At 50.4% G+C, this 271,710-nt stretch overlaps 5 protein-coding genes across 12 annotated transcripts; 3 read left to right on the top strand and 2 right to left on the bottom strand.

Moving 5' to 3' along the window:
- The first annotated feature begins 3,200 nt into the window (after window positions 1-3,200).
- GPR88 (G protein-coupled receptor 88) lies at window positions 3,201-6,966 on the top strand. The gene is made up of 2 exons (XM_037051323.1): window positions 3,201-3,550; window positions 3,909-6,966. The coding sequence occupies exon 2, from the start codon at window positions 3,978-3,980 to the stop codon at window positions 5,118-5,120; it is 1,143 nt and encodes a 380-aa protein (XP_036907218.1). The 5' UTR covers window positions 3,201-3,550; window positions 3,909-3,977; the 3' UTR covers window positions 5,121-6,966.
- Window positions 6,967-84,466: 77,500 nt separating this feature from the next.
- Window positions 84,467-103,047, top strand: VCAM1 (vascular cell adhesion molecule 1). Of its 2 annotated transcripts, XM_037051317.1 has the most exons (9): window positions 84,467-84,898; window positions 85,449-85,724; window positions 88,023-88,343; window positions 89,542-89,808; window positions 91,898-92,173; window positions 94,189-94,509; window positions 95,555-95,821; window positions 98,619-98,885; window positions 102,130-103,047. In XM_037051317.1, the coding sequence occupies exons 1-9, from the start codon at window positions 84,835-84,837 to the stop codon at window positions 102,282-102,284; spliced, it is 2,214 nt and encodes a 737-aa protein (XP_036907212.1). In that variant the 5' UTR covers window positions 84,467-84,834; the 3' UTR covers window positions 102,285-103,047. The 2 variants fall into 2 exon arrangements, with proteins under 2 accessions (XP_036907212.1, XP_036907213.1); XM_037051318.1 differs by lacking the exon at window positions 98,619-98,885.
- On the bottom strand, window positions 93,895-163,219 carry EXTL2 (exostosin like glycosyltransferase 2). 3 transcript variants are annotated; one of them, XM_037051320.1, is made up of 6 exons: window positions 162,545-163,215; window positions 162,249-162,411; window positions 159,493-159,560; window positions 157,921-158,351; window positions 157,257-157,327; window positions 153,833-154,486 (listed from the first exon to the last, which is right to left on the bottom strand). In XM_037051320.1, the coding sequence occupies exons 3-6, from the start codon at window positions 159,498-159,500 to the stop codon at window positions 153,998-154,000; spliced, it is 999 nt and encodes a 332-aa protein (XP_036907215.1). In that variant the 5' UTR covers window positions 159,501-159,560; window positions 162,249-162,411; window positions 162,545-163,215; the 3' UTR covers window positions 153,833-153,997. The 3 variants fall into 3 exon arrangements, with proteins under 3 accessions (XP_036907217.1, XP_036907215.1, XP_036907216.1); XM_037051322.1 differs by lacking the exon at window positions 153,833-154,486 and adding an exon at window positions 93,895-93,948 and having other exon boundaries at window positions 162,249-163,219; XM_037051321.1 differs by having other exon boundaries at window positions 154,313-154,451; window positions 162,249-163,219.
- Window positions 163,220-163,339: 120 nt separating this feature from the next.
- On the top strand, window positions 163,340-210,658 carry SLC30A7 (solute carrier family 30 member 7). Its single transcript, XM_037051319.1, has 11 exons — window positions 163,340-163,603; window positions 163,805-163,906; window positions 167,072-167,185; window positions 171,076-171,163; window positions 171,798-171,924; window positions 174,673-174,822; window positions 178,086-178,136; window positions 181,300-181,435; window positions 195,510-195,600; window positions 200,643-200,792; window positions 206,862-210,658. Exons 1-11 carry the CDS (start codon window positions 163,524-163,526, stop codon window positions 206,907-206,909), a joined length of 1,137 nt encoding a protein of 378 aa, XP_036907214.1. The 5' UTR covers window positions 163,340-163,523; the 3' UTR covers window positions 206,910-210,658.
- A 6,145-nt stretch (window positions 210,659-216,803) lies between these two features.
- On the bottom strand, window positions 216,804-240,632 carry DPH5 (diphthamide biosynthesis 5). 5 transcript variants are annotated; one of them, XM_037051313.1, is made up of 9 exons: window positions 240,486-240,632; window positions 240,101-240,258; window positions 235,030-235,154; window positions 231,443-231,551; window positions 226,086-226,206; window positions 220,966-221,005; window positions 219,239-219,342; window positions 217,362-217,592; window positions 216,804-217,279 (listed from the first exon to the last, which is right to left on the bottom strand). In XM_037051313.1, exons 2-9 carry the CDS (start codon window positions 240,233-240,235, stop codon window positions 217,152-217,154), a joined length of 993 nt encoding a protein of 330 aa, XP_036907208.1. In that variant the 5' UTR covers window positions 240,236-240,258; window positions 240,486-240,632; the 3' UTR covers window positions 216,804-217,151. The 5 variants fall into 5 exon arrangements, with proteins under 5 accessions (XP_036907208.1, XP_036907207.1, XP_036907209.1 ...); XM_037051312.1 differs by having other exon boundaries at window positions 240,468-240,630; XM_037051314.1 differs by having other exon boundaries at window positions 217,362-217,589; window positions 240,468-240,630.
- Window positions 240,633-271,710: the final 31,078 nt, after the last annotated feature.

The following is a 271,710-nucleotide window of genomic DNA, read 5'->3' as shown; positions in this document are numbered from 1 at the left end:
ACGAGGGCAGCCTGCACATTCCCGGCTTGTGACTCTCCAGTTCTGCTGCAGAGAGGCCCTCCTCAGGGGCTGGTTAAATGCAGATTCCCGGGCCCCAACAGCCGCCCTGGTCCAGACCCAGGCAGTTGTCTTGCAGGAGATCGAAGATCACAGTTCAATAAATGCTGGAAAGACAAACGCAGAGGCTTATCATTTTATTTGGGCCAGAATGAGAAAGGGTGTTTATGACATTATTTTGTTACGAACTGGAAGTTAGGGGGCCACTGGGGTCAGTGTCACGGGACAACCTAGCCCAAGGCACAGGTCCGTCACTATGTGTGGGAGTTGGGGTAAGTCGCTGACTATCTTTGGGTTTCAATGTTCTTTTCTGCACAATGAGAAGCCTGGATGACACCCCCTGCCCCCAGCTGAGAGCCACGATCATAGAACCCTCCCTGGCAGGCGCCACCTAGTGGGCCGCCGTCACCCCCTGGGGGGGGTGGGGTCGGGGGAGGCCAGAGACTCCGCGTGATGGGGCAGGAGCAAAGCTGGGAGCCATCACCCCCACAGCTCACGAACTCCAGGTAAAGGGTTTCAGGGCGGAACAGACTTAAGGTCATTTCCAGCTTCCTGCTTCTCTCAAGTCATCATTTCTAAAAGCTCTTTGGAAGGTAGCTGCTCTCACGGCCTTGAATTGCTCCTATGTTTGGTTCTAACTAACACAAGACAGAGCTGGTCGTGTTCCTGAAAACCTCTCCTACCATCTAAGTAGGCGCGTGCCAACATGAAGCTTGGCTGTGTCACCCCCGAGGGACCGAGAGCTGAGGAACTGGAACCGAATCCGACAGGAGGTCGCTGACACCACCAGGCTGTGCTCAGGCGGTCTGCCCGGTGGCTCGGCTGCGGGAGACAGGGGTTGGGTGATTCACCAGACCCTGCCGCCAATGCCCCTCCGTTTCCCCGAGAGTGGGGGGGTGGTTGCCACCCCGTATTTTGGTGGATTATGAAATCGTGTATTAGGAAAGTCCACACTGGGTCTTGTGAGGGTGGGCAAGGGAATTGAATCCAGTGGGCATTGTTAACAAAAGCTCTGTTTAACAATAATTTGGTGTCGTGCAGCATAAAGATGTGGTTACATGAAGCATTTAGAGCATTTTATCAATTCATTTTTTTAAGGTTTTTTAAAAAATTATTTATTTTTAGAGGTAAAGGGCGAGGGGAGAAAGAGGGAGAGAAACATGAATGTGTGGTTGCCTCTCATGTGCCCCCTACTGGGGGCCAGACCTGCAACCCAGGTGTGTGCCCTGATTGGGATTCGAACCAGTGATGTTTTGCTGCGCAGTCTGCTGCTCAATCCACTGAGCCACACCAGCCAGGGCTATTAATTTATTTTTAATCCTCACCAGAAGATATGGTTGTTGATTTTTTGTTTGTGCGTGTGTGTGTGTGAGAGAGAGAGAGAGAAAGAGAGAGAGAGAGACATTGATTGGTTGCCTCCCCTATGTGCTCGAAGGAGGGATCAAACCCATGACCTAAGGATGTGCCCTGACCTGGAAGAGAACCATAACCTTTTGTGTACAGGTTGATGCTCCAACCAACTGAGCCACTGGGCCAGGGCTTAGAGTAGATTTGAAAAGAGTCAGTCATAGGGCTCTGTGGGATGGCTCTGTCACTGGCTGTTTCTCCCGAGAGTTCACCACGTGCCGGGCACTCCAATGCAAAGGGGAGTCGTGCCCCGGACCTGCTTACCACGTGGGGAGAAAAACCTCAGTGGGAGGTTGGTGGTGGCAGGGATACCCTAGGGTGTTCTGGGGACACGTGGGCTGGACCACTCATCCGGGGGATCAAGAGAGCCTCCGTGCGGGAGGTGGTGTCTGAGCCCAGTCCTGGAAGATGAGGAGCCCTTGGCTGGGCAAAAGTTGGGGCAGGTCATGGAGGGGCAGCCGGGGAACCGGCATGCTCTGACCCACCCCCACGGAGATGCCTGGGTGGGAGAGGAAAGACCGTGCACAAGCCAGCCCGGCAAGTCCCCACAGCATCTGCAGCGGATGTGGGGCTGCGAGGTGGGTGGACAGGTGAGGATGGGGTAAGACGCCAAGGATGGCAGCCTGCGGCGGTGGTGTGCAAACCTCAGGGTGCACAGGGGCCGCCTGGAGGGCTCGCCAAAATGTGGGGCTCCGGGCCCATTGCCAGCAACTCTGACTCAGTGGGTCCCAATCGTTTCTATCGAGTTTCCTAGCGACCCTGGTGCTGCCGGACAGGGTCACTGAGTGGGAACTTCGCATTTGACAAGATGAAAGTGACCCATCACAGCTCAGAACCCGGGCGTCCTGACACCCGACCCAGCAGTGTTTCCATAATGCCACCCTACCTTAGTCCATACTGAGTTAAATCTTCAAATTAATGATTTTCCCAGTGAAAAAATGACTTCCCGGGGGCAGGCATTACCCACTTGGAATGGTTCACCGCGTGCTTGTGCCAGAGTCGGCACCAGACGGAGGACCTGAGGACCTGGACCACTGACCACGGGGGTGGGGGTGGGGGGGAGCGGCCCGGAGGAGGCGCTGCTGTGCGCGCCCCGCAGGCTCCTCCGGACCCTGGGTTCCCCTGCTCCTCCGGTTTCTCACCCTCCGTCCATTTCCCCGCCCTCCAACCATTTCCTGGCTGAAACAGCAGTCAGGCTCTGAAAGGAGCTCAGCGATGAGAAAAATAAAAAAATAAAAATGGATTTAACCTGAGACTTGAAGATCCTCTGAGGATCATCACCTATGTCCCACCATGGCGAAGGGGAAAAAAATAAATTTCAATTAGGCTATAAAGTAATTCTCTCTGAAAATGTGGGATAGAGGGGCCAGCCCTGGTCCTGGGAGTGTATTACGCCTAAGAAAAAACTCGACCCCAGAGTGCATCACACTGGAAGGAAACACTGGGGTTGCTGAATTTTATTCCACCATCCACGGGGTGGGGGCGGGGTGGGGGAACAAAGACAAATGAAGCAGGGTGGAAAATGAGGTGGTTGAGAGAGAGAGAGAGAGAGAGAGAGAGAAGGCAGAGAAACTTGTTAATTACAGGACTGGGGAGCAAGATATTTCTCTTCCTTTCACAAGTTGGAAGCTGTTGAATAATTCATGCTGTGTGGAAAGGCTGCTTTCCCCCAGGTGATGGATAACTAAGCAGGAGAGAGCTCCGAGTGGGTTCACCCTGTCAGCCACCCCGCTCGCTCCTGAGCACGGAGTGGGTGCTGCTTTCTGGAGCTCAGCCTCGGCTGTGCAGACAAGCAGCCCGGCGCCCGGCTGGCTCCTGCCCACCCGCCGGGCTCGCAGCCCGCGGGATCTCCCGGCCGCCTGCAGGCTGCGGAGGCTCCCCCGCGGGGAGGCTCCCCCTGCTGCTGCTGCCGGTTTCCGCCCGGGACCATGTGCCTGGAAGCTGCTTGGGAGACACGGGCACTTGCTCTTGGCACCGATCCCCGCTGAGTTTGTCCTGCTGATTTCGGGACCACAGATGCTGCTAATGAGGAGGTACCTCCTGGCGTCCCTCCCTCCGCCGCTGCCAGCTGAGGACCAGCCCAAAAGTAAGGGACCCCCAACTCCTTTCCCCCTTGCGGAGCTGCCTCTACTTTCTCCTGCAAACTAGGGGCTCCACCTGGCAGTGTTCCCCAGCATGCGTGTGAGTGTGAGTGTGAGTGTGTGAGCATGGACTCGTGGGGCAGAAGGAGGCTGTTTTCGGCATTGCTCCATCCCAGGGCTCCGCGGGTGCCTGCCGAGTGCAGAGGCCTTTTCCTGGGGCGGGAGACACTCCCCAGGCACATACCTGTCATCTGCCACCCCCGTCTCCTCCGGTTGCCTCTCCCCCTCCCCCAGCCCGTGTTCCTGCTGCAGCCTTTTGTGCCGCTGGCAGAAGGCTGAAGGGTGTCTTTGCCCTCCCTGCAGGCGGGCGTCGGCATGGGCCGCGCCGCCAGGAGCCCGCGCTAGCCCGCGAGGTGTGAAGCGCTGGCCACGATGACCAACTCCTCCTCCGAGTCCGCCTCCTCCACCGCCGGGGGGTCGCTGCTGCTGCTCTGCGAGGAAGAGGGGTCGTGGGCTGGCCGGCGCATCCCGGTGTCCCTCCTGTACTCCGGCCTGGCCATCGGGGGCACGCTGGCCAACGGCATGGTCATCTACCTCGTGTCGTCCTTCCGCAAGCTGCAGACCACCAGCAACGCCTTCATCGTCAACGGGTGCGCCGCCGACCTCAGCGTCTGCGCCCTCTGGATGCCGCAGGAGGCGGTGCTGGGGCTGCTGCCGGCCAGCGCGGCCGGGCCCCCCGGGGGCTGGGACGGCGCGGGGGGCAGCTACCGCCTGCTGCGGGGCGCGCTGCTGGGCCTGGGCCTCACCGTGTCCCTGATGTCTCACTGCCTGGTGGCGCTGAACCGCTACCTGCTCATCACCCGCGCGCCCGCCACCTACCAGGCGCTGTACCAGCGGCGCCACACGGCGGGGATGCTGGCGCTGTCCTGGGCGCTGGCGCTGGGCCTCGTGCTGGCGCTGCCGCCCTGGGCGCCGCGCCCCGGCCCCGCGGCCCCGGGCGTGCACTACCCCGCGCTGCTGGCGGCCGCGGCGCTGCTGGCGCAGACGGCGCTCCTGCTGCACTGCTACCTGGGCATCGTGCGCCGCGTGCGCGTCAGCGTCAAGCGGGTCAGCGTGCTCAACTTCCACCTGCTGCACCAGCTGCCCGGCTGCGCGGCCGCCGCCGCCGCGCTCCCCACAGCCCCGCGCGCGCCCGGCCCCGGCGCCCCCGCGCTGCCCGCGCTCTCCGCGCCCACGCCGCCCCTGCCGGCCCCGCTGCAGCCTCGCCGCATCCAACGACGGCTCAGCGGCCTGTCCGTGCTGCTGCTGTGCTGCGTCTTCCTGCTGGCCACGCAGCCGCTCGTGTGGGTCAGCCTGGCCAGCGGCCTTGCGCTGCCCGTGCCCTGGGGCGTGCAGGCGGCCAGCTGGCTCCTGTGCTGCGCGCTGTCTGCGCTCAACCCGCTGCTCTACACCTGGAGGAACGAGGAGTTCCGCCGCTCCGTGCGCTCCGTGCTGCCCGGCGTGAGTGATGCGCCCGCTGTGCCCGCCGTGTCCCAGGCGCCTCTGGGCTCCCGCGCCGCGGGCCAGCAGTGGTGACCGGGGGAGGCGGAGAGTCCCGGCTCCCAGCGTCCTGGCTCCCCCTTCGCCTCCCGCCCTCGGGAAGGGTCCCCTGCCCCGAGGCTCCTGCGTGAAGCCCAGAAAACTGGTGCGAAGATCTCTCCTTCCACCCTCAGGGGGAGATACGGGAACCAAGGTCTCTCCCTGATTGGGGTCCCGAAGTCATTTTGGGCGGCCACCTGATTTTTACCCCTTGTCTGTGGTTTAGAGACGTCCCAACGTCAAAACACCAGAGACAGAGACAGAGACACTGACTTTGGGAATTGCAAACTGACTTTTAAAAAGAACCAGTTAATGCATTTCAACAGTTTGGGGGAAAGAGCTGGGAGCACGCGTCACCCTTTCACCTTCGTCGTCTTAAGAAATGTGTGAAGCGCCCCGAATCAGCATGAGCCTCAGGGAACACGGTGGGTGAAGGGATGCATACTTCACATGTATCTTAGGAAGCACCCCATCCGCGAGGGTTCACCTGGACAAGGAAGCGGCAGGTGTGTGCCCCAGTGTGACTGGCCATGAAGACCTCCAGCCCTTTATTCTTTAAAAAAAAAAGGGTTTTTTCTATAAAGCAAAATCATCTCCGAATGAGATAGCATCGTAGCCAGTGAGGAGAAAATAACCCCAGATATATTGTTTTGCAGTCCTATTTTCCTTTCTAAGTGGCGTTGGATGTTAGAGTGAGACGTTTGCATTGCGCTGATCCGTGCTCTGGGCCAGCGATGGGCATTTTGAGGACACCGGAGGCTTTCCTGTTTCGGGTGCCAGGCTCGCGTTTTCTGTACAAGCATGCACACTTGTTGCAACCCCCCTCGTTCTGCAATCCACTTACTTGCCTTAGGGGTGTGATTGCGGCTTGGAACTCTGTGCCACAACGGCTTCAAAGGAGAGCGAGTTCTGTTTTTCTCTTCACCATTAAGAACACCGCCATGCACACTAATTACACCCTCATAATTCCGTGACTGCATAGCTAATACCAGCTGCTGTTGCATGCTCCTGGATGCTAGAACTTACCGGGCATGTGGTCTCCTCAAGCAATACTCATGAGACAAGGACATTTTCCTTCTTCCAGACGCCAGGAGAAGCAGCCTTCGATTATTTGAAAAGGGACAGACGCAGAGACATCTCTGGCTCCCCAGAGTCCTTCTCCTCTTGACCCAGTTTATGAGACAATGCCCAGCTGGGACTTTATCTTGCAAATGGAGCCAGTCCAGATGGATCAACAGTGTGGTTTAAAAAGCCACCTGTGCTCTTTCAGGGTTGTGTTAAGCCACCCGTTAGAAGGCAGCACTGTTTCTTATGCAGTTTGTAGACATTACCATGACATTAACATTAATATCATGTCTGTTAGAGGAAGTGTCTCGAACTCGGTTATAGGCAATGGACGTTCATATGGGTCCATTCTACAGGGTCCGCTGTGAGGCTTGCCATTTTCATCTCTGGTTTACTAAGTTTACTTAGCAATTTTGGAAATGCAGCATCGTGTAAAATCACTTTATCACATGGACACGGGAAGAAATTTACCATAAACAGGTGTCGGCAATCCGACCCCGGGCGAACAGTCTGTCACCTGGATGATTGCTTTGTCTCTCTTCTGGACATTTTGAGCCTGGAGGCTGAAAAAACTTGTGCATTTGAAGAATTGTGGGCGGGGCAGGACACTCGGAGGCGTCTGTGGTAAAGCGAAGCCAAACAAATGTGCTCACCACCAACCACAGGCCGGCAGCTGTTTTATCGATGGAACCCCTCAGTGCATGCACCTTTCCCTCGCACTAAGGTTTCCTCTGTTCCCGTTGCCCTTGATTCAGATCATTAAAGTGCAGTCAACCATTCCTCCGAGTTTTCTTCCGTCTCTGGGCTCGAATCCCTCCTTGTCACCGTGTCAGGTGACACCGTGTTCCGAAGCACCAGTGGGGAAAGCATGGGTTTTTTTTGTTGTTGTTGTTTTTCTGGCTTTCTTTGATTTTATTTTTGGTTTCTAAAATTATTCCCACTTACGTAGCAAAAGAGGGTGCATATACCGGCACTGCAAAGAAGCAGGTATGATTTCCACTTCGGGGAATAGGTTGCAACGACTGCAGAGTGGAGGATGTTCCTCTTGGGGAGGCTGGGGGCCCTTTGCTACAGTGGAGACAGAGAATAGATTGACAGCTGGCAGGGTGGGGGTGGGGTGGGGCTGGGTGTGATGGGTGAAGGGATTAGACAAAGAATAAAAAGAACATAGACACAGAGAGCGGTATGGTGGTTGGAGGGAAGTCGGGGGCGGGGCCGGGAGTGGTAGAAGAGGATAATGAAGGGATAACCGGGGACGACTTCCGGCGGTGAACACACAACACAATATCCTGATGATGCATCGTGGAAGTGTTCCCCGGAAACCCATGCCGTGTTATTAACCAATGTCACCCCAATAAACTCAATGTTTTAAAAAAGCTCTTCTTTGAATTAGGCCTTTCTCCTCATTTCTCACTGTGGATGCTGCAAATGATTTCTCTCGATGTTTCCATCCATACGTCCCACACACGGAAACCCAGCTTTTTATGTACCTGACGTCTGCAAAGTTTCTCGCCAACACTGAGAACCATCTCTGGCTGGCTCAGGCCCACGTGGGAGACACGCTTGAGGTTGTTTCCAGGTAATTAACGCTGCAGGGCTGACTCACTTTCAACTTCCAAGCTGTGAGGATGTGCGTGAAAGCGGCTTTCTAGGGCTCTGGCCGGGACAGTTACTGCATTCACGAATTACATTAATGGAGATTGTGTTCTGGTTCCAGTGAAACCCCATTATTATCTGCTCAGGAGTACAAAAGCCTGGTTGCTGTGGTGGGCTGCCCTCCTCTGCCTTTTCTACTTGCTGACGTGCCCTTGCACTTCAACGGCTGAGTTCTAGGTTGTGAGGGATACACACTACTCTTGGCATTCCCTTCCTTCCAAAGTGAAGTGTGCACTTAAGCAAGAATTCGGTTCTATGCAGAGGTGTCCACAGGTGGCTTCTGCTTTAAACACAAAGGGGAGATTTCCAAGGTCAGACACGTCCCCCCATCACAGAAGGAGGGGGAAGCTTCCTACAGTGGGCGTGTTGTTTTTTCAGGTGTATGGGGTGGGTGGTGGTGAAGAGCTGAGGTGGGGGACTCTCTTTAACTCTGGGGCAGTGAGAGCCCTTGGAAAGCTCTGCTTTGTCCCCGAGGTTCAGTGCACCCCTGTTGCTCTGCTGACAATTGCAGGCGTTCTCACTGTTTCAGTGCGGCCCGTGTGCCTTCTCTGGGGACTCCGGGGCTCACGGGGCCCCATCCCTGTCCCCTGAGCTGAGTGGACAAGGCATCAGTGACCTAATCTACATTCAAGAGCACTGAGAAACACTGTAGATGTCCCTTACTTGCAGACATTTAAAAAGATTTGCGGGCTGTGAGGCAAGAGTGGGGTCCCAGATGGAGGCCTTGGTCGGCAGCAACCAGGGAGGCCCTTTCTTTCCACTTCTCCCATTCAGTACTTCCAGGGGCCCCACACCTGTGTGTGCGCGGCCTCGACCCCGGGTCCAAGCTCTGCCCACAGCCGCCTCTCCAGCAGCCACTCTGCCCACGGGGACCTTCCAGCAGGGCACACGCAGGGCTCAGAGCACGCCCAGAGGGGCCTGGAGCCACGGGGCAAGGATTTCTGGGCTCCAGATGGGCACTTTTCCTCAGCACTGCTCTCTCCACCCCAGGGGGGGAGGGCGTGGCCAGGGGAGGGCAGGCTCAGGCCTTTCAAAGATGAGACCCAGGTTGGGACGGCGGTTTCTGGACTCCAAGGGTGATCCTGCTTGATTGACGCAGGCCCTTCGCGGGCACCCTCTCCTAGCTCCTCCCACCTGCACGTCCGCCTTCCTTAATAAAAGGGGGCCTAAAGCCCAGCAGGTGGAGACGAAGAGCAGGTCGGGGGAAGGGTACAGGTGAGATGAGGCGGGTCGGTTGTGCAAGGGGATGATGGGAACGTGGGGCACACTGCAGTTTTCTTCACTTGTGGGTGTTTTTAAAATTTTTCATAATGAAACGTTTAAAAGAGTGAAGCCAGCACTCGGTGGGGGAGTGGGGGTGGGGAGGAGAAAGAAAGAAGAAAAGAAGGAAGACAAAAAGCAAAGCAAGAAAAGGAACTGATCTGCCTAAGGCCAGGCAGCAATGCCGCTGAGGAGCTGGGATTCAACCTTTCGTCTGACTCCGAGGCACAGGATGGTAACGACTGCGCTGGAGGAGGAAAACCACACTTTTGCAGCCAGGTGTGGGCTCCGCTCCATGCTGCGGCCGCCCCTGACTTGCCCAGTCTGCTGCGCCCCCCCCCCCCCCCCCCCCCCCCCCCCCCCCNCCCCCCCCCCCCCCCGCCCCCATCCTTCCTTACTTCCCCCGGGTCTGTGCGTGCTCCTTCCTACACATCACCCCCGGGCCCGGCCCGGGCTGGTTCAGGCACCTCCCCGGAGTGCCCCTGGTCTCCTGGCTTTCCCAGCCCCCACCCCAACTCCCCACTCCCCACCCCGCAAGGCTGACTGGGCTTCTACCTGTTCCTTAGAGGCCCTGCCCGCGGCCAGTTGGTTCTTACCACGCATTCCCCTCTTCTCCCTGCCTTGCTGTGCCTGTCATCTTCGAAACCAGACGGGAAGCGTTGCTGGTTTATATTTTACTCCTTTCATTATTTTTTAAAGGATGCTGTCTTCATCTCTCAGTAGCCAGTTACCTGAAATACCCTCCATAAGGAACATCCGTGGACAGTCGAAGCGAGTCATGTCGAAAGAAAAAAGACTTGGGCCTTTCCCTTGCGTGTTTATTTTCCTCCTAAGGAACTAGACCCCCAGATGAATCCCATCTCACACCCCGGAGTAATACGGTATAGGATTCTGAGCCCGGTGTCTAAGTCACAGGCTGTCGGGGCTACAATGTGGGGACATTTGTATTCCTGTCATCCAAGCTCTCGTCACACTAACCCGGGCAACAATTAGAAACTTCAGTCCTAATTACTGTTTTACCCTCGAGGTCCCATGATGGGACACATGCACTTATTTCTCGGGGCCTTGCAGGGAGAAGCTGGGTCTCCGATCTGTAAAAGCCCCCATGTTACTGCCCACTGTCAGCCATGCAGTTTGGTCTGGGGCCGTGTCGGTTCCCTCGGGCCGGGAGACGGTGCCGCCTGGCTCTCTGCTATTTTAATTAGACAGAGGTGCTTAATTTTTAATTTTTCTCAATATAAATTAGGCCCACGCCCGTTTTTCTATTCTTAGGCAGTAGAAAAGTATGCGGCAGCCTGTGCGAGGTGAGTGGTGATGTGTGCTGTGCCTTTTGTCCAGTGGGCCATCTGTGAAGCGTCGGCCTGGCTGAATTCCTCCATTGCTGCAAAAAATGCGCCCTAAGGAAAGTTTTGTTTCTTACAAAGAAAGTTAAATTTTTCCATCTGGAGATCAGTGTCTGGTTTCATAGCAAATGTGTAACATACAGAGACATAGAAGAAATTGTGCCATCCATGGTTTTATCCCTAAGATTTCCATTCTTACCCTTTGACTATCCTAATCCACTTGTATCTCTTTTTCTATGTATACTTTCCACATTTTCCTACGTATATTTAATTGCTCACTGTTATAGCCAGGAAGTACAGTGACATATTTTACGTGTGTGTGTATACAGTCACCTCTCACCCATCTTTAGAACGTGCAAGCAGGAGAAAGGTGTTGTAAGGAGAGACCTAGTGATGGGTAGTGTTTGTCCTCGGTGCTTTTGGGGCGTGTCCACCTCCAAGGACCATACTACTTAACTGAAAATGGCTTCAACAGTGAGGACGTTTGACCGTCACGCCAATGAGAGTCTGTAGGCGGTGCCCCCCGAATTTGCCCAGCAGCGCCACAGGGTCATCAGGGCCCCCCTGCTCTGCCCCCTTGATGCCACCAACCTCAACGTTGTTGCTTCATGGACCCGAGATGACTGCCGTGACTCTGAGTGACACTGTCACGGGGCAGCACCCAAAAGAGAGGGGAGGGAAAAAGCTGCTCTGTGCTTGGCTCTGTTTTCTTACAAGAGAGGAAACTCTAGGAAGCACCTCCTTGTCCAGTAGGCGCCAATGTCATGCACCTGATACATGACTCCTTACCTGATTGTCGCAGCAACTCTACCGGGCAGGTGTCATGATTCCTGTTGAAAATGCCGATTCTGTGACAGGTGCACTTGCCTGAGCTCACACAGCTAGCGGGCGAGAGAATGAGCTGACCTTTGAGGTCAAGGCCACCTGACCCCAAATCCCAGGCTCGTGAACACAGCACTCAACTGCAGGGGAGGGGGTCAACGTGTGGCGTGAGCTTCGTAAAGCAAAATTTGGCTCCGTGGGTGGGAGGTAGATGTCAGCTTCTTATGAGAAAGAACTTCATCTCAGTTATAGGTGCTCCAAGCAGGAAATTGTTGGGACTGTCCTGATGCGGAGGAATTCAAGGGGGGGCGGGGCGTGGAGGGCAGATTCTGGAGAGGATGTCTGACTTACGTGGGAAGGTTTATGCGATCAACTCGGAGGTGCCTTTCCGACAGAATTCCTAGCATTATATAATACGTCTTCTGTTGCTTGGAGGTGACAAAGTCTTCCTTGCCCTGGGCTTAGAACATTGCAAGTGATTGGTCGGAAGAAACGTGTTCGGCAAACACCTGACTCACACCAGCCAATAAAGCAAGCCTAGGTGACCGGGGCTGTCCCTCTGTGGGCACAGGGACACACACATGCCACATTCCTGTGACTTTGCCCTGTTTATGCTGCTCTCTGCCTCCTTTTCGTTCCCATTTCATTCCCAAACACTTTAATGGACTATAGGCTTAAAGAAGGCATACACAGTGTTTAAAATTTCCTGGGCTCACTATCAGACCTCACACACTACTTTGCATTCACTTAAGAACTTCCATAAGCACAGCCCTTTTGAAAAATGTGTTGGGAGTCAAACAGATTTCAGAGAATGCTATTTGGATGTGAAAGAAGCAGCTGGTGGCTTTCACATAAAAGCCACCTTCACTGACAATTCCCGGATGAGCTGTTCTCAAGTGACAACGTCCCAAGCAGACCTTGACCAAAGTCTGCCTGCAGACTCAATGGCCCAGCACGGTGACAACCGGGCTCTCCCCAGTGTTTGGACACAGTGAGAGATAAGTTGAAATGCTGAGTTAGCCATATAAAAGCTCAGGCTAGAGCTATTTTGGTTTTGTTAGAGGTCAACAATAGACTGTAGCACGTGAAAGCCTAAAATCTTCAGTCACTGTACTTTCTAACTGACTTGAGCAAAAACTTGAAACTCCTCAGCTCATAAGCACCGAAATTTCCTGGGATTGGGACCTGGAAATAGTGTCCCCCGCCTCCTGGTTGACTTAGGAGTGAATAAAGCTTTATTATCTTTATCCTCATCGTCATCGCCATCGTCATCCTGAGCATCCAAGATATTATTCACCCCGCACACCCGACACCCATACAAAAATCACACGAAAGCAAACTGTCATTGAAAAATAAGTGAAAAAGTGTATCCACAAAGTTTGCAATATGCACAAATAATACTCACCAACAGCTCAACGCAGAGCACTGGTTTTGGCATGTGTTAGCTGTGGCTATTCAGCAAACTACCCTGAAGCAGTGACTTAAAGGAGCAGTCACCCATGAGCTCTGGTCTCTGTGGGTGAGCAGCCTGGATGGGGTTACTCATCCAGGTTCTGATGGGGGTCTCAGCCAAACCCACTCTTGAGTCTGCAGTCAGCCGGTGACCGCGGCCCACACACCTGTCCAGCCCGACAGGCTGTCGGCTGGCTTAGCGTCTGGGTGACGGGGCTCAGGATTTTTCACATGGGGGTGGTCTCAGAGTCACGCTTCTACTCCTGCCCTATTTGCTGAAGCTCCCTGGCCAAAGTAAGTTACAGAACCCATCCGGACTCAGGAGGCGGAGGGAGAGAGTCCACCCTTCGATGGGAAGATCTGAGTCACATGGCAAGAGAGTGGGTATCAGGAGGGACAGGATTGGAGACCTTTTTTTGCAACGGACCGTAGTTATTAATGCATCCTCCCATTCTTGAGGGACTCATACCTTCATTATGGAGACAGAATGTAAGTTTTAACGAATGACCAGCTGCCCTCAGTGCATGTGCCAGTAAATAGGACAGAATAAGGAGGTACCGGTGAAGTCACGATTGTCCCACTGAGACTGTGGGATTTCGGAGAATGTAGAAGGGTGAAGGGTGTCGCAAACACAGAGTGAGGGAGGAGCAAGGACATTGCCTTCTATTACTGGTTCCTATCGTTGCCATAATAAAGCACCAGAAAATCTGTGGTTTACAATAACGCAGATTTATTCCAGTTCTGTGGGTCTGAAGTTTGATCCGGTCTCACCAGGCCAATCAAAACGCTGGGGGCTGTGTTCCTTTTCGGGGCTGTAAGGGAGAATCCAAACGCCCCCCCCCCCCTCACTCCTTCAGGTTGATTGGCAGAATTCAGTTCTGTGACAGTATAGACAGGCTGTGCCCCGAGGCTGAGTCCCAGCTTCAGANGTGCCAGTAAATAGGACAGAATAAGGAGGTACCGGTGAAGTCACGATTGTCCCACTGAGACTGTGGGATTTCGGAGAATGTAGAAGGGTGAAGGGTGTCGCAAACACAGAGTGAGGGAGGAGCAAGGACATTGCCTTCTATTACTGGTTCCTATCGTTGCCATAATAAAGCACCAGAAAATCTGTGGTTTACAATAACGCAGATTTATTACAGTTCTGTGGGTCTGAAGTTTGATCCGGTCTCACCAGGCCAGTCCAAACGCTGGGGGCTGTGTTCCTTTTCGGGGCTGTAAGGGAGAATCCAACCCCCCCCCCACTCCTTCAGGTTGATTGGCAGAATTCAGTTCTGTGCCAGTATAGACAGGCTGTGCCCCGAGGCTGAGTCCCAGCTCCAGAGGCTGCTACTTCCCCAGCTCACAGTCTCCCCTCTCCCTCCACCTTCAAAGCCGTCGTGCTGGGTTGAATCCCTCTCACATCACATCTCTCTGACCTAGCTTTTTGCACATTTGCAGGATTCATGAGATTAGACTGGGCCCACCCAGATAATCCAGGACCATCTCCCCTTCTTGAGGTCCTTGATCTTAGCGTAAAGCCCCTTTAATCACCTAAGGTAACATATTCACAGGTGCCTGGGATTAAAATGGGGCATATTTGGGGGAGTCATTATTCTGCCTATCACAGACGTGGGAGCTGAAATGTGCATGGTGAGTTCGACAGTGAAGATGACTGACAACTGTCAGAGGGGCGGGGAGTGGAGCGGAGGCGGGATGAAAGAAGGCAAAGGGATTAACCAAAAAACATGTGTGCCCAACACATCGGCCCAGACAACAGTGTGGGGATGGCCAGAGGGAAAGGGGGTTGGGGTTAGGTGGAGGTGGGCAAAGGGGGAGGAAGATTTTGCTCGAGGTGAGAGAGACACCATGCAGGGTTCAGCTGATTTTACTAGTGTGCTTGCAACCCGTATGGTTTTGTGAACCGATGTCATCTCAATAAACTCAATTAAAAAAAGAAAGATACATAAATATAAGTCTGTCCAAAGAAGACATTCTAAAATACGAATATGCCGTGTTCTCAAAAGCATCGCTCCCTAGTATTTCATCATTAATTTCAATGGCCTTTCCTTCCAAAGTAAAAAGCAAAGTGAAATATACAGAGATGTGAAAAATGAAAAATAAGGAAAAAGAGGTGGACGGTAAGATTGTCCTCTTCCAATTATATTTCTTAGCCTACTTTTGGGCCAATTTTATGACTTCTCTTATCAAACCTTCCTTGGTTAAACATAAACATCTTAGGTCTCAATGATTCTGAAATGTGTTCTTCATGTCCACATTCACCAGGAAATGTGTGCCAAGTTTTGGGGTTTTGGTATTTGTGTTATCAACCAATATTTTTAAAATATAAAATTATACTTCAAATATACTTCAAGAGCTACCCGTCCTCTCCCACCCCCACTTGCCTGATTGCCTGGCCCATGTCGCCTCCCCCCCCCCCACCCCCTACAGTGACATGAGGCTGTTCTGTGAGATGCCTCATCCTGGCTGTCACCACGACATGTGTCAGCTCTGGAAGCACCCTAACTTGGCCTTGAAGCATGCAGGTATCTGCAGAGTGTTATATAAACTGCATTGGTTTGGAAGAGACTTCAGCTCATTTTTGTGTGACACCATCATACATACAAATACAGTAACAAAAAAGCCTGTAATTACACGATGTCGGTTTCTTATTGACAAGTCGAGTGGGACATCCCATCCCTACCTAGACCCACAAATTTCCGCTTCGTTCTCTTTGGACCGAGTTTTCCCCACCCAGGTGTGAATTTTCTGAGTCTTTACAGAAATAGCAACAGGCAGCCCCCAACCTCAGCTCTCTGGACCTCCGAGCCGGGGTGGGGATTAGAGGAGGGGGGTACCTTGTCTCAAAGACTACCTTCGTTCTTCACAAAAGAGATCCGTCTTTCTTCACTCAGAGAGCGGTAAGAACAAGAGCCCTCACTTGCAGACATGAAAACGTGAACCCGCAAAGGAACGGTAATTTGCTGCAGCTAAAAATAGGTCCCGCTCGATGCACTTACATCCCGGGTTGTCAGGGGCGCGTCCCGGCTTCATCCGCAAAGCGGCGATATCACACCCCGCGGGCGGGAGCCAGATCCAGTTCGAGAGGCGCTCTGCTCCTGAGGGGGACACGTTTTGGCGACTTCTCCTTCAGACCCTCCCATGGGGGGGAGTGGACGCACGATTATGATGTTTTGGGTGCCAGCCATTCTCAGCGGAGCTGCTAACTCCCTACGTAAATGAGATGTTTGAGGTCCTGGCCTTTGGGGCTTTGGGCCCAGTAGGGGAGAGGGACATAAACGAATAATGACACGCACAGTCCTTGAGAAGAAGCAAATGTGGGAAGGGCTGTGAACATTTACAAAAGGAAGAACTAGATCAGTATGGGGTATCAGGGAGGGTCTTTCTACAAAAGCAGCGTGGAAGAGCCCTGAGCAATGACTCGGAGGTTGTTGGGGTGCCGTGCTGAAAGCTGGAGGGGAACCCAGGTCTGGACAACAGAGTCTGCGAACCCCGGGGGTGAGGGCGGTACCCCCACATTGCACATTCCTTCCATCCTCAACCCGGAGGCCCAGCCCAGGGCATCCCTCAGTGTCTTTCTGGGGCAGATGGACTTTCCTCTGTGAACACCTTCCTGGGAGAAGCGACATCACTTTAAAGGGATCGGTACAGAGCTGATGTTCCAAATCCAGTGTTTAATTTCGACAAGCATCTCGCGTTTCCATACTTCTTCTGTTCTTGTCTTCAAGTTCGTCTTTGACAGGATGGCTCCCCGAGCCCACGCTGTACCTCAGCTTCCGTGGCTGCGTCCTGAAACTCCTCATCGCCTCGGCTGCGGTCAGAAGATTCAAATCGTCTCCTCTTTGGCCACAGCCGTGTGCCCTTCCAGATCCCCCCTTGCACACTGTGTCTGTACAAGTGCTTTGATTTCATGAAGACGTCTCCCCGCTCCTCGTGCTTCCCGTATTTTCTCCCTCTCCCTCTCTCTGTCTTCGATCTCTTTTGGCTGTGACTTGGACTGCGTGGTCCAGCACTTCAACCCCCTTTGACCACGCCCCTGTCCCAGCTTCCACCCCTGGGAGGTACTTCCCGTGCCCTCAGTCAGCACGAACCCAACCATGTCGTCCAAACATTGGCCTCCCCCAGCCCCGCGCTGAGGCTGGTGAAAGCTCATGGAGGGTCTTTGCACTGCCCTGGCTCAGGTTCTCGGGAAGGTAGTTCAAGTTCATGTTTGCTGACTCCACACTCAGGGCTCTTAACCTTCAGTGAAATGGCAGGCAAAGGTCTGTCACCTTTCCTTCCCTTCTGTCTTCGTTTTGTGCCGTCGGAACATGTTAGTTCAGTTGCACAGATGATCTTCTCACTAAAGCAACCGAAGGCTTCACAGTGGTTTTTTGCCCGATCTAAGCCGGGAGATAAAAATAATTCTGAGATTTGAACTCTCGATGAACTCTGTGTATTCTAAGCAGGCCTTTGTGGGTATTTGGCGGAGCCTGCTGCTGTTTTTAATTAAGACCAGAATTTCAATTGCATTTTGGATTTTCAGAATGATTTCCATGTAATTTTCCTCTCCTTCCTCCCCTCCTCCCTTACTGCACCCCCCCCCCCCACCAACCCACCCACAGTAACTCTTCCAGGTAAAGGCTGGGGGCTACCTGGCCAGAGTCACTTCCCTTTCAGAGGTGGCAATGGGCCAACTGGCCAGCCCTCCGTCTGCAACCTTCCCACACAGATTAGCTTCAGACGTAGCTGTGTAAGGACAGGCTTCCGTGCAGGGAAGTCGTAAACACACGTGACAGCCTGCATGGCCATGGGCCTTTTGTTTTGTGACGTGCCAGCGGATTGAGATGGATGCAGGGCTCTCCAGATCCATCCCTGGGAAGAGGAAATGCAGCTTACCTCCTCTTTCCTGGCTTTCAGAGTAGATACGCTCTCCTTAAATATTACACGTGTTTTTTTCCTAATGTGCTGTTTGTCACAAGTCCTGTCTTGCCCATCACCTCAGCCGTAAAGTGCTTCTATTAATGCCACACTTCGGGAAGAGGGAATCTGTGCCCTTTTCTGATGTGTAAAAACAGACACTGGCTTGTAGCTTGAAGAAAGCAGGTGAGTCCGATTCTCTGCCGAGACCAAGCCCTGCCCACAGGGCTCTCACTTTCCGTGTTCAACGCTGCAAGCTAACGCCGGTTTTATGGGGAGATGCTCTGTTCTCGTGGGTAGGAAGACTCAATAATATCAAGAGGTCGGTTTCTCCCAACTTGATCTAGAGATTCACTGCAACCCAGTCAAAGTCCCAGCAAGGTGTCCTGTGAATATTGACAGACCGACTGTGAAGTTTATATGAAAAGGCCAAAGACCCAGCGCAGCCTGCACGGCGTTGGAGCGGGAGAACAGGCTGGAAGACGAAGGCTGTGCAGCTTCCAGAGTCTGTGTGAGCTACAGCAATCAAGACACAGTTGGAACTGGTACAAGAAGCAAATAAACCAACAGGACATAAGAGGGTGTCTGGGAGTGAACCCCCAGAAACCTACGCAATGGATCTTTGACACAGGAGCAAAGACAGTTCGGTGGGGAAAGGGTACTCTCCCCAACAAAGGGCGCGAATACAGTGACGTCCACATGCGGAGAAAAGTTAATAGTGAGACGGGAGCTGTAGGCTTTTCACAGAAATGATTTAAAGTGAATCACGGACCTAAATGTGAGACACAAAACCATATGCCTTCTAGAAGATACCATGGGAGAAAGTCCCAGTGACCTTGGGTTTGCTGAGGAGATTTTAGCAGCAACACCAAAAAGCATAATCCATGAAAAAAAATGAATAAACTGGGCTTCATTAAAATGTACAAGTTCTACTCTTTGAAGGACACTGTGAAGAAAATGAGAAACCACGAACAGAGAAAATACATGGGCAGAAGGCACAGCTGATGAAGAACTGTGATTAAAAATGTACAAAGATGTAGCTCAGTGGATTGAGCGCGGGCCTGCGAAGCAAAGGATTGTGGTTCGATTCCCAGTCAGGGCACATGCCTGGGTTGCAGGCCAAGTCCCCAGTAGGGGACACACGAGAGGCAACCATACATTGATATTTCTCTCCCTCTCTCCTTCCCTTCCCCTCTAAAGATGAATAAATAAAATCTTAAAAATCAACAAATAAACAAATATAAATATAAATATATATACAAAGAACTCNTGTCACAAGTCCTGTCTTGCCCATCACCTCAGCCGTAAAGTGCTTCTATTAATGCCACACTTCGGGAAGAGGGAATCTGTGCCCTTTTCTGATGTGTAAAAACAGACACTGGCTTGTAGCTTGAAGAAAGCAGGTGAGTCCGATTCTCTGCCGAGACCAAGCCCTGCCCACAGGGCTCTCACTTTCCGTGTTCAACGCTGCAAGCTAACGCCGGTTTTATGGGGAGATGCTCTGTTCTCGTGGGTAGGAAGACTCAATAATATCAAGAGGTCGGTTTCTCCCAACTTGATCTAGAGATTCACTGCAACCCAGTCAAAGTCCCAGCAAGGTGTCCTGTGAATATTGACAGACCAACTGTGAAGTTTATATGAAAAGGCCAAAGACCCAGCGCAGCCTGCACGGCGTTGGAGCGGGAGAACAGGCTGGAAGACGAAGGCTGTGCAGCTTCCAGAGTCTGTGTGAGCTACAGCAATCAAGACACAGTTGGAACTGGTACAAGAAGCAAATAAACCAACAGAACATAAGAGGGTGTCTGGGAGTGAACCCCCAGAAACCTACGCAATGGATCTTTGACACGGGAGAAAAGACAGTTCGGTGGGGAAAGGGTACTCTCCCCAACAAAGGGCGCGAATACACTGACGTCCACATGCGGAGAAAAGTTAATAGTGAGACGGAAGCTGTAGGCTTTTCACAGAAATGATTTAAAGTGAATCACGGACCTAAATGTGAGACACAAAACCATATGCCTTCTAGAAGATACCATGGGAGAAAGTACCAGTGACCTTGGGTTTGCTGAGGAGATTTTAGCAGCAACACCAAAAAGCATAATCCATGAAAAAAATGAATAAACTGGGCTTCATTAAAATGTACAAGTTCTACTCTTTGAAGGACACTGTGAAGAGAAGGAGAAACCACGAACAGAGAAAATACATGGGCAGGAGGCACAGCTGATGAAGAACTGTGATTAAAAATGTACAAAGATGTAGCTCAGTGGATTGAGCACGGGCCTGCGAAGCAAAGGATTGTTGTTCGATTCCCAGTCAGGGCACATGCCTGGGTTGCAGGCCAGTTCCCAGCAGGGGACACACGAGAGGCAACCATACATTGATATTTCTCTCCCTCTCTCCTTCCCTTCCCCTCTAAAGGTAAATAAATAAAATCTTAAAAATCAACAAATCAACAAATATAAATATAAATATATATATACAAAGAACTCTTAAAATTCAAAAGTAAGAAACCAAACAGCCCAAACTGAAAAAAATGGGCCAAGACCTTAACAGACCCCTCCCCAAAAAAGACTTCCAGATGGCGCAGAAGCACATGGAAGGCACTCAACATCATCCCACGGCGTTAGGAAATTACAACTTAAACAACGACCAGACACCACTGCACACTGATTAAAATGGCCCCCAACCAAGACACGGCATCACCAAAGGCCGGCGAGGAGGATGCGGAGCAACAGGACTCGGATTCCCTGCTGCTGGGCTGCTACGTGTTCCAGCCACGTGGACGACGGTTTGTGGATTCCCTACCAAACTAAGCGCACTCTTACTCTGCCATCCAGCAATCGCATGCCTCTGTATCTGCCCAAAGGGGTCGGAGATCTGCGTCCGCTCAGAAACCTGCACATACACAGATGTGCATGGCAGCTAGATTCGCGATTGTCTGAGATGAGAACGTCGAGGCGACTCCAGCCACACCACTCCCCGAAGCCGCTGCCCAGCCTCGGGCAGGAGACTCCGGGGCCCCAGGCCTCCCATCGCACCCTCCAGGATCTCTCGTTTGCACCGCCCTCCCACTCTCCGTCAAGTCTGTGCCCCAGTTTTAACTCCTGGCACCAGCCATCAGTCAAAAACGGCATTTCTCTTTCACAAGGAGAAAAAGGATTTAAACAATGGGTCCTCTTCCCTGTTTATTCTTTGCAAGAAGCCCTAATGTTTCCTGGTGACTCTGGTCACTCTGTGGGGACAAGTTCACCTGTCGCTTCCTGGGACACTCTCACCTCCTCGGAAATGGGAAATACCACAGTTACTCCTGTAGCCTTTTACACGAAGATGTCTTCTCTAGTTGAATCAAGGGGTGTTTTGACTGAGTTCACAGAAATGGCCCTTGGCCACTGAACTTAATGGATCCCCTGAGTCTCTTGATACCGTGTTATGGATTTATTACCCATGAGTTAACTCACACTCTCTCTGAACCCAAGTCCGTGTGGCTTCCACAGTCATAAAACTCAACAACAGAAGCAGAAATGTGGGGGCCAGCCCTGGCCTCAGCTGGCGTGGCTCTCCTTTCTGTGTGCGCCATGCCGGGGCCACCTTTTTATGTGGGACTGTCTTGCGGGAGAATNATGGGAAATACCACAGTTACTCCTGTAGCCTTTTACACGAAGACGCCTTCTCTAGTTGAATCAAGGGGTGTTTTGACTGAGTTCACAGAAATGGCCCTTGGCCACTGAACTTAATGGATCCCCTGAGTCTCTTGATACCGTGTTATGGATTTATTACCCATGAGTTAACTCACACTCTCTCTGAACCCGAGTCCGTGTGGCTTCCATAGTCATAAAACTCAACAACAGAAGCAGAAATGTGGGGGCCAGCCCTGGCCTCAGCTGGCGTGGCTCTCCTTTCTGTGTGCGCCATGCCGGGGCCACCTTTCTATGTGGGACTGTCTTGCGGGAGAATTTCTAGCTCCTAGAACCTGCCTATTGGTCCAGGGGTTAAATTCAGAGGTGACCTTTGGAAATATGTTTTATCTCCATAAACACATGGACAGATTTGGGGCAGAGTTTCCCTAGACTGGAAACCATGGTGTGACATACTGCATCTGTGACGTCACATATTTGTTTGAGGTTCAATATGTGTGTCAAACCCGTAAAGTATAGGATATGGGTGATCTCGTGGCTGAAAGGTAGGATCAAATGGTGAAATGAAGCAGGACCCTCAAAAAATAAAGAAAGGCCATGAGAAAGAAGTCAGGGGTCGTAGGGTGGTGTTGAATGCCGTCACCAAAAAGAGGGGAGGAGAGCGGGGGGAGAGAGGTCTGGTGGTCCCAAAAGGCAGGTCAGGATCTCGGTGACCAGGCCACAAGGTTCCTTGAGAGTCTGGAAGGGGTGCCGAGGGCTCTACACCTGGGCCAGCTCCTACATCAGCCCTGAGCTTGACCTCTGTGAAGCCACCAAAACTTCACAGTCACAACTGTGTGACCCAGAGAGCTCTGGTTCAGAGGCTGGTGGATTCTAGATTTGCATTTCAAAATAACCTCGGACACCAGCTCCCTGATAGCATCTCCCACCCCACCCCACCCTGGGCCCCTGCTGTTTGCTGCCTGAGCCACATCAGCCCTGTGTTTGCCTCTGGTCAACAGGAGAGAAAAAATAGGCTAAAGACAAGTGGGACCTGATTCAGGTTGTTTCCCGTCGGGGGCGTCAGGGATTTGAAACGCAGATATTTTGGAAAGAAAGTCCTGTGAAGAAAGATGGGGGCGGGGGTTGCTGCTTTATTTCTGTGGTTCTCTGGACCCTGGCCTTGGGGATGGGGGAGGCGGGGCCAGCCCCGTGTTTGTTTGGATGGCGAAGCCCCAGGGACTGCCGTGGAAAACAGTCTGTTCCCGATTCTAGGGCAAAACTGCTGGGAGTGCAAAGTTCAGCCTTTGAAACAACAGCTCTCTGGACCTCTGCGCTGGGCCAAGGGCCTCCCCTGTTGAAATGGGACTAAAGGTGGCCGCAGGGTTTTGAACTTCGGCCAGTGGGGTGGGGTTGGGGGTGCTTTCGGGTTCCAGGGAGTTGCTTTGATAGCTTTTTGATTTTTTTTTTTAGGAAAAAAATGAGCAGTTTTTATAAGCTGACCAAACTGTTAGCCAGTTCTGAGTTGTTATTATCACGTGTGGCCAGTGTCTGGCCAAACAGAGAGCTGGTGGCCCTGGCTGGTGTAACTCAGTGAATTGAGCTGGCCTGTGAACCAGACGATCACGGTTCGATTCCCAGTCAGGGCACATGCCTGGGTTGCAGGCCAGTTCCAAGCAGGGGACTCACAAGAGGCAACCATACATTGATATTTCTCTCCTTCTTGCCTTCCTTTTCTCTCTAAGATAAATAAATAAAATCTTAAAAAAAGAAAAATGTATCTTAAAAAAAAACCAAAAAAACAAAAACAGAGAGCTTATGAAAACTCACGACGTCCTGGAAGTAACTCATTGTCTCTCTCTCTCGGTCACTTTTAATTCTGCATAGAAATCTATCAGTTAGGGTAACCGAAATGTTATTATAACCTGTGGAACCCTGGGCCAGTTATTTGCATTTCTGAATCAGCCCCCTTTCTGAGAATTGGGACCACAGGAGGTCTGACATGAGAAATGAACAGCGGGCTTCTTTAAGACTTTGCATTTGTACAGTCTTCTAAGTAAGAACGTGAGGAGGAAGTTCACCTGCTGATCCATTCTGATAAAGAGAAGACTTGTTTATCCACCCGAAGTTCCCTGTGCTTTCCACATGGAGGGGCCCGCTGGGGAGGGGGATGAAACTGTGCACCACACCTTCCACGTGCTCAGGGAGCTTCCAGAAGGGTCTAGACGATGAAGCAGCACAGGATCGGGCTCCTGGAAGTGGGGTGAACAACACGCATTCTGGGATGTGCAGGAAAAGTAGGTTGTCTGTGGTCCGAGTGAACCTGGCGTAGGGGGCAGGGTGGGGAGCCATGTATCCTGGGAGCTCACCAAGTACTCACAGTGCGAGTGAGCTTCTTACGTCTCTTTACAGTGTGTTACCCTCCGCAGTCCTCACAGCAGCCCATGGGGTGCATATTTCCAGACCCATTTGACAGCTTGGGAAACAGAGGACCTGAGAAGTGAGGGCACCTGCCTGAGATGGAGCAGTGAGTAGGTGGTGGGGTGGGGGTGCCAAACCAGTTTTACCTGCTGTCCCTGCTCTTTCCCCTTCCCCAAGCTGATGCAAGGCCTCAGGGACAAATGGTGGCCCGGGCCAACACGCACACTTTTCAGGGTCTCTCCTCCTGTGGGGGAGAGAACAGGCGGAAAGTTGTGGGATGGGACACCACCTTCCCATTTCCCATTCTGGAACAGCTGGCCGTACAACACCATTAGGATAACCTAGGCGCAATCTAGGGCTTATGCAGAAAATGCCCCTGATTGATTACAAAAAAGAAAGAAAGTCCAAAAGGAGGGCACTCCGCCTGGCAGTCAGCTGAGACCAATCGATGCTGGCTCCAGCCCTGACTTCCCGCAGCCCCAGGAGCCCCAGTGTCCCCTGTCTCTGCCACCCCGTCTTCTGCAATCCTTTAGGCTCTAAGTGAAAAGTGGCTTTGTGGGGTTGTTTTGTTTGGCTGGTTTTAAAGCGATCTTGTTGCCTTTTCTCTTCTTGTTGCTCTTTGGCCTCCAGCGCAGGAGTCTCTCTGGACAGTGTGGAGCCTCTGGGGCCTGCTAACCTTCTCTGGAGGGGTGGTTCCGAGAGGGAAATGCTTGCTTTTCAAAAATGCCTCCTTAGGGAGACTGTCAGCTGCCTGCTTTTTGCACCGTCAGGAAAATTTCATCCTTAGATAAGGAATTTGAGAATAGCCGGCTGCAATTTCCTAAGAGAGTCCACAAGGACAAACGTGGAGGACAGAGTTGCCCCACTCCCCCAGAGGTCAAGGTCTCTTTGTTTGTACCCCTTGCAGGGTTTCCTGCGTCCCTCGCCCTCAGGCCCGGTCTCAGGCCCTGCGGAGCCACGTTGGAGGTTGGAGGCTGGAGGTGCACCTGGGACCACCTACAGGGAACCACTCCGTGGCTGCATGCCTTTGCCCCTCCTTCGTTAACTTGTTAGTTCATTTATTGTGCATTCATCTGAGTAGAGTTTTCTATTGTTAAGGAACATTTGTTACATAACATCACTGTTTTTCTAACCACACATCACGAAGAGGATGCTGACTTCCTTTGTTTTGCTCCACTGGACATGCCTCCGTGGAAGCAGGGTGTCTACGGAGTTAAGAACTTGGACGAGCGGTATTTTTGCCCCTCAGGTAAAATTAGAACCCATTTACTGTGGGAACGTTTGGCATTAAAAGTGAACAATGTATCAGTTTCACTCTTCCCTCCGGATCTGTGGAAGCTGAATGAGGGAGAATTAAGGGGGTCGTGAAGAAGTGGATGACCAACTCAGGCTGCCGGCTGGAATCCAAGTTCATCAGCACCCAGCTAGGAAGGGGGCCTGCACCCCGACAAACGGACCCCCCTTGGGGTTGTGGGTTGATCTTGGTGGGTGTGGGTTGCTGTGGTTTGGGGAGGCCTGGTCTGAAGATGCCAGTCGCTCTGTATTTTTCTTGTTCGCCCCATTTCCATTCATCTCACGAATGGTAGCGTCATGTGGCAGGGCTCGCCACCCTTTTTCACCCCACGGCACACAGAAACTAATGACTAAAATTCTGTGGTCCACCCCAAAATATATTTGTTGCCAATCTGACAAAAAAAGTTCGATTTTGATTGATTCACACCCAGTGGCTATTGTTGTATTGGCTGTTGTCATTTTGTAATTTGACAACCTGAGGGAAAGCAGGTCAGTTCTGGCTACATCGCCGGGTACTGCGTGTTTTAAAAATTCAAGCACAAGATGCCCATTGGTCAATGGCTGGATCAAAAAGCTGTGGTCCATTTACACAATGGAATTCCATGCTGCAGAAAGGAAGAAGGAGCTCCTACCTTTTGCAACATCATGGATGGAGCTGGAGAGCATTATGCTGAGCGAAATAAGCCAGGCGGTGAAAGATAAATACCATATGAACTCACCTTTAACAGGAATCTAAACAACAAAACAAACAAGCAAGCAAAATAGGTCCAATGACACTCAAATACGGAACAGGCTGACAGGGTCCAGAGGGGAGAGGGGAGAGAATCATAGGGGAAAAGGGGAAGGACTCACATGAACAAGTATAAAGGACACATGGACAATAACTAAGGTGGGGGGTAGAAATGGGAGGGAGGTGGGGAGCACTGGGGGGGCATGGCTGGAAACTGTACTTGAATAAGAATTAAAAAAAATTAAAAAAAATAAAAATTCAGGCAGCACAGCTGTCGAAAATGGCTGGCATGTGGTGTTCATGTGTTCCTAAGACTTTTGTCCCCAGTTACGTCCCTAATACAGCCTCAGGGAGAATGGTGATAGAGAAACTGTAAAGAGAGGGTGTCAAAATTTTCTTTTTCCATGGTGGATCATAGGTATAAAGAGAGCCTCTGCGTATCCCCTGAAGGAATGGAAGGGAGATTTATCCTCATTTATGAAACCAGATGTCAGCCAGAGGAGCGTTTTACAATAGAGGTGACTCAGCACCGTGGGCTGGCCCCAGGCAAACATGTGAAAGAAGTTGCTATTTGAAGCCTCCCAGCATTTCTGCTTTCCTTCCCCCCCACCTTGACACACCCTCTCTTCCCTCACTGCCCTGCACCCTCTCTCTCTCTCTCTCCTCTTTCTTACAAATCCCCAGCATCCAGACACAGTCTGAAACTCATTCCCTCTAGGGGGTAGAAAGCGTCAGTTGGCCATTCCACTCACGGGACTTCGGGAGCCCTAAGAGAAGGCTGGAAGACTTGGCTGCAGACTTTCTTTCACCTGGGAACTGGGTGGGAGGGACCCTAATGGACCAGGGCTTCCTGCAGTCCTTGGAGTCGGGTGGCTCAGTGGAGCTCACTCCCTCTTTGCCTGATGCCTCCGCAGCATCGCGCTGTACGACATCCCCCATCTGGTTGCCTACAGCATCTCAGGTCCCTGGGATGGGGCTGCCTCTCTTCAGCCTCCCTCAGAGATCAGCAGCCCTGGGACCCTCCTCTTTCTTTGTCTGTGCTCTCCCCCCCAGGGGGGGGGGTCTGCTCTCATGGCTTCTTTTAAAGATGACTTGTCAATGCTGAAATCCAGGCCTTGGACTCCCAGGCTCATTCGGTGGCTTCATCTTCTTCTTTCAGTGGCCTTAAACTTGAACTATCGAGATTGGACATCTGAGCCTTCTCAAGAAGAATGATCTTGGATATTAACCCTTTATCAGATATTTGGTTTGCAAATATTTTCTCCGGTTCTGTAGGTTGCCTTTCAATTTTGTCGATGGCTTTCTTTGCTCTGCAGAAACCTTTTAGTTCGATATAATCCCACTTGTTTACGATTCTTTTTGTTGCCTGAGCTTTGGTTTCAAGCCCAAAAGATCCTTGCCAAGGTCAATGTCAAGGAGCTTTCCCCTTATGTTTTCTTCTAGGACTTCTATAGTTTTGGGTCTTCTTTTTGAAGCTTTCATCCATTTTGAGTTCATTTTCTTGTGTGTGTATGGTGTAAGGTAAGGGTACAATTACATCGTGTTGCACCTGGATGTCCAGTTTTCCCAACACAATTTATTGGAGAGACTATCCTCTCCCCATGGTGTATTCTCGGTGCCCTTGTTGTAGACTGGTTAGTGGTACACGTGTGGGCTTATTTCTGGGCTCTCTGTTCTGTTCCTTTGGTCTGTGAGTCTGGTTTTATGCCAGTACCATGCTCCTTTGATTACTGTAGCTTTATAATAGAGTTTGAGACCAGAAAACGTGATGCTTTGTTCTTCTTTCTCAAAATTGCTTTGGCTATTCAAGGTATTTTGTGCTTCCATATGAATTTTAGGATTTTGGGGGGTATTTTTGAAAAAAATGAATTTTGATAGGAAGCACATTGAATCTATAGATCACTCTGGGTAGGATAAACATTTTAAGAATATTAGTTCTTCCCATTCACGAACATGGCAGATCCTGAATATGGGATATCTGTCCATTTCTTGGTGTTTTCTTCAATTTCTTTCATCAGTGCCTTTCAGTTTTCTCAATAGCAAAAATCAAAGAACCCAATTAAAAAATAGGGCAAAGGATATATTATAGACATTCCTCCCCCTCCCAGTTTTCCAAACATATATATGGAACATCACTAGCCGTCAGGGAAATGCACATGGAGACCACAAAGACACACCACCTCCCACCTGTTCGAATGGCTGTCATCAAAAAGACAAGAGACAGCAGGTGCTGGTGAGGATGCCGAGAAAAGGGACCCTTGTCACTGTTGGCGGGAGTGTAAACTGGAGCGGCCACTGTGGAAACCCGTCTGGAGGTTTCCCCAAACCATTAAAAACAGAACTGCACATGATCCAGCAATCCCACGTCGGGGCATCTTTCCAAAGAAATTGAAATGAGGATCTCAAAAAGTTGTCTGCACTCCCGTACTCATTTCAGTGTTATTCACCAGAGGCAAGATGTGGAAATACTCTACAGTCAAAGTGTCTCTTACCAGATGAGTAAAACAATGTGACACACACACACACACACACACACACACACACACACACACAGTGGGATATTATTCAGCCAGACAAGTAAGAAAATCCTGGCATTTGAGACAACATGGATGGACCTTGAGGGTGTTGTGCCAAGGGAGACAAGTCAGACGGAGGAAGACAAACACTGTATGACCTCACCTCTGTGCAATCTGAGGCAGTCGAACTCGCGGAACGAGACAGGAGCTAGGATGGTAGGATGGGGGTTAGGAGCCACCGGGGGTGGGGGTGGGGGAGAGTGGGGAGAAGCTGGTCAAAGGTTACGGGACTCCCAGGTACAAGAGAAACAAATTCTTGGATCTGATGTGCGGCGTGCTGACTGTAGTTAACAATAGTGTCTTGTGTACTTGCAATTTGCCAAGACAGTCAATCTTTTTTTAATATATATATTTTATTGATTATACCATTACAGTTGTTCTATTCCCCCCTTCATTCCCCTCCACCCTGCACACCCCCTCCCCCACCATTCTCCCCCCCTTAGTTTATGACCACATGTCTCAAGTTCTTTAGATTCTATATTTCCCCTACTATTCTTGCCCTCCCCTCTATTTTCTACCTACTGTCTATGCTATTTTCAACCTACTGTCTATGCTATTTTCAAGACTGTAAATCTTAAGTATTCTCACCACACCAAAACAAGTAAGTAAGTAAAAATGGGGGCTATGTGCAGTGATGACTGTGTTCATGAACTTGACTGTGGCTCTCATTTTACAATGAATACACTTCACCTTGTACACCTTAAATATATACAATTTTTATTTGTCACTTATACCTGAATCAAGATGGGAAAAGTGCAAAAATAAAGGAATGACTAAGACAAAGGAGTGAACTGTTATGAACTATTAATGATTCAGGGAAGTGGGAAAGTTTATGTTTATAAGGAGAAAAACGTAAAAATGTTGGCAGTTGTGGTTATGGAAACCTCTGAAGCTTATTTAATTGCAACGCAATGTGGGTCCATCTGGTGGGGCTGAATCGTGTTCTGAGGGGCCACCTCGCCTTCCCATCTGTTCCCTGATGAACTATATTGTCACAATGGGTGCTGGGGAGACGGTCATCGGTTTGGTCCCTCTTGGCCTCTCAGTGTAAGTTCCCTTGCACCAAGTTGCCTCAGCACTGACTGGAAAACAGCATTATCCATTTTGACTGACCTTTACTTTGAAATGATAGGCATTAGAAATCCAATTAGAAAGTTAATTGAAATGTCGATTTGCTAACCTCTATCAGATGGCTTTATAAGATCCAGGAATAGCGTTCGAGTCTTCAGCTCATCAAGGACAATAACGTGTATGGGACCTTCCAGAAAGAAAAAAAAAATAATGATTTGATAGGAATTGCATGACTGTTGTGTTCGTTTTGACTCCCAGTGCTCACCCTTGGGACCAGTCTGAACATTGGGCCTTAGCACACAGCGTCCTTCACGGTCCAGATTCTGCCTGTGTCCCCAATCTATGCCTTTTCATTCCCGTTGCTCACTCACAATGGGTACAGCCACATTTCCAACCTCCAGTGCCTAAAACACACCATCGACTTTTCACAACTCTGCCTTCGCACCTGCTGTTCCCTTTTCCTAGCACACTTTTCCAGGGTAAGTTTCTCAGTCTGTGAATCAGCTGTGTGCTGCCTTGCTGGGGTGTCTCATGACAGACAGCCCTACGCTCTGCCCTCCCCAAACCCCGCCTCCTTTCCCTCTGGAATCGAAGAGACTGCTGTCTCAGGCTCCCTCACAGTTGGGGACAGCCTCGTGACTGCGTTTTGGTGAGAGGAATGTGGTTGAAGTGACTTCAGACCTGCCATCTAGACCCTCCTGAATGATACTCAGAGTCTCTGCAGTCCATCTGTGGCACTTCAACGGGAAGGATGCAGGGAGGACTCTGAGGTCCCAGGGGATGGAGAGCCACTGCACTGAGGGGCCTGCTCACCCCGTGGACACCCTGAGGACCACGGCCTGAGCCCGGACCAAACCGTCATTGCCGTGGGTGCCTGACATCGGGGGGCTGGTTGGTAGAGCGGTTGTCCCAGAACAACAAAGGCACCTCCCCTGGTGGCCCCATCCCTCCAAATCCCTACCCCTCGGACACAGTTATGGGGATAAACACCCCTCTCTTCTGGCCTAAGGCTGGTTTATGGATCTAAATGAGAAAGTTCCTTTAGTCATAAAGTTCACACCTGGGTGGCAAAGACAAATGATAGATACTTAAAAAAACGTGAAGCATAATTTCAGGTGGGGATAATGCTATGAAGCAGGAGAAAGCTGGGTGGGGGGTGGAGGACCAGGGCGAGGGGTTGCTGTGCAATGTTGGGGAAGATGAACGTGTACCGACGACTGACTGAGGCCTAAGCCACACGGGACTTCGGGAACCAGAACGGGGACTGGAAAGGGCCGAGGACAAGATGTGGGAGGTGGATGGCCGTCTGTTAGGACAGCAGAGGCAGAGGCAGGCGTGAGTGACTGGCGGGGACAGGCAAGATGGAGTCAAGGAGGTGGGGGAGCTTCAGGCCCCAGAGAGCCTACAAGGGCCTGCGATTCCACCCTCATGGACACGGGGTCATTGGAGCGTGGTGACCAGCCGAGGGCCATTTTAAACCAGCATCCTGGCTGCTGTGGCTGTGTCGGGAATGGTCTGCCATCAGGGGTGTCCGACCTCTGGGCGTCTCCGGGCCCCGCTGGAAGAAGGAGCGTTGTCTTGGGCCACGCGTTAAATACATTGCAACACGTAACGACAAAAATCTCATAAAGTTTTAAGTAAATGTACGACTTTGTGTTGGGCCACTGGTTGGACACCCTGGCAGGCCCCCGCGCCTCGCCCGCTGTACGTGTGCGCGGCAGTGACGGCACCGTGACAGCCCAGTGTGGTCCCGTGGGGAGGTTATTGCCGGAGTTCGGTGTAGTTCGGGGAGCCTGCATAAGGAAAGGGTGCTTGAAGAGCTGGAAGGACTTGAGAAGGCGAAGAAATGGGGAGGTGACTTTAGGCCCACCAGGAATTTTACACAGCGGTGCCAATGCAGACGGCAGGCGCTGAGTGGCTGGCGGAAGTCTGGGACGTGGGCACTCGTCACCACAGCATCGTCTGTGTGACACCACCCATCCCCTCCTGCTGAGCGACAGGAGGAGCGGCGGACGGGTGCTGGGCCTGGCCTGGGAAGGGTCCCCCTGACTCCCAGTCTGCCTCTGCTGCTCAGTGATCTTTGATGCAGATACGGTGGGGGGGGAGGGGGGGGCTTTGCCTCTTCCCTCTGTTCCTCCCGCCCCACAGGAGCTAGCTCTCTGCTGAACCCAGTCTGGTCGCCTCAGGCATGTGAGAGCCCCCGGGGCAGGATACACATCCCTCAGGAGGGAAGCTAGGTGGCACTCCGGTGCTGCTCAGCCACCCCTGGCGTGAGGTCAGTGCTGGCGGTCACAAAGCTACTCCTTGAAACTTTGCGATGGACGGCCAGCAAACCTTCTAGAGAGAGTGAACTTGCTCTTTTCGTGACTCTCCGTGTGCCCAGTCACGGCTCTTTGGCCCGGAATCAGCTCTCTGAACCGCCAGGATTCTGCTCTGAAGGGCCCAGTCCTGTTTTCAGATGAAGATCCTGTAGTTTGTTCTTCCCTTTGGTAAAGCTCTGAAGGGATCAGAGACATACCACTAGCTCCTTCTAAGCTTTCAGAAAGAAAAATGCATCCTTCTTGTTGCTTAGTTAGAATGCAAAATAGGAAGACGGGAAAGGAAGCTGCCTTTCTCCACCTCACTGGTAGGTAGAATCAGGACCCCCCCATCCGGGGCTGATGACAGAGTGTGTTTGCCTGGCAACCTGCTGTCCTTTGGATTTCCTTGGGTTTTTCTTTCTGGGGAAGGCAGCAGTGAGAGCTGGGTTAATGCAATCACACTTTGCACTGAATGTAAGCAGTCAGTAGGCTTCAGAAAATAAGGTGCTTGCCTTCACAGCAGAATGAAACCCAAAGGTGTCTAGACAGCCCCCGCGAACATAGCACGTCTGTCTAAGATGGAAATTTGCTCTGGAAGAAGGTAAGTATGGTGGCGGTATGAAGCAGGTGTGTCTAACAGTAACCCTCTTTTACAGAGGCTTTGCCATTTATGTTAAAATTTTGTCCTCCTCCATTTCCTCCCGACTTCTACTTATTACTGTATGAAATTACGTTACCCAAGTTAGTACAACAGAGCAACACAGATATGCACAGTGTTCCCGGACGCATCGACCTCAGAACCACTGCTTGCAGGAGATCAGAACGCTGACTGAGAGTTCTGAACATGGAACATGGACGAGAGTTTGGTCTGGGTCTGTGGGAGCTTGTGGAGGTGGGAGGGATGCTTCCCAAAGTTGTACAAGGTGGAGAGAGCTGGGAACTCCCCTCTGAGCTAATCTCTGAAACACAGCAGAAAATGCAGGACCCTGAGAGGCCCGATCTGAGCCCAGCCCACAAGGCAGGACAGGATTGAAACGGACCACAGAGCCAAGGGCCCGAAGGTGCCGATGGACTGGGGATCAGAGAGGACCGCCTGCAGGGAGCAGGCCGTCTGGAAGTTACAGGCTCCATCAGCAGATAACGCCGCCGTCTGTTTTCTATGCTCCTTCCTGATGACATGCTGACATATTTTTTTACGTGGCTAGAACGATCGCTACAGTTTAAGGAGCCTTAATTCTCTTCCACAGGGAGGTAAGCGAATGATGGGGACATCTGTAGTAGCAAACACAATAAAACTTTAAAAAAAGACTGATTGGCACACTTTCAACTTGCCATGAGTGATGTTTCTACTGCCCTTGTGAATAGGTGCATAGTTTTATATTTCCAACATTGTATTAAAACTTGCAAAAACAGCCCTGGCTGGTGTAGCTCAGTGGATTGAGCTCGGGCCTGCGAGCCAAATGATCGTGGTTCGATTCCCAGTCAGGGCACATGCCTGGGTTGCAGGCCCGTTCCCAGCAGGGGACACACAAGAGGCAACCATACATTGATATTTCTCTCTCTCTCTCTCCTTCCCTTCCCCTCTAAAGATAAATAAGTAAAATCTTAAAAAAAACTTGCAAAAACAAAAAAACTCACATGCATTTGGGCCCTAGTAATATGAATAGGAGGAAATGTCTTATTCAGAGAGAACTGTTCAAACAGCCCCTGGGAACTCAGTAAGATGTCAGAACACATTTAAAAGTGACAGTGAGTGAGACAGACATGCTGGCCAAACATCCTATGGAATAACCAAGTTTTTAAGAACCTGATTTTGATGAACTAGGAAATCAGAAAAAATACATAGACTGTTCCCTTTGTTATGACTAGGTATGGCATCGGGGGGACCAGACCTATCGGGGACAACCTTGTAAATTATATAAAATATCCAACCATCACTCTGTCCTGCTGAAAAGAACATAATATTGAATGTCAACTGCAATTTAAAAAAAAAACACAGAATTTTTCCTACTGTGTGTTTGAGTCCACATTCTGATATTTTAGGTTAAAACCAGTCGCTTGTGGTTTTGAGAAGTGATGGACGGTTCTTTACATGATATGTAAAATAACTAAAAACGACGACGAAGCAAGCAAAAAAACAAACCCAGCTCTTTGTACAAAAGGCTTGTTTCCGTGTTGAGTACAATTTTATTGTCCAAATAGTTCTCGTTCCCTCAATCATTCTCTTTTTTGTCTCTATGTTACCCCATGGGGGGAGGGAGCAGATTTTCTTAGCCAGCGTCACCATGGCAGCCACCTGTGAATGCAATGGCTTCGCTATACCACCGCGGCAGCCCCATGACTCACGGTCCCGACCGCCAGTGCGTGCAGGGCCCCCTGCCGAGTGCTGGGGTCTGTGTTAGGTCTTTCTACGCGTCCCCTGAATGGATCGTCATAACCCTGTGAAGCGAACTGTCAGTTCAGTAAAGGGCAGAGTGGTCCTGTGCCGCCGTGTGCGAGGCTCGTTGGAGTTCTCTGCCTCCTGCAGCATCGCTCTTAAAGCAGAGTGTTCCTCCGAGACCTACCTTGAAGAACATGCCCACGGATGCCTGTTTCTCCCCAAGGTCCCGGTTTCCCAGAGCGGAGAGCCGATTGGAGACTCGAGGGAAACATCTCGTTCCTTCACTACCTGGGTAGACATATTAATATAGCCAGGCGAGGATTTACTGCTGTCCTCTGCCGCTTTCCTGAAAAGCACATCGCCTTCGATTGGCTGGGGAAAGAAAAAAGGTTTGTTCTGTTATTCCCAAAAAATGCACCACGGTGCATTTTATTAAAGCCACAGTGAAGGGGTTCTCGCTTCCTCAGCAGGCCAAAGGCAGGCAACTCTGGGCGTAGCTTTCTGTTACCCAGGAGTCCTGCTGGAGGCTTTTGGACTGCGACCAAATGGCCCTCCTGGCAGGTTCCAGTGGGTCGAGGGATGTGTTGGATGTCAACCAGACCCCCGTCTCCTCTGGACACAGGCTGGTGCCAACGCCTCCGCCAGGAGGGCCAGGGCCGTTTCCTCCTGCAGCACGGCTTCCCGTGTTGATGACCCCGGACAGCCTGTTCCCTTGCACTTGGCAGGGGAGGCGCGGGCTGCGGTCGGTCAGCTCTGTGAGACGCCTGTGCCCTCCGAGGCTGGTTTTCGGGTTTGTTTCCTACTGAGAGCTTGTGGGCCTGAGCCTGTTCAAGAGCCCAAATGAGAGCACATTCAGCCCCTGCAGCGTGTCCCCAGGCACTTGGCTTGGTGGCAGGGGAGAGCCTGGAAGGCCAGGGTCCGCATCCCAGCCTCAGGCACTGTGAGCTCTGGGGCCGTGCGGCCGTCCCTCACTCTCTTGGGGCATCGGTTTCCTCCACGTTCAATCAGGAAGGTTAGCTAAACTATGAAAACAAAATGAACAAAATTAAACCTAATGGCTGACATGGAGTGACACATTGTTTGGCCAAGAGGCTCGGATGCCTTCTGTCGTTTGGTGCTCACAACGGCACGGCCAGGGAGAACTCTTGTTTTGTCCCCATGGCACAGAGAAGCTGACTGTGCTGGGGAAGGACCCACCCCCTCACCCATGCACACCCTGCCGCCAGTCCGTGCAGCCGGGGGACAGCGCCTGAGGCCTGGGCACTTGGCTCCCTCCATTCTCCAACCTGCAATCCCCAGGCCAGCAGCATCAACACCGCCAGGGACTGGGTGGAAAGTGCACATTAGGCCCTGAAACCCATTCTTTAGGGGCAGCGCCTGGGAACCTGTGTTTGAACAAGCTCTCTGGGGGTTTCCTCTGCACATGGGACGCTCAGGCGCTGACCTAGAACCTGTGTTCTCCTTCCTGCACAAGGTTCTTCTGCAGTCGATGGGTTTTCCTGCATCTGAGACACTGCCTGGTGGCTGGTGGGTTACGTGCTTGTGTCTCCTTCCTCCCCGAGGTGCCGTGAGTGCCCGTCCCTCCTGCAGCTGGGTGTCTGACCCCCAGGGGGCCTGAACCAGCGGAGAAGCAGTCGAGGGCGCACCTCTGCCTGCACTTCACGGCTCACACACTATCAAGGGCAAAGCACGGTAAAGTTTTGCCACCAGAAACCCTTCTATTGTAGAAATCAAAAAATGAGTAAACCATTCTCGCTCAAATGGAACCTACGCCCGTTCAATGCCTACGTGTCCGCTCACGCCTGACCAAGAACACTCGGACAGGCTGGGTCCGTTCTGAGGCGTTTCGTCTCGTGAATCAAACCCAGAAGACCGCACACGGCTCTTTCTCTTGGAAAACCGTCAAATTATGTTGTGACCCCTGATGATAACGTGCTGTAAATACATCAATTCCACGTGCATCCAGTGTGTTCTAGAAGCCTATGTATGGGCTTTTAAAAATGCTTCTGGGGAAAAAAAAACAAATGAAATCTTTACTTTTTTTCTATGTGGCCTCCAACTGGTCCTCGTCACCATCATGTGCCCTGTCATCCCCTCATTTTTGCAGAAACTACATTCCTCCTACTTGCAAATGGAGAAGGTTGTGGTGTTGAGGGGTGGACTCGAAGAGCATTAAGGGAACTATGGAAAATATTTGCATAAACAAATAAATATTTGTTTATGCATATATGCAGGGAAATATGTTTATGCATATATATATACATTTTAAAAAGCTTTAAGATCAGCACTATTAGCAAAATTCAGCAAGTATGTAATAAATTACAAGAGGAACATAAAAGTCATCCACATGTTCATGGTTCGGAACTGTGAGCATTTGAATGTGGGCCACTGATTCGTGTTAACCACTGTTAGCGTTGTAACGTACAACTCTTTCTGGATTTTTTTTTTTTGCACATAGACATCTATATTTAGATAGGCTCATATTTTACCACAAAGTTAGATCTTCTGTGGCACCCTGTTTTGCAAAGGCACTAGGCTGTGGTTCTCACTCCATGTCCGTTTATATAGATGCAGATATAAGTGGGCATCTCTCACTGCTGGGGAGAATGGTTACCAGTTGCTCCCATTGTTCAGGTGTTGCGGGCACTCATGTCCTGTCTGCCTGAGTCACATCTAGGGCCACCTGTCCAGGATAAGGGGAAAGTATCTGGTGGACGTAATATGCCTTGTAGAATCAGTCACTTCAAGGTGAAGTAAAAATGACCCACGCGAAGGGGCCCTCGTTCCACTGCCCCTGGCTTGCGTGCGTGCTTTCGGTGCGTTCCATTTACAAGCGCTGTGCGGTTGGGCTTTAGAAAGTTCAGTGCTGAGACACATTTTCTGGGATGAACAGCTCTCTTCCCTGACCAACCTAGATATTCCAAAAATAAAGTTTTACTTCATTTCTTTTGTTGTTTTTCTCAGGGAAATTCTGCCCCAGGGAAAGCACTTTTAGGGAGATTCCAGGGATCAAATTCAGGCCAGTCAACCACGGCTTCACTGTCTGGATATTGGGAAGAGTTGGAGATACAGATTTTACTGGAAGCCTAACAGGACCCAGAGGTCGGCCTGGACTACGCATAAACCAGCTTGGGACGAAGGGAGCTGCCTTCTGTGAAACAGCCGGCGGTGGACTGTTTACCAACGAGGCGCCTACCCTAACTTTTTCCAAGCTGATTTTTATGGGGTGCTAAAGCAAGACACTGTTTTGGGTGGTGGGTTTTTCTCCCATAGAGACAGGCTTTATAAACACAGTAGATTTGGCCATGACACGCTTACTCAGAAAACTCGCCCGTTCAAGAAGACAGTTGTGCGTTTGAATCGGACAAGAGGCAGTTGCCAATGCTTTGTTTTGCTGAGGCCAAGAACCCCAGTGCGGTGCCCGCAAAGAAGAGTCGCCCCCATTCTGCCCCAGAACATGGTTCTCAGGTACGGGAATGGGGCTCGGGGAGTGGAAGTTCCTGAAATTGCACTGGCTTGTCCTTGAACTAGAAGTACAGCATGGACTTGAGTTAATAATAGGGTCTCGATATTGGTTACTCTGAGTGACAAATGCATCCGGTCGACATAAGATATTAATAGGGGAAATGGGGGGTGTGGTCTATGGGGACCCCTGTACTATCACTGTGACTTTTCTGTATACCTAAAACTATTATAAAATCAGAGTTCATTAAAGAAATCAAATTTGACCCAAAGTATCTGTTTTTAAAGACATACTCAATGTAGAAAACTCGAGCCAGTATTAACGAAGGGAAAAATGTTATTCGTGGTCAAAGGAATAGAATATTCCACGGCTCTAAGGGAGCAAACACAGTGCACGTGACCACCAGGCGCACCGGCGCGGCTGGACCGTGGAGCTGGAGTGGAAAAGGAGGGAGACGTGAGGGACGAGGCCCGCCCATTTGGGGCTGCTCACAGAGGCTCTTGTTTTCTACGTCAGGAATGCTGCCCTTTCCACTGGCCGTGAAAAGCTGCCGGGGGCTTTTACGAAAGGCAGTGGCATGATCTGGTCCTGCTCCGGAGAGCGCACCCCTACTGAGCGAGGGGAGTGAATTAGCCCAGGGAGACGGGGGCGGAAGTGCCGCCCCAGCCCTCAAGTCAGATCTGGGAGGCTCGTGGCTACATTGAGGGGATGTGGGGACGTGGGGAGAAAAGGCCGGGGGGGGGGGGGGTAGTTAATGCCTCCTCCCCCGTCTGCATGTCACTTACTCACTCAGTAGGTCAGCCAACAATCCCCAGGGGCCACTGTATACAGCCCTAAAGGTGCCCCACCTATGGGGGTTGCTCGTTCTGGAAGGCTGTCCTGGCAGTGAAGGCCGGCCTCAGGGTGCGTACGCCGGCTGGGCGCTGAGCCAGTTGCTGAGTGAAACAAATGCAGCCCCCCGCCACAGGGCCTCTCCCTCTGGCCAGGCTGCTCCTGGGCTGGCCGGGGAGGAATCTGGCATTCCTGCAAACGGAGACGGAGGAATCGAAGTGCCTTTTGGTGGGAACGCTCTGCCTCTTCTCTCTTGTCCACAACAATTCAGTTCCAGCCCCAAATTTGCCGATCCCATCCTGCTAAAGCCAAAGCTGGGGCAGTGGAAGGGGGCTGACCCCTCCCACCGCCTCAGAAGGCCTTTCGCCTGCGCCTTTGACCTTTCCGTCCTCACCGGGAGACACTTACTGTCCCCCCTGTTCACTGCTGGCACTCTCCACGTGGTCGGGTGAGCAGGCGTTTCTCCCGCCTCCTCACATCCCGGGCAGGTTTTAGTAGCAAGTCTGTTTTGGCTCTACTTTTAGATCGATATTTAGGACAGTGGTCGGGCTGGGTTGCCCCTTAACCCAATCTAATCTAACGTGGGAACAGACAGTAAATAAGCCTTTGTAAACACTGAAGTGAACCCGATTTTGCTACAAATACAGTAGGGTCGCCTCAGCACTTCCAGGCAAATCTCTTTACCTTTGTTCTCCTGGCCCATTCGGGAAGGCTCTCAGGGCGTAAACACCATTTTCGGCCCCGGGGAGGCCAGCGGGTGAAGCAGGCCACTCTGTGATCCGAGTTCCCAGGCCGTTCAGAAAAGGCTGCGTGCTCTGTGTGCAGCAGAGCGGGCTGGGAGCCCTGTCCCAGGAGAGTGCCGACGGATACGGACACCAGCTACATACAGAGCTGTGCCAAGAAATGGACTCGTCCTTCCAAATAACAAGCTTTCCAAGTGCCCATAAATAACAGCCAAGGAGACAAGAGACGAGAGGCGGGGACTTTGGTTTGGTGCCGTGTGGAGCCTCACAGGGTGGAGGAGCCAGAGTGCAAAGGAGAGGCTGGGGCCGGCGCTCGCCACGTTTCATCCTTTCTGGAAAGGGCTGATGGGCTCTGGGGTCCCAGCAGGTGAAGTGGGGCTTCCGAGCCCACACACTACCTTCTGAATATCCCGCTGGCCCCTCCACGCCCCGGTACAGCTGCCTGCTCCTCCTCCTCCTCTTCCCAAGCTCTTCCAAAATCTAACCCACATGGGTCTCAACACAATGCTCATCTAGCATGGTGTGAACTCAATCAACCATCGCTTTCTGAGAGCATGCGCACTCCGCTGCCCTCCACTGGGGGGCCTGAGGCCATGCCCTGCACACAGCACCCCAGGCACAAGGGCTGGGGGGGAGGGAGAGGGGGGCCTGGGTAGGCCGGCTGGCCAGGGAAGTCTCCAGATCCGCACAGAGGCGGAGCCGCTCACTCAGCTGTGCCCTCAGCAAGGGAGTTGTGGAGCCTCATGGCTGCAGTTTGAAGATTAAGTGNAAGTCTCCAGATCCGCACAGAGGCGGAGCCGCTCACTCAGCTGTGCCCTCAGCAAGGGAGTCTCGGAGCCTCATGGCTGCAGTTTGAAGATTAAGCTGGGGGGGGGGGCAGCCAACCCTGAGCGCCCTCTGGGCTCCTCGGGGCATTCCTGCCACTGGGACATGGTTCTCTGCTGGCTGCTGGACCTCACTGGGAGCCCCACATCACTCTCTTACTAGTTGGGCAGGTCGCTTAAGCTCTCCAGTATCAGCTGCCTCATCTGTAGGACGCGGGTGTTAGTAGGTGCCACCTCGCAGGGCCAGGCCAGTGCTAGGCCATCACCCTGAGCCTGGCCCCTGGCACTGCGACCGGGAGAAGAGTCCACACCAAGGTCATGTTTACTGCCGTTTGCTGTTGAGTCTGAACAAACACCAGTCTTGTTGACACCGAGGAGCAGGAGGTGATGCTTCAAGGGCAGGGGGTGGGGGGTGGGGAGGAGACGTGAGCCTCAGCAAACTCGGGATGAGCGTGTCAGGCAGCGGGTGACATTGATGCCGCTCGGCAAGTGCAGAGACGCTGTGAGTGACACTTCTCCTACTCCCTAAAGGCTTGGTGCCGAAATCATGACATGCTGACAGGTTTTCATTTCCCCCCAATTGTCCTGCCCACGTGGCGAATCTGGGGGCTCCAGCTGTGCGCTGGGTCTGAGGAAGAATACAGGATCCTAACGAAGTTGCTGGAAAGCCGTGAACGCTTTGCATCAGGGAACACTGCCTCGCACAGCCCCTCCAGGGGCCCTAGCAGGTCGGGTGAACACAGAAACAATCGTACCGTATGTTAGGATTTAAGGAGCTGCCTTCAGGGACCAACCTTTGAGCTCTGAATATAGTTAGACAAACTCGAATAAAAACGAACAAGCAAACAAGCGATTGCAACAGTCACTAAACACTAGAATGAGTTACTGAATGCAGAATAAATTCTAATTTCTCTGAGGTGCCTGGCAAGTGACTTGCCTGACAGGTACCCAAGATAATGGGAACTGCTGAGCCCTATCTTGTTCCTGGCAGGATCTTGTCCAAAGGCTTCCCACGACCCACTTCACAGAGCACCTCCCATCTAACTGTACTTTTAATCTCCTCTCCTTTCTAGGGCAGAATGTACGAGTATAAACCAACATTCAGTGGTGGCAGGACTCTTACCCACAGCTCCTGCAGTACTGAAAACATTTGGAAGCAACGCCAAGCATTTATTATGCTCCCTATGCGTCAGGCTGGGTGCTGCGTGGTTTACGGGTTTTGTATCCTATGAGCTCTCACTTTTATTTCCAGCTGAAGTACCTGCTGATGCCACCTGGGTGTCCCACAGGCATTTCAGACTTCATGGACCAAAACACAGCTTAGAATCTCCTCCCGTCACTCTGGTATTCTCCATCTTAGTAATGACCCCTGGCCACCTGACTGTGGAGACCACCCAGCAGTCAGTCGTGATTTTCCACATCCAGTCTCCAGCGAGGCCTGCCGCTTCCGCCTCCAACACACATACGGAACCCGCACATCTCTCTCCAAACCCACGGTCACATCCCAGCACAAGGTGCCTTCACTCTTGCCTCATGGCCGTTGCCATAGCCTGCTCCCAGCGCTCACGGTTGCCCCTCAATCGATCATGCACAAAGATGAGAATGTTTTTTTTTCCCTCCAACGTTTTACTGTGAATATTTTAAATACAAGATCTGTCTGGAAAAAGTCCAGCCATTGTTATGAGAACGGTGTGCGTGGCATCGATGTCACCTGGCAGCCAAGGAGAGGGGACTGGAACGTGCACGCGTGAACAGTGACGGCTTCCCTGTACCCGTCAGTGGGGGGGGTAGACACCGCTGAGTGAGCATGGGTGCTGTGTGGCTGAGCGAGTACAGCAACGAATCTGCATTACATTTTGTGTTAAGTTTGAATGTTCCTCCACGGAAACTATTCAGGTGACTCAGATGGCCACAGCGTCGGGCAACGGGTGATTGGCAGCTTCCTCACGACAACACGCCTGCTCACGCATCACATCTTATGCAGAGGTTTTTGGCGAAACATGAAATCATCCAGGCGACTTACCCCCCCTCTACAGCCCAGATTTGGTGCTCTGTAACTCCTGGCTTTTCCCAAACCTGAAATCACCTTTGAAAGGGGAAAGATTTCAGACCGTCAATGAGATTCGGGAAAATACGATGGGGCAGTGGATGGCAATTGGGAGAACTGTGTGAGGTCCCAAGGTGCCTACTTTGAAGGGGACTGAGGCGTCCTTGTCCTAGGTACAGTGTTATTTTGTATCTTCTTCAATCAATGTCTCTATTTTTCATATTACATGGCTGGAACTTTCTGGACAGACCTTGCCATGCAATGAAGTTGAAGTGATTTTATAGTGAACATTCGTACTCTCCACCTAGATTCTACCAGTAACATTTCACTGATATATCCTGATTTCCTAATTAAGGCTGCCAGGAAAGAAACCACAGAAGGGGGGCTTGGACAACCAAAAATTATTTTCCTACAGTTTTGGAGGCTAGAAGTCCAAGATCGGGGTGTTGATAGATTTGGATTTTTCTGAAGCCTCTGTCCTTGGCTTGTATATGGCCACCTTCTCTCTGTGCCCCCAGGTGGTTGCCCTCCAGTCCCTGTTTTTTGTCCCCTAACCTCTTCTTCTTATAAGGATACCAATCAGATCAGGCCAGGCTATGATCTTATAGTACCTTCATTGCCCTTTTTTAAAAAGATTTTATTTATTTATCTTTAGAGAGGAAAGGAAGGAGAGAAGGAGAGAAACATCAATGTATGGTTGCCTCTCGTGCGCCCCTTGCTGGGAACTGGCCTGCAACCCAGGCATGTGCCCTGACTGGGAATCGAACCGCGATCGTGTGGTTCGCAGGCCCGTGCTCAATCCACTGAGCTACACCAGCCAGGGCTTCACTGCCCTTCTAAATGTCCTGTCTCCAAAGCAGATCGCGTTCTGAGGTGCCAGGGTGAGGACTGCAACACGTGCATAAGTTGACTCCATTCAGCCTGTATCGCGTATTCCTTCTTTTCTCCATTTCTGTCCCTCTATCCGTCCCTTTATTCGTCCATGAATCCACCTGAATTTGGGTGCACTTCAAAGAAATTGCAGATACCAGTATCCTTCCCTGTGAACACTTCAGCACACATATCATTAGTGGGAATTCAATGTTTGCGTAGCTTTGCCTTTTAATGTAAAATGTAATTGCTAGACTTACTTTGGCTGAGTTTTGACACCTGTGCCGCCCTAACCGTTACTAAGGGCAGAACATAAACCATCGCGGCCGAATGTTCCCGATTCCCTTCCTGGGCAGTACCCGCTTCCAACCCCAACTTGGGGGAAACCGCTGGTCTAAGTTTTTCCCACTGAAGACCAGCTTTGCCTGTTCTAGAATCGTGTGTACGCGGAATCACGGGACACGCCATCGCCTGTGTCGGTAGCTCACTCCCACTTACGAATCCGTCGCTTTCCCCAGAGTGTTCGTAATGCTTTTGCTAATGTGGGCTGTTTCCAGTGTGGGGCTCCTATGAATACAGCCACTAAAAACAGTCCTGAAGGAGTCTTTGTGACCACACATTTTTATTTGTTTTGGGTAAACACCTAGGAGTATTTACTGGGTATTGCTGAGTAAGTAAGCGTAGGTTTGAAAACAGTGACCTTTTAGAAATGTGGCAAGTAAGCTCTCTGGTTTGTTTACAATTTTTCAATAACTTCCCATTGCACTTAGAATAAAAGTCCCCCCTAGAATCAAGCCCTGAAAGATCAGACGCTGTCTCCGCCCTCCGCAGCTCAATCTCATGCGATCCTGCTGACCCACGCTCCCCAGCCCATCTCCCCCGTCATCCGGTCCCACCCCAGTCTGTTCCTGGCCCAAGACGATCACTCACATCCTTGCTGTTACTGCAGCCAAGAACTCAATTCTCCCAACCCATCGGCTGGCTGATTCGAGCTTGTCCTTCAGCTGTCGGCTTGCCCAGCCTAGAACCGGAAGCCCTCCTTCTCTCCTTTCCTCCTTGGTGGGACCAACTTCCCCACCGGGCAGCACCTTCCCTGGTCCTAGAAAGGCTGTCATTGAAGTCCTTCTGTGGCTCTCCCTCCCCTCGCCTGTGCCTGTCCCCTTCGTCCGGCCGCCCTGCTCATCCCCTGCACAGTTAGTTCCAATACTGCCTTCACTGGCCTCATGCTCGCTGGCCCCTCTGCTATTCATCTGTCCTCTGCTCTTGGTCGTCTTCCGGAAACACAGACCTGGTGGTAGGAACAGACCCTCCGTGGTCCCAGCTGCTCTCAGAATTAAACGCAAACCTGAGCAGGATGCCTGGACCCTTTGTGACCTGGCTCCTGACCTCATCGTCGTCATTTGCTTCTGACGCTGCCTCATGACCAATCTGACCCATTCATACCAATGCCCACCTCCCCTGAGTCCTGTCTTGTCACTCTGGGCCCTGTGCACGCCACCCTGCCGTGCTCGGGAGCTCGGGCTCTGGCTCGCCCTGGGCCTTTGTCACCTCCTGGCTGTGTGATTTTGGCCACCTGACTTGGTCTCGCTGTGTTTCAGTTGCCGCACGCTTATAATAATAGAGACCACCTCCTATGGTTCTTTAAAGGTTAAAAAGTCAATGCAGGTGAAGAGCCTACCTAGAACAACACTGAGCACGTGGGAAACACCCGGCACTGACCCTGCTCCTCTCCCCGCACTCTCGTCCGGGCCCGGAAGGTCCTGCATGTCCTGCCAGGCCCAGGCCCTGTCTCACTTGTAGAGAACGACACAGTTCCCACCGGAGGCCCTTGCCTCCCTGCCCCCAAGCTTTGCAGATAGTTCCTTTTTAGCGTACTCACCACGCAGTCCATCACAGTTTTAATTACCAGGAGAAACTCTGGAACTGACTCCCAGGGCCTGGTACACGACAGGGTCTCAGGACATCTTTGTTGAGCAAGTGATGGATGATAGAACAACGAGATGAAAGAAACCCGGGCAGAGAATCTTCCCAGTCACCTTGAGGGGCTGGGAAGTGGGGAAGAAACAGGTGAACAAGCTCGGGGTTTGATGAAGAACATTTTGGTGTCAATGAAAATCAGTTGTGAGTGACTGTAGCTCATCTGGATTTTCGTTCCTTCCCAGATCAGCGTGAGTTGTCCTGAAATGGCTTCCTGGCACGGGGCAGTGTTGTCCGCCAGCTGATCTTGCCTGCCTGCCCTGCTGCCCAGCACTGGGGGGCTCAGTCTCCCCCAGGGGGCGTGGGGCCCTCTCCATTTCTCTCAGCACACCCAGAGATCCACGGGAATCCAAGCTACATGAGCAACCAAGCTGCTTCCTTCACCCAGGAAAGAGCCAAGACTTGGCTGTGACTGGAAGAGGAAAGTGACCAGATGCAAATGGGCTACTCCTGGCGCAGGGCCCTTGAGGGCCTGAGCTTCCGGCCTGCGTCACTGAGCTTGGTGCCTGAGATGTGGGACTGTCCTGCCCGAGCTGGGGCAACGAGGTCAAGTATGTCTGCGAGTGAATGTGATGCCGCCAAACACGGTTTTCCCCTTCCAGGGGAAGGGAGTCTGTCTGTCCTCAGCATCAGGAAACCGTGTCACTGGTCTCCACTGTCAGGACGCTCTTCTTGGTGGCCGTGAGCATGTTGTTGGCTACTCTGAGGGCCAGAGGGGAGTCCTGCTGCTCAGAAATGCGCATCCTCTCAGGATGACTGAGGACACTTAGTCATGTGCTGTGACCCTCGGTCTGACAGCTGTGCCCAGTGGCGGGGACAGCAGCTTCCTTGGGGTCTCCGTCAGGGGAACCCCAGGGCCCCTTCGGCAGCTGGGGCTCTTCCTGTCTTCAGAAGCCATGGTGGGGGGTCCCACCAACCTCAGAGGCAGACTTGCCTTTTGTAGAGACGGCAGGGAGTTTGTAGGACACAGAAATCTCCGCAGCCTAGGAGACGGTCCCACTGTAATGTGCTTTATGATAAGTGCTTTGTTTAAATATGTGGGGCTGTGTTCATTCGGTTTAGCAACAAACATTTATTGAGCAACTACTGTGCTCCAGGTGCACCAGAGGGACAGCGACCACTTCTTGTTTATGTTCATGCCCATGACCCTGGTGCAGGGCCTTGTCCATAATCTGGGCCTCACGCTGTGTGTGATGCTGCTTCTCTTAGCCTGGCCAGAGATCCGGAATTGGGTCAGTCTGGGGCCGGGTGGGTCTTCACACTCCTTGAAGCTAGCTAACCTCTCACGGGACTGGGGGCTCCTGACTGTGGCCTCCTTCATCCACCAACTCAACTGACTCAGGTCAGAGGGCAACAACTTTTTAGATTTCCAACATCCATCCAATGAGGATCTTTGTAACAGGGTTTTTCACATTGAAACTTAGGAAACGCTGGCTTTGAGAGACAACAAAAGCCTGTGGAATAAACACTGCTGCTCCCCTGAGCCTTCTGGGAGTTCCAGCCTGGTGGCTGACCTTGCTGCACTGTTTATCTCTCTGCTTTGCTCTGTTAAGCCTCCCATGTGGACAGAGTGCCACCTGGGCTCTGGGAAATACTGCGAGCTGTACTCCCTGCCTGCGAGCTGGGCTCATTTGATGTGGGAAGGCAATGAATGACGTACCCAGCAGCCTCACCGCTGCGAACAGAAAACAATGGCTACGGGAAGCAACAGCTTTCGGCAGTTCCAGACCCGGCGCTGCCCTGCGTTTGGCCAGGGCACTGCCTCCTGTCACGGAGGGGAGACGTGAAATGCAGAACGCCATGGAGTTGGTGGTCTGTCCCTTTTAGCCTCGGGGCCTTTGCACGTGTGGCCCCTCTTCTCTACACGCCCAGCTCTCTGTTTTAATCATCCACAGGTTTTAATCATTCACAACGACTTAATCTCGAGAGCCCTGACAACCAGTCTGCTAGTGGGAACGTACATGTGCCCACTCACCCATGCACACATGTATAGACTCACGCACATGCACACACACCACACAAACACATGCATGTGCACACATACAGAGACACGCACAAACACACCCACACACATGTATTCAGACTCATACACATGCATGCGCACAGCACACAAAACACATATGCACACAGACACATGCACATGCACAGACACACGTGCAAGTACATACACTCACACACATACAGACACATGCACATACATGTACACGGTATATAACACACATGTATGCACACAGTACACGCTCATGCCCATGCACACAAATGTGTGTGCAGGCACACATCCACACTTATGTGTGCATACACATGCACACACCCCCTAAAACAGCTGCATACATCGCCTCCCTTGTGGCCTCGTTGGGACACTACAGCTCTCCCTTTGATCTATCACCATGAAGTGGGACTTCCCCTCGCCCTCTCCGTGCCCCTCCCACTGGACTGTGAGTCCTGCGACTGGGGGCCCCATCTGTGTCGCTCACCATCTCCGGTGGCCGGCACATGCAGCCCGCAGTAAAGCCGTCACCTGTTGTTCAGTGGCGGTGGGTGGGAACTCTCCGGGCATTTCCCGAAGCCCCCTGTCTGTGGGCTGGCAGATGGCACAGAGTTGCTGTGGGGACATGGCATTTGGTAAGCACCACACTGCCCTGTGAGATGGCGTCCCCATGGCAGGGACAGGGCACCATGTTCCTACAGGGAGGGGAGGCGACCTGGCCCCGGTCCCGCGGGCTGGCTTCTCATCTGCAGCGCTCTGCCGTGGTCCTGCTCTCTCCAGCTTGGGCGTTTTCCTTCAGGACGGTGGGCAGAACGGTCCAGGTTTGCAGGACAGATGCGGAGAGGGGGCGTGAATAACTTGGAACAAACTACGAGGAGAATTCTAGGACGCGAGACCCACTGAATCCCATTTCTGCTGGAAATAAGATGACATCTGTGGGAGGGACGGGGACTATAGTCCAGAAGCCCAGCCGTGGAGGGGAGAACGAGACAACCAGCAGTATCTACGGCGAAGGACATGCTTTTCCTTCCAAAGTATGGTAACATTTACAATACATGTTCGCTCTAAAATGTCTCTTCTAAAGGCTTTTCGTTCAGCCTCCTCAATCCTGTGTTGGCTTTGCAGGTTACCAGGGGCTTTTTAACAGGAACACCCATGCGGAGCTCCGGACCCTGTCCCACCGTTGTTGACCACAAAGTGTGGTCACCTGCAGGTGACTTGTCTGCAGTGAAGGCTGACTGCTCAGGGCGAGGTGCCTCCTGCCTGCTGCATGGCACACGGGCTCCCTGGAACCTTAGAGGCAAGGACGAACCATCCGAGGTGACACCACCCTGGACAGAGAAGCCGGAGGGCTGGCACGTGCTTGCCGTGGCCTTCTGAGAGCTCGGCACCCTGCTTACACGTTCTTCAGTGGGCGGCTGCCGTCAGTGACGAGTGAGCCGTCTGGTCGGCCAGACCCCGCCCTGGCTCTCCGCACCGTGGCGCCTCTGAGTTCCCTTGATCCACGTCGTGGGCGTACAAAAACCAGAGCTGTCCCTCTGGGTGGCTTACACGTGCTATTTTTATCCATCCAAATAATCTTACTGTTATTAAATGCCATTGATTGTCCAGCTCGGGAAAGGAATTGTGCTCGGATACGGGAAGTCAAATCCACACATGGTGCTGCTCCGCCCTCAGTGCCCTTAAGTGGGGAGATAGAGCACCCCTATTTTAAGAAGCCAAACACGACAGCAAGGGTTAAGGGCATGCCTGGTGACCGATGACTGAAGAATGACCGCTTCTCACCCTGAAAGAGAAGACCTGGGCTCTAGTTTCGGTTCCACCACGCACTGGATTAGTAACCGGGGAGAATCCACCTACATCCTTTGTGTTTTCAGTTTCTCAGGGGCCAATGGAGGTGATAACATCTGGCCCCCCGATTCCTGTAGGGCTGAGGGGAGGGTCGAATGAGCTAAGCTTCAGGAAAGTTCATCATTGTAGCCCTGGTGCGATCCCTTTCCTTCCCCTGACCTCCTCACAGAGTGGAACTCTGACAAACTTTTCCATGTTCTGTTTCTTATCTCAGTTTATATGAAGTAGGTGAGCGCGGGGCCAGTGTGTGTGTGCTGTGTGTGCACGGCCAGCCTTACCGAGCTGGAGCCGCAGAGCTAAGCACAGACAGCTGGACTCCTGGGGGACGATGGTCTAACGCCCCATCCTGAAGACAGCAGTGGGATGCTCCTGTGTGTCACTCCCTTAGGTGGCCGAGGAGGGGACTGAACAGCCATTCATGTGTTTCTGAGGGGCCTTCCTGTGACCGGCTCAAATGCTAAGATCAAGGAGAGGCGGGGGGCAGGGCTCAGTTCTAACGCTGACCCTTGCTGTGACTCCTTGGCTTTGAGTCAACCGTCCATCTTCTGGTCCTTTGGTTCCTCCCTCTGTAAACTGAGGCTCGGTGAGAGGCAGAGCGCACAGCCCATGTTCTGCCTGAACGTACTGACGTGCAGGGACAGGGTAAAAAGAGAGGAATGTGAAACCTTTTTCCTTACATTGTGAGGGGGATGGTCCTGGTCACTGGTGGGAGGGAGCAGAGGGGGCAGTGGGAAGAGCAGCTTGAGGATGGAGGTCAAGGTCGCCCTGGGGTGGGTGTGGAAATTTGAGTGAGCTGGGCCGTGGGGGAGGGAGCTCCTGGGGTGATTATGAAGAATGAGCCAGGAAATAACTGTCAGTATTCAGGACATTTAAAAGCTCAAGTGGTTATGGGCCATAAGCAGTTTTTCTGGGATGACGAGAGATCTCAAATTTTGTTCATAAACCTCAGAGTAGAGGGTAGCTCCACCCTGGACAGTTCGGCACTTTTTTCCTCCTGGACTGTCCACACTGGGTGAATGTGAGGTTCCTCTACTTATCATAAGACACGTGAATCGTGGGTGGAAGCAGTGTTTGAATGAAAGCTAGAGGGGGTTCATGACGAGATACTCAGGACGGAAACTGAAAGGGGCTGAGGGGGAGCCCTGCGCGAAGAGAACCCACACCTCCTTAAAGTTCACTGCAGTGCCTAGAACTTTCACATCCACACGACGGCCTTGGGGCAGCCATACCAGGGGACTACCCCACACCCCCAGGTGGGGAGGCACAGAGCCACTCTGCAGGGGCAGAGGCTGCGTTGTGAGCTCAGGTGTGGACTGTGGAGAGTAGGTTTTCCTTCCCGTGGAACTTGTCATGGACTGTGCACCCTGAGGTGCTCCCTTAACCTTGGAAGAGCGGCCTCTCCTTGCACAGGAGAGAGCCTGCTGTCATTATCTGAAGATCTCACGCTAGTTTGGGGCGCTGGGGTCCAAGCCCGGGTGCGGGAGCAGGGTTCCTGCGGTCATCACCCTGTGGTGGCCACTGGGCTGGCATTTCACAGAACCTGATCACCCCACTCGATCAGGAGAACCAAGAGAGCGGGGGTCGTTGAAAAAATGTCCAATGACAGTAGGCAATCCCCTCCCCAGAGGTCAGTCATTCTGAACGTGTGTCGTGTCCTAGACCCAGGGTGACCTTAGAATTTGAGCTCCAAGCTCCATCCAGGTCAGGAGACAGCCAGGAGCCAGGAGGCCAGGGCCAGGAGGTCACTGGTGGGAGGGAGCCTTGGGCTGGGCCAGGAGGTCACCCTTGGGCCCTCCCGGCCCCCTCCCACCCTCAGCTCCTCCAGGCTGTGACGCCGGGTGGGTAATGAAGCTACTCCACCAATTCCTCGTAACTCGTGAACCCAGGGAAGGGCTTTCATCATTTGAACCATTCTCGAAGCAAGTGTCAGATGAGGGAGGGGAAGATTTCCGCCCAAAACCCTGTCCCGGGCTGCGGAAGGAGGCTGTCCCTGCCCACCCTGGAAACCTGAAGGTCTTGCTGTTCCCTGGGCTGAGTTGTCCCAGCCCTGGTGAACTTGGAAGTGGCAGCCCTGGAGGTCCTGCCCATCGGTTCCCATGAAGGACAAAACTGAAAGTAGGGAGGCTGCAGCTGCTGACCGCGAGATAAACCGGCTCCGGCCGCCTGCCAGAGGCGTGGGTCGGGGGGAAAGCCACATGACGAACAAGAAGTCATGGGAGCTTAGGAGGTGCCAGTGTCGATCAGTAAGTTCTCGTCAAGTTGAAGCAACTTCACCCACTCACACGTTCAGTGCCACCGTCTTTCTATCCTGTGGAACATTTCACTTGCCCGATGTCATCGCCTTAACACAGAAGTGTCAGCCCTTACTGACTATGACTCACTGTCCACTGATTTCTCGAGTGACCACACCTTTAAATCTGTTGTGGGCGAGCGGGGCTGCAAGGCACCCAGAGTCCATGGACCAGAGTTAGGACTGTCGTTGCGGTGGCAGATGCAGACCTGTGGGACCCCCGAAAGGGGTGACAGTCGAAGAGATGGGTGCCGATGAGGTTCCAAAGGGGAAGAGGGACTGAGAGGCAGGGCCCCGGGGCGCCCCATCTGCGGCTGCGGGGAGACAGAGGCAGGTGGGGGTCTGAGGAGCCGGGAGAGGTCAGCGGGTCCAGCAGAGCAGAGAGCCCCAGGGGCCGAGAGCCAAGGACGAGGCAGAGAGTGCTGAGGATGGGGGAAGAGACGACTTCAGTGCAGAATGGGGGTGCTCTTCTGAGACATTTGATGACAAAAAGGACAGAGATGGAAAGATGGAGGGGTCACTGGAAGGTCATCAAAGTAGGGCGAGTGGGAGAACCTCCGAAAAGAAGGGCCCTGAGAGACCGTCCCTGGGAAGAAGCAATCTTAAAGTAAACCCTACCAGCCTAGAGCATACGAAACATGCTCGTTTCTTGACATTAAAAAATAATCGTGTTATTGAAAAGTCCGGTTAGTTTTGTTTTTAAACCATGGATGTAAACCTAGTCAGGAGGAGCTGAAGGAAACTTCCAAGTGACTATGTTCTACCTAGTTCTATACATTCAACGTCCCGCTCAGGGCCTGCCATATACAGTCACATGTAAGAAATGGTTATTGGGAGGCATGGGATTGGGCTTCAGGACTGATGGTTTGAGGAAAATGTTTCTGTGAGTGGAGCTCGCTCATCAGACCAAGTGCCCTCTCAGCTGGAGGAGGGCGCTCCTGGCCTTTTCGGAGGGCGCAGTAGAGAGCTTTCCCTCTGCCGATTTGAGATCCAGTGTCGCTCCAAGGTGGCGGGGAGTTTGCACCCACAAAGCTCTGGAGAGGGGGAGAGGTGGGAACACCCCAGACATATTTTGAATTTTTTAAGGAACAGGTTTAGGGAGATAGAATTCACATAGAATAAAATCCTATTCAATTGCACCCCCCCTGCCCAGTGAACCCCCAGCAGGCTCGGAGGTTTCAGAGGCAGACGGGGCAGGACTCAACAGTGGAGCTGATTGAAAGTGTGAAGGAGAGAAGCATCAAAGACGTCACGTGGACAGGGGACCCTGGTGGCACGTGCTGAGAACTGGGGACAAGAGAAGCACCCACATCTCTGGACTAGGAGATGAGCTACAAAGCGTCTAGAAAAACACCTCATATATTGTAAATGTAAAATGTAGTTTTGCCTGTTCTTTTTCTTACATAGCATGTCTTCCCGATTTGGGGGCACAGGGAGCAAAGTGAAGGTCCGTTGACCGAAATCAGGATCCGGAGTCAGGGAGCGTGGACAGGAGACGGAGCCGCCGCCCCACAGCCACGCTGTGACTCTAGAAACATTTATATTTTGACTTTGTAGGGGCTGGAGTGGTCCCTGAGTTCCAGCAGAAGATTAAGTTCTCCTGGAAGTCAGACAGCAAATGTTCATGCACAATATTTTCTTTAGGAAGCTAGAGAGCAAATGCTCACATTGTATCTTTAGCGGACCGTAGAATGGCTTCCGTTGGTACCCTCTGATGGAAAGAGAGCAAGAACATACATCACCTGGGGTGACATGTTGCCCTGTAAATCACTGACGTGTAAAATTTGGTGATCTCCAGGGGGATTCCCCACGGCTAAGTCTCCAGGCCTGGCTTTGTGTGATGTTCCAATGGCTGTTGTGAGTTGTAGTTCCATAGTAAATTTATAACCAACTTCAAGATTTACCTATACATACACACATCTTTAAGACTTAGGCTTAACAGGAATAATTCACATCCAGTACTAGAATTATGGATACCACGATGTGGAGAATGGCCAACTAAGTTGAATGTGGAAAGGGAAATTGGGAGATCACATTTCCTAATGGGGAACAGTTGGGTTGGATTCTTGCTTTATCACGAACCTTGGGGACTCGTCTGCCCCAGTTATCTATCGCTGTGTAACCAATCACGCCAATGCTTACTGGCTTAACCCAACAATTTATTGTTCTCTCTTCCACTTTTCTGAGTCGAACAAGCTCACCTGAGCGGACTTCCCTTAGGGTCCCTCATGTGGTGTTAGTTATAGCGCTATAAACCTCAGCGGGCTGAGTATCCAAGATGCCCTTTTTTTTCATTCTCAACTGAGGACATTTTGTTTTCATTGCTTTAGAGAGAGAAAGAGGGAGAGAGAGAGAGAGAGAGACGGAGAGAGAGAGAGAGAGAAACATCCATCAGTTGCTTTCTCGCAGGTGCCTCGACTGGGGATCACACCCACAACCAGGGCATGTGTCCTGACCGGGTAACTGAACCCATGACCTTCAGTTACAGGCCAACACTCCAACCGACTGAGCCGCACCAGCCAGGACTCAGGTGACTACTTAATCACATTCTGTGCCCCTTCCGTGGCCTTTCTTTCTACCACAGTAACTCAGACTTCTGATGAGGCAGCTCAGGGCCCTGAGAGGCAGGACGTGGACATTTCCAGTCCTCAGAAAGGCTAAGCCGGAAACCAACACAATGTCATTGCCACCATACTTCATGGGTGGAAGCTGTCAGGGGTCAGCCGGGACTCCGGGTGGTGGAGGAACGGACTCCATCCTTCGGTGGCGGTGCGGCATGCACATAGACGGCAGCAAGACAGATGACAGCCATTTGGGAGCCCAACCTGGTCACAGTTTTTGGCCTCTGTGTGACCTGTTCAGTGTAACTGAACAGAGGTGCAATAGACGTGTGCAATCACTCAAGCCTCGGTCTATCACGCTCTGTGGATCGACTCTCGAGTGGGGTTACCCAAGAACGGGAGACCAGCTGGAGGCGGGGCGAGTGCAGAACAGACTGGGAGTTGAAACGATGTGTGGGAGGAATCGGCAAGAATCAGTAGGCATAACATCTGGAGCCAAACGAGAGCACTGCCAAGGGGTTTCTGGAAGAGTGAGAAAGTCGGACAGCCCCCGCAGGAAGGGGGCCGACGCAAGACCTGAGCGGCTACCCAGGAGAACCCCGCCCCCCACCGGTGGATCGGCTAGAGAGCAATAGATAAGCAGCTAAGTAAGTTATTAATAATATTAATAAGCTGCTTTAAACACTTTCAAGACAGAGCTCGGGCAAGGTCAAAAGTATAAGAAGCAGTAATTGAGAAAATACACTCATGAGTTGGGCCAATAATTATCCAAGACAGGAAGGTCTTGGATAATTCAGCGACTCAGCCCCTTCCAGTCACCCTGAGAGAAGTCTCCCTCCCATTGGACAAGAGTCTGTGCAATCCTAACACCCGCAGGCTGAGGAATTCCCCGCTCTTGTTGTGAAGAGCAATTTCATGCACCTCCTGCCGCTGCAGATTTTCGGTTAATCATGTCAAACGCTGGCAGAGGGTCTGGCCTGTGCCACCCGATGAATGTCGGTCCCTTCCTTTCCTTCCTTGCAGCGGCAAAGTGTGCAAAAGCCACTGAGCAAGAAGCAGCTCCTGGCCTTGCCTCATGAAAACTGGGCTGATCTGACTCGGAGATCAGCGTGCTGGCTAGTCTCAGCTGGTTGCTGCCTTTCCTGTAAGCCACACAGCACCGAGNGCACCTCCTGCCGCTGCAGATTTTCGGTTAATCATGTCAAACGCTGGCAGAGGGTCTGGCCTGTGCCACCCGATGAATGTCGGTCCCTTCCTTTCCTTCCTTGCAGCGGCAAAGTGTGCAAAAGCCCCTGAGCAAGAAGCAGCTCCTGGCCTTGCCTCGTGAAAACTGGGCTGATCTGACTCGGAGATCAGCGTGCTGGCTAGTCTCAGCTGGTTGCTGCCTTTCCTGTAAGCCACACAGCACCGAGCAATTTGGAGAAAACTTAACAGTCATCATGGTTTTCTGAACTGTGCATATAGATTCCAACGTACAAACAAACTTGGGGACCTGGAAGAGCAGTTGTACAATTAGTGCCTGAAATAGTTCGTTCGGATCCAAGTTCCCTGGAAACAAAGTCCAATCAGACCAACCAGAGGGAAAGATCACCAGGGGGAAAAGGCTTGCGGGTCACACCCTACCACAAAGACTTGGAAGAACTTTTTAAAGCAAACGTCTAACATTACTTAAAAAAAAATCTAGATAAGGATTTATTTATGAAAGCGAATGGCCTGAGAATGAACGCTTTTATGAGAATCCAAGCTGCCACATCCGGTGTTAGCAGAAGCGCACCGGAGCACACCCTGATACGGAGAGCGCGTGACGAATACCGTAATTCAAAGAGGAGAGGCAGAGGCGGACTCCATTTCCAGAACTGCCCAGTTCATCAAAAGGCCTGGAACTATTCCCGGGATGCTTTTTTAAAAAAGTCTAGACGAAGCCCCAAGATAACCTTTACGCCACCCCTCTAACGCCAATGGGGCGTGAGAAGGCAGTGGGGAGGTCTGCGTTACCCGAGGGATTCTACAGAAAATAGAGGGATGTGCAAAAAGGAGACAGGGGTGGGGCGGGGAACACAAATCATTTGTGTTTGGTGCTTCTGGGGGAGCGCGGGGGAGGGCAGGGAAGCATTCAAGGGGAAGAAGAAACAGATCCACAATGGGGAGGAAGTTGATCGGACTTCAGCTTCCCCAGAGGATAAGCATAACTTAATTATGAACGTGAACTTGGCACAGGATCTATTCCCAACACAAAGGCTTTTAACTCAGACCTAGGAAAAACCCTGAGAGAGAGAAGAGACACTTTATCCGCAGGTGGGTGCTGTGGCTGAGATGGCAAGTAGAAATATTTTTATTCTCACCAGCAACTTCCCAGTGGAAATTCCAGACCCTGTGGTGGCCGGTGGGGGGTTGGGGGGGAAGCATTATCCCCTTCCTTGGAAAAGGTGGCTTGCGGTGATTGCTTGGGCTCCTTCGACAGCTTTGAGTCACATGGAAGTTCTCCTACTTGAGTCTAATGAGAGCATTCTCGTCTCCCCGAGAATTTTAAGTAATTAAAATTACTTAATCGCTTTGGTGATTCCAGAGAGGCTCAAATTGCATCAGTAATTCTACGGGCCCATCTACAGTTCAAGTGCCTTTGGACTTGACCTACTCGCTCCTTGAGACTTTACAAAGAAGCACAACTACTCCGGTTGGCCAGCTCTAGCTATAAGTACCAAGTAACACACTACCTACCTGCCAGTAAAAGGCCATTTTTCTCTCCTCTGCCCCCACTTGATTCAATTGGCTAGAGATTCTAAGCAAAGCCCATTCATACGTCCACAATTCCACTCCTGGGTATGTACCCAAGAGAAATATGTCCACCTCAAAGATATGCAAGAACGTCCATAGCGGCTTTATGCATCATAACCCAAGACTTAAAGGAAACCAAACGTCTATCAGCAGTAGAAAAATTGCCAAACAATGGAGAAAAAGCAAGCTAGTGTTATGCGCGGTAACACGGGTGAATCAGTCTCACAGAAGCGAAACAGACACGGGAGTGGCAGAAGCCATTTCTTGGCTGCTGTTTTGAAACTGTGATAAAAGGTCAGCTGAATCTCAGTGGTCGTCATGGAGAAACTGCAGCTTCAAAACAAAACACTGAAGACAAGCTGGAAGCCAGCTTTTTTAGGAGAGAAGTCCCAGGCCCCCCGGGGCATGATGGACAGCTAGAAACCCAGGCCAGGAGAAATGCGGGGTTGGGGTGTGACTGATGACAGTTTGGGGAGCACCCTTGATTGCTGCTCCCAGAAAAAGGGACCTTGCAGTAGCCACGTATGAGATTCCCGGGTGAGCTGCTCAGTCAGCATGATTTCTACGCTTCTAGAAAACTGATGAATATTAACAGGGCCCCGGGCCCTGAAGCTGTGAACGGCACAAGGTAGAATCTGGCAGGCACTTATTTCAGCGATTTACAATGAACATATTCAATATCTGCCTGTGTTGACCACCTACTAAGCACCAGGCACTGGGATACGGACCAGTGTAAGGCGGCCTCTCACCCCAGGGAGCTCAAAGAGCTGCTCTACGCCCATGTTTCTGCCTCTGAGACAGTAGCCGTCTTCTATGGTGGTCGCGAGGCCCAAAGGAGGTCTTGCGTTTCAACCCGTCTTTACGCTGTGTGGCAAACAGCAAACCCTCGTGTTATCTGTAGTCCAGGTGGAGATTTCTGGAGGAGCATGGAGAAGGGGCCCTCCGTCACCTCGGTGGCAGGACCTTGGGAAGGGCTCCTCAAGGAGGTGGGTGCTCACGTGAGGCCCGAGGAAGGAGCAGGAGGCGGTTTCTGTTTGTTTTGTTCTCTGGATTCCACGGATAAGTGAAGTCACCTGGTATTTGTCTTTCTCTGGCGTGTTTCATTGAGCATAATGCCCTCTAGGTCCATCCATGCTGTTGCAAATGCTAAGATTTCATTCCTTTTTTTTTTATGGCCAAGTAATATCCATTGTACATGCATCAGACAGCTTTTTTTATCTACCCATCTATTGATGGACGCTTGGGCTGCTTCTCTGTCTTGGTGATTGTAAGTTAACGCTGCAACGAACATAGCGCTTATGTTCTTTCAAATTAGTGTTTCGTGTTTCTTCAGACATACAGGGAATATAATCAGTATCACTGTAGTGACTCTGTGTGACGGCAGGGGGGTCCTTGAATTATCAGGCAGAACACCTTACAAAGTATATGCTTGTGTAACCACAATGCTGTCCGCCTGAGACTAAAACAAAATAATATTAAATGTACACAGTCATTGAAAAAAAATGAGTAGGAGAAAGCCAGCAGAGAGGAGAGACTCCCTGCAGAGGTGTGGAAGGAGAGGCCACTGGCCGCGGTGCAGTGAGGGCCGACCTTGTTGGACGGGGCCTGTCCTTATTGCACTTGACAACTGTTGCATTTTATACAAAATGCAGGCGAGAACCCCTACCAGCATAAGGATTATGGCTTGCTTTATTGTGCTGGAACAAACCCGGGATTGTCTCTGAGGTCTGTCTGGCTGCGGAGCTGGGGAGGGCTGAGAAGTGAGGCTGGGTGGGGTGAAGAGAGCCGGGGAGCCAGCTCTGGGGTGTCGTCCGATTTGCACGGGACGGATCCTCCAATCGTGGCTGATTCCAGCTGCCAACAATTTAACAGCCACGTGCAAAATTCTGGATTTACAGGAGTCAGCTGTGCGGCAGGTGCCAGTGACTGCCCGTGTGCCCTGGCTGCGGGGTGAAGACTTGGGTGGAGCCCTGGGCAGTAGGCAGGCCCCCAGGTACTTGTGGCCGAGGAAACAGAGCATCGGGTCCGAGTTTCAGGAAGACCACCGGGGCTCAGTGAGGAGGGGAGAGCAGGCATGGGGTGGGGGGAGGGTGCAGTAATCCAGGCCAGAAATTAAGGTAAACTTAGCGGGCGTGGAGGCACTGGCATACAGAACAAAGAGGATTTGGAAGATATTTCAGCATCGGGTGATGGATCAGATGTAGAGGCTTAGAAGGGGGGCACACCCGAGAAATCCGTCTGGGCAGCGGGGTGGACGCGGGCACCACCCCCTGAGAGAGGGAGCTCAGAGAGCAGGAGATGTTGGGTGGAGGCCGACTCCCTCGCACCTTTGAACTTGCCAGGTGATGGGCTTGGGGGGGCAGCTGGCTCTGCGTGTCTCAGACCAGAGAGCGAGCAGAGCTGGGGACAGGTATTTGAAAAGTGTCCTCCTGGAAATAGTAACCTAAGCTTTGTTCACACCTGGGCTCACCCAGGGAGGACCTAAATCAGCACCCCAAGGCTGCCCGTGTGGAGGGGAGAAGGGAGTGAGTGGCGGGTTAGGGCAGGATGCCCAGAAGCGGGTGGTTCTGTGGGGCTGAGGGAGCTTCCCGAGGAAGACATGATGGATGGCATTGAACACCAATGACAAGAAATGTGAACGATGGGTAAACGTAGGAAGACACGCCGACCCTCACTCAGGATTCATGAAATCCTTTCCCACCTTGTATATTTGTGAAGCGATACAAAAAGTAGACACCGTGGAGTGTCCAGTGTTCCCTCCCCTCACTGGAACAGTAAGCAGCCCTTTACGAAGAATGAGGCGGGGGCTACGTGCCCTTCTGTGGACAAACACCCTGATATAGTGCTCAGAAGGAAAAAATCTAGGTTTAAAACGTGATCCGAAGGTGCTATTTTAAAAAATAGGTTCTGTATATGCATATATGTGCTCCAAATTGGTCAGAAAGGTTCGGAAGAATGTAGAGGAAGTTGTTTTCATGTCTAACTCTGGAGGGTGGAGCTGGAGGCCTGAGGGGCTCCAGACCGTGGAGAGAGATGGAGGCTCTTTCCTAAAATACATTTTCTTATGGAAAATTTCAAACACACACGGAACACGGAGAGGCAGAAAGAATGATATCATGGCCCCTCCCATTTACTTGTGGTCTAAATTCAACAAGTACTTGACTGTGCTATCCTTTTATTCTGTTTGGGAAGAAGATGACCACCAGTATTTATTCTTTTTATATGAGGGGAAAAAAGCCCAATGTAATGCAAGTGACTTGCCTCAATGCCCTCAGAACCACAGGCTCCTTAGCCCCAACCTCAGTCCCCCGTAGCAGGGGAAGGCATCAGGGTGGAGGGACTTGGGACCGCTCGCCACGGTCCTCTTGCATTCGGTCAGCAGGGTAGTGAGAGGGGCTAACTTCCTCCAGAAACCATGGAACAATCCTTAATTTCAAAAGCAACATCAAAGGCAGACTGCTGCACTCTGCAAGGGGGAATTGAGGACGCTGTCTTACCCCCCACCCTCACCCCCTAGGCCGTGTTTCCAAGAAGGGGCCGCTTGATTTATCCTCCAGCTTGTATTTTATCTCTGTACTGAGATTTTCTTCATTTCCCGGCAGAGCTAAGAAAACAGTGCCTTCCTCTGAAAGTCCATGTGTCTTAGGTGGCTGAGCAGCTGGTGCTACATGTCACCCTAGGTCACAGCGGCCCAATGGATGCCTCATGCCCTAGGTTCAGGGGCTCTTGGAAAAACACAGAGATTCCCGGGCTCTGTCTGGGGTAGAGTGCCGAATTCTGAGGACTGAAAATGAAGACACCGCTCCCTGTGTGCCCACGCCCGTCCACGGTGGCCATTCCTTTCATATACCCTGCTCTCGGCCGGGCTGGGGGCTACAGGTAGGGTTAGAAAGGTGGGCACACACGGCCGCCAACCGTCAGGAGCTTATCAGATCTGAAATGAAACTTCCAAGCCTTGGCTGCTTCCTCTTCCGGGATCCGTCTTTATTATCTTATCTTGTCCAACTGAATCTTGTGCGTGCTCCAGAATTTAGCCCTGAGTCACCCTCTCTGATAAATAACTCGGGTGATTTACAGCTCCTCTTACAGGAAGGCCCTTCCTAACCCGTCCACCTGTGACCGACCCTGCAAAGTTCAGGTCCTCGGGTCGCATCACTGCAGACCCCGCCCGACCCCTCCAATCAGACCTGGGGCTGGTGCTTATCAGATGCCTCACGAGGCTGACGAGCTGCCCCGTTGAGGGCAGAGCCTTGCTTTCCGGTTCCTCCGCAGAGCACAGCACACATATTTGTTGAATTATTGAGTAAAGAAGTGTAACAGCATCATCGCTCTGGGTGTGCCACTTAGGGTCTCCTAAGTGCCCTCAAAGACCATCCCCGAGGGCATCAGTCCACCCCCACCCTCCACCCCCAGAGCCGCGGCGTCTCTCTGTTCCACCAAAACGCACACGGTGTCTGAGAACGCCCAGGGCTCCAGCTAACAAGGCCAGATGTTGTTTGTCTGGGGTCCCAGCCCTGAGCGGGGGAAAATCTGTCACTCTGTCCCTTTGAAACACACACGGCTGCGGATTTCAAAGCTGGTGCTGGACTCTGTGCACTTTGAATACATCAAGTGTGAAAAGGAATTGGTATCTATACATGTGATCGGGCTGTCGGGGTCCTGCTGCGTGCGGAGCCTTTGGGCAGTGTGAAGGTCGCTGCTGGGCTCTCGGTGGGGGGGGGGGTTGTGAAACTCTCAAGAAAGACCAGCCCACGTACACTCAGGATGGTGGGTCACACTGAATGGGCACTAGACCAAGAGTCAGGGATCCAGCCTATAGCTCCTTTCCAGGCCTTAGTTTCTTATTTTTTGTGGGGGGGAAAAACACCTGAAGTTGGAGTCTGATATCAGATTGCTTTCAAGTGTCCCCTTGGCTACCTTGTGTTCGTATCCAGGAAGCCAATGTTTTAAGTAAATTGAATTTTAAAATGTTCATTTTCTTATCTGATCTCATCATCTCTTCTGTGAATAGCCACTGGGACCCAGGGGGATAGCATAATATTCTTTTTTTTTCTGTTACTAATCCTTTCTGTGAATTGAGACATTTACAGGTAACAAGCAAAAAATTCCCCGAGGGAAACAGACTTTGAGAGAAAATTCCAATGTCCATTGTTTCTCTTGATTTCTTTTTGGCAAAGACATCTTAATTCTAGCTACCATTGCATATTTTGAATTTAGTCCAATGGGAGAGGAGATGCCGTCCTTATTTGTAACTCCCCAGCCAACAGCTCCCGGGATGGCTGGGAGCCTAGGCTCTCTGGAGCCAGAGTGGGTCCCTGAGCTGCTGGGAGGTGGCTGTCCTACAGGCTGCCAGGGCCTGGGCATGCCACCATCTTCCCCAGCGACAGGCACGCCACTGTGCTCCTCTCAGGACAGCGTGCTCCATCTCAGCTCGCATTTCTAACACCAGTGATTCTGTCAGGAGAAACCAGGGAGTTCCGGTTGGTAAGTGTCCTTCCAAATCAGATTGACATCAAATACCGGAGGGGAGAGGTGGCCTCCGCCCCAGAGAAAGTTAGAATAATAACGTCACTAACCGTTATGTGCTGACTCTATGCCAAGTTCTGTCTCATGTACTCTTCACAGAACGCTAGGAGATAGGAACTATTCTCTGCCCCATTTTATAAATCGAGGTTGAGAGAAGTTAGTTAGCAGTCTTAAGAATGAATAAGTTGCAGCCAACCCATTGGTTCTGCCTGGACTGCTTTTTCTTCGTAGCGATTTTCCACATTCATACACACTCAGTAAATGATAGCTGAGTTTCTACTGCCACTACGTGTGTGGGGAGGTGTGGAGAATGGCCCTGGTCAGTGAATCTTAGGGATGGATAACGACACGTTCACCCTTTGACCCGGTGAGAGGACCCTGGTCTAGACCATGCTGTTATAACAAACCTTCCACGCACGGCTCCACGCCAAGAAACCCTCACACTCCCAAACCATCACCTTTTCTAGGGCTTTCTGTGATTCTCGTTCGACGAGGAAGACGGAAAGTGTGCTGGGATAGAGGCCCCATGATGGCGGCTTTTGTCGACGTGGAACCTCCCACAGGAATAGATCACTTGTTTTTGGCACACTTGCTCGCGTGCACACACACACACACTCAAGCTAGAGCGACGGCAGGCGCACATACATATCAGATACACAGGTGTTAACTCTCCACAGATGCAAGTTTCCCCGACACACGGGGCTCAGCGCATGGCCTCGGCATTCGCTGCGGAGTTCTGGCCACCGATTTCAACATCGTGGGGCAGCACTTACCAAATATCTTGGAGTAACTTAGGATCCTAGTTCGGGTAACTGCCACCAATTCTGTTACTGTGGAGAGGTCAGAGAATCAGGGAGTCCCCGCCGTCCGCCAAGATGGCAGCAGAGGGAGATTCTTACACTGAGCCTGCGAAAAGCTGGCCAGAAAACTGGACGGAGAAAAAGCCCTCCCCCACCTTATAAGGCTGGGGATGGGGCCAGGGGAAGGCAGACAGGTGTTCAGTAGAAGTCAAAATGGCACAGGGGGCGGTGCTAGACCAAAGAGGACTGTCAGTCTAGCCTGGGGGAAGACGGGATTGGCTGGGCGGTGGACCCAGCCAAAGCGTGCAAAAGTTTGGGAAGTTGATTGGTCATTTTGAGAAAGCACCTGGTCCGCCCCATACCCTGCTGATGTAATCCCAGGGGAACAAACAGGCGCACACTCTCGGGCTCTGGACTCTCACCTGCTTGTGACCAGCGCTCCTTCGGTGTGTAACCTCTTCTCTCCGGGGGCCACGTGGCCCTAGCAGTCACGTTGCCCGTGGCCTCCAGGAGGGAGTCTGACATGAACAGCAGCTGGGAACAAGCTGAACTACCAGGATGAGGACTGCGACTGCTCAGCAGCCACCTGTGGGTCCCCAGAGGACTATCCTTTCAATTGGAGCAAGAGCTCTGGACACTGGCTTTGGCCTTGGTGTTGCTGAGGAGGTGGGCTTGGAAACAAGAGTCCGCCATTGTCCCAGGTCACGCGGCTCCTGAGTAAAACCTCTTTCCTTTCGCACCAGCATCTGCCTCACAAGTTTGGGCTTTTGTGGTGACAGGCAGCTGACCCTCCATTTTTGGTTGGTTACAACTCAATTTTTAAATGACCTACATCAAAATCCATGTATTTCATCACACTGGCTAAACTTTTAGACATTGGGTCAGATCACCCCATGCCGTAGAATGCTCATCAGAGGATGTGACTGATTTCTAAGATTCCACAACACATTTGTACTCCACCAGTTCAGAATCATCATTGCATTTTAGCATTTCCGCATTTTAACACCTCTGAAATCCAGATGTCTTACAATCAGCATCGTATGGCTATAGTATTTTTTTCTTAGAAGCTGTTATTAAAGTAATGATGTGTCTTCCCGTCAAAGGCAACTTAGAATCAGGACAGGGTAGAATTTATAGGAAACGTGATAGACAGGTTTGTAATCCTAACAGATTAAGAACTCATACGAAATGATGATAAGAGCAGCAAGACTTTGAGAGGTGAACAGGCGAAGGACATGAACTTTTCATTCACATGCGACAAATGTTAACTAGCCACAAAAATGAACAATCTGACTGACCGGCACTAAAATAAATGCAAATTACAGCAAAGAGGAAACTCCATTTCTTTCAGATTAACAAAGATAATTTTAAAAAAAATCCAGTGCTAACTAAAATGAAATGGAATGGGCAGTGTCATCCATGTTGATGGGTAAATGGGTAGATAATTTCTAGAAAGCAATTTGGCTTGCATATATTTCAATTCTTTGTGGGGTCATGCCCTTTTATTCTTCTGCGAATGTATCACAACAGAACAATCAGGAATAGGCTGAAAACATATTCACAAGGACAATAAGCAGGAAACACTGAGATTCTAAATTTACATACTATACCTACGTAACTATAGTAGTATAAGAAATTCAGAAAAAATGATAATATGCCAGAAGGTTAATGGCTAAAGTTATTCCTGTTCCTTTATGCTTGCATGTCTTTTACAAATAATTGTGTGTTATTTTAATAGCCTGAAAAAAGTTTAAATTGAAAGGAACGGGAATGACCATCGCATATTGATAGAATTTCCATTTCTTCCCGAAGGCGGAGATGGAAACTGGTTCACCACTGAGTCCGTCCTTCTATGTTTGTGGGGGCGGCGATAGATCAGTGTGACATGATGCCCAAGATAAAACAGTTCAAGTTTTTCGGAGGTTTAAATAACTTAAAAGTCCTGCTCCTTGCATTTTCAACTTGGGGGCAAATTGTTCTGCAGCTTTTCATTATCAATATCATCTGACTTTCCTTTTTTTTTTGGAAGGGGCACCTCCTAGGTTAAACTTACCCTGGGGGGGCAGGCATGTCTTTCCGGCAGAGGAAGTGTTTGGTGTCCTCAGGAACGATGACATTAGTCAGCTGTTTATTATCTTGTGCAAATAATAGTCAGATACATCTCCCCTTGTGTAAATATTTATTAATCCTAAAGTCCAACAGAGACTGTATGCTGCTAATTAACTGTTGTGTGATAAGCACATTGCAAGGTTTCCTTTTATAGGGCTCCTGTGTTCAATTCGGTATGGCCTCGGCACGGAACAGTCTCCTAGAGCAGAATCTGGGGCTGTTTCTTATTCTCCCTACCTCTCAGCCTCATCTCCAGTCTTGCAGTTTTACTTTCCCTGACATATTCTTTAAGGAACAACAAGATATAGTATGCCTTGACTTATGTCTTTGATATCAGAAAGATAACAACCCATTAAAACTGATACTAAGTTTATATCCTCTATTTCACCTACATCTCAATAACTTCTTTCTTATAGTTACTGTGCTATGTATTTATACTTTGGTATTATACTTAGGTAGGCTGATAGAAATGATATCTTTCAGGCCTGGCTAGTGTAGCTCAGTGGATTGAGCACAGGCCTGCGAACCAAACAACCGCGGTTCGATTCCCAGTCAGGGCACATGCCTGGGTTGCAGGCCAGTTCCCAGCAGGGGATGCACAAGAGGCAACCATACATTGATATTTCTCTCCTTCTCTCCTTCCCTTCCCCTTTAAAGATAAATAAATAAAATCTTTTAACAAACAACAGAAAAAAGAAAGGATGTCATTCAGGCTTTGAAGTCTTGTGAGCTAGTTAGGGGTGGCGGGGTTTGTGGAAAGAGAAGTGTCAGGGAAAGTGGACCATCCATTCTTCCATCCACTGCCAGCTTACTGAGTGTGGGTCATTGGCCTGCCCGGGCGCCTCACCTGCCCAGGACGCAGGACAAGGTCTAACACACAGTTCGAACACTCCAGGACTCTTAAGTCACTTTGGAGCAGATATAAGAAGCAGTGATAGAAAAAGGTGTGGCCACGCCTGGGAAGAAATGCAAGATGTTTTGTACTTGAATTAGATGGACCTTGGTGTTCATGAAAGCGTGTTAACAAACAGCAATGTTAGATTTATTACTTCTTTTCTGTACTCAAAGGACAATGGAGCGAATCACTCTATGCTTTAGTTCCTCCTGAGGGTTTCCACAGGTGGCCCCACAGAAGCCTTCCTGAAAGCAGGAGAGGACCAGCTAGATCCACGCTGCTGCTTCCAGCTGCCTTCAGTCTTGGCTCCATTTTTTTAAAAAAAAGTTCTTAGCTGCTTACTTGGACCAGGCCCTTTGTTCTTATTAGATGACAATGAAGGGACTGTGATCCCTTTTGCCCAGTAACTGTCCATCCTAAAGGATGCCGAAGAGGCGACGAAGCACAGAAAAAGTGAGACAATCAAAACAAAAGGGTCAGAAGGATGGAGGGCAAGCAGGGGAGATGAGAATGTAAACGTCGTGCCTGTCCGGACTCTGGGGGCAGTTGCACAAATGTGTTTCTTGCCATTGCTGTGTATTTCCCTTGGACATCCTGTCCCTTCCCCGATACTCACCCCTATACTTCCCCTGCCACTTACCCTTTGCGACAGAGGTATTTGTTAGGAAGGTTAAAATCGCCGGAGAAGCTGTTTATGCGGCATGTTCCTTGGCAAGAGATCGATCTTCTTCTGGTCCTTTGAAAAGTGTGAAATGACAGCAGACAATTACGCCCACGTGTCGGGCTGCACGTGCGTGAATTAAAGGGAAAAAAAAGTCTCTAGAGAGTGTTGCATACCCTCTGGTCGTTTTTCCCCAAAGGTAACAAAACCTGAGCCTCAAAGCCGGGGAGCAAAGCTGCTTCTGATTGTTTGGTTTAATCTTCCCTGAGTTTTTTTTCCATGACCACCAAGCTGCCTTTTTAGACTAGTAGATTTGAAAGGGAATACAGGTTTATAAACATGTTTGGGAAGAAGCAGACAAGTATCCAGAAGAAACCTGTCACCTCCTGGGATCATATTACTTAGGGACGATGGTTAATTTTTTTAGTGATATGGGTGCATATGGTAAATGTCATCGGTATGTGAAAAAAAAGCATCACATTTTGTGTCTATGCTTTGCTCTCATGCTTTTCTCCCGTTGACATCCTAGTCTACGTGTGTGTGTGTGTGTGTGTGTGTGTGTGCGCTCGTGCACGCGAGTGCTGGATAAAGTTGCCAAGAACTCGGGGTGTGTCTCCAGGCAGAACTTTGAAGAAACTCAGCTGTTTTTCCCCCAAGATCCAAAAGGCTGTGTGCGGGGTCTGGCCCCCACTGGAGTGGAAGGTTGACTCGGAGACAAGTCATTCTGTGGCCGTTCATTCCATGCAAGTAGAAAACACCTATGTCTAGAAGAATTAAAAGTTAGGTGTTTTCTATTTATAGGTGACCTTACTCCAGAAGGGGTTGTGCCTGGTAAATATTAGATATTAGATAATTTCACACAGGGCTAAGCATCTTCATGAAACGTTTTAGACTTTTTTTAGCGTGGTAAAATACAGAGAACATGAAATTTCCCGTTTTCACCGTTGCTAAGTGCGCTGGGTGCGGTATCCAGCCTAGTCTCACCGTCACGCAGCCGCCGCCCAGTTCCTCCACAGAACTTTCCCCTCCCCCCAACGCTGCACCTGTCACAAAGCAGCCCCGCCCCCTCCCCCAGCCCCTGGCAACCACCACCCCACTCCCCGTCTCCAGGATTTCATACCCCAGGGACCTCGTATAAGTGGAATCCTTATTCCACCTATGGAACAAGTGGACACCAGGGCCTCTGAGACCAGGAGGTGGCAGAGACACAGGTGGAGGCAGCCTGGGCTCCCTGCTAGCAGTGACACCGGCGGTGGCAGGAGTGAGACCCGTCGGTGCTGTGTGACCGAGTCCTAGGGGCTTTCGGCCAACCCTGCCTAATACAGCTTCCGAGACCCACCTATTCCGAGCACCGTCTTCTCCCTCTCTGCCCTTCTTTCTCGCCGCTCCCCGCTGACTTCGCCTTCCCTCTGCCTTATCCCCTGCTTCCCAGTCACAGGGTCAAAAGATGCTACTCCCCTACCTAAATGCTCTGCCAGGATTAATTTAAGGAGACCTAGACCAAAGAGTAGGCCAGCCTGCTCAGAGCCTGGGACGCTAACCTGTAGGGGCGCTCGCTGGAAGGCCATTGGGAACCTTGGTGAGGCCGATAATCCTCTTGGGAGAGGGCCGCTTCGGTGGGAGTGAGGGCGCAGACCGCCCAGGGCTTCAGTGACAGCAGGCGGTCACTGAGCTGCCCTGGGGAGCAGGTGAGCTCCGGGTGATGCAGGCCTGTGTTCATGGGGTGGCGATGAGCACCCAGCCCTTCCCTCAGCAGAAGCTAAGCAAATATGTAGAGAATATCAGTTTGCAGGGGAGGCAAACCGTTGGCATCCTCAGGTTCGCTGCCCATCTCAGTCCGGTCCTGGGTTCAGGCCGCCACGTGTCCTCGCTGTTGCTGGGCCCTTGTGCTCCATTCCCAGTGGCCCCTCTGCCATTCATCCTCCTCACTGCTGGCCGAGGGAGCTTCCTGCAGTGCCACTTGCTCACGTTACCTTTGCTTCACACCTGAGGCCTATGGTAGAGCTCCCTCCAGTGGATCTGGCTCCCGCACCCTCTGGGAAGAGAGGAGGAGAGAAAAGCCCTGTGCCAGGGCAGGCCAGGTGCCCCTGCCCGAGGCTGGGGGCGCGCAGTGGAGGACGGGCGTCTAGTCTGCCAGGCTGCTTCTCCCCTCTGAACCTTCGCTCAGTCTGGTCCTTCTTCCAGAGTTCCAGACAGATATCTGCTCATCTTGCAAGAATCAGCTCAAGGGTTATCCTTTCTACAGAATCTTCCCTGACAAGCCCCTCACCCCCCAATAGCTGTAATGTCTTCTCTCCTCCAATGTTTTCTCTCCTCCAAATCCAGGCAGCAGCTGAGAGGTGGAAAAGTTTGGACCATCCCAGCATCTAACTGGCATCCCACCGCGGTGGGAGACTCGTTGCTGGCACGTCGGCGGTTTAAAGGAAGCTGTATATTCTGGGCACAGTCTGGCGGCTGCCTGCGTGGGGCTCTGAGCCTTGTGAGCGAAGACGCTGTGGGTAACCGTCCCCCGCTGGAGCCCGAGACTACAGCATGTGGAGGAGAGCGGGACAGGCAAGCCCTGAGCTGAACACAAGCGTTTGAATGTCTCCTTTGGGCAGATAAATCTCATTTATCTTTTCCTCTTCCTGGATCCCCTTCTTCGCTGGGGAGCCATCCATCGTCCCTTTGTTAGGCCAAATTAAATGCCGCCCGGGGAGCTGCCAGGGCCACAGGAGTGAAGCTAGAGGAAGTCCATTCTCGTACAGGAAATCTCTCTGCCATTCAAAACGTGACCCAAGGGCCGAGCGAACCTGAGAGCGGTTGGTCTGAAGCGGGTAGCCAAACTGGGTGTTTTTACGTGCACTTTCGGTCAGCACGCTCGGAGGGCCCCGCCGGTGTCCCGGAGACCGAAGGAGAACGCCATCAGGGACGTGATTTTCAGATGCCCGAGTTTAGTTCCCCAGAACGGTGGTTCTGTGGAGGGTCTGTAGCTCCAGAAGACAGCTATGAATGAACAAGGCCTCTGTTTGCTTCCCTCTCCGAGGTTTTCCTGTTTGTTTGTTTGTTTTTTAGCAGAAGTGAACAGACACTGAGAAAACACGGCCGAGAGATTTTTTTAAAGACATTGTATTTTTAAAGAGCAGTTTTAGGTTTACACTAAAATCGAGGGGAAGGCGCAGGGAGTTCTCCCGTTCCCCCAACACCTGCAGGTGCCCAGTCTGTGCCCAAGTGGTGCCTGATTTCTACAGAGACGTCCCTGGGCCTCACCGAGTAAATCCGCACGTTGGCAGCGTCTCCTCCACTTGTTCTCCCGAAGGCGAACTCACCGTGTCACTCACTGGACACTTTAATGGAGGGCCTGGCACACGCACCTGGGGTCTGTACTGCTCCCTGCCCCCCGTTCACCCGCGGAAGGCAGTTCTCATGGATGAGAGCCCTACTGTTCCGGGCCTTGGAATCCCAAACACACAGAGCTCTCAGGGACAGCGACCAGGGGACAGTAGTTGACGAACGAGTTAAAGCTGTTGTCCCATCCGTGGTCCCTGATGTGCCCACACTGCACTCACTTAGGTGGACAACGCACAGGGCTGGCCTTCCAGGCCACCACACACACACGGGGGTGAAACCAGGAGCGAAGCCCTCGGCCCACCCCACCCCACCGTGCTCTCCACCTGGAGAGATCCCCAATGCCCATCCCTTACTTTCGGGGCTGAAGGGAAAACAGCTGAGAACGTTTTAATTCTCACGTCTTACCTTCTGCTGAAAGGTCTAAGATTGAAACAGGTTATTTCATCATCAGACCTCCAGATTTCTGTTTGATTTTCTCCTTATTCTGGCTCGATCGCTCCTGGCCTAACACAGCAGAACTGCATGCTTCGGTGGGGAAATGTTGCATTTCCTCTTTGTGGCTGGTAGGACAGCCCACCTGCCCGCAATGGGATTTTAATTTTTTTCTGACTCACTGGCAAGGGAGCCACAAAATATCCTTCCGCAAAACCCTCGGCTGGGAAATGGTGCGACGTGGAGCGGACAGCCAGCAGGTGGAGGAACCGCCCGCGCCTGTGCCCTGCAGCCCCGCAGCGGGTCCTCCGCTCAGAGACTCGGTGGCGGGGAGGGTCCTCGTTTGACCCTTTCATGAAGCTGCACCTTTTTTCCCACAACTACCCCCCACAAGGTGGCTGAGTTTCTCCAGAGTCAGGGGTGAGGCTTGAAGACAAGCATCGGCTCTGGGTGTAAATGGTTAAAAAACACATTTGCAGCCGCAGCCAGGAGGAAGTGGGAGAAAAGTGGCCATTAAGGGAAGGGAAAGGGGCTTTTTCCAGCAGGAGGCTTCTGAGAGGTGGGATGGGGGTGGGGAGGGCTTTCAGAGGCCTCCCCAGCCTTTTAACTAAGACTCGCCTGCCTGTGGCCGGTGCCCAGAGGAGGTACCCGGCTGGAGAGGCCTCGGCATCTTCCAAACCGCCCACCCCCGAGACTCCTCTTACCCACCTGTCTGCACAGCCCAGGGCCTGCTCCTCCTGCTTAGAAAGGCGGTGGGTTCCTGGGGGCTCTGGGTAAACCAGAGACAGGCCTCCCCCTGCTGAGGAGGCTGGGCCTTCGGTCCGGCATCTGGTTTCATTTTGTGCCTTCGGAGTCAAGTCCATGTGCAGGAGAGGAAAGCATGCTGTACATCAGGTGCAGTGGTCGACAGCTTCCGGGCGTACCGTGCCTTCCCCGCCTCCTCGGGTGGAGGGCTCCGGCGCCGGCCGCCTCCCCACTGTGACGACCCACAGGGGCGCTCCTGCTCTGAAGCTGCGTGAGGGCAGATGGCCTCTCTGATTACTTCCTCAGGCCCTCCACACCTCTTCAGGGACTAAGGGGCCATTTCCTTCCCTGGCTTTAACTCATTCCAGTGTCTGCTCACCACGTGGTTGGAACGTTGGTCGTGTTCATTGGGCTTGGTGAATGCCGTGTCGTGTGCTAACTCGGGTGTTGGCAAGAGAGGAGTCCGTAGTTCTAAGTGGGTGACTTCGTCAAGTTCCATGGCCTCTGTGACCCACAGTGTCCCGGTCTTTCTAGTGGGGACACAGATACCGAACTCTGCAGGTGGTGGAAAGAACAGGAAGATACTGTGTTCGATACACGCACCTGGCAGTATTGGGACACAGCCCAGCCGGAGAGTGAGCAAACCGCTGTGACCGCGATAAAGGACACCGATGACCGTAACCTTTGTAGGAAATCACATGTCACCCGACACTACATGTTTTCTTCTTTGGGCTCACCAACCTGGTGAGTTTGGTAAAATGGGTGCTTCTGAAAAAAACAAAAAAACAAAAACCACCTACTTGGGCAATTGGACATTGAGACTCAGAGAGGCAAACTGAAGTCACACAGCCAGCCTGCCAGCTCTCGGGGACCCTGCTGCCGGGGCGGGGGGTGGGTGGCGAGGAGGCGGATGGTCCAAGGCAAGTGACTGGTCTGCAGGCGCAGAGCTGGGAACCCGATGGAAACTCGAGCCCCGTGGAGATGACAGTCACATGAACGGGTCAAACCCCACACTCTTTCCATCCCCGCTGGTTAACTTAAATCTCTAGAAGCGTTCTGCTTCCTCGACCCCTTCCTGAGAGAGGTGTGTTAGTATTTCCAGCTCCCACCTGGGACCCTTGAGGGATGGACCGTTCATTCCCTCGGCGTGATGGAACGTCCCTCTTCAACCCTCAGGGTGTCTGTCCTTGGAGGTGTGGTTCGATGTTGACATTTCTATTCTGGTTTCCCTTAGGCTCCTGCTCGCTGTTTCTCCCTTGGCTTTGAACTTATCCTTTGATCGAGTGGCGGCGGCGGTAGATGACTCGCTGCTGATCTTGGTTTTGCCAGCACAGGCTGAGATTCTCCATTTTTGATCTTTAAGTCCATTTTTGACCTCTATGCTCTTGTTGCAGTGACTCTCCCGATAAAACTAGTCTCTGCTCACTGCTTTTATATTTCCCCGTCTCTGTGTGACTAGATTAACTTATATTTTGGCGATTTAAAATTTACATAGTGTGCTTCTGTTTTTCATGTGGTTTACTTACACGAACAATTTATTACCCCTAACGTTTCCTTCCCTCCATGCGAGCTCCAGGCTTTCTGAATGAGATCTCCACCAAGGACAGGAAGTTCCCCTCCCGTCTCAGCTAGCCGAGTGTTTTTAATTAGGAATGGCTGCTGGATTTTATAAACTGATTTTCCTGTGTCCGTTGACATCGTCGTATGGTTTTTCCATTTTAGTTTTTTAATATGATGAATTATGGTGATTAACTTGTAATTCAACTTTTTAAGTTTTGTTTTTAATTTTATTTTTCAATTACAGCTGGCATCCAATACTGCATCATACTCGTTTCAGGTGCGTGGCACAGTGGTTAGACAGGCACAACATTGCCAGGGTGACTCCACTCTGTAATCCAGCTTTTATTCTCAGGGTAAACTACAGCTATCACGATGCCTTAGCCTCTTAATATACTGCTGATTTGCTAAAGTTTTGACAAAAATTTTTTCAGCTGGGATCACGAGAGACCGTGGTCTGTGGTTTTCTTCTCTTGTAATGTAGTTTTCTAGTTTTAGCAACAGGGAAATGCCTCACTCATAGAATGAAATGGAAACTCTTCTCTTCAATTGTATGGAAGAATTTGTGTAGAATTGGTATCACTTCTTCTTTAAATGTTTGGGAGAGTGAATCAGTGAGGCCAGCAGGCTACCACAGAGATACACACTTTATCTATTTTTTTCCTGAGTGGGTTTTGATAGTTAGTGTCTTGTAAGAAATTTGTCCATTTAAGTTGTCAAATTTATGAGCAGAAAGTTGTTTATTTAGTATTCCCTTATTGTTCTTTCAAAACCTGCAAAGTTCACAGTATTGTTACCCCTTTCATTCCTGACACTGGCAATTTTTTCCTCTTTCTTTTTAAAATTGTCCATCTTGTTGAAGATTTGTTGATTTCATTGCTCTTTCTGAAGAACAAGCTTTCCTTCAAGATTTCTGTTTTCACTATTTCTTTGATTTCTATGTTGAATTTTACTATTTTCTTCTGTTCACATGGGTTTAATTTGTCGATATTTTTCTAGTTTCTTATAGTATAAGATGAGATATTTGAGATCTTCTTTTTTGTAGGTGCTTAGTACTATAGATACTGTAAATACTGTTATCAGCATCCCTCCAAATTTTGTTATGTTTTAAATTTTATTTCACTCAAAATTCTAATTTCCTCATCAATTCCCTCCTCGACCCATTAAGGTTCCATAGAGAGGTATTATTTAGTTTCCAAACACTTGGGGATTTCCCAGAAATCTTGCTTTTATTGATTTCTAAATTAATTATCTAATTCAACTACATATCCGTACTGAGCCAGCAGAGTGATGGCGTGTATGCCCTTCAGACATCCTTTGTTATCTTGTTCTGACGTTCTGAGTGTGGAAACCATCTCGGTGCCGCTTCACGCCCGTTCTCCTGACCGGTGCTGCCCCCCCCGCCCCCCAGCCCCCGACTGCACTGGCCTGCTCACTGCGCTTCTCGCTGTTCTGACATTAGCGTGTGGGCTCCGCTGTCCCCCCCCGCCCCCACGTGTGTGGGGACATCAGGCTGGTGGGGGGAAGCCAGCAACCCACATCTTGGCTTTCATATCAACTGTTTTTATATTAAAAATGTAGGTTTGGGGTTTTTCTTCTAAAAAATGACTAAAGTAACACAAAGAAAGTGATCAGAGAAATGGCTGACTTGGTTGGTTACGTGGCTTAGGTTTTCCAGAGATTACTGTGAATGGTTTCTTCTTTGCTGACAAGGTTTTCCAAAGAGAAGGGGCAATGAAGATTATACTTTTTAAAGAGTTTTTTTTTAATATTTTATTTATTTATCTTTAGAGGGGAAGGGAAGGAGAGAGGGAGAGAAACATCAATGTATGGTTGCCTTTCATGCGTCCCCTGCTGGGAGTTGACCTGCAGGGACCTGGCCTGCAACCCAGGCATGTGCCCTGACTGGGAATCGAACTGCGATCATCTGGTTCGCAGGTCCGCGCTCAATCCACTGAGCTACACCAGCCAGGCCCTTTAAAGAGTTTTTAAAGAGTTGGACATTCCTGGCCTGGGCACCCGAGTAGAATGCCCTTCAGGAAAGCTGCTGGTCTGACTTGCCCCTAAAGATGACAAGGAGAGGCAACGCCTCCTCTTATTATTCTGGACTATCGCTCACCCACCAAATTCTTCCCTTCAGGTCGATACATTGCAGCAGTCTTTCCTTAGAAACCAAAAAGGAAAAACATCCCTCCTGTGCCTTGCATGTCTAACCTCAGCCCGTGACTAGTGAGAGCGACTGGCAGTCCCCAGCCGGCCGCCACCTCCCCACGCGTGCCTGAGCCACACAGCTTCCAGTGCGGCACCACACAAAGCCACACGGAGTCCAGGCAACAATGCAGACGTTATTCTTATTTCAACATCGTCATGGAATTTAAACTCCCACAAAAGACTAAAATTAAGTTCCATCGCTTAGCACAGAAATAATGCAGTCTTGAAAGGATTTCCTGAGCAGCTGAACTATCTAGACCTTATAGAGCAGAACTTGCTGGTCAAATAACTCCAGAAGCACCCCTAAGGTGGGGTCGGGGGGTGGCCGAGAGCAAGAGAGAGGAGATAGATGTTAATACTCTCATTACAAACTAGTTTGGGATGACACTTTCGAAGATACACCTCTTCAGGACAGGCCAAGTACTATGCCCCTTCATGACCTTACAGAGTCTGGGAGACTGAGTGAGCCAAGAACAAGAAGAGTGTACTCAGCACCCTGTGAACTTCACAAAGAAGTCACCAGGGTGAAGGGGACAAGTGCAGTGACTGATCTCCCTGACACTATGACAAAGTCTTGACAATGGCTGTGAAGCTGGATGACCCTTCACACCTCAAGGAACAAAGCAGTCAGTAAGTCAAGGTGGAAACGCTCAGCGAGGGGGAATAGGAGAAACACAAAAGAAAGATGACGAGGTGACAAGTTAAACATAATCCGCAGAATAAGAACCGTCAGGAGCCTCCTCCACAGCACACCTACAAGCTCCTGCCCTTTTGTTCAGGGAGGAAAGGAGCCCCTCACTGTTCGTCTTCACTTTCTCCGTCTGTGGGGGGAACCAGAGGGCTGGGTGGAGGGAGGGGGTGGGAGGTTGAGGGGAGGGTGGGGGTGGGGGATTTAGCTGGGCGACATTCTGCCCGGCACCTCCACCAAGCTGGATGTGACCTTGATCAATGGGCTACCCCCAAATCCGACTTACTCAAATCTTTCAGCGCTACCTCATTTCTCCTTTCTCTCCCCACTCAAAAAATTGCAGAGGCATCCGTGGATTAAAATAGACACAGTCCCTGAATAATCCGTGTGTGTCGTCTTTCAGAATGGGGTCGGGGGACCACTTTGACTGGAAAGCTTCTCCTCTGGGCCAGCTTCCTGGGGAAGGAGATCACGACGATGAGCCACCTGGGACGCCCTTTCTTTAACCATGTGGCATCTGACTAAAATTTTTCAGTCTGCAGTTGCGGCTCTCTGAGGATCTTGAGTGTGTCTGACCCAGCTCTGGATTCGTACTTGCCATGCTCCCGGCGGGGGTGGGGGGGGGTCACCCATTGGTTTTAGCCTTAAATCCCCCCTAAAGGGAAGAGCCTTTTATTTTAAGCATTTCTTTCTCTCTAGTAATAAAAAATACTATTGGAGCAAATAAGACGAGGGGATTCCAGAAACTGCGCCAATGAGCTCTCCCTCTCAGTTCCTCTAATGGAAGAATCACTATTGTTGATGGATGAGGATCAGAGGAAGGGCAATTCTTCAGCGAAGAGTTGAAGGAAACAGACGAAGCGTGTGCTGCAGGTGGTGATAATTTTCTTCTAAACAAAGGCCGTTTGTGTCATTTCTTCCCGTTCTGGACGCCAGATGAAGAAGAGCGAATCAACATTTCCCTCAGCTCACAGCACGAGAGCATCGCTGGTCAAAGCAAGACCCCTCTTTTATTTTTTAATGTGTTCTCTCTCATTTCTATTCCTCACCCTGTTCTACCTCCCACAGGTGGCCATTCTCATGCATTAAACGTGTATCTTTGGGCCCTGGCTGGTGTAGCTCAGTGGATTGAGCACGGGCCTGCGAACCACACGATCGCGGTTCGATTCCCAGTCAGGACACATGCTTGGGTTGCAGGCCAGTTTCCAGCAGGGGCCAGTTCCCTGCAGGGGATGCACGAGAAGCAACCATACATTGATGTTTCCTTCCTCTCTCCTTCTCTTCCCCTCTAAAGATAAATAAATAAAATAAAAATAAATAAATAAAATCTAAAAAAAAATATTTAAAAAAAAAACGTGTATCTTTTTGTTTGCCCGTGTTGTTTCCAAATGCATGTAGTTTTGTGTACGTGTAATTCACATAAATAATGTCACATTTTGCATTGCTAGCTACGTTAAAACTTTCTTTTCCTGGGGACCATACTTTTCAGATCCACACACACTGCCGTGTATACATATTGTCCTTTCTTTCTAACCTCCACACGGTGTAAACGTTCTCCCGATGACACACACAGAGTTGTCTCCTGTGACCCTCGGGGACAGTCCTAGGAGAAGGGGATTGCTTAATGATAAAAATTTTGGTACGACTAGTGCTAGACTACTCATCTTTTGTAACCCACTCAGTCGTCACGTAGGTGCCGTTCTGCTTGGGTCAATGTCACTCTGCCCAGGGCCCCTGTGTTCTTCGGATGCTGTCCCCTGACAGCCCCAGTGGCCACACAGTAACACCTCTCTTATCAACCAGAGGCCCTCTGTCCCCAAGGAAGCCTGATACAACCATTCCAGACATTCTTACACAGACATTTCTCTTCTGCAGGGGCTTTGAACTTGGATGCTAAATCAGAGAATTCTTTTACAAGGGCAGATGCATCCTATCACTCGCAATGGAAACTCACTTTATCAAGAGCAATGACTGGCTGTCAACTTGGGGCGAGGGTGAAGGTGGCATGTCTCAGAGTCCCCTGGGATGTGGGTGTGTGTGTTTGCTGGGAAGTTTTAAACACCAGAAGCCTTTACCTAAGGGATTCTGATCCTCCCCCTACACACCCACCTACCGCCCAACCCTGTGACTCTTAGGACGATTTCCTGCATGGCTTTTGGACAATCAGCCCTTGTAAACAATAAGCGGTCAGTCACCAGTCACCTGGGCAAATGTCTTACACAGGCTGTACAGCGAGCATTAGGAACCTGGGTGAAGTGATGGCCCATATTAGAATTTTAGAAGAAAAATTCTCTTAGGTTCCCTCAGTTGCCATGACATTTTAATTTTCAGAAAGCCACTTAGACTATGAGTCCCGTGGGAAAGCAGTGAGCTCATTTCAGACCCGGCCCCTGGGCTGTGGCTACTTCCCCGCAAACAGCCTCTGGCTTCACGCACATGATGGCTTCTCTGGGCTTTAGTGAGGCCGGACGGTGCCAAGTTCTTGTCCACTTGATAAGTTATTAAGCTATTCAACTTGGAGGAAAAAGCAAGCTACAATGGGAATGTCAAATTATGCCTCTGATTGTCTTTTTTAAAATTCTTTTTGGACCAGAACATAAAATGTTGTTTCCTTTCATCCTGAAACGGTTTTCCATGATTTAACCTTCTCCAGAGCAACCCTGTTCACACGTAGAGAGGCCGTGTGCAAAGGAGCAGGGTAGAGGCCATAAGAACGTGTTTCTGGTCCCTTGAGGTCCCTTCCGTGGGAGCCCAGGAAGGAAGAAAACTTCCTGTGGAAGGGGGAGAAGTGCCTTTCAGTGGGTAGCGGCGTCGGAATAGTGGCTGATTTGGTAGCTCTTGCGTAGAGGCTGAAAAATCTGTATTTCTAACAAATGTCTAGGTGAGGTGGGTGTTGTTGGCCTGGGGAGCCCGCTGGGAGGACCACCTAGAACGTGATCAGGATGTCTCCGTGTTGTCCCACGACCTGCTCTTCCAGAGCCCAGAAGATTCCCCTTTCCAGGGATAATCGCCGCACACACGTGCACACACCAGGAACACAGAAAACAGAGACCGGGGCAAACGCATACACTCCTCCCACTTCCCCATCCTTGTTCTCTTCACGGCCCAACCTGCACAAAGTCAAATTCTCACAGTTGGCCTGAAATACCTGTTTGGGGTGGGAGCTCATCCGTTTTCAGCAGACTCCAACAGAGAAAGATCACGAATTAGAGTTTAGGCATGATCTGCCTTTCTCTCCCTTTTTCTGGACTGGCTGACACGCATGGGGTGCTTTCTGTTTACCATGGAATGCATCATTAACTGGCCCTGCATTATTGCATGTAACCCTGGGAGGCAATCCTAGGAGAAGGGGATTCTTTGATCCCCATTTTGTAAATAGGGAAAACAAAGCCTTGAGGGGCAAAGTATCTTGCCAATGATGTTAAAACAAAACAAAAACAAAACAAAAAGTTGGAACGGGGATTTGCTGCCCACACTACCTCCAACTACATAATACCGAAACTTCAAGTTCACTCTCTCTACTGTCTCCGTTAGTGAAGTGGGCGATTTCCCAGGGCTAAAGTAGGAACCAATAAGACAAGACACTAAGTGCCACGGAGAAAGGATGCACTGTGGCTATGAAGTGTTGCTTTTTGAGGTACTTTGAGATACTCTCTTTTTCTACCGTAAACCGAGTGCTACTACCTTCTACAACTTTGCTATTATGGTCTGCTCCCTCTGCACGCCTTATCCTTTTAGAATTATTTCCACGGCCTTTTCCTCAAAACGGTCAGGTACTCCTTTCCCTGCGGACGCGCGGTGGAACTGCTCAATAGTTGTTTTATTTTGAGTGTGTGTAGCCCCGGAGGCAGACTCATAGCTCGAGTCTCCAGCTATGAGTGCAAGAGAGATGGCCCATTCATCCCCCCCCCCCCGCCCATTGCCCGCGGTGGTTCTGCCAGGCACGAAGTGTCACATGTCCATTCGATGCGGTTGGACCAGATCAGAGGGACTCAAAGCCCTTAAAACCCTGCCTAAAAAAAAATTGAAAGCATTTTTCATCTCCTAAAGAAAAACGCAATATCCGAATGACAATTTCCTTTTTAAACATTTCTGTCACTTGGTATTTGCCATTTTTCACTCTGGCACAAAGTCTTCAAAAACAGGATATTCCCCTTGTCTTATTTTAGCCCTAATGTGGCAAATCACAAATGAGCTTTTCTAATGTTTTACATGGAAGTCTTGGAATTTCCACACTTATGTTCTGAGCCAACAAAAATATGCAGAGATGGAAAGCAGGGAGTAAATCTCCCGATTTGGAAAGCGGGAGATTTACTGCACAGGGTTACTTACTACAGGCCTCTTTGCTTCCCCAGGCAGTGAATTCGCAGTGTGATTTGGAAACAGAAGCTTGGTGTTTGTGACGTCAGAGATAAAATGTGAAATACTTTGCCTCTGACGACCTCGCAGCCGAGGAAAGGGCAAGACCCGTGTGTTCTAGGAGCCGTGTGTTCTAGGGCAGCCGGGTACCAGAGCATCGGGTGAGGTCCGGACTTCAGCTGCATGGAGACCGTTAGAAAGCAGGCAGCGTGCTCGGGCAGAAAGAACACCAACTATGGAATCAGTCGTTCTTTAAAACTCGTTATGTCCCATAATATTCCTCACCAAATTCTTGATATCAAGATTCCCCTTCTCTGACCAATACCTCCTTATTTCTACCAACTTGTTTACTCTCCTGCAAGCCACATTTGACTGGCCCTCGGCTCTGTCTCAGTGTCGCTCTCTCCCCTGCTGCAGACTCGCCCTCACGGTAACCGCGGCACTGCCAAGCACGCCTGCCGCAGCTACACCAGGCAGGAGCAGAACCGGTGACATTTTTCGTTGTGTGACTTCCGCAGAGATGTACATATTGCATTCTGCATCTCAGGCCATGGACAGCCTTTTCAGCGCAAACGTGGACAGGAGAAAGGGGAGGAGAGAGGAGCATTCGGATCAACGCCGTCCTGTTTGAACGCTGCCCCTGCCCCTGTGTCTGCCTTGCGTCCCTCTCCTTCCTCCTCCGCCTGCCCTCTGCTCGCCCGTTTGCGCCTCGTGTCCCTTTGTGTGGCCTGGTTATATTTTACTAGAATGCAAATTCCGTAAGAGCAGGGACATTGTTTGCTCTGTTCCCCACTGGGTTCTAATGGACGAGACCCTGGTTCCCTCGGGACAACAGCATATTCAGTGGACTATTGAACAACCTATTCAGTCCCCTACCTTTTCAGTGAGATGGAAGTGGGAGTCACACCTTGGGACTCCTTGGAAAGCCCTTTGCAAGGGGGTAAACTCCTTCGGCTCTGCCCTCCTGCCCTCGCTTGCCCTCGTTCTCCTGTCTGAGAGAGACACAGGCATTGACGATAGAGCAGCCACCCTAGGACCATGGTGTGAGCCACAGGCTCGGGATGCCCGGGCCGGGAGTGAGACTCAGTCTTGGTCCTTGATGTTGGCTGCCCGTGGCTGGCCCAGACTTGGCCTGCGTACCCTGAGCCCCCGCCTCGGCCAGGCCCCCGTGAGAGACACCTGCTCCATGGAGCCGAAGTGAGGGCCGAGTGGGCACTGACTCTGCGGAAGGCCTGTTACTTCCCCACCTTGCTCGGACGCGTCCTCCAACACAGGGCTTGCCCGTCCTCTCTCCTGGGTGAGAGTCACCACCATCATGAGCCACTGATAGCGTGGGGGTGTCACTTCCCTCAGACATTGTCAGGTCACTCAGGACGCAAAGCTGGGAGACTCGGCCTGAGGAAGGCCCATGATGGACGGACCCCACGGAAGCCGGGAGAGCTGGCGTCCCTCCACACCCAGCTGTCACTGCACAGGTGAAAGGGGTGTCCCTGTGCCTCTGAGTGCCCCCGGAGGGGCGCCGGAGGGTGCTCCAAACTGCCACAGGACCACGAGGGGACTGAGAACAGAACCGTAACCTTCCAGGGCACCTTAGTGGCCATCCAGTGAGACGTTTCTCCTAAGGCAGAACCTGACCTCCATCCCATGGTGAGGAGGTGTCCTCCGGCCTTGCCTGACCACTTCCAGGGACTGGGACCTGACGCGTTCACAAGGCCACCCCTTGGGTTGGTGAAAAACAAAGAAACCGGAGAGTCTTCTTCACAATGAACTTACTATGGCTGCACCTGATATCATTACAGGCCAGTTATATGGCGCTTTCTAGGTTCATTTAAAGAGATTTTATGCAGTTGCTTTTGATGTGATAGTCATAAAATTCATGCGAATCACTCAAAGTGGTACTATTATCCCAATGTGAGCATGTGCAAACAAGTGCAGGCAGGCTATCCATACGTGTGCAAGGTTTTACGACTCCTGGGGGCAATGCTGGATTTGAACTCAGGACTACTGAGCTCAAAGTCCAGCTCTATTTCGAGTTGATGTTGTTTAGTTGTTCAGTCCGAGGGACTGAACCCCTGCTGTCCTGCCGTCTACCTGTCACCATGATAGGTGCTGAAGCTTGAATGGTGAACAGGGCACATTCCTGGCCCTCCTAGAGTTACCGTATTTTGCTGTGTATAATGCGCACTTTTTTTTTGCCCGAGTATTTGAGGGAAAAATAAGGATGCGCATTATGCATGAATAGTGCCTGAAATACCTTGTGCCTGTTCTTGTGTGCTGTCATTATTTGTTACATAAAATTCCTTGTGCTATAATATGTTCAGAAACAAATGCTAAAATTCCATGATAATACAAAAGAACAAGTATCTAAATATAACTATGTGAAAACGGAATTAAAAAAATTAAAACAAAAGACTGTTTTCCTGCAGGTTTGGGCCAAAAACCTGGGTGCGCATTATACACAGCAAAATACGGTAGTAACTGCTTACCAGGGAACCCTACTTTTAGGCCGTGGTAGAACACAGAACAACAAGATATCCCTTCCTCTGAGCATCCGTCATTCAATTCTCTTGTGGCTTCAAAGCTTTCTCTTATCCAAACAGAATATCCTGTTTCTTCAACAGCTCCGACCGAGTCAGGGATTTTGGAGCTGTTGAACATCCTCATCGCTTTCTTCCAGACACCCTCTCTGCCCTGTTCAGCCTCTCTCCGAAGGAATGGCCTGCGGAATCAGACACCTGCTCTGGATCTGGCCCCGGAGCCCAGGGCCCAGGCCCCGGGGCCTCGGGCGCTTAGACGTTGAACGTCACGAGAGCAGCTTGAACTGCTTGCCTCTCTTTCAGTTTCTTGCGGCAACGTTGGCTCGCGTTCACCATGTGGATTGCTAACACCACCACACAGTCTTCCCGCGGATCACGGTCGAGCCGACGCTCCTCTGTACTGTGCTCGGGTGTCTGACCGTCCCGGTGGGATGCTAGACTCCGTGCATTCCCGGTAAATGGCATTGCATCCTCTGCTCCGTTTTTTCATCCTCAGAGCTCTTCCTCACCTTGAGTCTGTCGCCTCTCAGGTTATCTATATTTCCCAGTCCTGTGCCATGAATACATTAGATAATCATATCTTCCAGGTTGCGGACAACAATGTTAACCTGCACAATTTCAAAGAGAGAGCCCAGTAGCACTCTCTCTGGGAGGATTAGTCCCAATCTCTTAGCTCTCCACCAGCAGCTCTGCTCTGCTCACTCATTCATTCCACAAATATTAACGATGCCTTCTTTGGGGCTATATGCCGAGGAGGAAAAAAATGAAGCCACCTGAGTGTGTGGAGAGGCCAGAGAAGAGCGTGCACCATCGACTCAATCCGGGAGAACCAGGCAGAGCCACAAACGGCATCCAATTCAAAGATACAGCGAGGGACTTTATCAGATATTTTTACCGAAATTACCAGGAACTGGTTCAATAGATTAGGCATTCTGCCAATGTTCCAAATTTGGGATGAGATACAAACTTAGAACTGAAGTTATTGCCCAGGACTTGCTCTTCGTGCTCTCATTCAGGGTCCTGTGGATCTCTGGTCTTCGCACCTCAGAGAAATTCATTAACCCCCCTAATTCCCATTAGGTCCCTCCCGAAGGAGGGCAAGCAGCACAAATGTCTCTGATCATCTTCTCTGGAGACACCAACACCGTCAAGGACCTCCAGGTTTCCTGTTTACCCGCCAACTTTGCCCGAAGCCACATTTCTGATCCTGTGACACTGGGTAGGTGACGCCAAACTCGCACATCATCCAAGCCCTACAACACCTTCTCTCCCCACCCGCCCCCCCGCCCTCCAGTGGGAGCCTCACTCTCCGAGAGGAGGTGCAGGGGCCCCCCAGCCCTGGCCACGGAGAGACAGCTGTAGATTCTAAGCCTCTGTCTGGCTCCCCGGCCCGTGCCATGCACCACAGTGCGGTTCACTGCACACACCCTGTGGGTCTCTGAGCGCTGGGATTTCCTTACAGAACCCGGCACCTTCCGCATGCAGCAGTTACATAGTCCACTAGCTCTGCAAGGTTCTTTTCCGGGGTCTAACTTATAATATTTGTTTTTGCATTCCTTTTTTTTTTGTACTCACTAAGTGCAAAAGCACACGCTAGATACTGGGAAGGCGGAGCCAGGCACGATGACAATGAACAAGAACTGGCCCCAGCCAGAAAAGGAACTGATGGTCCAAGGGGGAAGGTGGACCTGCACGAGTGGGCCACAAGGAAGTGGCCGTTCCGGTTTCTTTTTGATGGGCAAGCAGTTTGCAAGGACTTGAGCCGGGTGGATGCAAGGCCACGTCCAAACAGCTTTAAAAACGTCATTTCAGCAGGGGTGGGGGGGTGGGGGGCACTAGGAAGGACAAAGGGCATAGAAATGGTTATCACCACCTCCCATATGTCCAGAACAAATTATTTTCTAGGTTTTCACCGTGTTTGTGGTAAAGTCTCATAGTCCAAGAGATTTCCCACTTCCGATGAATTCCATACATTCATATTAATTGTAAGTCTGAAAAAAGATTCCCTATTACCCAGTACCTGAACCAAAGATTTGGTGACTTTTCTGAAACAAAAGAGAAAAAAATTATTTCTCTGGTTTGGTAGCATTTCTTTACTTTCCACGCAAGAAAATCATTTCAGAAAGTTGATGTTTGTGGTAAATGGAAAAGAAAGATGAACTATTATTAGGAATAAAAAGTTTAAAATAAGAAGTTGTGCTGCCTTTTAAAAACTCGTCTGAACTAAAACTGCAAATGTATCTCCTTCCTGGAGAAAAATCAGTTCGTAGGGGTCATGGTTATAACCAACTTAGCCACCTCAGAAACTGAACTGTGATTCACTATGCTCTCTCTCTCTCTCTCCTCCTCCCTCCCCGACTGGATTCAGAAAGCCTCATTCCATGATGAGCCTCGCCTCTGAGCTCCGCTGCAAAGATGTCCTTTCGGAGTGAAAATCAGGAAAAGCTTTAGTTCTCTGGCCTCAGAAGTGTCCTTTCTCTGAGGGAGAGAGTCCCCTTCAGCAGCGTTGGCAGCTGAAGGGGTTAAGGCTGGATTGGCCGGCTGCCAGCGAAACTTTTTTTCAGGCTCTGCGGGTTTCCCCTTGCAGGGGTTTTCCTCCTCCTCTGCTGGGAGACCCTTTATAAGGGCAGGCTTTCCAGGTCAGTCCTCACTGAGCCTGGTGCTGCTTTCAGAGCTGAAGACTCTTCCCTCCCCGGGCACTTTCTGCTGGCACAGAAGGGCACGTTTGGGGACCACGGCTTTCTCAGCAGGGCAGCAGCTTACAATGCCTGGGAAGATGGCCGTGATCTTTGGGGTCTCAAACATACTTTGGATGGTGCTGGCGGCTTGTAAGTTGTTCTCTCTGGTCTGTTGCTAATATTTGCCTCCCATGTCAGCCCTGGTTTTGGCCTCCTTCACTTTTGTCTCTCTTGCGCTGGGGCAAAAGTGTCGTTGACACCGTGGGGAAACTTCGCTGAGCCTGCCTTGTGATGTGCTACTTATTGAATGTCGCTCTGTATCGTTATCTGGTCACAGTTGGCCCTGCAAATAAATGTTGTTTTGTAGGCTTTCCCCCCCCAGTGAGTATTTGGATTCCGTCTCTGGTAAGAGCTATCGCTTTAGTTTCCTGTGCTTCATAATGAGATCAAACTTAGCAAACAGCAAAACACGCCCGGTAAATGGGCTCTGTGCTCGGAACCGAGAGTTCACGGAGCGAAGATCATTTCAGCACCTTTTTTGGAGGGGCGCCAAGGCCTTTTGGCTGCCTTGCAGTTAGTTGGAAGCGGTTCAGGCAAGAGTTTGGCCAGAGGATAGCGTGGACGCTACCCTGGAAGAGAGGAGAGTAGAACACCGAATGGACCGGTGTGAGTCTGCGCGTCTCTCTTTCTGCCTCTGCAGCTCAAGCGTTTAAAATCGAGATCACCCCCGAATCCCAAATCGTGGCGCAGATCAACGCCTCCGTCTCGCTGACCTGCAGGGCCACGGGCTGCGAGGCCCCCTCTTTCTCCTGGAGAACCCAGATCGACAGCCCGCTGAACGGGAAGGTGAGGAGAGAGGGGAGCACATCCGTGCTGACCATGGACCCCGTGAGCTTCGGGAACGAGCACTCATACCTGTGCACCGCCACCTGCGGGGCCAGGAAAGAAGAGAAAGCCGTCAAGGTGCTCATTTACTGTGAGTACTTCAGGGAACCTTTGGTTTCCTTTCCAGTTTGCTTTAAAGCACGTTTCCGTGAGGGATGTTTTTAAAAGAGAAAATTATGCACGTCTAGATTCGTGGCCAGAGGACTCACTGCCCTGAGAAAGCTGTAGAGGTGGCCGAGTCCAGCGCTGGGCGGGGACCCCCAAATCTGGCTGCTGTTCTCAACTCTGCCACAGACGGGGTGTCCGCAGTCAGGCTCAGCTGCTCTGGGCTTCGCTTTTCCGAGCCCTGAAGTGAAGATCTGTACGGCTCTTTTTATCTTAATTTCCCCCAATTTCTGCTGGGTTATAGCCCTCCGGGTTTACTCATCCATGCATCTAAATGACTTATGAACCCTGTCCTTTTGAACCCCCACTTCCTTAGTCTCGTGCAGCTTGGGGCTCAGAACCAGTGGAAGCAGGAGACGTGTCACCTAGTGGTAGGTGAGTGGACAGACGTTTCCACCTGAGACATAAGAAACGTACCTGTACACACGCCACTCACGTGGTTCTGGTGTAGATCGGTGTCACAGTGTGTTGCTGTTTCTGTCGTCCTTGACCCTTAATGTTCACCTGCTCCGCTTCCAGGGTATTTGTATTAGAATTAGATTTGCCTTGTGTACGGGAAGGAATACCCCAGGCTTCCCATTCTCCCAAAACACACCCCCGTCTATTCTCAACACAGCAAATCAAGTTAGCAAGAGGAGCGGAAGACTAACGGAAATAAATCACGTGCCTTTGCCTACTGAGGGCTGCTCTTTCCAAACCAAAACGCAACACAACAAAGCCAAACACAAACTGCAACGCCTTGCGCTCACCTCTCCACGGAGAGATTGCCTTATAATCACATTGCTCCCCTTCGGCGTGGCTTGGCTTCACCCAGCAGCTCTGGTTCCCCAACAAGCCCCATGTGCTGCTCAGGCTTCCTGAGAAACCGTGCCCGGCGGGCTGCTTTCAATTACGCTGGCTGCACACGCAGAGCTGATGTGTGCGCGGCCCCTGGGAGGGCCCCCTTATGTAAATACAGGGAAAAGTAGCAAGTTCTTATGTTCCCTGGAAGCAGACTGTGAGGATTACAGGCACAGTTCCTATGGAATAGGAGGGACAGGAGTTATGGGTGGAAAGATGGAAAAACTGTGCTTCTTTCACATGAAAGGTTTGCAGCTCCTGTGCCTGCACTCATGAGTCCCAAATAGCTGAAGGCTGAGAGACAGAGAGAGAGAGAGAGAGACAGAGACAGAGACAGAGAGGGAGAGAGACAGAGGGGGGGAGAGAGAGAGAGAGAGAGAAAGGAAGGCCTCCTTGGCTTTAATTACCTGGCTTGAAGTTTTTCTTTAAGTCTGCCTCTCATGACGTCTAAGAGCCCTGCCTGCCTTCCACACTCAATTGTGATGTTCTTTAGAGCTCAGGCCTTCGAGTTAACTGTTACACAAGCCTGAATCCAGCCCAGGTTCCGCGGTCATGAAGGTCTGCGAGGAAAAGGTGGCCCACTGAAGTAGGGTCTGCTCTTGGCACGGAGCGGTTCAAGGGCGTGCTGGTTAGGACGCTGAGGCAGGCCTGCCTTCCAGAAGTGAGAGACTGCACAGGCGGCCCTTCCGGGCAGAGTGGTGCCTGGCAGAGGCCCCCTGGGCGATTGCCAATTATTTGCTGTGGCTCTCTTCATTTCTTAGCTTCATTTCTTCATTTCTTAGCTTATCTTGCCCGATCACTGTTCTCGGCAGTGACGTTTTGAGCCTCCAGCACCTTATCTGAGAAGTGGAAACATAGCTGTCCTAAAACAGGAGAACGTGACACAGTACAATGTAAACCTGTGGTAACAATGCCGAAGAATAGAAATCCTGAGTTTAAATCCCGGACTTAACCCTTTCTAGCCGCGTGACTTTGGGCTAGCTGTGCAGAGACCACTGGGCCTATTCTTTTCATAGCTATGTGTTCATAGTTTCAGTGGTCTCTCTCTCTCAGGGTTATTGCGAGGTAAAATGAAATCATTAGTGTTCAGTGAATGGTACAGTGATGGGCACATATAAGTATTTCACAGACATTTCATTTCTCCTCCCTCCTTTGACTCGAGTAACACGCACACCTTGGTACACGCAGGATCAGAGCTGAAGAGTTTGCTAAAAGGCGATCAGTGCGTGAACCTGTCCAAACTGTGACAGGCCCTTTGGGCAATGAATCCAGGCCGCATTAACAGAAACGTTCCATTCGGTTGGCATTGCAGGAAGTCCCTGAAGGACCCGACGCACCGTGAGCGAGGAGCCTACTCACGTGTGTCCCCTTGACCTTTTTGCAGCTTTCCCCAGGGACCCGGAGATTCAGCTGAGTGGCCCCCTGGAGGTTGGAAAGCCCGTCAGGGCCACGTGTTTGGTGCGTGACGTTTACCCGTTCGAAAGGCTGGAGATAGATTTGCTGAAGGGCGACCGTCTCTTGAAAAATCAGGAGTTTCTGGAGTCTGCAGAGACGAAGTCCCTGGAAACCAAGGGCTTGGAAGTGACCTTCACTCCTACCAATGCAGATATTGGGGAAGCTCTTGTCTGCCAGGCTCAACTACACATCAATGAAATCGATGCAAACCTCCGAAAGAGGACGATGACAAAAACCCTGCAAGTCCACAGTAAGTGTTTGTCTAGCCTGCATGGGGGGTTAGCCCTGGATGCGCACAGCAATGCGTTTAGTGGGAAAGTCAGAAAGCAACTTGTTCTACTCCATTTCTTTTCCCTGGGAACAGCACGTCTGGCAACAACGTATTTCAGTGAAAAGAGCACTGGGTTTGGGTTACTGAGACTGGAGCTTGAATTCTGGCTCCATTGACCATGGGGACCCGGGTCACTCCATGTCTCTATTTCCCAGTCTACCCATGGGAAATGACAATACCGCCCCATGGGGTAGCAGGAAGTGGGCTCCAAATGGTACCATTCGTAATCGTGTCTTGTAAACTCTTACACCACGCCCTGAAATGTGGAGGTCTTACCAGGCGGGCACTTACTCGTGTGTGCGCGTGAGCACACATCCACGTGTGCACTGGGCGGGAGAGCGGAGCTGAGTGTGATGGCTTCACATTCCTGGGAGCTGCCGGGGTTTCCAGGTGGTCTCCTGGCCCCAGAATTGGGTGGAGGGGGCCTCCCCGCTCTAGGCTCAGATTCAGGGTTCCCCTCCGGACACCACGGTGAAAGGGAACACTGCCTATCAGAGCGTGTTTGAGAGAGAATGAAGTGGAAAGGCTCGTTAATATTTTGAAAACAAATAGTCAAGCCAGGGGATATTTTTCCTAGAGAATACAAAACCTGGGAAAGACAGCTATCATGACGTCTTTGAAAGACGGTCCCGTGGAAAAGAGATTTAACGTATTCTGTGATGGCGGAGGACAGAACCGTGACCGCCGTGTAGAAGCTAGTCACCAAGAGGAAGACTTCAGCTCAGTAGGGGCAAGATGTTCTAGTAATTAGAGCTGCCCCCCAGATCACAGGGGCTGTTCCGCAGGGTGGCGTCATGCCTCACACCCGGTATGTGGAAGGTGACTCAGATGGCCTTGGGCAAGGGTGCTGAGATGGGACTCCGGCCTCCCCAGGGAGACGGAACCACGCCCAGGGGCTTTGTTATTTCCTGAGTATGTGTGGCCAACTGAAAACACCAAACAGCCAAAAAAAAATTCACCCAAATCAGGCAGGAACTGGGGGGCCCCCATTTTTGGTTGTTGCAGTTCTTTCTACCAGCCTGACACAGTAGGTCTGTGGACCCTGAGGGCACGAAGCCGGTCCCGGTTGGGTCAAGGTGGCCCTCAGCAGCTGCTCACGTGTGGCCTGTCTTTTCAGTCTCGCCCAGGAACACCGTGGTCTCTGTGAGTCCCTCCACGAGGCTGCAGGAAGGGGGCTCCGTGACCATGACGTGCTCCAGCGAAGGCCTGCCCGCCCCGCAGATCACCTGGAGCAAGACGTCAGACAACGGGCAACCGCAGCTCCTTTCTGGAAACGGAACGCTCACTCTCATTGCTATGAGGGTGGAAGATTCTGGCATTTATGTGTGTGAGGGCGTTAATCCAGTTGGGAGAGACAGAAAAGAGGTGGAATTGATTGTTCAAGGTAAGTAGAACGTGAGAAAGGAAGAGAAAAGTGCTGTTTTGGGGTCTCGAGCCAGAATTGCTCCCTGGAGCTTTACGGATGGGCCACCTCACTGGCATGGGCTGGGGCACGATTAGGTGTTTGTCTTACACTTGTCACAGTTGCGTGCCAGCCACACAGTGGGTGCTCCGTAAGTGCAGGATGCAGCAACTACAAACACGGGCAACTCCCGTTTTTCATGTCTGAAAACAGGGGGCTTCAACTCGGGTGGTTGAGAAAATGAAACTCAATGTCACCGTCAGGAGGTGAATGTAGGTGGGTGTTAGGTTGGCATGGCGAGGACACCAGGAACGATGCCACCCCCCGACAAGAGCACGCAGAGCTCGTTGGCTGTCTGGGACAGCCCCANCGTAAGTGCAGGATGCAGCAACTACAAACACGGGCAACTCCCGTTTTTCATGTCTGAAAACAGGGGGCTTCAACTCGGGTGGTTGAGAAAATGAAACTCAATGTCACCGTCAGGAGGTGAATGTAGGTGGGTGTTAGGTTGGCATGGCGAGGACACCAGGAATGATTCCACCCCCCGACAAGAGCACGCAGAGCTCGTTGGCTGTCTGGGACAGCCCCACCCCATCGTCCCCTGTGTCCCGTTTCAGGGGGTGGGAGACACTGCTGGGGGTAGGGGGGGTCGTTTTGCACTTTGCATGGTAGGATCCTAACAACTTTAAGCACTAAAGAGAGAACTGAACTTTCAGAAGACTTTTCCTTACCTAGTAAGTACTCCCTCAGGGCCCACAAACCCTTGTGGTCATAGACACAGCCACTGCAAAAAAAAAAAAAAAAAAGATCTGAGACTCATTCCCGGGCAGGAAGTACTCTGTTTTACGGTTCCCCCTTCTCACACTAGCGTATGAGGAATTCAGAATAATGTGTCTCTGAACCTGACAGGCTAGCCACTGACCGAGCTAATCTGAGGTCAGCCTTCTTTGGATGCTACAATGCCACAGTCAGACAGACCCAAAGTGAGTTCTAGAGCAGAAGAGATTGTTTAGATGTTGAGATTTCTTCCTTCCATCCCCCACCTGCGACTTACACAGACAACGTCAGTGATTTGCTGTGGAGTCAGTCCCCTCCGTCATTTGTGGAATTACCCAACTCTTCTAGTTTCTTCAGGGGAGCAGAGTGGGGGTGTTGGGGGCCCTTCCTCCCCAGATGGTGGTGTGCGTGCCCAGGGATACCGCTGGCAGCCAAAGAGCTCTTCTGGACACAGCAGTCTTAGGAGTCTGCCCTCCACCTCAGTTTCCAGCCCCTGAATCGACCCATTTGTTTGGCATCAAATGAAGTTTGGGGGTGGTGTATATCTCGCTTTGTTGCCCAGACGTTGGCTCTGCTTTCTCAGTGTGACTGTCAGTGGTATAACGTCACGTCACTGGCACAAAACTCTCAGGGCTGGTGCATTATGGGCAATGCCTCTCATTGGAAGACACCTTTCTGCAGCTTTTTCCACACCTCCGAGGCTTGTTTGCACATGAGGGTGACCGGGTCTCGCTGTCCAAGCAGCTGAGAAGCTGGGATCCAGAGTCAGACGCTTCAAGCCTTAATCTTGTCACTTGTGAACTGGATAAAAATTGTTTGGCGTGTCTGAGCTTAAGTTTCCCCAAGGAAGAGAAGGAGGAGGAGGAGGAGGAGAATGAACAGCAACAGGTTATGAAGTTGTGAGAATTAAAGGAGATGATATATGTCAAATGGTCACACAGTGCACAATACACTGGAACCTCTTAAATCATTTGTGCTGTTCCCACCATGGCAGGGATTCGATAAACTGTATTTGAGCAGAGACTGGATTATTGTGAGGAGAAGATGCCACCCTCTCTCTTGACAAATTTTCAGCCACATTCATTCTGTTCCAGGAATGAATCCGCAGACTATTGTGGGTTCATTCTTACAAGATGTAATCTCGTCCCTGGTGGTCCCAAGGGGAAGAGGAGCAACGTGTTCTGGGCACAGATGTGCCATAAAAGAAATCAGGGGGAAAATGACCTTGTATTGGAATAGGTTGAAAGAAGAAGGTCATCTTACCTTCCTTTTGCCCTCTCCTTTCCCCCCCCAGAAAAACCGTTCACTGTCGAGATCTCCCCTGGACCCCAGGTTGCCGCTGGGATCGGTGACTCAGTCGTGCTGACGTGTGGTGCCACGGGCTGTGCGGTCCCCTCTTTCTCCTGGAGAACCCAGATAGACAGCCCTCTGCACGGGCAGGTGAGGCGTGAGGGGGCCACGTCCACGCTGACCCTGAGCCCCGTGAGTTTCGAGCACGAACGTTCTTACCTGTGCACCGTGACCTGTGGACGCAGGAAACAGGAAAAGACCATTAAGGTGGACCTCTACTGTGAGTAGTTTTCAGGACTCTTTGCTGTTTTTCCCCCCAATTCCATTGGAAGTAACGTAATACAAGTCTGATGTAGAATGACATCTGTGTGTTTAGAAAGGGCACTCCGCACTGTGAATGGTTCCTAGTTCCCCAAAGCAGAACTTTCAATGCGACTCACCTGGCCTAAATCTCCGGTCCCTGTTCCATATGTACACAGCACCAGCAGTCCTTGGGTATTGTCACCACTCATGTCACGGCATGTGCAGGAACACGCCAGGACACTCACTGCCTCCCATCCCCTCTGTGTATGTTGGGGGCGGTGTTCAAGGCGATAGAGACCAGGGAGGGGGGCTCAGTACTCATTCGGATAACCGGGGAGCAATGACAGCTGCTCAGTATTGGACCTCGGGGTACGCCACGGAGCCTACTATTTGGAAGGCATTTTTGGAAAGCTGATGGGCAGGATGGGGAAAATGAGGCAAGAGGAGCAGGCAAAAGCCAGGCAGGAAGGCAGGGAGTCAGGGCGTCAGAGCAGACAGTCAGGGGCAGCCACTCGGGCGACAGGCAGAGGCAGGAGGTGGCCTCAGGTGCTNGGGAGCAATGACAGCTGCTCAGTATTGGACCTCGGGGTACGCCACGGAGCCTACTATTTGGAAGGCATTTTTGGAAAGCTGATGGGCAGGATGGGGAAAATGAGGCAAGAGGAGCAGGCAAAAGCCAGGCAGGAAGGCAGGGAGTCAGGGCGTCAGAGCAGACAGTCAGGGGCAGCCACTCAGGTGACAGGCAGAGGCAGGAGGTGGCCTCAGGTGCTAATACTGACTGAACTGCATACGTATTAATCACTACGCCATTTCTTGCCGTTCGGGTCACCTTGATGAGAACCCTTTACGACCTCTGATATCTATGAACTTGACATTGCTGGAGTTCCTCAGTTTTCATGAATGAGGGACAGAATATATATAGTGGCTCTGCCTTGCCGCCCAGGCTTGTGTTCCCGTCAGGACCTGTGTTCCCAAGTTAGAGCCTGACTTCAGATGGCAGGTTTCACTGCGTGTCCGTGTGACCCAGGGTCCAGGTTCTGCTGATGCAGGTGCGTTTCCAGCAGAAACGAGAACCAGCAGGGAGGCCTTGTTGCAATACGTAAATATTTGAGGATGTATCGCTTCAATGACACTTTACTTGCGGGGGTGGGGGGGCGGGGAAATTTTAGCATTGTTCTTTCTCTGGGTAACTACTTCAGTCTTGTTTTTATTGCTTTGTATAAGATGTAGAATACATGTTACTCAGAACCAAAACTTCTTACGGTTTTTTTTCTTAACTACCAAGTATTGTCTGAGAAGTATTTAAAACTGGCTGGCTAAACTTGGCCATTGGAAATGTCTAAATTGAGAACGGCCCCCGTGGGTCTTCAGTGATACCCAGTGGCCTGCTGGGCTCTGCGAAACCAAGTGTGGGCTCTGAGCTCAGAGAAATACGGGTTCTTATCTCAACTCAGTGACTTCCTCCATAGAAGGCCCTAACGGAAGTCTCTTCGCCTCTCCGAGTTTTGTGTGTTTTCCTTGCTGTGAAACCAATTCTCTACAAGTTTCCTAGCTATACAATAAGTTACACAATAGTCACATTATCAGGCTGCTTTGAAGACTGAGCTATATTAAGGCACCAGCACACAGTAAATCCTCAATGCATCATGGCAAACTTTTAAAACATTTAAAATCTGTGGTTACCAAATGAGACGGTGGCAGCTCACGAGTCCTTCAAAAAGGCAATCCATGGCTGTCAGGAGCATGACATCTCTCAGAAGCGAAAAAAGTATATTTATTACTTGAGTACTTCATTTACTGGGGTCTTGTCTCCAGTGTTCTATGTATTTGCTATCATAAATCTTTACGCTTAAGGTCATTAGTTATATATTGGTGATCGTTCTAGCCCAAGGGATTTAACACTGCCTTTGAGAACTTTGCACTGAACAGAGGTCAGCCCAGTGTCTCTGTTGAATGTCACGTCCAAAGATCACTTCTGCTTGCCGTCTGCAGCATTCCCCAGAGACCCGGAAATCGAGGTGATTGGCGGGCCAGTGGATGGGGAGCCGGCCACAGTGAGGTGCAGCGTTCCTGATGTGTACCCTCTGGACCGGCTGGAGATTCGGCTACTGAAGGGGGAGAGGCTCGTGGAGAGTAAAAACTTCTTGGAGGCCGAGGAGAAGGACTCCCTCAAGACCGGGAGTGTGGAGATGACCTTCATCCCCACCGTGGACGATACCGGCAAAGTGCTTGTTTGTCAGGCTAAGTTACAAATTGATGAAATGGAGTTTGAACCCAAACAAAGGCAGAGCACACGGACGCTTCATGTTCAAAGTGAGTGTGATGCCTCTGCGACTTAACGGGGAATCCTTTCTTAAAATTTATTTTTTATGTTTACGGTTTAAGCTGTGACGGTTGCTCCTATTTTTTCTCCCCTTCCTTACCTTCACCCAGCCTCCCCCCGCCCCCAGTCAATCCCCACACGGTGGTCCGTGTCCAGGGGTGGTGCCTAAAAGTTCTCCAGTTAATCCCTTCACCATCTCTCTTTACCACGTCGGCCAGGCAATAGTTAACATGAGATTATGAGTTAAAACCTCTGTGAAAAAAATGAAACTGAAAAGAAGTTCCAAAATAATGATTATTATAACCAAGCACCCCCAACACCCAGAACAATAGCCGTCTATCGGCCCACAGTCCTGCGAGCGGGCAGTTTCGGAGAGGGTCATCTGGTCAGTGTGATACGAGATGACCTCGCTCATGCAGGCCGGTTGGCAGGTCGGGGTGCGGGGTGGCTGGTCCCACGTGGCCTCACTTCCATGTCGGGGTCTTTTTCTGGGAGGTCTGGGCGTCCCTTTCTCCGTGTGCTGTCTCACCCTCGAGGAAGGTGGCCTGGGTTTAGTCACCAGAGCGCAGTGTTTCAGGAGGGCAATGATGGACGCCGCTGCTGAAGCCCCCGGCTGGAAAGTCCCACAGTGTCACGGCTTCTGTGGCGTGTGGGTCACAGCGCGTCACAGGGCAGCCCGGATGCAAGGGGCAGAGACACAGACTCTGCCTTTTCACAGGAGATTCAAGCAATCTGTGGTCACGTGGAATGTGCCATCAGTGTTGATACGCATCGTCACTGGTCACCCCCTGCTGGGTGGCGAGCTTTTCTGCAGAATGTATTTCCGCTAGAAAATGCCGTGATGTGTCCATTTTTCCTGTCTGTGGCTCTGCATGTGCTACAGTACAGGGGGTGGACGCCTCCTTCAGTGAAGTCAGCAAGGTTTATAAGCTTTTCTAAGCCGTGGATTGCATTGCCCCGTTTTGCAACATTATTAAAACACCGTGGAACTCAGGGCATATCAGGTCAAACTAACAAGCGTCCCTACCTTTTCAGTTGCCCCCAGGAATATGACCGTCTTGGTCAGCCCCTCCTCCACCCTGGAGGAGGGTCAGTCTGTGAACATGACCTGCTCTGGCGATGGCCTTCCCGCTCCGAAAATCCAGTGGAGCAGGCAGCTACGTGACGGGAGCCTGCAGTTTCTCTCTGAGAACGCAACTCTCACCTTGACCTCTACGAGAAGGGGAGATTCTGGCATTTACGTGTGCGAAGGGCGTAACCAGGCTGGGACGGGCAGAAAGGAAGTTGAACTAATTATCCAAGGTGAGCACACTGTGATTAATGAGCTTATGGCTGTTATTATTTTGGTTGTGTTACCGGTTTTGTAAAAAGTCCTCTTTCGAAATATTTAAAAAAATTTTAAGTTGCAGTTGAGGCCTGATGTTCTATTAGTTTCAGGTGCGTAATCCTGCGCTTTGACAGTTCTATACCTTTCCTTACAAAGCGGTCGCCCCGACTAAGTGTAGTGCCCACCGCACACCCCACGCAGATAATACGGGATTACTGACTGTGTCCCTGTGCTGTGCTCCCGTCCCTGTGACTGTTCTGGAACCGCTGGTCTGTGCTCCCTGTGACTGTTCTGGAACCGCTGGTCTGTGCTTCCGTCCCTGTGACTGTTCTGGAACCGCTGGTCTGTGCTCCCTGTGACTGTTCTGGAACCGCTGGTCTGTGCTCCTTCGCCTTTTCACCCAGGCCCCAGCCGCCCTCCTGCCCAGCAACCACCAACACGTTCTCTGCATCTGTTCTGCTCGTTCATTTGTTTTGTTTTGTCTCGTTTTTAGATTCTACGTACAAGTGAGATCACATGGCATTTGTCTCTGTCTGTCTGACTTCCGCCATTCAGCACAGCACCCCCTGGGCCCCTCCAGGTTGCTGTAGACAGCCAGACAGCGTTCTGTGTGTGGCCGAGGCCTATTCCACTGCACGTGTGCACGACTTCCTCTTCCCCCGCCCACCTACTGGTGGACGCCTAGGGGGCTTCCGTGTCCTGGCCACTGTAAACAGTGCTGCACTGGACATAGAGGTGTCTGCGTCTTCTCAATACCGTGTTTTGGGTTTCTGTGGTTCAGTGCCCAGAAATGGAGTCGCCAGGCCCTTCTTTGTCTCTTGTTTTAAATTCGATTTGGCCCGGTGTGTGCATTGCTATCCCAGCTTTTCGTCTGTTTCCATTTCCATGAAAATCCTTTTTCTATCCCATTGCGCTTGGTTTCTGTGTTTCTTTCAATCTGAGGTGAGTCTCTCATGGACAGTATATGTAAGGTTATTGTTTTGTCATTCAGTCACCATATGTCTTTTAATTGGAGCATTTAACCCTTTTGCATTGAAAATAATTGTTGATAGAAATGTATTTATTGCCATGTTATAATTCATATTTTTTATCCTTTTCCCCCTTCTTCTTAAAGAAGACCTTTGAACATTTCTTATAATACTGGTTTGGTGATGATGAACTCCTTTAGCTTCTTCTTGTCTGGGAAGCTCTTTATCTTTGCTTCAATTCTAAATGACAGCTTGGCTGGGTAGAGTAATTGGTTGCAGGTCTTTGCTTTTCATCACTTTGATTATTTCATGCCGATCCCTTCTGGCCTGCAAAGTTTCTGTTGAGAAATCAGCTGACAGCCTTATGAGAGCTCCCTTGTGGGTTACTAACTGCTAGAGCCACCGCCCAAAAGTGATTAGAGGCAGCCTCCGGGACAACTTCAAGTGTGCTGACGTTCGCATCATAGGGGTGCCAGCAGAGAAGCCAGAGAGCAAGACACTGAAATCTACTTGACAAAAGAATGATGGAAAACTTTTCTAATCTGGCTAAGGAAACAGATATAAAAGTCTAGGAAGTGTAGATAGTCCCAAACAAGATGATCCCAAAGTCCACTTTGGAAACAAAATTTTTACTAAAATATATATATATATCTCCGGTCACCCTTAGGAGATGACACGGTGTGGAATTATAACTAAGAAGAGGTATATGTATATTTGAAAATGACTTAGGAATAGAGCCACCGTATCTGGCTGAATCGGACTCTCAGCGGTGCTCTCCCGAGGTGCCTGCGAGTATTTGCTCAGAAGCCTGAGAGGCACTTTAACCTTTTGTAAATGCCGAGACTAAGAGTAGCAGGGACCGTGACCTTTGGTTCAGTTGGTAGCACAGAAACACCAGAGTCAGATACAGAGCCTCTCTCCAGATGGGCAGCCAAGACTGAGGACAAAACAGGCTGAAACCACAGGCAATTTTAGGCAAAGCCATGAAGTGGTGAAAATCTGGAGCTTTTCCCCATAACTTTCCCTTTTGAGGTCCAGGGCCCTTTTCTTCCCCGGGGCTCTCCTGCTCCTTGGAACCGTTTCCTGTCTTACTCCTTGGTGCTACGTCCACTAAGGTGTTAGCGACTTTCTTGTTACGACCTTGTCTCGATGATCATTTGCATTTTAAGGGGCAATGTATGACCCTCAAGAAAGCCTTTAGCATGGATGTTAGACACTGTCACTCTGGCGGAGGAGAGACGCTCCAGTGAAGTCAGAGAATGGATGAACTTATGGGGCATCTCAGCCAGGAAACGGTGCCAGAGAACCTCTGTCCACGGGTTAGGCCGTGCTGGGGAGGCTGTGCGTCAGGCACCTGTTCCCACACCTGGCTCAGAGTAAACGGCGGTCATGGTCGTTGGGAAGAGAGCCACCTCAGCACAGCTGAGTTTCGTGATCTGAGATAACCTGGCCCCTAAAAGCCTCTGTCCTTCAAGGGAGGGCGAACCATTCTGGTTGGATGAAAAAGGTCCTTCCCAAATTGGACTTCTAGTGCTGTTTACTAAACACCTGTCTTTTGGCTTGGCCGGGTAAAAGGTTATACTGGGAGATATGCAAGAGGCATAGGAAATGTCTTCTTTTACTAAAAACTCGATCACTTACAACAGCCAGTCAATGCTTGGCATCTTTATGCACCCTTCTATCCTCTTAATGCGAACAAGAACCACAAATAGCTCCTTGATATCTATTGTTGCTGTGATTACGTTGATAAGAAATTGGTTTGCATGTCACCCAATCAGAGGTGCCTCTCAAATTCTCTTTACAGTCACTCCACCAGACATGCAACTTAGAGCTTCTCCTTCTGAGAGGGTCCAGGAAGGAGACACTGTCACTATCTACTGTACATGTGGAAATTACCCTAAAACATGGATAATCCTGAAGAAAAAAGCGGAGACAGGAGACACCGTGCTAAAGTCTGTAGAAGGTGCCTATATCATCCCCAAGGCCCAGTTAGAGGATGCGGGAGTCTACGAATGCGAATCTAAGAGCGAGCTTGGCTGGCAGTTCAGAAGTATAACACTTGATGTTAAAGGTTAGACTTCGGGTTTTGTTTCTGTTTTTCATAATTTTTAATAATAGGTCAGAATTTTGGTGGACTGGGAAGAATTTCTAGGATTAGATGAACAAGTTGGCAAAAACGGAGCTGAATTCTATGATGGTGGTTCTCTCTCTCTCCCCTCTCTCTCTCTCTTGAGAAATCAGTACAGATTTTTATTGCCAAAACAAGTGAGGGATCCGAGTGTAACAGAAGACACAGATTATGGTTATTTCTTAATGTTTCCTAAAATAGTAATGTCCAGCTGCTTTAGCCTGTGAAGCTGGCCAGGAAGTGAGTGCCGAGCTCCCCTCTACTTTTAGCAAAGGGGACAATTTGTCATTGGTCTCTGTCATTGGTCTCTGAGGCCTTAAATCTCCCAAGTGTTTCAACATATTTTCAAAACCTTTCCCTGTGGGTTACAAGAAAATTAAGAAGTAGGATTGGTGCGCGGGAGAAGGAGGGTCTCTGCCAGACCGGTTTCCTTCCTGACAGGAGAGAACCCTGCCCCCTGAACACAGAGTCACTGAGCATCTTCTGGATTGGCACTTTTCAGGATAATAATTGGGAGTGGCCATCTCCATGTAGAACATACAAGAATCTCTAGACTACAGAATGGCCTCCTTAAAAATCCCAGCCCCTTGTCCATTCTACCCTCTTCTGATAGAGGAGGGCAAGGGTCTCAGCAGAGAAACTTCAGGGACCCCTTACTCTCCAAACCCCTCTGTGGAGGACAACAGTAAGACCTGCCTTTTCTGACCAGCCTCCCACGCCTTGCGAGCTCCTGGGCACCCACCGTGGGCTAGAAGCCGTGCTCACAGTGCCTGGGACGACACACAAATGCAACCCTCCTCTCAGCCCCTGGTGTGGGGCTGTAAGACTTAGCAGCCAGTCGTCAGTGTAAAGAGAGTCTGAACCCAGGTTGAAAAGCAGGTAACATTTTAGGCATCCAGCCCGAACTCTGGGGGATTGCAAGTCTCCCCTTATGTTTCTGTCTTCTCAGTATGTCCTCGAAACAGGGCAATATCAATATGTCCACCTAGACATGTTAAAGGAGGGGACAGTGTCACAGTTACATGTAAAACTTTTAGCCACCCACCCGCAGTGCTTGTCCCGAAGAGTGGATTCGGCCACTGGAGTTACTCTGTGTCCAGACAGTGGGGCCTTGACCTTGCCACTCAGCATGACATGGGGGTGTATGTAACCAGTGTGGGTGACGAGACCGCATGGACGGAGGTCTCAGTCAGGAAATCGGGTGCCTGATGTTTCTGTAATTCTGCTCACAGCTAACAATTCTCTTTAAAGACACATCAATTGGGAGTGGCCGTCTCCATGTAGAACATGGCGTCTCCACTACCCAACTCTTCCTCTCACACACTGCTGTCTTTTCCAATTGCTTTATTGAGTTAGTAACTTACACTTTTGCCATCTTCACTTATTGCTCAAAGCATATGGGGAAGTCAGTTGGAAATTCAGTCCCCCTCCAAGACTTATTACAGTTTAAAATAACTACAAATGAACGGAGACAAGACTCTGATATTTTACCCGGGTAGTTCGAACTAGTTTTCCTTTGCATTTAGCTGAGTTTTAAAATTAGCTCTGTCTGGTTTTGACCTGAATGTGGTCCAATGACAGAGAGCGTTGTGAGCCTTTAGGATGTTTCGTGTTTATACAGCGAATCCAAAGTTGTGTTTGAACGGTGCTCTGGGAGCCGACTCTGTAGCAAATGTGTGTTTTGCTGCAGATGCTTGAGGGGGAAATGAAGGTGAAAGATAGTATTTATTTAATTTAAAGAAAACAGTAGGAGCAGAAATGCCCTGCCCCCGCACGTCATCGACAGTGCCGCTTAGCCGCAGTTACGACCGCAGACACCCCGTTCAAACGAGACCCTCCCTCTTAGGCGAGTTCGCTGCACTCTAGCGAGGGGAAGCAGAAGAAACTGAGGAGATGGCTGTTACGTTTAGGGCAAAGGGCTTTTAACTTCAATAATTTGAAAAGTTGACTTCCCAGCGGGACCCCAGTGGGTGGTCCCCAGTGGTGAGAATCTTCCAGGGGGAAGGTGGGGATCCCCAAAGTCAGACACCCACTTCTCCTGGGATGGAGGCAGCGCCCGTGCCGCCTGAAGACATGCAGCACTTCAGAGGCCGCACAAACATGAATAAGACCAGAGAGGGGTCCCCAGCAAACACCGTGCTGCCTCCTTGAGCTGGTTCTACGAGGTTAAGATACTAAATACTACGGTAGCTGTCAGAAGAGGTTTAGGAGATTAGAGAGAGCACTAATATTAGTTTTTGCATACTATTCCTTCTGTACCCAGCTTACAGCCAAATGACAAAAGTAAGATGTAGAAAGAAAAAAATATGTCACTGTTAAAAAATACATACACACACACACACACACACACACACATTGGGTGCCAAGTACTCCAAGCAGTGAGCCGGCTACTCTGCGATTCAGTGGTGGACCAAAACCCAAAACAGGTAACATCCAGTCTGCAGGAGGAGACCAGATTTAATAGATAATCATACCAAAAAAAGTTTAATTACACGCTGTGATAAGAGCCAGTAGGTTATAGAAGAATGTGTAGGCTGGGGGAGATTCAGCTCAGAGAAGGCCTCTTGGAGTAACGTTTACGCCAAAATGCGATCCTACCCAAAAACTTCAGTTTATCAAGAGATGATACAAAGGGTGAAGAGGAATATTATATGGCGGGATGCCCTCCTTCAGAGATACAAAACATAAGTTTCCCGTGTATCTCTGAGGAAGCTCTCCTTAGGAATCCCTTTGCTTACTGTTGCCTAGACGGGGTCTGACTGTGCGATTGTGCTCCGGATGTGGCAAGGATTTTAGTGGACGACTGGTTGGTCAAGGCAGTCACAGTCCTGGTTCTTTAGTAAATGTCCCTGTGTCCTGCAGGAAACATACCTCTCCAAGGCTCCTGCTGGTGAATGAGCCCTGAAACGCTGCGCCCTTCCTTCCTTTCTATAAGTGCACCGGAACCTACTGGAGTCCCGGTCTGTGGAAGTCCGCACATCCTCCTGACCCTGCACGGCCATGGCCATGAGCCTCTGGTCATCGGCGGGTCCAGAGGAATGTGCGTTTGGGCTCCCCTTGGCCCATTCCACTACTCTGTTCCACTTCTCTTTCGAGGACGAGTTGCACTGTGAAAACATGTCAGTATTATTGGTAAGCAGTTTCTTTGTGTGCCAGACATTAATTGCACCATTTTGTTATTTTCCAGGCAGAGAAAGGGACTACGTTTCCCCTGGATTTCTCATGCTCTATTGCGCCTCCTCCCTCCTCATCCCTGCCATCGGCACGATCGTTTACTTCGCCCGGAGAGCCAACATGAAGGGCTCCTACAGCCTTGTAGACGCACAGAAATCCAAAGTGTAGCGAATGCTTGAAACGTTCACCCAGACCCGTTATTTATCGGTCCGAATCCTTCCTCCTGCTCCATGAAGAAAACCCAAGTGGAGCGCCCGGGGTTCCCAGGATGTCGTAGGATCTCTTGCAAAGAACCGGCTGCGGATGCCCTTGGCTTCGAGCAAGGCGCTCACGGGAGAGCCTCTGCCGAGAAAGCAGGCACTGCCATGGAGACACAGTGACTGCGACGGGCCCCCGATGTGTACATACAGCAACGCACTCTGTACATTTGTAAAATAAAATTGCGCCATAGCAAGATTGCTTGGACTGGCAGCGCCCACGACGAGCGCTCCAAATAATTAAACAGTGTTGCCTGGACTGATGGTTCTAACATAACGCATCTCAGAAAACGTTAACGTTAACAGTGACTGGCGGCTTACCTCTGTCTCATCTTTTTATATTTCGTTTCCTGTAACAAACTTGAGTACTATAAAGTTCACGGACAACAACTTCAGATGGGTAAACACGCCAGGGTTTTTTATATTTTTTATAGGCGGATGATGAACCGAGAGGGCACTGGGGTGACTTTCAGGTACGAGACTCTTGGACCTACGGTGTGATGGTTGACTGGGCTTCTCCGGGCGGTACGGACGCGGTACGGAGACGTGTGGCGGTGGTGTTCGTCCACCCCGCTCTTGTGTGACTTTCCCTACGTGGCCTAAGAGCGTGACTCCTTTGGACCCCCCTTTGTAAACGGCGAGTCTTTTTGTATAGTAAAGCAATGGTTGCTGCACTTGCGAGAGTCGTGTTTATTTATGGTCCGCTGCCTGCTTTCACCACATTGTGGCTCTTTTTGAAATTCCCGTGTTCCAAGGAGGAAGCGTTCATGATAGGTGATGCTCAGAGAGTGTGGACCTCAGACCACTTTTACCCAAATCCCCGGGGGAACCTGACAAAAACTCGGGTCCCTTGGGGCCATCTTAACCCATTGAATTGAAATATCTGGTTTTCTGTCCTTGGAATCAACAATTTAAAGAATTAAAAATATAGCAAATGTGAAAGCGTGAACCTAGATAAACACACATATGTTAAAAGGCAATTAAAGACCACCGGGTTCGAACCACCAAGAGCAGAACCAGAACACCGATGTTCCTCAGAGCTGCTACACGCCCCTCTCAGCAGAAACCGGTCTGTCTAGAACAGTGTATTCGCCATTGCCTGGCTTTCTTTGGAGACTTTATGCCTATATAAGCAGTCCTAAGTAAAGCATTATTCGGTTTTGCTAGGCTTTGAATTTTATATAAACATAATCAAAGAGTAAATTTGCCTTTGACTTTATTCTCTCAGTCGTCGTTATGTTTTTGCATAATTCACCCAGGTTGTTGTATGTAGCTATAGGTCATTCATTTTTCATCAGCCCACAGTATTTACTACTCTATTTTTTTAAATATATTTTATTGATTCTACCATTACAGTTGTTCTATTCCCCCCCTTCATTCCCCTCCACCCACACCCTGCCTCCCCCACCATTCTCCCCCCCCCTTAGTTTATAACCACGTGTTTCAAGTTCTTTAGATTCTATATTTCCCCCACTATTCTCGCCCTCCCCCCTATCTATTTTCTACCTACCCTCTATGCTATTTTCTGTGCCTTCTCCCCCCTTCTCCCCCTCCCACCCCCCTATTTCTAACCCTCCATGTGTTCTTCATTTCTATGGTTCCACTCCTGATCTAGCTGTCCTCTTGGTTTGCTTTTGTTTTAGGAGTGGTTGTTAATAACTGTGTGTTTGCTGTCCTTTCACTGTTAATATTTTTCATCTTCTTTTTCTTCTATAAGTCCCTTTAGCATTTCATATAATAAGGGCTTGGTGATGATGAACTCTTTGAACTTGACCTTATCTGAGAAGCACTTTATCTGTCCTTCCATTCTAAATGAAAGCTTTGCTGGATAAAGCAATCTTGGATGTAGGTCTTTGGATTTCATGACTTGGAATACTTCTTTCCAGCCCCTTCTTGCCTGTAAGGTCTCTTTTGAGAAATCCGCTGACAGTCTGATGGGTACTCCTTTGTAGGTGACTGTCCCCTTATCCCTTGATGCTTCTAGGATTCTCTCCTTCATTTTGGTCTTGGCTAATGTAATTATGATGTGCCTTGGTGTGTTCCTTCTTGGGTCCAACTTCTTTGGGACTCTCTGAGCTTCCTGGATTTCCTGGAAGTCTATTTCCTTTGCCAGACTGGGGAAGTTCTCCTTTATTATTTGTTCAAATACGTTTTCCACTCGTGGCTGTTTCTTTCCCCCTTCTGGTACCCCTATAATTCGGATGTTGGAACGTTTAAAGATGTCCTGGAGGTTCCTAAGCCTCTCCTCATTTTTTTGAATTCTCATTTCTTCATTCCTTTCTGGTGGGATGTTTTGTTCTTCCTTCTGGTCCATTCCATTGATTTGAGTCCCAGTTTCCTTTCCATCACTATTGGTTTCCTGTGCATCTCCCTTCATTTCAATTAGTTTAGCCTTCATAAGTTCCTCTAATTTGTGACTTTGTTCCTCTAATTTGTGACTATAATCTACCAGTTCTGTGAGCATCCTGATAAATAGAGTCCTGAATTGTGCTTCTGAGAGGCTGGCAATTTCTTGGTCGCTTAGAGTTATTGGCTCTGGGACTTTGAGTTCTTCTCGCGCCATCTTTTGGGTTGTTCGTGCCTGTTCCATAGCAGGATCAGAGCCCTAAAGTGTTCACTAGAGCAGGTCAGCTAAGTTGCTGGGTTGTGACGCTGTATGTGGGGGCGGGGTCAAAGAGGGACTCTGGCGTCTTGTCCGCCGTCTGCCGCCACAGCCCTCACCGGTGCAGCAGTTGCTGCCGTCACCTGGCCCACGCGTTTCGTCCCACTGCTCGCGAGTGTGCCACCGCCGTCAGCCCTCGCCCCCTGGGGCCTGCGTGGTCCGTCTCACTGTGCGCGAATATGCGCCCGCGGTCTGCCCCGCACCCCAACTGGTTCTCGTCTGCCTGCGCGCCTGGGTCGGGGCCCTGTCCTGCCCGACCCTGCTCGCTGCTGGCTCTGCCCCTCTTACCGTCCCGTTGAACGGTTAGATGTAGTCGGACTTCCGTATAATTCAATTTTCTGTCCTTTGGTTGTGTCTTTGTTTCTCCAAATCTTTGTTGTATTCAAACTTGGTTGTGGGAGAAGGCACAGTGTTTCCACCTATGCCTCCATCTTGGCGGAAGTCCAGTATTTACTACTCTAGATTACAGCATAGTATTAAAAGATTTTGCCACAATTTATTGATCTGTTCTACTGTTGATGACTAGAATGTCCAGTTTTTTCTATTATGAGCAATGCTTCTATAAGCATTATTTTACATGGTCCTGGCTAACACTGACTGAAATTTTAAAAACTGTTTATAAAAAGGTACATACTATATGATTTCATCTCTATATAGCTCAAAGCACAAACACACACACACACACACACACACTTTAACACACACACCTGGTGTTGAAGTGGGGATAACAGGTGACTTCTGGGGCGGTGGTGCACCGGCCTGGGATGGAGCGTTCTAGGACATTCTAGGGTTTCTCCTTTTGTCCTGCTGCTTGATCTGGATGGGGGTCCTGTTAGTAAAATTTACATTACAAAAGAAACTTCTTGAAAATCAAAGGTCTAGAGAGAAGAAGGGCCCTGGGTGTGAGCCTTGGGAAGAGAAGGGGAGGAACAGGTGACCTTGCCCTTCCCGCCCTGTGTCGTCTGTCCTGGGGTAACAGAAAAAGTCCTTCCAGAAACAAGAGCTGGACTCTCCACCTCCAGGAGTTCAGTGACAGTGTGGGGTCAGAAAGAGTGGATCAACCCTGCCTAGAGACAGAGGGGTCCCCCCTCCTCTTTCTGATCTTAGTTCCAAGAACTCTTAGAGGGAGGAGCAGAGCAAGATGCGAGATGAGCAAAGGAAGATGAGCAAGCCACGGTCCAGCCGCGGGGGCCAGATCTTGAGGAAGAGGAGTTTGTTACCTGACTCTGCTGGTCTCGCACGTGGGAGTGGCAGGTGCTGGACGGGACTGTTGGTGTTTCCTGGCCGTCTGGGGTTACAGTGAGGGCGCCCCTCAGGTAGACACGCTTCCTATTGTCTATAAATCTGAAAACTCACTCATTCACCCGCCTACTATTCTGGTGGGAAGGAAACAAACAGTTGACTTGGGGAGTTTCATCAGAAGCACTTTCAGGATAGGAGTGAACTTCCATTTGTCTCAGAATAGACTTCCTAGTATCATTTTCTTAGAAATGGGTTCAAGCCCCGCTGTGGACATTCGGTAGTGTCCGTGCTCAGCTGCCGGCGCACTTGTGGCGTTTATGAGACTGGCGAGTTTGCCGTCTCCCTCTCTGAGACTGTGGCGGTCACACCACCACTGGTAAACAGGTCAAAAGCTTTCATGACAGTCCACCTGCTATAACCATTGCCACGATCTTTCCTCCCCTGGGTAAATGATGCTGGAAAAGTGTCAAATAGGACTCAAGATTGTTTACAAATAAAGAAAAGCTGTACCCACCCAGCAAAACTTCTCAATGAATGAATGCAGATTCAAATAATGGCCTAACACAGAAAATAAGTCTCCTTCTCCTTCTTCTTTGTCTGCTTTACTTATTGTATCCCCAGAAATGACTCTTCTGCTCGGCTAATGACAGATTTTGGGAAAATATTCATTCCAATTGAAGTGCCCATTAAAGCACCGGGGAAGGTAATAGTTGGGCTCAATCACCTCGTGCAGGAGAAAGCTTCCATTTTCTTGTCCCTAAAATTCAGCTTCTCCCAGTACACCTTCCAGTCAACTTCCCTCCCTGCTCTCAAGCACAGTGTTTCTTTGAAAATGCACACATGCCTTAGGTAATTCTCTTGCGCTTATTATAGAGGCTATCCCTTTGTGGTTAGCCAGACGAAGGGCTAGAAGTCTTCTTTTTTATCCCTTGCTCATCAACTTGAACAGAGCTTGAGAAACAAATTAAACATCTAAGTGGATTCTAATACTAGGAAGTAGTTTCTGCAAGGATTCCTTCCTAGCCACGCACCCCTGCCGAGGGGGCGAGGCCCTGGCTGCTGTCTTTCGAAATGCCTTTTATTTTACGAGAAGTGGACATTTTACTTCTTAAAAGTGATGTGTGCGGTGGCTTTTCGGATTTCGTTGCTGTTGAAGAACATGGTGTCTCTCCAGAGGGACTCACCAGGAAGCTGGCTTGAGAAGAGTTCCTGACCTGAATAGAATCAGATGTCAGGGCTTGTAGTGAAGGACACTGCTGTTTAGGAACAGAATGCCATTGTTTTTAGTTCTGTGTTCACTGGAGGGACTCTTGAAGGCATTGGGAAGCACAAAAAAAAAAAGAGTTGATCTGGTGATTGAAAAAGCAACTTTCAGTCTTGGAAAAAAATAAAATAAACTAACAAAACAGAAACAGACTCGTGGACACTTAGAACAGACTGGCAGTTGTCCGAGGCCACAGGGGAGGGGATGGGTACTGGGTGACAAAGGTGAAGGGGTTAAGTGACAACAACAACAAGACCTCTATGATTACTAGAGAGAAAGGGGGTGGGGGTGGTGGAAGGGGGTAGCGGGGGATGAACAGCGACGGAAGGAGACTTGACTTGGGGTGGTGAACGCATGATACAATAGACAGGTGATGTATTATAGAACTGTACCCCCGAAACCCATACAATGTTATTAACAAATGTCACCCCAATACATTCAATAAAAAAGAATAAGATCACACTGACTCTGAGGGGCAGAGAGAACATAGCCCATCATTCCTATATTAAACTGTATTGGGCAGAACTTCAACTAACTTGCTCAAGGGGAGGGTTCAGTCCATGGGAACGGGTATCGAAAGTCGCAGTTGCAATTAAGGATGTCACCACTGACTTTCTTTAATCCAACTTGCATGCAATTAAAATTCATCCCATTACCCAGACAGTGGATGGTCTCATGCCGAACACCGACGTGGCATTGAACAGAGGAGGTCGCACGTGTGGTGCAAACTGTCGCTTCGGCCCGAGGCCCTGTGCGGCGTGTGGAAATCCTGGAGTGCCCACGCAAGGCTCCCCTGACGCAGCAGCACACGCAAGGAGCTGCTGTCCACTGCGGTGCCTGCCACCGTCTTGCCGAGATCCGTGGGCATTTCTGCAGGGCCATGACAACCACTCCGCTCCCACGCAGGACACCGCACAAACAAGTTCACGTCCCCTGTGACAACCTCACAAGGCCCTGCTTCTCCTTCCTGGTTTGACTTCCTCTTCCTTCCGCAGCCTGCTCACTTTCCAGCTGACCCTGAAGGTCACACGCCGGCCACCCTCTGGCCATTCAGTGTCCTGGCAGCATTCCCCAAAGTGTTGAATGTTGGGGAGGATTTTCTACTCTGCAGCCATCTCCTCACCTTTTCCGGAACCTTGGTCTACCAGTCAGAGGCTTCTTCCTGTCTTCAGCCTCCGATCTCTACTAGCTTTTATAACAGTCTAATTTCTTCCATCTTGGGGGAAAAAATCAAACTCACTTGTTTCTCAGTCCTGCACTCCCTACTCGTTCCAGCCCCATTTCACGTTTCTTTTCGCAGCAAGATTCTAGAAGAGATACCCACAGACCTCACTACTTCTCCATCACGGTGCAGGAAACTCCTGCCTGGCTTCGGAACCTGCTCGTACCAAAGTCAGCAGCAACCTTCTCACCGGTCTGGTTGGTCCCAGGCCTCCCCCACTCGCCCATCTGTTGTTTGTGGGGACAGAGAGAACCCAGGCGAGAAAGAAAGAATAGCCCTCTGTTTTCTATTTCAAGCCCGGCTCATTTGGATCCATGGGATGGCCATGGTTTTAGAAGGCGGACTATGGAGAGAAGAAAACAAAGCACCTTCCCGCACCCCACGTGCCCCTGAGAGCAGCCATGTAGAGACCTGGTGCGTAAGCACTAGTAGGAGAAGACGGAGGGGGCTGGATGAGCCTGTGACACAGGGAGAGAGAAGCTGTTCTATGGCCGAGAGAGGAGCCCAGAAAGAGAGAGGAACAGCAAGACACCACACACAAACGTCCTTGCCGCTCTCTGCTGGGGGTCAAATATTCTGGGAAGAGCACCTCAGAAGAATCATACAAGTAGGTTTGGATGCACAGAGAAGCTCCGTGGAGGAGGTGCTGCCAGAGGCGTGTCGTGAACATCTGGGTAAGATGCAGACAAGTCACTGGAAGGGCAGGGACGCTCGGAGTGAAAGGGACAGGGTGAGCGTGCTGCGGAGGGGACAAAGGCCCTCGAGTCCTGTGCCCGGAAGAGTAAACCAGCCCATTTGGCAGGAACACGGGCTGTGTGAAAGAGCAGAATCTGCTGTGACGAAGTGCGGGACGCCCTGAAAGCGGCCGTGGGGTCTGGGCTGTGCCCGAGCCACCGAACAGGGCTAACGAGGTCAGGACTAACGAGGTCAGGGCGGCTCTTATGGACGTTGATGCTGTCCGAGCGCCTGGTATTTTGTGTCTAGGCCCCCGTCCTCCAACTTTTCCCAAGGTCGTCTTCCCAGCTTCCTGCCTTTGGCGGTCACCAGAATTGTCATCGGGTCCGAGGGCCACCGCATCAGTGAGAAGGGGGAGAATCGCTTTTCTCAGGCCTTGCGTGGGTGAAACTGGACATGATCGAGCGATGAAAATAACATTTGCAAAAATATATTGTTTGGCACAATGACATTTTCAAAAAATGTTTTTGACACCAGGAAGTGCTTAGTATGTAGCGAAATGCTAAAATAATGGATGAATAAAAGCAGAATAAACTTTGCATGTAAAGTTTGAAGGCATCATAAACACCTGAATGTATGTGTCTACATGCCTGCATGTACCCAGAGAGAAAAGGAAGCAAAGTGTTAACATCATTGGTGGTGTGACGGGTGTTCTGATGTCCTTACTTACACTAGTCGCTAGTCCCCAAATTTGCATGGGATACAATTAAAGCCAGAAAAGTTACGTTCTAGCGTGTTAACTTGGCAAGTGTATCTTCAAACAGCAACGGAGTAAAAACAGCGGCGCCCTACCTGAACCTGACACTTGGAATTCTCAAAGGGCTATAAATGAATACTTGGGGCTTTGAGACCCGGATGGAGGTGCGGCGGCAGCTCTGGCTTCCTGAGCATCTGAGCGTTTGCCCTGAAGGGAATAAAAAGGAGGGGAAGTGCCCGAATGACCTTTCGGCACTGAGCTACCTCTGGAATTTCCAAATGCGGCCTCCGGGGAGAGAAGGTGGCGGCTGTACTGTGTCACTCCACACTCCCCCCAGGCTCAGAGAGGGCAGGTCCTGGCAGTGGCTGAGCACTAAGATGCCACACCAGCAGTGAGTGAGGAGGTGGAGGCTTCCAGGCCCAGCCACAGTGTCACCAGCTGACCCGCTCGCTGAACACCGGCGCCTCGTGTAAATGTTGACTCAATGCCTCCAGGATCATCTGCTCACTCTTGTCCAATTTTGCACAGTTTACTTCTGTGGGAACCAAATACTTAAGCATGTCATTATTTTTTAGTTATTGTATTTCAGCAACTGGACTGACTCATTCATTTGCTTTGTGCAGAAATATTCGGCGGAGCGGCTCTGGGATTGTGTCTAGGTCTTCGACCTCGTGAAATTATCGCACTGTCGGTTGCTTGCACGTTCACCTTGCTCACCGTGATTTGGGCCCTTCGTGCAGCTGTGCACAGGGACCCCCAGCTCCTCGGGAGTGGGTCCGGATGGCAGTCCTACTTTACCAGACTCTCTGAACTGAGTGGGAGACTTCAGGAGCCCCCCCGCCCCCACGCAGTTCCACAGCTGCACCAGGAAGAGGAAGGAGGAGCGTGGCTGAGAGTAGCAGACATTCTGGAGAAGGACCAGAACTCTCTCTTTCCAGTTCCCTCCAGAAGAAAGACGGTGTCCTCAGGGTCCTAGAAGAAGGGCCGCACAGGCACCAGAAGAGGCTGGGGCAACATCAGTTACAAGCGCAGGCGGAGGGAGGTCCTGGGAAGTTTTCTGTCCCGGTGGTCCCAGGGCTTCGCAATGTCTCTTTTTTTTCAAACCGAAACCAGGGAGCTGAAGCTGGGGAGCAAATCTCTGGGACGCGTCTGGTACTCTTTTAATGGGACATGATAGAAAGAGCTGAGTTCACAGGTACTGAGAACCTTCTCTCTCTCGCTGTCCTGGATGAAGTGCTCTGTGCGGATGATTTCACTGACCCCTGTCACAGCCCAGCCAACTCCTGTCATCAGGCCAATGGGAAAGCGCAGCTAGGATGGTTCAGTCATTTTCTCGGGGACAGATGGACCCGCAGCTTGACCATGCCGTGTCTGTTTCCACATCCCACACTGTTGTTCTCCACGCCACGCTGGCCTTCATTCACGCACATGAAGTAGACTTCCGCAGGTTCAGATGTCTTTGGAGGACAGATGGAAGCAATCTTACAAAAGAAATTTATCTTTGGTCTTCAGTTTGTTATGGGAAGGACAAAGAGCTGATGACACAGTCCAGAGCACTTTTTTTTTTTTGCTGTGTGTTTGTCTGAAGAACATAAGGGTCTTGGATTGCTTATGTTAGACACCCCGGCCAGTTTGCCAGGCACTTCCCCACTGCAGCTGAATTTAAAAGGAACATGTGGGTTACTATGTTTAAACGGGCCATCTGCCATCACGAGCAAATTCTTGAGGAAATTGCTGTGGACCCCAAGCACAGCACGTGCTTGTCCTTGGACTTTTTGAATTGGGAAACTTGGAAATAAAGAGGTAAAAGTGCAGCAAGAAGAATAGTGGGAAAGCAAAAAAAAAAAAATTTTAAGCAAAAGGAGTGCTTCATTGGTGATCTGTCCTTGTGAGAGTCAAAGAAAGAATTCAAGCTGCCTGAACAGACCCAGCCTGACCCCAAAAGGGTGGCAGTGCACCCAACAGGCAGAAAGGCAGTGAGCCACAGAGAGTGCAGAGTCTGGCTCATGTGTGTTTTCCTGAAACGGACCACTTTGCAAAGAGGGGCTCAGCACAGGTTTTCCTGTGGCAGGTCCAATAAAGGTCCCCGCCCCCAAAGGGGTCCTCGTCTTAATTCCTGGAGGCTGTGGGTGTCACCTCGCACAGTGAAGGGCGGGATGAAGGGTCTTGAGTTGGTGAGATTCTGCTGGATGACTGAAGTAGGTCAGTCTAGCCACAAGCGTCCTCATAAGAGGGGGACAGGAGGGACAGAGCCAGCGAAGGAGATGAGACAGCAGACACAGAGGTCAAGTGAGACCCCCAGACAGTAGAGGAAGGGGCCACAGCCAAGGCTTTTATGGGAGCCTCTGGAAGCTGGAAACAGCTGGAAAATGGGTCCTCCCTGACCCCCCTCCCCCCCTCCCCCAGCAGGTGCCCCTGCGGACGCCTTCACTAGCCCCGTAAGCCTCGGCTTCCCTCCAGACCTGTAAGGTAACACATTTCTGCTGTTTGAAGCCAGGTGGTTTGTAATAATTTTCTACAGTAACAATAAAAACCTAACATCTATGGCCCAGAGAATTCTTAGGGGTCACAACGGGGGGGAAAAATCACAACCCCCTTTAGTCATCTTACCTCCCAGCCCTGGTACCCAGGCCACCCCCAGAACCGGCCGCTCTCCCTCACTCCTGATCTCCCCCTCCAGCCCTGCCCCTGCTGGGCCCAGTTCCTCACACTGGAGTGACCCCGACAGTGGTCTCCCAAATACGGCTCCGGGGTAACTGGGGCGTGCCACCACGCGGACCACGTATAAACGTCTCCTCCCCCAACTGCTGGATCGTGTTTCCCACAAATAGAAAGCCCAGACTCCTCATGACTGGGTGCCATCTCTCCCCCTCCACTTTAGTTCATCTTCTCCCCCTACGACACTCTTCGTTCCTGCTCCCTGCCTGCCCTGGCTCCAGACCCCTGCCTGTCATCCAAACAGCCTACTGGGGTCACGAGGAAGTGCGGCCCGCGGAGGGGAGTGTGCTGGTGCGGACATCCTCGGGGGAAAGTCCAAATCTTTTATGTGTGAGATAAACCAGCCTATCCCTGAAAATGGAGTAGGGGAAATAAATATACTATTAAGGAAAAAGGAAAATGTAGTGTTTCTAGTTAAAAGGGGAAAGAGTTGGGAAAAGGAAACAGAAATATCTCTGTAAAATAAGTAAAATCCTACAACATTTTACGTTAAATTTGTGGACTAGGTAGCCAGACACACTACCACCATAGTTCACTCTGGGCACCGGAGAGGTTTAAATGTAGGCTATTAGTGGCCGCAGTATTCACAAGGAAGGAAACTGAGAGGAAAAACGAATGTTCTCATTCATCTGCTCAGAAAGCATGTCTTTACCAGACTCCTGCTGGACACTTGGTTCTGCAGCGGACACTCTTCAGAGAACGCAGGATTCTCACCTTCACGGAGCTCTGGCTGTAGCCAAGGCGCCGAGGCAAATATAGTTACAGTTCCAACCAGCGCCAGAAAGAGGACCCCATCGGCAAAGGCAAGGGGGGAGGTCAGGAGCACAAAAGGCTGGGCGTGTCCCAGGGATGGGACAGGGAAATCACATCCCAATTACAAGCAGTAAAAAATCAATGAACAAACACTCCTGCCTGACTAACCCCGGTGAGTGGAGGAAACTGCCCAACGGCACAGGACGGCTTGGCGTGGACCAAGTCAAGACTCTAAAGCTTCCAAAACTCAAATGGAGCAGTGAAAACGAGAACGTGAAGGCCGGGGAAGGAGAGTCACGTCAGAGGAAACTGGCTGTTGCTTTTTCACGCGGGCTCTCGTTCGGAGGGCTGCGATGAGACTGTGACGAAGCCGCGATGAAACCCCATGAAGTTTCCTGGCTCTTCGGGGCGGCCGCGCAACAGCTAGACTTGCTCAAGAACGGCAGAACGTGCACTGGGCCAACCAGAGCACGGGTGGGGGGGACTCTCGCCCGTGACAGACGGGCACGGGGGTGTGTCTCGATCGGCTGTGCAGGTAGAGGGATCTGCCACTGATACTGAGAAGTCAACTACAAGGATTGACGTTTTCCTCCCTACGGCTGACTGGCACAGTAAGCAGATGGGAGGGGCGTGGGCAGTGCGGTTGGCAGGAGGGAAGGGGGCCTGAGCTGCAAACACCCGCAGCAGACCTGGAGGGCCCTGGGGCAGTCGGTTGCAGATCTGTGCATTGCTGCAGAGAACCCCCTGGGAGCTCGGGCCCATGCCCATCCCACCCCCCCACCCCATTCGGATCTGAGATGAGGCTGAGGCTGAAGCGGGAAGTAGCGGATAGATTGGTTCCAGAAAAAGTTCTTTACGCAGACCCAATCTGCGTCATGGAGAAGGCTAGGCAAAAGTGAGTATAAATAATATAAAACCCGATCCTAGTCCAACATGGTCAGGATATAGTTGGGACATTGTTTTAAACTTCTCTCCATTGTAAAGGGGGCAGTAGCTAATTAAAGGGGCAGTAACTAATTGAAGCTAATGGAGAGGAAACCAGTCAGGGCTGGAGACAGCGCCTACAGGAACTGCGATGTCGAGATCAGAAAGGGAAGACCTGGGGACATGAAACCTGCCACCGGCTCTTTGAAAGACTATTTATTATAAAGAATGGCAAAACAACAGAGAGAACACAGGGCTTTCACCTCAGAGAAAGGTCCCGCTGTGAGAGACCTTAGGATTCCTTTCACACCTGAGATTCTGGGAAATCTCTGTTCTGGTTTTATCATGAATCAGACAAGTCAGACTCAGAATGCCCAGTTGCCCACCCTTTTGGTATCAAAGCCAAAGAACAAAGTACGGCCCAAGTCGCTGGGGCTGATGCCAGCAAGCCTTCCTGTAGTGGAAATTCTAAGGAGGGCATCCAGGGGACAAGCCCGAGGGCTAGTTAACAAACAGGAAAGCTGCACAAATGTCATGGAGGTGACAAGACAGAACTCAAAAAAAAAAAAAAGGTGGCAGAAGCAACCAGAGAAGTCAAGAAGTCAGGATGCCCCAACTGGCGGGTCCAGGGTAGAAGGGAAACACTGGAGCTAACGGTTGGAGTGGGGTACAGAGGGACAGGGAGAGTCGGGGCAGGACAAGGGTTCCTTTGAAGCCTGAGACCTCCCTCCACGTGAAGGGTGGCTCGTGCTCGGCAGAGCGAGCACTCAGTGACAATGACAGGCCGTTAGTTATTTGAGACTGCCTGAGCATCGGAGCTGGAATCAATATTCAAAAGGACGGAGGCACCGGGACCAGATAGATCACAGGGGGCCTTGAATGTCACCCTAAGGGGCATGGACGTCATTCCCCAGGGAAAACGAAACACAGTTACCTGAACTGGGACGAGCTTTGGAACGTCACGCACTCAGCACTGCGAGCGGAGATGGGTGTGGCAGGGGAGGGAGAGCCATCTGGTACAGGAAGGAAGTAACCACGGCCCAGGGGAGGTGGTGGTGGGCTGCTGGTGGGCGACCTAAGCCACGGCCTAGAGTGGGAGTCTGGGATCCACGGCCCGACGAACGCAGAGCTGGGTGTGCAGGCAGCCAACATGGCCACAGGAAGAGGTGCTACGATGCAGGTCCCCCATCCAGACTGGGATGGAGCAGGCCGAGGATGACCAAGTCCATCGCACTCTACTCGCTGCAGCGGAGCTCAGGTCAAGGGCGACTCTTTAATGCCTGTGACGTTTCCAGCCCTTGAAGCCCAAGGCCTTGGTCCTTTTCCTGGCTTCTCCATTTGAGTGCACTAAAAAGAGTCCAATGGACAATTCAGCCTGAATCTGAGCTGACAGGGTTGACTGACTAGAAAGGTAAGGCAAGGGAGGCAGACTCCTCACAGAGGCTAAAGAGGGATTTTCAAGGAGGGAGCGATCCAGGTTCAGATGCCGCAGAGTCGCGATGTCAGGACGGAAAAAGGTCCAAGCACTTCTTAAAATTTATTTTTTATTCAAGTGTTGCTGACATGCAATAGCATCCTAGTTTCAGGTGTGCAACACACTGATTCACCATTTATATACCTTACAGTGTGGTCGTGAACCTAGTAACCATCTGTCACCATGCAAAGTCACTACAGAAGTATTGACTATATTTTCTGTGCCGTGCAGGACACCCCCTAATTTGTTTTATGACTGGAAATCTGTACCTCTTTTCCCTTCGCCTTTCTCACCCACCCCCATGTGCCCCCGCCACCAAACGCCCATTTGCTGTCTGTCTGTGTGAGTCTGTTTTTGTGTTGTTTGTTCATTTTTTTTAGATTCCACATATAAATGATATACGGTATTTGTCTTGCTCTGACTCGTTTCACCTCGTACAGTACCCTCTAGGTCCGTTCATGTTGCCACAAACGGCAAGACTGCCTTCTCCTAGGTGGCCGAGCAACACTCCGCAGGGCACACATACCACAGTTTCTCCACCCGGTCCCCGTCACCGGGTACCCAGGCTGCTGCCACGCCTTGGTGATTGTACAGAACGCTGCAATGAACCCAGGGATGCCGATACTTTTCAAAACGGTGTTTGTGTTTTTCTCTGATACGTGCTCAGAAGGGGGATTGATGGTTCTAGGTTTAATTTTTTGAGCACCCCCCCATTCTGCTCACCATAGGGAATGCCTCAGTGTGCAATCCCCCTAACTGTGCATGAGGGTTCCCTCTTCTGTGCATCCTCACCAAAAATTGCTGCTTGTTGACTTTCTGATAACAGCCATTCCGACAGGTGTGAGGTGAGACCTCACTGGGGTTTCGGTTTGCATTTTCCTGATGAATGGTGAGGGTGAGCACCTTTCTACATGTTCACCTGTTCTTCGTCAGGTATCCATACTCGGGTATTTTCTCCTAGTCTGCGGCATTTTTGTTTAATTATCAGTATTTCACTGAGGGCAGTTCTTAATATTCATAAATTATATGATATATATTTTACATTATGGTTAAGGCTTTTAGAGTTTTAAGAAATCTCCAAACACTTGAAAGTTATAAAGGAGTTTTTCCATTCTTTCTAGAAGTCTTATAATTTTTAGTTTTTTAGTTTAGTCCCATCGTCCTTAATAGTTGTGTATTAATAGTTGTGTATCCCACGACATAGCAGTCAGGACTATTTTTTTTCTCCATACGAAGATCCTGGGCACAGTGACATGGTTGACTTCCCTTTCTCCATTAACTTACCTTGATGTCTTGTCAAAAATTAACTGACTCTTTAAACTGTTTATGTTTATTTCTAGTCTCTCTATACAGTTCCACCAATCCATTGATCTTCATTTTTGTCAACTCCCATGGCTCAATTACTGCAGCTTTTAAATAATTTCCTTAGTGTGGAGTCAATTAGTGTAAGAACTGGAATTTTATTCTCTTTTTTAAAAGATGATTATTTCAGCCCTGGCTGGTGTAGCTCAGTGGATTGAGTGTGGGCCTGTGAACTAAGGGATTGTGGTTCGATTCCCAGTCAGGGCACATGCCTGGGTTGCAGGCCAGTCCCCAGTGGGGGACGAACGAGAGGCAACCACACACTGATATTTCGCTGCCTCTCTCCTTCCCTTCCCCTCTAAAGATAGATGAACAAAATCTTTAAAAAAGTGATATTTCAGGTCCTTTGCATTCTTGCATAAATTTTAAATTTAGATCCTCAGTATCTCCACAAAACAAAAAGGCCTGTATAGATTTTAAGTGGGATTACCTTGGATTTATGCACCCAGAGGGCTGACATCGTGACAATATGGAGTCTCCCAATTCATGGGGCCAGTCGGATTCAGCAACATGTAACAGCAAATTTATCAATGCTTCTCTGTTTCGTTTTGTTAGTTTTTGCTCCATGTATTTTTAAACTGTTATTAGAAAACTACACATTCAGGGTCATTAGCTCTTGATAAACTGACCCTCCTATCATTATGAGGTAACTTCATGTCTGATGACATTCTTGGTCCTGAAGACCCTTTTCTCTGACATTGATAGCAGACTGGTAACTGTGTCATCCTTGCTGTTTTTATTGAGTATTTTCCAGCCTTTTTTAAAAAACCTGTGTGTCTTTATAAACTGTGTCCCTTTTAAATTGCGAATAGTTGGATCTTGCTTTTTCAAAAAAATCTAGTCTTCAGTCTCTGCTTTTTAACTATATTAGTTCATTTAAGTTAATATAGTTATGGAGATGATCTGGTTTTAAATCTAGCATCTTGCTCTTTGTTTTCTTTTCTATTAAATTTATTTTAATTGTTGTTCAAGTACAGTTTTCTGTCGATTACTCCCATCCCAGCCCACCCTGCCCCCCGCAGTGCTCCCCACCTCCCTCCCATTTCCACCCCCCTTAGTTTTTGTTTATGTGTCCTTTATACTAGTTCCTGTAACCCTTCACCCTTTCCCCTGAAATTCCCTCCCCTCTCTCCTCTGGTCACTGTCAGCCTGCTCTCTATTTCAGTGTCTTTGGTTATACTTTGCTTGTTTGTTTGTTTTGTTGTTTAGGTTCCTGTTAAAAGTGAGATCATATGGTATTTGTCTTTCACCGCCTGGCTTATTTCACTCAGCATAATGCTCTCCAGTTCCATCCATGCTGTTGCAAAGGGTAGGAGCTCCTTCTTTCTTTCTGCTGCATAGAATTCCATTGTGTAAATGGACCATCATTTTTTGGATCCACTTAGTTACTGATGGACAGGTTGTGGGTTATTGTTAAGCTGCTCTTTGTTTTCTAATTCCTTTGTTTTGGGGATTTTTTTGTCTTCTTTTTTTTGTTGAGTGTTGTTTAGAATTTCATTCTATCTCCTCTGTGTCTTTACCTCTTTGTCTTGTTATATTTGGTGCTTTCTCTAGATGTATAACATGCATCTGTAACTGGTCGCAAGCTCCCTAGAATGAACATCCCACTGATAGACATAATGTAAGAAGCTCATAACAGCATGATTTCACTTGTGTTTCTTCCTCACTCATGCCATGGTCATCCATTTTACTTCTGCATGCGCTTTAAGCCCAAACACATATTTATTATTCTTGGTGTAGCCAGTTGCCTTTTAAAGAAATTAAGAAAAGAAGACAAGCCCTTGCATTAACCCACATATTTCATTTCCTTCCTTCCTTTCAATCAAGATTTCCAGTTTGTATCATTTCCTCTCAGGTTGAAAAGCTTCCTTTGACATTTCTTGTAAAGCAGAGCTGCTGACAACATATTTGCTGTTTTCGATGGTCTAAAAAATGTATTTGCTTTTATTTTGTTTAATAGTTTAAGTTTTTTATTTTTAATATATATTTTAAAAAATATTCTTGTTAGGGTAAAATGCATGGAACGAAATCTGCCGTCCTAATCATCTTAAGCAGACGGTGCAGGGGTGTCGATCACACTCCCAGTCTGCAGCCACCACGCCCATTTGAAAAGGTTGCATAGGCCCCGAAACTCTGCTGGTAACGATGACGATGATGTAGTAACTTCCCCCGCACCCTTTTCCCTGCCTTGGGGGACTTCTCTTCTACCTCCTGCCGCTGTGCAGTGGCCAATACAAACATTTCATGTAAGTGGCACCATATAATAGTTGTCTTTTTTGCCTAGCTTATTTCACGTAACATGAGGTTTCGAGGTTCATCCGCTTTATAGCATATCCCAGAGTTTCATTTCTTTTCGTGGCTGAATAATATTCCATTGTATGTTTACAATCACACTTCATTTATCCATTCATCTGTTGATAAACCCTTGGGTTGTTCCCACTTTTTGGCTACTGCCAATAATGATACAATTAATATTGGCATACGAATGTCTAGTCGAGTCACTGTTTTTAATTCTTTGAGGTACAGTGCTGAGAATTTTGGGGTCGAGGTATGCTTAGCTCTCCGAGGAAGGGCCAGGCCGGTTTCCATGCCCACTGGCCGTGCACCAGGATTCCAGTGAATCCACATTCACATCAGCGCTGGTTATTTTCCTTTTTTTTTTTTAAACAGTCGTAGCCCTGGAAGTAGGTATGACACGCTTCCCGCTGTGGTTTGGATCTGCGTCTCCCCAGTGACTAACGACTTTGAGCCCCTTTCCACGTGCTTACTGGCCCCTCGTACATCCTCTCTGGAGATGTCTCTCAAAGGGCTTTGTTCATCCTATCATTGGATTGTTTGTCTTTTTTTGTTGACTTGCAGGGAGTTTTAAAAATATATCCTGGATATTAACCACTATTACATATACGCTTGGGAAATATTTCCCCTCCTTCTGTAGTTGTCTTTTCACTTTCTTGATCCTCTCTCTTGATAAACAAAAGTTTTTTATTTTGATGTTTTTCTGCGGTCATCTGTGTCTTTTGGTGTTATGGCTAAGAATCCATTGTCATATCTAAGTTCGTAAAGACTTACTTCTATGTTTTCGCCTAAGAGTTTGATAGTTTTAGCTCATATTCACTGACCTGCTGGTGTAAGGCAGCGGTGACTTCATCCTTTTGCATACGGTAATTGAGTTGTCTCAGCACCAGTGGTTGAAGAGGCCATTGTTTCTCTATTGAATGGACTTCACACCCTTGTGAAAAATCAATTGGCCATAGACACACTGATGTTTTTTCTGGGCTCTCGATTGTATTCCATTGGCCTAACAGTTGATTCTTATGCCCGTACTATTCTGTAGCTCTGCAGTAAGTTTTGAAATTGGAGCGCGCAAAGCATCGGGCTCAATTATTTTTAAGACTATTTTGGCAATTCAGGGATCCTTGCAGTTCCATATGAACTTGAAAATCAGCTTTTCCATTTCTGCAAAAACTGCTGTTAAAATTTCGATGGGGATTGTGCTAAAACTGTTGTTTTCATTTTTGATATTCAGGATAGTTTCCTCAATGTAGAAGTCTTAGTTGGCAGTTTCTTCCCCCTTTGCCACTTTAAAGATGTCAGTCAATTGTCTCGCAGCTTTCAAGGTCTTGGTCAATTTTCTTATTGTTGTTCGCCTACATTTACCATGTGTTTTATTCTCCTGGCTACTATTAAGCTTGTTCTGTTCTTAATCTCCTATTTTCAGCAGCTTGGTTGTAGCATGCTTACGTGTAGTTTCTTGTTTGTTTGTTTTATTCTTTTTGGGGTTTGCCGAGATTCTTGGATGGGTGGGTTACCCTGTTCCAGCAAATTTGGCAATTTTTCAGCAAATACTTTTCTGTGCTTTGCCGCCCCACACCCTCTCCGCAGTCCTTCTGAATCTCCCACTGTGTGTATTTTATTCCTTGTTCCTTCCAACAAGTCATTAGGACCTGTGTTCTTTTCATTTCCATCTTGTCTTCTCTGTGAGCTCCAGCTTGCCTGGCTGCTATAGTCCTGTCTTCGGTTGTATTCAATCTACTGTTAATACTGTCCAAAACGTCTCATTTTACAGGTCATACCATTTACTTTCAGGATTTCCACTGTCCCCTTTTATGGGGTTTTTTGAATCTCTCCTGAAACTACCCATTTCTACCTCCACTACATTCGCCTTTTTCTCTAGACTCTAAGCATATTTATTACAGTTATTTTAAACAGCATTTCTACTAATTCCAGCATCTGAGTCATTTCCATTGACTGAGTTTTCTCTTTCTTGATGTTTTGGCACATCAATTAATTTTGCTCGCTCATCGGACATTAGGGATGATACAACGTATAAGATTCTGGGTTTTGCTCTCTTCCTCTGAAGACTGTCTTGTTTTTTTCTGCCAGGTAGTTAACTGCTTGAAGTCACAGAGCATTGGTTGTACACCCTTTCAGGGGGAGACTGTTTCCGTGTTTCCTGCGGTCTTAGAGCAAACCCCTTTGTCCTGAAATGCAGTCTTCTTCTGAAGGTGTGGGCCCCCCGCCGAGCTTTGCATGGACACCCAAAGTGGTTACCCGTGTCTTTTAAATTAGTGGGACTTGGCCCCAAACGCTCGTTAGGAGAATAACAATGAAAAACTCTCTTCAGCTCGCTCAGCCTTCTTGCTCTTGTTAAAGCATCGCCTGGGTATGTGCAGTCAGCATTTTGCCCATGTTCTGCGTTATTATAAGTGGGCTTGGGGGCGCCCCATCTGTGCCACCTTTGTTTCTGGCATTTGCCTTCAATTATTTTCTTTTTTCAGCGTTATTGAGGAATAATCGACAAAAATTGTAGATATTTAAAGTATAGCCCATGATGTACATACATGTTGTGATGACCACAGTCAAGCTAATCAAGGTGTCCATCCCCTCCCCGTCGCCTTGCGTGTGTGTGTGTGTGCGTGTGTGTGCGTGTGTGTGCGTGCATGTGTGTGGTGACAACGGGGAAGGTCCTCTCTCTCAGCCGATTTCGAATACCCAGACACTTCACATTCTAAACTGCTAAAGACACTGGGAGATGTCTCGAAGCACCAACCCATTCAGCCTAAGAACTAACTATGTGAATTCTCTCTTGTTCTCTGGGGAGAATTTTCGAGTAGAACCAAACTGAAGTAGAACGTCCACGAACTTCCCGTTTGACTCTTTGCCCTTTGGACAAAAGGATGTGGGGATGTTTTTGCTTCCTCAATTTGTACTGAACTTCTTGTTTCAGAAACGCGGAATTCATCCTGAAGTCTGCCCACTGAGCATCCCTAGGTGAACTGCCTCACCAGGGGATTTACTGCAGGACTGGTAGATTTTGTTAAATGGGGCTTATCCCGCCATGTGAAAACTTCCCATGGGAATCAATTTATCTGAGTCTGAATCACTACACAGCCCCATCTGAAGGGATATGTTTTAGTTTATTGACATAGTTTTGAATTTGACTTATAATTTTGAAACTTCCTCAGGGCATGAATTACTTTTTCGCTCCATACTCCTTAATATATACATCAGCGTTCATTAACATTATACAGGTAAGCACCAGACTTTTTGTTATAATAGGGTGATACTGTTCTAAATGTAGGTGCCTAATTCACTATAACTTTGGGGGTAGTGATATTGTCTTATAAGTAAACTTATAAGTGATAAGGATGGACATTCTTGTTTTCATGCGGCCAGTTGGACTCCCAAGACGTCACTCCCGGGTCTTCAGACGGCTGGCAGGTCTGGGAGGTATGACGTAGTCTCAGGCCACAGGCCTGTGTGTTGAGAACCTGGCTGGGCAGTCGGCAGGCCTGGGGATCAGATTCCGTTTCCACCTTTTCCCCTGTGTCCTTGGTATTTTGTCTAGGCCCAGCCTGTCAACTGTGTTTGCAGTTTTTAAATACAAATGATTTTATTTCTGATTAGAGTGATGCATGCCAATTGTGAAAAATATTTTAAAAAATAATAATGGATGAAAAGCAAACAAACAAACAAACAACGAATGGAGAATGGATTATATGGTCAACTCCCAAATAGGTAGAATTAGCCACTGTTTGCTTAAGGACCAATCAATACACCTTTATGTTGATGTTCAGATAGTTATTCTGTCTTGAATGCTCACTAAGCACATCACGTGGCTATTCCTATGTCGGGAAAAGAGGTTTCATAAACATTTTTTGAAAGATTTTATTTATTTATCTTTAGAGGGGAAGGGAAGGAGAGAGAGAGATATCAGTGTATGGTTGCCTCTCGTGAGTCCCCTGCTGGGAACTGGCCTGCAACCCTGGCATGTGCCCTGACTGGGAATCGAACCGCGATCCTCTGGTTCGCAGGCCTGCGCTCAATCCGCTGAGCCACACCACCCAGGGTTCCATAAACATTTGTAAGGGTTCCACGGTGTTCCCTGCATGAAGACACCATGATATCACTGTTAGCCCTGACGTTTGACACCTAGCTCATTTCTAAATTTCAGACATTCTCACTGATATTGAAATAAATATTTGGTGCCTAAATTATTTGGCAATGGCTATTGTTATTTATTTAGAGGAGATTAATAAGTTAGAAGCACTAGGAGACAGTGTCTAGATACACATCACCAAACTGTTTTTTCGGATCCGCTCTGCTGACCTGTGACTCTCTCAAGACGGGAGGCGGGGGCCCCTCCCACCGGCCGCACTGTCCCTGGAACCCGCATGGAGCACGTTTCTGGTGGGCGTTACAGACGACATAATGTCTCACTGCCACTTTATTTTGATTTATGTAGTTATAGGTTAAATGTTTTTATTTTACTATTTTTTTAAATTTATTTAATTGTTGTTCAAGTACAGTTTTCTGTCTTGTACTCCCATCCCAGCCCCCGCCCAGTGCTCCCCGCTCCCTCCCATTTCCAACCCCTCAGTTGTTGTCCATGTGTCCTTCATACTAGTTCCTGTGAATCCTTCCCCTTTTCCCCTGAAATTCCCTCCCCTCTCCCCTCTGGTCATAGTCAGCCTGTTCTCCACTTCAGTGTCTATGGTTATATTTTGCTTGCTTGTTTGTTTTGTTGTTTAGGTTCCTGTTAAAGGTGAGATCATACGGTATTTGTCTTTTACCATTTACTTTCCTTTCTGAATGGAATCGGTCTTTTGCCTATTTTGCCATTACAAATGTTTTCATTATAAATTTTATAAGAGCTCTTTTTATCAAGGATATTAATTCTCTCACATTTTATCTACAAACATGTTTCCTGACGGCCTTCTGAGTGTGCACAGTATGGCTCCCTTTAGCCGCGCAGGGCACCGTATGCCCGCGGGTGTGACATTCCTGGAAGAACAGAACTGGTTTTCACTGCTGTCAAATGGAAAATTCTTAATTAAGAGTTTAACTGTGTGATAAGCCAGATTAATGTTAAATTGGTGAGCTAAAGCTACCGCCATCCCTTGCTTTTCCCACAGGGGTCTGAGGAGCCCGATTCAAAGAGTTTGAGAATGAAGGAAAGCAACTAATTCTGTTCTGCAAAATGACGTGAAGCACTAATTCCAAAGCGAAACGTGCCCCACGTGTCAGCGGAGGGATCTGAGCTATTTTCAGATTTAAGGAAACTCCTGGTCTTGAGAAGTAAGCCTGATTGGACGCCCCGCGGGGACTGACGGCCCGGCGGGTGGTTGGTTCTGTTCTGCCTGGTGATATGCAAAGGGGAGTCACGCTTGGTAATTATCGAACAGATACCGGTTGGGCCTAACTGTACAGCTCGAGGCTTCGCTAGTGAGTCAAAACAGTCGTTGGAAAAATTTGACTTTGTCCCTGAAACCCGAATAAAACTCTGCTTTCTTACCCATCCCTTTAATTTCACGGAGTGGCTGGAGCGGGGTGGGGGACGCTGCCACCTCACGTGGGTCTCACCCTGACCAGTGACCCCGAGTCTCCACCATTAGCCTTTCCGTGAGGGGAAGACCTCCCTCACCGGTGTTGCTTGTCCCGCCCCTGTAGCCCTGTCTGACCCCTGTTTTAATCCCATTAAGAAGGCACTTGGGTGCCCGTGAGAAAGACGCCTTAAGACCACTTACATTCACAGGCAGACGGTTACAAAGAAACATCACGCATTCAACAAATATTCGGCACGTAAGCACCTACTATGTGCCCATCAGTTTTGGGCACCAGAGCTAAAAGCAACGCAGAGGTGGTCCCTGCCCTCGTGGAGTGTGTGTTCTGGTAGAAGGTGGCCATGGACAGGCAAACCCGTGAAGAGGACAATTGCCCGTGGCGGCCAGTGTATGAAATGTATCTTATATGTCACAACGTCGGATCGTGGGGAGTCTAGGAAAGAAACAAAAGCGAAGCAATGGAGAGAGCGTGGCGGTGGGGAGACGAGGTGGAGGGTGGGCCGGGTGCTGAAGCTCAGACACAGACCTAAGGCACAGGAGCGACAATGACCCGGGAGCCAATATAACCCATGAGGAGCTCGGGCAGCGATGTCCTGAGCGGAGGAAACAGTAAGTACAAAAACCCTGCGGTGGACGTGAGTTTGACAAAGTTGGGGAGTTTAAGGTGAGTGTGGGTGGGGCCAGAGAGCAGGGTGTGATGGGTGGGAGGAGCTGGTGAGGCGGAGGGACACCAGAGTTTGTCAGTCCTGCGGGGGGGTGGAGGGGCGCCCAGCGAGGACTTGGAGCTGATTCTAACTAACGGCCTTGGGGGAGTACTGCGGTCCACAGAAGGTTATGCGACAGGATGTGAGTAGCGTAATCTGTGCATCTTTTAAGGAACAATCTCCTATAGTGTGTGGCTGTTACTGATTTTTCGATTTTTTTCCATTGTGAATTATAACACCTATAGGAAAACCCACATACAACACTGCTGAATTGTTAACTTTTTCAGCTGTGAAGTTTCACACGCACAGGAAAAGCTACATAAGACGCATCTACAGGTTCTGGTAAATAATGACAAAGCACGGGCACCCACCACCCAGGGAAGAGCGGGGGCCTGGCCGGGGGCCCGCTCAGCCCGCTCGGCCAGCACCAGGACCTTGCAGGGCGCAGGAGGCACCACCGCCCCGAAGTCCACAGGACTCACTTCCCTGCTCCTCGGCACAGTGTGACCTCTGAGCAATTCAACCCCGCGTGGTGTAGTCTAATGTTGCCTGTAATTACATTTTGTGTAAATATCATTCGACTTCTGCGTTAAAGGGTTGATAGGAACTTCCTCGCAGAAGCTCTCGTTCCTGATAAATACACAATGAGAAAAATAGTTTTAAAAATAGCCATTTTTTTTCTCCCACAGCGATCAAATAAGGGCATAGCTTAAGGTGACTCATGTCAGCGGATGACAACCAGGGGACGGAAAGATGAGACTCTTGCGCAAAATTAAAAAGCAGGGCACGTCCCTGTGCCTCACCTCCCTGCCTCCCCCAGAAGCCTGTCAGGGGGCAGAAAAACTTCTCACAATGCTTCCGAACGTCTCCAAAAGTGTGGAGAGCGGAGCAGAGTTGCATGTCCTTACTGTTTCCCTCTCTTAATTAAGAAGCAGTGGAAGGTGAAACGGGAGAACCAACGTCAGGCAGCGAGGCGCTTCCAAGCTTGTCCCAGCCCTGAGGCTGCAGGCAGGTGGGCTGACGGGAGACAGCCGTGCTCCCTCCTTTCACCCCCCCCCCCCCCCCCCCCCCCCCCCNTCCCTCCCCCCCCCCCCCCCCCCGCCTCGCCCGTGATTTGTTTAAATGTGGGCATCTGGTGTGGGCCTGACCTGTGAGGGTCAAGGGCAGACATTTCGGGAGGAAGTATTCACCCAAGTGATGGGAAGGCCGAGGAGCCAGAGAGGAAGGTGAGAGATCCCAGAGGTCACTGCGGGCAGGAAGCATCACGGCCCCCATGCCAGGCAGGGAGGGAGGGAGGGAGGGAGGGATATGCCGCCAGCCCTTGGGAGATGCAGCCCTTGGGAGGCTCACTCACAGGGAGGGGAGCACCGGGCTTCTCCCTCTCCTGCCCCCCAATCCACTGCCAGGGCCTCTGAGGTCAAGGCCGTCATCCCTCTGTCTACCAAACAAAGCCGGCCCCGTGAGGCTGGAATGAGCGTGACCTGGTGAAGCCCTGGCAGGAGGAGGATGAGGAAGAGAGGGGAGCCTAGGGTGACCTCGGGGGAAGCGGCCCTTCGATGCGTCCGTGTGGAGCCTGAGGCCTGCTGCAGGTCTGTGTGAAGCCATCGGTGGGGCTCCCCTATCCGGTCCCACCAGCAGATGCCCCTGGCCTGGGGAGAAAGGGAAGAGAAGGGGCAAGAGAGGAGGAAGGTCGGGAGCGATCCGGATCGACCGCACTGGCAAGGGTGGTGACATCGCAGCAGTCACTTGAATGGACAGGTGACCAGACACCGGTTAAGCTTGTCTCCAAACAGAGTAGCACTCCACACACGTGGCAGTTTGGGGTTTGGGAGGAAGGGACCCAGAAGGAGCGGATGTCACCTGTCACCCAGACTACATGGGGGTGCAGAGATGGGAATTAAGCTCGTCTGAATTCCTCTCCTTCCCCTGAGAGACAATGTGTGGGATATAAAATCTCCCACACTGCAATTTCCAATGATGGGTTTATTCGGATTAACCCAGGGGGGTGAGGCTGTAACAGGATGGTCCTGGGGCTCCCCTGGGGTGGGATCCAGGACAGGGATAGCCCCCCTGGGCACCCAGGCTGAGCCCAGGAATCACATACACAGGCGCGCAAAACACGTCCCAAAGACACACTGGTCCTCCGGGACCGTGCAGCCTCGCTCCATGGACCGAAGGTGACAGGGTCTCCCCAAGCGATGGAATCTGCACAGACCCCTGCTGTCAAAGGGACAGCCCCCAGAGGGTGGCCTGCTGCTGTCACTTTGTTCGGCCTCTGGTTTCCAGGCCAGGACCAGGATGACCAGGGAGGCAGACAGCACTCATTTCCACTCCTCTGTCTGGCAGACGCCTGGCAGGAACCGCAAGGTGACCCGTGTCCACCACTTCCCCCAACACGGACACCGGTGTCCACCACTTTGGCCAACATGGCATGTCCAGGGGGCACAGTCACCCTCTGTGCGCTGACGGCAGAGAACGGGCTTTTATGAGCCCCGGTGGGCAGCAGCCCTGGGGTAAGTCGGGAGGACTTCTGTCCTTCCAGTCACACGTGGACGTGATGGCTTTAGGAGCTCTCCCTGGCTCCAAAAAGAAGGAAGAGGAGGAGGAAAAGATGAAGGAGCGGTGGGGGAAGGGAGCTGGGAGGTGAAGTTAGACACCATTTTGGGTTCATTCCCCACATTAAAGCTATGGAAATGGAAGTTTGAAAAACTAGAGTCCAAATTCTCACAGTCCAGTCTCCTTGGACCTGTAACAGAAGTGTCTGATTTCCCATCAGCTACTATTTTACTCTTAACAGGAAAATTGTCTTGGCAGTGACGGCTTTGATGACCCAAACTAAGCAGCAGGACCTGACACGAATTTTTTATTAGACAGCAAAAGACGCTCACCATGCCTTCCATCTACTATTACTCTATTTAAAAAAAGCTTAAAAGTGCCAAATCTCATGTTCTCCTGATTTTGCTTAGCAAGGAACTTGAGCTGTGATTCCAAGCAAATATGTTTTGCAACATCAAAATGCTGATGCGTCGGCACAGCTTGGAGGGAAATTTTTATAAGCTGAACCCATTGAATGACCTCCCGATCACGCCTGCTAGCTGAAGCTGTGAGTGTGGGAACGAAGGGCCGTAAACACAGAACAAACCACATATCTGTTAGCGTTGCAATAATCAGACCCTTTCCCCAAGTCCCCGGCCGTGGGAGCAGGGAGTAGGGTCAGCCCTCTGATGTGGGGTTCAGGCAGACTGTTGATTCCAAACTGCTACGCAGAACGAGTTGGCCCCTATGTTCTCTGCGGCTGGAAGACCAGCGTGCGTATAAACAGCTTTGCCTACAAGGGGAAGGCTCACGGATGACTGATGAGTGAGTCTGGGCAGTGATGCGTTATCGGAACTGGCAGTCACTGGGGGAAACACTGACAATCGTAGGTTCTGGAAAGAGCAGCTTGGAGTTTATCTCATAGCGCAACTGCGGCTGAGCTGGGGGCCGGGGTGGCGCTTCCTGTGCAGGGTGGGGGTTTAACTGGGTCTTTACGGGTGGGAAAAGGGTAATAAATGGGGGAAGAATTTTCTAGGAACACGTCCAAAGTAAACTACTGGAGATGTGCGTGAGTCTGTCATCCTTGCTGTCTGCTTCCTCCTCTGAGCGGAGGATGTGTTGATGTAAACACCCGTTTGTGCTCCACGGGCAAAGGGCTCTGCTAACCTAAGTGGCTTGGCCATCCGAGGCCTGCAGGAGGGCGGTGCGGCCTGTCTCGATTTGCTCAGAATCGGGACACTTCACCGAGGGTGGAGGGCCTGTGCCCAGGGCCGTGGTGACAGGAAGACAAATGGTGGCAGTGGCAGCTCACAGAGCTCGAATTCCTCGGTCTTCAGAGGGACCACAGGACACCTGTGACAATTGCTCTGGGGACAAGTGGGAGATGACAGACGCCAGAAATAGCGTGCGGCGTCCGTAGGGGCACATGTCTGAAATCTGCGCTGTTTCCGGGGATCGGGTCTAAAATGCAGCCGCCAGAGGCGCGCATTGTGCCGGGACCGCCGTGTCTGCCTCTTAGGATCGAACCCTTGACTCGGATTGGTCGTCTCTATTTTGAGGGGGACAAAAAATGTCACCTTTTATTCAGCAAATACTTTGGAGCACTTACTACTTATCAAGCCCTATCCAAGTCACAGGAAACACACGATGCATGAGCTGTTGTAGGCCCCGCTCCCGATTTAGCAGAAAAGAGAGACCTATGAATAGATGAGCTTTATACAATGCCATTCGTGCTGTCAATGGGAATGAAGTGCTTTGAGGTCTCCTAAAGAAACTGATGGACTCTGCTGGGGGCAGCGGGGAAAGGCTGCACCGGGGAGCTGACTCTTGAGCTGGTTTTGAAAAATGGGTACAAGTTTGCTGGAGGGAGAAATCACAGGGCCAGCGTTCCAGCCAGGTCCCAAGTCTCAGACCTGAAGAGCCATGAGATACCCTCCTGTCCAGGGATGAAGCTGCCAGGTGGCCACTGAGACGGGAACGGGGGCAGGAAGGAGATTTGGGGTGAAGTGTCAGGAACAGAGGATCGAGACGAAAGCTAAGACTGGATTTCGTGTCTGGTGTGTTAGACTTCAGTGCTGGATCGTCTCCCCCGGGGGGACGCAGGAAGCCAACAAATACTTGGAAGGATGAAAGAAACACGATCAGACGTGCACTGCAGTGTTGTCATGGAGAAGACCAAGTGCAGCGACCCTGATGGCGTGGGGACTGCGAAGCTGAGACTGAGACCATGGTGGAGAGAATGAAGAAGGCGGGCCCGAGGTGCTGGCGGAGGGCAGGGCAGTGTGATGTGTTTGCCGGGAGAGGTGTACGTGGGAAACTCACTCCTGGAAACCCAGCTGGAGGTACTGCGGAGTAGAAGCAAAGGGAAAAGGTCGTGCCCGCGTCGGGGCACACTCTCCCATCTCCAGACCCGGCATCTGTGTTCCAGAGGCAGTTTCACGGGGTCTGAGCCTCTCCCGTTGCCTGGGACGTTTCACAGGCCCAGCCCGGTTAGGAGGAATGATCACCCTCGGAGATGATGAAGTATGCCAACCTACCACCAAACATGCCCTCCCAGGTGTGCGTTCCCAGGCTCAGGGGCGAGCCGAGTCCAACGAGGGAGAGATGGGAAGACACTGAATTCACAGAGGCTCATGAGCGGGAGATGAGGACACTGGTCCTCCCTTGAGTCACAGCTGCTCGCTGCGTGAGGGGGATGGACAGCGGCGAGCGTCTCAGGGGGACGGTTATTTATAAAAGGAGCTTACTGGCTATGTTTACTCAGTGCTGCCAGAGGTTTTCTCGGCTTCGTATCAGGAAACGTCTGTTAGTCATCTTCCCAACAGACGCTAAATTCCTGGTGAGCTTAACTCCTCCAAAGCGCCCACCACGCGGCTCAGCAAGTCCGGATTTGAAAGCAGACCTCGTAAGGGGCCCCATTTCTGCCACTTACTGGTGTGTGTCTTTGGCACACGTTCTGGAACTCTCTGAGCCTCAGTCCCCTCTTCCTGGGCTTGCTGCGGTAAACGAGTAAGTCAGGGCACGCAGGGCACCTTCCACAATGCTTCGCACAGAATGGCACGTCATCACCGTCGCCCATTGGGGGAGACGGCGATGTCTGGCCTGTGGGGGTTAGGGATTCACTGGGGAAAGGTGTTTAGGTCCATGGCACAATATGCTTAGAAAAAGAAGTGGGTTTTGTCCACCCACGAGCCTGACTGGTTGAGTATAAAGCAGCATCTTACATGGCGCGTGTCCGCACCACTGTGCTGAGTGTGACGAGTGGAATTAAATTTAGAAATCGCAGGGACATATTTTAACCACAGTATTGGGAGGCCTCTCAGGTTATCTGGTGCTTGGCATACCGGGAGGCTCTGAGTGGTGCGTTGTCGGGCGCACTCTTAGCGCTGACATACGCCCTTGTCAAAGGAATCTGGCTGCAAGTTCGAGCCAAGCAGAGATTTCGAAACTGCAGGCGAGATGTCCAGCAATCTGCGTGGTCAGATACGCCCTGCCCCCGAGTGTTTTCCTCCTTCGGTTGCGTCCAGCTGGCGACTCACAACTCTGTTCCTCCGTGAGGACAGGCAGCAGAGAAGGTCAGAGCGACCTGGAGGAATGATCAACCCCCCAAAAGCTCAGAGGCTTAAAAACAACACGAATGGAGCAGAATCAGGGGTTGAGGGTGGGCGGAGGGACTCAGTTTATCCCAGTCGCTCAGATGACACAACTGTTATTACCTTTCCCCTGGCATTGCTGGGCAAGGAAAAGCCTGTGGTGGGGTCGCACCATGAACACGAGATGCCCTAACCCAGAAGAGACACGTGTCCTTTCACTCATAACTCACTAGTCGAAACACTCCCCTTCCTCACAATAAACAAGCTTGACCGTGGGAGCCTGCCCTGAGTCCAGAACGGGGTGGAAACAGGAATATTTGGCAAAGCGCATCGACGACTCCCACTGCTGTGGAGCCTGACACGGGATTGATTGTCTTGGGATAAAGAAGTAGGTTTGGCCACTTAGGAGGCTCTTTCTTAAGCTAGTTTGCAGGCCCCTGGGTCTTTTACATACAGACCTTCCAAGGACTTTGAGTATAAGGGGAATTCAAAGGAGACCTGCCTGGGACGGCCGAGCAGGAATTACTCAGCTGCCTTCTCCCAGTGCTCCGAAACGCGGTGACACGGAGCAGAGGACTGACAGCATCTCCCCAAGGGGCAATTCTGCAGGCGACACGCCTGAAAACAAAAACGCTGTTGGCTGTGCAGTCACCGCAAACGACCCGCACAGAGTAAAACCTCTCTCGTTCTGCATAGTTCCCACGGCTTTTTCTAGTCCTACCCATTAACCCTGTGACTACCAGGACACTTCCAAGTAGAGCTTCTCAGAACTACCGAACGGCCACAGTGAGACAGACCATGGGCTAGATCCAGAAATGGAGGCGTGAGCAGAACCAGGGGGACCTGGCATTTCACAAGGAAGAGGAAGGCTCCTTCTTAACCATCACCGGAGAACGAGGGCACGCAGAAGATGAGGCTTTGGTGTTCAGCTCAGCTGTGGAAAGACAGCTGAGCTTGGCACTGGCTGGTAGGGCTCAGTGGGCTGGGCATCATTCCCCGGTCAGGGCACGTGCCTGAGTTGCGAGTCTGGTCCCTGGTCAGGGGTGCGTGCGAGAGGCGACTGATCGATGTTTCTCCTTCTCTTTTTTGCTCTCTTCCCCTCTCTCTAAAATCAATAAGCATGTCCTCGAGGATAAAAAAAGAAAAAGTAATTTGAAACTGTCCCACATTGACTGAGGATTAGAAATGACAAGCAGCGGACGGAAGGCCTGCAGCCCTCTGACACACAGATATGCTAAAAATACAATACGCCTCCTTAAAATGAAAGTTTAAAAAGGTCGATGACTTCAACTTTGCTCTCAGTATAACTTAGATCTACTCAGATCGAATCAAAATGAGCTGGTCATGCTGAGGACGGATTGATGACTGATCTCAACTTGGAAGAGTTTCCATTTTAGTGGGCAAGACTCAGCCACAGTTTAGTGGGTGGAGAACATCAGGCTAGAAATTAATTTTTCATCGGGAAGATTAAAATAAACGTCTCTAACATCTGACTAGCAAAGGGAACGCAAACCCAGCCTGAGTGAGTGCTGTGCCCTGTGACGGTGCCGAAGGGGACTTGGTGGCTTTCCAGTGCGTGTTGCTCCTCCCGAGAGGCTTGCTGGTCTCAGGGGATGAGGCTGCGTCTGGGGTGGGGCTGCTGGCAGGTGGGACGGTTGACAGCAGCCGTGACCCAGTCAGCTGTGGGCGCTGGGGCCCCTGCAGGCGCTGCACCGAAGCCTTCCCCCCATCCACAGGTCCGGTCCACTGTGCCCGTCCAGGGGCGGCTGAGGGCAGAGGCTGCGGGATGTCCGCTGGTGGGGCGGCTCTGTCTCTCGCTTGTTTGGTGTCTCTGCCATGCGACCTGGTCTGTCCTGGGTGCTAAGATGAGACACAGAGATCTTCATGTCTCACGCCCACTCCCTTCAGTCACCCACATGCCTCTCCTCCGGACCTCCCTATCCGTGATCAAGTGTTTCTTTCTCTAGGCCCTTGAATATGGAGCCGAGCTACTCGCCGTGACTCTTGGGTCTGTGCGTATTCTTATTGGGGGCCATTCCTTCTCCACAAAGACAAGCCCCCCACAAGCTCTGCCTGTCGTGGGAACCCCCCCTCGCTGCTGACCCATAGGGCCACCCCTCAACAGGATGGGACAGCAGCAGGCCTTTTCTCTGGCACCCCCGCATCGAGTCCACCCACCCGTAAACCAAGCGAGATCTTCCCTCTTCTCCACCAGCTCGTCATAAAGCACCATCCCTCAGCCTCCTCTGCCCCAGCCCCGTGGCCGTAGGTGTGAGGCAGTGATGCAGCTCCGTGCCACAGTGTTCAGTGACACGTGGGTCTGGGACACTTCCTCGTGGAACTCACTGTGTCCTCCGGCCCGTGCTGCCGTGGGCCTGCCTACATTCCCTTCCGTGTCACGGTGAATTGTGGCTGAGCCCGCTTGATCGTAGGACGTGGGGGCTCTGACGAAACTCGACAGAGAGGCTCTGGCCACACAGCCACGTGATGCCCCATGGTCAGTTCCCCCGCCGCAGACCCTCTGGGCCTGGTCGCTGGGCAGAAGCTGCTCTCTGAACGTTGTGTGCCCCTCCCTCCTGGCTCTCAGCTTGCTCTGGCTCTTGCCTGAGCTCCGCATCCAGAGGCTCCTGGCTTCAGGGGCACAGCCTGTCCGAGCAGCTGGGAGGGATGTGCTACAAACACCTCTTTTGGGTAAAACAGGAACCTCACACTTTGTTCTTGGACGGGAGCCGGTCGCTTCAGTAGTATTTCAACGCCTGGATGTTCAGACTTAAAACTGAATTTTAACTTTTGCACAATTAAGCTCATTTTACACCGGTGTCTAATATTATGTTCTTTTCCAGTCTCCCCTTCCCGGCCCATCCCTACCACCATCAGCACCGCTATCACCACTGCACATTTGCTAAGCAAATGTGTGGTAAAGTGTGGCTTTATCCTGATTTTTACGCTTCAGCAGTTAGATATTGGTTTGTCATTCCACGCAGAAATCATCATGATAATTTGATGTTACCGGTTAGGGGGCGTTCTTTTCTTTGCATATATCTATGGTATGATGGTTGCTATAACAACAGAATTATGGATTTTGAACAGTTTGCTGATGCTTAAGGAAAGCCCTTATAGGGCAAGTTTTCAGAAAAGAGCTCATAGTTTCAGTCATTCTAGTCGTTGGGTGTCTGCAGGCGTACAGGCCGGGACTCTGTCCCTGAAGCGTGAAGGCAGTGATCGGTGTGTTGGGAAGGGCCCAGCGCCCCTGGTTCTATCGGAGCCTTACAATTTCTGAGTTATTTTGTATAACACAATGGCATTCCCATAATTCAGCACTGGCCGGTTCCCGTCCACGTGGCGTCCTCAGGGTCTCCCCATGTGCCCTTTGAGGATTCTAATGGCATGAAAGAGACGGGGAACTTTGTCATAAGTAGACTTCAAACAAGGATGAATCTTCTAGGAGAGTAGGAACACGGAAAAATGGGGAAAATGCTAGCATAAAAGAAGTTTCTTGTTTTCTTATAACTCTGAGATTCTGTTAGGTGCATAAGTTAGAGAATGAAAAGATGCATAAAGCCCTGGCTGGTGTAGCTCAGTGGATTGAGCGTGGGCCTGCGAACCAGACGATTGCGGTTCGATTCCCAGTCAGGGCACATTCCTGGGTTGCAGGCCAGTTCCCAGCAGGGGCCAGTTCCCAGCAGGGGATGCACGGGAGGCAACCATACATTGATGTTTCTCTTCCTCTCTCCTTCCCTTCCCCTCTAAAAAGAGAAATAAATAAAATATTTAAAAAAAAAGAAAAAGAAAAGATGCATAGAATTCGTGTATTTGAAGAGAAGACGATCCCTTTGTGGAACTTGGGTGTTGAGTTCTAATGCATCAGCAAGATCGCCCGTCAATAAGGCGTACTACCTGACTTCTCGAGAGACCGCCACAGGTCCTTTCGAGTCCTTCCCACTCACTCCCCCCTCCCCTTTTCCCATCAGTTATATATAACAGCAGTATGGATTTGCTTGCTATTGTAAGAAGTATGGTAGCTAATTAGATGTCTTATTTTGATCAGTAATATCATGGGTCTTAACATAAATTTCATTAAGTGATCAAGTGTCTCTGGAAAATATTCCAAGGACATCACAATTCTGCCATTGACTTTCTGTAGAAAAATTAGTTTGAATCTTCCGGAGTGGCAGGAGAAGGGGGAAGAGGAGCGCAATAAAAAAGTTTTTGAATGTTGAAATCCGTTAGATTTATTGTTACCATATCAGAGTCACTGTAACAGTTACTTTCGTGCCTGGCGGCTCCTCCTTACTGACTGCGGAAGGTGCAGATGGCGACCTGGTGGCGGACGTGAGACACGGCCACGACTAACAAGGTCAGGAGACATCCCTTGATTTTGATATCACACTCTCGGACAAAATGGACATAATGTCTGACATAGCCGGGCGCATAACAGGTGCTCAAAAGATACCTTTTAGTCAATTTATTGATAAGTGACTCACTAATAATTAACAGCGCTTCAACATTTCTCAGCTCTCGTCTTTTCCTCGGAACTTTGAGCCTTGGAGAAGGCACCTTGAATTTCTTCAGAGTCTCCAAAGACGTCTTCAGTAAGTGGGTGCTACCCAGTGAGAGGACGGGGGTGTCTGAAGCAGGGGACAGGGATGCTTAGGTCTGGTGAGAGGAACGCAGGGAGCAGACTGGAGAGGAGGCCAGAGGCGGGGCACCAGGCACCAGCCTCGTCTCCGTAAAAGAGGACCCCCACTAAAGGACGGCTGTGATACTGCCGAGGAACACGTGGCTGCAGGGAAAATACGAGGGTTTCTAAAATCGACAAGGTGCTCATGGAACCTGCCAGAAGGTGAAGTCAGCAGTGAGTCTCATACACCCAGCTTTGACAGCAATGTGAAGAAAAGCACCTTGGCCAAGGCAGAAAAAACAGAGGAAGATGTTTCGGGAAATACAAGTTTGAGGCATTTGCAAGGTGAATATAAGGACAGTCACAGTAACTGCGTCCAGAGCCATCAGGCAACATGCAAGGAGGGGCACAGAGGTGAACAGAGAGAACTTCTAAAGATAAAGCTTTGAATCCGATATTAAGATGTGGACAAGGTTTTCACCATGTTAGCTGAAAGGCTTAACACTAACTTACTAAGATATCTCATACTAAAATGTGATTCATTGCCACTCATGACATTCGTGTGTTAAGAATACACTAATAATAACAAAAGTAAAAAATAACATGAATTAAAGGAGTTCCCATATGACTACCAGCTGATTTCTCAAAAGACACTTTATAGGCAAGAAGGGGCTGAAAAAATATTCAAAGTGATGAGAAGCAAGGACCTACAACCAAGATGACTCTATCCAGCAAAGCTATCATTTAGAATTGAAAGGCAGATACAGTGCTTCCCAGACAAGGTAAAGCTAAATAAGTTCATTATTACCAAGCCCATACTACACGAAATGTTAAAGGGACTTATTTAAGAAAAAGGTCAAAACTATGAACCTTAAAATGATGTCAAACTCACAACTATCAACAACTGAATCTAAAAGACAAAAAACAAGCTAAGCAAACAACTAGAACAGGAACAGAACCACAGAAATGGAGATCATTTGCAGAGTTATCCGCTGGGAGGGGAGGGGAGAGAATGGGGGAAAAGGTGCAGGGACTAAGAAGCCTAAGTGGTAGGTACAAAATAGACAGGGGGAGGCCAAGAATAGTATGGGAAGTGGGGAAGCCAAAGAACTTACACGCACGACTCATGAATATGAACTAAGGGGGGCATCACTGGAGGAAAGGGGGGAACCTGGTGGAGAGGGGCAAAGGGGGAAAATTGGGCCAATTTTGAGCCCACATGGGGAAATTAGTCTATTTGCAGACAAACTTTAACCCACACGAGGCAGGTCTCAGACTTCCTGCACAGAAGCAACTGGTGCATGAGACAACACTTGGCTGTCTCTAGCTGTCTCTCCCCTGCCTTGATTATATTTATGCCTAAATAAATACGGACCATGGGGATCTGTTTCCTATCCCTTTTCATGACATACTGTTTCCTTACGTTTAGAAAAAATAATTGTCCTTAATTTTTATTCATCAGTTAGTACCCATTTCCTTTAACCCCTTTTTTCTTGATGGTCTTTCACCTGCCTTCCCGGAGTTGTTTTTCAGAAGCATCGGTGGGGCTGCTCGGGGTGAAGGTGGGCACAGGCAGCTTGCGGGGTAAACCATTTCTTCTTTATAAAGTGTAGAAGCTTCTTTTCCTCTTCTTCACCTCCTTCATTTTTCATTCTTTTGTTTCCTTAATTGTCAGAGAGTGGAATTAGCTCTCATTTCCACGCAGAGAATACAGCCCTTCCTGGCCCCTGCGTTGGATTTAGTTTCCATTTTGAGAGAAATCAGAACAGAGAAGACGGTCTCGGAATGTCTCACATCCGACCCAACTTGCCCACTAAGATTTTAAACTTCGTTCTTTTAAAATAGAGGAAACGCAATTGTTAGAGGATTTTTCTTTCAGTTTTCATCCGATCCGAATCTCGAGGCTTTTCGAATTTCACGCATCTGGGGAACTTTCCAGGAGAAACGTGAGTTTCTGGTGGAACGAAGTTTGCACAAGGACTTTGATCCTCCTTTCAGGGTATGGCATTCTCCCAGAGGTGCGGCGCCTGCAGCTTTCACTGAGCTAATTTGTTGCTATTAAAAGGGAATTGTTTTATTTCCTTTAGACAATAGAAAGGGATTTTTTTCCCCCACCGAACTTCGGTGATACAAATCTAAAGATAACACATCCCAGCAAAGCAAGCATTTGGGTGTTACTCTTTCCTCTGCGAAGAGGATAAACAACCACCCTCACAAACCGCCACCAAATATCAGGAATTTGGAACTCAGTCACAATAACCGATAGAACGCTATTTCTCCTAATGTTTTTTTTCTGGGCTTCTCTGTTGACTGGAAATTTTATTGCGACATGCAAGCGTTAATGATAGATTTCTGAACCAGAAGAAGGTTTATCCAACCCCAACACCTTCCTGCCAGGCAAAGAAGAAACGGAAGCCCAGGGGTTTACATCGTGGGTCCAAAGACACGGCGGTGGCTAACGAAAGGCCTCATTTTGCAGCTCCTATTCAATCACATAAAGATACCTGTTTACCGGGGGCCTCGATTGATGCTGTAAATGTCTGTATTCGGAAGATCGTAGGGGAGAACTTTGTGAACACTGCACACACCCTGCCGCTGCGTCCTAAGCCCAGTCTACTTTCTGTCCCCACTTTGTTACAGCGGCCGAAAGCCCCTCCTCTTGCTCACTGTAAGTTCTGGAAGGAAAAGAGAGGCGAGAATTCTGCACCAGATGCAATTTAAAACGTGCATTTCTGAGAGAAGTGCTGTAACCTGCCTAATAAACAAAACATACGACCTCCGGAAGGTCTCGTGCTGCCGACTTTACGGACCCGGTGCCTCGCGCTACCAAACTCAGGACGCTTCTGTTCGCTGCAGCTTCACGTGGGATGTGGCGCGTTTTACGTCAGGGGAAGCCGGGGCCTCCTTACCAAATGGGGAGATTTGGTTTTTTTGTTTTTTTAAATTTGTTTGTTTTAAGATTATATCTTGGAATATCTTTTTTTTTAATGAAAGTTTTTAAAAAATATTTTATTTATTTATCTTTAGAGGGGAAGGGAAAGAGAGAGGAAAAGAAACATCAATGTATGGTTGCTTCTTGTGCATACCCTGCTGGGAACTGGCCCCTGCCGGGAACTGGCCTGCATCCCAGGCATGGGCCCTGACTGGGAATCGAACCGCATTCGTCTGGTTCGCAGGCCCGTGCTCAATCCACTGAGCTACACCAGCCAGAGCCCAAATGGGGAGATTTGTTGAAACCTGAAATAACCCGAGAGCAAGGTAAGGAAGAGTTTCTGGGACAGAAAGAGAGCGTTACCATTGCTGTCACAAAGTGATCCCATGTCTTTGAGGACACTGTTCTGCAGGGACAGAGAACTAGGAATCCTTCCCTCAATGTCCCCTCCCTGGCTCAACTGGCATGTCCCTTGCATTCGACGCACATTTCAACTACAGGTGCTGGGTGGAGCCCTCGAGTGCCACCTGAGTCCTCCAGCCTCCCCTCTCACTCCAGCCACCCCTGAGGTGACCTGCCCGACACCCGCACCAGCCAGTGCCACGTGGGAACTCACGGCAGTTTCTACCAGGCCTCTCACTTCCGGCCTTGCCTGGGGCTTCTCCCAGGCTTCAGGGGAGGGACACCTAGGTCCCCTATGGAAACCTGCTCACCACTTGGTACCGTTAGGGGAGCAGCTGAGAAGCAGCTTCCACAGATATTTACATGGGGTTCGGCACAAATAACGTCCCTTTCCTAGTCACATAAAGATCTTTCATTACCAAACCATAAGCATGCATTTCTGTAACAACACAACAACAGCACACCATAGGATTTTTTAGGTGAAATGTTCAAATCGCCGTCCATCTCGTGCGAGACATTCCCAAACCGACCCACCGGCCACTCTCAATGGCGTTACTTCTGCTGGGCCCTGTGTTTGTTTCACGGATCTGACCCACTCAGCTGTGGGTGCCCGGGGGCTGTCGCTGCGAGGCTGGTGTCCTCGCGACTAGGTGGTGTTTTGTCGTTCTTCCTTCCTCGCTAGGCTGTAAGCTCAACAGGGGCCAGGTCTCTACCTCACCTGGCTTCTGATGTGTTCGTGAATGCGTCTTTGCCGCCCTGAACGGGTCTGGTAAACGAGCATTTGTTAAATAAATGGATCAACGTGTTGGAGTTGGTACACTGCTCTCAACTAAGTGTGTGCACGGTGTGCGCGCGGTGTGCGCGCGGACTGCTGAGGCGGAAACTGGAACTGCAGTCCCTTAGCGCTTTAGGAAGTAATCTTCAGAGAGAGACAGAGAGAGAGAGAGAGAGAGAGAGAGAGAGAGAGAGAGAGAGAACACAGGGGGAAAAACAGCCCCCCCACACAGGGTTGCTGGCCCCCGAGGAGGGACCCAGGGTTGGTGTAGACTGCCCAAACAGACAGCATCCGGGTGCCCTTCTCCCAGGCTGGTGAGCTGAAAGCTCAGCTTGGTGAGGAAGGAGCTTGGAAGCCGCGACGAGGTCGTGGCTAGGGCACTTGAACTCTCCTGCTTTCTCTCCCGAACCAATGCGTCAGACACGGTGGTCCCCTCGCTCGGCGGAGACATGCGCTTGGCCAAGGACATGCCCTCAGATAGGGGCAGGCCCGATTATTTCAGTCTCGCCTGTCCGCTCGCTGACTCACCCTCATTGGATGAGGGTGTGTATATATATAGAACCCCATTTATGTGTTCGAAGCAGCTTTTCCTTGAATCGGGGTGGTCCGGAAATAGCCTTGCCATCTTCTGGATCACATGACCCTTCTCTTCACGGCTGAAGTTCGCAGTGAAGCTCAGTCACTCAGCTGACCGAGTGCTGACGGTCAGGGGCTGGTTGGGTGCCTTCCTATTCCTCCTGACGGAGGCGAATCACTGGCGCATGAACTAAGTTGTTATATTAAAAAAAACAACAACCCACATTTCAAGAAGTGTGTATTCCCTTCCTGCTTCTCCCACAGAAATAATTCCCCGAGACAATGCTGCCCAGTTGTAGAAGGGCTAGGATAGGACCAAAGTGTGGATTTCCTCCCTCCTGTTGCTAAATCTCAGACTCTCCCCTGCAAGAACACTCATCCGACCCACCAGCCCAGGGGTTCACGGATCCGACCAAAGACGAGGATGACTGTGTGCTGTTTCTCTCTGACCATCGCCGCATGCTGCGTGCATTTTGTGAGTTGCCGTGCCTCGTGGCCTCGAGTCAGATCTGTTTCACCTGCAGAGGGTTCCTCCAGAGATCTTTTTTGTTGTTGTGAATGTGCATTTCCTAATTGCACAGTATATCTTTTCCTCTCTAACCTGGCACGGAGTCTCTGCCGGAAGTCTTGTGCGAGGAAATCTTTAGGGTGTGGAAGGGCACCCGCGCTGGCTAAGGGATTTCATCCTGAACACACGGAGCGGCCGGGCCCGGCGTTTCCCACGAGGGGATGGCGTGGCGGGGGAGGGGGGCTGTTCTGTGAGTACAGCAGCGCTTTGACCGCCACGGGAGAGAGTGCCTGGTGTTTTGTGGCGTTGCCATGGACTTCCAGGCACCCACGAGACATTCCTCCTCATTGTGCTTTGCAAAACTGGAAACTCCCCGAGAAATTCCCAAGCAAGGTCAGTGCCGCGAGAAGGAAAAGACAACTGAAAGCAGGGAGCACAGGAGGGGAGGAGGGAAGGAGGGGACCCCGGGTGAAACTGGGCCGCTGGACGTGGCCCCATGGGAGAGGGGTGAGGTCCCTGTGACTGTGAGAGGTGCAACAGTGTGAGCTCCTGGACACAGAGACACGCAAAGCTTTTACTAGTCCACACTCAGTGGGGCAGCATCTCTTGAAGAGCAGGACCGCTCAGCACCGCCGAGGCTCTGGGTGGGGGGGGTCCCAAAGTGCTCTCTGGACCTTGCCCACCCTGGAGGGCCTCTGGCGGGGCAGGAAGAATAAAATCCGCACCCTCGAGCCACAGGAGAAAGCTAGACGGTGTTTAGTGACTCTGAGTGTTAAATTATAAGTCCTGTTAAATTCATCCTAAGAACCTGATTGGGAAGGGTCCATGGGGACGGGGGTGGGGGGTGGGGGGCTCCCACTATTTGGGTAACTTCCTCTTTGGCATCTGAGTGGCGGGGATCTGGGCGCTCTCTTTCTAATCGTCGGTTAAACTGTTCATATACTTTTATCGACGGCTGTTTATAACGCACAATAAAAAAGACAGGGGAGAGAGAGGAAAGGAGACGAGTAAAGCCTGGACGGATCGGGACCAGAATGTGCGGCAGGCGCAGGACTGAAGGAGAGGGCAGACCTCTCTAGTGCAATGTGACCAGGCCGTGCAGGTGGGCTGCAGGGAGGCGGGGTGCTGACGAGAGCGGAGCTGGGGTTGGGGGTGGAGGGTGGCTGGGCAGGTGCAGGAGCTCAAATATAGCCAAGGGTTGGACGTGAGGGGTTGGCGTGTGGGGGACGGGGACCCGGTGTGGGATGCAGAGGGGTCTGCCTCTCAGGTGGTGAGGGGTGAGGACTGGGCGTGTGGTGGGTTGTAATGGCCGCCCGGGGCTGTGGCAGGCCTTGGGGACTAAACCGGGGTGGAGGGGTAGTGAGGAAGGGAAGCGGGACACGTGGCGTGTGAAGGCGGGGCCTCCTGTCTGTAGGACTGGAGAGGGAGGGGGGGCGAGAAAGAACACAGGGCAAACATGGGTGCCTGGGTGGCGGCACCCGGGGGGTGGGCAGGAAGGGTTGTGCCCAATGGCCGAGGATCTGCGAGAAGCAGGAGTTGGTGAGGGAGGGAAGGCAGCGCTGGCCTCTCCGACACAGAATTGGGGTGACGAGGACAGGCCGCAGCAGCAGGGGGACCGGCAGACCTGAAGCCCATGGAGAAACTGTGCCCAGCACATTCCACTGTCGGATGCCGCAGCCAGAAATGAGCCCTGACCCGTGTGCTGGGACATGGGACGCGCCCACGCACACCGCTCCCGCATCCCAGGAAAAGCTCAAGGCCAAGGCCCCGCCGCCGGTCTTCCTGTCCGTCTCCGTTCCTGACATTTCTGTGAAGACCCGAGTTCAACAGCAAGGCCTGTGTGTTTCCTTGGAACAAAAAGGCAGACGTTCCAGCTGATTTCTATGCGCGATAACCCGCCTTTACCGCTTTTAAAATAGTTTGGATTTTGTGTCTTTGGCGCGAATTCGGAGATTTATACTATAGAAGTGGAAATCTACAAAACTCCAAAAGGCAGAAAGAATCAAGGAGGCATAGTTTGATTAAATAATTTAAAAAAGCACTTTCTAAAACTGTGATCTCCCATAAATGGAAAAAGCTAATTATAGTCCCTCTCCTGGAAGTATTTTAGCAAAAGTTTGACTCTGTACAGATTCTATACATAGGATTCTTCCTTGGAGTCGGTGATGGGACTTAAAGGGCCCCACAACACTTTTTGTACTTGTCCTCTCCCTCTCGGGCATTGAGGGTAGGTGAGGAAAGGTTTGACTGATACCGAGAAGTCTGTTTATTCATTCACTCAAGTTTTTGTACCTCTCCTAGGGGCCAGGCGCTGGGCAAAGCCCCGGGATGCAACAGTGGAACAGACGCTGACCCTGACCTTCGTGAGCTTGCAGTCGGCCTCGTAAAAAGTACAGTGGACCGAGTGCGAAAGCTGCCGCCGGAGGCCACACCCAGGACTCTGGGTGCTGAGCTCAGTCTGGAGGGGTAAGAGGAGACGTATGAGAAATAACGCACATTCTGAAACGTGTCCTTGCGGGAGAGAAGAGGGGGGTTGGAGACTTGAGACACAGCAGGGGTGCGGGCGTGCAGAGGGAAGGCCACAGTCCGCAGGCCAAGGAGAGAGGCTTCGGAAGAAACAACCCTGCCGCCACCTTGTCCTTGGACTTCCAGCCCCCAGAACTGGGAGGAAACACGTTGCTGGTGGTTAAGCACCGGCCTGCAGTGCTCTGTTAGGCTGCCTGAGCGGACCGAGGCAGCAGGGACAGGAGAGGGAAGCACGTGGTGGGAGGACAAGCACCTGTGGGTGGAGTGCCAGCTGGTGGGGCAGCAGAGGGGACGGGGGAGAGCAGGCTGAGCCCGCAGGCAGCTCCGAGGGGGATGGAGCTCCATGGTGAGTGGTCTTGGGGGTGCGGAGGGGTCACGGGCACAGAGCAAGGCCATCCCACTGGCCTCTGAGGAAGCACCTCACCGGCACCGTCATGAGCAGACTTGAGGGGCAACACCGGAGACCCAGAGGCCCCCAGAAGGGCTGGGGCTTTGGGGTCCCGCACACGGATGCTCTGATCCTGACTCTGCCCGGGCAAGCTCCTCCCCTCCCTTTGCTTCCATGTCCTCCTTGGTAATTTCAGGCTAATAAGTCTTCCCCCACGGGATGATCTGAGGATTAAATAAATCAGCGCGTGTGAAACGTTTAATTCTGGAAATACTGAGTGTGAGGGACCCCAGGTACCGTTAAGAAGAGTGACATCATCCGGAGATGAACAGGGGAACTGGGGTTCGGGATGGAGGCTGGGGCTGCAATACAGACTCCATGAGTGAGACTGTCCCCAGAAAGTGGGTGGGGGGGTGGGAGGCAAAGGCAGAAGTTCGGGGTACAGGGGTGAGCAGAAGGGGTGGCAGGGCAGGAGGCCAAGAAGGAACCAGTGTGAGGGGGAGAGAGAGGGTTCAGCCCAAAGAGGAAAGAAGTTTTTAAGAGGAGGGCAGTCAGCAGTGCAAGAGCCAATGAGGAACCAGGTGGGGAAGGCCCAGGACACACTCGCCGGATGACATGGGGCCTGGACGTCAGGCAGCCGTGGGAGAGAGGGCTTCTGGGGGCGACTGGCACAAAGGAGAGGTGAGAAAGCCAGCACTGAGCTTTCTGAAGGAAAGAGAGAGAGGCAGCAGGTAGAGCAGGGCCACTCCTGCTCCCTCGTCCTTCACGACTCCTCGTTTCCGCCACCCCAACTTCACTCGGCTTGGGGAGTCTCAACATTGGGTCCACAGACCCCTCACGTGGTTCGCACGTAGAACCTGAGGGGTCTTCAAATGTCGTCAGGAGAAAAGCTACACCTTTAATTTCCTAGTCTGCAATTTCACATTTTCATCCCTCGTGAACGTAGGCAAGAATTTCCAAGGATTAGCAGCGCCTGTGTGACTGTCAGAGTGTATTTTCGTATCATGTTTTAGTTGTCACGGATTTCTCAAAACATCATTTATACTCATCACTTTTATAAAATTATGGTAGTTGCCAAACCCGCTGTGCGATCTTATTAACAAATTGTTTGAACATAGTTTGAAAACTGTATTTAAATGTAGCTGGTTTTTCTTTGTCATCTTATTTTGTTTTTAAAAAACTTTATTCTGAGATGGGGTCCAGAGGCTCCCCCAGATGTCAAAGGGTCTTTGGCACAGAAGGATTAAGGCTCCCCCCTAATCTGTCACATATGCCATGCGCCGTCCTCCGAATTTTGGGGGTTTTTTTTGTACGCTGCTGCCCTTGTTCTGGTAAGTGGATATGTCCCAAATGTTCCTCCAGGGAAATCAGTCGTGTCTCTGCGTGCTTTTCTGTGGATCTGAGCACTGTCGGGCCTTTTACTTTCCACCTGGTCATCGAAACGCCACGTGTTCTGAGATGGTGCGGTTGTTTCCATCATTCGTGTACGTGTTTGCTCACCATCAACATCATTGGGCACAAGGTCCCACGTGACGCACTTGGGGATGCAGCGCTGGGACCTCATAGGAATTCGTGGCTTGGGGAGCCGTCGAGGGAGCGGAGAGACAGCCGTACACATAATGGTCACAGGACAATGGGGACACTGCTTTCCTGGAACACACGAAGACGTGTCGTTTCTGAGATGCTGGAGGAAGGCGTCCCATGGAGGGGCCACTGGGCACAAAGCGAATCGCATTAAAGGCTGAGTTTGCCCAGACGGGATGAGTGATGTGTGTAATGCCATTCGCCCATTTCTGAAACTCCTTGAACATGAACTACGATGGAGTAACAAGGGAGTTCTGTTCCACTGTGGTGCACAGATTGTACGACCACACCTGATGAGAGCTGGGAACAAAACTGAGGAAAAGAGCAACTATTTAGAACACCTTCCTTCCCCTGAGCATTTATTTAGAGAAGCGATGTTCGTAACCACCGCAGCTGAAAGTATTAGGCAAATGTTAATTTGAAAAGCATTTTGAGATGAAGGATGGCCGGTTTTTCACAGAGGAGACCCCGACACCTGCTGGCCAGATGATGTAATTCTCTCTCCAAAGGAACAGTGGGCAATCAGGCTACAGTTACTATTAACTCTGCTTCTCCACCAAAGAGATGACAGGCTCGACCTGGGGTTCCCTTTAACGACCAGCAAGGTGGAGATTTCCTGGGACGATAAATGTAGTTTGAGGAGTTCAAGGTTAAAGCAGTTACACCCAGTGTTTAATGCGATGTCTGTAACAGCAAGCCCACTGAGATGGAGAGAAGGCTCCGTCCAAGGTCGTGCACAGGGTGTGGCCGGCTAACACCAGAGTCCTGGGCCTGCTATTCCAGGGAAAGAGTTCGGATGTGAAGTCTCTGCTGTCTTGTTACCCGGCTCGGTTACTCATAAATTTTACTGCCAATGCAGTAGGAATATTTTGTATGTGCCTGAGTCTTTCACGTTTTTTTTTTTTATAGAAAAGTCTGGTTCCATGAGGTAAAATGTACATGAAATAAAAACTCACCAATGTTGGGAGTATAGCTCTATGTGTTTTGATAAATGCACAGAGTCACCCCCGTCCCCACACTTTCCCCTTTCCCAGAGTGAGGCATACACTGAGTCGCACGCCACGCAGCCTGGTCTCCTGCACCAGGCTTGCTGAGCTGAGAGTCACCCTTGTTGCCACGTGTGTCAGTGGGGTTTGTCCCTCTTCATCGCTGAACAGCGTCCCATTACGTGGACAAACCACAGTGTGTTCACCTTTTAACCGGCTGACGGAAGCTTGAGTTGTTTTCAGCCTTCGATGATGAACCAGAGTAAAGCTTTAACAGACACCATGTGCAGGTCTTCTGTGGATGTATCGCTGCATTTCTCTTGGGTAAATACCTAGGCCTGGGATGGTGGGTTCTGTGGTAAGGCCATATGTCAAACACCACAAAAAACTGCTCTTTGCTTTTTACAAAAGGAATTGGATTCCTATTTCTTTATTTCACCCTAACTTCAGTGTAGTTCTAGCCGTGTCCCATATCATTGCTGGAGGGATCCTTCGGCCGGAAGAGAGCTTTAACTCCAAGCGTGTCACAAAAGCATTGAAGGGCCTTTCCTCCCTGGGTGATGAAGAAGCATTTCTAGAGGGCTGGGCATGACACCCCGAGACGGGCATGGCCGCGGGTCACCTGCAGCCTGTCGCTCTGCCTTGCTGCGGGCCCTCCCCAAACATTGGTCATCAGCCCCCGGACGTGGGGGCGTGGCGTATACGCACTGCAGGGTCGCTCCAGAGATGGTGTGGGGCGTCCGTGTCTCCCTCATAAGAGGCGAGGCTGTCACCCCCATCAGAGTGACTGCGTGTGCGAAAAGCAAGGGCCAGTCCTAAGAGATAGGCGGTGCCACGCTGTGGGTGATTTAGGGCTCTTCAGGAACTCAGGGCCTGTAAATTTGTCACCAGGGACAAAGGAGTTTCATTCGGCTGTCATGTCCACGATGTGTGAATTTTTAAGACTGTTATTCTTAGACTTTATCACAGGTCAGCATTTTTGTACTTAAGACTGAGTCTTTTATGTCCCTGAAAATGCTGCTGTCACACAGAATGCGATAACTATTCACAGATAAGTTATGCCTTACGTAACGGGGTCTGCCTAGGCAAGGGCCCCTGGGGACTTAACTTTTGAAGGATTGATATTTTTCTGTAGCTCCACTTAAGGTATTCTCAACTGAAAACATCGAGAATAGGGTTTTAACTCTGCTATTTTAAGATTATTTTCATTCCTTTACTGGCAGGCATTTAACGCATGAAAGACGTTCATTAATTGGGTTACACTGACATCTGCTGGTAACGTGGTGAATTCCAGAAAACACTGTGCTACAAATGTCGATAGAAGCAGTTTTGTGAGTCTATGAACAAGTATAAAGGACACATGGACAATAACTAAGGTGGGGGGCAGAAATGGGAGGGAGGTGGGGAGCACTGGGGTGGGGCAGGGCTAGGAATACAAGACAGAAAACTGTACCTGAACGAGAATTAAATAAAATTTTTTTAAAAAGCAGTTTTAAACATTAAAACTTGTCTTTGTATTCGGGGTTTAAAAAGTGGTTGGCTGTGCCTGGTGCTTCTGACTCGCCGGTCCATGCGGCTCGAGTGGGCTGTGGGCCGGCCATGAGTCTCCCTAGGTTTTCACTGACACTGGTGGCAACAGGAGCTTGGCTACGAAGCAGAACGTCTTTCAAATCCTAACCTCTGATGGTCGGCGCTTTCCACCAAACAGTGTCTCCATCATCATCTTCTCCTTTATCGTCCCACCATCGTCGCACCTTTCTGTCTTAAAATTGTCCAACAGGAGTGATGTTGTAGTAGTCAGTCTTCACTTTGAGGGACAACTCCCGGGAAATTAGGTTTTGGGTGGTGGGGAGGGAGAGAGCTCAGCTGAGCTCAACTTGTGTTTTTGTCAAGAGGCAGGACCTGGCTCCTTTAAAACCTGCCAATTCCACATGCGGATTTAGGGCCGAAGAATCTTACAAGTGGAAAGAAACTTACTGATCATTTGGTTCACCCCTCTCTTGTGTATATGGGGAAGCTGAGACCCAGATGGATTTACATAACTTATTCCCTAGCTGATAGGACACCAGTGTTTCCTCATTTTCCCATGACAGGGTCCCTCCCTGTATAAAAGCTGTCTGCATTAGCTTTTTTTTTTTTTAAGATTACTTATTTATTTATCTTTAGAGAGGAAGGGAAGGAGAGAGGAAGAGAAACATCAATGTATGGTTGCTTCTCATGCATCCCCTGCTGGGAACTGGCCTGCAACTCAGGCATGTGCCCTGACTGGGAATTGAACCGCGATCGCCCGGTTCGCAGGCCCGCGCTCAATCCACTGAGCTACACCAGCCAGGGCTGCACTAGCTTTTTATTAAGTTTCTTATTTAAAGCATAAAATACCTGAACACACATACACAGGATTCGGGGCTCTCTATCTAGCTTACCTTCACTCAGCCCTCTGACTTTAACCAGAAATGTGTCACTGAAATGCGTGCTGTGTTATGTAACACTGCTCTGCAGCGCTGCAGAGACATGCGTGCTCAAAGGTACCACCCAGGAGCGGCAGCCCCACACCTGCTCCCACAGATGTGAAAACGGAAAGAGGCACGAGAAGATCGAGAGTGAGAAACAAGCCTGAGCTGGGGAAAGGTCTGGCTCTCAGATCAGACTTGGGGTCACCGAATTACACCAGCGATAATCACTGCAACATGTCTGCACGTTCTGCCCTTCGAAATCAAAGGCCGCCAGTGCCCTTGCAGGCTGCCCGTGACCTTGCAAGGCACCTGCACGATCTCCATCTGGCAGACCAGGAAGCCGGTGGAGCCAGGGTTCAGTGCAGGTCTCCTGTGTACTGGGTGTTCTCTGCATTCCATCGCAGTAAGAGTGTTTTTGAACATATTTGGGAGGGATGGAGAGCAAAAAGGAAAAACGCCTCATGGGCATGCGCCACAGTGTGGTGACTGCTGGGGGTGGTGGTGGTGGGGGCGTCTAGGGCACTGAATGTAAAGAAAAAAATACGATAATGCTTAAATGAAAATAAAGTTCATATGCCTCTAAAATATTAGGGTTTTATACTGAGTCTTCATACAAGGAGAAAAGGAGGAAGTGAAGAAGGGGGGAGGGGAGCAGAGGGAGACAGAGATGGAGAGAGAAGGGAAAGCTGGACGAACCCCGGCAGAACAGTAAGAACAGGCTTCTGCAGCAGCATGGGGGGGGGTCCCATCTCACCACTTACGGCCCGGCACCCGGTGAGACCTGGTCTCCCCGCACCCCTCCTCCACCCCAGCGTTACCCCCTCCCCCCGTTCCATCCCTTCCTGTACCTCCTACCCTCCCACGGTCACCAAAGGTGCATGTGGGTGCATGCACACAAATGTACACACACACACACACGTGCACACGCACACACTTATCCATTCCTGATCTTGGAGCCAAAGCCTGGGTCTCTGCAAAAGGAACAAGTGTGAACTTTTTGTGTGTGTGTGTGGCTTTCGCATTTCTTACTCCTGGGTCACTCCTCGACTGAACTCCAGCCTGGGTGATGTTTCTAGGAGCATTTTCAATCTTCCTGATTTCTGTCCTCCAGTCTTGGATTTGACAGCCCATTGTGTTCTCAGCCTCCTTAACATAGAGTTCCTGGCATGGCCCATGCACTTCCAAACCCCGTGTCATCTGAGCAGTTTGTCCGTGGGAAAGAGAGAAAACGTGCAGTGCTATGCAACGCACGCAAGTCTGATGGGAAACGGTGTCCTGAGATGTGGTAGCAACGTAGCTATGACAATGCTCCTGGAGGCGTGTGGCAACAGGTGTCAGGAACTCGGAAAATACGTGCGAAACTCAACAGAGCCAGCCACTGAAGGTCTTGGCTGGACTTGAAAGAAGTCCCTACAGACAGGCTCGAGGGCAAGGACACCCACCCACATGCTTCACCAGTAAGAAATTACCAAATAAAATGGTAAGATAATCGATTACATAGATGATGGCTTATCTGGCCAATGAAATACCAGACAAAAATATATGCCGCACTCTTAAAATATATGCCTGGAAAAGTCGAGAGGTAGAGACACAAAGATGTTTAGCTGTTGTTAATGTGGTTTGGGGCCTTAATTTCTTCTTCACGCTGTTCTGATTATGCCAAAATTGCTAGAGTATGCATGTTGTCATGTTTTAATAAGAAAAAGGGCTCCTGAAGTTAAAAAAAAAAAGAAACAGAAATTGTGATGGTTCTCTGCCCACGGTTGCGTAGGAGCGGTTTCCTGAATATGTCACCTGGTGACTCCAACGGCTCACCGAGGTGCTGAGTTGTACACTTCACTGTACCTGTCATCAATGACACATCCCAGCAGATTCGTGACCATTTCAAATGGGCAGCACACTGAAGGCCAAGGCTACTTTCACACCCACTATCTCCCCGGGGTAGACATGACTCTCATTTTGGCAGATGAGGAAACGGAGGCTCTAAGAAGATGAGTAAACACGACGTCTAGGAAGCATGGGAGACCCCAGTGCCCGGCTGGAACACGTAACCCCAAGCCGCCTTCTCCCCTAATGCAGTTTTAGGCCTGAGCTTAATAAGAGGCAAGCAAGGAGAGGCGTTTCAGTGAAATCCTAGCCACGACGCACGAGTCTTTGTAACACCGACTGCGCTTCACTGTGTTTTCATATTTGCTCCCTGATGTCCGGAAAACGTGATATAGTTAGCTTACGTGATGCTGAAGACAAGTTCACGAACACAGAGTGGGGGGAAACCTGGGAGTATCTGCCCACTCGGGAATGTGGCTAACGCGTGTGCCTCACATCGGAACACGCCCTAAAAACGTGCGAAAACACTGACCGCAGAAACGTGGGTCGGCTTCAGCTGATCGCTAACATTCCGCTTTATTATTTATCTGACACTGCAAATCCCAGGAGGCCACACGTCACTCCCGAGTTTGAACCGAGCAGAGAATTAAGGAGACAGGTTTTCAGCGGGGCCCGCGTCCTGCCGCCTTTACCTGACTGCATTAAGACACGCACACGTGGGCCAAGGCAAAGGAACAAACTATACTGAACCAACGACACAAAGACCTCACTGTTGCAACGTAAACCAGGGTTAGGACAATATTTTCACAGCTTTGCAGTTGTGGGAATACAAGGGCATTATGAAAGGCGGAGGTGGAGACGGAAGAGGGGGAGGGGCGGTTGGGAGACAGTGGCCTCTGTGTTCCTCGCGGCCGGCGGGGAGCAAGCCCCAAATCAGCCCAGTGGAGCACAGGTCCCGGCCCGCAGAACACAGAGTGGGCAACGCAAGGNCCGCCTTTACCTGACTGCATTAAGACACGCACACGTGGGCCAAGGCAAAGGAACAAACTATACTGAACCAACGACACAAAGACCTCACTGTTGCAACGTAAACCAGGGTTAGGACAATATTTTCACAGCTTTGCAGTTGTGGGAATACAAGGGCATTATGAAAGGCGGAGGTGGAGACGGAAGAGGGGGAGGGGCGGTTGGGAGACAGTGGCCTCTATGTTCCTCGCGGCAGGCGGGGAGCAAGCCCCAAACCAGCCCAATGGAGCACAGGTCCCGGCCCGCAGAACACAGAGCGGGCAACGCAAGGGCGCCCCGGGGCAGACTCCCCACAGCATTCCTCCAGGACCACGCAGACCTCCCATTCATTCCTGTATCCGCGTAACCCAAATTTCACAATGGTGAACAGTGTCTTAGATGGTTTTTGTGGGGGGGAAAAAGTCCTGAATGCCAGAAATGGACTGTGTGTATACTACACACAACTCTTGAGTATCCATGAGATAACCTATGTCCCCAAAATAAAGATCTTTTGATACTAAGGGTTTTAGTTTTGCCAGTTCTCACTCAACATTCTTTCAGATGTTATTTTGTACACATTTCTTAAAACAATACATATGTTATGGAAAACATAAGGATTAATGTGCAATCTCAAGGTCCGATTCAGGGACAAAAATGCACCACCTGAATCCGGTTAAGCACTGAGTTGCATAAAATCATGGGCTGCCCCTCCCAGGGACCCACACAGTCAACGCCCACGAAGACCAAGCACAACACTGGACGTTGTCCTACGGACCCTCACAGTCACGACAGACGGAGGAACAGGGAGAAAAGCACGGGGCTGCACGGAAACTGGGCCAGGCCGGTTGGGAGGGCCACAGGGAAGCACCGGGTCGCGGCTCTGATACGGGAGTGGGACCAGTCTCTCCTCACATGGCTTTTACGAAGGGGCGCTTCAGGCTTCCAGCGAAAGCGAGCGTCCTTCAAGGAGAAAGAGGAGAGGCTTCCCTGCAGTTTACGATCCTGCGAACAGCTCGCTCTGGGGCCTCAAGGCAAAGGCCGGGAGTCCGAGAAATCGAAGGACCGAATCCTCAAGCTGCCCACCTAGGAGTTACATTCCTGGATGAAGACCCCTTGCAAGAAGATGCCCCAGCTCCTTGGTTTTTGAAAGTTCATGTGACTTTTCTACCCTAGAAGCACTGTACGTTTTTTCCTTGGTTGAACTTTGGAGTAGATAAAAGTTCACCGTGTTGCTTAAAAATACAAAACAGTCAACCAGGAGGAGCTGCTCAGATGCTGAGCAGTGTGAGGTCTGCTTCTGCTGGGTGGACTCTCACGCTTTACTTTTGTGGTTGGCGTACGGGAAGCCAAACTGAGAGATCATGATGTTGGAGTAGGTCAAGGGCATGCCGTCGTAGATGGTCACGAGCTTGTTGAGGCAGTAGGACCTCTGCAGAAAGTGCTCGGCTCGGTGCCACATTCCTGAGTGGCTCCCGGCGGTTTCCTTTTCCAAACTGCCCATGTTCACAGGTTTCACAAATACCCCTGAAGCCTTGCCGATGTGCTTGGCGATGAGGAAGTTCATGGCAATGTCGTCGCAGTTCTGCGTCTCGTCAATCAGGGCGCGGACGGCCGCGGGCTGCCTCTGGAAGAGGTCCAGGTACTTGCGGCTGAAGAAGGAGGCCCCGATCAGCACCAGGGAGTACTGGTCACCGTCCCCAAAACCTGGGGTCTGCAGTTCAAAGCCTCCGTAACTGTAGACGCCCGACGAAGTGGAGACGTGCTTTCTAGGAACAAATCCTACAATTTGATCAGGAAATTGCTGAACAAATGGAGAAAGAACAAGTAAGTGGGCTACTTCTTGGAGCAGACATGGTGAAAAGGGCAATGAGTTAGTACAGGGAGAATTCAGCCAATCGTCAACTTTTTTTATTCCTCATTCCATATGACTCCGGGCAACCTCACACATCCTCATCCTGGTAAGTTTACAGGTCAAGTTCCACCACAACCCAAACTTCTACCCTCACCCACAATCTCCAAACGCACATATCATCTGCTATTAATACATTCTCGTCACCAGAGTCTGGTTCTTCAAAGCTTGCCCCCAGAGAGTTGACTTCGTGAATGCTATTTATCCCAGGAGACAGGAAGCCAGCATGTGATTACTTTGAAAAACTTTCCATCTCTAAGGGGTATATAAAATTCTGGATCTACAGGTATGATGTTACTGGTTTTCCATGCTGATGCCAATGTCCCTGAAAGTCACTGTTGAACTTAGACAGTATTCGATTTTTATCCCTTTTCAGGCTGGGTGTTTCCTTCTTAAAAACATGTATGTGCATGTGTGTGTGTCAGGATGACTGAAGGAAGGAAAGTGGTAAAACAGCAATATTGAACCTTAAGGTGACGGTGACTAAATAATTTGAGTTTCACTCATTTACTGAACAGACACTGAACTAGGAACACACACACATACACACACACACACACTCAGGCTGGGCTGTCCCATTTCAGGGTGGGCACCATAAGGCGTTCTACAGAAAGTAGCCTTAGCTGATGGATCCTGCCTCCCTAACTGGGCAGGTCAGGGTGTGCAGTCAGGCCCCAGGCCGGTAACACGTCTTCAGTGAAAGGCTGAGATTCGCCTGAAGCCAGCCCCGCCCATCATCTCTGTGCACCTAGGGGGACCCTCCTCTGAAATAAACGAAGCCACCCTTCAGAGAGCACATCTTCTTAAGTAGCCTGTAATCCAGCGATTTTCAACTGGCGTGCGGAGAGAATCTTTAAAACATGCAATATCTGACCTGAAAGAATTTTTTAAACATGCAATAACTGACCTCTTTTTTCCCCTTAGGGTGTCAAATTAAAAAATGGGAACAGCCAACCCAACAATAGCTGTGGATGAATCAAAATTATACCTATTCTTTCTGTCAGACTGGCAAAAACTGTAGTTTTTTGGTGTGCTGCAGAATTCCAGTAATTCATGTATGTGTGCCGGGAGAGGACAAGGGGTGAAAATCGCTGCTGTAATCCAATCCCCACCTGGCTCCGTCCCACCTTCCTGAACTCAAAATGCACGAAGGGTGCGAACCGCCGTTCTAGGAGGCATTTTTCTCAGTCTGTTGAGACTGTGCTTCCCGGCCTGGCCTCTGTCTGGCTCCAGTAAATTGTCACGAAAATCCTCCACAGTTTGGATGCTCTCACATAGACAACAAAATTCACAGCCCAGACAGGGAAGGACGGGACTTGTGAACAAGGCACCGTGGGCCATGGGAAAGGCTGGGGTGCGGCTGGGGGGCCATGGGGTTGCTGGGGACAAAGGGAGGGTCGGGGGACAGGAAACAAAGGCTGTGGGGTTCCGGGGAAGATGTGCATGGGGTAGAGGACGGCAGAAACGTCAGGGGGAGTGGGGGGCTGCAGGGGGCGGCACAGGCAAATGTCTGGTCTTGCTCGTCACTGTACCCACACCGTCACACTGTGCAGGACATGGGTGGCAATGTGCTGTAGCAGTCTGATCGTCTGGGGCAGTGGACTGCAACTGTTCTCGGCATTTTTACAATTAAAACCTGAAATCGTATTTATCTGTCTTTAATTACAGCTTACTTGTATTGTTCTAATAAACCACAGTCCTCATATTCCCCCCCCACCATGCCCCAAACCCCTGATGTTTTAGGGAAGTTGATTTTTTTGCCTGAAATAAAAATCTCATGGCTGGGATACCACGTGAGGACTTTTTGGGTACATGGCTTTTATTTACAGGGCTGGGAAAACCACCGGCGGGGAGACCGCCTGCTGATCAGAACACAGGCACCAGGTTAAACGCTGACGTCTGAGGACGCCGGTAGGTGCGGAGTCCTGTGACCGCTCACCATTCACATCTGATGCTGCTTGGCCCCAGGGAGCCAACCAGGGTGGGTCACGGTCGTGCAACCAGACCACTCACTGCGGGGCACAGTGTCCACGTGTTGAACAGGGCTTGTGCATGTGTGTGCAGTCTGGTTCCAGGGAATGGGTGTGTGGCCTCTACCTCTAATAGTTGGTGACCACTGACACATACTCAGTAGGAAAGGCCGGCTCCTACACAACAGTGGGCAGTGGGTGGTCTGTGCCCGCCTATCCCGGCCAGGGTTTGAGGAGGAAAGAAACAAACCAACTGCACTTCCATGGAGCCTAGAGAATTACTGGTACTCATTTCTAAACCGTGGCCTCAGAATCAGGATTAAATTTGTGGCTGCACCACACGCTTCCTTCTAACGAAGGCTATATACCATATGAACACAAAGGGCACTTCTTGTTTGAGACACACAGGTGGCCTTGCGGGAAACACCTCTGCCGACCACACGAGGGGTCACGTCCACGCTGTCCTCCGGAAGGCAGCTCCGGCTCCTCCGCCCGGAATCCCAAGTATCAGTCAAACACGGGTGCAACACGGTGCGCCCCGCCGGCGGGGTAACTGAGCGCGGGAAATCGAGGGGACCCCATCACAAACGCCTCCCCGTGCTGGGCGACCCCCACGTTAAACCGCGCTGCCCTGGTTAGACTCCAGCCAGGGCTCCGTGCTGACGGCCTCGCAAGGCATTCAGCAGCCTTACCTGCCAAACGGAGAAAGCGAACGAAACGTCTTGGGCGCTAATCAGCATGCCGTCATCCACCATTAGCACCGCTGAAAGGAAAGGAAGAACAATTGAACCGGACCGTGTGGAAGCCAAGACACAGTGAGCGGGGTGTACTGGGGTTTGTACGGAACCTTCAGATGAGGTATTCTCCAAAAAGTGAATAAAAAGAAATACGTATCCTTGGAGAGATCTGTGTAGCAGGAAGTTGTTCTTCAAATTGTAATTGATTTTATAACTGCCTGAGGAGGAAATTACCATGCGGTTATCATCCATTACCATAGAAACTAATGAACCTATAAATAAATAACACTGCCATTCTTTAAAGCAAATTGGAACCTCGTGAAACTGCTATGAAAGGGAGGAAGATGAGGGTGGCCAGCAATACGGTACGTGTGAGCTGAACGGCATCGCATTGCCTCCTGTGATGCGAGGGTGTGTAACTCCGGCCCAGCTCCTTCGCAACCTCCGCGCTCCTCGCTGGGCAACAGGCCCGGGCTTTCCTCCCCAGGAAACTGCTTCCTGACATGTGGAAACTGTCCCGTCAGCCTTTCCACGCGCTTTCCTGCGACGAACCTTCCCTGCTCTTCTCTGGACAATGAGGACAAGCAGGTGGGCAGGTGGGGCACCCGCGGCAACTCACCCTCGGTCTCCAGTTCCGGGAAGGCCTGGAGCCGATTTCTCATCCTGTTTGCTGTCTGCGGCTTGAAGACCACGGGGACGGGGTGTGGCCCCAGAGAATCCCACAGGTCCTCGGGCGCCTTCTCCCCCACGTTGTTCCACACCACGATCACCCTGTGCAGCCGCGGCAGCGCCTGGTAGTGGTTCAGCAGCCGCAGCAGCAGGTCCGTCCTGTTGTGAGTCTGCATGACCAGAGTGAAGGAGTCCCGGACCGGCCTGCCCTGCGGTTTCGCTGCCCTCCGTAGCTCGAGCACCTTGTCGTCTCTGTTACTCGGGAGGAAGGCGGTCAGAGCCCCGGCCACCAGCAGCAAGGCGAGGACGAGGGCGAGCGAGAGGCGCGTGGCCCGGACGCCCAGCACTCTGCCAGGGAGCCTGCAGACGTGGCAACACCACCTGGAGGGGGCACGGAGACGAGCTGTGAGCCTTCCCACCAGTCTCCATGTTCGGTTTCTGCTTTTTCAAGGAGGAGAGCCATGCATCTTATTTCTGCTGACTCCATTTTGGTTCTCCGGCCTGGGCCTGAGACAGCAACGCCCGTGGAGGAACCCTCCGTGCTGGCCTGCCGCCCTGGCCACTGCAGACAGACCTTCTACACTGACCAGGAAGCGTTAAGCCGTGTATTTCAAAACGTACCCTCATTTTATCACAAAAACTTAAAACTGAGATCTTTTTCCAACAGCACACTCATCTATTGAACAGCTGCGCTGAGATACCACTGACATCTACACCACCCACGTGTAAAGTGTACAACCGGATGTCCCGACCGCTGTTTACCGCACTGCAGCATACCGACTTCACACTGACTCTTCGATAGCAAACTTTCATCCACATGAGATCATATGCAGAACCCTAACACGGGGAGCACATGGTAAGGGTGGCAGCAAACAGTCACGGCCGGCTGACTACGTACCAGACCAGGCACTGAGTGCTTTGCCTGTCATAGCGTGTGCTATGCCTTCCGCACATCACACAGACCAGACATCCCCTGAGGACACTTTGTGCACACGTGTTAACTCACTAGTTCTTCACAGGGAGGGAGCACGCCCTTTCAGCTATTTTTGACATTGTTATTCTAGCACCTTCTACACCAGAGATTTCTACCGGGAATAACATGGCTCTCCAGGGGACATTTGGTAAAGTCTGGAGACTTTTTTTTCTTAAAGATTTCATGTTTATTTATTTTTAGAGAGGGGGGCAGGGAGGGAGAGAGGGCATTCTGATACGTGCTACAGTATGCATGAACCTTGCGGATACCGTGCGAAATGAAATGAGCCAGACACCAAAAAGACGAATACTCCCGACTCCACTCATTTGAGGAAGTGAGAGTAGTCAATTTCACAGTGACGGAAAGTGGAATAGCGAACGGGGGGTTCTGTACTGGGTACCGAACTTCCGTCCTGCAGGGTGGAAAACATCTAGAGCTAGAATAATGTAAATATACTCACCACTAGTGAACGGCTCCCTTAAAACCAGTCAAGATGGCAAAGGTGTACTGTATCACAACTCCAACAGAGCGAAATGTAGCGTCACTCACCTCCTCATGGTGGTTTCAATCCTCTTCCTTCCAGCTTCAGTAATTGATAGGAACAGGCTCTCTTGACGCTATTAAGAGACATCAAAGGACGTTCTGTGATGTTTTTGTCAACGAGCAGGAATTTTTTAAAAATGCTTTTATCACCATTGCCCACAGGCTGTGAAATATTTCTAGAAATTAAAATTTGCTAGGCTGTGTTCTAAAAATTACATTTTGGCAACGAGGGAGGTAATGTCTTCCTACAGGTGGCTGCCGATACTGCTACATTTTTGTTTTCATGTTTCTCTCGAGTGTCCAGAAGCAGAATTAGCTCAGAGCGTCCCCCTATCTCATGTGTTTACACGTCAGAAACCGGAAAATGTATGCGCTGGAGCAAAGTCTCTGAATGTGTTGGTCGCTAGAGCTCATACTCCGTTCCCAGGTTCTTAAGCATCTGTAGTTTTGTCCTTTACCACAGCTCCTTTCCCCCTAAATGTTCACAGGGCGCTCAGTGTGAAGTGTCTAAAAAACCACAGGACCTAAAATAGGTTTTAGGTAAATGCCAGGGTTGAGCCCTGGCTGGTGTGGCTCAGTGGATTGAGTGCTGGCCTGTAAACCAGGGGGGTCACTGGTTGGATTCATGGTCGGGGCACAATCCTGAGTTGGGGGGCAGGTCCCCTGTGTGGGGCGCATGGGAGGCAACCACACATTGATGTTTCTCTCCCTCTCTTTCTCCCTCCCTTCCCCTCTCCCTAAAAATAAGTAAACAAAATTTAAAAAAATAAATAAATGCCAGGGTCGAGGACTGAGGAATGACAGATGGCATCCTTCCTATTCCTGGCTGCGTGTCACTGGAAGGCAGCTGGAGCCCTGGCTGCAGATGAGAGTCAGCCCCTCAATCTTTCTGCTCTCACTTCTCACAGCCTCCGTCACACATGTGAAAAAAACTGGTTCCCCCCCCCCACCCCATGTAGTCTGCACAGTTAACCTAATGCAACTAATTAGGAGATGATATAAACAGATATTAAATATATCAGAGTAGAAACCCACTTAGTTTTAAAACGTTCGTCACAGTATCATATATTTTGTAATCTTATATACCCATTTAATCTTGTAGCATAAAAAGGAGTTAAGAATCTAATTGGAGACTTTAAAGATACTGCCTCTGTGATGACCACCTGAAAAGAGCTGAAGAATCATTTTGGATTTTCCAGAATCATGCTCTTTCATGATACAAGTTGTGAAAGGGCAGAAGGACAGCTCAGCGTGCATCACCGGCTCACCGAGCGCTGGAGGCCCCTCCTCCCTGTACCCTGGGCGGGTCTGTGCGCATGCGAGCGCATCACCGTTCTAAAATTCGCAACTGATGAGCCTGTCAACTACTCCTGACCCTCATGCGAGCTCCTTCCTTCTGGGAAAAGAACTTGGACTTCTCTGGCTTTGTAACCCACTTCCTTCCCTCCCCCTGTCCCCCTCCACGACCCCCACACACCCGGACCCAGCACAGGGTCTGGTGCACAGTGGACACTCATTAAATGATTGCTGAGTGAGTGAAAAAAAGTAACTTCAGCTTAGTCAACATAATGGTTAACATACACGGACAAATACTACTTCACGATGACAAAAGAAGTGAGACACAAGCACGTTCCATTCACAGAACTTTTCCTGATCTAAACAGCGCTCAGTTTATGTTTCCACTGAAATGCCTTTAGTGCTGGAGGTGGTAATTGTGCCCTCTAAGGCTGAAAGCTCTGAGTGGCATTGACACTTTGGAAAGGAGCAGGCCCTCCCAGTCACAGGAAAACCTATCTCATATTTTTGAGGTGGGAGGCAGGGGAATTTGGGAGTCCCAGGAGGCCAATATAAATAAAATGAAACTTTAATTTCTCCAACTTGCCTTAAAACTATTTGAAAGGGGGTACTACAGATTTCTCCATAAACCAGTGGAGCAATTTCTCATTTATAGCAATCAATATAGGATAAAATGCACAATTTGTTTATTTGTAAATTGCCTTTATCGGGGTGACATTGGTTAATACAATTGCATAGGTTTCAGGTGTATAAATCTATTAATACATCGTCTGTATTATAGATGGTGGCACTCTGTATTCACCACCCCAAGACAAGTCTCCTTCGATCAGCATTCATCCCCTTTACCCTCTCCTACCTCCCCTTCGCCCCTTTCCCTGTGGTAATGACTACACTGAACAGCTTATTTTCAAAGGTAAATAATACAAAAGTACAGACTTAAGTTGCAGCTGACTGTGCGTTATGGAAATCAGTTGCTGAAATTTGGTTATTTCTACAGACCTTCTTTCTGCCCCCTAAATTGCATCATATTTGAAATAAAGCCGTTTTGCAGAAAAACTCAGTTACCATGCAAGTATTTACCTATCCTTAACCTGGCTTGCACCCACTTGATGCTGGAGTAAAATTCAGAGTCTATGGCTAATATAAAAGTTTCCTAATAAACACAAGTAAATGCCACTAATTGAAAATATTTCCACGAGTTAAAATGGTAATGAAATATACGCCAACAAAGGCAAATTCAAAATGCTCGTTCCAGAACTTAATTTCTGGAATCTAGCTGTTTCTGCACAGCAGTTTTAATGAACATGAACATTTTTTTAAATCGGAGAATGCACACATTATATTTTCAAAAATAAAACACCCACCCACTACCCTCTCCACCATCAAAGTTCCAAGAACCAAAGCAAAACACGCATCACCCTCATTGCAAACATTTTGAACATGAGAGCCTTGTGCGATTTCCTTACCTCAATCAAGAGCAGAAATTGCAGCGGGGTCGCCGAGGTATTTGCTCGCAGCTTGGCTGTTACGAAACGGAAGGGGCGGTTCGCTTGCTCGCGAAAGTACGTGCGGGAGTCGTTCTAAACCCAGCGGCGCGCATCCCGCTCGCTTTGCGGCGTCGGCAGGTCTCTGGGAGGAGTAGGCGCCCTCGGCGTGAGCGCCGGGAGCAGGGAATGTCCCCGGCCCGCCCTCGCGGTTGCTCTACTTCCTGTTGCAGCGCAGGCCCTTCCCAGGAAGCGTGGTTTTCCAGTTCCCAACCCACCTTCGAACCAGTCCTGCTTTGCCCCGTTTCTTCTCCAAGGTAACGCCGTCAGTCATTCACGTGATGCACCTGACCACCCCCAAACGGAGTCCTGAAAGGCTCCCGAAGGCGTGTCCTAATGACCCCGGACGCCCCACGGAGGCTGGGACAAGTTGGCTTCTCCCGCACTCGTAACAAGCGGGGAGGGTCAGCCCGTAACGGTCCAGGGCGCCCCTAGGGGTACCGGCGGGCCGAGACTGGGGGAGCAATGCACCAACTAAACCCTCAATGAGCGCGAGCTCGCAGCAGCTCCCCGCAAACGCTTCCACATTCCTTTGCACATCTCCCGATTTCCGTCTCGTGGCCCTACGAAAGGGCCCCACTTTTTCCGGGGCGGCTGTGTAGGACCTGAAAAACTGGGGGGCCCGCAGAATGCACCCACAGGGCCATCCCTGGCGCTACCTGCGGAACCGCGGCGAGAGGACAAGCCGCGCCGCTTTCTCGGGCTTTGCTGAGGCACGCACCGGGAATTAACTCTAATCGGAGACGTGGCGAAAGGGCAGGCCCCGGGCGCAGCGCATCCCGGAACACTGGGCGAGGCGGTCGGGGCGGCGGCCGCGAACCCCTCCCTTCTAGTCCCCCCCAGGAGTTTCTTCCCCAACGCAGGTGGCTCCCCAGGTCCGGACAGTGGACTACTACCTGCCATCCCGCTCCGCCCCCCAGGCCGTAGCGTAGCAACCACTGGGCGACGGCCGTAAGCCCCGCCCATGGCGCAGGACCCGCCTCCGTCCCCGCCCCCTTTCCCGTCCCAGGACGCGTTGCGCGGCCCGGGCCGGAAGTCGGCGAGTTCCCGGGCGTGTGTCGGTGTCTGTCTCCCAGCTGCGCGCGGCCCGGCAGGCTCGCTAGGGATTTCCGTCCGAGGCGCAAGCGCTGTCACTACTGTCACCCACGGAGCCACTGCCAGAGGGGAGTAGACCCGGCCCTTCGCCGGGCATTGAAGATGTTGCCCCTGTCCATCAAAGACGATGAATACAAACCACCCAAGTTCAATCTGTTGGGCAAGATCTCGGGCTGGTTTAGGTGCGGGGTGCCCTGTTTGCGGGGAGTGGGTGTCCGGCACGGGGAAGGGGACAAGGCCCAGGTCGGAGGATGGCCCCAGGCCCAGGGAGGGGGCGTCGGAGACACCCTCGTTTGTGAAGACTGGGAGGGTCTGGAAAGGGGACCCAGCGTCCGGTCCCGGCACCCTCTTGACTCGGGCGCTTCCCCACTTTGTCGTGCCAGGTCTATCCTGTCGGACCAGACGTCTCGGAACCTGTTTTTCTTCCTGTGCCTGAACCTATCTTTCGCTTTTGTTGAACTACTCTACGGCATCTGGAGCAACTGGTAACTGAAGCGGGAAGGGCTGGGGCGGAAGCGATGGGGTGGCGGATTCCAAGCTGTTTGCCTAGTGCCACGTAGCTTTTCGCCAGGAGGTTCAGGTTTTGCTGTGCCGACACCTCTCCTGCCCAGTTACTTTGTCTTGTACATACCAGCCTGGCATGGTTACATTTCTTAGCATCCGGGCCCATCGCGAGCAGCAGGTCTTAAGATTTGGGTCCCCACTTCTTTTCCCTACCCCCTACTCATGGTCAAACAAGAGTGGCAAGGCCCCTCCTCATTTGGGCAGGTAGAGAGAGTCTTTGGTCTCCAACCCCACGTCTTAGCTTTGCCCACTTCCTTGGAATTGGGAGAAACCTGTTTTCTGCCTCCGTGGGGGAGTGTCCTTGCCCGTCTGTGGGGGAGTGGCATCTGTGTTTCACCCCTAAGACTCCGGAGAGGGCATATCTGAGAGGTTTTACTTAATTTGTTATTAGCTCTTGCAACAGGGAAGAGGTTTATAAAGCGGACATTTGGAGAACTACGTGTGATTCTCTTCTCTCTTTAATTTTATGCAGAAACTGTCTCATGGTTTTGTTCCTCTGGTCTTGACTGCAGTAGGAAACCCCTTGCAGTTTCTATTACATTTCATTGATGATGCTATTAGAGTTGTCCCAGTTTTTCCCCTTTGTCCCCCTCCACCCAGCACCCCCTGCTCCCTCAGACAATCCTCCACCAGTGTGCTCCATTTCCTATACTGTGTTTACATCCCCAGGGTTATTCTGTGACTACATATTTGTACTTCTTTGCCCCCTCACCCTCTTTGCCCACACCCGCCTCCCATCCGGTAACCATCAGAACACTCTCTGTGTCTGTCATTCTGCCTCTGTTCTTGTTTGCTTAGTTAGTTTTTCAGATTCACTTGTTGACAGGTAAAAGCTGACATCTCTTGAGTCAAGGGTTTTGGGTGTCATCTTTGTTGTTTGTTTATTTAACTGCTTTGGGAAGGGGTATATTCCAGTTTAACTCTGGAAAGGAAATGTTATTATGTAGTTATTTGCTGTTGAATAACTTAAGGTCCTATAAAATTGTTCAACAATATGATCACCACACTTCTAGGTGTACTGATTCGTCTTTAAAGCTCATATCCATTTGAGAATCTGATGAAACCAACACTCAACATTTTATATAAAACTTCAGGGTGTTCTTGAGTTCCTCAAATTAGCTGTTCGACCCTTCTTTGTTTTCTATTAATTAAACTCAGTCTCTGTCCTTTAAGGTTCATTTCACAGACAGTCACTGTCCTTGATCTTTATTGCTTTTGCAATTGAGCAATGACATTAGATAATGTCACCCGTTTTTATGACCTGTATACTTTTATACAAAAAGTGGGCTTTTCAATGCAAATGTGAATTCAGTTTTGTCAACAATACTTAGGAAGTATGACAGTTATTGGTTTAATGACCTGGGCGTAAAATGCATATTGAAACGATCACATCTTAACACATGTCACAACTGTTTTTAACCCTCTGGGAATCAGATATATGCATCTTGGGATGTCACCCTCCTTCTGCGTATGGTACCTGCTGCAAGCACTGTGCAGCTGGCCCTTGGACAGCACAGGTTCCGACTGCAGGTTCACTTACATGCAGACTTTCCTTCAATACGTACGTACACGCAGCACTCTGAATGTATTTCTCTTCCTCTTCATTTTGTTAACAATATATATGTTAACAATTCTCTCCAGCTCACTTTATTGAAAGAATACAATATATAATACATGTAACATACACAATTTGTGTCCATCGATTGTCTATGTTGTTGGTACAGCTTCCGGTCAACAGTAGGCTCTTAGTAATTAAGTTTTAGGGGCGTCAGAAGTTGCACTTGTTTTTGACTGCACAGGGGCTGGTTGCCCATAACCCCCATGTTGTTCAAAGGTCAACTGTATTGTCTTAAGTTGTATTGGAATAATAATAATTTATTGTAAATACACTATGTAGTTTACTCTTCCTAAATTATATTTTACTGTGGCCTACTGTTGCATAAATTGCTATGTAAAATGTTTTGTTCAAGGGGTTCGTATTTGAAGTGAACCCCCGGCTACCTCTTTCATGGAATATTTGGTACATAGTAATTCTTTCGGTGTGTAGAGATCTACTGAGGAAATTACTGAAACCATTGCTTTCCAAGTCATTGTCAAAAGCCATCAGCACGTAAGGAAAACAGTGGCTTGGTCTTCTGTGACTGGCCCTCTTCTCGAGATTGGGCTGCCCCCTGGATTTGAAGCCTAGCTCTGATCCAGAGTCTGTTACACCCAGCTCTGTTCCCTGGTGTTCATCGTTACAGTCACTATCAGATCCACCGCCAGCTGCCCCCTAATATTAATTTTTACCAGTGGCTTGGGAGTCCAGAAGCCTGGGCAGATTTGGAAACTGCGTGGGCCTCTTCACAATCTGGCTTTCTGAATCCTCTTTAGATACCGCAGTTTATACTTCCCTTTGCTGAATGAGCAGCAGTTTCTTTTTATGACTGGATTATCTCTGTTTCTGAAGGTCCGATTAGGTTTTAAGTTCCTTGAGTGAATTTCTCACTGAAACGTGGTCATTGTCATTTCTGTGTTCATTTTCATTCTGTAATAATTAAGTTCCAAGATGTTATGAACATGAAATGTCAAGGTTTTTTTTCTGTTATGGAAAAAAGATGGACAACATATTCTCACTCTTCACAAATAGAGGTTCTTAGAAACAGTTGGTCTAGTTGCAACATTCTGGTTCCTGTTCAGAACCTTCATTTTAAGGGAATAAATTAATTATAGTTTACATTTTTGATGATGGGAACATCAGTGGAAGAAGAGATGAGTTCCACATTGAATGTCCACTGCCTTTTACCTTCCCTCTAGAATGGTAGCTTTATCAAAGTAGGGGTCTTCTCTCTTACTCAGGCACCTTATTATGTGGTATATAGTATGCCTAATACATATTTGCGCGATGAAAGAATGGAGGAGTAATTAGTCTATGAAATTAATCTACCTGTTCCGTTTTTTCCTCCCCACTCCTTTTCTTTATTATACTTCACTGTCTTTTTAGAAGATGAATTCCTGATGAGCAGAGGCTGAACCTTAGATTTTTAGAGAAGGCTGCCTCCTATCTGGTTTTTATTCTAATGTGCACCGTGTTTGTTCTTTTCCAGTTTAGGGTTGATTTCCGACTCTTTTCACATGTTTTTCGATAGCACTGCTATTTTGGCTGGATTGGCAGCGTCTGTAATTTCGAAGTGGAGAGATAATGATGCTTTCTCTTATGGGTAAGACTTTTTATAAACCTTTTTCTTGACGTGTAAGAAATACAGAAAGATACACACATCTCAAGCTGAAAGAATTTTCACAGATTGAACACACCTGTGGAAGTCAGACCCGTGAGACTCCCCTGTGCCTCTGTCTGGCTCCTTCCCACACATACCCACCTTCCTGGGGCCCCGGACTACTGTCACCTGCTTTAGAGCGGCAGGTGCCTGTCAGCTACAGTTTCCCTGATTTGTTTGTTTGTTTGTTTGTTTGCATCTAAGTTTTTGTGCTTAGAGGTAGGGCATCTTGATTTTAGCAAAACTTTTCTGGTGAGGTTGTTACTAGACTAGGGAGTTTCTCGACTCTTACCCTAGTTTTTGAAGAAGGAGAAGTTTTAGTCTATGTACATCATCGTGTTTCTTCTCTTTCTTTCTTTTTAGGAGGGATGTTTTGCCATTGGTTTATCTACCATCATTATTTCCCCATATGGCTTCATTTTATGCATTCTCTTCACTTTGGCTTTCATGTAAAATACTCCTCTGCTCTTGCTGAGCTCGGCCGGTTCATCAGCTCTTTGGAGCGAGTTTTCACGCTGAAGGAGGGAGGACCTGGGCTCACCTCTGAGCCTGGAGCCCCTGGAGGCCGGCTTGAGTGTTTTCTTGGAGCTCCTTGGCCACTCCCACTGGGGCGTCCTCTGCTCTCTCCCACCGGTGGTCTCCTTTCTGCCCCCTCCTCCTGCCAGCTTCCCCCCTGCAGCTCCCTCCTGGTCCCTACCCCCCAGTGCCCGCACTTCCCCTCCTGCACGGCCTCTCCCGCTTTCTCTCCTCTCTCCCCCTCTCTCTCTCCCTCTCTCTCCCTCTCTCTCTCTCCCTCTCTCTCTCTCCCTCTCTCTCTCTCTCTCTCTCTCTCTCTCTCTCTCTCGTCCATGTCCCCACACGCATTCTCTCCCTCCCATCTTTCCCGCTCCGTGTGCATTCATTCTAGTTTCTTGGGCCTGTGTTCTCCCTCTTCTTCTCCCCCTCACAGCTTTTTCTTATTCTTCTCTATCCCCCGCCCCATGCTCTGTCTCTCAGCCCTTTCTTATGCTCCTTCCCCCTCCCTCAGCCACCCCTCCAGTCCTTTGGCTCTGGCTTTTGCACTGGGCCCTCCCCTGGTGCCCCGTCTCAGGTCAGTGTCTCCATTTCTCTGCTCTTGTTCCTTCTTCCCTTCGTCCACCCTCCTCCCTGCGCCTCCCTCACCTCTGCCTCCCGTCCAGCTGTGCTTTCGCTCTGGGCTCGCTGTCCCTTGCACATGCACACACTCCGTTGTCTCCAGAGGCTTGAGGGCCAGGGATGCAGAGATGAGTAAGATGTGGCGTCTGCCCTGGGGGGACTCCTGGTTTGCTGGGGAGGCAGTGCTGTGAAGACGGGACAGGTGCAGAGAGATGGAGGTGGGGGTCTGAGACGGCGCTCGCTGGTCTGCTGTGCAGCCGCGGTGGTGGGGCTCCTCGGGAAGCTGTGAGCAGTGGGACACGCACGCTGACTGCCCCGTTGTTACGGTGTAGAGCAAAGGATCCCACCTGTCCGCAACTCCAGGGAGACTCGATGCTCCGAAAAGAACACTTTCCACAGTACTATAAAATCAAAAGATTCTTAAGTATATTTCGGATTATTGAAGAGAGATTGGATGTAAAGTTACGATTTTGTATTGGGAAAGGAGTATTTCATAAATATTGTATATTGAAAATCGAGTGAGACTATCTCATTCAATAATCTTCCTGGACGAACAGGAGGTGATTAAAGTTCCCCACAGCCCCTTCGTTCTTGGGGCACCGGTGGTTCTCTGTGTAGAATGCACAGTCTCCTGTTGTCCTGGGTTTCACGACCAGCTGTGAACACCCGCGGGGCCAGGGGTGGCGCTCTTCCACTTTAACTTGGTGGATGACAGTGATATTCTTGCCACCCTTCACTTCTTATCCTGCCTTCTCCTGTTTGCCTTTTTAAAGAATTGCTTTGAGAAGGAAACAATTAGGGAGTAACACCCGATGGAACATTCTGAAACTCTTAGTAATTGCCATGGTAGTTACATGGTAGCAGGAGTAGAATACAGGTGCCGGTACCTCCAAATGACACCGGAGAGGCGAAGCCTGGGGATCGGTCCCAAAGCCCCGGTTCGGTGTGATCGCCACACATGGAAAACACAGTGGGAGGGGTTCTAGGGGCAGCCAAGACCTCCTGGTACTCCTGTATGCCAAAGTCGCCTTTGTGTGTCTTTGAAAGAGCAAGGGCAGCAGAAAAGTAACACACCCAGCGGGTAGGGAGATGCAAATCACATTGTATGTGCTTGCGTGTGTCTGAAGGTAGACTTGCTTCCTCTTGTGTCCCAGCAGAAGAGTTCAGGTGCCGTCGTAATTAGGCAGTGGCACATTCAGGAGCTACATGGTTTGATGCTCAGACGCACCCTGTGGAAGGGAACCCAGTCCGTCACCTGGAGAGGCAGGCACATCTGGTTCCCGCAGGCTTTTCGTCTTATCCTGCAGCTGAGTTTCGCAGATGCATTAAATGGATGTAAATCACTGCAGTCCATCCGTTTATCAGAATTTATGGAGCACCTGCTAAGCTCGGCACAAAAAGATGCCTGGGAAACATTCCTGTCTTTGACCTTGAAACGTGGTGGAAGCTAAGGACACGGGGCCCTCAGTCAGGCATTAGCTGTGGGACTTGAGGGTGGGGCAAGAAAGTGCCGTGTCGTGGAGACGTTACTGAGTGCAGGCCGTGGAGAGCAGCCTGTCAGGTCTTTAAATCTGACGAACTTGTTCTGGGGAAACAGTATTGCTTTGATAAGTAACGTGGTAATTTAATTCATTTATATGGGTCAGAAGGCAGAAGTATGCATTACTTTTGAGTATAGAAATACGTGCTATGTTGGAATGCACTGCACAGGGTAAGTTCCAACATAAGTGGACAGAGTGCGTTGTAAAGAGTATGCATTCTTTCCTTTAAAAATGTTTTTACAGGAAAAATCGTATTCTCTAGAGGTTAACACAGTGAGAAAAAGCAGTATGTATATTTGATGTTCCTATTATGTTCTTAAAGGACCAGAGTGATTAACTGCTGTGAGTGCACTTTGAATAATGTTTGAATAAGTACAGCTGCCAAGTTCAAGTTGTTGCTAATGACTTGAACTAAGCCAGAGGTAGCTTACGAAAAACAAAAGCCTTCCCCAATGCCTCGCACAGTTAGGAAGCCAGGAGCTTCGGAAGTCCATGGAGAAAAAGTCAGGTATTTTTAAAAACTAGTTTAGCATTATGTGAAGCTAAAGTTGATTCTAAAAATAGGTTCAAGGTTTTGCTACATTTATTAATCTTAGAAAAAGACTGATAGAAATACAAGTCTTAAGTTTCTGGGATACTTCAGAAATAATTACATTCTCCTTCAGCTCAAATCTCCACTTCGCAAAGATTTGAAAGCGGGGAAGTCCAAAGCAGAAAGCAGGAGGCGTTCTTCCAAAGAAGGAATTAATGAGTCACAAAACCCCCTTTTCAAGCTTTTCTCTTCTGCCTTTTATCTTTGGACCCTTCTCTGCCCGTGTCTCTGGCCCCCAGTTCCTGCTTCTCCAGTGCAGCTTGAGATTCCCGTCTCCAGGGAAGGTCTTTTTGAATCGACTTTAAGCGGGTGTTTCTTTCTTTCTTTTTTCTTTTTGGTGTTTAGAGGTCTATGTATTTTATGGCATTCTGCTATTAAACATCATTCATAATAATTAAATTCCTTTACTTTTAGAATATATGTACAATAAAACATGCTATACTATAAATCCTGGGACTTTGCTGGCCACTTAAAACCCTATAATATGGTTTAGAATCGTTGACTTATGTAAATTTACTATTTGATTTGTAAGAAATAATAATTCAGTTTACTTTGCTCTTCTCTAGGTATGTCAGAGCGGAAGTTCTGGCTGGCTTTGTCAATGGGCTTTTTTTGATCTTCACCGCTTTTTTTATTTTCTCAGAAGGAGTTGAGGTATAGTAGATAATGACTGGAGTCAGTCAATTACGTGTCTGTGATAAAAATGTTTATTCGCTGACAACACATGTGGTAGAACTCCTGTTCACACGATCGTTAATATTGAGGAGAGCCCTGGCGTGGATAAAATGTGATGCGTGCACGGGAGGAGCTTACAGAACAGTTAAAAATTTGGTAGATGTGTGAGCACTTGGAACTGAAAACAACCGTGAATGAAGTGTTGATGTTATGAATGAAAGTAAAGGCGCAACCCCATCAGTGAGGGCTGCTGGGAGCTCTTCACACGGGCTCTCGAATTTTGCCAGTGAGTCCTCACTGCTTGGTGTGTTAGAGAGAGAATTTAAAGATGAACGAACTTAAAACGAATGGCAGTATTTTAAGATACCAAAGAAGGATGGGTTTAGAGCAGATACTCATGCTTTTAAATATTTGTATTTATTTAAAACTGGTCATTGTTACCTTTGCTACCGTGTGTGAGTGCAGGTTTTAATTCCGTGTACTGTTCTGGCTGCTATTTTCGGAGGGACTTTAATTGGGAACGTGACTAAAAATGTTGGGAAAGTGCTCTGTGTAGTTCCCTGCCGAGCAGTCAGAAGTCACACCTCCGGGGTTTGTGTTGCGTGTTTTCCAGCGAGCGCTGGCCCCGCCCGACGTGCACCACGAGAGGCTGCTCCTCGTTTCGGTCCTGGGGTTTGTGGTGAACCTGGTCGGGATCTTCGTCTTCAAGCACGGAGGTCACGGGCATTCTCACGGCTCTGGTATGACGGTCAGAGCCCTTTGCTTCTTCACTTTCGGGTGTCTGTCGTAGTTACTCACTTTGGAAAACGGGTGACTTTTAACGTTAAACTGTTGGTTTCCAACAACAAAACTAGTGATGCTAATAGACTCTTGGGAATGCCTTCCTGCGCCATCCCTGCTGCTTCTCTGTGCCCCCAGCACCCTCTCAGCTGCACGTTACCACTCGGTGTGGGTCCTTCCAGAACTAGGGAACTCACCTGTCGACTGTGACACCGTCCACATAAAACCAACCCGTAGACACCAAAACCACAAAACACATTAGTCCTAGCAAACGACGGTGTGGGTGGGCGTGAAATTCACCGTGCGCTCTGTTCTTGCAGTGCTTCGTCTGGCCCACCTCTCGTCTCCCCTCTCTAGTTAGCAGACACGCAGAACTCCTGGTTTGTTTGGCCGGTCTTCTGTGAATGGACGCAGGCCCAGGTGATCGCAGCTCCACACCTTGTGGACGAACCCGGGGAGTGTCTTCCCAGAGCCGGGCTGTCCTGCACGGCAGCCCTCAGTCAAGGGGACCGTTTAAACTTAGGTCACAGTTAACTAAAAATGCGATTCCTCGGTCGCACTGATGGCATTTTGAGTGCTCGTTAGCCACACAGGGCTACCGTACTGGGCAGCGGGTAGGGAACGTTTCCTTCATTGGGGAAAACGCTCTGAATTGCACTGCGCAGGAGTACGCGTGTGAGTAGAATTGCTGGAACACGGGACGTGCAGTGGGGAGTGTCAATAGACATCAGCAAATCACTGTCTAAAATGGCTGTTATTCACTCTGACTGCAAGTAACTATTTCCCATCACCTGCATCAAAACTTAATATTATGGGTTTAAAACCATTTTGCTAATATTGGAAAGATGTTATCAGTTTATTTGGTATTTCTCTATTCTAGAGTCACCTGTTCTTTTAATTTTTTGCCTTGTTTTTCTATTGTCTTACTGTTAATCCACTTACAAGCATTTTTAAAAATACATTTAATATATTGTATATGCTAGTCCTTTGTTTTATGTGTTGCAAATATCTTTTCCCAATCTTTGGCTTGTCTTTAAACTTTTATGTGTGGGTTTTTAACTTGGATACAGTCTAGTTTTTCCGTCGTACATTTTTTTCGGGAATGCGTTCTACTTAACAGGAGGTTTCTACCGCTTGGTTATACCCCTGTTCTCTTCTCATTCAATAGTGCGACAGTTTTGGGTCTATGTCTTTCCCCCATCTGTTTCGGGCTTTCATCTGAGTGTAATTTATTTTTGTGATAGGGTGAATAAGGACTTCGCTTTTTTTCTTCCGTGTGAGTAAGTGGTTTTCCAGGCACCGTTTATTGATCAGCCCTTCCCCCGACCTGATGGAAAGGACCCTTCTGCCCAGGATTACAGCGCCTCATGTCGCAGGGCTCGTCTGTCTATCCTTGACTGTCCTTCTAACACGCTGGGCTGGTGGCTGTCCTCTCCACATGTTAATGTCTGGGAGGGTGGGTCCTGCCTGTGGGGGCCGATCTTGCTTATTTGTTTTTTCCATCAGCTTGTCCAGTTTAATGAAAAATCTCGTTGGGGTTTTGACTGGAAATTCACTATTTTCACAATTGATGGCTAATTGTGAAAATCTAGCACAACTCATCTTAAATTCCATGGCTTTTATTAACTTGTCTCAGACATTTTAATAAAGATCTTTGTAGTTTCCTTTGGTTCATTTTTAGGCAGTTGAAAGTTTTTGTTAAGAACGATATGACTGTCGTTCCTGCCCGTCTTCCCGCACAGCCAGGACTCGGGCACAGAGCTGTGTAGACGTGGTTCCCGCCTGTGTCCTGGCGTCAGCGAGGACACATACCTGGGCAGCTTTTAACGATGCCGGCTTTCACTGCAGGGCATCCACACTCATCAGGACCCCTGCAGGGAGAGACCCAGCACGTGCCGAGCCTCCCGTGGACTTGGCTTTGCAGCCACGGCCGAGCACTGTGGCTCGCGTGGGCGAGGCTGCTCAGGCTTCACCGCTGGGTCTGGTACTCACGGTTGGTTTCTGATGGAACTGCTCTGCCTCCCCAAGGGGGTTCCTGAGACTACTGAAGGAACGTGGTTTCCTCCTCTGGTTCATTTAAAATTGGTGGTTCTATGGCTAGATTTTCTCACGAGGCCCCACCCTTCGCTTTGGGGGTCAAAGTGTGCTCATTTAAGTCGATTTAGGTGTGGGGTGTGAGGAGTGAGTCAGTATTTTCTTACATATGGATGACCGGTGGTCTCGGCATCATTTGTAGAAGAAATGACTTTCTCCCGCCGAATTGCCTAGCCGCCCTTGCCAGCAGTCGGTTGGCCTTGAACGTGAGAGTTCCTTTCTAGACTCCCAGCTCTGTCTCACTGGTCTGTGTGTCTGTCCTCATACCAGCACCTTTCTGTCTCGGTGAGTGTGACTCCGAGGTAGGTTTTGAAATCACGATATTGGTTTTCCTCTTTATTCTTTTCTTTTAAGGGTTGTTCTGACTCTTCTGGGTCCTTTCGTGCATTTCCATGTAAGTTTCAGGGTTAGCTTGTCAGTCTCTGCTTTTATTTCCTTCCTGTACTGTGTGGTGGGAACTCAGTCCTCTTTTAATGTGCCTCTAACAGTGTTTACCAGTCAGGGGTCATTGAGTGGAGTCTGGGTTTAGAGCGAACTCACTGTGCTGGTACCAGTAGTGCTGTAACCCTTCAGTGATGTGTCGTTATGTCCCTTTCGTTCTAAACTGTCTTTAGGCCACGGACACAGCCATTCCCTCTTTAACGGTGCTCTGGACCAGGCCCACGGCCGGGGAGACCACTGCCACAGCCACGAACCCAAACACGGGGCTGCACATGGCCACGGGCACAGCCACGGACATGGCCACGGGCACTTCCACTCCCACGGTGAGTGCAGCCGGACGCCTGCCACTCGGCAGAGTGCGGCTCGGGCCTTTTCCTAGGGCACGGTGTCTGTTAAAAAGTGTTGTGATTGACTTCCTTTCTCATGAATCAGACTCCGTGGTCCCGGGCGAGTTCTGTTTCAGTGTTTGGTGACGTTAACTCGGTTAAGCAGTGGATGTAGCTTTTGTAAAGTGTGATAAGGCCTTTTGTGCTATGTATAGGCTTATAAAAGTACGATAGTTTTCCATTCTTCACATTTTCATGGTTATTTTGGTAGATATTTGTCTCAGGGTGATCTTAGGAATCTTTATACGCTAACCTGCATGGCATTGGGTGCTAAGTTATAAGGTACCTAGTAACTTAATTAACATTTTATTTAAAACTTCCATTTTAAATAGTTTATTCACGGAATTTTCAAGTGTAGATCGCCAGATCTGCTTAAGTGGTGCAGTTTGACTAATCTGTAAATAAATTATATACTTAAATATTTAGTGTACTTGCCACGTTGACAGAGCTGTAAGGTTTAGGTTTGAAAATGGGAAAGGGGCCTTGGAGTCTGAGTATTAATTTTCCAGTCTCTAAAATTTGCTATATTTTTGTGAGTCCTACTCTGATATCCTTTAACGCCTTGCTTTTCTAAGATTTGTGCTCACATGCATCTCAAAATAATTTGGAAAAACTCACTTTTATCTGTTCTTGAAGGTGACTTCTAAAAAATTTTATTTAAATAATCGCACAGAATGTAATTTCTGATACATTACAGGTGCTGTTTCATAATGAAACTTCTATCTTGCTTTGTCGAATATGTTCGGTGGACTGTAAATACTGTAGTGACCTGAGATTCGCTGTCACGGGTTCAGAAACACGTAGGCAAACAGTTACAGACTTTGCAGCCTCCCTCTCTTTGGATTTTTGTTGCCATTCCACTTTATGTAATTTTATAATAATGGGTTATGCTTGTGTTACATTTTAAATTGATCATCTGTTGGCAATAAAATATGTACATAAAATAGAATTTTGTATTTCCTAGGAACATGTGACTTAGCATTTGAGTGTTTCTTTCAGATGGAGTTTTGTCAGTCATACAAAGTCAGTCAAAATATTTCTATTTTCAAATTTGAATCATGTATAATCATAAAGAGCAGCATTCTATTTGAAATATATATCTTACTGAGATGATTGGAGCTCTTTTTCCTCAATTAGTTTGTGGATAGTTAATACTTACTAGCATATAACAGGTTTTAGCATCAATTCTCTCCCTGTGTTTATTATGTAAATACTAAGAAACCTTAAACGGGAGAAAATTCTGTTATAGTGTTTCAGTCAATTCTTTGAACCCCTTCAGAATTCCATTCCAAAGATTACCTAGTGATCTGGTATCCAAAATTATTTTTGATATATTAACTGTAGTCAGCTTCATTAGCTAATCCCCACACTCTGTTAAAGCGAAGACGCGGGCACCGTGTGGCTTCCACAGGATTTGCTGGCCAGTCATTGGAGTCATCGCTTTTCTGACATTGCCACCACCATTGCCCTTGACCCCTTGTTTGCCGCGCGGGGGTTTTCTAGTTCCCTGGGCAAAGCACGGTGGTAAGATTGGAGGTGGGCGAGAGGCAGCCCTTTTTTTGGTCAAGAAGGAGAATGGTAAGTGGGAAAGAAAAATGACCGTGACATCAGGGCAAGAGGACATCATGACAGCTAGTCAGTAGAAACGCTGGGTTTCCGAGACAAGGAGTCTGACCCCAAAACCTGCCCCTGTCACCCTGCCTTCAGGGTTACGGTAGCCAGCCTGAGGACACATTGGTGATGGGGCCACCATTCCACTTTGCCCCGGAGACACCGTGGTCTCTCTGGGGAGCCCTGTGTGCTTCACGTGTATTGGAATGCAGCCCCGTGGGTCACACACCTGCCGCTTGCTTGTTCCAGCTGCTCGTATCTCAGCGATGGGGACAGTGAAGGTTTATGTCCTGTGCTGGGCCAACAGGTGGGGGCCCTGGTCTTCAGGGCCCTTCAAGGAGCCAGGCTCTTCCGACAGACAGGTATTCTTAACCCCAGGAGTGCGACAAGATCACGTGGGACCTCCTTAGGAGCCTGAGGTGCTTGCCATCTCTCGTGTCTTTGTTTGCCCCTCAGTCACACATGGCTCCTAACTCCAGGGGCCTGGGCCGCGTGGTCCAGTTGTTTGCCAACAAGGAAGGACAGTGGCGTCTGGCAGGCAGCTAGCCATGCTCTGCGAGAAGTAACATGTCTTACATCCAGAAGGACTTTCAGATTTCGCGTAGATGGGAGTTTTGCTGTCTTACATAGCGACTGTGTTAGCACAGCAGAACATGCCTTTCAAACTCTCGGTGTCAGAACAGCTGTCTGTATCTGGACCTGCTACACCTGCAGGCAGAAATCTGGTGCCTGGCTCACCTCAGCAGGGTTTCCAGAAGGCTGCAGTTTTGTCGCTGCACGGCAGTGCCGTGTCGGAGATCACTGTGCACGTCACGCGCTCTGGCCGGGCTCAGCGAGCAGCGAGCTTGTGGGTGCCATGGACCGAGAGCTGTGGGTGCCGCGGACCCGGGCCCGGGCCCCGCCCAGGCCGCTCTCTGTTAGATCCGAGGGCTCGTTGGTCCTCTTGGTGCGCCGTTTGCGTGAATAGTGCTCGTCTTTTACATGGTTTACCCATGGTTTCTGCTTCGATGTTAAAGCCGATCACTCATCTTCACAGCAGTTAGATACACGGATTGTAGGGCTTTTTTCATTGTTCATCCTAAAGGCAAAATGAAGGTGTTTTTCTGTCTTCAGTGTGAGAAACTTGGCTCACCTGTCTGGAAGCTGCTGGAAAACTACTGTTTGCCACGGTTGCCACAGTCCAGTTTTCCTGAGGCTGTCTTGGCTTTATTCCTTCAACTTCGTATAACTCCAGCCAGTAGTTTTGTGCATTTCTAACCATAAAATTAGCGTAGCGCGTTATATGTAGAATGCTCTGAATATTAGAAGACTTTGACAATGTTTCCACTGTGCTGTGTTCTTTTTTACCAGACTGCTTACTGTAATAATTTCCTGAATACTGTACTCTGTACTATTATGCATTTTGAAATTTGTCATGTCTATTTCCATTACATCACTGAATTAAGTTTTAAAAATAATTTTGCAGGTCTGATGTGGCTATATAGTCATGCATCCTTCACTATACGTTTGAGTGAAAATACTCTGAATTGCAAAAATTGAATCAGGAATTGAAGACATGTTTTAAAATGATCTAACTTAACTCTCTACAGATGGCCCCTCCTTCAAAGAAACAGCAGGACCCAGCAGACAGATTCTACAAGGTATGACGAGAGCTTGTGTGTTTCTCAGTTTTACAACACTGGCTTCATAGCTTGCCTTTAAGAAAAATGCATAACACAGCATTTACGTTTAAAACGTTGGCCTCCCTGGTGATTTTCCTTATTCGTGCTGTTAGGTGTATTAGCAGACGTTCCTTCAGTTTGTCACTTGGCTATTTTCTCAGATTGAATGAGAAGAATAAAATATTCAGAAACTGCCCTGCTTCGGTATAAATCTTACCCGTCGCAGTGACCGCACGGACACCGTAGTAGTGTGCGTGCCTTTGCAGGGTTGTCCAGTGATTTTCCTGAGAGTCATATTCCGTGCGTGCTGCTGTCGTGGGGAAGCCGAGTGTTGCAAATATAAGGTGTCTGAATGCAGAGATGTGCAGTGCCCGGAGGGAGCCCTGATGTGGGCCGTGGGCGACGATGACATGCCGGCGCCGTCCCATCAGCTGTGACACATGCAGTCTGGTGCGGAGTGTGCACAGTGGGGAGGCTGTGCATGTTGGGGGACCGAGGCCCTGTGGGGAAGCTCTGTCCTGTTTAATTGTGCTGTGAACCTACAAGTTAAAGTCTGTTATATTGTTCTAGAACGTAATGCAAAGTGAGACCTCAGTTACAGCCACAGGCATCAAAAATGACGCCTAGACAGAAGCTGACATGCTGTGTGAAACGACGTGTTATGAGCCTTTACAAGCCAGAGAAAGTCAGTCTCGTCCGGGAACTGTGGTGGTTCCCTTTTGGGCACGTGGACCAGTCTCGGACTCGGACTTTCCATTTAGAGTGCATTGTTAAGCTTTCTTATTCCCAGCTGGCCTTCCTCCTGCCTTCATAAACTTGACTTCAGCCTGACTTTCCAGTGGCTCTCGAACTGGTCTCCACCGCACCTGGGTGTCCCCTCTGCTGCCTGACACAGCCCTTCTTTGAACACTCGCTCGAATGCACCCCTCCCTGCCGAGGAGTCGCTTCAGGAGGCTTAACCGTGTCTTCTGGTCTCCAGTGTTCCATTTGCAGAACATGTAGATTTGTTGTAGAACAGCGTTTGCTGAGTTAGCGTGTAATCTTGCATATGCAATGCCTCTATCTCCAAAGCTATAAATTAGCCTCGATAATAAGAGGTTATTTTTAGTTTGGAAATCATCACAATTTGAGGGGACATAAAATTTGCCCTCCTAATTATCTTTTATACAAGCTGTCGTGAGAATGGTTTATATTTTCTAAGTGTCCATCCATTTGTGGTGACGGACGCAGCCCAGTGGAAGGCAGGGGGGCCGGGATAGTGCCCGGTGTGAACCCCCTCCACGCGGATGCTCACACACGGCAGGCCACACGGACTGACTGGCTTGACTTTTTGCTGCCTTGCGTACTGCTGATAAAACCCGCATTCGGGTCAGCAAGTGGGAGGTAGGTAGCCAGGGACCTTCCAGTCATCAGGAAATCAAAAATAGATGGTTCTTTTCTTTTCCTTCTGGTATTTAGAGCTATTTTTGTTTCTGATCCCACCAAAACACTGATTAAAAAATAGATTTAAAAATCACACACATCACTTAAGAATTTTGAAGCTTAGGGACTCTTGGTCCGCTTTGCTGTATATTGTTCTCCAGTTTAATTTTAAAACTTAGGGTGATCCCAACACTTATTCATTCTTTGCTATTGAAATACGTTACAGAAATGAAATAACTTTTCTTACAAGTGTTCTTCTGACATTTTTGTGACAGAAAATTGCCAGTTTTTTTCAAGGATTGTTATAAAGGTTAATACCCTATACTAGCGATTTTCAACCGTGTGCTGCAAGAATGTGTAAAACATTCAGTACCTGACTGTTTAGTCAGGGGCACTGACCTCTTTCCCTTAGACGGTCAGATAAAAAATGACAACAGCCGACACAGTGGCCAGTGTGGATGCCCCATCTGGAACCATTGTATATGGGTCGTAGCATAGAGTTGCACCTTATTGGTCACATTGCGTAATGACGTTGTGTCTGATTGGTTAATTCTTGGTCCCAGAAATCTTTATGTAAAGTATAGGCACCTGACTTTTTTAAAAAGTCACTTTGGAGCAAACAGAGTAGGTAATTGCTATTATATTTATTTATTGATCAAAATTGTACCAATTTTTTTTCAGATTGGCAAAAGCATTTTTTGGTGTGCCAGAGTTTTAGACCTTAGTGTATGTGTGCCATGGCACAGGTAATACAAGTGAGGAAGTGCGTGGGTAATGAGGCAGTGATTTTATTTGGTGTTTGGGGAATAATCAATGAGAAAAACAAGTATTTCTGAAGTAGCCCCGTGCTCTTTATACACTGGGGATTTCTTTCCAGGTAGAGTAGTCGATGCCGTTGGAGAACGTTCTCTGTTCAGCCGCGTCCGGTCGGAGTTGGTCTCAGAGGTGGTGGTTATTTTACCTATTGAAGATCTAAATGTTGAATCATTTATCTAGTTTAAAGTTTTAAAACGTGATTTATGTTAAACTTACTGCTTGACATTTTGTAATGTTTTTCCTGTCAAGTGTCAGTTCTTAAATGTTAATATTATATCTGGGTTCTTGGGCAGTTAGAATACCAGTGTCCTATCAACATAACATTTAATTATTAAAAGCTCAAATATGTTTACATCCAGTTTAAAATATTCAAATTTCCACTTTCCCTTACATCAGGTTTGAGGTTAGTACGCAACTTTAGGTGACAGAAACTTCAGAATAATTAATAAGTATGTCAAAGTTACGATCCTTAGGAAATTCATCTCACATGGTACCTTGAACGACCAGCAGAGGGCCCTGTGGGCCCACACCACGGACTTTCCCGTTGGTAGCATAAGCTGTGTTCTCTTGACAGATTCTTTCCACCTAGTGAGGTTTTCTTCTAGCAGGTTATTAATGAACTTCTGAGCTCTTTTAGCCAGAGATGAATTTATTGCTCTACTTCCCCATTTACATTATTCTGCATCAGATATAGTAACCCCTGATGATGTGAAACGGGAAAGATAATTTCAACTCCCAAGGTACCGCTACCTCACTACTGAACAATTGATCTCCTTTCTCACCAGTCTGCAGGTTGGTGGGTTGCCTTTGGTATAGGGGATCGAGAATAGGATGAGGAAATGTTTTTGACTTTCAGGGGCTCCGACGGCGACGCTGCTCTGATTCTGGGGTGCTCTCTTTCTAGGTGTGTTTTTGCACATCCTGGCAGACACCCTGGGGAGCGTCGGGGTGATCGCCTCCGCCATCTTGATGCAGAATTTCGGTCTGATGATCGCGGACCCTGTCTGCTCCATCCTGATTGCCATGCTCATCGTCATCAGGTAAGTGGGGCCTGTGACTTCGGTCACGAGGATGCGAGGTGGTCACTATAAGTTACGACAGCGTTGCTTTTCCTCTGGCCTGTGACAGCTTCCTACAGGGAGCCCTTCCCCTTTCCCCTGCCTGGGGTGTGAGGCTTCCTTTTGGAGTTTCTCGATTAATCTGATGGGTCTGTCGTTCAAGTCAGTAGCCATTTCCGTGGCTCCAACACTGTGTCTGCAGAGTAGGGCACTAGAAATGTAGATGTGTTCACCATAGTTAGAAAGAGTTCACCTTCTCTCCTCGCCATCTCCCTCTTGTGCTGCCAGGTGCACAGAACGTCAGCATCTCTTCTAGGACTGTTTTCCCTCTGCACATTATCTTTGCAGAAGTCCTGAAAAAGCGCTTAATGAAGTGCGCTTACGTCTGTCTCCCTGTCCACACTTGCGTCTGTCTCCCTGTCCGGATGGTACATTCTTGAGGAAGGATCTGTCTTTTAGTTTTTTTAGCTCTCTGTTGCTTATCGTGGTGCCAATGTGTAGAGTTATTATCTCTTAAATTTATTTTAGTTCTATCTCTCAAATTACATATAAAGATACGTCTTGAATTGGATTGCTTTATTTATTCATACGGTTATACTGTTAATAAAAATTTCTTTGTAATGATGACTAGACCTTCTCGTGGTCAGACTATCATGATTTTATAGCTTATAGTTTGATAGAATAGACTGAATATGTTATCATGGAATTCTAATTAGTCATAATTAATTTTTGGTAACTAGTCATAAAAGCAGATTTTTAAGTTTTTGCTTAAAGATAGGATATACCTTCTAAACGTGGAGATTAATGTCAGATTTTCTCTCAGTCGTCTGTACTGGGAAGCAGCTCTGTAAAGCCTCTATAAAGCTCAGCCTGCCTGTTCTTCGTCTCTGTGAGTCTCACTACGCCCCTTGAAGGTCCGGCTTCGTGCCACGCGGTCCGTGGAAACAACCCCTCACCACAGGGGACTGACGAGTACACCTCTTTACTTGCACGCTCACTGCTGAGCTGATCGGGTTTGTGCTGGAATCCTTAGCTGCTCCTCATACTTCTCAGGCGGGATCCTGATGTGCACTTGCTCCGTCTGCACCGGCCCCCTAGCTCTCCTGCCCTGGGTTGCCGGGAAGAGCCTCCCCCAGGCTCTTCTCCAGACCGGGGCCTCAGCTGTCTTTCTCTAATGAGGAGTGTGGTCCTCAGAAAAACGTCTCTGTAGATCCCTCCGTGGGTCTTTCTTACCCTCTGGGTAGAGTCTGGCCCCTTAGTGGGGCTCCAGGTGGTCACCGTCCACCTCGTCGGTCCCCCTCTCGCCCTTGGCAGCGTGAATTCTGCTCTCGGCCACAGTCAGTCACTCCCAGTCCCTGAAAGCCCACGCGCGTCTGGACTCGGCTCTGCTCAGGGCTCCTGTCTCCCAGGTGAGATGCGCTCTCTCTGGGGTCCCTCTTGCGCCCACAGGGGTCCAGGCTGCGGGGGGCCCTGAAGCTGCGCCCACGCACGGTGTTTTCTCCTGGGTCGGCACAGCCTGTCTCCCCATCTCTCCACTGGGGCCAGCCGGTTTTCCGTGGTTGTCTAGTCCCCACTCAACTGTTCCAGGCCCAAAGCGGGTGCATTTTCGAGCCGAGTCAAAATAAACTAGTGTTCTGTCAACCTCAGAGAATTACTTCCTCTGATTCCAAACAGGATCCCTCAGTTCCAGTCCCGTTTAGAGGTTCCACAGGTACACGTGCCCACACTCTCAGAGAAAGCTTTTTTTGCTGGAACAGAACGCAGTAAAAACTGCACAGATCATTTTCAACACGAGTTTACGAAGTAGACCCGGTGCCCAGGGCGGTGAGAAGGCAGACCGCCCACCACAGTGGCTCAGGGTGGGAGAGAGGAGCCCAGGCTGTTTTTGGCCTCACACGGATGGGTGCTGTGGGGCAGGGATGGCGCCGTTGACATGGGGGGTGGGGTGCACCCGTGGAGTGGAGGGCGTGAAGGCCTCGTCCAGGTGGCTGTGGGCGGGAACAGGTCTGGGGCAGAGCGGGGGCACCGCCGTGGCCTCCTGTGTGAGGCGCTGCTGTGAAGCCAGCAGCACACTCGCCTGGCAGCGCCGCGGGCCCCCTTTGAAGTCTGTGGTCCTGAGTTCAAAGCGAGAACAGCTGGCACGCTCGTCTGTTTTTCTCTGGTCCTGTTCGGCTGGCTACTGGGTGAGGTGTAGAACAGACAGCGAGTTGCACCGAACAGGTCTGGGGTTTGTCGGGCAAGTAGGTGATGGCAGTGAGGAAGTGGCAGGGGGTGGAGTGGTGGGGACTTAAAGTGATAGATGCTAAAACAAACAAGGAACCCAACGTGATGGGGTTAGTGTGTTGGAGTTCTGGCAGACGTGCAGAGTGGAGGGATTTGGGGCAGGTCCCAGGCTTGGCTTTGAGGTCGGAAGGTTGGAGGCGTGAGCCGAGGCCGGGATCCAGGACAGGCCATTACCCAGAGGCCGGGTGTCAGGTGCGTCGCCCACGTGGACATTCACATTCAGAGTCATGAGAAAGGCAGTGGTGGAAAGACTGGTCCTTTGCCAAACTCTTCAGTGACCAGAGGGGAGCCAGCAAGAAACGTCCCACCGGTGATCAGGATGGGGCGGGGGCGGGGCGTCCCCTGGCCTGGGCCTGGGAGGAGCTGTACTCGTGGAAGATGCGGAACGGTGATCTGGGGTTGGTCCTGAGGAGCAAGGACGCCCACCTGGGCAGCAGCTCCCGGGGGCACGTGTGGGAGGGGAAGAGCCTCCCTAACAGGGCTGCGGGGACAGTGTCCTGGGGACAGCCAGCTTCCAGGTGGGGCACGGACTTGATGTGGCCGCTCAGGAAAGGGACTGAGGATTTAATGAGCATCACATGTTGAAGTGTAGTTTTTAAAAATATTATGGAAATAACTATGCCGACAAAGGAACTTGGCAAAGTGTAGAAAAGGATAAGGAAAAAAGTTACCTCTAGTTCCACCAGCCCAGAGAACGATGTTGCTATTTTTGTGGGCAATGTTTTGGCTTTTTTCTTTCATTCTGAGCCTGTTTTTTATGGTATTTTTTGTTTGTATTACGTATATTCTGAGTAAGAAAACTTTTTTAGCTTTTTCTGATTATAAACTTATAGTCAGTGTAGGGTGCTTAGAAAATGATGAGAAGTAGAAAGAGATAAAGGAAAGCCAGCTGGACCACACAGGATCTCACGAGCGCTGTTAGCTGTGTTTCTGTGCGGCCGTTCTTAGGCTTTCTCTTTACACTGTTGAATTTCTGCTGCCTGCAGTGGAGCTCCGTCAGCATTAGAGTGTTCGCAGGTTCCAGACCAACGATAGGACAGTTATTATTCTTAAGTCTGATAAAGTTCTGGGATGATTTCTTAGCTGGCAAGGTCTTAATCAGCGACAAGAAGTGGCAGCAAGCTACAGGGTGACACTCCAGAGTGACTTGTTCTTGTAAAGTGTGGGATTCTCTACGTAGGTGAGAGGAAAATACATGCAGTGTGCTTATGTGTCGTAGTGTGTGTACATGTGGACACACAACATACTGTTTGTATTTGTTCATCCCTGAATGTTATGTGGGTCTCTCTGGGTGCATAGTTTTAAATTTATGCTCTTTTCTAAAGTCTTCAAGGCAAACAAGCATTTCTGACTTGGTCTTCAGAAAGTTTGTTTTTGTTTTCTTTTTACTGGAGCGCAATAAAGAACAACTTAAGCTTCAAAGTGCAAATAAAGACATTCCAGTCATCTGTTTTACTGGTGGAAAGCAAACTCATTTACTGAAATGTTCACATGATAACGAAACGTTCCCAGGGTCACTTAGAGACGTTTTACAAATTGGTTAACAGGTTGCCCGAGCAGCCAAAGCTGATTTTAGGAAATAGTTGAACATGCTTACAGATGCAACAAAATAGAGGGTAAAGGGTTCATTTCCCCTTACTCTTAATTTGTATGTGTATTAGCGATTCATCCCGAGCAGGAGAAATAATGGGGCCCTTTCTGCGTTGTTTGGCGTTAGATGTTCCCCACTGAGGATGCACAGTGGGAGCAGACGTCCCCCCTCTAGGCCGCCTGCCAACACCCCACTTTCACTTTCGCAGTGAAAGTGATTTCTTAGAAAAAGGCACTTTTTCTTTCCACGTTTTCCAACATGGGCAAATGGTGATATAAATTGCTGGGTAAAACTGGGTCCCACTGTGGGGATTTTTGTTTCCCCAGGAAAAGCGGCAGATGTGAGTGCACCAGTGAGAGCGTGAGTCTCCCCTCCACACACCCTTCTTGTGAGAGATCTCAGGGTGGCCTTGCTCCCTCTCCCATCAGTAGCTGAACTGGAATGGAACGCAGATGTGTAACTTAGACAGCAGACCTCCGAACGAGTAGTTGTAGCTTCGAATCTCACTGTGATTTTAAAGCGTCCTCCTTTTCCCTGGATTGGCAGCTTGATTTCTGATTTACTGAAATCAAAGGGGCACCTGAGCATGACGGGAAAGATGCATACACAGGAAGCAGAAACGAGCTTTGCTACTGGTGTGGTGTTTCTGAAGTTTTACTGAAATGTCCTTTTCAGTTGGTTTTCTGCATCCTACCACTCACCGTTGTGCAATGCTGTGTGTGTTTCTGCCACGCCTGTTTGTTCATGCGAAGAACAGGGAGTGTCCCCTTTGTTAGGGGGAAAACTTTTTGAATATTTCTTGTCACATTGAAGAGAAAATAGATCCACTTTTAGAGGCAAACGAGGGCACTAGGCTTTTGAAATGACAGCCAAGGTCACAAGTAGAGGCGCGAGGTGCAAAGAAAATGTAGACACAAAAACTATCAGTTTGAAATTCTGAGTCGCAGGTGATCATCTTTGTTCACAAGCACACGATTTGGACCAGGTTCTGATTTGGACAAATCTTGTTGACTGTGTGGTCAACTAGATAATTATTTGTGGCCTGTATTAAGTAAAATGTAAGCACTTTTTAAAACATGTAAGAGGCTACCGTAGCATACATAAGAAATTACGGAGAGATACTTTTTTCAAAAATGGTTTTGGGTGGTGTCTGAAAATTTCCTTTGTGGTTAGCTTTTCAAGCAGTTATAACTTACGAACTATACTTTCGGGGGCTGAGATAAATGAGGACAGTTCCCCGAGATTCTAACTTGGTGCCTGTGTATGTGTCTGTGGTGGGAACGCTTTTGTCTAGTAACTTTATTTTTCCAGCATCGATAAAACCATCATAGTGCTAATACGGATGAGTCTAGTACCCTTCTCAAACAGCATTCTGGGAGAGGACGCCCTGAGGCGGGGTGTCACACTCATTGTCACCAGGGGCCACATCAGCCTCGAGGTTGCCTTGAAAGGGCCGAAATAATGTTAGGGCTGGACACACGTAACTACTCCTCAACAGTCAAGGAGCTGAAATTACATTCGGCCCTTTGGCGGCAACCGCATCCATTTGTATGAATTATTAACTTCCCGCCTCCACACGGAGAGAGCACTGGTTAGGTACTGTCCTTGGGGCCCGAGAAGCAGCCTCCGTGGGCATCCTGTGTGTCCGGTGGTTTGGACGGAGAGTCCAGTGAAGAAAGCCTGGAGAGTGAGTGGGCTAGAGACGTTGGGAGGAGCAGAGCGGATGCAGTGACGTGTTAGTGACCGTTCATCAGTAACACTGGGGAGGAGAGGGTAGTGAGGGTTACAAATTGGAAAGGAGAGGTTGTTCTCTCGTGTAAAATACACGATTGTGTTTCTGTAAAGCCCATGGCAAAACTACAAGTAATTTAGCCAAGTTACAGGTGTAGAATTGGTGCTCACCGTGAAGAATACCCGTTTGTAAATAGGCACCACGCAGCTGAAGGATCTAATTAAACAGAAGACGTGGCTTCAGTAGCCACAACAGCCCAGAAATAAAATGCGGGAAACCCGGGTGAGGGGACTTCTGGACCCTGTCGGTGGTAAGGTACGAACTCCTGTACGTGGCTCACAGAAACAAGAGGGGCCCCGTCGGTGTGCAGAGAACTTTGACAGCATCTCACATAAATGTGTGTTTACTTTGATTGAACAACGCCCCTTATGGAAATGTAGCCTAAGGACGAAACGGCAAAAACACTGGAGGATGTGTAAATAGGGCCATTCCTCGCGGCTTCATTCACCGCGGTCGGAAGGAAGGCCAGCGTCCATTCCCGGGGCAGTCGTGTGCCGTCCTGCAGAACCAGCGAAGGGGGGGCAGAGTGGGAAGCCCCGACCCTCTTCCTCCCGGGGAGACAGATGAGCAGGCAGACTGACAGCCTGCCTCTGGGAGACGTGCAGAACCCGGTAATGAATGGCGTTCGCACCCCAGGTTAGTGGGGAGCCAGACTCGTGACAGGAAACACACCACGCGTCCCGCTCTCCCGTGGTGGCGACTCCCACCCCAGCTCCCGTCTCCTTCCTGGGTGGGGAGAGGACGCGGGCCTGCCCGCGAGACCGGCATCCGTCTTCCTGTATCCGAGCACAGCAAGTCCTCCTCCCTTCCCCGTGTCGACAGGTTCTCGCAAACTGCGACTTGGAGCAGAAGCATGTATAATGAAACCGCTGTTCACCACAGGCTGACTGATACAAACCAGAGTTGAGTTTTTATAGCATCTCATCAGTGTTACAGCAAAATGACAGTGAGCGACAGGACACCGTTTGAGGACCTGCGGCCCTGACACAGGCGGGGGCAGTTGTCCTGAGAACAAAGACATCAACCGTGCCCTCGAGCTGGCAGTACCACAGCCAAACAGTAGGTGGCCCCCTCGCACTGTGCTTTGCTGCAGGTGCCAGGAAGAGTGGCTAGTGGAAGCCAGCAAGCCTTCCAGACGGGGACCACAGGCACAGGCCCAGAAAGCACACACTCCCAGGAAAGACTCGAGGGGTCTTCAGAGTCCCCAGCCAGGCCGGGTAGAGAGAGACGTCCCTGTATGAAACCAGGCCACAGAGTCCGGAGTGGTGGCCGATGCCTTAGATACTGGAATCCAGACAATAAAGACGATGAAATACAAAGAAACAGCCAACTATGACACACTTAAAGGCCATGATTTGATCTCCAGAAACCAGACCTACCAAAAGGAGACATTTAAATAGCCAGATAAAGAATTCAAAATTACCGTCCTAAGGATGTGCAATAAATCAAAAGACAGCACAGACACTGAACACAGTCGGAAGAATGATTCATGAACAAATTGAGAATAGCAACAGAGATAGAAACTACTGAGGAGAGCCAAACAAATTCTGGAACCGAAGAATAATAATAACTGGGTCTAAAATTTTCCTGGAGGGACTCAACGGCAGATTTGACCAGGCAGAAGAATCATTGAACTTGAATGCAGGGCTTACAGAACTACTGAGGCAGAGGAGAAAAGGAAGAAGGCGAGGAGAAGAGACCCTGAGGTGTTTATGGACAAGCAGAGCAGCATACGCGTTACGGGAGTCCCCGAAAGTAAAGAAACCAAGAAGAGGACAGTGAACCTATTTGAAAACCAGTGGCCCAAACTTTCTTCAATCGAGGAAGAAAAAGTGGATAAACAAATTTAAGAAACTCCCGCCCTGGCTGGCGTAGCTCAGTGGATTGAGCACGGGCCTGTGAACCAGATGATCGCGGTTCGATTCCCAGTCAGGGCACATGCCTGGGTTGCAGGCTGGTTCCTTGCAGGCTAACTACTAGCAGGGGATGCACAAAAGGCAACCATACATTAATGTTTCTCTCCCTCTCTCCTTCCCCTCTAAAGATAAATAAATAAATAAATTCTTTAAAAAAAAAACAAAAAAAAAACCCTGGCTGGCGTAGCTCAGTGGATTGAGCATGGGCCTGCGAACCAGACGATCGCAGTTCGATTCCCAGCCAGGGCAGATGCCTGGGTTGCAGACCGGTTCCTTGCAGGCTAACTACCAGCAGGGGACGCACAAAAGGCAACCATACATTGATGTTTCTCTCCCTCTCTCCTTCCCCTCTAAAGATATATAAATAAATAAAATCTTTAAAAAAAAAATTTAAGAAACTCAAGAACTTCAACTAAGATAACACAAGGAGACCTACATCGAGTCACATCCTAACTGTTAAAAATCAACTATAAAGTGAGAATCTTGAAAGCAGCAAGAGAAAAGCAACTTGTCACATCAATGAAAGCTACAAAGAAAATATTTTTAGAATACATACAAAGGGGAATGAGAAAGGAATCAAAACACGTCACTATAGAAAATCAGTGAAGCACAAAGGAAGACAGCAAGGGGGGAGAGAGAGACACAAAAAGCCAGGAGACACACAGAAAACAGTTACAATGGCAATAGTAAGTCCTTTCACATGAGTAGTTACATATAAATGGATTAAACACACTAATTAAAAGATAGACTGGCTGAATGGATTTAAATAATTAAGATCCAGCTTTATTCTGTCTGTAAGAGATGTGCTTTATCCAAGGGGTCACATAGATTGAAAGCGAAAGGCTGGAAAAAGCGTCCCACACAAACAGGGTCCTAAAGAGGGTAGCAGTGGCCATACCTGTATTAGACAAAAACTGCCCCGTGAGACATGAAGGGCATCGTATAAGGACGAAAAGATCAGCTCACCTTTCATTGACCTTTACAAATGTACAGTAATCATGACTATATGCTCACCTACCATTAGAACACCCAAATATATGAAGCAAACACCAACAGAAAGGAAGAAACAGGAAGCAGCCCAGTAATAGTAGGAGGTTCAACATCCCACTTTCAATTATGCATAGAGCGACCAGGAAATCAATCAGTCAAATAGAGGGGCAATAAGGAAAGAGAGACTTGAACACCACCAAGGCCAGTCGGGCCTAAGAGACCCGTCCACCCAACAGCAGCAGAATAAACACTCTTCCCAAGCACGTGGAATATTCCCCCTAAAAGGACTATGTGCCAGGTCACAGAGGAAGTCCTAACAAATTTTAGAAAATTGAAATCATACAAACTACCTCTGGGCACCGTAATTGGAATGAACTAGAAATCAATAGTAGAAGGAAAACACAGAAATCTAAAAACATGTGGAAATTAAACGACACACTTTAACAAACACGGGTCCTGAAGCAATTGCAAAGGAATTCAGAAAATATCTAGAGGCAAGTGAAAACCAAGACAGACATACGAAATGTATGGGGTGCAGTGAAAGCAGTACTAAGAGGAAAGTTCATAGTAATAAGTGCCTGCATTTTTTTAAAGGAGCATTTGAAATCTTGCTTCCTGGCAGTTGTCAGTTTTGGCTCAAATAAACTCATAAAAATCCTCAAAAAAAAAAAAAAAGAAATAAGAGGAATAACGATCTCAAATGAGTCCCAACTGTTTTTCTGTGAACAAAGCCCTATTCCTTCACTTGGGTGCTTTTTGAAATGGAGCGTTCCTCAAAGCACGAGTAATAACTAGTGCAGTCCTTCCAGCTGGGTCTGCTGTCAGAACTTCGTGCCCCTGTGGGGCTCCCATTGTCCCATTCTGTTCTCCCTCCTCTGATGTCCTGGCAGCGTGAGTCCCACTCATTTCCTCCTCTGTCTGCGCCGTTGCTCTTCATGGGCGCATATGCGATCACCTCATTTTCTTTACTTACACTGCTGGTGTGATGTCAGTGTCTCGCGCGTGGGAATGCAGGAGGAACTTTTGTGAAGATAATGAATTGTGCGCCAGGGATGGGGAGCACTGCTTAGCACTGCTGCCCAGGGAACGTATAATTCTTTCCCACCCGTACTTGCTTGCACAGAGGGTAAGATCCTTTTGCCATTTAGCTATTATTGTGCAGGGTTGAAAGTCACGTCCAACAAGAGCTGCAGTATATTTTAATCATCTTCCACTAGTGTTTGAAATTTTAAAATAGATGAAACATTCAGGAGACACGTGTCAGGTGCTCGTTCTATTCCGAGCCCTGTGCTGGGCACTAGGAATAAAAAGTGCGGCGTGGTCTCTGACTCTAGAGGACGCAGTTGAGACGAGACGCCCCGTGGAGGGCAGGGAGCTCGCACCTTGGGGTGGGCACCCGGCGCTGCCCCTTCCCAGCCTGCAGCAACCAGTGCAGCGCTCTGCTCCCCGAGAGCTCAGGTTTCCTCTTCTGTAAAGGGGGGTCGGCCTCACCCATCCCCTGTGATCCTGTCTGTGTCTGATTCCAGCACTTGCTTAAGGTTCCTTAAGGTTGTGGTGAGGATGAAATTAGGAAACAATTATGAAAGCAGTTTAAAAATTATTAAGTGTTGCCTAATCAAAGATGTTCCTAATTATTTACTCATTTGACATTATTTACTGATGCTTTCGGTTTAAAGACCAGACGCATTAAGTGTTATAACTGAGTTCCAGAAGTTTCAGGAAGAGGGTGACCTTTCCATAACTTTGGCCCCACGTTCTAGGGGGGTTTGCAGGTATCTCCCGACCCCCGTTATTGAGTGAAGTAGGTTCTCTGTAGAGGTGCCTCGGTTTAAACCACAGGCTTTGGGAACTTGGTAAATTGTAAGGTGCACCACGGTCCTCGTGGTTTGGCCTGTCTGTTCTCTGCGAGGCTCATGAAGCTCCTGGAAATAGGACATTGCCTGTTCACTGCCATGGAGCACACTCGTATTTATGCAAATACGGCGCGTGTTTACAGCGTCACAGGATCACTGTGCCTGACGTAGAATACGTTACTGTTTGGGGTCAATTCTCTTTGGCTGTTTTGCCTACTAAACATTTTGGAGTGTATGACGTATACCAGGCCTTCAAATTTATGCGCTCTCTCAGAGTGCGGCCGGCTGTCTTTCTCTGTGTTTGTGTATTCCAAGAGCCGCTGATAATGTGCAGGAAGAATTAGCTTATAGGCCAACTCAAAAAGTTGAAGGGGTCATTATGTTTCAGTTATTATTAATAGATATTTAGTTTCAGCTCAAGTGTTTTATTGTGAAGCATTACGATTATTCCTAGCTGATGTTCTTCAAAAGTTTTCATAATGTAAACCCTTTTTATTTACTGGCAAAGTGCTGGTGAGACTCACTGAACGTTGCTTTTGAAGTAAGATTTGAGTATATTTTCATTTGCGGTTACTGGCAATAAAGGATAACAACTAACTTGCTTATTTAGTCTGCTAGGATTTCAGCTTTCTCATTTACATTTATGTTTATGGTCACATGATCATAAATCTGACTTACCCCAGCTTTTGAAGAATGAAGTCATTTCCCTGCTTTACCAGTAAACTCACACAGCAGTGACTCATTCCGTCTTACGTGTGCTAGGAAAACGGCGTTTCGTCGTCACAGCTGGAATGAGGTTGGTCAACCAGAAGCGAGCCTCTAATTGTTTCCACATGCTTGCTTCTGGGGTTTGGGTGCCGCTCGGAGTCTGAGCTCGGGCTGGAATTTGCTACGCTTGTCCTTTTCCCCCGCATCCTTTCATTATGGGTAGAGAGAGTCATGCTCTTGTCCTTTTTGTGATTCCCCTTTATAAGAGTTAATCAGAAAAGTATGGACCCAAACTCCTGAGCCAAACGCGATTTTACAAGGCAAAAAGGTAGGGTTTTTTTAGGTTTCTTTTACATTTTTGTGACCTTTCAAATTATTACAGAATGCGACCTTGGTTCTAAATGGCACTTCCCTGGGTGACTTAGTGAGCACCCCTTTCCCCCGACCGCAGCTCCACGGCCTAGGTGCGGCCCCTGCCACGGGAACTGTCACCTTGCTTTAAACTTCTGAGTGGAGGAAAGGCACGTGGCCTTTCCCCGTGCTTCGGTGACATGCGTGCTGCTGTGGAATGTAACCGTGCTGTTAAAATCCAATCTAAACAGGCAACCATTCCGAATATTCTGGGGCAGCAAAACCAGTCAAAACCTCACTGGACCCTTACTAAAGAAAGCACCCCCCCCCCCCCCAACCAACATTATTTCCTCATGTGAAGCTAGAGGCCCAGGGCCAAACATTTGCCAAGTTGCAGAGCTTCCCCTTAATCCTCATACTGGGGAGTTTGTAACAGATTTTTTTAATGGGGAAGGGAGAGGCTCAGATACTGCTTTTAGACAGATTAGTCGAATAGCTTTATGGAGAGCGCGTGTGTTTGTTACTATGGTTGCATGACAAGCCACACAGAAGCCCAGCAGCTGGAACAACTCGCTCTGCCCCCTCACAGTTGGCCTGAGTGCAGGAACCCGGGCCTGGCTAGCTGGGCTCTCGGGCCCAGGGTCCCTCCCGCGGCGGTGATCAAGGTGTCAGCCAGGGCTCATTTCGGGGAGAACCCACTTCCAAGTTCACTAATGGCTGTTGACAGTGTTGGGTTTCAGTTGGCCTCCTGGACGGAGGGCCTCACACTTCCTGTCCAGGGCACCCCTCAGCTCCTTGCCCTGGGCTCCCCGTAAGACAGCTCACAGCCTGGCAGCCATGAGTCTGCGAGTGAGAAAGCAAGAGAGGGGAGTGAACGAGATGGAAGCCAGAGTCTTTAACCTCATCTTGGGAGTGACATCTCATCGCTGTTGCCATGTTCATCAGCTGCAAGTCGCCCACTGGTCCGACCCACACTCCAGGGGGAGAGTTTGCCCAGGAGCATGAGTCCCGGGGTGCAGGGGCCTCGGGAGTCCATCTCATGGTGGGCTCGAGGAGACCGGAGCGGGAGGACCCCCGAGGGGCTCATCCATAGCCCAGGTGAAGGTGGAGAGTGTTGTAGAAAGAAGGGCGGGGGACGAGTGAAAGAAGTGGTTAGGGTGTTGCATCCTGAGAACTGGGTGGCTTAGAGCCACAGGGGATTCAAGGGAGAAGAAGGAATTCAGGGGGGATTATCCGTGGGATTATTCTTGGCTCTTAAATCACTGTCTGACTGAAGAATATTTTCCCCCGTGGGACTTGAACCCTGCCCACACCGAGCTTCTCACCTCTGTGCGCGGCCCCTGCAGACTTCGGTCTGCGAGGCGGGTCCTTGACGCGCCTTCACTGCTTCTTCACTGCACCCAGCCGCACAGCGGCCGCTTCTCCGAATGCCTGTCTGATTTCCTCTTCGTCCGTCCTGTGGCCCTCCCCGAGTCCTTAGCACTGAGCACTTGAAGTATGGGAGCGTTCCCCCGATTCCTCCCCCGGGCGTTTTCCTTTCTTTAATCCAGATTCTAAAATGTCTGATATCTGTATGTAATCTTTCATTCCTTTAACCAGCAGGTATTTATTTATCGTGGGCTCCTTAAGGCCCACTTCCGCGTCCGCCTCCTGGAAAGGCGCACGTTCCTCTTCTGTCTCCTACAGCTGAGCTCAGAGGGGGTTCCTTTGGAAACGTTGGGAGTCTGCACGGCTAGAAGAGAGCCTCGCCTCAACCCCTTTAGTGGACCAAAGCCGTGTCGGCCGCCCCGTGCAGTCCCCTGGGGCGCAGCGCGGCACATTGTCGCCCGACTCTGGGGGATGCCTCGGCCCCCCTGAAGGTTCTGATTCGCCTGTCAGAACCAAAAGCAAGCAAGACAGAGGGTGGATCCAGTGTGTTGCCAGTTTAGGGGACGGCTGCATTCGAGCCCCCTCTCCATCCACTACTGTCCGCATTGTCCGGGGGCAGTTAATCAGCTCAGCAGCCGAGGCAGTCACCCCGTGCCCGGGGACTGACTGAGGCCCAGCCCCTGGGTACACGCAGCCGTCCTGGGCCCTGTCGCTGCAGGCGCCGAGTCACCAGATCGTGGTCATGTCCAGGCTTCTGTGTGGTGTAGTCATGAAAGAAGACACATGTAACTGGGTTGTAAAAACATTAAACAACCGGACTAACATGCACCACATTAACTTTTTTGTATTTTCCTTAACAGTGGTCTTCAGCTAAATGTGTGAAATATTATTTTTTATTATTTTTTTGAAGTCTGTTTCAAATATTTGAATGACTGCTTGTTTACATTTGTAGATGGTACAGAACTATGCAGTGGTGTAAGTTTGGTGTCGTATATTGTACGTTGATGCATGTATCCAACTCTTTTATTTTAGGTAATAATTTATTGATCACCTGTAAAACTTGGAACAATGACTGGATTCCTTGTCCTCACATTATTCTGATAAATCTCGTTACACTCTCGTCCAGGGAGGTGTGTTATCACTGTTGCAGGGTGGGATTGTCAGGATGTGGCTTTAATGAACTCGATGTCTTCCTTCTCTTTAGTGTTATCCCTCTTTTAAGAGAGTCTGTCGGAATACTAATGCAGAGAACTCCTGCTTTGTTGGAAAGTATCCTGCCTCAGTGCTACCAGAGGGTAAGTGTCAAAACTTCCACCCACCGGGCTACATGGCGCTTCCATACTGTCAGGGCGTGCGACTTCGGGGACCTGGTCGCCCGCGTGTCCAGCTGAGTCCTGCTCCGGGACCCTCACTGACCACGAGCGCCGCTTACGCGGACCGGGGCCGAGTTGTCGGAGAACATGGGGTCTGCGAGCCAAATGCGTGGAGCTTGTCCCCGCCCAGAAACCGGCAGCTCTTTTAAACACAGAGATGAGCAGCGGGTGGCAGAGCAGCGGGTGGCAGAGGCGTCTCCTCAGTTTTTTTCTTTGAACTGCCGCTTGGTGCGGGCAGCCTCCTGAGGTGCTGGGGCAGGGGAGTGATGGTGCTGGAGACGGACGGTGTCTCTGCTCTCCAAGGGCTGCACCTAGTGGGAAACGCAGGCCCTGGAGAAGGAGGCAGGAAGGGAAGTGTCCGTGATGATAACACCACGCTAGTGTAAAGCGGAGTGGTAGGCATGAAAGGCCGCCTCCGGCCGCCTTCCTTATGGGGAAGTCGTAGTCGGGGACCCTGAAACCCTGGTGGCTGCACAGAGCCAGGCGCGTGAGACCTCTGGGGAAGAGTGTTCCAGGAATACCAGAGCGAGCCGGTGGGAGGAACAGGAACAAAGGCCACGGGGCTGCAGTGGAGCACGGAGGGAGGGCGGCGGGAGAGGCAGGCCGGGCGGTCACACAGGGGCCTGGGTCTTGTCGAGAGGTTGGGAGGTAGTTCTGATGGAATGGGCACCGCAGAACGCTTCCGGGCAAGAAGAGCGACGTACAGCGTTTTAAAGTTTCCCCGCAATTATCCCGCTTGCTGTTCCTTCCAGGGAGAAGGAACACAAAGAAAACCAGGCTGTTGTGGTTATCAGGGTGTTGTGGCTTGGGAGGCTGCTGTTATCTGCGCAGGCCCCTGGGGCTCCGGGGGTCTTGGGGAAGGGGGAAATAAGGGGCCGTTTGGGTGCATTCCGGGGCCAGTGTGTCGAGGAGGGAAGAAGGAAGGTGTCCACTCGCACCACTGATGCCGCTGGTCCCGACGGAGGCCGTTTCCCGCAGGTTTGAGGACGGAAACACCCCCAGATCAGGGGCTCTGTGCTGGGCCCATGAGGGTTGAAATGCCGCCCGTGCTGCGGGGGGGGCCGGGCAGGTAAGTAGTCGGTAGGCACACCTGGCGTTTCGGGGACAGAGGAGGACTGAAGGGGTTTGGCACCATCAGTAGTATGTCTGTGGATTTAAGACTTTAGGGCTCAGGTGGGAGCCAGGACCAGCAGTGGGGGGTCAGGGAGCCAAAGACCGGCAGTGTGCACGGTTCTGGAGCCCATTTGGTACCGAGGGGACCCCTCACTGAGCGAGGGGCACTGGTGATGTAACCCTGAAGGGGTGACGGAGGAGGGCCGTTCTGGAGCACGGCAGAGGGACAGGCCCACAGCACTCCAGCAGGACTCCCTGCGGGAACCACCAGGGGTTGTGTCCTCGAGGGAAGGGGGGACATGCTCCCACGGGTCGGGGTTGACGGGCGGGTTTGGGGACAGGAGAAGGGATTTTCTGGGTGCCTCCGTTTTCTCGAGGATTTATAAGGCAGTGTCGTGCAGAGACCTGAGGGGACCAGCAGAGAAAGAAGGGGTGAGATGGACTTTGGGGTCTGGGAAGTATGGCGAGGCCCATCGGAGACAGGAGCAGCTGGCTGCCCGTGGGGGAGAAAGGGCCCCACACCGACGGCCTCCCGCAGATGGGCCCAGCATGAAGCTACAGCATGAAGCTATGTCCGTAGATCGTGTCTGTTCTTACCCGTGCCCACTCCAGGCACCGTGCACACTTGGAGGTCACGCCGTCCCTCCTCCAAGGCCGCAGGTGCCAGGGGCTGAGTTGGGATTCCGACCCTCCTCCCTTCAACTCTAAAGCTCCTGCCCCCGCTCCTGCCACGTGTTGGGGCAGGAGCAGCAGCCCAGGTCACCACCTGCAGACCCACTTGCCCACAGTCCTTCCCGTGAGCAGGTGGGAAGCCCCCTTCGTCTGTGCTTTGGGGTGGCTGCATCCTACCCTGTGTACCCTTTCTGAGGACGCAGGGACCTGTGCGGCTAGGTGGCGGCTGCACTCACAGGGAAACCGTTCCACGGCGATGGCGGTGAGAAGAGGTGGAGGATGTGAGGTCCCAACACTGTCATCCGTCCCCAGAGGAAGGGGACGTCCTCCCTGACCGCCGCCCCAGGAAGGGCAGTGCCTAGAAAGGGCACAGTGGGCTTTGTCTCCCGTCCCCCACCCACGGCCTCCGTTCATCAAATTCGGATAAAAATAAGTATCTTTGATAGATGTAAGTTCAGTTTATCTTCATTACCAGCCCAAATACATTACTTATTGGAGAATCACAGAATCCAAAAAGATCTCACTGTTCTTTTGGTCTAGACTTCTGTCTATTTGCGAGACTCCCCCTGTGACCTCTGCGTGGTCATCCAGCTCCGCGGCCCTTTTCAGGGGCTGTGGCGACCCGCCCCCCCAGTAGCCTCGGTCCCGTGTTGAGCTGCCGTAGTCCTGACGAAGAGCTGTTACCCGGAGCAGAGTCTTTGTTTTAACTGCTGGGCACTGGCCGGTGCCGTTGGCCCCCTCACGATCTGTGCAGAGCGCGTGCGTGAGCCATCACAGCGGCGGTTCGGGCGTGTTTGTCTGTTTCCTGGCCCTCAGGGGACCCAGCTGACGTCTCTCCTATAAATGCTTTCTGCAGGTTTGGGTGGATGGCTCTTTCAAGGAAGCGGCCTTCTAGTCGTTTGCCCCAGGTCGTAACTAGGTGTGGAGTTGCAGTGTTTCTGCTGAAATGATTGTGCTTCTTCCCCTTTGTGAGTGAAGAACAGTGAGAGTTTCTGGTGTCCGTTCTTCCCCTTTTGGGATAAACGCAGCTTGGTCACGATGTGTTATTTTTAATTTCCTGTTAGAATTAGCTTACAAGAGCAACCAGCCGATGATTTACTGCCTTTATCTGGTTGGGGAGGGGGTCAAGATTGGTTCTCGCTAATATGAAGGCCATGCATTGAATGGGCCATTTCTTACTAATAAAATCCTTCCTATCTTCTGTAAAAACTAAGAGGTCACACGTTCCCTGAAAGTTTGCCCTCTAGGGCTGGGGCTTTATGAAAGAAGGTTTTTATTGCCTTTTCCATTTTCAGGGATCCTTGCACATTTTCTGTTTTTGTTGGTTTCTGTATATCCAGAAATTCATCCACTTTGTCTAGGATTTCAAAATTCTGGGGTTTTGTTGTTGTATTTTGTTTTTTACTATTTTACTTCTTCCAGCTTTAGTAAAAACGATAAATGAAAATTGTGTTTTAAGGAGTACAGTGGGATGTTCTAATCCACATGTATCGGGTGAAATGATGGCCACGACAACACGGAACGCTCCGTGAACTGGCGTGTCCTCCTCGTGCGGGGACTGTGTTAACCTTTGTGTCGTTCCAGTCCAGTGTATGCGCTGCACAGGCAAGCCCCAGAGTGGAATTTTTGGCCACTTACATGTTTACGGTAGACTGAGTGCCACTCAGGCCGGGCACTGTCTTGGGTGCTGAGGATACAAACGAGAAAGAACAAGAGTAAGCCCCTGCCTTACGGAGCTTGAGTTCTGCCGGAGCAGACAGGCAACAAGCAACATAAAGACTATAAATGCAGCCCTGGCTGGTGTAGCTCAGTGGATTGAGTGCGGGCCTGTGAACCAAACAACTGTGGTTCAGTTCCCAGTCAGAGCACATGCCTGGGTTGCAGGCCGGTTCCCAGCAGGGGATGCACGAGAGGTTGATATTTCCCTCTTTCCTTCCCTTCCCCTCTAAAGGTAAATACATTTTAAAAATCTTTAAGAAAAGAATGTAAATACATACTGCTCTGTGTGGTGCTGTGTGCCAGAGAGCACCACAGAGCAGAGAGGTGTGGAGTGGAAGCATTCCCAGGTCAGACAGGGCAGCAGCAGGTGGGCTGACGGGCAGGTGCCCCCTGCGTGGAGACCCCAGTGGCCTGTGCAGAAATCTGGAGGGAAGGGCGCTCCGGGCAGTGGGAACAGCAAGTACCCCAGACAGGGGCCGACCTGACTTTTCAGTGTGGGGAGGAGGAGGCTGGGCTGGGAGGATCAGGGAGCAAGGGGAGGAGTCGGTGGGGCAGGAGGTGGGGCACGGGTGCCTGTAGGGTAAGATGGGCAGCCACTGGGGCAGTTGGAGCAGCGGAGTGGCAGCTTGGGACCTGCGGTGGCGCCAGGATGGACACGCACTGAGAGGGGGAGGAACCCGGGTGCAGAGCTAGAGATGGAGAGCAGTTAATAGGCTGTTCCGTCACGCAGACTCCATCCGGCGGCGACACGGGCTCCCAGCGGGGCGGGTGAGAGGATCTGGCCTCACCGTGCTTTCTGTGCATTAGCGTGTCGACGCACGCACACAGTGCTCACGGTGTGACCTCGCATGGCGTTTGAAGTCTGTTTCCTTTTGTGTTTTGTTAAGTTACGTGTTCCTTCTTTGAAATCTCTATCGGTTTGTCTTGCCAGTGGTTCTCAGCCTAAGGCTGTGGAGACCATAAGGACCCATGGAGAAGCTCAGAGACACGGGACAGGTGCACACTGACATTGAGCTCCTGGGGCCTGAGGGGGTGGGGCGGGCGTCCCATAGATTCCGACAGTTGTGCAGTGAAACTGGCCCTTCCAAGGGCGGCCCTCACTAAGACACTGACTCCTGCTTATTCACCCCGGCACAGAACTTGTGTTTTGATCTTGTGAATTCTCTCACACTCTAAACCCCAGGTCGCTGATTCCTGTCCTTTATTTAGTTCTTTCTTTGAGTTTCCTCGGTCGTCTTCCCAGCTTCTGACCTCACTTGCATCCCTACGGGTCCTCCGACTGCCGTCTTTGAAAATGGAGATTCCTGGCACACTCAGCCCGCCCCGCAGATCCGACGGGTGGGCACCGATGGGTGGGCGTCCGCTCCTGTTCCCTGAGCACCTGCCGGGCAGCTGGACGAGGGGGGTGGCGAGCTGGGGGGCCCCGGGCCGCACTGAGCGCCCCGCCCTCTGTGTTCCAGGTGCAGCATCTACAGGGCGTGTACAGTCTGCAGGAGCAGCACTTCTGGACCCTGTGTTCTGACGTGTACGTGGGGACCTTGAAGTTGGTGGTGGCACCGGACGCCGATGCCAGGTGGATTTTAAGCCAAACACATAACATTTTTACTCAGGTATGACTTTTTTTTTTTTAAATAACTTCCTTTAAGGGTCTCAGAGTGTATTGTCTCTACGGTTTGAGAAGCATTTACTCTTCAACCTGTGAAGTATATATATCTACTCACTACACTGTCCGGTAAAGATAATGTACTTGTTTTCCCAACCACAGAGGCAAACCCGGGAAGCCTTTGTATCGGTTGACACCGACCTGTGCCCTTTAAGAAAACTCAGATTCTCCTTTGCCATGCATCCTCCTCCGGGGACACGGAGGTCCCCTCTGGAACTGGAGGACCCGGACAGGTCTCAGGGGTGGCTCTGCAGGAGGCAAAGCTGGAGTCCCACCTGTGTGACTCCGCGGCTTCCAGCACCCTGCACTTTGCAAGTGTGTGGCGCTGCCGTTCATCCCTCGGGAGTGGACCATGAGGGACTGAGGGCGCAGGGGAGGGACAGCCCGGCCTTGGCCACCTACTGGACGGCATGCCCAGCTGGGGAACCTTTGCTCCTGCCCCCACCCTCTGGCCAGAGTGCCTGCTGGTCTCCTGGACAGTGCGTCCCCTGTGTTCCCTGGCCTTTGGCCATGAGACCGGGCTCCTCGAGCTGGAGCGAGCTGTGGGTTCAGGGCTGAGCATTGGCTGGGGTGCGCCGGGCCAAGGGGGTTCCTTGGGGAGCCTCAGAGGTGCTGGCTTTGAAAACGGTGGAAGCTGGCCCTTGGTTCAGCGGCTGCTTTGGTTTTGGAAACCGTGTTTAGATTTTGAAAATGTTAAGCCCCGAAAAGTATTTCAAGCCTTTTGTCAGCCAAGGGCAAGCCAGTTTCCTTCCATCCTCAGAAGGCCCCTGGGAGGCCCTGGGGACCGAGGGGAACTCCGGGGCGACCGGGACCGCCCTCTGTGGGGTGGAAACTGCTCCGGCCCTGACACAGGCTCCACCTGTTCCAGCCCCTTGTTTTTCCCTATTTTTGCCCCAGTAATGCAGGTGCATGTGTCCTTGGGAGATCCAGGGCTTCTGGGAACATTTTCATTTCAGGAAGTAAAATTTTAAAAATTTTAACTGTTGTTTTTTTAAATTAATTTATTTATTTTCAGAGTCAGAGGAAGGGAAGGAGAAAGAGGGAAACATCAATGTGTGGTTGCCGCTTGTACGCCCCCTACTGGGAACTGGCCTGCAGCCCACACGTGTGCCCTGACTGGGAATCGAACCTTTGGGTTCACAGGCCTGCGCTCACCCCACTGAGCACACCAGCCAGGGCGTAACCTTACTTGTAAATTTTTAATTACATCTGTTTTTTTTAGGTTTTACTTATCAGAGGTAATCAAATTCCAATGACTCCATTTTTGAGAAAAATAATCACACAAACGCACTAGGTTTGGACCTTCAGTACCCGTGGCCTCAGTTCCAAAAGACCAGAAGAAGGATTTTCTCAATAACAAGTTTTACTCTCTTTGGTTTTATGACATTTTTAGATGTCTTCTTATAGCTGACTTTAAATCCTACTTTAAGTAACACTTTTTGATTAAAAACTTACTAAAGTCTCTGAGGCTACACTGAGATGACTAATGACGTGGGAAGTTGGAGAAGTGTCACTTTCTAGTTTGTGTGTCAAACCGTGTTTTGTGACCGTTGGAGAACCGTGTACCGGGCGTGTCCTCCTTGCCCCCATTTTAATTGGTTCATCTTCAGTGGCTAAAGCAGTCGGCTCGCCGCGCACTAATGTAGCATTGGCGGTGTCCTCGCCGGTTCTCGTGCTCCTGTGGGATTAGTAATGAAGTGGCGGCCCAGTCTGTGCAGTCGTCAGAGCCGATACTACACCTGGTCTTGGCCCAGCGGCCTAGGAGGGATATGATAATCCAGCTTTTAAACTGCAAGGTTTCCTGTTGGCATTGAAAAGGTCCTTTCTGTCACTCTCCCCTTGTGTTAGCTTTTTAAAAATGAGTTGTCATTTGGGATTTGACAAGACAGAAAGCTTATTTCTTTATGTTCAGTATTTAATGGGAGGAGAAAGTGGGACACTGGGTTAGGAAGGCAATTTAATACTTTGTTTCTTGTTTTAAACCGATGATCACCGGTCAGTTTTTTCAGTACACTTTTGTTCCGTTAGAAATAAGGTTTGAAGAAAAATCTAGACTATGCTTGGGGCTCACTGGCCTCCTGAATTCCACAGAACACAAAAGCCTATTGCACACCGTCTGGTCCCCAACAGAAACCTCTACCTTCCTGTCTTCCTTCCACCTTTCCTTCCGCCCATTTCTCTTCTGCCCGTTAAGCCCTGAGCCCCCGGCGTCCTGCTTTGGCGGTTTGTGCTCTGTTCTCCAGCCTCAAAATAGAAGTCCATGCTGATACCCAGGAAGGAGCCCGAAAGCCTCCGCACGGGCCCCAGTGGGCGCTCCCGAGCTTTGGAAACGCACCTCCGCCTCTCCCCTGCCTTGAGGCTCCCAGGAGCCCCTTTCGAGGGGGCAGCTGTTGCTCAGCTCTTTGCACAGGTGCTCAGTTTGCTTGCAAGTCTCCATCTCACTTCGCCTTTCTTCAGCACACACACCTGGGGTTGGCCGGCACCCACACCCCTGAGGAGGTTAGGGCCAGCGACCATAGGGCGAGCGGCCAGCAGGTCCCTGGGCTTGCTGTCCCAAGTGCGTCCACCGGGTGTAAGCGCTCCCGCACGGGCCGATCGTGGTGGAAAAGCTGACGGCCTGGGCAGTCCTGCAGAGACTGTCGCCTCCTGTTTACAGAGAAAGGAACCCAGACCCACTTGATTATTGTCCATGGCTTGTAATTTCATCTCATTCACTAGTCACTAATTATGAGATGGTTTAGCGTTCACGTGGGAGAGTGAGACCGGTTTTCGAGACTGCACTTGAAAGCCAGCCCTTGGGCAGGGTGCTGCCCGGAGCCGGCAGGCTTTTGATCAGCGGGGTGCTTGTCCGTCCCCGTGGGGTGAACAGACCGATCAGACTACGCAGTCTGCATTCTTTGGAGAGCCCCCCCTTCTCTCTGCTTTGAAGGAAACTGAGAAAGGAAAGCAGGAGGCTGGGAAACTTGAGGCTGTCCCGGGAGGGCAGGCAGATGAAGCGGGGTGACTTGCTTAGACTGAGCTTCTGTGCGAAGCTGTGGCCCCTCGGCCCCTCGGGGGATGGGGAGTAATTAACTCCTCATTATGCAAAGACCGTGTACGCAGCCTCTTTGTTTCTCCACTTTCTGTCCTGCCTCAGCTTCACCGTCTCTTATCGCTGCCGTCTCTGTGTCCGCCCTTGGGCTTAGCCCAGCTGATTTCCCCAGTTCACTTTCATTAGGAAAGAAATTAAGCCCGCTTATTTTAGCCGTAGTGGTTTTGTCTTAAGGTTAGAGAATTTTACCGAGGGTGTTCCTAAGCTCCGTTGTTCTGGGCGCCATTTGGGTAGACTAAGTCAAATGTAATCAATCATAGTAGTTGGGTCCGTTCGCCTGTTGTAGCAGATGAAAATCCCTTTCTCCTATCACATGGCATCCTCACGGGAACATCTGGCATGTAGAGAGGGTTTGTTACATGTCGGTCAGGCACTGGGTGAATATAGAGCAATTTTGTGAGACATCTGGCATGTAGAGAGGGTTTGTTACATGTCGGTCAGGCACTGGGTGAATATAGAGCAATTTTGTGAGATAAGTAGGGTGGGTATTTTATCAACACTTATAAAATGAGCAAAATTAAACTGCTTTTCAGTTTTAGCTCAAAATCGTACAGATATTAAGGCCTGTCTTTTTTTCTGCCACAAACCTCTTCAAGGAGAGGGTGCTAGGAAGCTCATTTTCAGAGTCTAACTCGATCACGGCGAGGGTTTCTTTTTCAATCAGGCAGAAAGCTAGACCGTCTCTGTGCGGGGAGGCTCTGGGCTCGCCCAGCTCTTCCTTCCATTCAGGTGGTTCCTGCGTCCTCTTAGACGTCCTGGTGTTTGCAGGCCGTCGTCCCCGGATGCCAGGGGTGGGGCCAGAGGACCCCACAGTCACTGTAAGGAGGTAATGCCCGTGTTCTCCCCCCACTCTGGTCCCTTTCTCTCAACTGTTCCAATTTAACTCTTGTTCTATGGCTCCAACGTGAACTTGCTTATTGTCACCGATTGTGCGCTTTACTTAAATCGTTTTATTTGAAAGAAGGAAATTGGTGGGTTTTCAGCTCCTCCGGCAAATATTTACTGATTACCTACTGAGTGCTGGTTGCTCCTGCAGCTTCTGGGCCAGAGTCAGCATAGGCATGAGTCCTTTATCTTGGACAGATGACAGCCTGGTGGGAGAGCGACAGTGAACACGAAACCCAGCAGAGATGCTCCAGCGGGCCCGCAGGGGGTGGTGAGCGTGGGGCTCGGTGCCGAGGCCGGCGGCGTCTCCATGTTGCTCCGTTTTCCTCCGGCCTGGGGAGCACCGTCTGGCACGCTGGATCTGCTGGTTGGTGTATGACTTCCCTTCCTCCCTAGCTCCCGGTGGCATGTAAACTCCAGGAGCACAAGGGTGTCTTTTCCCAGTTTGGCTCACCGTCGCATTCCCAGGGCCCGCACAGGGCCGGGAAACCAGGAGGTGCCCAGGGAGTAATTGCCAGGCAGACGAATTGCACGGGAGCTGTACAGGGAGGTGGGTGTGGGCCTTGCTGGTGTCTGAGTGGAGAAGTGATGGAGGGGCTGTGTCACCCGGCTCTCCTGAGGATCACTGTTCCACTCGAAGGACCGTGCAGCTGCCGCAGAGTGAGCAAAGGGAGAAGGGTCAGAGCTGGGGTCAGAGGGCAGCCAGAGGCCGTGGTCATCACCACAGGGCTTGGCAGGCCGAGGAAGGATGGAGGAAGGTGAGCTGGCGCGGGGTTGGGCGGTGGAGTGGCACCGCCGTGGCCTCAGCGCTGGAGGTAGGCGGGGGTGTCGCGGGGACGGAGGCTGCTGCGAATCGGGCAGGTGTGAGTGGCCCAGCGAGGGCAGCGGTGCGGGCAGTGGGGCGCTCGGAGTCCGCATCTGCAGTGTTCGGTTGTGACACTGAGGGCGGAGCTGAGCTGTCGGGGTGAAGAGCCACTGGTCTGAGGGGAGGACATGGTGTCCCGGTTGGCTGTGGTGATGCTTGTCTGGGAGAGGACAGGCAGGCTCTGGCCTGGGGTGCCCATGTGGGAGGGTGCGCCTGCGGAGGCGCCAACGGGCTGGGGACTGGATGAGGCCCTAGGGCAGCGGCCCCAGCCTTTCTGGCACCAGGGACCGGTGTCCTGGAAGGACCGTTTTCCTTGGACCAGAGATGAAGCGCGGGAAGTGGGTGGGGGGTGGTTTCAGGTGATTCAAGCACGTCACGTTCAAGCCCTTCTCCTGCTGTGTGGCATGGTTCCCAACAGGCCACGGACCGTACACGTCCGAGGCCCACGGCGGGGACCCTGCCCTGGGGGACAAGTGTAGAAAAGAGGGGGCCCAAGGACTGAGCCTGTGGGGGTTTCCGTTTAGGGATTGAAGACAGGAGGGCGGGCCAGCCAAGGGCGTGAGAAAGATCGCTGGGTGAACTGACACAGGGAGAGTGGTGTTTGAGCAGGGGAAGCCCTCGCCCGTCCTTGCTGAGAAGTGAGCACAGAGAGGGGACTGAGAACTGAGCAGAGCACCTCCGAGGTGCCCTTGACAAACTGCAGCGGGGCGGCAGCCAAGTGTCAGTGGGGACAGGTTCGGGAGAGAGGACAGAGGGAGTGGCAGATGGCAGACAGAGAAGAAGCCAGGAGCCGGTAGGCACGTGGCGACCGCAGGAGGGTTAGAGGGGGCTGCTTTGTGATTTCGAGGCTGACAGCCCAGCTCTGCAGTGTCCTCAGCGGGGATTGTGGAGGGTGGGCAGTGACCTCAGTCTCCACCAGTCACTGGCACGGGCAGGAAACCAGTGCCTGGCTGGCTTTCGTAGGAGTAAATGGAGGCTCTTGTAGTGATGTGTGGACGACCTTGTCCTCAAATAAACTGGTGGGCTCATGATGATGAAAAATAGAGAATTATTTCTCCAAAGCAGAGGGAATCCCTTTTCAAAAAATCATTTTTTTACTACTTTCCCGAACTGTATAGTTTGCTTTGGGGCTGGATTGATATTCTCATTCTTTCTTTTGCTTTCACACTTTTCAGGCCGGAGTGAGACAGCTGTATGTACAGATTGACTTCGCTGCCGTGTGAGGAATGAAGAGAAACTGCTTCTCCGGGACCGAAGTTGCCTGGTACTGTACCCAGCTGTTTAACAGAGAGAGTGTCACTGCGGCTCCCTTGCACGGGGCAGACGGGACCAGCCGCTGGCGCCCCGAAGGGGTTCACAGCTGGGGGGGCGAGAACCGAGACCCGAGACCCTCTCTCCTGGACCTTGGGCCTGGTCCTTGGTGCCTGCCCCTCTCGACTGTTTGGATTTCTGAGCTCTCTGGGTTTGTTCCAGGGTGCCGTTTTTGTTTGTTGCTTTGTTTCTCTTTTCTCGTTTCCTTCCCGGTGTCCTCAGGCCACCCCTCCTCCCGGCCAGTACAAAGGGCAGCTGCGGGCCTCCAGTCATGGGGACGGTCCTCACTGAAGTGGCTGCAAACCGCTTCTTTCATTCCCACAAGACCAGTGTTATTAAAAAGAGAAAGAAAAGAAATGGAAATCTTTTTTACACGTAATGTCACGGTTGCTGACGTTCTTCAGTATAATCATATGTTTGTGAAATTGTTTGTACCTTGCAAACTTACGAACCAAACCATATTGGGTTTTCCAAGTGCCTTCGTCCCAGAAAATGTACTCGCCAGCAGAGACATCTACCGTCGTGTGTGTTTTTTAGATAGCTATTCTGTGATCTGTACAAAATAAGGCTCTTGTTAGTAATGTGTACGGATTGTCACTCTGTGTGCTTCCGGCAGAGGTCTAGCTGTATGGAAATTTTCCTTTTATTGCTCTATCTTGTCAAAAAAATAAAAGGTAATGTTTTGCTTTTTAAATCCAATTTGACGATCACATTAAACTGGTTTGTGGATCGTGTTGTCCCAACTCTGCAGACGCATCTGTTATAAAGGTTGTTCGGACTTTCTCCGGCTGCTAAATTCCAAATTCCTGCACGAGCTGCCACGTCTGGGACCATCTTTCCTCCGTCCGTCTGTCCTTGCTGATCTTTGAGGGTGTTGTCAATGAAAGGAAAAGGCAACGTGCCGTGAAGACAGAAACGGCTGGATGGTGCCCTTTGGCTTTGTCGCTGTTCAGATGCCGCGTCACAGGCCGATTCTCCTGTGCGGCCATTGCACCGGTGCCGGTAGCAGCACCCAGCCACTGCGTCTGGGCCGGCGAGGTCCAGGGGGCGGGGGGCAGTTCTCCCCACACTGGTGTCTTGGGGGCTGCCAGGTCAGCTGGTTTCCGGGGGCCTGTGTGTTTGGAGAGTAAAACTGCAATGTGAGACAAGTGTTTGACCAGTCTGTGCAAACACACTGTCGCACTGCACGTCCTTTCATCCCCACGCGTGTTCCCTTCGATGTTTGAGGACGTGAGACTGTCGGGAGACCAAGACCCCGCAGGATGGAAACGACTGGGGAACGCAGATCGGTGATGAGCACGTTCTCACGGCGCGGCAGAAACTGCTGTTGACCTTGTCTAAGGTCTAGTTTCCTTTTCCCCATTTCTTACCCACAATTTATGAGCTGCACTAAAACCACGCTGCTCTCTTCCTGCTTCTCTGACCTCCTGCAGGTGGCCATGAACTCTCCCTTGTCTCCTTTCTGCAGACTGGTATTTTCAAAACCCTTTTTCTTAACTGCCAGGCAGTTCTGAAGCCCTGCTTTCCTGCAGTGAAATGTGCTTATCAGCTGGACCAGTGGTTGGGGGGAACGGGTGCAAGGAGAGGTCCTGACGCTGCTGCTGCCGCCTTGTCGTGAGAGTCAGAACGAAGCCCCTTCCAAGGCTCACCCACTGCCAAGCCTGCTGGAACCCTGGGCTGCACGCGGGGTTCAGGCCTTATGGGAAATGCCATGTGGGCGAAGGCAGGGATTTAGGACATGTGTCCTTAAAAACTAACTCTGTGTAATTGTGATATTGCCCACGTGGAGAGAACATCTGCACTGGCTTGTAAAACCCGTGAGTGATGCTGAAGGTCGACTCTGCCTCCCGCTGAGGCCTCCCTTCCGTGCGACGTGGTGGTCAGTCGATACACAAGGGCAGGAGAGTGGTTCTTTCTTTCCTGGGTAAGACGTGAATGTAGGGAATCCCAGAGTGATGGAACGTCTAATCTCGCACCTGCCCCAGAGATGGCCAGCTCCTGTCGTTTGGCCGGTCGGCATTCACACGTGCGCTTTAATTAAATGTTTTTAAGCTTGCCTGTGCAGCAGTAAAAAAATAGGGAAAAAAGCAATTTTTCCCACACTTTGAGGAGTTGCTTTGTTTTATTGGTGTTCCTGGCCCAGATGTGTTGCTAAAGTAGATAATTTCACTGAGAAATAACTAGTTAATTATTGTTATAAAATAAATTGAGAATGTCCTTATGGTTGGGCTGACCTTGGGGCAGCAGGGGGTGGAAATCTCAGTATCTGAGTATAATTCTGCTAATATTTCAAAAACCAAAATACTCTGGGAGAGCCAATTTCTCTCACTCAGGGAAAGTTTACTTTGCCAAGTAAACGTCCCGAAGCAGAAGTATCTGCACTGGTTCTGTGCCTCCGAGTCCAGGTTAAACTGGTCAAGAAGAAGGACTCACCCTCCTGTGGCCCTCATCCTGCTGAGTCCCCGGGCACCTTGGTGAGGGACAAGGCCTAGTTCGTCCGTAGCTCCGTGCTCCCCACGGTCATCTCATGTCACCTTCTGCCGAGGCCAACGGAAGTGTGCTCACATGTCCTGGGTGCTGTGAGTCCCCTGCATTCGGACGCCTCAGCTTTGAGGCCAGTAACCACAGTACCGTGACCGCCGTGCACTTTGCGAAGCAGCCAAATCCCTGACCCCGAGTACGATTGGTCAGAGTCCTCTGATGTTTTTGCCTGTATCGTCCACATTGTCAGTTATTAACGCAGGCATCCGCATGGAGAATGCCAGGGCTTAAGAACAAAAATATTTCATGGCTTGACATAGAACCTGACATCCGAGGTGACTGTCCTTCCAAGCAGTCCGCTCTGCCTCCCATCTTTCAGATGAGAACGTTAAGCCCAGGAACGCTGGCCCGTCCTCACGGTCACAGAGACCAGTCGTGGCCGAGCCAAGACCAGACGTCAGGTCGTGTGCTTTCCGGAGCCACCGCCTCACGTGCCGCCTGCCTTCCCGTAAACGTGGCGAGAAAGCATTTGTAAACAGAGGACATCTGACTTCCATTTTTGGTACATGAACGCACTTTATAAATGGAGTTTTACTGTCTCATTTTTCATGTGTACTGATGACGTTTAGAATAGCATTTCCATAGTATTCTCTATGGGAGATATAAGTAGAATTGTTTACTTTTTTACTCTTGTGAAGCCGGTTCCCGATTTTTACACACCTGATGACGTCTGTGCGTTGGGGCCTTCTCGCCTCTGCACGGATTTTCCTGGTCATTTGCCCGCGGCTCGTTGCAGCGTAAGGGTCACTTGTTCTTTGCTTTGCGCGTGTTCTGTGAGCTCGGGTGCTCTGTGGCAGTCGGGCCCGTTGGCGGGTCCTGTCATTTGTCTTGCGCCTTCCGTTCTCCGTGCCCGGAGCGTCTCTGAACGTCCAGCGTTGTTCTCGGAGCCGCACAGCGTTGGGCAGTGAAGCTGGTGTGGAATGAAATGGACTCTATAATTCAGTAGGGTGAAGTTTTGAACTCTTAATCAGAATCCCAAATGCTAAACCGTTGGCTTTCATCTCTCCATGTTGGCATTCATGACCCTGAGAAATGTTTTTTGGTCACCGTCCTCAAAACAAATTAGTTTCCAATTCACAAGATCTTTGGAAAAAAGGAAATTATTTTATTGTTTAAGGAACACTGATTGAACGTTTCAGTAATGGAAGACTGTTTGGAGACACATCCCCCAGAAGCCTCAGTGACTCAGATCTTGGCCCCAGATCAGGACAGGCTTTGGCTTCGGTTCCACCGTCTTCTAACCAAAATTATCCAGAAAGAAAGAAAGGTTGGGGTTTAACCTTTAGTAAGTGTTCCTGCGTCGGGCTCTGTGCGTGGCCGTTTTCATGTTCTCGTTGGAAACCCCCATGTTTCTACAAAGAATTTTGAGTGGTTTATGATTGACAGCGTTTTCAGATACGGCTTCTCTTCTGATCCTCCTGCCGCCGCCACTTTACAGGTGAGGAAGCTGCAGCCGAGAAGGCGGGGCCTGGCCTGGGGGAGCGGTGCTCCCCACGGACTTGGCAGTCTGGGCTCTGCACTCCCTCCCTTTCCTGTGTCTGCCTGAACAAGTTCAACACCCAGACCCTGGAAGCTGTCGCCGAGCTGACGCGAAAGATAAAAGGAAACAGTTTTCCTGGCACTCAGGGAGGGACTGGCCAGGGGACAGTCAGGGCCAGTGTGAGTCGGAGAGACGGGCCTCCTGGCCCGGATCAACCCCGGAGGGTGCTGCCTTTCTGAAGTGCCGACTGCCGGTCACTTTGTGCGGCCCGAGAGGGGTGGCCGGGATCGATGTGCATTTCACTTTATGGACACCTTTTGGGGAGGAGTAACTCCATTTCATAATCAGCAGTAATCTGTGCTTACACTTAATACCATTTCACTTTGAACTCTTCCCGCAGCTTTCAGAATTTATCATTTGTAATTTTGATCGTGCTGTCGGAAAACAATGTCTAACTCATCCTGTTCCCCCCGCACTCAGCGTGGATTCGCACTTAGGATGCGCAGTAGACGTTCAGTGAGGGAGTGGATACTGGTGTCAGGGTCGTGTGCTGGTGACTGCAAAACCCCGAGCAGCTTTTCGGTGGCATTTTTGCCCAGATAAGCGACTTTCCATCCCCTCGGGCCCTTTCTTCCCAGGCCACCCCGGGAGCTGGTCCTTCATCTTCACGCCGAAGCTGTGCCGATGCCCAGCTCTGGGCCATTTCGAGTATCATGGGACGGGAATGAGGCAGACAGGGCCTGGAACCTGGGTCACTTGAATTTTGTCTTTGGCATCCAAGTAAGAAGCCGCACTGTGTCCTTTGTCTTTAAGGACTGTTGCCAGACCCACGTCACTCTGAGGCCCTGGGCAGAATGTGCCTTCGATCTCCTGCGCCCCAGGAGGGGTGTCCAAAACCCTTCCCCAGAGAGATGCTCAAGGTGCTTCCGTAACAACACCACCCCACGTAGGAAGGGTTTAAATGCTCCGAGGATAGTTCTGAGTCTTTTCAACTCTTTTCCTCGCTAGACACTAAATGTTAGTGGAGCTTCTCTGTATCTCCTCGCTTACCTTGCACTCCTTCCCATTGCTCCTGCCGGTAGACTTCTCCTTCTGCTGGTGAAAGCAAAGCTTTGCCTGTGTGAATCCTGTTTCCCCACCACCTGTCGTGCCGCGGCCGGGCTCAGGGCAGGTTCTGGGTTGAACGAGATGCATCTCCGAGGCGAGTTGGCCAAGAGATCCCAATCCTTCCTCTAAAAGCAGCAAATTCAGTGGCTTTCCTGCCCAAGTGGGATTCTGCCCCAGCACTTCTGAGTGTGGCCAGTACACAGAATGGGCCCTTTATATGAGAAATACTGTGAATGAAGAATTGCCAAATCCCTCCTGGTGTGTTCCCTGTGCCCCTTCCCCTCCTCACCTCCGGTCTTGAATGGCTGCTGAGCACGTGGCCCAGTTGGAATGTGGGTTGGACTCCTTCTGTGAAGATCGGGGCCATCACGCATTCCCGACAAGTGCTCAAGTGCAAGGCCAGTGCAAGGCCAGGCTTGCCCGCCCACCTCAAGGGCTGTTGTGATTCGGTTTGCACACACACGCACGCACGCACGCAGGCGAGCAACTCCGATTCGCCGAAGTACAACACAACAACTCTGTCATGTTGACGCCACTTTTTGTTACCTGAAGACCTTTTTGTATGTTTTGTGTAACCTCAGATGTATTTAAAAAGAATAAACAGCTGTATCAAAATTCTTCCAATAAAATTTCTGTTTAAAAATCTTCTCCTGGATCATGTCCATCAGTCCTATCAGCCGAGAAGAACACTGAACCTGTCAGCCCCGGGGCGGGGGGTGGTCCTGGGGGGTGCGGGGTGCGAGGGAAAGGCAATGGTCTGGGCACCTCGCCGAGCCTCGCGTTCTCGCCTTTACCTCAGAGCCGGGCTTCAGCGCTCATTTCCAGATCTTTCCACGCACTCAGGGTGTTCTGTCCCCTCGTTCTCTCGGGGCGACCTCAGCTCACAGGGAATGCGGACCGAGAGCACCTGATGGGCGCCTCCGCTGTCCTGCCAGTTTCTCCCTCTGCGATCAGAAGGAATTCTTTGTCCAGGTAAGTTTTCCACCACCCAGAGCCCCCTCCTCTTGCCTTGTCAGACCCTCCCCTCCAAGTGGCCCTTCTCCCGTGTCCGTCCCTGCCCCGCGGTGAGGGCCTGCCCCCTGTGTGGCCAGACAGTGCGTGGGGGGCCCACCCAGGCTCCTCCACTTCTGCCGGCCCCTTCCCTGGCTCCTCCCGACGGGGCCCCACTGCTCCCCAGCCTGCAGGAAATCAAAGGCCGTTGTGGCTTCTTGTGGCGGCCATGGCAGAAGTACCAGCATCTCAGACTCAACAGAGAAAAACCCGAGATCAAGCTTTTCCCCTGAGATCTTAGAAAATTCAACGCTGCCACCTCTGTGTCCTGGGCCCTTGTCACAAAGCCCTTCTCCTTGTTCCTCTGCGGTCTTGTAGAGTCACCTTCTGTGTCCCCACCGTCCTGTGCGCCTCACGGACGACCGCGCACAGATTCACTCTGAGGGACTGCCTGGCTTCTCGTCCATCCCGGGCACCCCCAACCTACCCCCACCCACAAACAGTCCTGGTCTTCGGCAGGAAGCCTGAGAAGTTTCTGCTGAGTGAGATGGTGGCCCAGGCCTTTTGAACCCGTCCCCTGCCCAGGTTTCCTGACCGCCTTCTGGGCCCATCTGCGTCCTGGACTTTGACCTGCTGGGTCTCCAGCACCTGCCAGACCCCCTGCCTTTCCTGTGTTCTGTGGAACTGGCCTCTGACCCGCTGAGGTCCACTGGGACCTGCCAACCCCCCCCCCCCCGGCCCCAGGCAGCCGCCTCTGCTCACACGCAGGGTTGGACATGTCATTCACTGTGACATTTCGCTCCCTGAGCTGGAGGGGCTTCTTCCCCCCCCACAGAGGCCTCCCTGTGTTTTCTAAAACATCTAGCCTCTGTCCGCCGATGCCGGGAATCGTGAGGGCTCCCCAAATGCACTCCGAGTCCAGGTCCCTTTGAACGCTCTAGAAACTCCTTGTTTTTCCCTCTGAGTTCAATCTCATCACCCACGATAGGGCAACGAGCAAGCTCTTTATCGGTCTAGACCAGAGAAACGGCAGAGATGGGGGTGGCAGGCAGGGCCGCGACAGAGGTAGGTACAATGACAGCGACTTAGAATCTGTCACTCTGTACAGAAAAGAAGAGAAAGGAGGCACCTGAATGGGACTAGAACTCATGACCACAGTCTGTCCGCTCACCCAGTTGTACCTCCAGGCTCTAAAAACATCTACCGTGAGGTTCAGGCTCAGCACACGCTACCCACATGTAAATGGACAAGTCGCTTTATCGGATGAATTCCTATGACCAAGAGGGGCCGTAACGGCAGCCGGAAGGTAACATTCAAAAGGCAGCAAGGCAACCACAGGAGAATGGGACCCTGTAGGACAGCCCCTGCGAAAGCCAACGATTAAACACAAAATTATGCAGAAACAAAAGTGCTCCCCAAAGTCTTTCCTGCATATGGGCACATACTAGTATTTTAAAAGGGCATAGAAGCAGGCAAATAATTTGATTCCCACCTCAGCACAGGCCGTTTTACAGCAATTAGAATCCTTGCTTGCCACGTTGAAAATTACACATAAACAAGGTCTTTGGGATTAGCCATCACCTGTCCCACCCTGGGCTGCAGATCAGACTGCTATTCCACGTGACAAGACGAACTGACTGCATTTTCAGTTCTCTTCGTTGGAGCCACAACCTCCCGCCCAGGCGATCCTGCCCTGGTGGGCAGCCGCTGGGGAACCCTCAGGCCACCCTGTGACCGGCATTCTTCTCTGAGGGGCGGAGCCCTGGTTTCAGGCAGACCCCTGTTGCTTTTACCCCCTTGACCCCCTCGCCACATGGATCAGGATGGAGGCCCGATCAGGAAGGCATGCGACACGGTCACAGAGTTCAGGGACTAGGCTCCAAGTGTCTGGCCAGATGACCAAAATGAGGAGCCTGAGAACCAGGAAGCAGCGAGATCGTGGAGAGAAGGCAGCACAGGAAAGCAACCTCATCCAGCTGTTTACGATCCACAGATTCACACTGTCACCTGTATGGGGACCTGGTCCTCCCTAGCACTCACACAGCCCCCCACACCCCCTGGGTCAGTGAGACGGGCCAACTCATTTCTCGAGTGCACCTCTGGGACCCGGGGGAAACCCACACAGACATGGGGAGACGCACCAGCTCCACACAGAGAGGGGCCCCGGCTGGGGCCAGTGATTTTTCTCATCTATGCTACAACCAGATGTTATTTCCAGGAACTGCTGCCCATGGACGTGAAGCTGCTGGACATCGCCCCACACACAGCACCGAGGCCGTGTCCTCCTGCCCTCCACCCTTCCTTGTCCCTCAGCTTCGGTCATTTCGAGTCACCCGTCACCTGCGCTCTGCTATTAAGTCCCACCATTTGGGTTTGGGTTGGTGGGTGGGTTTCCATTTCTCTACTGGGGGGTGCCCAGCTTCGCTCCTTCACTCCAAATCTAAGTCTAAGGGCCGCTCTGGTGTCTCGTGTGTGGATTCCCGCACCTGGGCTGTGTCGGGGTCTCCTTCTGCGAGTACCTCCTATTTCTGTAGCAGTCTAGTGATTGCTCTATGGTACAGAGCCCCCCGTTTGGTCATCCCACCCTGGCAGGGGGAGCTCAGCTCTAGCAGGCAGTGAACTTATCAGCTGAGCACCTCGGTTTTACCTTACGTTAAAGGTCTGGCCCGTAGTTTCAGCGCAGATTGCTACTCCTGGGAAGAACCCTCATTCCTAATACCTGGCTGTCCCGAGGATCGGATGGAAAGCCCAAAATGCTTACCAAGCCTTCTCACCTGTCAGAATTCAAACTCAAAACTTGTCTCTTTGCACAGTGAGCAACGCTCTGCTCAGCTGTCCTTTCTCCTGGCCGTGGCTTTCCCTGGGTTCCCCCCGCCCTCCCAGGCCCACCCACAGCCCAGGAGTTAGCCCAAGATTTCAGAGGTCACGTGCAGGCCGTAAGGCTCCTCCCTCACCTGGAGGGTTTCCTCCTTCAATGCACAGCCCCTCCATCAGCCCTCACTCTTCAAACACCACCAGCCACCCCTCCCCCATCAGACCGGGAGCAGCGGAGGCGGGAAGGCCAGGTAAGAGAGCTCTCCGCCTGCTTGTGGTCTCTCCCGTTTAGCGGCAGGTAGTGACTACGTTCCATCCAGAGTTTGTGATTGGGGGGGGTTGTGTATTACACCCATTCCGCCGGCACCAAAACCAGAGGTCCCTCATTTTATAATTCTTCACTGTTTGGTATAAGGCCTCGGACAAAAACAAGGCAGAACTGGCAACTTAAATGTCCTCAGCTCTCCCCGCCTTTGTGTCCAATTGGTTGAAAATGGAATGTTGTCTATATATTAAAATCTTTTATCTCAAATGAAATAAAGTCAGTCAAAATAACGTCTTGCTAAAGGGTGCTCGCAGAAGACGAGAGATGTTTGTCCAGCTTGCCATGACCTTCCTGAGCAGACCAGCGGACCGACACAGAAATGCTCGGAGTTGCAGCGGCCGCGCAAACATGTCAGAGCTTTTCCTGCTGCGAGCTCCGGACAGCACGGAGCTCCGGGCTCACGAGACAGTGAGTGGAGTGCCCTGTGCACCTGGTGAGAAGAGCGTGACTGCGGGCACCTGCGTGGGGAACGCCGCGTTAGGTGGAGTGACGAGGCCTGATCAACCACTGTCTTCAAACTTAAATTCAAAAAATTTTTAATGTGTAGTCAGTAAGTTGCCCATTTGTCAGCTTGGGTGTGAAAGTGGCTGTTTAAAACCGAAGAGCAATCAGACATAGCTGACTGCACATTTGTAATTCGGCCATTACATAACATATAATACGAGCTTTGTGACTAGGGCGCCAGGTAATAAGACAGGTGATTCAGAGGAAGTCACTGGGCCCCATGGGATCAGATCGGCTTTCGGGAGGGGACATGCCCCACCCACCTCTGTGCACCCCAGTCAGCTCGCCTACAGTCGGGACAGCTGACTTCCGAAGTGAGGAGAAGGTCCACCTTGTACAGATGATTTCACAATGAAAAGCTGCGTTTCAAGGGCTCTGTTGGTGGGTGTCCACCTACAGTGTCCCATGTGCACCTCTCCAGAAAAGTCGCCGATAGCTGCGCCTAGATGACGTCCGCGGGACCGCTCCCGGCCACAGGAGGCAGAGCGCTGTTCCCTCGACTTCTCCAGCACCGGTTCGGTGCTTACCAGGCACACGGAAGACCTGTGCCCTTTGGGACGCGCGCGCACCGGAGCAGAAATGCGCCCACAGGTCAGAGCGTCTACCTGCGGGGCCCGTCGCTGCCCCGGGCCGCGGGGTTGGCCTCTGGCACAGGAAACAGACTCAGCATCTCCGTCTCCAGCGGGTGCAGGCTGCCTCCGGTGACGACCAGGGAGTGCAGCGGGCCGCCCAAGTCCACGGTGCACATCTGCTGCAGAGTCCCGGCGGCGATTCGCTGGTCCTCAGCGCCGACCCGGGCCAGGCCCACACACAGCGTGTCCTCGGTGACTGCTACTTAAGGAAAAAAGATTCCGCCATTCAGGGCCACAGACGCACCGCTCTGTGCGACAGCCAAGCCAATTTAGTACCAGGAGGCAACGAAGCCCCAGATACCTCACACCCCCTTGGCCACGCTCTGAGGACCAACGATCTAATTTAAGGCATTTCTAAAATGTTTGCACTGCCCGACAGATAACGTAGCACTTACTGACTCTTTACCCCCTCAGGATGCAAAGGCTGGCCTTAGTTCAAGTGTTTAGGACTCGATAAACAAAGGCCAGTGTCCATGGTCTTGAACACCGAGTAGCGTTCACCTTTAAACTGTTTCTGACTGAGTGGTGTTACTGCACGCTTGCATGTTTGCTAAGCTACTTGGGATATGATCACACTGACCGAGCTATGCTGGGAAAACGACCAAAGTATCAGGTAAATACATGAATCTGAGTTTCACCTGATCAGCTGGGAGCCAAACTTCAGATTCTTCTGAAGTTTAAGTGCGAGTTACAAGGGCTAGGATTACAGACACGCGGCAGTATTTAGTGGCTACAGAGCCATTAAGAAATCACGGGCATTACGACGTTACTTATACTTTCCCGTTCAAAATAACCAAGGTTTGTGAACACCAGTCTTGTTTGCTCTGGGGTGCCTTCTTCCTGTAGTCATGTTGTGAGCTGGGCAGGGGGCACGCAGGCCCATGAGGGGCTCTGCAACATCCTGGGGGGGCAGGTGCTCACAGGCAGTCAGCCCCTTAAAATATAATGACCGGTTCATTTAAAAACCTCTTAGTCAATATTCACTGCCCATAAACATTTTATTATAAACTTCACACTCTGTCTAGATTTTAGGAATAGGAAGAAAAACATTCCCTCGTCTCTATCCTAAAGAAAGCCAGTCCAGGGTTTAGTGCGGAGAGTGAGAAAAAGCAGAATAGATACATTTTTGCAGGAAAAGCTCACTGTAGAGTTCTGTACTTTATCAAAATAGTTATATGGTAACATACTTCAAATGTGATGTATAGTTAATTGGTGAAAACCCCTCATGTTCTGGAGCGAACTGACTGTACTAGAAAGAACTCCATTATATCTCTTTCAGGACAGCATTTGGCCTCCGAGATTTAAGGTGAGGCTGGAAAACAGATAACGTCATACACGCAGCATTCACACGTGGCACTGTGGCGGCAGGGGCGGGGCATCAGCGAGAGAGCCCTGGGGGGCATCGTGGGTACCTGGTTCCTCTCCTCGTGCTCTCTGGTTTTCAACAACCTCCAGGAGCTGCCGGGCTGCTTGGTTGACGGTCATGTAGCGAGGAGGTTCGTAGACCTTCCTTCCCCTGGAAGCGGAACACCAGGTGCCACTGGTCTTAGGCATGAAATAGCATCAGGCATTTGGACACAGCGCTGCCCCAGGTACACGCAGGCCCCCCCCCCCCCGGTTCTCTTTGAGGCTGTCCTGCGGCACCCACCTCAAGTGCCCACTGAAGCACAGACAGCGGTTTCTCCTTGGCCTCTTAAGCTTTTTTCATGGTTTTACTTCAACTGCCCTCTGATCTCAACAAAATGTTGGCAGAAACAAAAGTGTAACAGTTGCCTTAACTCAGAGGAGTCCCTTAGGCCAAAATGCTTCAAATGAGTGGCCATCTGCTNTGGGGGGCATCGTGGGTACCTGGTTCCTCTCCTCGTGCTCTCTGGTTTTCAACAACCTCCAGGAGCTGCCGGGCTGCTTGGTTGACGGTCATGTAGCGAGGAGGTTCGTAGACCTTCCTTCCCCTAGAAGCGGAACACCAGGTGCCACTGGTCTTAGGCATGAAATAGCATCAGGCATTTGGACACAGCGCTGCCCCAGGAACACGCAGGCCCCCCCCCCCCGGGTTCTCTTTGAGGCTGTCCTGTGGCACCCACCTCAAGTGCCCACTGAAGCACAGACAGTGGTTTCTCCTTGGCCTCTTAAGCTTTTTTCATGGTTTTACTTCACCTGGCCTCTGATCTCAACAAAATGTTGGCAGAAACAAAAGTGTAACAGTTGCCTTAACTCAGAGGAGTCCCTTAGGCCAAAATGCTTCAAATGAGTGGCCATCTGCTCTGCATCCTAGCTTAATCAGGTTCTGTAGTATTCATTTTCATTGCTACGTTCAAACCACAAATTCCTCTCTTTACTTCCTCCCCTTCGAAAGTCAACTACAGGGTAAACCGCTGAAAATCTAGGAGGAAGATCCGTTTATGTCTGTAGGACTGACAAGCCTCCAGCGTTCGCCCAGTGGTTGCGATAAAAACTGAGCTTCTGCGGCTATCAAACGGGTCATACAGACTATTTTCGGACGTTTAAAACAATTCTCGCGTCAGACTGTCCAAGAGAAACATCACGCAGGCTACAGGCATACTTTTAAATTTTCTAGAAGCCACATTAACAAAAGTTTTAAAAAGGGCAACATTTTAGTATTTAACCCAACGTACCCAAAGTATTATACTTCAACACTCACTCCTATGAAAGTCATTAAAGAGGTTGCTGTCGTACCAAGTCTATGAAATGTTACGTGGTTTAGGTGTACAGTACAGCTTAATCCAAATGTTAACTATTCATTGGAAATACCTGATCTGTATTTAGATTTCATAAAATTCGTGGTTATAAAAGTAGATTTACACATGGAAGTCGTTCTGAATCTACTTAAAAGTTTTCCAGTAACTAAGGCATTCATTTTATTCATTCATCTATTTTATTTTTAGAGAGAGGGGAAGGGAGAAAGAGAAACATCCCTGTGTGGTTGCCTCTCATGCGCCCCCTACTGGGGACCTGGCCTGTAATCTACGCCTGTGTCCCGAATGGAGATCAAACTGGTGACCCTTTGGTTCACAGGCCGGCACTCAATCCACTGAGCCACACCAGCCAGGGCTAATTTTAAATTAATTAAAATGAAATGATAAATTCAGTTCCTCAGTGACATTAGCCATATTTCAAGTGCTCATCCGTCACTTGGATGCTGCCTCTCCAAGCCAAAAAGGATTCTTACTGGCGTTACTCATGTGAGAAAAAGAAGGCTCACAGACGGAGGTAACCCGCCCAAGAGCCGTGACCGGAGGCAGACCCGGGACGCAGACCTGGGACTCGGACCACGTCTCCTGACTTCCAGCTCGTTCACTCACTCCACGAGCACCGACCAGACGCCTGCCCGGCCGCCCACGGCGCTCAGTGACGCACCCATAAAAGCCACCACCATTTCTGCTCTGTCACACTTCTTCCCATTCCCATCTTTTCACAAGGTTGAAGGTGTTTAATTTTGAACTGTAATGAAAGCTGATTTTCAACAATCTTTAGAACTGCTGCCGTTCAAGCAGAATTTATTGAATTGCTCAAGGAATTAAAATAGGTGGAGGCGTTCTCAGAGTAAGACTTACTTGATGAGATTTTCCAAAGACTGCTCCTTGACTTTGATGTCTGTAGGGAGGGAAAAATAGTTCTCTTTTAATGTAATTAATCACTGTTTCCAAAAGCCTTTGCTTACGTAAACCCAAGTTTGGGGGAAACGTTCTTCGCAAGTATCTTGACACTTTGTAATGAAATACATGGGATGGAAGCCTGAGGGTGAGTACAGGTAACTAAGAAAACAAGCATGAGGTTGGCCGCAGAGCAGGACCGGGTTTCCTCTGGGAGGCGAAGGCACGGGAAGGAGTTGGATATGCCCCGGCCAGTTCAGCACCTTCGAGTTCCTTCTCCCTGGGGCTGGCGTCTGCGCTAACCCCAGGGGCAAGTCACGTTAGGTTCCCATCCCTGACTGTGTCTCAGGCACCAGCAGGTAAGTCTCAATGCATGTAACCTACATAGAAAGAAGCTCGTACTACTTAAGAAAAAAGATGTTTGCTGTGAATGGTAAGACTTGCCCCTGGTAACTCACGAAGAAACACTTTCACATCACACAGTCAGACCTCAGCAGACGCCGCCCCCCCCCCCGCCCCCACCGCCCCACGAGCGCCAGGCATGGAGACGCCCCGGGGCCAGGACCCTGCACAGCATCTGCTCTCGTGACACCCGGCGGGCCAACCATCTCAAACGTTGGATCCTCTGCCCTGGAGGCACTCGGCCTGGCCGGCTGGTGAAAAGGTAAAAAAGGCAGAAGCCCCCCCGACATCCTCAGAGGAACTCAGTGCGCGGCGGCAACAGCTGCTTCCTGCTCCACACACTCGAAACCAGCAGGTCAGCCAGAGTTTGCGTTTGCAAAAATAAATGCAGGGCAACGAGCGGTCTTGCTGATAGGCTTCCACCGCTCTCCTCGGTGATGGCACGAGTTTTTCTGAGAAAGGAACTACAGACAACACAGCAAAGATTCACCCTGCGCGGGTATTTCTAAGTGGTCCTTGGCACCGGTGGTGAGAGTCGTTTTCTAGTTTGGAATAGCATTGTTTACGATTTCCACTCACCTGGACGTACAGGGGAAAGTGTGTGTCTCTCATTGAAAACTTGGCCTCCAGTGCCATCGGTCCTACATGTCTGCTTAGATCTCTTTCAGTGACAGCTGAGGGGCTTTCCAAAATTCAACATAGTCATTACTTCATTCGCCTGAAGCTTATACAGTGTTACTTGCAACAGTAAAGTTTGTTATTTAATGTTTCCATTTTTAAAAAACTTTTAAAATAATACGTTCTACAGCAGCGGTTTTTCAACCTTTTTCATCTCATGGCACACATAAGCTAATGACTAAAATTGTGCAGTACATCCAAAAATATGTCATCTACTTCGCTGATCTGACAAAAAATAGGTGTAATTTTGATTTAGTCACACTGGACGGCTGTTGTCGTGCTGGCTGCTGTCATTTCTTTTATCTGACAGTGGAAGGGACAAGATGTCAGTATCCCTGAATAAATAATATTTAGGACAGTCAGGTATTGCGTGTCCCAAAAATTCCTGTGGCACACCGGCTGAAAATCTGAGCTTTTGCAACAGCATGGATGGGCCTGGAGAGCATTATGCTAGGTGAAATAAGCCAGTCAGGGAAAGACAAGTACCATGTGATCTCACTTCTATGTGGAACCTAATGGGCAAAATAAACTAACAAAATAGAAAGAGACTCATAGGTACAGAGAACGGACTGGCAGCCGCCAGGGGGGAGTGGATGGGGATTGCGGGGAAAAGGTGGAGGGATTAAGCAAAAAGAAAAAAACACGTCACAGACAACAGCGTGGCGATGAGCAGCAGGAAAGTGGGCGGGAGAGGCAGAGGGGGGTGAAGGGGTGTAAATAGTGACAGGAGGAGACGTGACCTGGGGTGGGGAACACACAGTGTACACATGACATGTTACAGAATTGTGCACCGGAAACCCATAGAATTTTATCAACCAGTCACACCCCAATAAACTCAATTAAAAAAACACTGCTCCACAGCACTGTATTTAAAACTGAGGAGGACAGGGGGGCTTCTACAGGTGCGTGTTTGTAATCAAAGAGAGCCCAGGCCAGTCTCAGCATCTTTTTCCCTTGGCGCGTCCTGTAATCACCCCTCTCCCGCTGCGGGTAGCAGGTAGGTTTCTCCTGCTCATCTCAGAACCGGGAGCCAGCGTGACGCACAGTCCCCGCTGGATACTCCGCAAAGGCCTCCCGAGTGCACATGCCCACCCGCCAGCCCACCCCGACCCGGAAGGAGCGTGGAACCCCAACTCCTCCGTGAGGCCTCTGTTGTCCTTGGAAACACCCATACAACCAGCGCTGTATTTTCCCCTCTCCAACTTTAAACTACACACTCGTCTCGCTTTCCAGCCCAGTGTTAAGTGCTCTGCGGTCTCCTGCCGGTGTGCGCTCCTGGCCCTACAGGGTTTGGCCCATAGGCAGGGGGTTGACAAACAGGCACTAACTTAAATGACAGGACTCCGGGTGCCTGAATGACAAGAACTGTGGTTTGAGGACCTGGCATGGGGGCGTCTTCTACTCCACACCTTGTTCCTGCTTTTGTTAACGCAGCTGGAGACACAGATCGTTTCACTTTGTCTTTTCCCAGGAAAGCCGAGAAAGGTGTCGGCTCTTACAAAGGGGGTTCGAAAGCCAGCATTCTGGCCTGTCCTTCCTGCCTCCCCACACAACAGAGCTTGACGGGGCGTTGGGCCTTTCCTGCACACAGAGAGGGGGTTCCAGCCAGGTTTCCAATCCCCGAGGGAGGGGCCCACGCCCAACACATCCTAGGAGCTCCGAAAGAACCGACACACATGGGGCGGAGTGCGAACACACACTCGATAGACACCTGGGATCTGATTTTCTAACCGCGGTTCCAGAGCCTCCGAAAGAGAGAGGCTGCTGACCTGCCCTGCCCCGTTTTTTGTGGCTACGGGAGAAGTCCGGGGTAGCCTGCCTTGTACGCCTCTGGTCTCTCGCTCTGCTTTAAACGCTCTCAAGGTTCGGCTGCGAAGCCTGCGGGGAGGACACACCCAGGATCCGAGCTCCCGTGCGTCCCCGTTTTCAATCACTCTGAGGCCACAGATTCGACTACGAAAAGGTAAGACGGGTCTCTTTCCACATGCGAAACACGGGGACAAAACCGAAACACTACACCGCACTGACAATAAGCTAAAGTAAGAAACCGTGGCACACCCGTTGAGTGTGGGATACAGGCATGGGGAAAAAAAAAGAAAAAAACGAGAAAAGCATTCGTGGGCTGACTCTGACGTGGAATTTATTAGGTGCCCACATGACTGGAGGAAAAGAAATGTGTTTTGGCTGGAACTGAATAAACTAGTAAGAGTTCAAGACTTTCTCTCTGAGAAAATAAACTAAAAAAAAAAACCCTCAACCAATTAACTTCCATACATATTTATTCTATGTTGTGCTAGACCTCTAGACATTACAGAGCAAACAGGGAAGAAAACCAGCAAATTAACAGAATCATTCAGACGGGTGGTAAGAGCACAAAAATAAACGACGTAAAGCAAGGTCCCGGGAAAGGGACTCACCAGGGACACAGTGTGTATCTCAGGAGTTTAGGCAAAGTTCTACTCAGAGCAGGCTTCTCCAGAAAAGGGCCCGAGAACGAGCCTCTGAGGTTCTCGGGGCCCCGGGTCGGAGGGACAGCTGTGTCGCACGGCCGCCATGCGGCACGAGAGCAGCCACAGTGACGCGGGACGAAGTGCACACTTGACCTACAGAGCGGCCGTCGGCCGGACCTGATCCCTGGGCACTGGCTTCCTAACTGCCCGAGATACCGACTTCCCATTTCTGCCCCGTGAGAAACGCCTGCCGTGGGTGAGACCCGCTCTAGGCTCTTCTAGTGAAGGAGACGGTTCTGACAGCGCACAAATGACACGTTACGGAGTGACAGGGAATGAGCTGTCACACAACTAGCCGGGGTGTTTTTGGCAAATGGGAGCCTCTCCTGAGATCTGTGCTCCCTGCAGAGGCCGGAATTGTGGTTCTTTCTCCGCCTGTCACCTAGGCCTGTCCGGTGGCTCCAGCGTCACTAAGGCAGTGCAGTTCCGCATGTGAGCCCAGGGCAGGTGCCAGCATGTGAGTGTGTGACCCTGCGTGTGGACCGACCACAGGACCGAGAATGGGCATTGGCAGACACTCAGAGCAAGCCGAGGTTGGTACCGGAGATCAGAAATTTAAAGCCACACACTGCCTGCTCCTTCGACAGCACAGATGACGGAGCTGCTCGGGACAGCTCCACGGGACAGGCGGTCACTCCTGGCTCGTGGACATGAAGCAAAGGTCAGGGGCCCCGCACCGTCTGGCTAGCGAGGAGGAGTCCTGGGACTCGCCCTCTGATCTGGACACAGGCACCACTGGGCAGCCATCAGAGGTGCCAGTAACCTCTGTCCTGTCTGTCATGGGCGAGAGCTGGTATGCAGACAACCTGTACTGTTAGAGCAGGCGCAGAAGGGACTGTGACCCACCCGGGACAGTCCCGGTGTGTCTGCAGGGCCACACCGCCCGAGTCCTTCAGAGCAGTACCTGTGCCATCACTGTCACTGTCACGGCCGTTGCCAAGGGTGGCGGCCCGGCTTTCTCTCCGCACCAGGCAGGGCACAGGGTTTGGGCAGCACGGTGCAGCGGGGAGGGCTATGAACACAGGCTGCCTGGCTCTCTCGAGCCACCACCAGGAGGCTGGGCGACATTGGGGCAATGGCTTCCACTTCTGGGCCTTGACTCCACCTGTAAACCAGGTGCCAGCAAGAGGGCCTCCAGGGCGCGTCAGACCGCCATCATGACTCTGCCGGCCCCCGCACTGCAGCCAAGGGCTCCCTGAGGAGGGCCCGGCCCAGAGCCCGGTAGGGACGGATGCCCCAGGCCGGCCTGCTGACCTGTGGTGAACTGACAAGACCCAGGGGCACTAAGGGGGGAACATGGGGACCGGCCCGTGGTGACTGGAGTGGAAAATGTACATCTCCCGAGAGAGAATGCACAAACGCTGGCGTGCCCAGAGCGCCGGCCATGGCCAGGGCCGGGGCTGCCACTGGCTAGCTGCCCGCAGGTCAGTAGGTCGAGGTGGGAACAGCCCAACAACCCCGCACTGTGACTAAGGGACGGGGCGCCCTTACCCAGTAGGCACAGTGTGTGCATGCCATTCTGCCTGTTCTTCTTCACTTTGTCAAAGAAGCTCTCCGGTCTCCAGGTGTCTGTCCAAAACACGATGGACACCGTCTCTCCAAACCTGTACAGCTAGAAAAGGCACAACCGTCCATTAATGACGGGACACTTCACTAAGCGCTGTTTTATAAATGACGACCAAGACGAAAAGAGAGCAGCAGACGCGAGGTGGGTCAGGGATCACATCTGTCCCAAAAAAGAGGTGGCGGCATAGCTCTCAGCCAAGGGCAGCTGGCGTGCTCCTGATGCCCTAGATGCCCTGCGTCCGGTTCGGGGACATGGGATCCAGTTCGTGGCTTAGCTGTGAGGCTGCTAAACGTACCGAGATCCAAGGAACCTTGTAGGGAACAACATACGCAAGAGGTCTGAGCAGCCAGTGCAGCTCAGTCACCATCATGACGCGTACTCACCAGATGAGACCGCCGGGCTCAGAGAGCACGTGGCTGGTGGGCCCCAGCTCGGGGGTAAAGAAGCAGCTGGGACTGAGGTCTGAGGAAGCGCTCATCCTCTGTCCGTCCGGGAGAGCCACACAGGACACACTGCTGCAGCCACTCCCACAGCCCCGGACTTTCACCCTCTGTCCGCCCCTCACTGCGGAGGTTGATGAGGGGGCCTAACCTCCCCCGGTCCCCAAGGGCCACCCCCCACCCACCGTCACAGAACCAAGAACTCGCTGGGCTCCCATTTGCATCCAGCAGCTGTGCAGTTCACTTCCATGAGTTGGCCCCGAAGTTTACACCGAGAAAGCCTGGCTCTGGATTCTGGTCCCACGCCTCGGTGGCTGTGTGACATGCTCTTTCCAAGTCACTGTCTCTAAACCAGGAAGTGGCCGCACACTGTCCTTCCGGCCCACAGGTTGGGAGGATCAAATGACACTGGTCTTGGACTTGGTTATTTCAACCCTTGTGCATGTTGCTCACCTGAGGCAACACTGCTTTTCGCGGACCCTAGAAAGGTTGTGTGCCGGGCCTCGTACGAGGGGCAGAAAGTTGAATGACCACGTAGGTGGAAGATGACGAGCTGTACGTTCTCACACATACGTAAGTGAGTGAATCCACGTAGGAGTCAAATGAAAGGCCTGTAATTCCAAAGACAAGACCCAACTTGGGGGAACAAGGAATTGAACAAACCAGCAATTCGACTCAGCGGAGACGGGGCACTTGTCACGCAGCGATTCTGTGCGCGCCACTGCGGCAGAGCGCGCAGAAAGATGGGACGGGGTGAGTGACCGAGGCATGTGCGATGCGGTGAAGGCGCACACGGGCAAGTGAACGTTCTGTACAGGATGGGCACTCACTGGGACTGTGGCAGGAGAAGAATGGCACAGTCAGATCTACCAAAAAACAGACAAAAACCCCTATAAAGTGGGAACGAATGGAAGATGACTATTTAAATAGTGATTAAAATTATAGTGGAAATGGAAAGGAAGAAAAAAGTTTTCTGATACGCCCATGCTCTAGCATGTGGTCAAAATTAATTCTGAAGAAACTAAAAGAGCAGAGAGTTTATTAACTGAGTTCTAAGGTTACACTGCCCTGTATACACACTGCCTAGTTTGGTGTTCTTTGTACGAGGCTGGGCTTTATCCTGCCCATGTGACTCCTGGACTACGACAAAACCACCGTGACGCTTCAGAGAGCCGACAGCGAGGACCACTGGGCGTGCCAATCGTCCGAGGAGAAATGTTTACAGACACAGAGGGACATATGGCAATCGTCGAGGTCACTTACGCAAGCGCAGAGAAAATAGAAGCACTGCACGCTGACAAAATTTCACAGCCTTACCCCGAAGTCAACCACTAACACAAGTTTTTACTTCTCTTTAAAATGTTTTGTTGGAATTACAGAAATCATCAATGCCAGATTACGCGCACTATATTATTTTCTGCATTACTGCTTGTCCCCATCCTTAACGTTAATGCAGCCCGCGATATCCCATCCACTCTTCCAATGGCCTCAGCACCGCGAGCGGATGTCTCTGTTGAGCAATCCGTGTTAGTCCGGGGCCTTTTCCTGGGCACTGACGGGTCACTCTGGCCCTGTCCGTGAGTGCACGCCGTTTCGGTAGCTCCTTCCTCAGGACGTCGGCTTGCACTGGTCCACACAGGCCTTCAAAGAGTCACGGACATCGGAGACGGGAAAGGCTGCCCCCTCTGCAGCCCACGCGTGCACAGCAGGTCCCTCCACCTGTTCACGCCACTTTAATGATGCTTGTTGCTAGTAACCACTGCTACTGTTTATGTTATGTGGATTCATCCCAAATCAGTTAAGATGTATTTTTTTAAAGCAACATTTCTTTTCCAAGGGGGAGCCAGGGCTTGGACAGGAATGGCGCTGTACCAAAGCTACCACAAGGAAGCCGAGATTTCAGTTCAGTTCGGTCCACACCTCTGAGCAGGGCACTTGCGAGGCAGGAACCCCGCTGGGGTCCCCGCTGGGGGCTTTGAGAGGCGGGCGCAGAGGACCTGGAGCCCTGCCCGCGTACCTGTCACCCACGAAGGTGTCTGTGACAGTGAGCACAGGCCGCTAGTACCACCATGCCTGGAAAAGTGCAAGACAACACGAAACAAGGACACATTTGCTTTCTTTGAATGAAAGTGCCCAGTGCCAAATTCTGACTTTTAAGGTGATGTTGTAACAGAGACATTTGTCATTAAAATGTTTGCTTGTAAGTATAGGACTTGTCAGTCCCAATGACGGAGATACATCTAGGAACTGAAACAGGCCAGAAGGAAGGATGAGCACGATGCCCACGGACCAAGTGGGAGATGAGGGGGCCAGGGGTCTCAGCAGGGAGAGCACGCGTACTCTCTGCGCAGGTGGGCCACGTCTCCAACAGGCCAGGCTATTGGTGGGCACACTAATTAGCCACGTGAAACAACCATCAGAAACACAGGCTGCCAGCCATGAATACACTTATGGGGACAAGACGGAATGTTTTAAATGAAGACTGTCTCAAAAAAAAATCAGAAAGCCTGGAATTACATGTAAGGAAAACTGGTAATTCCCAACCACAGTGTGGATGGATAAGGGACCCGCTGCCCAGCACCTTAGTGCTATTGACACTTAACACCACATGGCACGACTGGGGGTGACGCTGCTGCACCCAGGGGCACCGGAGGGAGTGAGGCCCTTGGATGGCCAGACAACCACATACCCCCGACCTCTGAGGCCCAGCACAGCGGGCCCCTCCGTTTTCTCACTCCTTCAACAGAAGCACGGGTACATGCAGACCAGGAAGGCGCCGACACCCGCTCACGGCTGGGCAGGGCAACAGCGGGGTTTCTGCAGAAATCACTGCTCCCTGCTGTCACCGAATGGTCCTGTCCCAACCACCTGTCACCACACGTTTACAAGAGAGTCAACATACCCGATCACAGAAACGATGAACTATCAATGATAAATATCACACAAACGAGCATTTCGGAATTTGTAATTTCTTCTTTTGATTTGGACTGTCTGATTCAGAATATGCACAAAGCAAGTGTTGAATAAAAAGATCAGAAGAAAACACCACACTGGTAACTCATGATCACTTCCAGGTGGGGGAACTGTTGACACTTTTAGTTTCTTCTTTATACTCATTGCTTTTTCTTAATTTTCTGTAAGTGTATATATCATTTATTATCAAGGAAAACAGTTATTTTTTTATAATGGCTCTTGTAGAGCAGAAACAAAGGTAAACGGTAAAGCTGATGAATGCTTGACCTGAGTAGCTCGGGAAAGGACAACTTCGGTCTGCTGTGTACTGAGAAAACCCCTGGCTTCTCACTAGAGTTTACGTCTGAATCTAACCAACCTGCCTGGCCCTAGACAAATAAATATCTTTTTCTTTTGTTAGAAAAATCCTCATAATACAAATAATACAAGTGTTAGAAATATTTGTTACTTAGAAATTTCAACACATGAAAGTACACAAGTTTCTAATATTTTAATTTTGAAAAAAATCCTGAACTCTACTCGCTGAAAATTGGAGTATCTCAGGTAACCTTCACCTGGAGTTGGAAAACAGCCTCCATCTCCCAGACCCGCAGGGTGTCGGAGCCGCTCCCGCCAGGGAGGGTTTGTATTTCAGTGCCCAAATTCTGTTCCAAATGCACTGCTAAATGGCACGTGCACAGTGAAAGACGGTGACTGCGGGGACTTCCCTCCGTTCAACTTCCTCTACCACGGAAATGTTGCAAGGGCTTTAAAGTATAAAAAAAGACTTGAACTGGCAAGGTGTTTGGTAAGTATGCATTTTCATAGAGGACAAAAGAGCCAAATTCTGGCCAACTTAAATGCAGCAACTAAGAGATAGTGGCGAATACCGAAAGGTGAATATTTATACTTTTCCTCTGGTCCTTCAGAACCAAAGGCGATAACCCTGCTGAGATGGCCGGCCAGCATGGACCGAATCAATCGGGCCACTCTTCCTGAGTGCTACCGAAAATACGGCCCCCCCCGAAGACGCAGGTGCAGCTTGGGGTCCCATGTGCCAATGTATCTCCTTGTTGGGGACCCTCCTTTACATCACACATTCCAGGAGTGCACTTTGGGGAATGCCTTATTTCATGGATACTAGGAGGCACACCCCCCTCCCCCCACTACTGTATCTGAAGTAGGCATGTGCCTTAACAACCGATGGAGTCTTAACACCACTGCTGGCCATGAGTCATTGTCACAGTCATATTCGTGAATATCAAGACACACACATACAAAACTTGCTGTGGTATGTGTGTGTCAACTTGTTGACGAATGTCAACATCTCAGAAGAAAATCCTCACAATAGTTATGGAGTACGCTTTGAACCGCTCAGAACCGGGACCGCTGGGTTGAAAATAACTCACTTCACACATCAGTAACTACCAAGCTGACTTAAAAGCCTACTACCACTAGGCGTTGGCTCTTTTATTCTTTTAAGAAATGCTGCATCACAGTGCCCTGATGGCACAGAAAATGACGCCGTGTGGAGAAGCAGGGCCTCAGCAATGCACAGAAAGTCACCCGGGGAATGTAAAAAGGTGTAATAATAGTTACCCAACCTAACTAGCTTACATTTCCTTTCCACATATGCACAAATTAATATAAGATTGAAATGTCTCTCTAGTCAATTTCAATGGTGTATTCCAATGAGGAAGGGAAAATCTAAGTTACAGAAACTTAGCATAAAAATTTTACTATTAAACAAATTTAGTGCACACAAAGGCAGTATAAAATAATAGTGTCTTACAGTTCATTAACTAGAATAAAATCTCCTTGCAGTCCGTAAAAAGGTAGAACATTTCCGGTAAGTACCACAAAAAAATCCACTTTCTTGGCAGCCTTACCTGTAAGCCGCAGCAGCCCACGGCGTTCATTATGGAAGCGTTGTGGATGACTCGGTAAGGGATCCCCAGCTTCATGGCCCTCAGGACCAGATCGCTGTGTGTGGTGGCCCTGGCGTGAGAAAAGGTTGGGCTGGATTAAGGTCACCAACACTGACTTTCATTTCTTGAAATGACCCTCCCACTCTCGTCAATGGGAGAGTCAAGGGCACTGCTTCCCTTTGTTTCTGGGCTTTCCGGCAGCACAGTCCTGCACCCTGAACACCCCGAGGGCTTCTGCACCAACACCTGTGGGGCGTGGGCTTGGCCCCAGAACTCAGGAGCAGCACTTCAAAAACGTTTTGGCCCCATGGCCCAAATTATGGTGCAGCTAGACCTGCTTCTTGACTTCTGCCCTATTTGGAAGGTTTTGTTTTTGTATTTGAAACCGAATGTGCACAACACGCTGGATGTCTTCACAGCCTGCCAGTCTTTGTCTGTAATTAGAGTTCTAGCCTATAGGCTCCTGGTTGGGTTTCACACCTGTGTCGCAGGTGTGTCACTCACAACTGTCTTCCTGCGTGTGCACATGCTGCCTCTTGTGCCCCCACTGGGAATGGAACCAGCCACCTTTCGGTTCACAGGCCGGCGCTCAATCCTCTGAGCCACACAGGCCAGGGCTGAGCTAAATCTAATGATGATAATTAGACCGCGGTGGGCAGAGAATGCTTGTCAGAATAAACGCGGAGACTGTGAAACGCAGCGCCACATCCATTTAGAGCTGCGTTAGGAAAGAGGCCCCTCCCCCGGCGAGAACTCCAGGCCCCGCTGGGAGAGCGGCGTTGGCAGGTGTGAGAAGGCCTGAGCATGCATGCCAAGCAGGCGGATCAAGGGCTGGCACCCCGGGGGGCCGTCACGGACAGATGAACAAATGCCCACCGGGGAAGCCTGTCTCTAATCATACACGTACGACAAAAACTGGTATGAAAACCATTCGTGTGATTCAGAGTGAGCTTTTAAAAAATATTATGGATGCCAGTTGTAAGAAGCGTTTGTAATATCCCCACCAACAGAACCTCACTACTTAACACTAAGATGAAGGAAAACAGGCTTACGTACTTGGTGGGTTATTTCAGTGGATGAGTGGAAAGAGCCCGGTTTAAAGCTGTCTCTCTCTGTATCACAAGTTCGCTTAAAATGACCAGATGCGGGTGGTGTACTGGGAAGATTTAATGAGCTGGCGGAGTGATCTGACTTGGTGAAACTGACATGTGATTACATAAGCCCCTCAGATCTCTGCTATAAAAATTGGAGACAAAACTGGTATTTTATCACAATTACCTAGATTACATTGCCGTCACGAAAAGGAAAAAGCTGGGTTGAAACACAGGCTGAATCCATCACACGGCGCACTCCTTCCCATCCCGGGGCCGGGAAAACGCTGCGTTTACGAAACTGGACGAGAGGGTGCGTCTGCGCGCAAAGCCAAAGGTGACGGTTTCCAGGAGCGCGGCTCCATCACGGTCACACTGACACACATCCAATTGTGGATAGAGCTACACGCCCAGAAACAGTGATAAACTTGTCTCACTTTGCTTGTTGCTTGGAAATTGCTATGAAACAATTTCAGGAGGAGAATTGAAAACGTTTTGATTGGTGGTAACGGTAAAATGAAGAACGTCACGGTGGCCAATTGGAACGTGTAAGACCTGGTGTGTTCCTTTGAACTTTATTTCAGAGTACCCTTCGTTTGCAGATACCGCACGGCCACACGTGGCGGAGGTGGGCTGATGACGGGAAACCCACTATCTGCAACGACACAGGGCAGCGGACGTTCCCGTGAACTACGCAAGCACCGTGAACTGGTACCATCCCTCGGAAAAGTAATTTGACAGTATGTGCTTGAAATGGCCATGTTCAAAACTTCTGAATTTTTTCAGTTGGTATTATAAACCTGTTTGGGAGCATCCACCCTAAGAAAATCATCCAAAACGTGGGCATGAGAAGGTGGGAGAAGAGGAAAAGAGCCACATGCGTTGATCCGTGCGTGGCAGCTTTCGCGGTGCTGGAGAGATCGGCGGGCTGACAAAGCAGGCGTTTTCCGGGCAGGGACAGGGGCCGCCCGGTCCAACCGCATCTCCTCAGAGGGAGCCGATCCTTGCGCATTTCAGTGTGCGTAAGTCACAGCTGCACACCTCGCACTCGCAGTGCGGTGTGTCGATTCTATCTTGATAAAACTGGGACGAAAGAGAATACAGGAGGGGAGGAAGGGAGAACAGGGAGGAACGTCGGTTTCCAGGAGACAGCAGAGCAGACACATGGGGACGGGCACTGCCACACCCCCCCCACCCCGCCCCCCNGCCCCCCCCCCCCCCCCCCCCCCCCCCGCCCGCCCAGGGAAAGGCGCAGCCGTTACAGTCGGGCTGTGCCGGGTCGCAGAGAAGAGCGGCCAGACTGTTAAAAGACTTAAGGCCAGGAAAGCCACCGAAGGTTTTCTCTGGGCCTCATTTTCTCAGATACATGGACTTCTCCCTTCCGTGGGCTTCAGTGCAGGCACTCCGTAGGTGGACAGGCAGATTGGACAGGATTCTTCATGTCTAGCCAACGACAGAGCTAATGTTCTCATTCTGAGCCCTTCAAATTGTGGTTTTACAGATACAAACTTGACCCCGGCAAAGGCAATGAAGGAAGGGTCTGGACCACGCACAGGCTCCCTAGCACTTTAAACTCGTGTATGAGAATGAGAGTGTGCGCTGGGTGAGGAGTGGTGGTGAGAACGCAGAGCGGTGAGAAGACACGAAAACCTTGGTTAAACAAGTCACCGGCAGTGCTTCTCAATTGGAAGTGTAACGTAATGACGATACACAGCCCCTGGCACATCACATCGACATAAATCACATTCCTTCTGACAGACACGTGTACACACAGCTCCATTCTTCTGAAAACATCCTTGGGGGTGGGCTCACAGGGATTCAACTGTCAGTACGTCCCTTAAATCTGTGACGTACATCTCGGGTCATGGGCTGGAGACAAAGAACTCTCCCATCTGGCTTGACATCGGAGATGGGTGACGCCTGACCAGACCAGCGGAGGCCCATCTTCTCAGTGACCGGGAGGGGCAGTGCTCCCCATGTATATGAGAAATTGAAATCTGAGGCTGGACAGATGACAAATTCAAGGCAAGGAAAGTGGTGGCAATTGTGCTAAATATTAGATGATTGAGAAAGGATGCCTAGACCAAGGAAGTGGAAGGCGCTTGCAGTTTACCTGCCAGACACAGGGCAGGTGTGGCGCTCGATCCGGTCACACACCTATTTAACAGCGACCCACCACTCAGGGGTTTGAGGCTGGAAGTGATTTTCTAAAAGATGCTCGATCAACAACAGAGCAACACATCCAGAGGTGAGAACGGTCACCTTCTTGTCAAGCAGCTTTTCTACATCAATATCAAAGATAATGGAGCTACAACGCTTTAGGCAGAGCCTATGTAAACCGAGTCCTTCATCAAAACCTGGTGAGTAAAAGGTTTTAAGTGCAGCAGAATGATTCTTACCGATTAAAAAAAAACAAAGGTAAATACAACGAAAACTCAAATATCTGCTCTGACTTACCCAAAGGGGTCCCCAACCACGAGGAATGCAACATCAGTGCTGTCAGCATCCTTTAAAATGCGATCTGCTTCTTGTTCCACGTCTTCTCTGTCAGCAAGAATCAATTCTCTCCCGTAGAACTCTTCCTGCAGAAGCAATGCCGATATCCGAATGAGAGCAGGTGACCACGGCCACACACGTGTGCGCATTCATGCGCGCGCGCGCACACACACACACACAGAGCAATCTCTGGGGCTGGTGTAATCTTGGCAACCCCCAAACAGAGACCACTGCCTAGAACTCACCAGTCTACAAGATGTTGTCATTGACCTCGGTCTTTGGAGCGATCTTAATATCCCAAGAGGAGGTCCATTTCTTAACATCTGAGGCTTTTTGCATTTTAATTTTACCTCTAAATGTGGGTCCAACCGATCAGGCAGAACACGGCAGGATGAATACAGAACATGTACATATGTATGCATACACAGTAATACAGGGTAAATAAATAACAATAATCATAAATGTGCATGGCAGTTTGGGCTGTATTCAATTTTCCACGGGGCCTTGGCTAAAATAAAAGGCACCATCGATGAGAAAGGAGAGAAAATCAAGATGGAGATGTAAGTTGGTTATAGCAGCAGCAAGCATTCCTGTGTAATTGCAGGAAGGACTCATTTAAAACTGTGTTTCCTAGTTCCTGCTAAGAAAGGAAGAGTGGAGGTGGAGAGAGAGCTCTGACATACGGGAAGCCTGCTCGCAAAGTGCCCTGGGAACCCATGCCCTGCAGCCAGCCCTGGAGGGAGCGCCCAGGTGAGGAGAGGGCCTGGGGGCTGGCGGGTGCGCCATGGTGGTTACCGCTACTACCCGGGGTAGTAGAATCTTACGACTGATTTCCTGTGGTGTAATATGCAATTCAAATATAGTCCAAGTGGATGCACAGCTCGATAATACTATTTCCTACCCACCGAGGAGGACGGCTGTGTCGGAGGATGCCGGGTACTCGAGGGTCTGTACAGCAAGTGACTAAGTGAGCAAATGCATGAGCATGCGAAGACAAAGGCTATGGTTCCAAGTGTGACTGACAGTTCTTTCCCAAGGCTTAACTAGAATCTGTTTCTTGAAGGAAAAAGATCCTTCCCTTTTCTCTGTGATTCTTAGAGATAATGTTCCAAAAGTTCCCCATGATAGGTTATTTTTACGGATGAAAAATGATCTCTTTACTTTCATCTTTACCATACAGTTTCTTAATCACCAATTCTTATATACCTTTAATTTTACAACCCCAGTCAACTTAATAGTTGTACAACATTTATATTCACATTCAAGAGAACACAAATATTACTGAGAAATGAAGGAAACGATGTTTTTTTTCCACTTTTAAAGATCAAAAAGCTACCCACTACTAGCTTAATGCTAGCAGCAATCCTATCATATTTCATAAATGACTTAAGAACAGAAAGCCCCCCTCTCCAAGACTTCTTCACACATCACTCCATATTTACCATTTATCCTAACTTAAGAAATATTGCCTTATCTAGTTGAGACAATAAAACATTTTCTAAATCTCCTTTAAAGAGAAACATAAACACCTCAACATGATCACATGGCTGGTCCTCTTGAAAAAATATCTAAGAAAGAGAAGAGATAGTTTGGGTTGGTGTGGCTCCGTGGATTGAGTGCCGGCCTGCAAACCAAGGGGTTGCCGGCTTGATTCCAGGTCTAGGGCACATGCCTGGGCTGTGGGCCAGGTCCCTGGTGGAGGGCGTGTGAGAGGCAGCCACACATTGATGTTTCTCTCCCCCTTTCTCCGTCTCTAAAACCAAAATCAAAATCTTAAAAAAAAAAAAAAGAGAGAAGAGATAGCAAAAACAGTAAAGAGACTGGTATTATATTATTTTTAATTTACCCACTTATTTGTTTATTCACTTGAACGATAGTTCTTTTTATTGAATTGGATGGGTGACACTGGTAAATAAAATGATAGTTTTCAGGCGCACAATTGTACAACGCTTCATTTGCACACTGTTGTGGTGTGTTCACCACCCAGAGTTCCTGTCCATTACCATTTGTGCCCCCTACACCCTCCCCCCGGCAATCAGACAAATGTTTCTCATGCGCAGCCTCTGTGCAGACCCTGTGCTTGATGGTGGGGAACAGCAGTCAGGACTTTAAACTCACGTTGTCCCCGACCCAATGCCCGGGTAGCCGACTGCGGTAAAACCCCAGCCCTAGTCGTCTCCATTCATGAAAAGGAAGATGAAACTCAAAATTCACTCTTGGCTTTAAGTTGGCAAGTTTGGTATAGGAGGGGACAGGGTCAAAACTATATGTTAAAATTACTTTTGGGTATTTCTGGAAAGATACACAAGAAATTAGTAATGACTCCTTCCAGGAAGGGGTTCTGGGATAGAAATCTTTGGATGTATAGACCTTTACTGTCCTTTGAATTTTAATCATTTCACGTATTATTACCTAGTCAAAAAGCAGAAGAGTCGAGACTCAAAGTAGTATATAGAAACAAATCAGAACACAAAAACCTAAAAAAAAAAAAAAAAAAAAAAACCAAACCAAAAATCCCCTCTAACATTTAAAGATGACATAGACAAATCAGGAGCTTACACAGAGAACTGAGAAAAACTGAGAATTAGAAGTAAAACCAAGAGGAAGGCGTGTCTTGAATGCCAGGTTCCAGGAGCGGTCAACTCCGTCCAACAAAAGAGATGAAGCAGATGAGAATTCAGAGCTGTCTCCGGAGTCCTCGGCTTCGGAATAGTTGGTCGGCAAACAGAAACGTTTCAGAACAATGGAAGTCAGCCTGCAGGGCTGAGACAGGAGTAGAAATGGGAGCCGTAAAAGTACCTGCTTTTTCAAAAAGCACTGGAAAAAAGATAATAACTGTTGGAAAAGAAGCTTAAAAGAGAGTTTTCGGAAGGATCGATGTAGGAATATGGTTCAGGCCCAGGGTAGAAGGATGTTCATGCAGATTGAACATAAGAAAGAACGAATAATTGATGGGAGGTAAGTTTCCAGAAAAAGAGGGAGAAAGAAGTTGGCAAAACACACATCTAGATGGAGTCCATCTTGAACGGGAAGAGAACCTCACGGGACAGGTCATTTTCTAAGGCTGGAGGGAGGGCAGGTTCAGATTTCGGGTAAGGACAAATGGGGAAACGTTAACAAGGTCACAGCTGACGGCCTCAGTTTTCTCAATGCGAAGTCCCTTACCCTCCGCTTCTCTGTCCCTCCAACACCAATCCACAGCCAATCGACAGGACCAGGAAATAGTGGGCCGGCCTCCAAGAGCAGGAGGGTAGGAAGAAAAGAAAGGGAACAGACCCACCCGGAGAAAATAGAAGTGATTTCAGTCACGCTCAAGAACGAGTAGAGCGAATTCAGGCTCTTCTCCTCCACGTTCTTGCTCACAATTCTTTCTCCTTCAGCAAGGAACGGTCTTCTTCTTCCCCTTGTCAGATCTTATCTACAATAACAACCCTTTCGATAACTCACTGGCCTTGCTCTGTGGTTGGGCACTGTTCTAGGAACTTATGTAGTGCAGGAGTTCATTTCATCTTTACCACAATATGAAACAGGCTCAATATTTATCCCTTTTACAGATAAGAAGAGCACAGAGAAGCTAAGTGACTGCCTGAGTCACAGAACCTTAATTGACCGCAAAACATCACACGTGTCACAAGGGCGCATGGCCTGGTACAGCATAGTGATCCCTGCTTTCTGCAGACAGTTGGGGACCCCAACGTTGGTCCCCTTTAGCCATTTACCCTGCAGAGCTGTATAAATGTGACCACCTTCTATTTGGACCATGCTATGAATAAAGCAAAACAAAACTGCTAGGATGCATTATTTTAAAACACAGCTCAAATGCTGTCTATTCCATAGTGTTCCCTGACCATCATCACGGCATGGAGCGATCTTGTCTCTTACATGTATTCCAACTGTGATTAGTAACTAGTTAATTATTGAATGTGAGGCAGCCTCTATTATTCAGTAGAGGAGAGCAAAAATGTGGACTTAAATAAGATCATGTAAATTTTTTCCAGCAATATAATTTTATAGTTTCCCCCTTCCATTGCCACTGGGAATTATTACTTACATCTCCCACTATTTACGGTTTCCTGGGTATAATGCAGACACATCGTGAACCACGTGCGAACAAAGACCACAGTTTCCATCTCTGTATAATGCGCGTGGGCATGTGACACTGAAGGCCTGTAAGCTCATGCTTTATCCACAGAAATTGCCTAAAGAAGTCCGGTTGTATATACCAAAGCGAAAACTTTTTTCTGGATTTGTTGGCTCCAGTTTCATGAACTTTTCTGCCCGTTTGGCTATGAATCTGAGAGGACAGAGGACTTGGAGTTCACTGGGTCACTGTTTTGTTTGGAAGCCTTCAGAGACCAGGCAGTCCCCAAATCCCCTCCTTCCTCCTATAACTTGCTCATTGATCTTAATTTACATTGTGCTTGGTATTTGATTATGAACCTGAACTTAACCCCTCCTCCAAAATTGAAGGAGCCTTTAATGACAGCCAACTCTGATGTATGACACACCCACAAATGCTATGGTTGCCACCTCCCAGGATCACTCAGTATGCACAGTTTGGGTATCAGCCTCACCGAAAGATGTCTGTTTAAAAGCAAGTCCCCTCTGGAGTCAGGCAGAGAGGCATTACCATTCCCCATGGAAATACTTCAAAGGCGGAAGCTCTCAGCTTGGCTTCTGAATATATAACCAACTCATTAAGGCTGTGTCAACCCCTCATTAGCACTCAACTCAGAAAGGATTTCTCGGCTATGTCATGAAATCGGGGATTTTGATAACTATCCCCAGGAGTGTCAAATAACTTCCCTTTCTTAGTTCCTGGAGAAAGCTGCCACATAAGACAAGGGACGATATCATTTCCTAGGTCACTTAGCTGGTGCAAGATTTCCATTCTCGTTCTCCCCAAATGCTTAAGAAGCAGGGGACGCGTTTTACAGAAAAGCAGACCTGTCAATTCAGTTCCGCTTAGTGTAAGGAAAATCGACTGCGGGGCAGCTCTCTCCCGGGAGGCTGCAGACCCCCAGGCACCTACCAGGGCTTCCTTCCCCACAGTCAGGACAGAGGTGTAGGCTTCCAGGTACACTCGGCTGCAGCGTCTCACAACCTCCAGGCCCTTGACTGTGATGTCTTTGGCATCGCCCAGACCCAAGCCAATCAGGTAAAGCATTTCAAAGTCCACGGGGAGGGAAGCTGCAAGAAAAATGAACAAGATCACGTGTCAGCTACCCCGAGGGCACCGGAAATCTGGGGATGAACACGAAGATGAAAACCAAATAGCAGCAGGAGGAACCGCAGGTCCCAAGGAGTAAGACTGGAGAATCTTACTTCCACCCTCCTACATAAAAATCGGAATAAATGCCCTTAAGCAGCGCTGTCCCGTTTTCTCTTGTTATACAAACCTAGCAGCCCACAGTCACCCAGGGGGAGAGGATCGGCGTCGGGGCCTCGTACTCCCCAAATTGCAAAGTGCCGCTCTTCCAAAGGAGCGGATCCGAGCCTAGAAAGGACCCACGCGGCCGCTTCCCCGGCGGTGCCGCAAAGCGCCGACGCCTTTGCGGCACTTTACGACGGCTCCGGTGCGGCGCGGAGCTGGTGCGCAGGTCGGGTGCGGGCTGGACCACAGTTGACCCCGTGGCTGCCGGGGCAGGGAGGTTAGTCTGTCTAGAGCCCCCAGCGTGGCTTTGGTGTCTCGGATTTAGGACAAAGGCGTGAGGGATCCTGTGTTCCTCTGGACCCGCGACGGGAGAGATCTCCGGGATTTCCCCGGGGCAGCGTCCCTTTTCCGCTCGTGTCTAGCCGTCCGCCTCCCCGGTTGGGGTGTGCGCTTGGCACCCCCGGGGTCGTGGGCAGTGTGATTCCTCCGATTTGTCCCCAAGACCTGTTTGGGAAAGTCCATCGGGGCGCGATCGGGAGTGCCTGGGTCCTCCTCGGGTTCGGGCCTCCCACACCCTCTGTGCCTGGAGAGGTGACCTTTGAGAGGGCTCGGGGACTTCAGATCTCGCCCCAGGGGTTTCCTCGGGGGAAATCCTGTAGAGTATATGCTCAGAAGTAGCTTGGAGGTCGGAGATGCCCCTCGTCAAGTCACCGGCCGCTGCATCCAAGGCGCGGTCCAGCTTGCCAATCTGAGTACATGGTATTGATTACTCAGAATTCTGCTGCTTCTCCCCCTTCTAGAACCCCCAGTGGCTTGTGTCTTGCCCCGCTCTGCTCCCTTACGCCTTGACTTGATGTCTTTTTCCCTGGGTCCCATCCAGCCTTTGCGCGTATTCTGTCCACTCTTCATTACATGGGTCCATCTTTCACGCTATAAACAAAAGTTAATTTCAAGGGCATCATAGGCGCAAGTGGAGAAACCTAAAACTATAGAACTTCCAGGCGAGAACACAGGAGAAAGTATTTGTGAAATTATGTAGGCAAAGACTTCAGTTGCCTCACCTGTGAAGCGGAGCCAGCGGTACCGCCCCGGTTTTGGGGGGATGGATGCAAGAACGCACATAAAGGGCTTAGCGTGGTGCCAGGCGATCAATAACCTTGGCAGACATTGTGATAGACTTTGAAACCAATTTTGTAGCGATCGAGTGTCCGTCAGATTATAATGGGACAGTTAGCATCTTCCCTCTCACCTGGATTGGTTCTTACTCTATTTCCCGTTCACCGAAGTTCCATGAAATAATTACGTAAGTTTATCCGCCATAGGCCAATCCTCTAGTTGAAGTGTTTTATTCATTCACAAAGAGTCCTCTTAAGAAACCACTATTATGCTCTGGGGTACTCTTCTTTTTTTTGAGAAAAACTTGTTTTTTTAATACTCTGTCATTGAGTTGAGCACGGTAGATTTGGTTGGCGACCCTGAGGTGTGGACCTGACAAGTAGCAAATGGCGACTTGAAGCAAATGCTGCAGATGGGGCTCGCTTCTTAGTATTTTAGTGCAGTTTACCAGTAGCAGAGAAAATGTTCACCCGGGGCCTAAAATACTAATTTCTTAAATTTTTTTAGGCGCTCCACAACAGTGAAAAGGAAAGGCGTGGCACGTTCATGCCGTACAGCACTAGTCAGCCGTGTGAACGATCGGACTTCTTCCGCACAAGACAGCGTGGGTGAGCCTCACAGAAAGTGCCGCCGCAGACCCCCTTGCAGGTGGGCCGTCGCTACTGTGGCGAAGTCTGCAGGTTCGTAAGAACGATTTGACGAATGTGAATGTGCACCACCATGTGCCCACCACCTAGATCAGGACGCAGACCCTTCCGGCATCACAGAAGGCTCCCCCTGACCCCTCCCAGGAGGTGCCGTCCCCCACCCCCCAAGAGCACTCATTATTTGACCTTCGTGCCATAAATTGGTTTGTCTGTTTGTACAATTGCAGTCACGATGCAGTGACCTCTTTCATGCCTGGCTTCTTCAGTGCGACGTTAGTTCGTCCATGTTGTTTTATATAGCAGAAGTTTCTTTTTCCTTGCTGAATAGTATTCCCCTGCGTGATGTGTCACAACTTCATTCTCTTTTTATTGTTGTTGGACATTGGAATTGTTTTAGTTTGGGGTCAGTATGGATAAATAAATCTGCTGGGAACATTGTTATATCTGACTTCTGTTGAACATAGCACTCATTTCTGTTGAATCTTGTGCCCAGGAATTGGGATTGCTAAGTTGTAGGATATATGTGCTTTTACCCTCGGAAACAGTTCCAGCAGCTTTCCAAAATGGACAGCTTACAGTTCCACTGCCTGCTGCTGAGAGTTCCAGGCTCTCTGTATCCCTGCCAACCCATGGTATTGTGAGCCCTTTGAATTTTAGTGGGCGTGTGCGTATCTCTCTGTGGTTTTAATTTGCAGTTCCGTGATGATTAATGATGGTAATCACCTCATGTGTGATTGATTTTTCTAGTGAAATTTTTTTTAGTTTTCTAAAGGCAAAAGTAATTCTTTCCCCCATCAGTGTTATTTCAGTGCTGGGTCTGTACCTGTGAGTAAACCCATTTTCTACTAAGACGCAGTCACCTCTGGCACGGTGACTGTGCGGCCTGAAGATACCCAGGGAGAGCCCCACGGTTGGGGCGCCCCTCATTCTGGCCCTGCTGCCAGAAGCCATGTGAGTTTGGACCATTTTGCCATCTCAAGGTGAATACTTTAATCCGGACGATTTCTCAGACACTTGGTAGGATGCAGGAACCTCCCTCTGTGGAAGAAGCGGGCTGAAATGGGAGGGTCCCGGATCAGCATTCAGGTCAGCCTGGGCTTTCTGCAGGACTTGGCTTTCTTTCATGGGTCTGACCCCCCAAATAAGTCTCCTCCTCCTCCTCTACCTCTGCCGTCCTTTAACAGATTTTGATGTGAAAATAAGCAATACCGTAATTCCTTATGCCAGGAACTTAACATAACCAAAATATAAGAAGTTTTAAGACCGTATGAGTTGTTATTAAATGTGTGTGCAAGTCGGCTGTGTGGTCCTTGGTTCCTCGGCTCTAGCCATGTGGTCACTTACGATATAGACGGATATTTGTTCCCACGGTAAATCTAGAAACCTTTTAACCAAAATTAAACCCCTGTCTCTATCAAATTGCAGAATTTCCACAAACTTAATTCTCTTGGAGTGGATTTGGTTTCACGTTTTCTAAAGCCTAGGCAGGCAGTGGGATATGATTCACCCTAACCTCATTTTCTTGCATTTGACTTTGTTTATTTGGGGTTTTTGTTTGTCTTGCAGTAATACTTTTTGTTATGACTGATAGCAGTGTTTCCTTTCAGCATTTTTAAACTACATACTGTCAGAGCGCATTCCATCTTTTTGAAAAGAATTTGGCTGCAGACTCATATAGAGTCTATTTTAATCATATCTTTGTGTCTGGCTATTCCTCATCTTTGGGAATTCCCTAAATCATACTTGCTGAAATTCTAATGGTAGAGTCAGCGCTGTTGTTTATTCCATGTACGACAGTTTCAGAAACAGTAAGAAGTTGTAGTTGGAGCCTGGGCTTCGGGGTGAATGGCACCACTTGAGTTCTGATTCCTCCTATTGCAATGGGACTTTAGGAAAGTCCCTGAAATTTCGAGTGTACTGTGCGTGGAATTCAGATAATAAAGTCGCCTTTCTCCTAGAATTGTCATGTGGGTTAAATATTTGACAGCTTCGAACAGTGCCTCATACTCCGTAACCACTGCGTAGATGTCGGCTGCCTCTGTGAACAGTCCCGCCTTCGGGGCTCCGTGAGGGTGAGTGTGCAGTGGAAGTCGGGTGTGTGCCCTGCGGTCTGCAGTGCAGTGCGCGTCGACACGCGTGGTGCTCCTGCCAAATGGGTTTTCTCTGGCTGGTTGGTTGTACACGATTTCTGAGTGTTAAGCAAAATTGTACTTTGGGACCACTCTCCCTACCCCACCAAAAAAGTGAATTTACAAGGAGGATATTTGGTGCTCAGAAGACATGGGTTTCCAGGCTAAAGCTCAAAGCTCTTCAAGGTTATAATGTAGCTGAAATGCAATTGGTAATGAAAGAATCAATAACTGGTGTTAATAACTTTTTAAAAATTAAAAAAATGAACTTTTTTTCTTGAATGACGATGTGACAACATGGGTCAGTCCCTAACACTTTGCTCTAGGGTCAGTTCAGCTGCATCCGTGGTGGGGCTTGTCTGGGGTGGGGGTGGGAGACCCTGGGACCCACCGGTTTGGAAAGAGGGGGCAGGACTCCTTCCTCACCATCAGAACTCCTTCCTCACCATGCCGATCTCGATGCCTGCCTCACGGGGCGCCGCCCGGGCCCCAGTCTGGCCTCCCTGCGTGTCTCAGTCCCAGAGTGCCCTGTCTGGTACCTACATGGTCCCTCCCATGTTACTTCCAGGGGGTGAGCCACACGACGGATGCCCGTCTGCTGAGAGGCTTGACTCCTCGCCCTTGGCCCCATCGCACCATGAATGCCTTCCCCTTCGCAAAGCAAGACCCCCCCCCAAAAAGAAGCTGTTCCTGTCCTGTGGGAGACGGCCAGCTCACTGAGTACAAACAGGCTGAGCACGGTACAGCCTCAGGGAGGGCCGTTCACTCCGGCCCTTCCGGCCTGCCCAGCTGGTGGCCGGGGACCATCGTTTGCCGGCTGTGCTGCTGCTTGAGTAGACACCCTGGGGCTCACAGCACAGGCTTCTTGTTTGGTGTGCTTTTGAATGAATGATTCCTGCCGTCCCATTACACAGGGAAGCAGCGCTTCTAAAGAGGGGGTCTTCACGGGACAGCAGGTGTGGAGACTCTTGCCGGGTGTTTGTAGTTTTCTGTGATTATTTGTGTCTCGCTGCTGGTTACTGTGTCTCAACTCTCAGGACCGCTCATTGCAGTGTGTGGCTGTCTGTACGTGGAATACTACGCCTTCCTTCTCGATCCCTCATCCTCCAGTTCCAGTGTGGAAGCCCCTCCCACCCACCTCACCTGTGAGGCACGCTCTCTCCTGCCTCTTCTGGTTCCCTCTGATAGCGCGTTACTGCTGCACGTGACTTCTCCAGTTAGACTGCAGGTTTTATTCGTCCGTGGGTCCCCTGTGCCCCTGGGTCGGCGCTCTGCCCAGGACAGGAGCTGTGTGAGTCTTCGCAGGACGTCTTGGTGGAGGTACAGCCCGACGAGAGCAGCGCAGGCGGGAGGCGTTCAGTGGAACCCAGGGCAGAGGCGAGGCTCAGGGAGATGACTGGCCCCCAGTCGCTGTGACCATGCGTGAGGGGCCGACCAGTGTGGAATATCCTTGGTGGCAGAGCTGAGACGTGTCGACTGTGTACTCGGTGTGGCTAACCCTGAGCACAGATGAGTTGGAGGGAGGGCAGGGGTTGGTCAGAAGCTGCTGTGTCTGACTTGGGGGTTTGTGCCAGATGTCGGGAGAGGGAACAAACTCAGACACCAGTGAGCAGTGCCCTACACGCAGTGGAGTCGTGTCTGAAACCACAAAGAAACGGATCCCGGAAAAGCTCTCCTTTGGTCTTTCTGGGACGTTCCCACATTTCACTATTGTCAACGTGAACTCCATTTCGTGGTGAAATTCCCACGAGACTAGGACGAGCTGCGGGGGTTTTCCTCCCCCCACCCCGTCACCAGCTGGACACGGGGAGAGATGCCTTTCTGCACGTCACCGCCGACGCTTGCACACCCCTTTCCCAGAAGCCCCTGGGAGCAGGGCTGCCCTCTTGTCCGAGGATCGCGGGCTCGGCAGATGCGTGCACGGCTGAGAGTGTTCACCGGGAGCGGAGATTTAGCCGGATTCCTTCCACAACTAACTGGAAGCCCGGTGGCAGCTAATTGGCTTTATCTGCACCTGATTTCACACGAAACACCATTTACTTAGAGGAGTGCATAGGCCATGTGTCCTGTACTCTCGGGCGTAAGAAAGCGTAGTTCCTGCCAGCACCCTCTAGACATGCTACCTGAGTGGCAGAGCAGCCCGATGAAGGGCTGTGCTCCGTAGGGCTGACCTGGTCAGGGGCCGAGGTGCAGCGGTGCTCCGGGTGCAAGCCTCGCTGGGGGGAAGCGGGGGATGCGATGCCTTGTGCGTGCCACTGCTCCAGTAGCTTGGCCTAACTCGTTCTTTTTGTAATGCCTAGGTGACACGTGGAACCTCTTTCTGGATGCTTGACCGGTCACCAGGTGACCAGAGTCAGCTTTGTCACGGTTTGGGGAGCTGCCCTGGCGGGGTGTTGTCCAGGGACCCTAACTTGGTGCAGCTGGTTCGGCCTTGCAGATGGACTTCAGCCTCACGGACACCTTCGCTGGATTTCCCGGGTTACCCTCAGAACCAGTGTCTTAGCACTGGACTGGCCCTAACTACACTTGCCTTTCCTGAGACACAAGAACCCGGCTGCCTTTTTGTCAGCTGGACTGGCGTTGGGGAGTGGCCAAGAGGGTGCGCTCTGACTGGGACGCCCCTGCCTGCTTTCAGATGCCGGTTTGAAGACACGTGGGGGGCAGACAGTGCAGAGAGGTAAGTGGGTGTGGTTGCCTAGGTCTCGGGGAGACCTGGGACACCCCGACTTTGCGCACTGCGCACTGGCTCATGGGATTCTTCCGAGCACCGCAGACAGAGAGGCCCCTGCGAGCCCGGCTTTCGGGGCTGACCTCTTCACAGCGACCTGTCCTTTGTGTGAGCCAGAGGCACCGCCAGTGAAGCCGCAGCTCACGGCCCGGAGAAGGGTGTGTTGTGCGTGGAGACCTTTGCCTGGGCCCCTGCGGCTCATCGCCGTATCGCAGCCTGTGGTTTCAGTTATGCTGTGCAACCTACGGTCTCACTCCTTTCTGATGCTGCTGAATAGCTGCAGGTTTGCTGTAATAACGAGGCGATTCTTGCGCTTGTTACTCTCTCCCCGTCCGTGCCCTTCCCGTGAGTTCCTGGCTGCAGGGGCCGAAAGGTAGCTCCTCCCCTCCCACCCCCACCGGCGCTCTCCACTTCCGCACGGCCCGCAGGGATGCATCTGCACCCCAAAGCAGAGTTTCTGGGGTGGCCCCAAGAGCTTGCACCCCTAATCAATTGCTCTCTGTGTCTCCTAAGTAACCTCGACTCCTTCCAGCCCTCCCTGAGACCACAGCTCAACTCCGTTCCGTGGCATTTGTCGCCCCTCGCCCTGCCGCAGAGTAGCCTGCTCCCTGGTCTCCCCCTCACACGAGTGTGTTGATTGCCCTGACCCACGACCCTCATCCCAACAGGGGTTTTCTGAAGGAAGTGTCACCGCAGCCTTAACATTCTCCAGTCCTCCTGGGCCATTTACATGTGCAAGTCCAAAGTCCGTGCACGGTCCCAGCCCTTTCTAGTGTAGCATTGCCCTAGTTTCCAGTCCTTCTCCGTCCTCCTGCCGGGTCCTTCACTGCAGCCATGCCAACCCCCTCTCCAGAAGTTGGGCTTTCTTGCTGTCGCCACTTTGCACGTGCTGTTCCCCTTCTCTGGTGCCCACACCATCCTCTGGGTGGGCCGCTCACGGTCAAGACCCAGTTCACAGGTTCTTTGCTCCAGTAAACCTCTCTCAGACGGAAGGCAGAGCCTTCTCTGTGCTTCCCTCCCTCCCTCCTGGCGCAGGCCCTCTGCGTGGTCCCCTGTTCTCAGGCCCTCCCGAGGGGCCGGCCCCCCCCCGGGGGGGGGGAGCAATGTTCCCTTCCCTTCTGCAGCTGGAGCAGAGCCTGGGACCGAGGTAGGATGTTCGTTACTGAAGAAATGAAATAAACGGGCACTTGGTATTCTGGCTTTGATTTCCTAGTTTGCAGGCAACCTTGACGGTCCATCACAGGCAGTAATTTGTGACCTGAGAGGCATGGGTGTGAGTCAGGTGCCCGGGGCTGGCGTGCGGGAGTCACTCACTATGGATCCGGCCAGCCGTGGCCCGGCAGCCTCTCAGAGCCGCCGTGCGTTCCTTCTTTGTGGAAGCCGGGAGGGTTTGACGGGTAAGTCCCTTATGGGATAAATTTGTCTAGTTTTATGTGGGCTCTTTTATGAGCCGGTTTTCGGGGAGAAAGGAGTAGCGATGCCTATTGACGGCGGTGTCAGTGCGCCCCTGCTGTGTGCCGAGCCTTCGTGGGCTCCGCAGACACCGTCTGCGTGCATGTGTCCACTTCAGTGGTTCACCCCCGGCTTCCTCGGGAACAGGAAACAAGCCATGGAGACGCCCCTGTGGGCCGCATACCCTGCGTGGCGTTCCTCTGTGGAGACTGTACAGGAGTGTTGGCTTCGCCTCCTTGTCGAAGATCAACATGCAGGCTTCCCTGGGCAGCGAGCGCCCGTCCCCAGGAGTAGTTGACCTTGAGTCAGGGCTGCCTCTGCAGCGCCCTCCCCCCCCCGCCCCGGCCCCCGTGGTGCCTGTCACTCAGGCTGCAGCCGTCCCCATCGTGGGTGAACGTGGGTCCCTTGCCCTTTCTCTGGGTCGCTCTGCGTCTCTCCTCCCTCTCCGTGATGTCGCCTGTGCCCTGCCCACTGGCCTTTTCCCCCCAGCGTGTCACAGTGTGCCTGACTATAACAGAATCCGGGCACCCCTCCTCTGACCTTGGCCCCCTCCAGCCATGGCCCACTACAACTCCTGCTCCATCGTGTTCGCTCCTGTTGCCCCAAAATCACTTTTCGAGCCTGTGCAGCACTGACCTCTCCGCTCCCTCCAGGGGAGCCGTCCTCTCGTGAGGGGGCCTGCAGAATTCCCTCTGTTTTCCTGCAGAATTCCCTCTTCCCTTCCTCAAACTGATTCCAGTCTCCTCTGATACGGAATCCGTTAATAAACTGCTCCAAAACCTCTTCCCTGAAACGCACCTCTTACCACTCTGTTCCCGGCCTGAAATCCTGTGGTGCTTCCCGCCTCATTGAGGACGCGTCCACGCTTCTCAGCACAGATGGGAGGTGTTCGTGTCCAGGCCCTTGCGGCTTGGAGCTGAGACCAGGGAGCGAGCGCTCCATGCCACCGCCCACACTGCCCTGGCTCCGTGTCGAGCCCCCGTCCCTGGCACTCCCTGCCCCGCGCCTACACTCACCCTTCAGGCTGGAGGTCTCTCCTGCCTCATCTCTTCGTCATCCTCTCGTCTGGCGTGGACACACTTCCTGGCTTGGGTTTCTCCTTTGGCACCAGCCGGTCCCACCACAGGGGTCTGTGCCCACCTCTCCGCCCTGCCACACGTGGTGCACCTGTGGACTGCACCTAATGAAAATGTCGGGTAAAACTGATGTCCGATTTACTTCACAAATGATTACCGTTGTCCACAGTTGCAGTGCGTTTCACCCGGATTAGGTAATGCAAAATAGGGTGACTCTGAATGGCCACAACCCCCGTGTGCGCCACAGAGCTGGGGGAGAGGGGACAGCGGGTCAGGCGGGAGCACCTGCGGGAGCGCCTGTTCACAGCGGCGTGGACACCAGCTGCTTCAGCGGCCAAGGGCACCGTCCCCCAACTGCCCTCGTTTCAGCTCCAGCTGCGAGCTTGGGAACTCCCAGGCTCCCCTCACTTCCGACCAGCTCGTCACAAACTTGGGAGGATCGAGGACCGACTGGAGCTACGCACGGCACTGGGCGCTCTGCGTAGCTTACGGTTTTCCTAGAGCAGCAGAGGCGCACGTCAGGACCAGCCCGAGAGGACACCCACGGAGCGGGGACTGCAGGGTCCCTGGTGGGACGGTGCTGCGAGCTCTCCCTGCGGGGCCAGAACTCGCTCCCTGAACGCAGACCGACGCAACAGGGCGTGCAGGACTGCTAACCCGGGGGCCTCGCCTGAGCCTCTGTGTCCAGTTTTCAATGGGGACACATGTGGAGGCGTGATGGGCAGCTGGCCATGACCTGGACTCTGCCTCCCCTGCCCACTCCAGAGGTGGTGCTGAAAGCCCTGACCTCCCGATTCCTTGGTTGGTCTTCCCGACACAGCCAGCCGTGGCTCTGAGTCACTCGTTCACGGGAACTGCAGGAGCCCACGGCGAGTGACAGGTGAGTCACGGGGGAGTTCCCAGGATGGGGAGGCTGCCTTGCAGGAAGCTGGAGGAAAGGCCACCCACGTTCTGTATCCAACAGTCACAGGCCACCTGAAACAGCCTGGCCACCGAAATGTAAATCATACTGATAGTCCAGAATTTGTAAGCCCGTATCTGTTCTTATATCAAGAAAGGACCGTGAGCCCTGGCAGGTGTGGCTCCCTTGGTTGGAGTGTCATCCCGTCACCCAGTCTGAGCTTGTATGATCCCTGGTCTGGGGGCACACAGGAAGCAACCAACGGATGCCTCTTTCCCACATAGCTGTTTCTCGCTCTCTCCCTCTAAAAACAAAGAAAAAAAATGTCCTCAAGTGAGGATTAAAAAAAGAAAGGACAGTGATTCAAAGGAAATGAAAACAGGACATTGAGGCATTCGCCCTCCCACGCTCGCTCGCCCGGTGCAGCATCACCCACAGCAGCCCAGGCCTGGAAACAGCTCCAGGAGCCGCTGCCGACGGCAGCAGGCGGGTGGGAGGAAGGCGCACTCGAAGGCCACTGTGGGAAAAGGGACCCCTGCCGCGTGCGCGCTGGGCGGACCGCAGGGGCAGACGAGCGCTGAGTGCGATCCTGTGCGATCTGTGTGTGTGTGATCCCTGAAGTCAGATGCGCAGAAACAGAACAGAAGAGTGATTGCCAGGAGTGGGGTGGGGGACCGTGGGAAGTTTGGTGAGAGGGTACAGAGTTTTGGTTGTGAAATGAGAGAAGCTGAGGACCTCACGGGTGATGTGACTGTAGGTAACAATACTGTACGTGATCATTGCAATTGGCTAAGAGGATAAACTCAGATGTTCTCTCCAAAACAGGAAGAAAGAAACCCACGACTCCTGTGCTGATGAAGTCTGAGTGGCACTTCAGTACGGAATCGACTACGCGACTTTGCACTTGGCGAAGTCAGCTAGGGGCTGTCCAGACGGGAGAAGTGTACCAGAATTAGGGAGTACTTCTGAGAGAAAATACTCAAAATACGTGTGTCTGACCAAGGATTTGTATCTGAATAACTGAGTCCCACTTACAGGCAAAACTCCCTTTTCTCCTTTACTCTCGCGTGGCTGCCTGGTATTCCTGACCCCAGATGTGCGGGGCTTTCCCACAGTGGCCGTGTGTCCAACATGTCCGCCGCACGGGTTATGGCTCAGCCGAGGGTTTTCCAGCACCGAGCGATTCTTCCAGTCTCGGTAGGGATTGGTGGGGTGTCCTACGGCTTAGCTCAGTCCTGCCGCTGCCTTCCTGGGAATGGGGTCAGGCCACAGGTTAAGGGCTCAGACCCAAAAGAGCGCCCCCTCCAGAGGTCCGAGGTGAGTCCAGGTTGTGCTGCTGACGGGGTCAGAGGCTCCCAGCATCCCCTTTGGGTTTGGTCACTAGAGCAGCTCATAGAATTCAGAGAAACACGCTCCTTAACGAAATCACTGCTCACTGAGAAGGGCTGTCACTTGGGAACCGCCGGATGGAAGGCGCACAGGGGGCCCGGGGTGGGAGGGGCCCGGAGCTTTCTTGCTCTCTAGGCATGCTGCTCTCCCAGCAGCTCTAGGTGTCCCTCCACCTGGGGGCTTGGGAGCCTCTCCTCCGGGTGTTTGTGGAGGTGCAATTCCTTAGGCGTGGCTGAGGGGATCACTGGCCAGGGGCGGCCTCAGCCCCCTCATCAGGTTGGAGGGAGGGGCTGTGGTTGACAGTTCTGATCCTCTAGTCGAGGTTTGTCCTCTTGACAAGTCCCCTCATTGACAGAAACCCAGGTGTGGCAAGGGGCTTATTGTGAATGACAAGACACTCCTTTGTCCTTTATGGCTCGGGGGCCATTTCAGGGTGCAGTGGCACCAGCCTCGTACTGTAACAAAAGGTGCCACTGGGAGTTTTACACAGGAGAGCACAAGGTTTGGGGAGCTGTGTGCCGGGAACAGTGGGGGAGCCCAAGTTGGCCTTTCTTGTTATAAATCACGCACAGCTTCTGTCCCATTTCCCTGCACACTTCAGTTGTCCACGACCCCCTCCTGGGTGAGTTGTTTCCTGGAAAAGCTCACAGAGCTCGTGGGAACGTTTGCATGCCCTGGTGTGTGTGACAAAAGGTGTAATAAAGGGCACACGGGAACAGCTGGGTGAGGCGATACACAAGGTGGGGTCTAGAAGGGTCCTAAGCTCAGGATTTCTGTCTCTGTGGCCTGGGGACCACAAACCCCCTGCACGTCCCTGTGTCCACCAGCCTGGAGCTCCCTGAGCCCTGAGCGATCCGGTTTCCCTGAGGCCCATCATGTGGGCACAGTGGCTTACTGGCCCCATGCCCAGCCCCCGACCCTGCTCCAGAGACTGAGGGACAGGCCTGGCAGTTCCGAGCTCCGAATCAAGGTCTCTGGTAACCGGTCTCCACCCAGGAGCCCACCCAGTGTCCCCTGGGAACAAGAAGTGTTCTGTCACCCAGGAAATTACGAACATCTTAGGTGCTCTTGGTCGGGAACGCAGGCCAAAGACTAAACCTTCGCACCAAAGAGTCTCCTGGCAGCCCTCTTTACGGGGGCTTTTAAGTCTGTGTTAGGAGTTGGCAGCAGCCAACATATACATTTTGTATTATTTTACCCTACTCAAAAATAAGAGGGTTCAATTTTTAAAAGTGCCTGGCATACCACTTCCCCAGAGAAAGTTTATCCGTGGCTAGTAAGCATAGAAAAAGGTACTCAGCATCATCATTAGTCATTAGAGAAATGCAAATGAATGGTAACAATGAGACACCACTTTACACTCGTTAGCATGGCTAAAATGAAACAGATCAACAGCACCAGCTTTTGCCAGGGGCGTGGAGCACCTGAATTCTCTTCATTGCTAGTAGCACCTACAATGGAGAAAAAAGACTTCGGAGGCTTATTTGGGAGTCAAACATGCACCTACACTGTGACTAACCCCGTGGACTCCTCACGTTTATCCCTCCAAGAGAAATGAAAGCATCGTCCACAGAAAGACTTGTCCACGAGGTTTTGTAGCAGTTTTATTCATGATGGTCCCATAGCAGAAGTGGCGTGAATGCCCATCGTGAGGAGAATGGGTAGAAAACTGTGACGTGATCATACAGTGGAATATGGACCTGTAAGCCACTTAAAAATGACGGCACATAGCGAGATGGGTGAATATTGACGTACTGACCAAAAGGAGCCAAACACGAAAGAATACGTGCTGCTTTCCCCCAATTAGCATTTTAAAATGAGAAAAAAATCTATGGAGACTAAGTATTGCATGTGAGGGGTGGGGCTTTGCTGGGAAGCCGCTCTGGGAGAATGTCTGGGGTGGTGTCTGAATTGGTGGTTCGTTCCGTGTGTGTACATTTGTCAAAACCGATCTAATTTTACCCTAAGGATCTGTGTTCTTCACTCACCGTACAAAAACAAATCTCAGCACACACCTGACCGTGTGAAAACATTCCTAGAACGAACTCAAAGCACATTTCTTGCCTGACACTTTAGTTACTGGTATCTCTGTATTCCCACATATATACTACATTCTTTTTCATCTGATCGAAGTCTTTGAACGCTTAGACTGTTGTAAGCTGTATGAAAACCACCCTAGCACGGTTTCGGGAACTGCTTAGTTCTCAGGGTGAAGCCTGGGACTCCAGTTAAATCACTCTGGGTTTTGGTCACTAGTTTTAGACATAACTTGTCCGCTCCCTCGCCTTAGGCATTCTCGGGCATTCCTAGGAGTCTCAGTGTTTTCGGCTATGGAAAGAGATCTCCTCGAGCCATTTTGATAATAACAACCCCTATCTTTTCATCTTCAGCTGTTGCTAAGAAACCCATAAGGTACTTTGAAATAAGTTTTTAATTGGCACAACACTCTTATGAGATACAGGATTGTATAAAACTGCCTGTCTTATAAACGGGGAAATGAAAATTCAGAACGTTTACGTCTGAATTGCACCCTGGCTGCCTTTGATTCCAAAGCTGTGAACCACAATGTTATCCTGCCTATGGATGGGTCCTCGTCTCCATGGGACTTGACTGTGCTAAGGTTCTACTTCCGGGTCAGAACTGCAAAGGTGAAGCTGGGGGTGGATCCTAGAAAGCCAGAGGACTTGGTTAGTGCCTCCCTTTTCTCTTTCTCTCCAATGCCAAGTACATTTTAGGCCTTGTTGAATTCAAGCAAAAGGAACAAAATAAACTGCTACTGTTAAGGAGAAGGATTATTTTTGTCATTCTACTGTCCTTGCTTTCCTCTTCCCACCATATTTAGCAGGAATATATAATACACATATGCGTGTATTTTGTACCATACACATTCAGTGATCTTTTTCTCACTACAGCTAGGAAATGTTCAAAAATGATCAATATTGCCTGGTTAAAAAAATTATACTCAAAGCATTCACCAAAACACATTTATTTAATGTGGAGTAGCTGATAATAATCCAGAGTTCGAGGATCAGAGTGACCTTTCAGCACCTGAGGCGTCGGGTGAAGGTGGTGGTGATGGTGAGGACGGTGGTGGAGGTGGTAATCGGGGAGGAGCGGCCACTGATGCTGCCTGCCGGTGCCCAGGACGGCAGTGACAACAAACCCCACGTGCCCGCCTCACGGGCCGTGTGAGTCGCCTGCCGTGGAAATGTCAGACCCTTCAGCTGCGAGTCAGAAGCCCTGCCTGTGCTACCCAGCTCTGCGCTTGACAAGGTCCTCTTGTCCTTTAGTGCAGGGCCCCGGCCTTGCCTTGTTTCGGGACAGTGCTTGTTTCCACTGTTGCCTTTAAAGGTTCTTTCTCTTCCTTTTTCTCAGTGATTTCATGTTAGATAGTCTTTTATCTTTTACTTTCAAAGGGGAAATAGAAACAAGAAGGGGCGGCTCATTTAGCAAAGTATTTGCACAGACTCAGTCTGCAGAAACCCTTGTTGGATTAGGTAAAATCACCATTGACAGCACAACCACCTGCATCGTGGTTAACCTGGAAGTATAGGTCCTCCGACACCAGTAGGAAAAAGTACTTTGTGAAGTTTTGGGTTTAATTTATGGATCCAATGGCGATTCTCCTGAATGCTGAGAGAGGCGCTTCAGCGAGTAGTTTTAACCTTGAGGAAGCCCGAATAATCACTGCCTATATTTTTAGTTAAGAAACACACATATTATTATTTTATCAAATAAATGTTAACATTACACATCAAATTTGTAACTACTGAGAGATGAAAGTATCTCAGATGGCATTTTCACCCCAAGTAACATCTCTCCTTGCCTTTTTGGAGACAAACTAAGACTTACCTTGATAAACAACCAACTTAACTTCCCTTTTCCTCCTGTCACGAGAGAGTGCCGTCCGTTCACAGCGTCCTCCTTGTTGCGTGCGCTCATCCTTAGCCAGAATTGACGTGTCACCCCTTAAGATGAGACAGAAAGTACATTGTCTGAATCTTTTCTGATACCAGGAGAGTATATAGGTTACCAAAGAGTCTACATAATGCTTACTAATTAATACATTCGGTTTCTTTCTACAAGGAAATTAAAAACGTGTCTAGGGATTCTCTTGTGTCCCTTCCAGTGTCACCAGAATGCCCACTGTACTGTCCGCTGGTCATCCCAGTGTTGCGAAGCTAGTGTCCATGACGCTTGGGTTCTGAACAGCTGTGGCTGCACCTGCTGCTGGGGCAGCACCCAGGGAGGGCCCGGCCGCGGGGAAGACCCACCGCATCTGGCGGTGGGGAAGCCCGGGCTGAGGGAAAACGTTTTTTGGAACATTTCAGTCCTTCTCTCTACTAACACATTGCAGTCAGGCCTTCCCCTTCCCGACTCCCTCCCACTTTTCAGCCCACGGCAGTCTGGCCCCTTCCCTAAACTCCACCGAGCTGGGCTCGCCGTTAACTGCTAAGTGCCAACTTCTGCACACAGATTTCAGTGCTCACCTCATGTGACCCTGCATTTGCTGGACACAGGATGGCCTTTTCTGTGGCCATTTGTCTTCTTTTTTTGCTTCTGTGATCCTTGTCTTCCAGCGCAGTTCACCGAAGTAATCAGGCTCCAATTGCAGTAGGTTTTAGCACGTGTATTCTGTTTTTAATGACGATAATCTCAACTACATATTAATATTTTTATCTTTTAGAAAATGCTGAGAATGTCTTTTCATAAGGAAATGCATTCTTTAAAAAAAATACTTAGCAATTTGCTCACAGTCTCCATGTTTTACATGTGGAGGAGCCAGGTTTCTCTAAGGGACAAAAGGAATTCCTTAAGCCCCGGCTGGTGTAGCTCAGTGGAATGAGTACCAGCCTGCAAACCGAAGGGTCGCCAGTTCGATTCCCAGTCAGGGCCCATGCCTGGGTTGCCAGCCAAGTGCCCAGTAGGGAGCGTGTGAGAGGCAACCACACACTGATGTCTCTCCTCCTCTTTCTCCCTTATACTCTGTCTAAAAATAAGTAAATAATATCTTAAAAAACAAACAAACAAGGAATTCTTTTGTGCACCAAACAGCAGCACCCAGACCTCAGTGGTGTCTGGCTGCTGTTAGGAAGTTTAGAATTCTTTTCCTGTTTTGAATTGTGGGTTAAGGGAACAGATTTATTGACAGACTTTTGCTTCTGGATTTCAAGTGCCTGGTGTCGACCAGTTGTCTGCCGTAAGTGTAACAGGGAAGGGTACAAAGGAGCCTGTGATACCTCTGAGAGTAACACGATTGAGATTCATACAGGTGAAAAGATGAAATGTGCGGCGGAGTGCAGAGAAGGCGGAGAGCTCTGTAATCTCAAGGGAAGATTATCTAGAATTTAGGCGGAGCTTTGAAGGGTGAGCAGAATTTGAAGGACAATCCCTGGGGCGAGAATAAACACCTGGTTAATAATAAAGGGGATAAAGGGGGACTGTGCCGGTCCCGCTTAATTTTAATTCACCCACATTATCAAAAGTGTCCTCTGGTATTTTGCTAATTAAAAGATACAAGATAAATAAGGAATAATCTTTATTCACATAAAATCCAACAGTCTGGGAAGAAACAAGATGGACAGAACTATTAGAATGGCTTTCTGTGAGTAGAATTTATATTGTAACCTTTATTTCACTGCCTTAGCAACAGACCTGGTGGCAGAAAGACCTGGGTTTCAGCGTTCCCTGCACTTCTTCCGAGCTGTGTCCCCCTGAGTCTTCATGTCCTCCTTGTCTGTCTGTCCTGCGTGGTGTCTCACAGATGGAACCGGCAGCTCTGCTCCCGCAAGCTCTTCCCAGCAGGTCAGAGAGCACTTCACGGCCAGCAGTCTCCCCAGAGTCTAGCGGAGTCTAGGCCAGCTTTCCTCCCAGCTCCGTGTCCTGTGCTCCCTACTCACCCACAGGGCCACCTCCACCCAAGTCCAGGTCACCGGGCCCCAGCTCTCACTGTGTGTCTCCTGGAGGGGCGTGGCCCCTCCTGTCTCGCCCGCTGAATTGGATTCCACTGCAGCGACTCCTCAGAGCCACGTCTGCACTTAGCATTTCTGTGGAAGGAGCTCAGGCTCGAGTCACCTCAGTAAGGTGACCAGCTGTCTCGGCTTGCCTAGGACTGAGGGGATTCTGGGACACGGTAATTTTGGTGCTAACCTGGGAAAATGCAGCTGAAGCAGAACGAATCAGTCCAGACCTCTCCTACCTGTCCCTCCAGCCCTTGTTGCTGGGGTCTCAACAGGTCTGCTGCTTATCCTAATCCAAGTTCACAGTCTTCTCAGCAGTCCGAGGGTTAGGAGAGGTGATGGAGCAAGCACGTGGGAGCTGGGTTCCTGAGCGAGTCAGGGAGCACTGAGTGCTGGTACCGCGCCATTGCAAATGGAAAGCGGCGCTGGATGGCAAATGAAAACACTCTGCCGCTTAAAAGATCCAGGGACCAAGAAAGGAAGCCAGGTGGCTTGAGTAAAAGGTTGTAGGATGCCATAGGTAAGCTGAAAAGTAGGCTTCGACCAAGATTTGGTGTGTGCGTGTGTTGAGTGGGGGTTCATGTGCTATGCAAAAGTTTTGGAAAAACCAGTAGAACTCAGGGAGTAACTAGAACCAGGGAGCAGCTTAACAACAAGTAGAATTGATTAATGGAATTCCCTCGATTTTATTTTTTATCCAATTTAAGTCCTTGGTGCTTTTTATTACATCTCTGAGAACTTTGTATCCTGTGACGTCTGATACAAATCCCGGATAATTGGTTATTTCTAACTTAATACTTGGGCAGTTCACGGGGAGTTTTGAGATGCATTGGGTAATTATCAGAAATAGGGAAAGGAAGGAAGGAAGGAAGGATGGAAGGAAGGAAGGAAAGAAGGAAGGAAGGAAGGAAGGAAGGAGGAAGGAAGGAAAGAAAAAAGAGAAAAGGCAACTGGATGTTTTTATTTAGAACTTGTGTACAGTTGAATTTTTAATGCATCTCAAATGTCTTACAAATGTTTTATCTTCTTTTTCTCGGCAACCTTAAAGTAATTGATCTTTTCTTGTGTCTGATGACTTCCACTAAAATGCACTACAGCCACTGACTCATTCCCATCGATGGCTTTATAAGAGAAAAAGACCCCTCGGTGCTGGCAGAAGTCTGTTTCCTAACTTCAAGCCCTTGTCTTTCCACCTGGAAACCATCAGCTGTGCCCGGACCTTCCTCACAAGCATTTCTCTACACAGGAAGTGGCACTTTCACTTTGAGGTCCCAACGAGGTGAAAACGTGTGTGTGAGAGCTGGTGTTTGTACTTCCGTCCCCGTTGTCATGTAGACAGCTAAGAAATGCTTAGAAATCTGCGGCGCTTTCAGAGCTGCCTTCTCTGGCTCGGCGGTTTTGAGGCTAGAAGGTGCAGGAGGCAGACATGCAGCCCGGTTATGCTGGGAAGGTTTGGGCTTCTCGATCCGTCCCAAGGTGCATATCAGATCACGGACGTGTCTAGATAATCCAAACTCACACACTCGGGGGTTTTTATTACCGTATTTGGAGTCCATGTCTCCAGTGCAGTCCAAGAGAGGGAGTTAATGCCGAAGACAGAGTTCGACCCGTTCAAATCTGTCCATGGAACAGATGTGCACAGATGTTGTCTATGTGTGTAAGGCACACTTCTTACCACTAAGCAGATAGTCAAAATATCCAGCCCCCTGGAGTTTGTATTCTGGGGAGGCTGAGCAAAAGAGAGCAAAGCGAATGCATCGTGTACTAGCAGGCGGTAAGCAGCAAGAACTGTAAGCAAGGAGAGGAGGTTAGGAGCTCTCGGGTTGGGGGATAGGAGCAGGGTGTGGGGGGAGGGCTGCCATCCGAGATTCAGGGTCCAGGAAGGCCCCACTGGAAAGGTGACGTGTGAGCAGAGACCTCGCTCAAGGGGAACGAGCCTGGAAGGCATCTGGGGAAGAGACCAAGGTAGGGGGAGCAGCAGGCACCCAGGTCCAGAGGCAGAACTGCCTGGATGTTGGGGGGGGGCATAAGGATGTGGGAGCCGTAGGGGGAAGTGGGATGCAGCAGGGGCCCTCGTTGCCAAACTTGAACAGCTTGACCTTGACCGCTTCTCAGATTCCCACCCTTCAGGTCTCTAACCGTCGGCTGGAGTTCTGAGCCAGGCAGGGTCAATACTCTTGTAAACCGATAGCGCGTTTTTGAGAGTGTACGAAGAGCAGAACGTCTGTCCTACTTGGTAGGAGGTTTTAGTTGACTTGGATCACTTATTCCACCGTCGCTTACTTGGTATCTACCGGATGGTGGGCCCCGTGTTGGGTACTGGGAAGACAAAGACACACGAAGGCCCTTTCCTCCAAGATGGCCGTGCCAAAAAGGCAGAGTGCTTACCTCCGAGGCGGCCAGGGAAGGATGGAGGGTTTGGACTCCGCCATCAGCTCCGCGAAGAAAGGACACTGCCTGTCTTGCTCACAGGGCATGGGGCACAGAATCTAGCAGGTGGAGGTGCTCCTTATAAATGTAAGGAGTGAGTGAATAAATGAGTGATTTCCACGGAGGAGATGGTCAAGCAGAGTGTGATGGAGGAATGCGATTTGTTGGGGAGGCCGGTGTGCGGTGCTAGCAAAGAGAGCAGGGTGTACGCCAGGTGGGGAGGTTAGGAACAACGCAACTCTGTCTCAGTCACGATTTTAGATTTTCACTTAAAGGTTTCTTCCAAGTCCACATATGAGGCATCATTACTGATATCTATGCTTTTTTCAGTGCATTTCTTATAAATATGTAGGTACCTAGCAACCTCCTAAAACTTTATTGGTATATATGTGCACATATTAGCCAGTTGAAATATGTACATTTTTAAAAATGTAGATATTTTTTACATGCAGATACTTTAAAAATATATATATATTTATAAGCAATAACTCTGAAATTAGAACAGATATTATTAACATGGCAATACCAAGATGAATTCACCGGAGTAAACTTCGTGGTGAAAAGTTACAGATTTTCCTAGACAGAAAACCAAACTGTTTTTTCCTACGGGTTGTGCAGTTAAACCGTCATCAAGGTATAACAAGCCCTGGGAGTGATTTCAATGGAAAAGCAAAAGAAGCGAAATAAAATTCATTTCGAACTGGTTCGCACCAGCTCTCCCGCATGTACCCTTAGCCGCTAAGATCAAGTCACAGAACATTACATTGAGGAGAAAGGGTTTAGTGAACCCAAGAAATGGGCTTTGATTTATGCCAGCAGGCTGCCTTTTCCCTGCTTGAGATTCTGTGGAAGAAAGCCACAGCCTTTCACCAAGCCGTTTCTAAGGGAACCCCCCGATAGCGCAGCCTCGGAAAACAATTTGGTCGTTAATGAGAAACGCTTCTCCTGACGGTGGGAAAGTCCCGGCTCAAAGAAAAGACGCCGGCGTTTGGCAGTCCAGTCTGTGAAAAGCGCTTACTGTCTACAGTGACGTTTCCAAAATTTCTACATGCATCAGACATCGGTAGGCCCTACTGCACAGTCATGCTTGCTTGTAAATGTATTTTTTAAAGGAGCTAGGGCAACAGAAAACGTTTCATGATAAAAATGTAGATACTCAAACTTGCAGATGTATTCAAACAAGTTACCTTCCAGCAGCATCTTGGCACTCCGTTCAGCTTTCCCTTCTGTGCTGGAAATCTAACATTCTGGGATTCGTATATTGTGATCACTGAATTGTAAGTATGTTCAGTTAACTTGCATAAAAGATAGTTAAAATCCTACAATGCAGCTGTGTACTTACATGTTCTTTTACCCTTTTTTTAAAATGTATCTGGAAATGGCCAATACGTTTTTATTTATTTTACTTCTTTTAATTTCTCCCTCAAGAGAAAGTAATTAATTTTAATATTTTAACCATCGTTTTTATGATAATTTCCAGATTAAATTTTAACATCTAACAAAGCACTCAAAGTTGTAGTTAAAAAATTAACTTTAGAGATACACTAATTTCCCGAAGTGTGCCTATTGAAATCAGATTCCAAAACAATCATACCTATATTTTCTCAATAACCTTTAAGTAATGAAGCCAAAGGAAGAAATTCAAGCAGCCACTTCAACTCAATCTTCATCGGTGGCATGATTCAGAAACATGAGTGAATATGTGGAAGGAACTGAAAAAGTGACCCCCGCAAGTCCAGGGGTAAATATGTGGGCATATTTCTTGCCTAGGAGCATTTCGAGTTGGTGGGTCTGTGTAAAAATGTAGTGGCTGCCGTCACTCGGAGGCCTGTGTCGCATCGAGACGCCCACGGAGGCCACTGGCCACCTGCCCTGCCGTCCACTTTCTGCCTCCGCCTTTGGCACCGGGAGGAGTTGCCAAGACCCCTCCCGTCCTCACTGGCTCTCCCCATTTGACCCCGCTCCTTCCTCTTTCTCCTCTGGCCTTTGAAATCCCTCCGCTTCGGACAGCTGCTTCCACTCGCAGGGAGGGGCCCTGCCAGTGAGAGGAGCAGAAGGGGACAGGCAGGTTGCCAGCCCTCCCATGTGTCCCGGCTCCCCGGCAGCCCACTTCTGCTCGCTGGCTGGTGGACTGGGGACGGTTGGCCGCTGGAGGCCAACGCCGGATGATCAGAGATGGTCCGGGGCCCTTTGTCCTCATCTCAGAATCCGCAGTTTGGACTCGGGCTGGAGGAAGGTGGATGGACTGTGTGCTGCGCTCGCTGCCCCCCATCCCTCACCTGGGGGCACCCTGTCTGCTGGGTTGGGGCAGATCTGTGAAATGTCCGTACTGTTTGGGTGTGACATTTTCGAGGGCAGGGATGTGACCTTTCCCGCTTCCCTTTGTTCTTGACAACACGAAGACCTGGGAGGAACTCCTCTGACGTCCCAGGTATATGATGGTACATGACGTCTAAGCCTGGGTCTGCCTCTACTTCCGAGAAAGCAGCTCGTGAGGAGAGTGATCGAAACGTCTCCTCTAAGTCAACAGAACCGCCAGCAGATCCTCGCGGTGGCCGCTGCAGTGCCCACGTGCTTGATGGCTGAGGCTGAGCGAGCGCTTCTCTGCGTGGCCGGGAAGCAGAGACGCAAAGCCCCGTCCTGCGGGTCAGGCATCGGGAGGGTGGATTGGCGGTTCTGTCAGAGTGCTGTGCCCGGCGTAGAAAGGCAGTTTCTGCCGCAGCACATCTGACCTGTGCCTACGTCACCTCTTCCTCCTTTTCCCCCAGCACCCACCACAGCGCCCCAGGGTGCCTCCCAGCTCAGGCTGCAACCTCACTGGGCGCTGGGGGCCTCTGCGTCAGACTTGAAAGGGGTATTCGTTCTCACTTCTGTAACCACGCTGCAGCTCACACCGACCAATGCGGAGCTGGATGGAGGGGCTGCGGGCCTCAGCGCTTCCTCCTTTGACCTTATTTGAGTAGTTCTCAGTGTTATTATCAGAGTAGAAGGGCAGGAGCCGCACACGGGCTGCCAGCGAGCGCACGTGAAAAGAAGGAACCACTGTACTTGCTGAGTCAGGATCCGGTCAAGGGGTGGGTCACAGACCCCTCTCATGGAAAAAATTGCAAATAGTTGCCATCTCAGGGTAAATGCAATGAAAAATATCGCAAGTGCCTAGGGCACACTGAGTCTACCAGCAGCGGAGAGTGCCAGGGTAAATGAGACACCCGACTCCTGGGGCCGCCGTGCCAGACTTGCAGCACTCTGCTCATGGGGGTTTGGGGCGTTTTAGGTGGTTTGCCTGGATTTCTGGCTCGTTGAACAGACCTCTCGTGAGTGCCCTGTTTCGTGGTAGAGTGCCAGGCCCTTGGGGACACGATGATGAATTAGACAAGGGTCCCTGTCCTCCAGCAGGTCCCCGTTTAGAGGAGGAGAGGGACGTGTCAAAGAGGAATTACAGTACAGTTTTCATACAACTGAGCACGTGATACCCCCTCCGGAACACTGAGTTCCTGACGTTGGTAGAGCGTGCTGGTTCAGTGAAAACCGTGTAGCGTGCCTGGTGTGCTCCCTGGCAGAATGGAAGCCCCACCAGCGTTGCCTGGCTCCACGCGCATCGCTGCTCTGCCTTTCGATGTCAGCACCCCAGTTCCGAGTGGGGTGCAAGTCTGGCCCTTGCACATGTGACCCCGGTAAACACTGCACTAACCAGAGTCAGTGCATTTTCTAGGGAAATGAAACGCCTTGGGTGGTCCTGTGCCCTTGTCACTTATGTCCTTGCATGGTTCCTAAATGTCACATGTGGCGATAAACACAAAAATGGATTAGAAATTGTCTATCAGCTGGGAGAAAATGGAAGTCTTTGTATTCTACTTCCACATTTGCATTTCAGCAGATTTCTGCGTGTGTGGAGAATGAGCGCTGAATTTCACAGCAAAGCTTCCTTATTTGAACAAAGCGGGGTTTAGTGGGTCTGCTTGGGACGACTGTCTGATGCGGCTGTGAACAGTCAGGTAACGTTTAGATCGGGGTTTCTTGACCTTAGCACTGCTGACTTCTAGGGCCAGGTAGGTCTCTGCCGTGGGAGCTGTCCTGTGCATTGAAGAAGGCCTGGTGTCATCCTCGGTCTCGCCCCTCGGAGGACAGCACCTCCGAGCTGCAACAGCCAAAACCGACTCCAGACCTTGCCACGTGTCCGCAGGGGCATAATGTCACCCCAGCCGAGAGCAAGTGCTCTCGATCACCTGGCCACAGATGTTAAGCCCGGGTACACACTGGGCGGCTCCTCTTCCGGCAGGCTGAGGCGTTCCGTCAGCCATCCGCCCGTGTGTCTCCGTCCCCTGATTTGCACCAGGCGCTGGCAGCGCCCCGGGATGCGTGAGGCGGCCCTGCCCTGAAGTGATGCCCAGCCCAATGGCCTATAAGTTCAGTAGGCTTCTCAGGTCCTGTGTGTGCACATGTGATCCTCAGTAACACTTCGAAGCCGTGCCTTGAGCCTTTTTGCTAGCCGTAGTTCATATCCCAAATGGGGCATTATTACGTGGCGTCGGACACCTTCAAAGCAGCAGACACGCCTTCCAATCTTCTTCAAACTTGTCGTTTAATATTCTTCGAGCCTTGTGCATGGAATAAATGGAAATGGCTTGCTTTATTTTACTACTGAGATCCACTTATTGATTGATTTTTTTCTCCACATATTTTATAAACCGACACTTGGCGTTATGGCTTTGGGAACAACAACGGCACCTGTCCTAACACACAGAGTCCCCATTGTTTGCACAGCTGTCCACACTCTGGACATTTGTGCGTGCACATTCAACTTTAAAAGAATAACTGTGTGATGAAAAAGGCCTTATAATGGTGTGCCTGAAGCCAAACTGAGTGTTCAGCTCACTACCAAGTATATGAAAACCTTTAAAAAGCAACAGGCAATCTCAAATCCCAAACTAAGCGTACTGATTCATTTAAAATCGGTACGGAGCAACTTGCAATTCAGCGTTTAATATTACATCTGAACTGGTGAGAGAGTGGGACAGTATAGTTAGAGGTAGTTAGAATAACTAAGCAGTGATGGGTGATTGCTCTTCACCAGTATAGCATCTCCCTGGCTTCTGTCCAGTCCTTTGTTCATATCAGAGTAATTCAAGTCTTAAGCGCGATCAAGGATCTGAGTTTTATGTTTTTTTATGCGTTACTAGTAGAGAAACTTCAAGGATATATCGTTGGTTTTACTTTCAGAATTTCTTTGATCCCTGAGAGCTTTTCGGTGGAGATTTTTATTTTGCAAATCTAGCATTGTTATGCACCCACGTACACATTTATTGAGCCCTTACCGAATTCATGCAGTCTGATAACCTCATCCAGAGTCACAGAGAGTTCCAGAACATGATCTGAACTGGCACTAATCTGGACCGGTGTGTGTGTCTTAACCATGACACCACAGGACTCCATGGAGCATTTTGTGGGCACATGAGATGGGCATTTCATGCAAAAGACAGACATTTGACCCTGTCTTACACCTGACAGCAAAGAGCAACTCTGAGTGGCTGATAGCCTTCCGTGCCAGACTTGGAGCCGTAGAACCCCAGAAGAAAACGCAGGGGAAAGCCTCGGCCAGTGGTCTGGCAGTGACCCAAACCAGTGACCCAAACTGCGGCAGCAAAAGCAGATAAACAAGTGGGGCCACACCAAGCTAAAGAGCTTCCGCACGGCAAAGGGAACCATCAGCAGAGTGGAAAGACAGCCTCCTGGACGGGAGGGAGTATTTGCAAGACATGTACCTGATAAGGGCTTACTCTCCAAAATACCCAAGGAGCTCCTACAGCTGATAGCAATAAATGAAGGAATAACCTGATTTTAAAGTGAGCCAAAGACCCAAGTAGGCATTTTTCCAAAGAAGACATACAGATGGCTAACAGGTAAATAAAAAGTGCTCAGCTTCACCCATCATCAAGGAAATGCAAACCAAAACCGCAGTGGCCCATCGGTTCCCAGGTGCTACGGTAACAGCTATCAGGCGGGCAAGGGGCGGGGGTGTCCAGGGTGGGGGTGGGGGGTAGGCAGTGGGAAGGGCTGATGGTGGGGATGTAAATGGGTGTGGCCACCATGGAAAACAGCGTGATGCTTTCTCCAAAAACTGAGACCAGAACTGCCATGGGACCCAGTCACCCCCCTTCTAGTTTTATGTCTAAAGCAAGTGACATCGGTCTCTCGGAGAGACACCTGCACTGACATGTTCTCTGCAGCACCGTTCGCAGGAGCTGAGATATGAGAATATAATACATAATTCATATATAACATTTATATATGATATGCATGGCATATGATTATATATTTTATTGTAACAATGTATCATTGTAAATATTACATAGGTTATATATGTGAATATTATCCACCCATTACAAATGAAGGAAGTCCTGCCTTTTGTGGCCACGTGGATATTATACCTGGGGGGCATTAAACTGGATGAAATAAGCCAGACCCAGAGAGACAAGTACTGTGTGATCTCACATGTATATGGAACGTAAAATAGCCAAACTCACGGAGTCAGAGAGGAGAAGGGTGGTGGCCCAGAGACATTAGTCAGAGGGTATAAACTCTGTTATGCAGTCAGTGAGTTCTGGGGGTCAGTTGCCCGGCATGGCGATCACGGTCAATGACATTGCGTCGTGTGCTTGAGATTTGCGGACAGAGTAGCTCTCGTGTGTTCTCTTCGTGCGCGCATGCACGGGCCCAGGAGAGGCAACGGGTGTGTTCATCTTCTTGATTAGCACAGTGACCTCACCACAGGCTGTGCCCGGTCCTCACGGGTGCGCCTCCAAATCTCACGTCGCAGCACTGAGCACGTGCCCAGGCTTTAACTGTCAGTCACACCTCAGTGACGCCGGGGGAAAGCGTGTGCCTGGTGTCCAGGCTGGCCCGCCGCTCCGACGTGGGGCTGTCGATAGTTCGGTCTGTGCAAGTCAGACCCCCTAGGAGGGTTTTGATTTGTTTGAAATCGATTCCAGTGGTCTGTCCTAATTGATTATGGTGAAGAGAGTAAAGGCCCATTTCTCCAACTTCTAAGCTCGTTTGAAAGATTTGCCTGTGGCCTCAGCCGGTCCTTCTCCTTTAAATAAACAGCAGGACAGAGTATATGCACACGATGTAGCATTACTAAGTGACAATCGTGTCACTGTCCTCAAGTAAGCATGTTTTAAGTGGCTCAAGGGAGCTGGCTTCTGTTGAGTTATAACTCATATAAACCACCTGGCTACACGAGCTTTGAAAACAGAGGAATTTGAGAAGAAATAACATATTTTACAATGAAGACTATCTTGATATATTTCCTCATTCATCTTACACAGTAATGATCGTTGGCTGTTGTTTCTGGTAAAATAAAATAGCATTGACCTCATGATGCCGTGCTGGGCCCAAGCTGCGACTCACTCACTTCTGGAGTGGATTTATGCAGTGTGTGTCTGTGTGTGTGTGTGTGTGTGTGTGAGAGAGAGAGAGAGAGAGAGAGAGAGAGAGAGAGCATGGAAAATCTAGACGAATTCAAGCTGAAGAATTAGGTAGCACATCAGTTTAATTGAGAAACTTAGGGAGGAAAAGGCGCCCCTGAACATCACGGCACTCTGACCGTTATCGTCCCCTGCCCGTGCCAGGTGAGAGCACATGGCCTGGAGCACGGGGTCACTTGTTCCACTCTGCCTCTCAGGCCTCCTCGTGCCTTTGTTTGGACAAAGTGGTTCCCCGTGGAGTTCTCCGTGTAGGGGAGGTGTCGCATTGCCAGGCTCGCGGGCAGTCACTAAGAAGCACAGCTGGCCTGCGAACTTGGGACGGCCTCCCCTCCCCAAATGGGCATCCTGGGCACGCTGGGCACCGAGCCCAGCGTGCCCTGAATGTCTGAGCATCTCTAAACGTCTTGTAGAATGACAGAGTGTACAAGGCGTCCTGTGGATGCGCACCTGACACTGGACTAAACGTGTCAGTTTATGGAAAATGCAGTTCACTTTACAGAAACCCTGAAAGCATGGTTAGCGGGGCCCAGGAGCAGGGGACTGTGGACCACACTCAGGGCCAAGTCCCTGGCTCTTCTCGTGAAAGTCTCTCCTGGGGTCCGGCCCCACCCAAGCCGGGCGGCGTCCACGGCCACTCTGGTGCCACAGGGGCAGGCTGCATCCACTTTCCCGGCTTCCACATCGGAGCCCGAATTCCGAAAATGCAACTCTTTTTACAAACTCCAGGAATTCAGGAACCTACAGGAAATCTAAGTTTCGGGGTGGCTCAAAACCTTCGAAATACCTCCAGGTCAAAAACTTCCCTTTCCCCCACAAGATCCTCCCCAAATCTCAGCGTTACTGTTTGGCCTTCAGTGTCCGCATTAAAAGGCGACTCAGGCAGGACCCGAAATAAAGCTTCCCGTGACCAGCCCCCAGGAGGACCGTCACAACAGCCACGGTTCCCTGACAATGCTGGGTCCCTGGGGACGTGGCTCGTGCGCACTTCACACTCACTGTCTCACTCCATCCTCCCCGCACCCCGGGGAGCGTGATGCCGCCGTCATTTCCGCTGCAACTGCGTGAGGTTGTTCTGGAATAAAATGTGGAGCTCACAGGCAGAGCCATTCTACACCTGTAGTAGACATATAGCTCTGAACATGCAGTGCACTCACTCACTAAGTGTTTTCTTGGTGAGAACCTGGAGGGATTCACGAGCCATTCTCTGCCTGCTGCCCTGAGCCCTGAAGACCGTGTGGGGAGGGGGACTCCTCTCTCTGTTGATGGGACTCCTCCCAGAGGCAGCTTCCTGGGGGTGCGGTTTCCCCTCTTTTCTTTTCTCCCCCAGAACAATTCGCCTTTGGAACGCCTCTGTCATCCTTCAGATGTCCATTTGGAAGAGTTTCTGTGAAGTGCTTGGGAAGGGCACAGTGTGGCGGGGTGGGAGGGGGGGGGACACACTCCTGACCCCCTGCTGGGGAGTGAGCTGGGAGGGAGGCCTGGCCCCAGCCAGAAGCCAGACGCTGGGCTCTGCTCTCCGTGTGGCCCTGAGGTGGTGGCCCAGGAGCTGAAGGGGGGGGAGGCTTCCTACCTCCTTGCCCCTGCTCACCGGGCTTCTGAGTGTCCTTTGTCGTCCACCCCGCCAGTGACTTTGAGAAAAAGCAGTGGCCCCGGCCGATCTGCAATAAATTAGCTCTCTTGCTGAGGAAGGAGAAACCCCAGGGAGTCTGTAAGTACTGAACTTGTGGCTCAAACAGTCTGAGTTTCCCTTCCTGTCACACTGAAGGTTTCTGACTGTGCGGTTCTGGAGCCGGAGCCTTGGATCACAGTTCACTGCTCTGCCACTTCTCCACCCGTGAACTTGGCACCTTCGGGACGTTGCTCCATGATGTAAACAGGGGAAAAGGAACCCCCCAAAGAGTTAGTTGACAAAACGGGTGCATTTAACAACAACAACAAAAAGGGGACCTTCAGGTAGATCCCGTTGTGCCAATGACCCCGTCTGACCCTTTGTAGTCTAGTCACACCGAGACAGGATGGCCGTACACAGGGCCGGTGGTGTCAGCAGGCATGCAGGCGTCGGGGACGGCCCGCTTCTTCCCTGCTATCATGGCTCCCTGTCGGGTCTTTAGAAGAATCAGTCAGACAAGCCCACGAAGCACCAAGACGTTCAGGGACTGTGGAAACCGTGGGTGGGAGGCCCGTTGGCAGAGGCGTGACTTCTGCCCCTCTCTCCCTCTGGGGGGTGGGGGGCTGGCTCTCCCCACCCAGTGCTCTCTCCAGTTTTTCCCCCAGATGCTATGACTTCATGTCACCGCATCACGATTAGTCTATTGGAAATTCATGTATCCTCTGTAATTTAGATTTTAAACAGCATATGGTTTGACCCTGTTATTAAAAAAAAATATCATCTGCTTTCCCCTAACGGGAGACTGGCATCCTCACATTCTTCCGCAGACTCTGAGGAAAGAAGAGATGAACCCAAGCAGACAAGTGTCGGAGGTCCTCGATGCCGGGAGGACCCTGTCAGCGGGGCAGGGTGAAGGCGGAGAGAGTGAGTTTTGCTCTGAATACCCCTGCCGGAGTCCCTCGTGCAAGAAAGGGGGCCGCCTCCCGTTGCGAGGCCTCTGAATGAACCCCATTCATTCCGAACTTGGAACCGTCTCTCCAGCCACAGAGAGAAGCGGGACTTATAACCTAATTTCTTCGGTGCCAGGAGCGGCAGAGGGAAAGCCCAGGGGTCATTATGAAAACTCTGGTGATTATATAATTCTGTGTCCACGGGTCATATTTGTGTATTTAAGTGACCGCTCTCTAAAACGATTATAAAGTGGGTTGGCAATGCGGTCGTATCACATTTCACGCATTGAGCAACATTTTTAGAAAACGGAGCATTCCCACGTAACTTGTTTATTATGGTTAGGAACCTTCAGAAAACGCCACTAACGCACACCCTGAAGGTTTAAGGACGCACCGTTTAAAATCCGGTGAGAATTCAGAACTCCAGTTCTCTAATTTTTTTCCCTCGGGTTCCACTCCTACCTGCAGGAGTCGCTGGAAGGTGAGCGTCCGTCTGTGGCTCGCGGTGGCAGACGCCCGTGCCAACGCCGTCTCCCAGGGGCACCTGGGGTGAACTCTCTGAATCTGGCCGTGATCTGAGTCACTTCTTGCTCAGAGCCCTTCGAGGACTTCCCAGGGCCCTTACAGGAAAGCCCAAACCCACCAATCCCTCTTCTGGCTTCTGGCTCTGCGTCTCTGCCCCTGTCTCATCTCCCACCATCCTTCACTCATGGAACCTCCTTCGGTTGGCCCGGCTCTTTCTTCCCGGGGAGTGTGGTGTCCGCCTGGAGCCCTCTCCCTCTCCAGCGTGTATGCCTCTTTGATCCGGCCAGCCCTTTCTTACTCTTGACGTCTTAACCGTAGGTTACATCTCAGGGTGACTTTCAGTTGAGTAACAGAGTAACTAATGACTTAATGGCCTTTTGAAGTTAAGTTAATATGACAGCTAGCCTCACTCACCAAGTCCATGACAACATAAAGCCAAATAGTGGCAGCTGGCCTTTTTCAATAGTAAGTTATCGGGGCCCCCGAGGATGTAGTCGGAGCCGGTGACTTTTCCTGCTGTGAGGGAGAGTGAAGACGACCAGGGAAAGGACGGGCGTGTGGTTCCTCGTCCACCGGCCATTCATTAGGTGGGAACCTTCAATGCTCTCTTCAGACTCAGGCCGTCCTTCAGACTTTGAACACACACAGCTGGCGCCGACTTGCTGCTCAACACCACGAAAGTGCAGTGTGGCAAGTTCCTCACGATCTGGTTTCAGATTGTCTTGGCGACGAATCCCCGTTTGTGACCACACGGGTGGACCCAGAGGGTGCTGGCTGAGTGAAATGAGTCAGACAGAGAAGACAAGTACCACATGGTTGGTCTGCTTACGTGTGGAATCCACAAGCCAGCAAGACGCACGTCTTAGCTC

The sequence above is a fragment of the Sturnira hondurensis genome, unplaced genomic scaffold, assembly GCF_014824575.4.
Source record: "Sturnira hondurensis isolate 20B ecotype Veracruz unplaced genomic scaffold, ASM1482457v3 Scaffold0007217, whole genome shotgun sequence".
Classification (NCBI taxonomy): domain Eukaryota; kingdom Metazoa; phylum Chordata; class Mammalia; order Chiroptera; family Phyllostomidae; genus Sturnira; species Sturnira hondurensis.
Note: the sequence above shows the minus strand (reverse complement) of the source record. Positions and strands in the feature narration are given on the sequence as shown.

What these genes read in the sequence shown, in the direction of transcription:
- GPR88 (XM_037051323.1), top strand. Translation starts at nt 3,978, where the DNA reads ATGACCAACTCCTCCTCCGAGTCCGCCTCCTCCACCGCCGGGGGGTCG.
- VCAM1 (XM_037051317.1), top strand. Translation starts at nt 84,835, where the DNA reads ATGCCTGGGAAGATGGCCGTGATCTTTGGGGTCTCAAACATACTTTGG. An exon ending in TTGGATGGTGCTGGCGGCTT is followed by an intron (nt 84,899 to 85,448) that starts GTAAGTTGTTCT and finishes CTGCCTCTGCAG; the next exon opens with CTCAAGCGTTTAAAATCGAG. An exon ending in CGTCAAGGTGCTCATTTACT is followed by an intron (nt 85,725 to 88,022) that starts GTGAGTACTTCA and finishes ACCTTTTTGCAG; the next exon opens with CTTTCCCCAGGGACCCGGAG.
- EXTL2 (XM_037051320.1), bottom strand. An exon ending in CCCGGAACTGGAGACCGAGG is followed by an intron (nt 157,328 to 157,920) that starts GTGAGTTGCCGC and finishes CTTTCCTTTCAG; the next exon opens with CGGTGCTAATGGTGGATGAC. An exon ending in TCGCTTTCTCCGTTTGGCAG is followed by an intron (nt 154,487 to 157,256) that starts GTAAGGCTGCTG and finishes CCATTTGTTCAG; the next exon opens with CAATTTCCTGATCAAATTGT.
- SLC30A7 (XM_037051319.1), top strand. Translation starts at nt 163,524, where the DNA reads ATGTTGCCCCTGTCCATCAAAGACGATGAATACAAACCACCCAAGTTC. An exon ending in CGGGCATTCTCACGGCTCTG is followed by an intron (nt 171,925 to 174,672) that starts GTATGACGGTCA and finishes AACTGTCTTTAG; the next exon opens with GCCACGGACACAGCCATTCC. An exon ending in CGGGCACTTCCACTCCCACG is followed by an intron (nt 174,823 to 178,085) that starts GTGAGTGCAGCC and finishes AACTCTCTACAG; the next exon opens with ATGGCCCCTCCTTCAAAGAA.
- DPH5 (XM_037051313.1), bottom strand. Translation starts at nt 240,235, where the DNA reads ATGCTTTACCTGATTGGCTTGGGTCTGGGCGATGCCAAAGACATCACA. An exon ending in CTGTGGGGAAGGAAGCCCTG is followed by an intron (nt 235,155 to 240,100) that starts GTAGGTGCCTGG and finishes TTGCTTCTGCAG; the next exon opens with GAAGAGTTCTACGGGAGAGA. An exon ending in AGCACGAGGAGAGGAACCAG is followed by an intron (nt 217,593 to 219,238) that starts GTACCCACGATG and finishes TTTTTCCTTAAG; the next exon opens with TAGCAGTCACCGAGGACACG.